Source organism: Lineus longissimus, chromosome 2 (genome assembly GCF_910592395.1).
Source record: "Lineus longissimus chromosome 2, tnLinLong1.2, whole genome shotgun sequence".
In the NCBI taxonomy this organism is placed as follows: Eukaryota; Metazoa; Nemertea; class Pilidiophora; order Heteronemertea; family Lineidae; genus Lineus; species Lineus longissimus.
Window position 1 is genome coordinate 15,403,491 of NC_088309.1, and position 262,550 is coordinate 15,666,040.

General features: G+C 41.6%; 7 protein-coding genes and 1 long non-coding RNA gene across 14 annotated transcripts; 4 read left to right on the forward strand and 4 right to left on the reverse strand.

The window, feature by feature from the left end:
* The first annotated feature begins 43,824 nt into the window (after window positions 1-43,824).
* Window positions 43,825-50,455, forward strand: LOC135482909 (uncharacterized). Its single transcript, XM_064763391.1, has 9 exons — window positions 43,825-44,101; window positions 44,208-44,382; window positions 44,509-44,819; window positions 48,225-48,292; window positions 48,696-48,727; window positions 48,957-49,011; window positions 49,176-49,223; window positions 49,546-49,563; window positions 50,414-50,455. The coding sequence occupies exons 1-9, from the start codon at window positions 43,825-43,827 to the stop codon at window positions 50,453-50,455; spliced, it is 1,026 nt and encodes a 341-aa protein (XP_064619461.1).
* A 2,338-nt stretch (window positions 50,456-52,793) lies between these two features.
* LOC135482911 (uncharacterized) lies at window positions 52,794-54,810 on the reverse strand (the record flags this gene model as incomplete). The annotated part of the gene is made up of 1 exon (XM_064763392.1): window positions 52,794-54,810. A coding segment is annotated over one exon (1,170 nt), but the record flags the coding sequence as incomplete, so codon positions are not given.
* Window positions 54,811-57,341: 2,531 nt separating this feature from the next.
* On the reverse strand, window positions 57,342-109,831 carry LOC135482676 (synaptic plasticity regulator PANTS-like). 7 transcript variants are annotated; one of them, XM_064762928.1, is made up of 7 exons: window positions 109,758-109,831; window positions 101,285-101,400; window positions 89,218-89,263; window positions 85,759-85,880; window positions 59,149-59,236; window positions 58,273-58,356; window positions 57,342-57,925 (listed from the first exon to the last, which is right to left on the reverse strand). In XM_064762928.1, the coding sequence occupies exons 2-7, from the start codon at window positions 101,348-101,350 to the stop codon at window positions 57,408-57,410; spliced, it is 924 nt and encodes a 307-aa protein (XP_064618998.1). In that variant the 5' UTR covers window positions 101,351-101,400; window positions 109,758-109,831; the 3' UTR covers window positions 57,342-57,407. The 7 variants fall into 7 exon arrangements, with proteins under 7 accessions (XP_064618998.1, XP_064619001.1, XP_064618996.1 ...); XM_064762931.1 differs by lacking the exon at window positions 109,758-109,831 and adding an exon at window positions 109,341-109,421 and having other exon boundaries at window positions 58,273-58,350; XM_064762926.1 differs by lacking the exon at window positions 109,758-109,831 and adding an exon at window positions 109,341-109,421.
* Window positions 109,466-141,943, forward strand: LOC135482675 (fructose-bisphosphate aldolase A-like). The gene is made up of 7 exons (XM_064762925.1): window positions 109,466-109,554; window positions 112,283-112,404; window positions 126,152-126,421; window positions 127,032-127,192; window positions 136,483-136,741; window positions 137,268-137,476; window positions 139,576-141,943. The coding sequence occupies exons 2-7, from the start codon at window positions 112,290-112,292 to the stop codon at window positions 139,669-139,671; spliced, it is 1,110 nt and encodes a 369-aa protein (XP_064618995.1). The 5' UTR covers window positions 109,466-109,554; window positions 112,283-112,289; the 3' UTR covers window positions 139,672-141,943.
* Window positions 141,944-144,454: 2,511 nt separating this feature from the next.
* On the reverse strand, window positions 144,455-145,628 carry LOC135482912 (nuclear apoptosis-inducing factor 1-like). Its single transcript, XM_064763393.1, has 2 exons — window positions 145,200-145,628; window positions 144,455-144,838 (listed from the first exon to the last, which is right to left on the reverse strand). The coding sequence occupies exons 1-2, from the start codon at window positions 145,626-145,628 to the stop codon at window positions 144,455-144,457; spliced, it is 813 nt and encodes a 270-aa protein (XP_064619463.1).
* A 6,475-nt stretch (window positions 145,629-152,103) lies between these two features.
* Window positions 152,104-152,730, forward strand: LOC135482913 (cell adhesion molecule DSCAML1-like). The gene has a single exon (XM_064763395.1). The coding sequence runs from the start codon at window positions 152,104-152,106 to the stop codon at window positions 152,728-152,730; it is 627 nt and encodes a 208-aa protein (XP_064619465.1).
* Window positions 152,731-153,883: 1,153 nt separating this feature from the next.
* On the forward strand, window positions 153,884-165,347 carry LOC135483699 (uncharacterized). The gene is made up of 4 exons (XR_010446366.1): window positions 153,884-154,100; window positions 155,206-155,352; window positions 156,000-156,114; window positions 163,985-165,347. It is a non-coding gene; the product is annotated as an uncharacterized LOC135483699 (long non-coding RNA).
* Window positions 165,348-212,433: 47,086 nt separating this feature from the next.
* LOC135482914 (uncharacterized) lies at window positions 212,434-213,012 on the reverse strand. Its single transcript, XM_064763396.1, has one exon. The coding sequence runs from the start codon at window positions 213,010-213,012 to the stop codon at window positions 212,434-212,436; it is 579 nt and encodes a 192-aa protein (XP_064619466.1).
* Window positions 213,013-262,550: the final 49,538 nt, after the last annotated feature.

Sequence of the window (262,550 nt, forward strand, 5' to 3'; positions counted from 1 at the left end):
AGGGACGAAGATGGAGAAGATGGAGTGGTCGTCGCTGAAGATGCAAGGAAATGGCGGAAGGTTGTGCATGATGACGACCAAAGGAAAGAAATCCTGGCATCCACTCACGATTCGGCTTTAGGTCTGTAAAATTCGTATCCCTCATTTTGGTCGTCTGTGATATATATGCAATGCATCAATCAATCATTGACATTCCACGCTGTCAGCATCTGTAGTTGTTGTTTTGTTAATGATTTATGATACAAAATTGAACTTTTTTTATTTTTACTATACAGGTGGACACTTTGGAAGAGACAAAACGGTGGCAAAAATATCTTCTAAATGGTGGTGGCCATCTATCACAGAGGATGTATCTGACTTCATTCGCCGTTGCGACAGATGTCAGAGAGTTAACAGAAAAGAAAACATGGTTGCGCCTCCCCTTCATCCGATTCCAGTGCAGACGCCACAGTCTTGGGCCAAGGTAGGTAAAACAACAGGTTCGGCATGTTTATTATTGATGAAATTGTTGGATAGTTATTGTCAGACTAATAATCATGCACGCCGCTTCTAAAAATACATGTTGATCACAACGAGTGACATGTGTCCGGTTTTGGGAGGGGCAAAAAATAACTAATAAAACCATTCCTAATTTTATTGTGTCTCTTTCCAGATCGGAATAGATCTAATAGGACCACTGGAAGAAACTCCCAGGGGAAACAAATATAGTTGCACTGTGACGTGCTATTTTAGCAAGATGGCTCAAGCCAGGCCATTACCGACGAAGGAAGCTATTGAAGTTGCCAATATTCTGTACAGCCTATTCCTCTGGTAGGAGTTTTTTTCTGATAAAGCTTCTGCAGGTACAATTTAGGGAGAATGAGAAATTCTACTCATATAGTGCATTCTATCAGTCTGATTAAATACAGTGTTAAATAAAACTTAATGCTTTGCGTTAGGAAATCTTTTGCATCGCTTCATGGGATTTGAATTCTACGGTTGGTGTGATGGATGACTGTATGGTTCTTTTCTTCAATAAAGGTGTACTCATGGCTTCTTTCAGCTTTGGATTTCCATCTACCTTGATCAGCGACCAGGGTCGAGAGTTCAACAACAAAATCGTGGAGGAAATTACCAAAATTCTGCGCATAAAGCACAAGAGAACAAGTGCCTATCATCCTCAATGCAACGGCTTAACTGGTGAGTGCGCATGTTACCATTGGGAATCACGAAATCACAATGAAATGCTCAGCACCGATTTCGCTCGAATAGTGGTGTGACGTCAATATGACTTTGGCAGACGTGATTCTGCCGTTTGCTGGATTGGACCTGACATCACTGTTAAACCCAAAACAGAAGGAAAATGTCTTTGCTCCATGATGGCGTATTCTTCTTTTTGATCTACTTTATTAATAGACTATTCTATCCCTCGGCCTCGTCTTCCAAAATGGCGTGATCAAAATGGCACGTCGTCAAAATGACATCAGAGTGACGTCACGTCGCATTAAGGCGATCTTACAATATCGGGCAGAATTTCTTTTTCGTCTATGCATTTTGCCAGGTTGTTCGACCTCTGCAGTTCCTGTTTAATTTGCCTTTTTATTTACAGAACGCTTCAACCAAACGCTGGAGGGCATGTTGCTCAAGCTCAAGAATGACGAACTCTACACAGCCCCAAAAGTGGTGTTGGCCCAACACCAAATTGTGGTGTTCACCGTCAGACAACACCCATTTTCGGTGTTCTAATGGGTGTTGGCCACATCCAACACCAGTACAGAGTGTTGGCCACATTAGCCAACACCCGAAATGAGTGTCAGCTTCTATTCAACACCAAGTTTGGGTGTTGAACGATGGTGTTGGCAAGTTTCAACACCCATTCTTGGTGTTCAAATGGGTGTTGGCCACTTCCAACACCAATACGGAGTGTTGGCCACATTAGCCAACATCCAAAATGAGTGTCAGCTTCTATTCAACACCCAGTTTGGGTGTTGAACGATGGTGTTGGCAAGTGTCAACACCCATTCTCGGTGTTCAAATGGGTGTTGGCCACATCCAACACCAATACGGAGTGTTGGCAACATTAGCCAACACCCAAAATAGGTGTCGGCTTCTATTCAACACCAAGTTTGGGTGATGAGCGATGGTGTTGGCAAGTGTCAACACCCATTCTCGGTGTTCAAATGGGTGTTGGCCACATCCAACACCAATACGGAGTGTTGGCAACATTAGCCAACACCCAAAATTAGTGTCAGCTTCTATTTAACACCACCCATACTCGGTGTTCAAATGGGTGTTGGAGTGTTGGCCACATTAACCAACACCCAAAATGGGTGTCAGCTTCTATTGAAGGATGGTGTTGGCAAGTGTCAACACCCAGTGTTGGTGTTCAAATGAGTGTTGGCCATATCCAACACCAATACGGAGTGTTTGCCCACATCAGCCAACGCCCAAAATGGGTGTCAGTTTCTATTCAACACCAAGTTTGGGTGTTGCACGATGGTGTTGGCAAGTGTCAACACGGCCCAGTGTGGGTGTTCAAATGGGTGTTGGCCACATCCAACACCAATACGGAGTGTTGACTACATAAGCCAATTACCAAAATGGGTGTCAGATTTTATTCAACAGCCAGTTTGGTTGTTGAAAGATTGGTGTTGGCAGGTTTTTTGGTAGTGTTGAGGGTGATGCTGAACCCAACTTGAACATCCTACTGGACTAGGCAGAGCTATATATGGCAGATGTCCCCTAAGACATTGGTGCGACATGCAAACCAGGCATGCAACAAGCAAAAGGGACCAAGCGTGGACACAGTAACTCTAGTGGGGTCTGTGTTCTGCTGGCGTCTTCCAGGGACAATGGTTGTGACTTGGAATGGGCACAAAGGACAAAGACAAAAGAGGGCAAGGTGTGAAACGGACACAGTAACTCTAGTGGGGTCTGCCTCAGCTACCCATATCGCCCCCTAGTTAGCTCCCAAAGAAACAGCTGGCTGTTCTGCTGGCGTCTTCCAGGGACAATGGTTGTGACTTGGGATGAGCACAAAGGACAATCAAGACAAAATAGGGCCAGGTGTGAAATGGACACAGTAACTCTAGTGGGGTCTGTAGAGGGATGCCTCAGCTACCCACATCGCCCCCTTGTGAGCTCTCAAGGAAAAAGCTGGCTGTTCTGCTGGGGTGTCTTCCAGGGACAATGGTTGTGACTTCACCTATTGTTCATGGGACCTTTATCTCATGATCTGGGCCACCTTGTAGAGAGCGCCAGTCGAAGACACAAAAGAAAACAAAGAGCAAATTTAATCATTCAATGGCTGTATTAAGGGGACTGCATCACCAAAATGACTAATTTGTACATCTTTTTTCTTGTCAAATCAATAAAAACGAAAATCAAAATGATCCGAATCTTGAAAATCATTTCCAGAGTTCCAGGGATGAGGCTGGCCCAAATTTATTGTTTGTTTGCAGTAACCCTACCGACCCACCAAAATCATGCCTACCCAAAAGTTTTTATTGGCCTTTTAGTAATTTCATTTAGCACCTTGGGAGTTTTTGTTTGATTTTGACCTATAAATTCACTGAAAAGTTACAATATAAAACTATTTGCCTCCCTACCTACCCTGTGTGAATACCATGGGTAGGGTTACTGCAAACAGACAATTAATTTGGGCCAGCCTGATAGATTTTCAGTTAATGCAGCAGCCCAACTTGACATGATATTCTCACAAATAGCAAATAAAGTGTTGGTGTTTTATCAGGCACTAGCAACCAGTAACTTATTCCTATTCGTTACATTTTTCACTTCTGAGACGTCATCAGTCAGGTCATGGCTATTGATTTGGATTTTTTGTCACTTAATTCAATGTTTGAATTTCAAATAGAGTTAAATTCAATCCTCTTGGGTCCTCTCCTCCGAAACGGAGCTTCTAACATGTCTAATGGCTTTAAATGTCATCTAGATGCAAGATAGGGCCTTTGATTAATAATGCGAGTTTATATCATGTAGATCAGAGCTATTTCCACCAAAGAAATCGATCATTTGGAAGCATAGGGTACGTCCTCATAATACCAAAACGTCCTCTCTTTCGCAAGTTAAGTGCTGTCTGCTACCGGAATTGGGCCTCAAACAAATCGGGCCATATCGCCAATTTCACGATGGAAATGAACATTGATCTTCATTACATAAACATGATTTATAATTTAGAGGCTCTATATTGCCACTAGATGACATTTAAAGCCATAAGAAAGCTCCGTTTCGGCAAATTTTAACTCCGTTCCGGCCCGTTCCGGTGTAATGTTTTTGAGTGTTTCTGTTTTTGAGTGTTTCCCCTCATTGTTTGGGAACGCTCAAAAATAGATTGACGAGTTTTTCTGTGTATCCTCCCTATTGAAAAGTCATGGTCTCTCTAGCTGCCTATTGTTTGGAAACACTGACACATGGGAAACAACCACAGATGTTACACCGGCTTTCTTATGAACCGGGTTTTATGCCTTATTTAGTGCTTTAGATGCACTTTTCAGGGTCAAAATGAAGAAAGTTCAGATTAGGCCTTGCCTGTAGGCCCTAGCGTAGGCTGCTGCTATACTAAATAATATAGGCCTAAACGTATGGAGATGGATTTGTTTTTCCAAGACCAAATTGGCTCAAATGATTCAACCATTCTAAAAAACTTACTGAATTTAAACCACTGTAATTTTATTTTAACTAACAAGGATGATTAGATTTAAGAGAATCAGCAAATAAGACTCTCAGTGACTCTCAGGACTGACTGCATGACAGCTAGGACTCCGGAGTGATTTCATGAACAGGTCGCGGGGGGGGGGGCGACTAGGGGCCGTTTTGACTGGTAAGCGTAAGTTGTGTGAGTTCTCTATGACTGCGACAATGTGTGGCTTTACATGTTAATGACAAAACATCTCCACGAAGTCATCGGAACATGCTGAAAGCAAGAAATCGGGAGAGAAACCATGAAAACGGACCGACATCCTGCATTTCCTGACATCTGCTTCATTGCGCGGGTTATGACAGAAGTACCCTCAAAATGAGGGTAGGCCTTTTGGGTACGAGACTGATAAGTGTTTTTTGAATAGGTTCAATCTCATCCCCAATAGACAGTGCGTTTCGTTTGTTGATCGAAGTGCATGAAGCGGGAAAAAGTTTGAAAGGCGGGAATTTTGAGTTGTCCTCCCTGTTGCGTCGAGAGTGCGGTGTCTCGAAGCTCGAATCGAAGAGGCGTTTTCCTGACTCAAAAGTGAAAAGGCAGCGAAGAAATGGAGAAAAAAACAGCCGCGTGTAGTGTAGATGAAGTCTATGATATCGCTAAGAACAAGATGGGAGTTGAGGATGATATCTGTCAAGCGTTGAAGGGTAAAATTTTTCTTTCTTGTCTGCCCTTCCCCTTGGCCTTGTCCTTGCCCGACCTTGGACTCGGTTCTGCACTGCGCACTGCACTGGGACACTGCATGCATGCATGATGTGTGTGCATGATGTCATGCTATTGTCCATTTTCAAGTGGAAAGATGGCTGAAAACAGATGACCAGCTTTCTGGTCGGCTGGGTCTGAATAATTGGTTGTCCTGATGAGGAAATCTTGTTTTCATTTCTGTCAGCATGCATGGTCAGTTCTGAGTTAACCATCCTCGGCACCAGACATGCCAGAGGCAGAGGTTTTCAATAATACGCTCCGGCTCTCTAGGCCTACCCTTCAGCGACAGCATGTTCAGATCTGACGGATTGTGGTGGTACTGACTATAGGCAGGAGCAGGGGGTTAAATTGGCCAATTTCATGCCACTAATATACAGTGGAACCCCGGTAACACGACCACTCATGGGACCGTGGTCGGAGTGGTCGTGTTACCGGGGTGGTCGCGTTACCGGGGTTGGGAATCCCCAGACGAAATACATGATTATTTTTCCCGCCAAAATTGCCGACTGCATGGCGTGTGTACGCTGTACTACCATAGCAACGCTGCCTGATTGAGATGATGCACGCTCCAAAGTTTTGTTATCATGCCTCGCAAGAACAGTTCGTCGATAAAATTACATGTTACATTCTCAGAATGAGTTAGAAAAGGTAATTTTGTAACTCATTTTATCCACAAAGTTTCATTATCTGCCCGACGTGACGCATTTGCGGGCAATTTGGTGAATCATCCTCCATGTACCCGACTGTTTGTGACGATTGAAGTAAACTTGTCGTATGATTCCACGTGAATGATGAGTTGAGTAATGCTACAGTTTTAATCAAATCTATTTTCAGTCAAAATATTTAAAGAAATATAAAATGATACTGTAGTAAATCAACCAAGTTCTCCATATCACAAAACATTCAAACGTCTCGCAAGCTTGTTATTGTCATAAGTGTGGTCTTCAAACTACCCGCCGTTTATTATAAGTTCATATGCAAATCACGCAAATCACATGATTTTGCTGCTGCTGAGTGCGCATGTCTGGTACTGAACTGGCTCAGTGATGAAAACAAACCATGAAAACGTTAGAAAAAGAAAGTTTATTTATTCATTTACACTTATACAATTGATCATACCTGCAAAATCACATTGTATTTTTTGTTTTCATATGTATTCCCATGGCCATTGTCCCCGTCTCAACAAAGCTTGGCAGCGAGGTGCTAATTACTATGCCGCGGTCGCGACCGATTACGGCAATTAGGCCTGGTGGTCGGGTTAGCGGGGTTGATTTTCAGTTTGGGACCGGCCAAGCCAGTGGTCGCGGTCGGGGTGCCGGGGTGGTCGTCTTAGCGGGGGTCTCTTAATGGTAATTAGAGAGGAAACCATACGGGACCGGAGAATCGTGGTCGCGTTAGCGGGGTGGTCGCGTTAGCGGGGTGGTCGCCAACCGGGGTTCCACTGTACAGAGAAAGGGCATTAGGTCACGTTGATCTAGGCTCCGTCGGCAGCCGTCTGCGCCAACCAATTCTGCTTGTCTTTACAAAGCGATGAATGAGCTAATACCCACTATGTCCGTAGTGTACGTTGATCCAGCACTGAATGTATTCCTCGTACAAGCACCCCCCCCCCCCCCAGTCAGATAGCTTAGGGGGCCGCGTGCGCGTTCCAATTTTCTAGGGGAAGGGGGTCATTTTGTGATCAAATCTAGGGTGTCAAATCCCCGAGAAAAAGAGAAAAGGGGTTACTTTTTCAGAAAGATTTCTTACAACTCGTCAATAGGGGTGCTTTTTCATTAAAATGTGTTACCACTTTACTTATTTGGCCTTGTTTTCCGTATAGAAAGTCATAAAAATAAAAATGAGAATGAGATTAACAAAATGGGTTGAAAAGGTGATTTCTTACCAAAAAATCACTGAGAAAGGGGGTCAAAATTCAGATGGCAATCCCCTAGAAAGGGGGGTCATTTAGAATATGGGTACAAGCACTGGCCCCCCTTAAATTTCCGGAGTGGGGGGGGGGGCGGGTACAAGCGTCATCTCAGTGGATCTATATTTCAAACTTCACTGTACATGTATGTCAAATTCTAGGCTCCCTAGGTGCAGCCGTCTGCGTCAACCAGACTTGGTTATCTCAACGCCGGTACGAGCTAATAATCACTATGTCCGTAGTGTAGTCAAATTCTGGTGTGATGGTATATTTCTGAAATCACTTTCACTCTATCCAGTGCTAATATCTAAGATTCTGAAAATTCAAAATAATGTGATAGGAAGTTTGTGAACAATCTACATTGTAGAACATGTAGAAGAAGGGTGTGCTCTAATAATACATTTGTACTCCTACTTTGTGTTTAAAAGCTGTTCTTCCATTGAATTTTTCAGATGCTGAAATTGATGGAGAAACCCTCCGCTTGCTAGATGAAAAGAATATTACAACAATGTTGAAGGTGCCCAAGGGAGCAGCTATTAAGCTTCTAACCAAGATAAGAGCACACTTCGAAAATGAATCTAGTTCGTTAGTGACGGAGGAATCAGAATTAGAAGAAGAGACCGAGGTGATGACGTCTACGCCATTCCTGAAGAAAAGGCGCCTTATGATGCCCTTGATTAGTTATGATGATGATGATGATTTCATAATGGATGCAGTGGACACTACGAGAACACAGACTGCTGGTGATGAAGAGGAGGATATGGGAACAAAGTCTGGTACAGGTGGTGATGAAGTCGAAGAGGAGGTTGCAGGAACACATACCAATACCAGTGGTGATGAAGTTGAAGAGGAAGTCGCAGGAACTTAGACCGGTGGTTATGAAATCGATGAGGAGGTTGCAGGAACACAGACCGGTGGTGATGAAGTTGAAGAGGAGGTCACAGGAACACAGACCGGTGGTGGTGAAATCGAAGAGGAGGTCGCAGGAACACAGACCGGTGGTGATAAAGAGAAGGGCTTGGGAAGGTCACAGCCAAAGAGAAGGAGGGATGAAGGACAGCCCAGAAAGCCCTATCCTGGAATATTTCCAATAAATGATGTGGTGTTCGGGCCTTTGGCCATGGAGGCCCTAAGAACAGGCATCACCACACCTTATAGTCAGTCAGAAATCCTGACACCACTGTATCACAAAATTCTACAGTATGGCCAGGACAAGAAGTGAGTATCCCAAAGACTGGTAGATTTTATTCTTCGTTTCCGGTCCAGCTCGTCCTCTGATTTTGGAGACTCCACCCAGCAAACTACATCAGTTTTTTCTAAACTTTGCAAATTTCGGTAAATTTTGCACCGGTACCTCGGAAAAGTACATCTTGTGAAGTTTTCCTTCATTAGATTCAGAAGTGAAGACGTGAAGATCATACATGTACAACTTATGCTAAGGCAACATAGGTTTCCTTCAACTTGTTCAAGAGTAAAAAACGTTGTGATAATTAGGATATTGAAGCCTGGGGAGGATTTTAAACTTGTCCACAGGGCTACCATCTCTCCAGTTTTGGTTGTCCTGCACCAATTTTTAGATGTCTCATACTCGGGCTGCAGGACTGTTATTAGTTGAGTTCAAACCCTGGTTGTTTAGTTTCCATGTTTATTACACTCTTTTGCTTTTTGAATACTCATTGTTCATCTATCTTCAGTTACTGTGATAAGGAAGTTAGGAAAGATGCAGCCGATGCACTTGTCACTAGATATCCAGCATTGATGAAGGGTCGGAGTTTTACTAATACTGTGGTAAGTTCAGAAGGGTAAAGCATCTAGAAATGAACCTGCTCAAGAGGACAAGTATTTTCTAGCCTGGCGTCCATCGCCGTCCTCTGTTAGCATGTTGGCTATGTTTACTGCATGTGAACACTGATTGGCTGATGATGTGCCAGTGGGATAGAGACTATAGAGCCAACTGCATAATTTGGGCTGCGAGAAGCGAGTAATTTGAAGTCAGTGTTTGGAATGCAGATATTGTCAAGGCAGCAAACACTGCCAGAGGAGTGACCAGTGGGTTACTTTCTTGTTCCTTACTTTTCCAATGTTATTTCAGCAATCCTACATTTCTTCCCTTATCGAAAAGGGTAAGAATGTTAACCGGAAAACAAGCCGTCTTGGACTTACCAGTCCAAGACAACTGAAAGAGCTTGAGAAGGCCAAGGCTCGCTCCCGGGTAACAAAACAACGCCAAAAAGACGCGAGGAGGGTGAAATCACTAAATGACACCCTCACTGAAGAAGAGGAGGATGACTTACTTGGGGAAAAAGGGGCAAGTGTCGTTAAATTCCTAGCAGGAACCATCAGAATGAAGTCGAGAGTGACTCAGTGCTGAACGTGCGCCTGTACCTCCAAGTTTCTGAGTAAACAGCTGGTCTTAGTTTCTTTCTGACTGTCAGAGAGTGAGAGTGAGAATTGATCTGGTTTCATCACGTGTGTTGTTATGGGCATGCAACTCCATAATAGTCCTGTCACATCCATATTAATACTATGTACGGGTACTAGTACATGCAGCTCAGGTTGCCTACAGGCTTCTGGTTTTATGTCAGTCATTGGAATTCGATAAAAGTCTTTGGAATTTGATAAAAGTGTCTGACATAGCCTACCACACAATGACAAATAAGCCTGAACCCAGGGTCCCGGACTGTTTCATGTCATCAGACTACATGGACGTGTGTGTAGGTATGTACGGTATGTGAACATTCTGTACATAATTGTTTCATTTTCTTATAGGAATTGAAAACAGAATTTTAAAAAAAGAAGAGTGAACAGAATGTCCGCAAGGTCTCAAAACTTATGAGCAACACGTTTGCTCTCAGACGGCAGGAGGTTGTGGAAAATAATGCGAGTGCCAGTGTCACCCTGCGGGAATGGCCTGCCCTGAAAGTTTACAGACATGTAAGTCTTCCAAAGAATAACAAGTCGGGTAGTACAGCTACAATTGAACAAAGGGGCTGAATGCTAAACCCCTTCACTTCATTTTACAAGCGTTCGGTCCCTCACATTAGTTGCTCCCCATGCCAGCAGGGCGTCCCTCAGTGCCATCAAGTATGGTTACAGCCAATCTAGTTGGTCCTTGAATTTTGGTACTGGTAGTGGTACCCCGGACCCCCCTTAACAGCAATGCACAGGAAAGTTTAAAAAGTACATTTACTACAATTTCATAACAGCAGAAAATAGTGTCACTGTCAGTCACCATATTTTGCACCATTCCATTCTTTCCATTCACATTGTTGTGGACAGGGATCGACACCATCAATGGTGTAAACCTACCTTTAGACCATGCATTCTGTACCACTGTGTACTGTTTAGTCAGTGTGAAAACTCCTAATGCTTACAATAAATTGCTCTAATTTAAGATCATCGAAGATTTGGCTGCTATCACAGAGTGTGGCATTACCGAGCTCGCTGAGCAGGCCGCAAAATTCAAGGAAACTACGATAAAGATCATCAATGCAGCGAAAAACATGCGGAGTATTCCGTCTTCCCACCCCGTCGTGGCATTATTGTTAGAGTATGCTAATATCGAGAATGCAACTGATGGTATGTACATCTACACATCATGTCATGGTGCACTAGGATTTTAACGTGTACACTCATGGTTAAAAAGTTTTTGCACACCAGTTATTGCACATTTTCTCAAAAACAGCTAATCCTCTTGAACCCAAATTTTCACTACTGGTGGAGAATTTTCTTGGCTATCGAATGATATCATAGTTGATAGACCAATTGCATAATTTTGAGAGGCATCTTTTTTTCACTTTTTTGTAAATTAGTTTTTCAAAATCACTGAACTTTTAGAAGGTCCCATTAGGTCTGGACAATTGGCGTTATGGAATGAATCCTTTTCAGTCACGAGTCAAACAAGCAAGTTACACATTAAGAATGTTACAGGCAAGAAACTCAAACTTACAAACGACTGCATACTGCTTGTTTCATTTAAGGGTTGGCTATCGGCAGAAATGCGCCCCACCCTTGAAATTGGTATTCACTTCATTTTGAAGGAGTTCTAGTTACTCCAAGATTTCAAGCTCTAGCCAAAATGGTGGTGCCTATAGGTTCTTCAGCTCGGTGCCTTTTCTCCAGAGCAGCAAATTATTTTCAAGCCCTGAAATTCACTTATTTCTTATTTTACAGATACTCTTCAAGCACTGGCATTGTGCCTGCTGCCGTATCTCCTGCCAACTACATCAAAGAAACCTTTTCGAAGGTTTCATACTTTCATCAAAGAATTCTACCCAGTAAGTATTCATGTGTACTGTACGTCTATATTAAGCGAACTTTTTACTGGTTCTTGCTGGAGATATCTCATTGGAATGTGAGCATGTCTGGAATCACCATTTGTAGATTCTACTTCAAACTTCAACTGGCTGTCTGTAGGCTTTCTATAGATCTATACACTTGATTGGGAACATCGTTTACAAAAAAGTTAACATGCCACTTCATCTCATTGGAAAATACATTTTCGGGAGGATTTTCTGCTTACTTTTTGTATCTTTCGGGAGAGTGCAGATAGTATTTCTAATTAACAAGTTCACTATTGGCAACAAACATGATTCAGCACAGGTAAAATGAGTTTATGTTGGCCGAAAGGAGTGAAATTCGCCGAGATATCTCACTTGTGACGTTCTGACGTAACAACAATCAAAAAAAGAGTGCGTTTTGTATGCTGGAGCATACAAAACGCGGCATGGCGAAAAGGCGGATAATCCGCGTCCGCGCTATAATCCGCGCTATTTTTAGAAATTCCATATAATGTATGTTATCATCATTATCATTGCAGATATATTTACATTTATAGGTTCTCATCATTTGCACACTATTTTTGAAAACATTCAGCTCTACCTTATTAATTAAAATGAAAGAGTTCATTGGGGACTATTTCATCCGGCGAACGAGCAAGTTCAACGTAACTGGCTGAGTGAGAAGGCTCCGATCGAAAACCCCGGTCGAAAACATGGCAATGATGTCCGTGAAAATGCGTGAGTCAACGCTTCTGGTAAGTTTATAACTAGGGCTACTGGGGTATTAGGGAAAAATGTCATACACCCATGTCACTAGTCAGAAATTATATATAATTTAAGATTTTAACATGCCATCCAGCATCCTAAGCGAGTGGGCGTATGAACTGAGTCTGTGCTTGCATGCATTGCATGTGTTGTAGTGTACTGTACATATGTATACATGGTAGGCACTTGCACATCTTGCGCTGCGCTGTGCGTAGTTGCGTCATTTGAAAATTGTGACCGACGTCGCGGGCCTACCGCAAACGGGACTTCGAAACGCACCCCCTATCCATTGCTGATGAGACTACGCGACTAGTTCTCTATCCAAATCTGATGCATGGTATCCAAGCTTTCATTTGGTAGGTCGTTCATCAAAATCGGTCAAAATTTCGCATTTCTACGCAATTTTGAAAAGTGAGGACTTTTTGGACAACAAAAACTGTATGTACGGAACCCGAAACACCCTTAGATATACCCTAAACACCTTCTAAATAGCATAAACTTACTTAGTTTGAAGTTTCAACTTATTTGAAATTGCCGATCAGGTCGAAAAAGTTTCCGACTGGTAGCTGGCCTCGCCAAGCGTTCAGAAATTTTCAGAAATTTTCATAAATCATCTCAATTTTCTGACGACAAAATCAACATATATTTGTCTCATCGGCCCTAAATCACTACTAATTTAGATAAACTAACATATATTCTAGCTAACCAAAGTGGAATATTGAATTAGTTTGTAGTTTTAATGGGTGGATTAAACGGATTTAGATCGATGTATACACGCTTGAGAAGGCCTACTTTTCATACATTTATAATGAGGTGCGTGACGTCATCACAAACTAGCGTTACGATTGGTGTGACGTCATTCGCGTCGACCGCTTACTGGTCACGTGACCAGAATGATACTTTGTAATTGGTTAGGACTGATGGATGTTTGTAAACAAGAGCACATGGTTAAACAATAGCACATGGTTATTTCAGGTATGTCGAAGTAATTCAGTGTCCCATAAGTAAATGACTGATTTCTTTTTTTCAAAATGAGACTCAACAATGACAGACAGAAAGAAGACAAAAGAAGATCTCGACAACTTGATCCAGACGTTCAAGGCTGACTACGATGAGAGTACTGGTGGTGTCAGTATCCCAATTCGAAATGGTTTTCTGCTGTATCTCTACTCAACTAAGGCTGACAAAAAGGACCTTGTTAGTGTTACAAAAGGATTGGTCAAAATAGCCGTGAATAACGGGATCAATAATGTAAATTTTAATGCCACTAGGACGAAAGTGGAGAGAACAATTAAAAAACTTTCAACGTTTACCAACCTTAGTAAAAGTTGGGATTTGGTGGTGCAGTTTGCTGAAAGTGCATTCAAGTTTTCATTCCATAGTATGAATTTGTGCTGTGGCAGTGACAATTTGCCTGATGCTGACCTGCCTGCTGAAGGAGCAGCAATGAAAAGAAAAGACTTTGCACTTCCAAAGCCTAGTCCCAAAAAACTTAAGACAGATTGCTCAAAATGTATTCAGCGTAGAGGCTTTGGGGTCTGCGACAGCTAATAAGAGGTTGTTACGTAGCCAGCTTAAAAAAGTGAATGTTAGACATGATGAAATGCGGAAGCTCAAGCAACAGGTGAAGAGGAAGTTTGACATAGAGGCCCGTCTTCGTTCAGAACTGAGTTCTTTGAAAAAGGAACTTGCGAAACAGAGTAGGCCTTCCTTGATGGGGAGAACTGAATCAAGTGTGAAATCAAAGAAGAAACGACCTAGATATACAGCAAAGGATCGAAGAATTCACGCTCTGTTGAAGGCAAAGAGGCAGTTGACAAAAAAGTACTCCACGCTTGAAAGAGAGAATGAGCAGTTGAAGCACCTAGTTGAAACAGCCAGTGATATTCCATGTTCTGTTAGTGCAAAGAAGGATGATAAGACATATAGTAGTGCTTATCGAAAAGCTGCCTATTCATGTTTAGTTAATCAGGTCCCCGTTGAAGCAACTGGTGCGTTGTTGAAGACATCACTGGTTTGAAATTGGATTCGCAGGCTGATCCAACACGAGTTAGTCAATTTGCCTATGAACTGGGGGTCATTAGTGATCTGCAAGTTGGCAAAGTTCTAGTAGAGGAAGACAACCTGACTTTGGCATGGGATGCAACCTCCCTAGATGCTTCTTATGTGAATGAAGTACATGTATGTACTCCATGTGTGCCACCGCGGGGATATTTATTGCAGCTTGGGACCCTTGCTGGTGGTACTGCAAATGACTATGCAGAACATATAAAAGAGAGTTTGGGTGATATCATTGAAACATATGCGCTCTATAGAAAGGCAGAAACCATTCCAATTTATACCCTAGCAATCAGTCACCTTAAGAACACGCTTTCTGAGCGCGTTGCGGTAAATCACTGCACTGTGGCTAAATTAGAAGAGGAACTTGACATAAAACTGTTGGAACTTAAATGTAACGTTCACCCCTTGGATGGAACTGCCCATGCTTGCAGAAATAGTCTGAAAAAGTTAGACAAAGAGGACATTAACCGATCGAAGTCTGACATTTTTGGGAAGGATTGTGCGGTAGCCAATCTCATTTATGCAGTCTCCAAGTTTCGGTTCGTTAATGGAAGTGGGGATCCGAGTGGTTTCAAACTATTCCTGAAAAGGGAAAACATTGCACCCAAACTTTTTGTACGCTATGTAGGCAACCGCCTGCATGTTCTATTTCATTTAGCAGCTGTTGTCTTCAAATATCGTGTTCTACTTCTCAGTGAATAAGAGTTGCACAGTTCATTCCAGTCTTAAACCTGCTCTTACAAAATGATTACATCGTTGCACAGCTTCAGGGTCTTGGACTGATGGGCAAGATTTTTACGGGACCATGGATGCGTGTCGTCTATGGTAACGCTGACCATAAATCCAACTTGGAACTTGTGCCAGAGTTGAAGACTGCTGTGGAAAATCTACGGGGACTTGCTAGAAATCCAGTGGAAATGCTGAACACGGAGACTGACATTTTTGGGAAAGTCTTGATCAATGATGATACATTAGTTCAGCTACGAACAACTGACCAGGACAACAGTTTGCTGCTTCGCGTACTAGAGGTTATACTAGAGGCAACACTTGTAGTCATTGAAAGGCAACTGAGTGAGTACCTAGTAGGTGACTTGTCAAACCCAACAGCTTCCCAGTTAGCACAGTCCAAGTCAGCTCCAACTCACAACATATTTGCTGAGCAGACTCTTGGGCTGACAGATCAGCAATTCAGGCGTGCTCCGAATGCCAAATTTGGATTCATAGACGGTAAAGTTAAAGCTAAGAAAAACCGAACTCTGGCTTGGTTAGAATCCAATGATTCACAGGAACAGGACAGAATAATCAGCTTCGCAATAAACCGTGGTGCGAAGATGAGAAGAATCCGCAAGCAAAGAGAGGAGAGGATTGCAGCAGCCAAGCAAAACCGTGTGAAGGACAAGACGCAAAAATCAGAACAAAGGGATAGGAAGAAGATAGAAAAGAAACTGAAGTTGTATTGGTTTGGTGAGATGAATTCACTGGATGACCTATCACTGGAGGACAGTCAATTGACTTTCATTAGTGGTGTGAAGGACAATCTTCATGTGCTTCAGGACAGGTATTTGGAGCACATTTGGCATGAGGACAATCATGAGGACACTTTGTACTTTGGGAAAATAGTGAACATTAAACTCTTTAACCCAAAGGTCAAGCATCCCAAGTTACCAGAACTGACTGTTGGCTACTGGTCTACTAGTGAAGTAGAGGCACAGGCAGAAGATTTCAAGCTCAATGTCATCGAATTTCTTGCGGATTTCATCACTGGAGACCTCACTCTTTTGGAAGACTGAGGTAATATTTCTAAATATAACCTCTTTCCTCTTTCAGGGTTACCTAAATAACCTTTTCATAGGGACTACTGCATTCCTGGTGATCTCGGCTACCTTTTTGACACCATACTCGGTGGGGTGCAAACAGTTGACAGTTTTCGGTAATTTATTCAAGATGGCCGCCAACAACTAATCCAAGATGGCCGCCAGCGCATAATGTAACATTTTCTTTCTCCGTACTATGTTCCATTCATTATTTTCAACCAGTTTGATGCCAGGTATGAGACGAGCAGCCTTCCCTTGTCTATTCTGGCTGTCACTTGTCTTTCTTCTAATGACCTTTGCTGACCTTTGCTGACCTTGGACAACAGTCAATGACCTTGGGGCGCGTGTAACTACTTACCATTAGTGGAATTGTATAGGCTAATGTGTCCTAGCATGTTTGCTGAAGATTTCATGAAAAAAGACTTGAGAAATTATGAAGATATGAACATTTTAATTAAAGCGTATTATGAATCTTCTTAAATACAATCACAGTTTTTGTTCAACTTCTTAAAGGTTTTCCTATTGTCTTGACGCACTAATGAAAGGCTAGTTACAATCTAATTTCTCAGCCTAGAGTTGACCGATTTTGATGAAACAAGTGGCAAAATTCTCATATCACTTAGCTCTACCTGGTTAAATAACTTCTAGAGCCATCCAAGAGGTTTGAAAATTATGTGCAAGTGCCTAGTATAGTGACATTCACATTGTCATTGGCACATTGGCCTATCAGGCTATAGGTAGGTGTAGGCACGTAACATTGGTGGTTGCCCCTGTGCGCTTTCCAACCCCACTTCTAATCCTAATTATTTATTGAAAATGAAATGGCCAGGGCCATTGTGCTCACCTCATGTGGAGGAAAGATGGATAAAGAGCATGGTATCGTGTCATGTAGTGTTAGGTTTGATGTAGGTCCAAGCAGTTACAATTTCCCCAAAATGGCCAATTTACAGTACATTCGACCTCTGTGACCTTGAAAAGTAGGTCAAATCAAAGAAGACCCGGGTGACACATTGGGTGATATGAATAAAGACTAGCAAATGCTTTTATCTGAAACTCCATGTACATTTTACACTAGGCCTTTCTGTACAAAATTGAAGTAAAAGCATTTGCTAGTCTTTATTCATATCACCCATTGAATGGTTGTTAGAATTAGATGTACTTATGATATAAAATTGGTGCCAATCGGGCAAGTCATTACTAGGAATAATGGCATTTTGAAGAATTAAGGATTTGGCCCCCTCCCTGGAGGCCAAACGGCAAATCAGATCGCACCAAACTTCTGTACCTGAGATCACCTGACCAAGGGGTACATGTGTACTTAATTTGTGATCAATAGTCATTGCAGTTAAGAAACGTGCCATAGTTACGGCCTGACGGCGAATTTATGCCATTTGACCTCTGTGACCTTGACAAGAAGGTCAAATTAAAAACCTGTGTGACATATACTGTATGGTGGTTAGATGTACCCATGATATCAAATTGGTGGCAATCGGGCAAGAAGTTAAGGAATAATCACATTTTTAAGGTTTTTGGATTTTGCCCCCTGGTGGTCAAGTGGTGAATCATATTGGACCAAACTTTGGTCCCTGAGATCACCTGACTAAGGGGTAAATGTGTACCAAATTTGGTATCAATAGTCATTGCAGTTTAGAAACGTGCCATCGTTACATCCTAACGGCCAATTTACACCATTTGACCTCTGTGACCTTGAAAAGGAGGTCAAATCAAAAACCCGGATGATATATGATGCACCTTTGCTAGAAGTACCTACCATATTTTTTTCAAAATTTCCCGACTACTATTAAGGGAGATATTGTATATTTTCACTTTTAACGTTTGGCCCCCTGGTGGCCAAACCATGAAACGAATCGGACCGAAACTTGGTCTCCAAGGTGTCATTACATAAGGGTACACGTGTACCAAGTTTCAACTCAATAGCTCTAACAGTTACGAAACGTGCCCTGCTAACGGACGACGGACGACGACGACGACGACGACGACGGACGACGGACGCCACGGTATGGGATAAGCTCACCTCTGCTAAGAGGTGAGCTAAAAAGCATGAATTCACTGATTGAACATTGAATAAGTGCCCTGTGTACAATAGCTGACTGTAGTGTAAGGTGCTGTGAAAACCACTAAACAGCTGTGTTGCTTTTTCAGCTTGGAGGGCTACCTGAGGAACCGTAACTTGAAGCACATCAGGAGCAGAGGTGATGGGCACTGTATTCTGCACTCCTTTTCCACCAGCCTGAGGCACAGACATAATCAGTACCCTACTGATTTGAAGATGGCGATACGGAAGGAGATATATCATCATTTTGAACATTATGAACGCTTTCACACTGATGAGACGTCCATCCATAACGAAGTAGAGACTTATTTGTCGCAAAAGATTTCTGATACAAACATAGCTGACCTCATCATCCCCATTCTATGCAATAGTCTTCGATGCACTGCCATTATAGTTGAGTCCATCAATGGTGTGGTGCATGAAACTGCTGTTCATCCAAACAGAGGCGGTGTACTGGCAACATTTGAAGTTTACCTCCTGAGGTCTGTGGATCACTACGACAGTTTGTTGTTTGGTGATTGGCGAATGCCACTGCAACAAACGCAGTGTAATCAGGTGAGCTTAAAAACTATGGGATACCATTATCATGTATTGGTGTACCCCGGCCTGTCGGCACATTTTCTAACCACTTTAGCTAAAGATCCCAAACACTAGAATAGAAATATATTTTTCTATGTATGGGGAACCCGTGAACCGAATCACAGCCGAATCATTTATGGAAATGAAAATATTTTCACTTAAATCTACCTTTCGTCAAAAGTACTTTCTAGTGTACTGTTCTGTAATTTCTGAACGTCAGAAAATTGAGTTTCAAAGTTTCCTTCGTTCCTTTGCATTGTGTTTTCAGGAGGATCCAGTCATCATTGTATCGAGTGAGAGCGACTGCGACTCGGATCAGCCTGAGATGCTCAACCTTAGCTGTTTGCCTGACATGGTCAACAGTGCTACAGAATCATCAGCGCAGTTTTACAAAGGGGACAGAGAAACACCAATCTTCCATACTGGTGACAGGCAGTTGAGGGCCCAGTACTGTCTGGACATCATTGTTAGTAATCCACCTGATCCTAATCTCCTATGTAAGAAGTTGCCTTGTCTTGTACAAGACAACTTAATGTTTGTGCTAAACTTAGATGAAATTCCCTTCTGTGACATCCAGTGTGATGGCCATTCAGGTTGGAGGAATGATGGTACACGCACCTCCACATTTGCGAAAAAGGGTGATATTTTCACATGTACACATATCAACAAAGCCAAAGACTTGCTCCCCAACAATTTTGTTCTGTACAGGAAGTATTTCACACACAGAAAGGAGGCAGACCTGAAAAGATCCATTGTGTACATTGAGAATTACACAGGTCAGATAGTTAACAATCTGGTGATGCTTCAATACGAGTTTAAAGGTAAACCCCATTCTGTAAAGCAATACCCTCATGGCAACGCCAAGAAGTCTAAGCATGCATATTGCCGCACGAAACCGTCGGTGGTTAATCGGGTGAAAGAGAAATGTGTTAGCATGTCAGTGGATAGGGCTGTTGCCTCTGTGTTGCAAGAATCTGGGGGTGCTGAGTGTGCTACCTCACCAGCAGATATACCATGCTGCAAACAGCTCTACGACTTTAAGTCTAGAGCAAATCAGGTACTGCGTCATCCCAATGTTGAGGATGAAGTTGACGCTATTTTACACATGGCTGAAGAAGAATACAAGTATCTTGTGCATTTAGTTGTTGAAAAACCAGAATTGATGGTTGTCCTTGCTACTGAAGCACAGCTACATGATCTGGCAAATTTCTGTTGTTCAAGTGTTGAATATTATCCGATGACAGTAGATCCCATCTTTAAATTGGGAAAATTCCATGTCACCCCAATAACGTATAGGAATCTCCTTTTGTCCACTGATGCAGAGAGGGATGCCTCTCCAATTATGCTTGGGCCACTCTTGTTACATGTGTCAAAATCAGAAAATGTCTATAAAGCGTTTTTTTAACGACTGGTGCAACTTCATCCTCCTATAAAGGCTCTCAAAGCCTATGGCACAGATGGGGAGGAAAACCTATTCAAAACTTTGAGTGCAGTCTTTCCGGATGCAGTGCACGTAAGATGCTTTCGTCATTTTGAAAAGAATGTTGAAAGCCAGTTGAAAACTTGTGTCTTTAGTAAGGCTGATAGGGACAGAACTTTGAAAGAAATATTTGAAGCAAAATTAGGTCTACTTGAATGCGAAGGACCTGACCAGTTTTCTGATAGATTCCAACAACTGTCGTATGACTGGCTAATCCGAGAACCAGCAGGTCAATTTCTTGATTACATGGTGGGCAAAATGCCAATGATGAAGCAAAGTATGCTAGTCTCAATTAGGAGGCGAGCTGGTCTTGGCCACCCACCTGCAATGCTCTATACTAATGATTCCGAATCAATGAATTTTAAGATAAAATCATGGGTTCAGTTCAAAGAGAGCTCACTGCCAACATTTGTAAAACATGTGGCCAACGCTCTTGCTGGTCAGGAAGATGATATCAAGAAGGCGATGCTCAATGTTAGAGGCAAATACTGTGTCAGGTCAGTTTTCGAAAAACAGCTGGTTAATGAGAAATACTTTGAAATGACCCCAACCCAAAGAGCCCAAGTGTTGAAAAAATGAGGAACAAAACTATTTGTGAATTGCACTCTGGTAGTAGTTCCACATGTTCCTCCCGATTGAACACTGATCCCAGTGAACTTGATGTACTGAGCGTTTCTGTTGATGAGGTCAAAATTGGTGTCAGCAAATATTGTATTCAAGAGATCTGGCTGAGGGCAGCTGTGCTGATTCAAAGCTGGGAGAATTCTTGCACACTAGCTCCTGGAAACACGGAAACTAACATCAAGTTCTGTGTAGTCCATGACACAACCTACAGAGAGAAAATTGAAGTTGTATACTGGACCAAGCATGATGGCCATATGTCATGCTCCTGTACTGGATATAAGATTGACTCTATTTGTCCTCACATTGTAGCATGTGCTGAAGTGAATGACTGCCTTCGCCACGTCCTGCTTGCACGAAAGAATAACAAGACAGGTTCAGCACATCACAGTTCAATTTGGATTGTGCTGGTCAAAAGGGGGGCAAGGTTCGCCGTGTCAGAAAATCGGCATGTAAGGATAAGAGTGAGAAATCTGGAGATTCCTTCTACTGTGTCACTCCTTGTCAAAACCCTATTGAGCATGACAACAAAATCATATTGAAAGCTTTACATGGCACTCAGATTCGGAAATGTTATGGCTGCAGTCGCAACATTCGAACCCCACCTGTAGTACCACCTCCTCCGAATGATGTTGTATTGGGTGCAAGAATACTGTATTTCTTTAATAATCCTGCCAATGGAAACCTCAAGTTTGTGCGTGACTGGAAGTACTTTCATATGCGGCAGAAATGCATTGCTAAATATGTACACCTTGGATTTCACATTTGTGACAGAGTCAGGGGTAAACTCGGTGTTTCTCACAGGGAAAAGTTGAGCAGAGAATTCAACTTGGATTATACATGTAGTAGCTTGAAATAGGCGAAGTGTGGTCAGACGCTTCTGGTGGGTAGTGCATAGGAGCTGAACTCATGCTGGAGTGGAAGCAAAGTTGTGCAATTCGTTTCTGTAATCGGAATTGATTAATTGATTAATTATGTGATAGCATGTCATTCATGGACCATTGCTTTGTCCTTGGAGGATCATCAGTATGATTCCTCCAAGCATCTATTGAAGTCATGCATATCTTTTGTTTTTATATGTGCTCAATCCATAATCAAAAAATCATTACTGCTTTTGTTAAATTTCATTTGAGATTTTATGAGGAAAGTTTTCAATCATTGTAGCATTCATTGTAGATTCTTGTCCTTGTCGGCCTATGAGCCATTTGCATACTCTCTTGTGTTCATGTACCGGTAAATGTATGTTGCTGTAATCCAAAAGGGGGCTGTTCTGATTCCACAAATTCTATATCCGATTGAGAACTTCTGTTGTCAATCATATTTGAATTCCTGATCATTATCAGGATTATCAATCAAAATTTGGTCAAGTTTTATAGGTTAGCTATATGGGTCTTCTATGTTTCTTGGATTCCTTCCTACCATAGCCTGGAAATGATGCTATTAAATTAAAGCATTTGTAAGTTTTTCATGAAAGTTACAGTGACACTACTGTTCTTCATTTATAAGAAATTAATGTACTTTATTATATATGTATCATGTATAATCTCACTAAATGATACATGTATGTCATTGGTATGGTGTGGGCTATCCTTTAATGTTTGCAGTTTGGTAATGTTACTCGAGGTCTAACCAATAGTTCGTAAAACACGGTATTTATCAGAACAGCCCCATTTAAAACAATTTTGTTAGATTTATTTTTTAGTACTTCATATTACGAATTACGATATACCTTATCTTAAAGCATAATGTTTACTGATTGTTTGAACATTTATGTTGAATTTTATAGTCTGTGTACTGTTTTTTAGGATGGACTTCTTAATAATGATATTTTCAATAAATTCTCTCTTTCGTTGCTTATATTTTTTATGAGCTGAGCTATTCCGTTGTCACTACTGTACTGTCCTGCAGAAAGGGCCCCCCCAATTTCTTTTCTATAGAGTCCTCCAGGAGACGTCCCCTCATTCCAGGTGGCAACGCTTGGTGAAGTCCGGCTGGAGCCGTTCCACTGTCCCTAGCATCCTTAATAAATCAAGTAGCGACAATATCAAAGACATACTATGCACTATGACATATTGCAAATCTTTTTGGCAGCATTTGGGAAAGTGCTGTCATCGCCGGCTATCATGTGAGCCGTCGAAGTCCTAGCAAACCCTAGACGAGTATTCTACCTGCATGACCTGCGAGACCGCCCCTTCCTCAATCACCGGCGAACTACTTTAAAAGTTGTTATGTATCACGACTACACATTGGCAATTTCTAAAAATAGCGCGGAATATAGCGCGAACGCGGATTATCCGCCTTTTCGACATGCCGTACAAAACGACGTCAAAACATGGTACCAGAATCGCACGTGTTTTTTGCAAACTTTGGTGCAAAAATTGGCCGTTTCATAGGCTGCTATGGCTTAGTGATTATTTGCATCTCAAAAACATCACATCCATTACTTTCTAAATGAAATGGCCAGGGCCATTGTGCTCACCTCATGTGGAGGAAAGATGGATAAAGAGCATGGTATTGTGTCATGTAGTGTTAGGTTTGATGTAGGTCCAAGCAATTACAATTTCCCCAAAATGGCCAATTTACAGTACATTCAACCTCTGTGACCTTGAAAAGTAGGTCAAATCAAAGACGACCCGGGTGACACATTGAATGGTTGTTAGAATTAGATGTACCTATGATATAAAATTAGTGCCAATCGGGCAAGTCATTACTAGGAATAAAGGCATTTTGAAGAATTTAGGATTTGGCCCCCTCCCTGGAGGCCAAATGGCAAATCAGATCGCACCAAACTTCGGTACCTGAGATAAACTGACCAAGGGGTACATGTGTACTTAATTTGTGATCAATAGTCATTGCAGTTAAGAAACGTGCCATAGTTACGGCCTGACGGCGAATTTACGCCATTCGACCTCTGTGACCTTGACAAGAAGGTCAAATTAAAAACCTGTGTGACATATACTGTATGGTGGTTAGATGTACCCATGATATCAAATTGGTGGCAATCGGGCAAGAAGTTAAGGAATAATCACATTTTTAAGGTTTTTTGGATTTTGCCCCCTGGTGGTCAAGTGGTGAATCATATTGGACCAAACTTCGGTCCCTGAGATCACCTGACTAAGGGGTAAATGTGTACCAAATTTGGTATCAATAGTCATTGCAGTTTAGAAACGTGCCATCGTTACATCCTAACGGCCAATTTACAACATTTGACCTCTGTGACCTTGAAAAGGAGGTCAAATAAAAAAACCCGGAGGATATATGATGCACCTTTGCTAGAAGTACCTACCATATTTTTTTCAAAATTTCTCGACTACTATTAAGGGAGATATTGCATATTTTCACTTTTAACGTTTGGCCCCCTGGTGGCAAAACCATGAAACGAATCGGACCGAAACTTGGTCTCCAAGGTGTCATTACATAAGGGTACATGTGTACCAAGTTTCAACTCAATAGCTCTAACAGTTACGAAACGTGCCCTGCTAACGGACGACGGACGACGACGACGACGACGACGACGACGACGACGACGACGACGACGACGGACGACGGACGCCACGGTATGGGATAAGCTCACCTCTGCTAAGAGGTGAGCTAAAAACGTTTTCTTTCCAATGGTATGCTTTATTTTTCGATGAGACCATGAGAAAAATAAGAAAATAGCAAAAGAGTGGCCAAATTTATGTAAACGTTGTTCCCAATTAATAGTATGGATCTATAATTTGAAGATGGCCACCGAAAAAGTGACACAGAGAAGTGAGCAAGGCATAGCGCGACTTGAACTTCCCTTTGTTGGGGAGCTATACAGTCATTTCGCTGCACTTCTGTGTCAAATAGGAAAACCGACTTCGTGACCGGTCCGAGTCGCCGGATCAGCACGAGATGATTTTCTGCGGCCTGAAAGCTCGAGACCGCTTATATTTATCATACATATCAAAAAGTTTGTTTCATTTACGGAGCCAACGGTGGTGCCATCTAGTGTAGCGCAACATGACGCAATGCATTTTCTATTCATGGAGCGGGGGCCATGCACAAAACATCCCTCAAAAGGCATTATTAAAACCGATAAAGTTTCCCATTAGAAGCTGTTTTATTGATTCGAAGACATATACTTTACAATCATAAAGATTGCACCTACAATTGATGCGAAATTAATGTGTCATTTTGCTCCCAAAGTTGCATGAATTTGGCCCAAAACCATGGAATCCCCGGGGTTTTCCCGACCTCACGCGTTTCCTTTTATGGGCCGTCCGCGATTAGCATCGGATAATTAATATTCATGAAATTGATTTTCCGGGAAGGCATACCCGTTTGTGATTGGATAAGGGATTCGTGTGTCAAAATAGCGGTTTCGAGAATTGACAGAAATAGCTGGCCTGGTTTCCAGGACGCGTGGCCGCTGAAAGCCCTGCTGTTGCTGTACATGCGGATTCCCAATATTCCTGGAGGCAAGATTGCGTGACGTCACTTAAGAAGCATCATGGCGGACTTAGCTGTTAACCAAGGCTGTTAACTTCGCCGCCGAGGAAGCAAAAATTGGGGCGGAAAGCACTCAAAAGGTGTTGTATTTCGTTCAATGTTTCGATTTTTTCAAACAACAGTGTTTATGTCATTGACTCGATTTGCCTGGCATCGTCAATATTTGATTCAAACATGTTTTTTCGGCCTTCTGTAGTGGTCGATTTATTTGCTCTTGTGTTTTTCTTGTTTAAGGTGCTAGCTGCGCAAGCGCGGAGCCATGTTTTTCTTTTGTTGTTGTTATTATTGTTATCGGCGTGTCAAGTTCACAATATATACTGAGTATCAATAAACGAATTAAGCAGAGACTCGTCCTCGTGTTCGTTGGTTTGGAATGGTGTGGAAGGGAACACACTACATTGGCGCCCAACGTTTAGAACTCGAATTTTAGAACTCTAATTCTGTGAACTTTTTTGCGCTTCCAAAGTGCAAAACGCTGGCCTTGTGCTGACCGGAGCAGGTGCACATGTAATCTCGCTGTGCATCGGATGTACATGCCCATGTACTGTAAATGTACACACAACCTAGTGTGTAGTACTGCACTTACCGATAGTGTGGGATAGTTGTACGACCTGGTACAAGTAAACTGTACGACCTGGTACAGGTGAAGTGTGTTTATTGGTGAGATATTCGATTGATTGAAATTCGCTTCGAGGCTGCTTGTTGCTTTTGATGACTTTTTGACTGTTACTGCATGAAATAGTCCATGTTACGTCTGCTACATTACATGCTTATTGCTAGTGCTTGCTGTTGCTCTCTCCTGCTGCTGCTGGTTCCTTTCCTTAGAGTGAACACTTCTGTTTGTGTTGTTGTGGGTATTGCTATGCCATTGCCAAAAACGCCTTCGAAAATGGCAGCTAAGTTTCCTGTGTTGCCGACTGAAGCAATTGCTGAATCGCTCAGGCGATATACGAGTGATTATATAAATGTTCTGTGTACGGAAAACGGGCTGAACTCTGCCGAGTATAAAGATAAAGCTGAGAGAGTTATAGCGTTATCCGAGTTGAAAGACCTAAAAGATCCTTTTCTTACTGCAATGGTGGCAACTTCGTCAGTATCCCCGCCACCACCTACTAATACTGATCCGGCAGTGTTCATGAGAATGTTGGAAACATTCAGGGAAGAGAGAGATGAGAACAATCGGATCATGCGTGAATCCATTGAGTCGATCGTAGACAAGATGCCCAAGAGGGAACGCCGATTCATACCCATCAAGGAGTTTTCGAAGATTGCAAAAACTGACGATGTGGTGCTTTGGCTGCAAACGTTCGAGAATCTGGCAACTCGGTACAAGATCGACAGAGATGAATGGTGTGCAGCCCTAGAGCCGTTTCTCTCAGATAGTGCACAATCAGCTTACTTTGCAGTCCCGCTAGCGGATCGTGGTAACTTCGATACTGTAAAATAAGCGATTTTGTTACGCTATCGCTTAACTCCGTCTGCCTGTCGCTCCAAATTCCGTACTGAAACCAAAGAAAGATCCGAGACGTTCTTGGATTACGCATCGCGATTGGAGGCGTACTTCAGACATTGGACAACACCGTCGAAAAGGTTGTTAGAGGATGATGAAGCTTCTGACATTTTCAGAAAAATTGTGGTTGACCAGTTTATTTCAACAGTTAGAGATGAACAGTTACATTTGAAATTAATTGAGAGGGAAGGGGACAGTCTGTTTCAGTTGGCTCAGTTTTCGGACAGCTATGTGTTAGAAAAGCATCTCATGCTAGACAATAAGAAAAAGTTAGATTCTACCCATAAGTTGGACTCTTTTCTTAGTAAGAAAACAGATTTTGTGAAGAAACCAGATTTTGTAAAGAAACCAGGTGGTAAATACAATGATGCTTGCTACGGTTGTGGTGAACTTGGTCACAAAAGGTACCAGTGTCCAAATCGGAAGCTTGATACTTCCGGTAGTAGCAAGTCTGAAGCCGATTCCCATAAGAAGGTTGATGTAAAGCCGAACAAATTTGTAAAAACTGATTTGAGAATGGTTGAACCTCATGTTCAATTGTCAGTTGCTGGTAAGTCTGTGAAAGGCTTGGTTGACAGTGGAAGTGCAGTCACCATGGTAACCAGAGACCTGTGTGAAGAAGTTGGTGTTGAAATTGTCTCAGACAAAAAGTTGTCTCTTTCTTGGTTTGAGGGTAGTCAAGTTGACACTCTTGGTGTAGCCATGCTTGATCTTGAATGTGCTGGTGTACCTTTGGCAGTAGAGTGTGTTGTGGTTTGCAAGCTAGATTCTCCAGTACTGGTTGGTAGGGACTTCATATACAAGTCTGGGTTAACTGTTGATTTTGGGGAAGGGTCATATTGGACTCCACACAAACCCATAGTTAAGTGGCCATTGCTCGATCATACTCCTTGCACCGTTGAGACCATATCCAGTTTGAGTGAGTCTCTTGCAAACCACAAAGACGACATTTCTGGTGATACATCGTGTGAAGTACCCACTTCACTGATCAGTCCTGAACAAAGAGAATCTGATATTCAGAAACTGAAGCAGGAGTTTCCTGAAGTATTTAGTGAAACACTAGGTCATACAACTGTAATTGAGCACGAAATCGAGCTGATTGAAGATGTTGTACCGATTAGGCAGAAGCCTTACAATTTGACTCCAGGTGAGGAAGAGTCACTCAAGCCACAACTTGATGACATGCTTGCTAAGGGTGTGATTGAGGAAGCTAAAGGTCCTTGGAGGTCGCCGATTATTATGATTCCCAAACCTGATAAATCGTATAGGATGTGTGTTGATCTGAGGAAGTTGAATTCGGTAACTAAGTTTGATGCATATCATATAAAAAAACTTGATCATATCATGAGCAACTTGAATGGGGCCAAGGTTTTCTCTGTGATAGATTTGAAAAGTGGCTACTATCAGGTGGGGCTTAGGGCAGAAGATCGTGAACTTACTGCTTTCTCTGCCGGGGAAAATTTCCCTCTTTATCAGTTCAGGGTGATGCCATTTGGTTGCAAAAACGGAAGTGCCACCTTTCAGAGGTTGATGGAGAAGATTTTGACCAAAGCAGGCCTATTAGGAGAATGTGTAAAGGTCACTATTGATGACATCCTGGTCTACAGCTTAACGATCCAAGAACACTTGATTCATCTGAGAAAGGTTTTACAGTGTCTGAAAGAGGCAGGTCTGACAGCTTCTCTTCCTAAAAGTCGGTTCCTTCTGCAGTCTGCAAAGAACCTTGGGTTAGGAGTTCTTCAGAAGGTTTTTCAACTGACCCAGGTAAAGTTGAGGCCATCATTAATTATGCTCCTCCTGTCAACCGTAAAGAGTTGGACAGATTTTTGGGTATGGTAACTTGGTTTAGTAAGTTCATTCCAAATCTTTCGAGCACTGCAGAGCCTCTATTTCATCTGAGACGGGACAAAGTTCCTTGGTCATGGTCAGTAGAATGTCAAAATTCGTTTGAAGCACTGAAAAAGAAATTGTGTGAAGCTCCAATTTTGGCACACTCTGAGGCCTCTGGTGAGTTTGAGCTACATACTGATGCTTCAGGAGTTGGGCTTGGTGCAGCCTTGTACCAGTGGCAAGATGGAATCCTGAAAGTCTTGGCTTATGCCAGTAGGACGTTGAACGTGCATGAGAGAAACTACAGTACAACTAACAGAGAAATTCTAGCCGTTGTATGGGGTTTGGAGAAATTTAGATCACTCTTGGAAGGGAGACACACGGTGGTGTATAGTGACCACCAAGCTTTGACATGGATTTTCAGGAGATCCAATTTGCCACCTTTACTCTATAGATGGGTGTTGAGAGTACAAAACTTTGATTTTGAGGTCAAGTATAGACCTGGGAAGCAGAACATTGTACCAGATGCTTTGAGTAGGGATTCCAGATTTGAAGCTGTTTATACCATTGGTGTGTTTGTAGTGAATGAAGTTCAGATAGAGCGTTGTTCTGATCCTGAGTGTACACCTAGTGATACTGCCGACTATGAGGATTGGATCCAATGCGACAAGTGTGATCGCTGGTATCATGACCATTGTGTGGGCGTGTCTGTGGACGAAGCAAGAGAAATAGATTTTCTTTGTTCTGCTTGTCGGGAGGTGGTTCCCGATCCTCCACTGGCAATCTCGGGTCATGGTGGCATAGGATCGCATGGCTATGGGTCCGATGTTCCTAGTCAGTTGCTTCTTAAACCATCTGAGTTGATAATCATACAATTGCAGGATCCAGAGCTGAGACCTATCTTTGAGTATATTACATCTGAAGGTAAAGCGGCGAAACCAAGAACCAATTTGCACAAAGACTGTTCGATCGATTCTGGTATGTTAGTCAAAGGAACACAGATTGTTGTTCCTAAGGTTCTCAGATCGCATGTCATGTATAGCTTACATTCTGAGCCGACCGCTGGTCATAGAGGAAGGTCTAATACTTTGAAGAGAGTTTTGCAAAACTTTGTTTGGCCAGGTGTAGGTAAAGATGTTCGAAACTTTGTGAAGACGTGTAAAGTGTGTCAGGTCACTAAGCCAATCTACAGGACACCTGCTGGTCCCATGGAACCAATCAAGAGTAGTAGGCCCTGGGAATTACTTGCTGTGGATCTAGTTGGTCCGTTACCCGCGTCTTACTCTTCACATAAAAATGTGTTAGTGGTCAGAGATCATTTCTCTAAATGGGTTGAATTATTCCCACTAAAGAAGGCCAGAGGCAAGGATGTTGCTCTTGTACTTGTGAGAGAGGTTTTCACTAGATTTGGTCCCTGTAAGTACCTGGTCTCAGATAATGGTCCTCAATTTGTTAGTAGAACTCTAAAGGCGGTGTGCACAAAGTGGGGAGTTAAACAGATTTATTGCTCTCCATACCACCCTCAAGCAAATTGGGTGGAAAGAGCCAATAGGGATCTCAGAGCTATGTTGCAATCTGAGGTATTTCAGGCTGGTGGTGATCACAGAACTTGGGATATTCATCTGAGTGAGATTAGATTTGCTATGAATACTGCTGTGAATCGTGCCACTGGATTCAGTCCAGCTGAACTTTCTCTCTCTAGAGCAATCCAATCACCAATAGTAAATGTTCTGAGTCCACAAACATCTCAAGATGAGGGTAAGAGTAGTGATTTTCATTCATTCATGGTGAAGAAGGAAACTCTGGATAGGGAGAGAGCAGATGCTGCTTTGTGTCAGATGGAGAAAGTTCAAAGTGAGAACAAGATAGCATATGATAAATCTAAATCTCCTGTTACTTTCAAAGTTGGTGATGTTGTTTGGTTAATGACTTACTATTTGTCTTCTGCTGAGAAGAACTTCTCGAAGAAGTTGGCTCCTAGATGGAAAGGGCCATTTGGGATTGTTGAACAGGTTTCGCCTGTAACATTTAGAGTCAATAAAGACAAGAATAGACTAGAGACCAGACATGTGTCTCAACTTAAGTTGTGGTATGGTTAGATTCTAGTGTAGCCGTGGTTAGATTCTAATTGGTGGTCTGTTTATGTATAATTTCGTGTACTGGAAGTACTATAGGATTTACCGCAGGGAGCTTTGTGATGTTATTTGCACTGATGGTAGAGTAATATATTGTTTTGTTATAGATTGAGCCTTGCTCAGGTCTTTGGACTGTTGATATAGTACATGGTTTGTACTGGTAGTTGGTCATTTTGCTTTGGGATTCTCTATGTCTCTTCTTGCACTTTCTGGGGGGGGGGGGAGGAGATGTAGTGGTCGATTTATTTGCTCTTGTGTTTTTCTTGTTTAAGGTGCTAGCTGCGCAAGCGCGGAGCCATGTTTTTCTTTTGTTGTTGTTATTATTGTTATCGGCGTGTCAAGTTCACAATATATACTGAGTATCAATAAACGAATTAAGCAGAGACTCGTCCTCGTGTTCGTTGGTTTGGAATGGTGTGGAAGGGAACACACTACACTTCGATGTTCGCCCAGTCCATTGCTCAATAGGGGCCATAGCTCAGTGTGACTGCTGTGTACAATTCATGCACATTATCATTATGTATGTACATAACATAACCCTAACACTGTGCTAAATACATGTGCATAAGTATAGGCCTGCCCGCTCCCATGTTCATGTCATGATGGTTGTAGTTGATTGATCAGGGCATATACGCGCGCGCACACAAGGCATAGCTAGGTGGCAGGCCTAATGATTTGTGTTGTTCTCACTCTTAGTTCCATTCCAGTTGGTTTTTTCCTATTTCAGGGTTAGGCCTAGGCCCCCTATATGTACAGATTAGTCACCTATGCCTATGGAAAACAAGTGCTCAGTCCTGCCCTCCCAGTCCTACTTAAATTCAACTGGCCTATCATGCCTATAGGTTTGCTGTGTTTAATTTAAGCCGCTTTTTGTCGTTTCAGTAGAGAGTCCTCCGGAACCAGAAGAGTGTGGATTACAGAAAATTGGGACTGGGTGATGCTAAATTAGAGACGAAAAAGGAAAAAAAGACAAGATACCCCAAAGATAAACTTTGGGACGTGAGGATAGTTGATAGGCGTGTTGATGAAGAAGGACATAATCTTGTGTGCATCCATTTCATAGGATACGAAAAAAAGTACGATGAGTGGGTAAAGGAAGAATTTGTTGTGAGTGTAGCCCCAGAGGTCAAGACAGCATCAGCATTAAACTTATTCAGACACCAACTACAGGTTCAGGTAAAGGAAAGTCTTACAGTCGCTCGAGGGATCGACTCAAAAGTGGACATTGATATCCCGATACAAATCGAACTCTTCCAGGAAATTGCCAGACTTGGGATTCCTTTGACTGCTAGTGCTACTCACTCAACTCTCAAGTATCGAATTGAAAGTGCAGATTCTCTCAATGAGTTGCTCTGTCCTGGGTGGCACAAAAGGATAGCAAACCAGTATGGAGACCATGCTATAGTAAACATTGAGACATTGAAGTTCTGGTTGGCATGCCGGAAACCACTGCTGGAGTTCAAGCAAAACCATACAGGCCATTTCATACGGAATGAAGTGCACCGGGGATTCGTCTTCCGCATGACCTTTGTGAGGCATCTGGGAAACAGAGGTGACTTAGAAAAGCAGTAACTCAAGCTAGTAAAATGTGTCTATAGGCCTACCCCACAGCTCTGACAACATGGCGCTATCCAAAAATAGAAATTGTCAAACTGTTGAAGTTGAAAAATGTTGGCTTTTTGAGCATATTAAAAATGCCAAACAGGTGACTCAATCTTTGGTAGCAGATGTTGCAGTTGACATCTGTTCTAAACATATTGACACGTCACTTGTTGATTTGAAACGAAGTAATAGAAACCTTCAAAGTGCATTGATACATTTGAAAAAGTTATCAAAATCCTTCAGAGGTGGCCATCAGAAAAAGCGCTTCTTAGAGCAGCTGTCTAAATCTTCTTTGAAGCTGCAGTTTTGGTACTTTAGTGAGTCACCAATCAAAAAGAAATTGAAAGTTGCACAAGAAAAATGCAAAATGTTGTCAGAGGAATTGAACGAAAGCACCAAAAATGTCAACAGCTCGAAAATTCAGGTTCAGAGGCTTTCTGATAGAGTGAAACAGAAAACACATGAAAAGAGATTTCGATCAAAGAAGTTTAACTCACCTTCTAAATACAGCCGTGCTCAAAAATGGCGTAACAATGCTGCTGTTTTACAAGACATCAGAGACTCCCTTTCATTTTTGGGTTATCACGGTTATGAACCCCTGAGTGTAAAAGTCAAGAACAAGCAAGGTATTGTTGAGGATTTTGTCGTGCAGAGTGACTCGCCACACATGGCAGGCCCCAAGAATCTGAAAAAATGCTCTGATGAAGAACTTGAACACATAAACCTCATCGTCTATGTGAAAGACAAGTTTAACATTTCAAATGAAGCCTTGCATGAACTTTGTATGGTCCATCCTAGTATGCCCCGGTCCAATAGGATTTTCAACTCTATCAGAGAGTTGAACTCGGCGTGTAAATTGAGACCCACTCCTGATCCTATTGATGGAGTGCAGCAGAGCATTGCTGATACTATTCAAGATAATGTAAGAAGTTTAGTGGCCTCAGCTTCTGGTGATTCACTTGTCAGTAAAGACCACATTGTTCGAGTCAAACTTAGTGGGGATGGGACCAACATAGGAAAGCGCATGTCTGCAGAAAATTTCACTTATTCTCTCATTGATCATGAAGACCAAAGCTACTCGGGCAATCACTACTTGGCAATATTCAAAGGCCCTGAGAAATATGAAATTCTGTCAACGGCACTGGCTGAGTTAGCTAAAGAAACAATGCAATTAACATCTGTTGAAGTGGATGGTGTAGTGTACCAGATTGAATATTACTTGGGTGGTGATTTGAAATTTCTCAATGTTATCCTAGGAATTGACAGCTGTTGCTGCAAACACAGTTGCCCATTTTGTAAGTGTCCAAAAGAGAAATTCCATGATATGAAACAGTCATGGTCACAATTTGATGACAGCCTGGGAGCGAGAACAGTAGAAGAGATAGGTAGAATGTCTAAACTGAAGAAAGACAATTTCAACTGTTCACACAGCCCATTATTCCCTGCCATACCAATTAGGAATGTTGTACCTGACACCCTCCACCTCTTCTTGAGAGTAGGAGATCAGCTTGTGGGGGGAAACTGATTTCTGAACTAAGAGAAAGAGACAACATTAAAAAAGCAACTGTATTCAGTAGAGGAAAGTGCCAGAATGTCACTAAGTTCGAAACATTTGTCAAATCACTTGGCATATCAGACTTTTCCTTCAGAATGGATAGAAACACGAAACAATTCATGTTTCGAGATTTTCAGGGCCCAGAACATTTGAAAATCCTTGAGAACATCAGAATTCAGGATTTTATTCCTGATCATGAAAACATAGAGAGTATTCAGTATTTGTGGACTGAATTTTATCGATTGATCAAGTTGCTGAAAGATACTAAATACCAGTGGACAAATGAAAGAATTGCCCAGTTCAGAATGTCTGCCCAGAAGTGGGTTGAGACATATTCAAAGACACATTTGACAAAGGATGTTACTGTGTACATGCACAACCTTGGTCAGCACATTCATGAAAATTTGCGTGAGCATGGAAACATATCAGTTTTCAACCAACAAGCTCTTGAGAATCTCAATGAAAAAACTACCAGCTGGTATTTCAGAGCTTCCAATCACAAACCAAAGGATGCTTTTAGGCAAGGGATGCTGAAGAAGTTCAGGCTTGAAAAACTGAAACTGGCGTGTCGAAGAAAATTGAAATTCAAAGTCAAATGTAGCAAATGTTCCCAGTTGAGCCACAATAAGAGAACATGCAGGCCTCAAATAAAGCAATGAGCATGAAGGAGCAACCTAATCCTGATCGATGTTGTTTACATTGTAACTGCACCACCAGATGTCTCATACACAGGGGTACTAAATTTTGGTGTCATGGCTTAAAAGGAGTGACATTGATTGTGGTCCAAATAGGACTATTTTCATAATGTGAAACTTTGGAACAGTGGTAGTTCACATTCTGTTTGTTATGATGATGTGCAAGGGTTGCATTGCATTTGTTAGAGACTTAGTGATTACTTTCTTTTGCCAAAATGGCTTAGTGTTATTTTTGCCAGGCAATCTGGTTATGTATTGTTTTCTTATAGAGACTAAGTGATGATTGCCAAAATGGCTCACCAAGCGTGACTGTAATTCCTTTATAACTTTTTTTTGTAATTGTTATTTTCAGTTCGCTGCCAATCATGTTCATTGTGAAATTTCCATTGTCATGGTTTATTAGGTGGTCATTATTACTAACGGTTTGTCTGTTTCCTAAAGAGGTTAACATGCGTAACCCTCGTCAAAATGTTTGCCATAAAAAGGCAAGAAAATGAGCACAAATTCACTGAATTGACGATATTTTCTGCCGCCATTTTGGTGAGGGGTCATGTGTGTTACCCTTGTTTTATCATTGGAACACTGCTGGTACGTTGTACATGTACTTTGAAAATTCATGACAAAGATTGTTATAAATCATGTAAATTGTTAATTTTTAAAAGTTGTTTCTCATTTTGTTCATGTTTTAAACACCTAGCTGGGATTTATAATATTTTATTTTCAAAAATAAAAAAAATAATTTATGTTTGATACATCCCTTTCTTATTGTCTTTCATATGCAAAGTGGTCTACAACAACAAATCCCTGTCAATTTTAGGGTTGCTGCATGCACAAGTAGCAGGATCCTTTTGAATTGAAGGGTGGATGTTCCGCGTATCATGCCAAAATTCTGAGGAAATCAGCCTGAGGATGGCACTTTTGGACTTCTCAATCAATGCAAGAGAGGAAGGATCGAATGTTGAGCCAGCATATCCCAGACTCCTTCAAATGCATTGAGTTCCATTCCCTACGTTGACCACAATTCTGGGACGCCCTGTAGATTGTCGCTACAGAGTGGTGAAAAACACCCCTCCTACACAATGGAGTTGTCCAATTCATTGATCGCCGCGTCACGCGTCTAAAAATAGCTCGGTGGCTTACGTCATTTTGGCGCGAAATGTGAATGAAACAACAGGGGCGAAACCTTTTGATATGACTCTTCAAGCACTGGCATTGTGCCTGCTGCCGTATCTCCTGCCAACTACATCAAAGAAACCTTTTCGAAGGTTTCATACTTTCATCATAGAATTCTACCCAGTAAGTATTCATGTGTACTGTACGTCTATATTAAGCGAACTTTTTACTGGTTCTTGCTGGAGATATCTCATTGGAATGTGAGCATGTCTGGAATCACCATTTATAGATTCTACTTCAAACTTCAACTGGCTGTCTGTAGGCCTTCTATAGATCTAGGAAGGAGTGTAGAATCCCCCGTCAAAAGTAGCGCAGTAAAAAATAAAAATGAAAATAAAAAATATAAAAAGTAGTCCCGGAATCAATTGCACTGAATAGCAGAGCCGTAGGGGCATGGAGGTATTATAATAGGGGATGAGGGGTGGTCGATTGGTAGGGATGATCGAGGTGGATTGATCGATTGGTCGGATGGTCGATTGGTCGGGTGGTGGATTGGTCGGGTGGTGGATTGGTCGGGTGGTGGATTGGTCGGATGGTGGATTGGTCGGGTGGTCGGGTGGTCGATTGGTCGGGTGGTCGATTGGTCGGGTGGTCGATTGGTCGGTAGGGGATGAGGCCGAGGGGCGGATTGGTCGATTGGTCGGGTGGTCAAGTTGTCAGGTGACCGGCAGCGTGCTAACCTGAAAGTACCGGTAGTGGAAACCCCGTCGCTCCGGTCTCAACATGTTTATTGGCGTCAGTCTCCTATCTGGACCGGTCGCGAGATGTTAATTACTATCAGCTAGTGATTCAATCCACCATGCAGCGTTCTCCTGCTTGTCTTTGTACTCTATCGAGTCGGGGCGCAGAACGGGGCTATATTCTAATAAATGGTAGGCCCAATCGTCTAACAGTTTTCTGGCACGACACAAGGAGCTCGAAGTTCTATTAGTAGACGTGACGAGGCGACGTGACGTGACGACGTCACAAAGACGACTCCGTGGTGTGCGAAGTGACGTCAAGCGGGGCCCGAATGACGTCATCCGCTCTGGGTGACGTCACTACCCGACCAATCGACCGCCCGACCATCCGACCAATCGACGAACTAACTTGACTATACAACCGATTCACTCCTGAAAAAAAAGCGGAGGAACTTCCGACGGGGGATTCTACACTTCTGCCTAGATCTGTACACTTGATTGGGAACATCGTTTACAAAAAAGTTAACATGCCACTTCATCTCATTGGAAAATACATTTTCGGGAGGATTTTCTGCTTACTTTTTGTATCTTTCGGGAGAGTGCAGATAGTATTTCTAATTAACAAGTTCACTATTGGCAACAAACATGATTCAGCACAGGTAAAATGAGTTTATGTTTGTAGTTGATAAAGCTTGGAATCAGTGAAACCTTGGAACCAGTGATAAACCTTGGAATCAGTCCTAAAAATGCATAAAAACATGAAATAATGCCATTCGAACCTAACGTGGTTACGAATCAACATTTGGAGCTTATTCTTACATGATCAGATCGGAATTTTATGGTAATTTAGAAATCTGTCGCATATCCGATTCAATAGTCTATATTTTAAAACAACCCAGTTGTACCTCGCCTCCAGTGTACAGTACTGATCTCCCAAATATGGGAAGACACGCCCACCACACACCCATAATATGGACCAATAGCGCTCCGCTTATAAATACGCCACCACCACACGGGGCCTTTTCGATCAGACGAGTTGCTTGGGAAGTTGGGGGCCTGTCATGCATTATGCATGGATAAGGTTGACGACTATGTCTAGGCCTAATTGTCTATGATTGACTGATATTTTATAACAAACGATGAATAAAAGAAGCCTAGTCATGTATGTTTATTACCGAAGTTTGCGGATGAAAATTTCCTTCGCCGTGAGCGATTTCTTACATCTTCCAGTACGCATCGAGGGATGCAGAGATCTTTGTGACGTCACCAGTTCTAAGCGGGTTTTTTTATTCACGTGTGTTTGTCCTATGATCTCGTGCATCTAGTACCGAGCATAATACTTTATCGTCTATGGAATACAAAACAATCATAAAAACTAATTTTTGCTTCCATTGAAGAGAAATAAAATATTTTAACGACCACAGCGCATTGCCAATTGATGACGTCATCCTCCACATTAAAAATGTTGGCTTCTGAACGAACTGGCAAATTGCTATCAATAAAGTCAGCTGGGACGAGACTGTCAGTTGGGAGGGTATAAATCGTGGAAGGAACGCACCCGATTTCCCGCGCTATTTGCACAGTGGTTCCATGGTTTACATTGAATATTCCAAGGTTTATCAGTGTTTCCAAGGTTTCACTAATTCCATACTTTATCAACTACCGTTTATGTTGGCCGAAAGGAGTGAAATTCGCCGAGATATCTCACTTGTGACGTTCTGACGTAACAACAGTCAAGAGTGGTAGTTGATAAAGTATGGAATTAGTGAAACCTTGGAAACACTGATAAACCTTGGAATATTCAATGTAAACCATGGAATCACTGTGCAAATAGCGCGGGAAATCGGGTGCGTTCCTTCCACGATTTATACCCTCCCAACTGACAGTCTCGTCCCAGCTGACTTTATTGATAGCAATTTGCCAGTTAGTTCAGAAGCCAACATTTTTAATGTGGAGGATGACGTCATCAATTGGCAATGCGCTGTGGTCGTTAAAATATTTTATTTCTCTTCAATGGAAGCAAAAATTAGTTTTTATGATTGTTTTGTATTCCATAGACGATAAAGTATTATGCTCGGTACTAGATGCACGAGATCATAGGACAAACACACACGTGAATAAAAAAAACCGCTTAGAACTGGTGACGTCACAAAGATCTCTGCATCCCGCGATGCGTAATGGAAGATGTAAGAAATCGCTCACGGCGAAGGAAATTTTCATCCGCAAACTTCGGTAATAAACATACATGACTAGGCTTCTTTTATTCATCGTTTGTTATAAAATATCAGTCAATCATAGAAAATTAGGCCTAGACATAGTCGTCAACCTTATCCATGCATAATGCATGACAGGCCCCCAATTTTCTCTGTATCACCCTGTATGAACAGACCGATCCGTAGTTCAAATAGGCCCCGCGTGGTGGTGGCGTATTTATAAGAGGAGCGCTATTGGTCCATATTATGGGTGTGTGGTGGGCGTGTCTTCCCATATTTGGGAGATCAGTACTGTACACTGGAGGCGAGGTACAACTGGGTTGTTCTAAAATATAGACTATTGAATCGGATATGCGACAGATTTCTAAATTACCATAAAATTCCGATCTGATCATGTAAGAATAAGCTCCAAATGTTGATTCGTAACCACGTTAGGTTCGAATGGCATTATTTCATGTTTTTATGCATTTTTAGGACTGATTCCAAGGTTTATCACTGGTTCCAAGGTTTCACTGATTCCAAGCTTTATCAACTACCGTCAAGAGTGCATTTTGTATGCTGGAGCATACAAAACGACGTCAAAACATGGTAGTTGATAAAGTATGGAATTAGTGAAACCTTGGAAACACTGATAAACCTTGGAATATTCAATGTAAACCATGGAATCACTGTGCAAATAGCGCGGGAAATCGGGTGCGTTCCTTCCACGATTTATACCCTCCCAACTGACAGTCTCGTCCCAGCTGACTTTATTGATAGCAATTTGCCAGTTAGTTCAGAAGCCAACATTTTTAATGTGGAGGATGACGTCATCAATTGGCAATGCGCTGTGGTCGTTAAAATATTTTATTTCTCTTCAATGGAAGCAAAAATTAGTTTTTATGATTGTTTTGTATTCCATAGACGATAAAGTATTATGCTCGGTACTAGATGCACGAGATCATAGGACAAACACACACGTGAATAAAAAAACCGCTTAGAACTGGTGACGTCACAAAGATCTCTGCATCCCTCGATGCGTACTGGAAGATGTAAGAAATCGCTCACGGCGAAGGAAATTTTCATCCGCAAACTTCGGTAATAAACATACATGACTAGGCTTCTTTTATTCATCGTTTGTTATAAAATATCAGTCAATCATAGACAATTAGGCCTAGACATAGTCGTCAACCTTATCCATGCATAATGCATGACAGGCCCCCAATTTTCTCTGTATCACCCTGTATGAACAGACCGATCCGTAGTTCAAATAGGCCCCGCGTGGTGGTGGCGTATTTATAAGCGGAGCGCTATTGGTTCATATTATGGGTGTGTGGTGGGCGTGTCTTCCCATATTTGGGAGATCAGTACTGTACACTGGAGGCGAGGTACAACTGGGTTGTTCTAAAATACAGACTATTGAATCGGATATGCGACAGATTTCTAAATTACCATAAAATTCCGATCTGATCATGTAAGAATAAGCTCCAAATGTTGATTCGTAACCACGTTAGGTTCGAATGGCATTATTTCATGTTTTTATGCATTTTTAGGACTGATTCCAAGGTTTATCACTGGTTCCAAGGTTTCACTGATTCCAAGCTTTATCAACTACCTCAAAACATGGTACCAGAATCGCACGTGTTTTTGGCAAACTTTGGTGCAAAAATTGGCCGTTTCATAGGCTGCTATGGCTTAGTGATTATTTGCATCTCAAAAACATCACATCCATTACTTTCTAAAAAACGTTTTCTTTCCAATGGTATGCTTTATTTTTCGATGAGACCATGAGAAAAATAAGAAAATAGCAAAAGAGTGGCCAAATTTATGTAAACGTTGTTCCCAATTTATAGTATGGATCTATAATTTGAAGATGGCCACCGAAAAAGTGACACAGAGAAGTGAGCAAGGCATAGCGCGACTTGAACTTCCCTTTGTTGGGGAGCTGTACAGTCATTTCGCTGCACTTCTGTGTCAAATAGGAAAACCGACTTCGTGACCGGTCCGAGTCGCCGGATCAGCACGAGATGATTTTCTGCGGCCTGAAAGCTCGAGACCGCTTATATTTATCATATACCACACATCCCAATAAACATTAAAGAAATTATGATTAAATCGTCTTTTAAAGGCAAGTTTTTGTCATTTTTTACCAAAAAACTCTCAAGACGTGACGACGTCAAGTAAGACGTAAATTTTGAGTTGACGTCGACCTGATGACGTCGCGACCACAAAAAATCATCGGTGTGAGGAATAAATTTATGACGTCGCAAAGTGCTACAATGAAAATGTCGCAAAAGAGAAAACGTCAGGAGCCCGGACTGCACGAGAAATGCTCCCGTTCATTCTCGTGCAGTCCGTATATCAATAGGGAGGTTCTGCACCGCCTACGATTACGATTACGATTACGATTTCGGAAAACGTAATCGTAATCGTAATCGCGTCGAGAAGCAGCTAAATTCAGTTCCGCAAAAATACTCTTGATGTCATTCAAGAAACCCACGGCTCACGAACAGAGCGAATTTGCATTCCAATTTCATTGCAGTCGTGACGGTCTAAAACAGCTTTGACCATGAAATTTGCAGGTCCTACGTCTGGAGGGCATAGTCAAAATATATTGTTTGTGAAAAACGTGACCCAGGATACTTTGGAAGTGCATGAAATTGACGTTCTCGATGATCGTTTATCACTTACGAAGATTAGCCGCCATCGTCGTAGAAACGAACCGAATATGCCGCAGACGATTTCAGGGCTGATGACGTTGCTGCAAAAATTGATGACGTCATACACAAATCGTAATCGTAATCGTAATCGTAGGCGGTGCGGAACCTCCCTATTATTGCACCCCCGGATTGCACTCTCAGCGATGCGACATTTCTCGTGCATCTTTCGCAATTCTTTCTCAAAATATCCTCTGCAATGTAATCAAGGCAAGGACTGTGTTATCTTATAAAGGTTGGTCTCTTGTATATTGTCCTTGATTTTGGATAACTTTGAATTAATATTTCGGGGTATTTTTAGCTCACCTGGGTGAGCTTATGTCATCACGTCTTGTCCGTCGTCTGTCCGTCCGTCCGTCCGGCCGGCGTCCGTCAACAATGGTGGCACGTTTGCTCACCATTGCGTCTAGAAGGTTGAAACTTGGTGTGTGGATGTCTCATGACAACATGACCTGACATACCGAAAATCATTCCAATTCGACCTACTTTCTTGGCTACAGGCGGCCATCTTTGAAAACCTTATTTTGTCAATATCTCATGAATGCTGATAGCTAGGATCTTGAATTTTTTTCTGTGGGTACCTCTGAAGAGACTACATGACATAATACCCGGGTTTTTGATTTGACCTACTTTTCAAGGTGAGAGAGGTCAAACTCTATAATTTCACCGCAGGTGGCACGTTTGCTAACCATAGAGTCTAGGAGGTTGAAACTTGGTGTGTGGATGCCTCATGACAGCATGACCTGACATACCGAAAATCATTGCAATTTGACCTACTTTCTGGGATCCAGGCGGCCATCTTTGAAAACCTTATTTTGTCCATATCTCATGAATGCTGATAGCTAGGATCTTGAATTTTTTTCTGTGGATACCTCTGAAGAGACTACATGACATGATACCTGGGTTTTTGATTTGACCTACTTTTTAAGGTCACAGAGGTCAAACTCTATAATTTCACCCCTGGTGGCACGTTTCGTCATCATTTGTTGTAGACTCTTTAGGGATCACGTCCAAAGTCCGCACGCGAATATTCGCTGGGCGAATCGGGGCGAAAATTCGCCGCCTGGTCGAATATCGCCACACTCATTCGCCTCCAAATCGCTGCCTGCTTCGGCGATTCTATTTTTCCATGCGAAAATTCAGACTGAATAAAAATCGCAGGCGATATTTTATTTCGCCTAAATCAATAAAATCGCGCCTGATTCGCTATCGCCGGCCATCGGAACAGAGCGAATATCATGCATGTCATGCGAATTTCGCCATCAATTCGCCATCAATTCTTTCCCGCTCGTTCAACTAACGATTCTCGGCCGTATTTTGTATTGCTTGTTTTAAATATTGAAAAATCATTTTCAATTTATTTAAAATCAAACAAGACTTGCTTTGCTTCGTACTCTGTACATTCCTTTGTTTTATATATATTGAGGATATAATTAAGGACGTGCACTGAACTATCGGATGATTTTATCCCCGGGAAATCGAAGACTACGAATCACCGGCCACTGCTTGATACGAAAATGGCGTCTGAGGATGAAAACAACGTTGGTGAGTCATTTTTGTTAGGTTTTGAAGAACTTCAAAGTCTTTTTTGCAAGAATTTTAGACTTGATCGGATTATCAGATAATGCGGTATTTTGTTGATCATGCTGTCATTGGCTGCATCATAAACAAACATGCAATGTATTATGTAAGCTGTTGATAGACGAGCTGTGACTTTGTCTGGCAGTTCATCACTCAGTGATTCACTGCAGTGCATGCATGCATGCATGCTTGTGTATGCACATAGGCCAACACTCAACACCTAGGCCTAGACATCAATTATGACTTTCACATAAATTGTCGTCTGCTCAAGACAATTCAAAGATCATTGCTGCGCACTGGGTATATTTTGAATGTGACCACCGTGAACACTCGTAGGCCATGGTCACACACAGTCATTGCCGGCAATAGGCTAGGCCTAGACCCTTTTTATACACCAGGGCCCATATTCATAAAAATTCCTAAGATAAGTCACCTAAACTCTATGTGTCATACTTTAATAGTCATGATACTTATGTTGGAATTCATAAACCGTCCTTAGTGTCATACATTGTTAAGTATGATACCTATATTTAGGCATCATGCTTAAACGTTTTTCCGAGACATTCCCAGGGTTGGTGATCGCATTTCATAGATTATGTTGCTCATTTTTGTGGTTTGGGAAGGTATTGGGGCGGTCTAAATTGCATGGGAAGGCCTCGGATGGTATGCACATTCTTCATAGTCCTATCTATTCAGCATGGACAAGGCTAAGCGCAAGCCAAATTTTTCGGAAGGTGAAAAATATCGACTTTGCGAGGAATATGAGAATGTATTTAATGTAGTGACGGGAAAGTTCAGTGCCAATATTTCAAATAAGAAGAAACATGATGCGTGGCAGAATATCACCTCCGCCATGAATAGGCGAAATCCGTCGGTTACGAGGTCCGATGCTGACTATCTCAAGAAATGGCAGAATTTGTGTTCAAATGCAAAGGATGAATACAGGAAATATCGTAAAGAGCTAGCTAAAACAGGTGAGAGCAAAATAACTTTCAAGTTTAACATTTAATACAACAAAAAATAATTTTAACAACAGTTTTTTTATCATGCTGTATTCAATTATTTGCATTTATCCTTTAGGAGGAGGACCGGCACCAGTTGAACCGTCACTGATTTCGCAGAAAGTGTTGGCAATTTTGGGTGAAGATGACCCAACACTCACAGGGATAGAAGGTGGCATTGAAAACACGCCGGCTGTTGTCTCAAATACTCCCACTACAAGTACATCTACGGCAAGTGGAAGTAGTAGTTCAAGGCAAGTACATGTACTGCAATCAGTCCAAATACTGGCTGCAATCAATCCTGATTCAAAGAAATAGTCAATTTACATTTACGTGTACATTTACCTGTACGGTAATCGCAACCATTGTTTATTTTACAGTACGGATTCCATTCGTGAACAGCAATCGCAAGCATGCAGTCAACTTCTTACAACGAGAAGGAGTCTTACACCGTCTGCAATTCCGGATCCTTGTCCCCCTTTGCCAGACGTGGAATCAGCTACGAAGAAACAAAAAGCCAGTGTCAATGAAGAAGCTACAGCCCGAGCAGCCAGCCACGCAGAGCTTTTGGATCTCGAGAAGACGAGGTCCACATTAGAAATCGAAAAGCTTAAATTGGAGAAAACTAAACTTGTTTTAGAAATTGAAGTGTTGCAACTTAAGAAGAGAAAGCTTGAACGAGATGAAGTTGGCAATTATGATATGAGCAATAACCGACCATACGATTACTCTCTAACCAATCTTTGATGTGTAACTTTTGTGAAAATAAAAACAAAATGTATATCTTGACTAAACTAAACTCACCTTGATCATTAGAAGTGGACATTTACCAATTGATTTCTTCTCCCAACCCCGTATGCTCTGTCAGGTAAGGGAACTACGTTTTCTGGATCAACATCGGGTTGCGGTCGCAGTTCGATTGGTTGTTCGTCAAAATCGGGCAGCCCTCTGTTGATGGCAATATTGTGTAGAAGTGCACACACGCCAATTATCTCACATGATTTTCTCGGGTTGTATCTCAATTTGCCGTGGAGACAGTGGAATCTTCTTTTCCATTGTCCAATGCCTCTTTCCACCAAACATCTTGTTCTCTTATGAGCTCTGTTGTAGGCACGTTGTTGGGCAGTGTTAGGATTGAGGAAAGGTGTCATGAGCCATGGTCTCAGTGGGTACCCACTATCTCCCAAAAGCAATTCGTCTGCTGCTCGTTCCTCAAAAACTCGTGGAAGTGCACTTTCCCTAAGAATCACAGAGTCGTGGGTACTTCCTGGCCATTTTGCTACCACGTTGATGAATCGACATCTAGCATCCATCACGACTTGGGTATTTATTGAGTAATAGTTCTTCCGGTTGACGTAGCGCCACTCGTGCTGGCTAGGGCCTTGAATCCAAATGTGTGTGCCGTCGACCAAACCAACAACACAGGGAAAGTTCGCAATTTCATGAAACTCGGCGACAATGTTCGGAATATTTGCAATACTTGGAAATTCCACGGCTCTTGGCAACAGAGGAAGCAGTGCATGGGTCACTTGGGAAATCACTCTACACATTGTTGGTTGTGATACGTGCACTGTATCACCTGTGACCATTTGAAATGACCCGGAAGCATAAAATCGAAGGGCAGCAAGTAGTTTTAGTGAACTTGGTAGAGCATGATTCCTCAACGTCTGTGGCTCAAGTTCATCACCTACCACATCAATCAGTTCCAAAATGGTTTGCCTATCGAAACGATATCGTTGATAAAGTTGCACATCGTTATAGATGTCCAACGGATGGACACGGTCCCGAAATACCCTCTCTCGCCGCATAGCACGTTGTCCTTCCAGTTCTTCTAGCGCAGCGATCATAAACACAGCCATTCTCCACCAATGTAGAGTCTAAATTGATTTTTTTATAGCGAACACCCAACCTACTCAAAGTTAAGACAGGTCTGGAGGTGTCTTAAATATAAGTAGGAATTTGAGTATCATACTTTGGATAAGTAGGATATTGAATTCCACTTAAGTATGATACTTGAGTTAAGTAGGTAGATAGGTGTCAAACTTTGACTTAAGTACGTTTATGAATATGGGCCCAGGCGCCCCGGCAGAGGAAGTCATTGCGGGCTCAAACAAACCTAAATATAGGCACAAAGAACCAAAGGTCATTTGTTGTTCGGTCATGCAGTCTTGTTTGCTGCTTGTTTGTTGTTGCCTTCAGTTCGAATCAGTGACTTCTTCTTCTAAACTACTCGACAGTGTCTTCCTCCGCCTGGTTTGTTGGCCCCTTATTACTTCTGACATGTTCTGATCGTCACATTTCACTTGTTTTGGCTCTGATTACTCTTCGTCGAAAAGGCCTATTTGATAAATTGATATCATTAGTATTGCTCGTTCGTCATCATTGCTGAATTGGTTTGAACTGTTGTACCGACCTGTATGATACACAAAGAAGGAATTGCAGTTGAAAATTGAATCACATGAAAGTTGCTCGGCATCAAGATCAGCCTCTGGCTTTCCTGCTTCGAAGCAGGCATGCACTGATGGCAGTGATGCAATAGTATGTTCACAGAATTTATAATTGATATTTTGTACCAAGGCCCCTTGATAAGTGGTTTACACTGCCTCCCAATAATCTGAATATTTTATTTATCTTAACAATTCTTCATGTTCTGTACGTGCCTTCCATCCAATTCTTGGCAATTTTCATCCAACCATTGGAATTGGCTTGTTTAGGAACCAGGATTTTGATGGTAGAAAACACCATGGCCCATGACATTAAATAATTACATGGTATTTAACGATGTTTCCACTTTTTATGATTTTATTGTTCTATTGCAGAGGCTGGTAAATTTGTCTGGGCTAAATTGCCCAAGACCAAGGCAATTTGGCCCTGCAGGCTAGAATCCGTTTGTGATGGGAGAGTTGTTGTCTTTAATCATTCTGACCTGGCAGTGTAAGTATTCTTAGCTACTTTCTGTTATTATTTATTTTACAATAGAACCCCTCTCTAAAAGTTACTCACTCATTGCCAAAATGTAAAATCTTTAAATGAAGTTTTATGTAAAACTTATAACAGAGGATGTCACTCCAATCGGGTCATTTTTGCCTTGCACCTTTTTTCCTCTTCCTCAGTTTAGAACTGAAAAGGCAGGTCATGTTAGCAACCCTGTCACTGCCTCTGTTAGTGTTGTCTTTTTTTCCTCAAATTTTTTGAAATCTTCATTTTTTGCTAAAATAAAATTGTTTGGTTGTTAATTTTTTTAGATTCAACTTGAAAGGGTATGGCAACTGTTATTGTTAAAAAAATGATATTGTCCTGTCAATTTGTATCAAGTTTTACCCATGCATTATTTAACTGGTTTCAATTAACCAAAGCACTTCACAATCAGCCGCACCTATACAGTGCTTAGGGCTAACATTCATATTTTGCCATCTCTGCCGGCATCTACCCATTTAGAAAACCAATTAGGGCAAAGTGCCTTTTTCAAGAAAATATGAACCAGCTATTCAAACCCAGTTCTTCCTGATTATGCGCCCGGCACTAGACCACTATGCCATTGATCTCCCTATGACAACTTTATTATCTATCTATCACTGATAGGACTTGACTCTGGTCTACACATGAACATATTGATACTAATGATAGGACAACAAACATGAAATAATAAAAACCATTACATTCAAATTTATGTTATTATTGATGTTTGCATTTGCATATTTTTCGTTCTTATCATTTTCTTTATATCGTTATTTCACATTCACAAGTTGTCCCTGACTGATAGGCAGAGCAGCGGGTTAAATTGGCCATCTTCGGGTGACTAGTATGCACAGGAAGGGCACTGGGTCATGTAAGATTCCTGAATTCATTGTAAAAGCATGAATAATTATCTAATTAGGGCTAGTGATTCCTAATTTTGCCATATCCCTTTGTTCAATCTTGTATGTATTTTTTTTTACTTCAATAAAGTCTGATATATATATTTCAGTTGGATCGAAGCAGCTAATACAATGGCTAAGGGGGTTTGACACAGCAGCTGCAGATGATTGGAGATGCGCCCATATTCGAATATGCTGAATGCCCATGATGTTCACAGAATTATTTTTGTTCTTTTCAGCATTGTTAAAGAAAAAACCTGCAAGTTTGCAGTCTTTTCTTTCTGATGTGAATTGGGCCTACGAAGAGGTGAGTAGGCAATATTTGACAAACATGAATTGCAGTTGGCACATTTCACATGAACTTTTCTTTAACATATTTTTTTTCCCTAAAATTTACTGCTGTACGTTAGGCTCCCTGCATTCCCTTCCTTTCCCTCGCCTCCATTTCGCGACAATACTAGTCGTTACACCCACTCATCCCTCGAACAACTGATCTACATGTACTGCAACAAAGTACTATTGACTGTGAATGTAAGTATTATTTATAACTATTTTGAAATCATATAATGGAATTGATTACAATCCATCGAACAGGACTCTTAACAATTACAAGCTGAATATATTAAAGTGAAGATAATAAAAAGACTGAAGCATTACTAGTAAATTATCAATCTATTGATTTTTTTATTTACAAATATTCCTTATTACAGTTCTGGCCGACCCGAACGAAGAAAAGTCAAATGTGAGTATATCTTTTTCTTTAAAAAACATTTGTTTCACCCAATCGTCCCTCGAATGTGGCTGTCGCAGTCAGACTCAGAGGTTGATATAAATATAAACTAGGAATCAATTGTGGAGGCAAAGGTGAGTCCATTTGCTTTAAAAGGCTAACTATTTTCCAGTTGAGCGACATCCATTATTGGTTCATACTTATATACACTATATTTTTGGTTTGTTTCTGTAATTTTTAGATTGCTGAAACAACTGATCTACATGTACTGCAACAAAGTACTATTGACTGTGAATGTAAGTATTATTTATAACTATTTTGAAATCATATAATTGAATTGATTACAATCCATCGAACAGGACTCTTAACAATTACAAGCTGAATATATTAAAGTGAAGATAATAAAAAGACTGAAGCATTACTAGTAAATTATCAATCTATTGATTTTTTTTATTTACAGATATTCCTTATTACAGTTCTCGGCGACCTTAACAAAGAAACGTCAAATGTGAGTAGTCTATATATTTGTCTTTAAAAAACATTCCAACATCAGGTATTACAACTTTTGCAATTACAAAGTTGACGTTGTTGCCACATGAATGAAAAAATTCTGCATAATTTCCATTTACAGTTACATATGATGCAAGAAACTTCAATTTCAGAATGTTTGCGGCAAATGCTTCAAAATTAAATACTGCACATGTTATGCTAAAATCAGAAGTTACCCGTTACACTTTGACATGTGGATTGAAGTCTCCTGAGGCAAGCACCTCTCTAAAGGACACCCTCTATGAAGGACACTGATTAATTTGACTTCTTTCACATTTCAGCTGCTCTATGATCTTAATGTAAGTAAGAATCCGGACAACAATCATAGAGACATATGCATCCCTTTATGAAATTTAGGTGTTTTCTCACCAGTACATTTCTTCAAGTCTGTGTCAATTAAAAACAAAAATATGCCATGTTACACATTTTACCGTTACTAAAAAAGACGACAACATGAATTGCTTGTAAAACCATACAAGAATTTGTTGTAATTGTGATTTAAAGGATGTTATTTTCTTAATATAAGGCAAGTAGATTGCCCAGATTGCCGAGAATCTTTAATCTCAGTCTTTGTATTCAAGGCTGGCCTTCAAACAAGTTGGCTTTTTGGCTACAATTTCAAAGATGTGCATGACAGAACCTTTGTTTATCCCAGAAAACGTTTGCTTCCAGATTATGACAGACATCAATCACATCAAGAGTCAGAATGACCAAATCATTCAAAAAAAAATGCAAAAATTTTGGAGCAGAATCAAGAAATCATTAATCTGCTTCATTCAAAAATTCACCACAGGAAGTATGTATTTCTCGACAATATACTATAAAGAAGAAGGGTGGCCTGAACACTTAGAAATCAGAAATTGAACAAATAACAAGAATCCTTGTATTTGTTTTCCAATGAAAAATAAAACCATGACCACGAGACCATGAGCAAAACACTCTCAGAAGAAGAAGAATATAGCCTCAACATATACATAAAAAATGGATGGAATTATGTAAAATATTACTTGTTGGCTCACCTTAGGGGAGTCTATACAACACCGCATTGTCCGTCATCCGTCGTTGTCATCCGTACATGGGTCTTGGCGTCCGTCATCGTCCGTATTGATCTTGCTTTCAGAGTTCAACTATTTATCAAATCTCTTTCAGATCTACCTCAAATTGCCCTACTGTACCCTTGATTGCACCTGAACTGGAAATCCCCATGAACACCTTTGAGTGAGTATTGCAGTGGAGCAAGGCAGCAAAGAAGGTCTGATTTTTCAACAGTGTTATGCACTGAGCCGTTGATATCTTGGATTTGCTTCATTAGGAGGTTTAGTTACTGACACAGGTTTGGACAGGGGCTAATGTACATCATCCATGGAAATCAAGACCATAACATAGTATTATTTATAGAAATGAGGAATACCAAGCAATAGATGTATTGATCTTGCTTTCAGAGTTCAACTGTTTATCAAATCTCTTTCAGATCTACCTCAAATTGCCCTACTGTACCTTTGATTGCACCTGAACTGGAAATCCCCATGAACACCTTTGAGTGAGTATTGCAGTCGAGCAAGGCAGCAAAGAAGGTCTGATTTTTCAACAGTGTTATGCACTGAGCCGTTGATATCTTGGATTTGCTTCATTAGGAGGTTTAGTTGCTGACACAGGTTTGGACAGGGGCTAATGTACATCATCCATGGAAATCAAGACCATAACATAGTACATTACGAGAAAAGCATAAACTCAACCCCGCGCATGCGCAGACGTGACCCGATCTGACCTAATTGGCAGACCAGCCGGTCAATAGAAAATACATTGAGCACGTAGGTATTGCCATCTCACGGCTTCCAGGGGAACTGGGGGCAAGTTGCCGATAGCAGACATGAAGGATATAATATATATCTATCCCCTGGCCAAATTTCAAGTAATTTGAAGAAAATTTTAAGTTGAACACATCGACGGTGAAATTTGCCCGATTTTCCAAGCCTAAATGCATTAGAATTGCTTTGAAAAATGGCAAAATTAGAGAATGTAGTGACTTTGAAGGCTTGTAACTTCGCGCGCGTTGCATGGATTTTAGTTGCCGATAGCAAGTGCAGATGGCGATACCGTATAGAGCACCTCCATCAAGTTTGAGCGTATTTGAAGAAACTTCACCGTTGAACATTGGGGTCCTCAAAATCGACTATTTTCAGAATGTTGTAATTTCGTCAGAGTCCAAATCAAGAAAAACCCATTGATTCTTCTTCCTTAAAATGCAACAGGAGCACACTTTACATTACCTTGAGGATGTTTCGGTTGTGTATGGGTGTGGTGTGGACCTGGCCTGATTACTCCAATGTGTTGTCCTGTTAGCAGGGTGTGGGCCGGGTGTGGCCTGGCCGGGGGGGGGGGGGGGGGGGGGGGCGGGGTCGTTATTCCTTGGAAGACCATTTTCAGAATGTTGTAATTTCGTGAAGATGATTCGGTGGTGCATGGATGTGGTGTGACCCTGGCCTGATTACTCCAATGTGTGGTCCTGTTAGCAGGGTGTGGGGTGTGGCCTGGCCGGGGGGGGGGGGGGGGGTCGTTACTCCTTGGAGGTCAATTTTCGAGCAAAAACCCACTGAATCTTCTTCACAAATGCAACAGGAGCACACTTTACATTACTTGACAATAATCGGGATTAACGCCGCGAGTGCGTGGCAATTCCAAACTTGTTGTTGCGGGATCCATGGTAGCGATTGCGGGCCTCTGATTGGCTGGCGATGTGAACGGTGCTGCCACCTTACGGATAGCGGACTTGCTCCATTTCTCCTAATGATTATTTATAGAAATGAGGAATACCAAGCAATAGATGTATTGATCTTGCTTTCAGAGTTCAACTGTTTATCAAATCTCTTTCAGATCTACCTCAAATTGCCCTACTGTACCTTTGATTGCACCTGAACTGGAAATCCCCATGAACACCTTTGAGTGAGTATTGCAGTGGAGCAAGGCAGCAAAGAAGGTCTGATTTTTCAACAGTGTCATGCACTGAGCCGTTGATATCTTGGATTTGCTTCATTAGGAGGTTTAGTTGCTGACACAGGTTTGGACAGGGGCTAATGTACATCATCCATGGAAATCAAGACCATAACATAGTATTATTTATAGAAATGAGGAATACCAAGCAATAGATGTATTGATCTTGCTTTCAGAGTTCAACTGTTTATCAAATCTCTTTCAGATCTACCTCAAATTGCCCTACTGTACCTTTGATTGCACCTGAACTGGAAATCCCCATGAACACCTTTGAGTGAGTATTGCAGTGGAGCAAGGCAGCAAAGAAGGTCTGATTTTTCAACAGTGTCATGCACTGAGCCGTTGATATCTTGGATTTGCTTCATTAGGAGGTTTAGTTGCTGACACAGGTTTGGACAGGGGCTAATGTACATCATCCATGGAAATCAAGACCATAACATAGTATTATTTATAGAAATGAGGAATACCAAGCAATAGATGTATTGATCTTGCTTTCAGAGTTCAACTATTTATCAAATCTCTTTCAGATCTACCTCAACAAATTTAAATTGCCCGACTGCAACATCTGTAGATAATGGGTGAGTATTGCAGAATTACCAGACAAAACACTGCAGAAATAGTGGAACTACTTTCTACCATCGCTATATACACTGAATCGATTTGAACCAGAAGGTACAAAACTGCACTGTCTGCCGTCAATGTCAGATATTAAACCTCGGATGCCAAAATTCCACTTGATCTGTTTCTCAACTAGGCCACCAGGGGGCAAAACCTCTAACTGTAAAGCAATATACATGTGCATGTTTCTTAACCACGATGAATTCCTATTAACCACCAATTATCTATATGGCGAGCACAATGGTCACTGGCCTCTCATATTAAATTGTTTTGGGTTTTTTTCAGAAATGTTGTGATTGGCGGTGGCATTTTCTCGATTCCCCTTTCAAAGTAAGTTTATAAATAATGATAGATATTTTCAGATGATTATTTCATTGCGACGCATAGTGTCAGCATAAAGAGTAATCCCTGTGTGTGATGGATCACTTTATTAGAAACTCCAACTGTGTTTGTTCATAGCAAAACCCTCGGGGGGGGGCCCAGAGGTGACAAGTGATTTATCATATATATTGATATATTGCTATATCCCGGTGATATATATCTTATAATTATTTGTACAAGTCATTTATCGTCAGTTGTCAATTTGTCATGAGTCACTGTATTCTGTCTGGTGTCACTGAGCATTGCACATGGTATCAACCTGCACCTTTGTATCATTAAAAACACAGTCAAAAGTATCTCAAAAAAAATATGACTGGCAGCTGTGATTGCAATTGAGTGTCATCTGTAGTCGTAGTCATCATCAGTCTTGATACTTACTTACTTACTTACTTACTTTTGTTTCTTTTCGCTTTCATCTCTTCTCTCCTTTGAATGGGGTGCATAAATTTCATATGCCTTTCCCAGTCTGTGTTGGACAAGAAGACATACCTGCAACCGTAGCCACAAGAGCCCAGTGTGTTACTTGGGCAAAAGTTATCAAGCTTGTCATACACTGTCATTGTCTTCATGTCCAGATATGTCTGGTAATGTCCAGGAAAAGCTGGGTCAGGTGCAGGTGAAAAACTCATGCAGCCTTGCTTGTGGATCTGCTGCATGAAAGTGGTCGCCTGAATGACATTTGCTGTGCAGTGACTGCAGTCATGGCTGAAACATTTCATGTACTCAATGCCATGGCACCTCCGAGTGCAATGATTCAGAATAAAACGGAACTCGTCCGCATATTCGGAATCCTGTCTGAGTGATTGAAAAGATGACCTGATGTTCTCGAAGTCGTTGTAGGGAAATGGGAGAGATCCTCCCATAACCCCAGTCATGTCTGTCATGAAGTCGTCGTACTTGCCACCTTTCCAATATGACAAGCATTCTGTGATTGCGTGGTCAAAATTTTGCACCTCACTCATGCCTTCTGTCCTACGTCTGAGTGTCACACCAACAAGATCTCTAGAGAGAGGTGCCCAGGCATGCTCTATTGGATTCTCCTTGGAGTTTCCCGGGGCATGTTGTGTGATCCCAAAATAATCTAGATTCAAGTCCTTCCACAGCCGACCATAAATAAAGATATTATGCATGCTTTTGAAGCACCAGTCTGGCCCTCCGTCAGAGATTACTCCAACAACTGGTTTTATATTACGAGACATGATGGTATACAGATCATTGGCATGATTTATGGCTGTGGAAGGATGAAATCGAACTGCCCGCAAATATAAGTGAAGATTACCAGTAACAGGGCAAAACAAATGGTCTCGGCCATTTTCATCCTTGACTGATGATGGGATTGAACTATCTTTTGAACTCAACATTAGATAGCCTGAAGGATTGAGCTTGCTGTTGGGTTCAGGGAAGTCATGGTCATGGTAATTTGGACGATCTGAAGTGGGAAATATTTTCCTAATTTGAATGTAGCGGGACACAGCCAGAGTCCCCACATTTACTTTGTTTTTGTCGTCACTAGATAGAATACTTGACTCAAGGGCCCAACGCGCCGCGTAGTGGCAAAAAAGCGAAGCTGGCGAAACATTTATAACGGGTCACCGTCACTTATTATTGGACTTATAGCGCATTTACGGGGTTGCAACTATTTTGCTTTATAGTGTCACCAGGAAAGAAAAGCATGCGACCTAACGCCGATCTATTTGTATAAAGTGATAATTGGAAGGTATATAGTAGGAAATATCAATAAAATAATCATTCCATGTCGTCTTTTGAGGGCATTTTTGATTGTAAAAAATATATGTGTACGTCACCGTAGTCTCTGCAATGATAATTTTATCAGAGCAGTCTCGCGCAAGTAGAAGTTCTTTACCTACTAGTTCTTCACTTATTAGTCTCAACGTCTGGCGCAAAGCCAGACGTTTTCCATTACGATTTCACTACGATGTTTGACAATAAGGAGCAGTGCGCAAGATATGCTAATGAGCAGACTTCCCTCGCTTGAGTTTCTGAAGAATGTTCCATATCGCGCTAAGCTCATCACTGCTGATTATGACAGGCGTGCAGCGGTAGGTATCTGCTGCCCAACTTCCACCCTAATACGGTACAATAAGTTACCATTTGATGAGAATGGGACAATGCCCTCACTGTGTATGGAGTCATAGGGATAAGAAGACATTATTCATTAGTGTTGGTACAAGTGATTTTGCCCAAAAAGCATGCGCATTCAAAAAACAAAATATGCAAGGTATCACGTACATGACCATGACGACGTGCAGAAAGTACACTGGCCAGTGCATACCCTATGGCTATGTATAGTAAACATGGTAAACATGAACAACATCATTATTCATCGGCAGTTCATTTTACTCCGAGCTTTTCCTGAAACATATTGCCATGATGATTAGGCCTACCAACCATGTACCATGACCAATAACGGCACTAGATCATGTAGATGTCAACAAGTTCACATGAACCGTATAATCCCGCATGGCGCATGTGGGGCATGCGTCTAAACCAAAGCCCCAAAATCACTTGTTTTGGTCTATTTCACTTGTGTTTCCCCGTCTCCCAGTCCATAATACATTTACAGTTTACAATCCCCGATCATGGCCCAACAAAAGGTCATCGGTTGACTAAAGCCAAGGAACACAACTGTTCAATGGATTTATAGTTGAATGCGATCAAACTCCGTCTTTTCAATCGTGGATTGTAAATATAACCCCATGGGCCTAGGGAAGGCCCTATAACAATACTTTCGACACAGTTATTATCTCCGCTGCCTCCACCATGTTACACACAGTGCTCACTGCTGATTCTAAAATGCGCCACCTAGTCAATTGCACTATCGTCATCACCTCATCATACTTCATTGACATTACAGGCACACATTGACATAGACCACTGTTGCAATCAACGACACAGTCGCTATCCAAGTAGCATTATAGAGGTAATTATCATTATCATACCTAATTAGCATGTGAACCAATCGCGTCGCGTCCTTTGCGATCACGGCAAAGCCTCATGGAATTATGTCTTTCAACGTTGAATAATTTTTCATATTCCATGCCTACAACTTCAATTTCTTCATAATCCATGGCTAGAAGTTCAATACTAATATAATATCCAAGATAAAGTTACAAGAAGTAGTCAATAGGGGTCTCTCACCTCTCGATGTATGTCCACACTATTCACGCTTGTACGAGGAATACATTCAATGCTGAATCTAACAACACCCAGTGCCCTTACTCTGTATATTAGTCACTGGAAGATGGCCCATTTCACTCCTTGCTTCTACTTCACCTATAGTCTCATTGCAAACGCCTCAGTTCTATGATATCACATTCACTTTCAGCTGTCATGCAACGCAACAACTGTGCTATCTGCCATCGCACATCAACGAAGAAGTGCAGCCGCCCACATTCCACCTCACGTCTGTCCGACCGGCTGCAATCCTCGAGGACGCCCCACTGTACCACGATTTCACTACGATGTTTGACAAGAAGGAGCAGTGCGCGAGATAGGCTAATGAGCAGACTTCCCTCGCTTAAGTTTCAGAAGAATGTTCCATATCGCGCTAAGCTGACCACTGCTGACCATGACAGGCGTGCATTGGACTGGTACAGGTTGGAACTGAACATTGAATATGCTGGTGGTGACGCTTTCTGATGAGAAGTTGGTCGTGACTGATGCAGTATCCTTGGACTTGTCCACAGCATCGTTCAATCATTGCTCTCTGAGCTGCCTTGATTCTGCCTTGATTCTGTACCCAAATACTAAGACCAAATGCCTGTTGACTGTGCTTTAAGAGAGACTGGCCCCATGCCTAGAGATATGACTGACCCCTATTGGCAAATTTGTATGACTTTATCTTGCCTACCTAGCTGCTGCCTATAGTCTCCCTTTAACTGCGGAACACTTCAAAGTCGATAAAATGCCATGTTCCACCTTTTAATGTGTTCAGACTGCCATTTTCAAAATAATCAAGTCAGGACACTGCCTTCTAGTCTCATAATAAATTTTGCTTTCCTCAATATATAATAACATTTCTTCTTCTTCAATGCTTTCATCATTCCAAACTTCTCCTCCTCTGACTTTTACAGGGGTACAGTCATGGCAATCAAAACCCAAATACTGAGACCAAATGCCTGTTGACTGTGCTTTAAGAGAGACTGGCGCCATGCCTAGTCTCTCTTAAAGCACAGTCAACAGACACCAACCCCCTCAGACTCAGAAACCACAAACGCCCAACCCTTCCTGCTACCATAATACTTCTGGATACATTAGAATGATCAGAGAACATTTCCCTAAATAAAAGAACCTGGCTTCTACAGAAATGTATATCTTGATGTTCTTTCACAAGGTCATTCTGCTTGGCAGGTACTCGAGCATGTATACTAGACGTGTACCTGCCAGCAGAGATGGAGGTGGATCTCGGAGGCTCGAGTAGCCTTGCTACTGTACTCTGGCTTATGCTTTTTAATTCAGGTACGCTCCTCATTAGGTCCTTCCTTATATTATTTATGGTCACACCGCAACTTGCAGTGTCTGTTCTGCGGCGTTTGTGGGCTGAAAACCCATTATGGGTTATAAATGTTTCTGCTGCACCCAGTATGCCTGGGTACTGTTTCAGCTTGGACGGCCTACCCATTTTAGTGTTGAAAGGATCAGCAGGTTTGCCTGAAAAATAAGTTTTTTTGATGCTGTAATTGTATCTTTTTGTCTTTTTAGGTACAATACCATAGTGAATAAGAAAGGCTACAATGGCCATCTGCTGTGTGTAGTGGTCTCCTGAGGGCGTTGGTACCGAAGGAGGTACTGAAGTATTCGAGCGTTTCGGGCTCCAGCCGTAAAGTGGCTGGGCATGTCCAGAATTTTAAACCGATACTTAGGACAGTTGTCGATTCAATTCGTACACATGTAAGGGCAATATTTCCTGCCAGCACAGAGGACGATATCTCAAATGAGGTATTTAACAAAGTGTGTCGTCGTTATCGATAAATTCAGATTAACTAACATTCAACTACCTTTCTTTTGGTTCCGCAAAGGCGCTTCCTTTATATCCAGTGGCTTTGACTTCGGTAAATCTAAACCGGCATCCTTTTCTGTAACTACAAAATATACATGTAATAATAAGAGTTCGGAATGTTAGATAATCTGTGCTCAATACAGTACTGGAAAGAAGTTTCGGGCCAGGTCTTTGCATAAATTTCCTTCATATCGCACCAGTACTGGCAAATGCAGAACAAGGTCAGCAATAGTTCTCACTTCACACAGCCACTTGTGCTTCAGGGTCACATGCATCCATGTGAGGTGAGAACTGTAGCTGATATTGTCCTGCATTTGCCAGCACTGGTGAGACATGAAGGAATTCAATTCAAATGCCCAGCTCAGAAACATCTTTCCAGGACTGTATATTCTGTACTGGCAGGTGGTTTTACATATGGGCTGGTAATTTGTTCATAGTGCCATCATCGGCACCAAATATCTATACAGTGAGCACAATGGCCCTTGGCCTTTTCATTCTATTTTCCTTTAAGCATAAGTTGACTGTTATTGGTTTCTGGAGCGTGTATCCATAAATGTTATTGTTAGGTTGCTGATCTTCACCAAACTCGTTTCCTGTGATAAAAATAGTGTGTAAATTGAATTATTAATAATTATGAAAATCGGATCTGTTGCTAACATGGTTTATGCACTCTAGACTCTGAAAAATGTACAAGTATATTATATAAACTGGTTTTCAAATTTTGTAAAAATGGTTAATCGCATTGAAAAACTTGTCTCGAGATTTGAAAATAGCCACACCCAGAAGTTATATGGAAAAATGATTGAATTTATTCAACAATTTGGCAAGGTGTATTAAAAATCATCAGCACTTTTTTAACAGTTTATGTTCTTACCTGAAGAGTCAGAGTCTGTATCTGAAAACATCCATAAGCCATGTAAGCCATCCGTCTCGCTTTCACTATCGGAATATGGCTCCGTTGTCTGGAAGGAAATGGAAATGATAAAACTGTGGAGATTATAGAAAAGTCGTCTGTATCCTGTGTGGCACGTTTCTTTACCGCTTGTGCTATGAACTTGAAACTTTGTACACATTATGACCTAGGTCACATGAGGTCAAATGGCATAAATTGGCCGTTAGGATGTAACTTATGGCACGTTTCTAAACTGCAATGACTCTTGATCCCAAATTTGGTACACATGTACCTCTTAGTCAGGTGATCTCAGGGACTGAAGTTCGGTCCAATATGATTCACCACTTGACCTACTTGTCAAGGTCACAGAGGTCAAATGTGCTGTAAATTGGCCATTTTGGGGAAATTTTAATTGCTTGGACCTACATCAAACCTACCACTACATGACACAATACCATGCTATTCATCCATCTTTCTTCCACGAGGTGAGCACAATGGCCCTGGCCATTTCATTAGTGACTTGTTTTCGATAACATTTTTATGGTAGGTTCTCCTAGCGATACATCACACATCGTACAGGTTTTTGATTTGACCTAATTTTCAAGGTCTCAGAGGTCAAATGGCATAAATTGGCTATTTGAGTGAAACTATGGCACGTTTCTTAGCCGCTAAAGCTATGAACTTGAAATTTGGTACACGACTCCCTATGACATGTAAAACCTCTGACACTGAATTTTGTATATCCGTCCATAATGAAATCGACATAGCATATAATGAGTTAATGTTTCAATGTCGCAAGTTTTATTACTTGTATTCAGTGTATATCCGTCCATAATGAAATCAGTATTGCTGATTGGTCAATGTTTCAATATCGCAAGTTTTATTACTTGTGTTCAGTGTATATCCATCCATAATGAAATCAGTATTGCTGATTGGTCAATGTTGTATTGTCGCAAGTTTTATTACTTGTATTCAGTGTATATCCATCCATAATGAAATCAGTATTGCTGATTGGTCAATGTTTCAATATCGCAAGTTTTATTACTTGTATTCAGTGTATATCCGTCCATAATGAAATCGGTATTGCTGATTGGTCAAAGTTCAATTGTCGAAAGTTTTATTCAATGTATTCAGCGTAGGTTTCTATTAAAGTGAAGTCAGGCGGCAGGTTTACTGACATAGATCAGACTGATCTTGGATTTCTTCCTTCAAATTTGTATGTATTACCTTTAATACATTATAATGGTATATCATAGCTTTGAATTAGAAATGTTGTTTTTGGCGTTGATTGTGTTTTACCACTTAATGCATTTAGTCAAATAACACTTTTTAGATGCGAGATTTGGCTTCTAAAACAAATATAACTGGTTTTTTAGAAAAATTTTAAAGTAAGATTACAATAAACTAATTATCATGGGCAAAAGTGTACTTTCATATATTTTCGCTCTAACAACAAACTTGAGTTTCTGTGTTGTAATTTTTCCATGTGGTAATGTCCACATGGGCAATATCTGCATGTCCTTGGGGAGAGACATGACCAGCGTGGAGGGGAATTGGTGGTTGTGCTGTGCACGGAGGCTATAATGGGTGCTAGTTTAGTTTGGATTAGGTCGTCCCAGTGGTTTTTTGGTCTTTGAAAGCAGTGTATGATGGGTGTCTCAAAACAAGTAGAGAGTAGTTTTTTGTCCTATTAATGCACCTATTGTCTTCAATTTATTGCTGGTGCAAAAACTCAGAATTGTTAAAACAAACTTCTGCTGCATAAACCCTGTGGAAAGCCACGATCAAACTGGTAGAATTGAAAATTGTAAATGCAAAAATGTTGCAAGAAAGGTTTCATTAGCACCGGGCTATAAAGTGTGGATTGAAGCTCCTCACAGCCAGCAAGGCCCCTTACAAATTGTACGGCGACAGGTATTCGGTCTTTCGCTTACTGATTTATCACCTATAGTCGTTTTGCTCCCAGGCTTGGCGTATGTGGCTTGGACGTTTCAATCGATCAGATTTTTCTTCACAGTTCCTTGCAGTAATCATGAATGAAATCAGGGTATCAAGTAATACTTGTCTATCTGGTGGATATCAAATCTTGACAAATTCTAATTGGCTTTTAATTACATGTAATTGTCTAATTATAGATGAGTCATTTACAATACAGCTTGATATTGGGGAAGTATAACTTGTCGGTAAAATGACTGGTCCATATCAACGATTGTTCCTCTACTAGAGTGATGCCCTGGGCAATTCAACAGTGTGTGATTATTGATGGGTGATCAAGAGTGTGATCTTGGGAAAGTCAATTGTCTAACTCATTCATTGGTCATATCTGGTGTCTGACTTTCAGCAAGTCACTTGTCAAAGATCGCAATGCATCATCATGTCTCAAAAGTAGGACGAAAGGAAGTAAAAAATAAATGTAAATCAATAACTCTAATGCAAAAATTTACATTTTTAAGTATTCTTGGAGAGTAAAAGCTCTGTACACACTGACAACATTTTGGGAAACATGTTGGCCAACATGTTGTCCAGGTGCGATGTTATCGAAAATGTAGACAGTGTGTACAGTTCGGAAACATTCGATAACATGTTGGCCAAAAGTTGCTCAAATGTTGTCGAAATAATAAAAAAATCAATTTTGTTGCGGAGTGTTGTCAAGTTTTATCCAATCAGAAACAGGCCACAAATCACATGATCTACCTGAAGCCATGTGATGTAGTCAAAATAGCAGCCTCCAGCAAGGAATGGTTATTGAGTGAAGTGGAACAACTTATCGCAGTATGGGAAAGTTGTGCCTGTTTATGGGACGACAGTAGACAGGAGACAGTGGTAGGCCCCATGCTGGTCTCTCATATATATCCATGGTCTTGTCCACACACTTTTCTCATCTTTACGTATTCTTTGCCATCTTTCAATCAGGATACGTAAAATTATGGCAGAGCCCCCGACAATACATCTTCTTCTCTTGGAATCTTCCATTGTTTATGAATGTCTGTGCAAAATCCTCATTTTCTCAGAAACATTTGATAACAAGTTGCTCAACATGTTGTCGGGCTCAGTACACACTGACAACATTTTGGGAAACATGTTGGCCAACATGTTGTCCAGGTGCGATGTTATCGAAAATGTTGGCAGTGTGTACAGTTCGGAAACATTCGGTAACATGTTGGCCAAATGTTGCTCAAATGTTGTCGAAATAATACAAAATCAATTTTGTTGCAGAGTGTTGTCGAGTTTTATCCAATCAGAAAAAGGCCACAAATCACATGATCTACCTGAAGCCATGTGATGTAGTCAAAATAGCAGCCTCCAGCAAGGAATGGTTATTGAGTGAAGTGGAACAACTTATCGCAGTATGGGAAAGTTGTGCCTGTTTATGGGACGACAGTAGACAGGAGACAGTGGTAGGCCCCATGCTGGTCTCTCATATATATTCATGGTCTTGTCCACACACTTTTCTCATCTTTACGTATTCTTTGCCATCTTTCAATCAGGATACGTAAAATTATGGCAGAGCCCCCGACAATACATCTTCTCTTGTAATCTTCCATTGTTTATGAATTTCCGTCCAAAATCCTAATTTTCTCAGAAACATTCGATAACAAGTTGCCCAACCTGTTGCCGAATGTTGTCATGTGTATACAGGGCCAAATTATTGTTGCCCAGATGTGTTGCCGAGACGTTTCCAAAAATGTAGAAGTGGGGATATAATATCGCGCAACGTTGAGTTGGCCCCAGAGAAATTATCATTGATGATGTGTGAATGTTATCATCATCATCATCATACCATCTTAGTGCATAGAATGATCTTCTTCTTCTTCAATTACTCGGTTGGCCGTCTGTCGACGTATAATAACCGAGGTGGAGGTGTGGGCATGCGGGGAAGGAAGGTTTGTTAGTAGCATGCCTTGGGGAGGCATGCCCTGAACGCTGTGGGTGAAATAGCCCTGCGAGCGTCTGCGCTTAAACTATTCCAATCGGAAGTTGTACGGATGATGAAAGATTTCCTGTACGCATCGGTGTTGCATCTAGTTTAAATTAGTCTGTTCCTTCTTCCAGGGTTGATCAGATTGGGGTCAAGTTGAACTTCAACTTTCTTATTTATTATTAGGTAAAAAAGGATGAGGCGTTGGTTTTTCCGTCGTGATGTTAAGGGTTCCCAGTTGAGATTTCTCAAGAGTTCCGTGACGCTAGTTTTGGGCTCGTTGTGATTATGTAACACGATCATATATGCAATACTACAATCAAGATGTACAGACCGGGGGAGCTGGCTGTACGTACCCATAAGTCTTTGCGGTAGTCTCGCGCGTACCGGATATAACCCATCAAGCTTTTCTCCTTCAGAGAAATACTGCGTTGCGCTCAAGTGCCTTATAAGGCTGTGAACAAAATTAACGTTCGACCAATGAGAAAGCCACATTACCCTGCATACGAGGTTGGACGCGTGATCACTAAATGACAAGTAAAAATAGAATCAGACCACATGTTTCTATATGTCAGAATGCTGCCGTTTGTTGTAGTACACGTGTGTTGTCCAAATTTTCGATTTCAAGCAAGTTTAAGGCCAACCTCGTGTCCACCAGACTAATGCATAATTGGCAGTTGAGCGCAACGCAGTATTTCTCTGAAGGAGAAAAGCTTGATAGGTTATATCCGGTACGCGCGAGACTACCGCAAAGACTTATGGGTACGTACAGCCAGCTCCCCCGGTCTGTACATCTTGATTGTCGTATTGAATAGGATTGATATAGGCCTAGACAATGCCAAATGGCAATGGAAATGGAAAAGCTAAATTTTTATCTAGAAAAGCTAGGATATAATTAAAATTATTCCAAAATAAAGGTAGATAAACAAGGGATTCAAAAGATATACATGTATATACAACATAGGAAAGTGATCAGAAACCAGCGGTATCGAGCGGAGAAAATAATCTCTTCTTGTCTCGTGTAATCTGGATCAGCCATAAATCATGCATTCAGCATTGCAGCATTGCATCAGTTTTCTTAGCTGACCAAAACAACATTGAACATTCGTGCATTTGTTCCTCATTGGTGACAAATGTTGTTGAGTTTTCTGACGGGCCCAACCTAGGCCTAGGTTGAAAAAAATTTGAAGACTATCGATATAAACGCCTATTTCTTTTGGTCTGCCAAATGTTTAGATATGAACAGGAAATGATCGATAGCATATTCATTCAGAAAAACTGAAGTGAAAAATGGTAAACATGCATTGGAAGGGTCATCCTATTTGCGTCCAGTGGCGACCAGAAAACGATAGTATGCGTCCAGCAAAAGTACAGGACGCCATGTTTGTTTTAGCTGCCGTTCCTTGGGTTTATAGAAAAAGCGGAATCGCATCAGGTTGGCACATGGAGATGATGGATGATTATTCAAAAACTAGGTTTGCAAACTCCACCAAACTTCTAAATCTTGTTTATTGAAAGTGTTTTAGGAGCTTGAAAACATTTTTAACCATATACACCCTTTTATTTTCTCGTTGGACGCCATTGGTCGCCACTGGACACAATTTAGGATGACCGCATTGGAAACAGGAAACTGAATTGTCACGTGACTAACTTTTTTCGGAAATAAGAAATTATGGAATGTAGGAAAAGGTATTCAACTGCCATAGCGAATAGATTGAAGTGGTATAAATATTTCACAGACAAAACATATTTTTATTTTTTTGTGAAAATCTGATAAATGAAGTCGGCGGAGATTTGGTGCTGTTGATAGAGTGTGTGTACTTTTTAAAACAGCGTGTCAGTGTCGTGTGTGCCGTCGTGTAGGTTTGAAAGGCAGTTTGGCGCTATATCGCCTAGGGGACGGATAGGCCTAGGCCTACAGTACACCCTCGATTTAGCCAAATTATACTGAGTGGCAAACTGTGCGAGATGGTTTGACAATTGATGATTATTATAGAAATATCAGCTAATAAATGTTTACGCTTTTTATACTCACCATTTTGGCCGATCTTTTGTCCCCGAAATAAAACAACGAATCCAAGAAATCGAAAATGCGTCCGATTTTCGCCGGGTATTTTAAAGATGGCGAAAATCGTTTGCGAATATCGGACAAGAGCCAACAATTTCGTAAAATCGCTCCATTATCGCCTGGAGCGATTTATTGTGCGAAATCGAAGAACAGGCGCGATTGTGGGTAAATTTCGCATTGACATATCGGCGATTTTTTAAAATCGCCATCGTTTCGCCGGTCGATTTTCGGACTGATTTCGCAGGCGAAATACTGCAGTGTGAATTTCGCCGGCGAATATCGCGTGCAGACTTTTGGACGTGATCCCTTAAATTTGGTATGTAGACACTTATTGAGCATCTCTACATGTTGACCAAAAAAGTAGGTCAATGTGACCAACTTTTCAGTGATAAGGAGATCAAGTTTGTAAAATCCTATAAAGAGATTATTATAGAAAATTGTGTTGCCCAAGGTTACACATGACTTGACCAAGTCAGTGTCATTCCTCTCTGTGTATTTGCTCCCCTCTATTTGTAGACTCTATAGCTAAATTAGGCAATATTTCAACAGTAGGCAAGTAGCCTGCATGCCTTAATCCACACCAATTAATTCATGTCAATTACCAAACTACAAATCTGTCATAATATCTAGGAATAAATCAACACCAGGTGAGCACAAATGTCCCAAGGACATTTCATTTAGCTTTTGCAATGTCTTGTTTGCCGGATCAGCACACTTCGGGTATATGATAAAATAGGAAAACCGACTGAGTGACCGGTCCGAGTCACCGGATCAGAGATGATTTTCTGCGGCCTGACAGCTCGAGCGCCATCCGGAAAGAAATGACATAACATGAATGAAATGGCATAACACTGGTCGACCTGAAACCTTGTGTGGAGTCATGGTAGTTTCACCTTGATAATGTCTCCTGGGACAACTTTGAGATAATGCCTGATTACTTCGAAACTAATGATCGGATCGCTACCAAATTTCATGTGATTATATATCTATGTACTCATGACAAAAAACTCAAGTTCTCAATGTAATCTTTTGACAAATAGGGCCACCAGGCCACCATCTTGAAAATTTAAATAAGATCTTTTTTTCCTAAATTGTTGAAGAGATGTCAACTAATTTCCATGTGACATGTACATCCACTTCAAATGGCATGTATTAACATTTTCCGAGGTGAGCACATATGGCAAGCGGAGTGTCCAGTAATTAAAAAAACCTAGTTTTATTCAAAAAAACTTGGTTTTTTACCTAATAAACTAAGTTTATTTGGTAAAAATATAGGTTTTTTTAAAACAACCTTGTTTATTAGCTAATAAACCGAGTTTCTTTAATAAAACCAAGTTTTTTTACTTTCTTTCCTAATAAAGTAGGTTTTTTAACAGAAACTTACATTTTATGCTAAAAAACCTGGTTTATTACCTAAAAAACTTGTTTTTTTACAACATAATCGTATAAAACATAAGTTTCTGTACAGAAATGTCCATTTATTCAATAAAACAAGGTTTATTACCAAAACAACCTAGTTTATTTAAAAAAACTAAGTTTATTACTAATAAACCTAGTTTTTTAAAATAAACCTGGTTTATTAGAAAACTTACATTTTTAAACCTCGATCCTACCTACATTGAGTTATCTGGGATGAGGTTAGGGTCTCACTAACTAGTTTACAGAGTGCAGTGCAGTGCAGCATTAGTACAACGTGGTGCCGAGGTTGCCCATCCTCGTCCCGATAACATCGCGGATTTGTGTACATGGGGCGAGGTAGAAAATACAAGTTTCTCGATAGAAAGTAGGTTTTTGCACGCCGTTTGTCCAGTTATTCAAAACAACCTACATTTTTACAATAAAACCAGGTTTTATTGCAAAAAACTAAGTTGTTTTGTATAAAACCAAGTTTTTTACGTAAAAAGGTAGGTTTATTGGCCATTTGTCCAGTTATTGTTAATAAACCAAGATTCTTTGCTATAAAACTAAGTTTATTACCACTGGATGAAAAACTTATATTTTAGGGAATAAAACCAAGTTTATTTGTTAAACTTGACATTTGTGGATAGAAACAAGGTTTATTAGGTAAAAAACTTGGTTTTATTAAAGAAACTCGGTTTATTAGCTAATAAACAAGGTTGTTTTAAAAAAACCTATATTTTTACCAAATAAACTTAGTTTATTAGGTAAAAAACTAGGTTTTTTGAATAAAACTAGGTTTTTTTAATTACTGGACACTCCGCTTGCCATAAGCACATGGTAGCTGGCCTGCACCATTTCATTAACATTCACCTAATGGGTCTTTCTTCTTCAGTCTACGGCCATACTGGAGGACATCGTAAAAGATGTGCGAGGCCGGGACCAGCCCGCCATTATCGTGACAGGCACATTGGAAGATATACGTAAAATCCATATAATCGCTGAAGGGTGCCTTGTTTGGAAGGTGCCTCACATCTTGGATGCTATCATGGCCATGGTAGGACTGCACTACATTTTAAATGTAGAATATAACATGCATGTAAAGCAGGCACAGATTTTTATTGAGAAATTTGTGTGTGGACTTAAGGCCAGTAAGAGCAACATCAAGTCGATTCAGGCATTCTATAACAAACTATAAGATTGATGTGCACTAGTGCAGCAATTTGGGCAAAGTTATTTGAGAGAATTAACAGTGGAAGCATTTTGACTCTTACATACATGTAATGCCACAATTTAAATGTACTAACAACCGGGCCCTGTACTGCAGCACTTTCAGTAAACAAGCATGAATTATATGTCTTCTAAGTATTCTTATGGCGAGCACAATGGCCCCTGGCCGTTTCTTTAATTTCGCTGTTTTCGCAGTTGTCCATGATCCGCGAAAGTAACCAGCATAAAACATTAAATTTCATTGGAGTTAACTGAAGAACCATAGTGCCTCCGCAAAATTAAAAAGCGTAAAATATAGATGTTTCAAGCAATTTCCAGAAATCCGCCATAATTTCCACCCGCGAATATTTCCCGGTTTACAGTATTCTCCAAGTGCGTGTTAAGAGAAAGTGCAACCAAGTGCTGGTGAATTAACATGATTGTAGATGGGCATGACGTGCCCAGAACATCACCCACAGCGAAAGGGTTAGATTTCAGAATTTCAGTGTTGCCCTCTGGGCCTTTTAAGTAATGAATTTTTGAATTTGTAAATTTTGAATTTCCCAGTTCTTTTTTCAACACGTTTGAAAATAAATCAAGCAAATGGTATGTACGGTATCTGAAGGATACCTAGTTTGTAAGGTAATGAATGAATTTGACTTTGTAAATTTTGAATTTCCCAGTTCATTTTCGAACATGTTTGAAAATAAATCAAGCAAATGGTATAATATGTAACTGAAGGATGCCTAGTTTGTAAGGAAATGAATGAATTTGAATTTGTAAATTTTGAATTTCCCAGCTCCTTTTTCATGACCTGCCAAGCAAGTCACCAACAGTGAAAGGGTTAGATTTCAGAATTTCAGTGTTGCCCTCTGGGCCTTTTACATGTAAGTAATGAATTTTTGAATTTGTAAATTTTGAATTTCCCAGTTCTTTTTTCAACACGTTTGAAAATAAATCAAGCAAATGGTATGTATCTAAAGGATACCTAGTTTGTAAGGTAATGAATGAATTTGACTTCGTAAATTTTGAATTTCCCAGTTCATTTTCCAACATGTTTGAAAATAAATCAAGCAAATGGTATGTAACTGAAGGATGCCCAGTTTGTAAGGAAATGAATGAATTTGAATTTGTAAATTTTGAATTTCCCAGCTCTTTTTTCATGACCTGCCAAGCACGTCACCAACAGTGAAAGGGTTAGATTTCAGAATTTCAGTGTTGCCCTCTGGGCCTTTTAAGAATCATTTTAATGAATCATTTGAATTTGTAAATTTTGAATTTCCCAGTTCTTTTTTCAACACGTTTGAAAATAAATCAAGCAAATGGTATGTATCTGAAGGATACCTAGTTTGTAAGGTAATGAATGAATTTGACTTGTAAATTTTGAATTTCCCAGTTCATTTTCCAACATGTTTGAAAATAAATCAAGCAAATGGTATAATATGTAACTGAAGGATGCCTAGTTTGTAAGGAAATGAATGAATTTGAATTTCTAAATTTTGAATTTCCAAGCTCCTTTTTCATGACCTGCCAAGCACGTCACCAACAGTGAAAGGGTTAGATTTCAGAATTTCAGTGTTGGCCTCTGGGCCTTTTAAGTAATGAATCATTTGAATTTGTAAATTTTGAATTTCCCAGTTCTTTTTTCAATACGTTTGAAAATAAATTAAGCAAATGGACACCTAGTTTGTAAGATAATGAATGAATTTGACTTTGTAAATTTTGAATTTCCCAGTTCTTTTTTAAGATGTTTAAAAATAAATCAAGCAAATGATATGTAACTTTTAAAGGCCTTAGATTGAGTTCTTGAAGTCAAGCCAGGGACTTCCTAGGTTGCAGCCTGCAGCTTTGAAGGAAAAGTAGCAGTGGGACCTAGGAGGTGGCAATCTCTCTGACTGATTTCTTACTTTCCCATTAGAACTCACTCTTCTGGGAATTTGGGATAACACTCTCTTGGAGTGTTAGTTGCCAACACTCTAGTTTAGTGCTTGACTAACACTCTGAGGTAATGTTCAGACAACACCATGGTTTAGTGTTGGATTAACCCTTAAGAGTAGTGTTAGGTTCACACTCTGGTTCAGTGTTGGTTTAACACTCCGGTTCAGTGTGGGTTTGACCCTTAAAAGTGGTGTTAGGTAACACTCTGGTTCAGTGTTGGTTTGACTCTTAAAAGTAGTGTTACGTTAACACTATGCTTCAGTGTTGGATTGACTCTAAGAAGTAGTGTTAGGTTAACACTCTACTTCAGTGTTGGATTGACTCTAAGAAGTAGTGTGACATTAACACTCTGCTTCAGTGTAGGTTTAACACTCTGGTTCAGTGTGGGTTTGACCCCAAAAAGTAGTGTTTGGCTAACACTGTGGTTCAGTGTTCGATTGACCCTTAAAAGTAGTGTTCAATCAACACCCTGGATTAGTGTTGGATTCACACTAAGAGGTAGTGTTGGCCCGACACTTGTCAGCAGTGTGCAAAATTGGACACCTGATACGGGTGTTGGGTGGTTGTCTACACTACAAATGGGTGTTCTACATGCCAACACGGCCTTTTAGTGTTGGCCCGACACTTGTCTGTTGTGTTCAAAATTGGACACCTAATATGGGTGTTGGGCCCGACACTTGTCTGTGGTGTTCAAAATTGGACACCTAATATCGGTGTTGGGCCCGACACTTGTCTGTGGTGTTCAAAATTGGACACCAATAATGGGTGTTGGGTGGTTGTCTACACTACAAATGGGTGTTCTAGGCACACTCATTTTGAGTGTTAAGGTAACACCACTTTTGGGGCTGTGTATTGGGATGAGCAGCTGGAAGAATGCGTTTTCGCTTACAATACATCCAAGCACGCATCAACGAAGTACACACCCTTTTTTCTCATGTGCGGGAGGTAAGCTGTCTATATTTAGTATGGTACATCTGGAACCTTGTCCCGCTCCATTATTGCTAATAGTGACCAATCATCCAACGATATTTCAGTTCAAAATATCACGCATCGACCTGGTACCTTCGATTATTTTGTGTGTTAGGTTGACAAGTTCTATTGTATATCTACATACCTTTACAGAGAACTGACCCTCCCAGAGGATGTTATTGAAGGAGATAATACTGGCGCAGAGAATGGCAATGGAGTAGCGGAAGATGTTGTTGAAAAAGCAATGAAAGTTAGAAAAGTAGAGGGGAAGAAAGTTCTGGACAATATTGAGAAGGCACAAGGGCAACAAAAGAGAAATTACGACGCTAGGCGAAAAGCGCAAGCGGTGAGTGGTCGAAATAACAAGAAATAATTCTGTTGATCATTGATGATTTTCTCTACTAAGACGCCTAACGTGGAAGTGAAACGCAACGGGAAGATGTTATCATAAAGATATAAGTAGGACTTTAAAATCCAAGTATTGGAATATATGTTTCATTGCCAATAAAACACTTTGCTTCAACATAACATCACAACTTTTTCAACAGTTCGTATTATAATCACTCATTTCAGGATCTAGCTGTTGGAACAGTAGTTCTAAAGAAAAACCTCAGAAGAAGCGATAGGAAAGGAGGCAAAAAAGAGGAGCCCTGGTTGGGACCATTCACCATCGTAGGGAGAACAAGAAGTAACGGTTACATGTTACAGAATTCAAAAGGGGAGAAAATGAAGGGGGCCATAAATGGCAGCGCACTTAAGCTGTACAAGCAGTAATTTTATAGCTGGAATAAAAACTGCGTATTAGCATTGAATGAATATTTCCTCATTTCTTTATTTACGACTCGTATACCCTTAAATGGCCAGTTACCCCAATGTCAGTAGGGATTTGCCCTCTCGCAATCCCCTCGCGACCACACTAGATTGATTGTGAGCGATAATCAAGGCCAGCGATGGGGTATTCAGGCAAACGGACGAAGGTCACATATACTCCCCCTTTAACTCAGCTGGTTTCAATGTCCATGACAATGATGTTTATGCATTGAATTGCATCGTAATCAACTGTCTGCGTTGTAAATTCACTATTGTTGTGAGTTTTGTTAAAATAAGACTCAAAAGAGTAGGTAAATCATTTAAAAAATTGATAACAACTAGCAAGGGATTTCGATCACATGGACAGATATTACTGGGAAAAGAAGTCCATAACGGACATATTTTCCTAGACCCTGGACAATCTCCCCTAGGTAAAATTGCCCACCCGGACATTTTTCCCCAGAATAAAATAACCTAGGACATTTTTTCCTGGGACTTAGTATCCAGGGGACATTTTTACCAGGGGACAGTTAAAACTTCTACACCGGCCGTGCTGAGGAGTGTGAGGCGGGCGGGCGGTGAACGTTTTAAGTTTGACGCCAAACACATTGGGACTCGGGATTTTTGGAAGTCAGAATACACCTTCAGATATATTAGAAAGCATACGCTGAAATCAGATGTTCATTTAGGGGGTGTCACAATACGTTTTTGGCCCAGAAAACCTGGCGTATTGCTCTTTTCCACAGGCGTATATACACCCATACGCCCGTTATCTAAAGCCCTGAAATTTAGGACACTTTTATTGAAAATTCCCTATCAAACTTCATATTTTTATCCAAGATAGTCTATCAATATAAAGGTTTATAGTGCATTAATAATAAATTGAGAATATATGGCCCATTATCTGAATAAAAGTATGTGTAGGTGACTAATCTATAAAACCCAAGCGCTTAGACATAATGATGACGTCACATCAGTAGCAGTCAAACATATGTGGCACATTTTTTAAAGAAAATTGTAAATCACTGATGCAATGACTTTTGATGCATCCTACAAATGTCATCAATCTTTTTGATAAATTCAAATAACCACTGTGCTGAAATTAACACGAGATATTTAAAACACATCATCAGATATCTGTACAAATTTTTGAAATTTTTTATCTGTCTGCCTCCTACAGAGAAAATTAAACACCTTTAGCGCCACAGTTTCACACCCCAACACCCACCCCAACCCACAGGAAAAGAATCAGAGATACATGTAGCTCAATAAGTTTTTTTGCAACAAGACCAGAGCTTGCTGAATCAACTGAGAAAAGATCACTTTGCCCCAGCTGTATTTTATTTCTCTGATTGAAAAGAAAGAATGAAATGGTCCAGGAACCATGTGCTCACCTCGAGTAATGTAATGCATGTCATTTGCAGTGGATATGAGGAGAACAGTTTCTGACTCGTTTCACCAGTTTTGATTCCATCGAATAATATTATTCTTCTTGGCTCAATGGTACAAAAGAAAATAACCGGTACCATCTAACTATAGCATTTTGGTTATAAATTTGACTAAATTTCAGGGTTATTGAAGAGTGTACATGTCACATGGAAATTGGTTGATATCTGTTCAACAGTTTAGGAGTAATAGGACTTCGCTGGATTTTCAAAATAGCGGCCTGGCGGCCATATTTGTCATGGGATTTGACTGAAAATTAGAGATATTGATAAGAGTACATAGATACATAATAACATAAAGTTTGGTTGCAATCTGATCATTACTTTTGGAGTAATGGGACTTTGTTTAATTTTCAAGATGGCCCATCTGGCGGCCATATTGGTCAATGGATTTGACTGAAAATTAGGGACATTGTAGAGAGTACAAAGATATACAATCACATGAAATTTGGTTTCAATCTGACTTTGTTTAATTTTTAAGATGGCTGCCTGGCGGCCATATTTGAAGTCCGAGCGGGACAAATTTTGGGAATACAATAGAGGGTCCCTAGATATATGTCCTCAGAAGTTTAGAACCTTCTAGCTCAAATAGAAACGAAACGTGCCACCAATCGGTGATTTAGTGAACTTTGACCTCTGTGACCTTGAAAAGTAGGTCAAATCAAAAACCCGGGTGATATGTCATTTAACCTTATTAGATACACACACAATAAAAATTTTGTCACTCTACGTACAACCATTAGCTTCAAAAAGGCAAAAAACCAATTTCCAAGATGGCCACCTGGAGGCCAGAAAGTAGGCCATATCGCGAAAAAGAAAAATACGCCTCGGCATATTGCCCAAAGCTACCATCACACCAAGTTTTAGCCATCTAGCCCTAGCGGTTAAGAAATGTGCCCAGGATACGACGACGGACACAGCGGTATTGTATAGACTCGCCGAACGGTGAGCCAAAAAGTGCCCATAATGACCTCCTTTTCAGCACTCCCCAACCCCCTCAAAAGTAAGACTTGCTTCAGAACTGGTATTGACGCAATGAATGTAGCAGTGTTGGATTTTCCCAGTCGTCCCTTTGCCCGGGCGCCCCAATTTTGTGATGGATGACCCAGCCTTGCTTACAGGCTCGCCCGGTGGACAAGTACGTTTTTTTGCACATAAGCACTGCTTTTCAAGCAGGCAACCTGTCATTTGACAAACATTTGCTTAAAAACAACTACTAAAATCAGCCGATTTCCGTACATGAAAAATGAATCAGCCGATCGTGTCAAGGATTTGTGCTCATTGCACTAGGGTCTATGTTCATATTTAATCGCATCACTCCGGGTGCTGGCATCGTAGTTCAATTTTCAACCAGTAGGGTCGGCAGTCAAGTTATTTAATGTAATTTTGTGGCGCTAGTGTCACTTAAGCATCGGGTAAGTTCGGCCAATAGCCTTCAGATTCAGGAGGACCACCTGAGCTCATGCAGGTGGTTGCCGTGCTGACAACCTGTGAAAAAACCTTAAAATCTAACACTGGGCAGTTATTTCCGAATAACCAATTATAATGTATCCACACTAATCATATGAATTTTATCAAATTCCCTTGAGGAATTCACCAGGAACTTTTGTGTTTTCAGGAAATGCCCCCTAGTGGTGAAGCTGTGAATTGTATTGTATATTCAATAGCGAACAGCATTTACTGATACTTAATATACAGCTGTGGTATAAAGGGTGTATTCCTGTTTCGCCTATTCCTGTTCCGCCTATTCCTGTTTCGCCTAATTCCTTATTCGCCTATTCCTGATCACCTACTTCCTGTTTCGCCTAATTCCTGTTTCGCCTATTCCTGTTTCGCCTATTCAAATGTATTGCTAACCTCCCCACAGACGTAGGAATATGAACCGTCCCTTACTATAGTGTTAAAGGCTATCATTAAGAATAAAGTCTGAAAGTCCTGCATTGTTCCGTAAATGGAATCACAGCTTACAGTCTTTCCACATCTGATGCGGCTGACTTAAATCTCTACCTATCTGCTATGAAATGATACACATTCTTTGTTGTTCTTGTAGACCGCTGTCAATAATTCCTTGTTGGTGAGTAAAGTATTGACTCTCATTTTTCTTGCTCCACTCTGGCAGAGGTCCAGCCCAATTTGCTGGGGGCTCTTTTCTGTACTCCCAAACATCATTTGACCGAGCATCTGCTAGTCGTTTACTGCGACGTGCATCTTCATTTTCGATGATTTTGGACTGAAATGAGACAAAATGAGGATAGAACTGAACTGTTAATGCCATTGCACCTGTTGAATATCCTAAATGTGTCAGTTTGTCCCCTTATATCATCTTGACCCTCAAGCCTTGGATCCACTCCGCTGACCTGGGCTTTTAGTTTTGGCCCCCTGGTGACCAAGTGGAGAATCAGATCAGACCGAAATTCGGTGTCAACGGTTATATGATGTAGGGAGTCATGTGTACCAAATTTCAAGTTCATAGCTTAATCGGTTAAGAAATGTGCCATTGTAACACTCAAACGGCCAATTCACACCGTTTGACCTCTGCGACCTTGAAAATTAGGTCAAATCGAAAACCCGTAAGATGTGCGATGTATCCTTGCTCTGAGTACCTACCACAAAAATATCATTGAAAACAACTCTCTATCAAGCGAGATATTGCACTTTTTACGTTTTTTAGTTTTGCAGGCTTTCCGGTCAACTTCAAGAGCATTTTAGGGCATTTTTTAGGGCATTTTAATTACAAATTTAGGGATTTTTAGGGGTATTTGTAATCAAATTTAGGGTGATCTAGGGTATATTACTCATGAAAATCTAATGGAATATTAGAACTCACCCCTGGCATTCACACACATACTCACAAAATACTTGTCCGGGTGTGCTTGGCAAACCTCCACTGCTTGTGTGATGGAGACTGGTCATCAAATCTGGCACTTTCGTCACTTACCTAGAACTGGGATCCTGTATGCTTCTAGAAGGAACCAGATTTGATGACCATGAGATAACCATCACCAAACCAGAATATGTGGAGGTATGCCAGTCACATCATCAACGACATCGTACTTTGAGCGCGCGTGATCACCGGAAAAAGAGAAAATTAGGGATTTTTAGGGCAAAAGAGCAAAATTTGATTCAAATTAGGGATTTTTAGGGAAAGCAATTTTTTTAGGAATTTTAGGATTTTTAGGGCAAGTGGAAAGCCTGGTGGAGAAGTAGAGAATCAGATCAGACCGAAATTCAGTCTCAGAGGTAATCTGATGTTAGGAGTCATGTGCACTAAATTTCAAGTTCATAGCTTAATCGGTTAAGAAACGTGCCATTGTTACACTCAAACAGACAATTTACGCCATTTGACCTATGTGACCTAGAAAATTAGGTCAAATCAAAAACCCATATAATATTATTGAAAACGAGTCACTCCTAAGAGAGATATCACACTTTTTAGGTTTCCACTTCTGGTCCCCTGGTAGCCAAGTCAGAAATCAGATCGGACCGAAATTCATTGTCAGAGGTTACATGACCTGGGGTCCTGTGTACAAAGATTCAAGTTCATAGCTCTAGCGGTTAAGAAACGTGCCACTGTTTTTGAAACAGGATACGATGACGATGACGACGACCAAAGCAACTAAAAGTACCTTAGGTGGTTATCACAAACTCTTGCTTGGAGGTCATTCCTTGTTTCCAATCTTCACCTATGAGGCCAAGGGCCATTGTGCTCACGACCAAGGGCCATTGTGCTCACTGTATAGATATTTGGTGGTTAGGAATTCATCCTGGTTAAGAAACATGCTACATGGTTAAACCAAAGTCGGTATGACATTTGATGTATTGTTGCTTGGAGTACCTATCATAAAAATATCATAGAAAACAAGTCACTAATAAGCGAGATATTGCACTTCTTACCTTTTTAGCCCAGCTCTGGGGAGCTTATACAATACCGTGGCTTCCGTCATCCGTCATCGTCGTCCGTGTTTGCAAACAGTAGCTAAGGTGGTCATTTTCATCTTCATTGGACTCGTGTGGTCATTTTCCCTTACATGGTTAACCACTTCAGGAAAGCTATTGCAATGTGGTGAGCTTGCCCTATGGTGAGCTTATTTCAGACAGTTGTTCTTAGGTGGTTAAACATGGACTTGTCCATTTTCTGTTTTTTTACCTCATAAGTGAAGATTAAAAACAAAGAATGACCTCCTAAGCAAGAGTTCATAGGTGGTAACCACCAAGGTACTTTTCCTGCTTTGCTCGTTATCGTCCGTTAGCGGAGCACGTTTCATCACCGGGTTTTTGATTTTACCTACTTTTCTAGGTCACAGAGGTCAAAGCTCACTAAATCACTAATAGGTGACACGTTTCGTTTCTATTTGAGCTCGCTCTATCCTACCCCAAAAATTTTTTCCACTCGGACTTCAAATATGGTCGTCAGGCGGCCATATTGAAAATTACACAAAGTCGGATTGCAACTAAATTTCATGTGATTGTATGTCTATGTACTCCCTACAACATCCCTGATTTTCAGTCAAATCCATATTCCAATATGGCCGCCAGGGGGCCATCTTGAAAATTAAACAAAGTCCTATTACGGTACCCCAAAACTAATGATCAGATTACAACCAAACTTCATGTGATTATGTATCTATGTACTCTTATCAATATCACTAATTTTCAGTCAAATCCCATGACAAATATGGCCGCCGTCTTGAATATCCAACAAATTCCAAGTACTCCTAAACTGTTGAATAGATGTCAACCAATTTCCATGTGACATGTATACTCTTCAATAACCCTGAAATTCAGTCAACTTTATAACCAAAATGCTATACTTAGATGGTACCGGTAATTTTTTTGGTGCCATTGAGCCGAGAAGAATAATATTATTCAATGGAATCAAAACTGGTGAAACCAGCCAGAAACTGTTCTCCTCATATCCACTGCAAATGACATGCAGTATGTAACTGTGGCCACAGTTTGAATGTACAGTTCAGCTTTAAGGGAAACTGACCTGAGCGCCACCTACCCTTGTGGTTCGCATACCGCCATTATGTATTCTAGAAAAGATTGGAAATTACAGAGCAAATAATTTAAAGTGATCTAAGCCACCTTTGCCCCAAAAGTAAAAGTCAAAGATTAGCGCATCACAGAGGTAAATGTCTAGAACCCCATATATTGTGATGTCAAGCCCCTGGGTCTGAATTACGGCCTGTTATTTGTCACCCTGCCCCGGCAAAATTGCATCTTTCCGGAAGACAGTTCTGTCATCAGGTGTATCGCTTCAGATTCCCTCTAAAGCTGTTTCTTCGCTATTTGAGTTAGATTTAGGCCCTGTATGGACCTTTATGTACTCCAAATGAGTTTGGATGTTAATTTGGCATTGTTAGTGCGGGTTTTTAGGCACAAATATAGGCAGAGGTGCTGTCCAAATTTTCTAATATTTAGTCCGTTCACATAATGCCAGGTGGCAGCACTTCCTAGACTGTCTGATTGTGCATTTGTCTTTGTTTGAGATGAAACTTAGGGCACTTTATTTCTTGTAATGCAGAACTTAAGTGGACATTTAGATGGATAAAAGAATAAAGACTCAATAAAGAACTGGTGAAATATTCCACGACTTCCTCGATTCCTTCGGGACACAGTTCGACGTAGAAGCTGCTACACATTACATTAACCGAGGTGAGCACATGGGTCCCTGGACCATTACATTTAGTTTTGGCCCACTGGTGGCCAAGTCAAGAATCAGATCGGATTGAAAATCAGTGTCAGAAGAAACATGACATAGATAGTCATGTGTACCAAATTTTAAGTTCATAGCTTTAGCGGTTAAGAAAAGGTTTCATAACATTTGACTTCCTATCCACCAAATGTCTATACGGTGAGCACAAAGGCCCCTGGCCTTTTCATTTTTAAAACTCGTTAGTTATTATTGCTATCGCCATAAAATTTTCATGGAAGGTGGATCAGAGGATTTTCACCAACTTTCATTCCAGGCAACATTTGCTTCATTCATGAAATAATGAGTGCTTTTGTTTTTGGTAACTATCAAATGACAAAAAAATCATTTCGAGACAACTCCTCTGTAACCGGTGGAGAGTGCTGAAACTTTTGGGCATGATAGGTGATATGTTGTAGTTGTGCATGTGGGTTTGATTTTTCAGTTAGGTGACTAATTTGCATAATAACGAGCTTCATTGTGTTTTACCTTGTTAGTTCGTATCTCACTTATCCTTAATGCTATTGACATACAATTTTCAGGGAAGGGGGATCAAATGATTTGAAAAAACTTTCATTGCAGGCCTCGTAAGCTCCTAGCCCACTAATTATTTTAAATGCTATCATCTTGCAATTTTCAGGGAAGATGGATCAGATGATTTGCAACAAAAAACACCGTGGGGAAGCCTCTGAGTTTGCACTGAACTCCGGACACCTCTAGTTTCAAAAATTTACTTCAGCGGAGCAGAAATGAGAAATTTTTAATTTGATCACTATCAATTCTCCTTACCATGCACAGAAGCCGAGCTATTGCTCTTTAGTTATGCAGTGTCTTAATCAGACACCTGCACTCACTGTGGGGTGATTTAGATCACCTATCAAACAGCTGGGTGTGGGGATGATTGGAACAGCCTGTACCTGGTGGTTTTGCGGTGGCTTTGAAATCACTTTACTTGCCCTCCCTCTGGGCTGATTAACATTACCTATCTAACAGCTGGGTGTTGAATGCAAGAGCTTGTATTTTTAGTAACCTACCTGTACCTGGTGAATAGCTGAACTTATCTTAGTAAGAATATTTCTTCACACCAGTCATGCTATTTACATTCACTCATCCTACATCAACAGTTAACATGTGACCAACATCCATGCCAAATTTGAAGGCGATACAACGTCCCAAAGTGTGACTTAACTCATCCCCCTTCCAGTGTAATTATAATAGATGACCTCTGTGACCTAGAAAAGTAAACTGAATCAAAACCCGGGTATCACGTGGTCTGATCCGATTATGTCCACAGTAAGAGTTTCATAACTCTGACAATCATTGTTAATGAGATATTGGCAAAAATAAGGTTTTCATAAATGGGGGACAGACCACGGAAGACAGAGAAGACACAAGATGTGATGGCATTAGATGAACAAGAGGCCTGGCGGCCTGAATAGCTACGCTGGCGGAATTTAATAGCAAGGAATCTATACTATAATGCGCGTTGTGGCCGCTAAATAGGAGGCGATTTTTGTTTCAAAATTGGGCCTCGAAAATGCGTCGAATTCTTGCAACTTTTGGCTTCGTAGGTGTGGATCATAAGTAAGAGTGTCACTGAGGGTGCCATACGTCGAATATCTTGGTGGTTTTGGAATAAATAACAACTTTGTGGAGATGACATCAACTGGAGAGCTCCAAGTAATCTCTTCGCCGAGAAGTCCGTCAGTAATCTCTCTGCATTATTACCGTCATGAAAATTGCCGAGCCACCTCCCACTTCTGCGATCAACCAATCAGATGTCCTGTTCAAATGGTCACTTCCATGCGCGCATCATCCACCAATCAAAATCGACGTCACTGACGCCAGCATGCAAGATGGCGGCGCCCATCTCTGAAGGAAAAATGCTGCTTTTCCACCTCGAGACAGCCATTTATTCACAAATAGCTCATCTTAGGACACAATGTACCCAACGGGAGACAAGATTTACGTACACACCGGTAACTTAAACCATCCTGGCGCTAATCGCTGGCTGATATCGAGTACATCACCAGTCTGCACCATCTTGGTTTTCCGAGAATTGGTTTAGCATTGTGGACGCCTGTACATCATGTACATGGTTACATAGTTCCATTTTCAAGAAGTATTACACTCATGAAAAAAGTGTTACTCACAAACCAGCACCCCATTTACACCAAACCCACAACATACCAGCACCCACACAATCCGATTTTTATACCTCGAACAGCCCGCGCCTCGGGTATATGCTAGTGAGATGAATGACAAGAAAATGTAGCAAGTGGTATATGCGAGTACCAGAATGTAGGTTTATGGTAGATTAGGGAGATGTGGACTAGATGGAATCAAGCCTAGACAAATGGGGCCAAATTCATGGAGGGCGTTCAGCTTAAAACAGCGTTTAACTAATGAAGACAGATTCAGGTCCTTCATGTAAATCTTCACAGATGAATAGGCCCTATAACTAATCAGGGAGAAGTTACACCCGTCTAATGAATTTGGCCCCTAGGGTGGATGACAGTTGTGAAGGTTTTATTTGAACTGCAGTGAATGAAGTAGTTGAGGGGTTCTTTTGTCACATCCGCTCTTCAATACCTTCAATGCCTTTGCTCTAACTGTGTTTAAGCAGGCCAGCACAAAACTGCTCTTTCAATACCTTTAGTTTGATACCATTAATGCGACTGCCTTCCTCTAAGGGTGTTCAAGTTGTTTAGTGAGTCATAAAAGTATATCAGGGTAAACCTACTCTTAAACACTTTTAGTTTGATATCAAACACGGATGACACATTTCGCTGTAACCGTCTCCAAGTAGGTCAGTTGGTAATGAAAATGGGTTAGCACAAACCTACTGTTCATTATATTTAGTTCGATACCAAACACGACTACTTTAGCTATAACAGTCTTAAAGTAGGGCAGAAGGTCATAAAAGTACGTCAGTGCAAATCTCTCCTTCATTACCTTGAGTTAAGATTAGTTCTTGCGACACTGCCCTATTCCCTCCCATAAGGCTACAATACAGTCTCTAGATTGTGACATGAGGCATGATGCCGTCTCTAACATCACCCTCACTACTCTCATATCAATCAGGCTACAATGCGGTCTCTTACTTGATTGTGACATGAGGCATGATGCCGTCTCTAACATCACCCTCTCTACTCTCATATCAATCAGGCTACAATGCGATCTCTTACTTGATTGTGACATGAGGCATGATGCTGACTCTTTCATCACCCGCTTCTCTTATATCAATCAGGCTACAACAAAGTCTTACTTGACTGTGACATCAGGCATGATAACGTCTCATACATCACGCTCTTTTCTTACATCGATCAGGCTACGACGTGGTCACTTACTTGATTATGACATCACCCTCTTGTCTCATATCATTCAGGCGACAATGCGGTCTCTTACTTGATTGTGACATGAGGCATGATGACGTCTCTTACATCACCATACCCCTTGCCTCTCGACCTAGGGTCGAGCGCGACAGTTAGTATAAGGGTTAAAGGTTACATGTTCAAGAGTTTAGGTTTAATAGGCAAGCTTTATTTTTCAATATTATAATAAATAAAAATTCAGAGATGCCTTTTCAATTTCAAGGCTTCTTTATTCAATCAACTTGTATAATACAGTAAAACAAGACCAAAACGTGAAGGACAAATCAGCTAAGATACAGCGTCTTCTTTCCCGATCCTGTCAATTTCATGGCTGACTGGTTGATTGGTTTCGTGTCACCAGTTCCACAGCATGCACAGCAACACCACTTTGCCAGTGGAGACCACCGGAATGACTCGTAGATTTTAGACTGCATCATCCTGTAAACATGAGAAAAAATATCACTTTGTAAAAAAACACCATCAAAATAAGATAACATTCCCGATTATGTTACAAAAACAATGAGAAGTCTGTGCTGATACGCGAAAACCGTGAGAAGATATACAACCCTGTATGGCTTGCTGTTCATGTTGATGAAAGGTAAAACATAAATGTACAAAAAAAGATCAAAACTTTTGTGAAAAACTAGTGAACTGGTGGGGGGGGGGGGGGGGGGATAAAATAAAGTTAATAAATTTGAAAAAGTTCACCCTTATTTACTAACGTTCACCTTGGTAGAGTTTGGACACATGGCTTGCAATGCATACTTCACTTCCCTGCACATATGTTGCAGTGTATTGCATTTGTTCATGTACCGGTATCAGGTATGTAACTGTAAAGTATGGTAAATAATGTAGGCCCAGTTCATGCAGCTCCTCACGGTTTTCCGTATCAGCATAGATTGAGAATGGCAGTTTTATTGTTCGTTAAAAATACCTCGCAATTCCAGCAGACTACTTCGTCGCTATTATTTGTGTACTCTGACCAGTGTAACTATCAAAGGTGTACGATATCATTGTTATTTTGACAAGAAACATGAGAAAACGTGAGACAATACCACCATTGAATATTCATAGACGAGTGAATGTTTTTAATTCTCAAGTACATATTTGGAGAGGTATTGAAAAAATATTTGCTGTGGCAAGTCTACAGATATAAAGAAATTATTTGATGAAAAAATTCATTTCTAATTTTGCTAATTTGGTAATAGGGGGTGTGTTTTGAGATTTTCCTGCCAGTTGGCTGAAAAGAGTGGAAATATCAATGTCTGTCTAATTTGTCGATTATCAAAAAATTTCCGTGGTCAACTACCAGTTTCCTTTTCACTATTTACTTGCCCGACTGTCCGGAATATCATATCAAAATTTCAGATTCACAACCCCACGCAGTATTTGATGCGTCGCGGTCAAACATTGACAATTGAACTGCTAAAAGGCTTAAAAAATCAATGGTGGTCTTGCCTCGATTTACTATAGTGAAAAATTTGCATGTGCTCAAATCACTCTAATTCATTTAGAATATTGTATTGCTGATGATTTAAGGTCAAAACAAGCTAAAATAATGAGAGAAAAAACTTAATTTGACCCCAATATGAGCCAACCTAGCCCCGGTCTAAGTTCGGTTTCATTTTTACAAGTCTTGTTGTGTTGCCATTCATTTTGTAATTTCTTTGAAACTACTTAGGCCTTGATTCTAAAAGTTGTGACCTAAGCAGCAAAGATATTCCTAAATCACATCCTAAATGTTCAGCTCCATAGCTTGCTTATTCTGGCCACGGCTGGTCTTTGAACTTGGTGCTGTTGGCTGCAAAATCATGACTTTTTGTCGATTTTGTCCTCTTTCGTCGCTTTTGGCACAGTTGTACCACTCTTGGAAATGTCTCTCATTTCTCCAAAAATCTCCAAATATCACTTTCCTTTGTTGGAGAGTTGTGGGATGTCATCGACATTAGGAAAATCAAGTTTGAAAAAATTCTCAAAATTTTAACCCCTGAAATCTACCTTCATTGAGACAATACCACCATTGAATATTTATAGGTTGGAGGGTCCAGGCCTATCAATTAGATGAGTGGATGTTTTTAACTCTCAAGTACATATTTGGAGAGGTATTGAAAAAATATTTGCTGTGGCAAGTCTACAGATATAAAGAAATTATTTGATGAAAAAATTAATTTCGAATTTTGCTAATTTGGTAATAGGGGGTGTGTTTTGAGATTTTCCTGCCAGTTGGCTGAAAAGAGTGGAAATATCAATGTCTGTCTAATTTGTCGATTATCAAAAAATTTCCGTGGTCAACTACCAGTTTACTTTTCACCATTTACTTGCCCGACTGTCCGGAATATCATATCAAAATGTCAGATTCACAACCCCACGCAGTATTTGATGTGTCGCGGTCAAACATTGACAATTTATCTGCTAAAAGCCTTAAAAAATCAATGGTGGTCTTGCCTCACGTCAACTTCTTGTGAAGCGGTCTGCCATGTTTGTTCTAGCGTTCGGGTTTGTTTTTTTACATCTATGATGTTTATAAATACAAAGAGGCTATTCTTATAACAAAGTTTTGTCTGGATTTCAAAGTCATTTTCCTGTAGTTGTTATATCTATGTGTAATAGATAATTCTGAAGTATTACGATTATTTCATTCTGATGATTGGGAAGAATTTTTTGCAACACCGTTTTGTGTATAAAATGTACTATGGCGTTCATGTGTGTTTTGATCTTTGACTTCGACTCAATGACTGAGCAAATTAAACGAGACAGAAAGCCAAAAACGGTAACACTTCCTATGTAAACAAGCTACGGGAGTCATTCTATACTATGACTTTTCAAATAACAGTTGTAATGGCCATTTGTACCTAGCAAATCAAGAGAAAATACAGAGAAAACCCACCCTGGTTTTCTGTCAAAACGTCTACCGTACAGAGATGAACTGAGCGCATGAATCTGGGTTTCTCTACGTGTCTTTTATCGGCAATATTAATAAGAATTAGACAAAATAACCACAAAACGACATGTTGACATTAAGAATAAAAATATAGGGAAATACCACTTTCTAACTGCTTGTTATGAAAAATTTCGATTGGAACTGTTTTGAAGTGAACATACACACTCTATATACATTCACAAAATGGCCATCACTTTATCAGCCTTGGCTGCAATGCCTTAGGACAATGCCTTATGTGTACCGCGTTCAGTACATTACAGAGACAGGTAGGATCGAGGCTGTTTTGCGACTTTTGACCAGAAGACAATTTCCAGCTTAAAATCTGCCAATTACTGGTTTAGTCTTTCTGCTGTGAATAGCTATAATCATATCGAAACAAGAGTTCAAAATATTGGTATCCTGGCACATTTTCTGGCCCAGCTACAGCAAATTCGGATGAAAATGCAACTATTTTGCTGGAACTACTTTTGGCCAGCTCCAGTACAAACAATAAGCTCCGCTGGAAGCCAGCGTAGCTAATAAGGTCTTGAACCTGAATCTATAAGAATCTTAGCAGGATAATGAGGAACCTGCACAACAAAACCTGCCAATAGGGGGCCCTGCAGGCAAGTGGACCATGGTTGTAATGAGAAAGCCATTTCCCGGGTCAATGATTATTGAATATTTCAAAACTTAATTTTTAATGGAAAATGCACTGGAAGTGTACATGTACCTTTCAGTACTGGTGCTGCCATCTGGATTTTTAGTTCTGCAGGTTCCTCATTGTACTTTGATATTACAAGCACAGCAAAAAAGAAAAAGGGAAACAGCATGCCAGTAGACTTACAGCTAATTCTGGAAATTTTGATTCTACTACGGCCATACAGTTATCATAATCTTCTTTCCATTTGTGGCAATCTGGGTTGGAATAGCCATTGATATAATACTGGTGGATTCTGCCCCGAGTGCCTACAATTCGAAAAAAAAAGACATCAGCAAAAAAAATATTGCAAAGCGAGCATAACCCCTCAGCCCACACTCGCTGAAGGTGACATGATAGTAAACGCGCATCATTCATGAGATATAGCTGAAAGTAGTTTGTGAGAAGAAGGGACCTTTCTTGCTGATGAGCAAAAGCACCGAAGCACACAATGGCGCCATCATCCTGACTCTCATGGGTTTGCGTCACCACTATCGAGCTCCACAAACCCATGACGGATTCCATCGCCTTTCCTGTTTTCTCGAGCGCTGATATGAAAACTTAAGTAGGACAAAGGTCACGCCGATCGAATGTTGTCCAACCTCATCACCTGTTTTGGCAACGGTCCAACTAATGCAATTGTTAGTGTATTTTTAGAATCTGTTTAATGGGCGCAGCGTTGTAGGCAGAAATTCATTTTCCTGGGATAGCCTAGAGAAAAACTAGCTTTAACTCCACACATTCTAAGGTACTTTTCATCTACCTGTTTCCCCTGCACCATGGCAAAACATGAATAACCACAATTCCAAATCGTATAACTATTGTCGTGGATATTTCAAATCGTATTGTTGCTCAGAATCGGATACTACTGCAGTTGCTGAGATTGTTCTGATTGGTCCAAAATCGAGGCTACTTGCCAGGACCAAAAAACAGCTTCTACGGCGGAAAAAAGTTCAAGGGTTTGGGTAAGTGATTTAGCGATCTCAAAACATTGCGGGTGAAGATGTGGCACCATAAGACCATCATATAACTCAGTGATGAAAATTCAAGGATCAATAGTTATGGAGACATACCCCAGTAACCAATAGTGGTAAATTTACGCTATTTGAACCGTGTGACCTTGAAAAGTAGGTCAAATCAAAAACTCTATTATGTGATGTAGTCTCAATATCTCATGAGCAGTGTCCATAGTAAGAATTTCATGATTTTAGCTAGCAGTATTCACAACATATAGCCAAAAGTATTTTTTCACATGACCCGCCCACTGGGGCCAAGCATAGTTCGAAAATCATCAAATCGGCCAAGAACTTCAAACCACCCAAAGATGAAAAGCCCAGCCTCAATAGTCATGGATATCCTCTGGAAACCAATTTGGGTCAATTTACACTATTTGACCCCTGTGATCTTGAAAAGCAGGTCAAATACAAAACCAGGGTGTGATGTAGTCTCATGAGCAGTGTCCACAGTAAAAATATCATGATTTAAGCTAGCAGCATTCATGAGATAAAGCCAAAAGTAGTTTTTTTACATTAAGTGCCTCCTGGGGTCAAGCGTAGTTAAAAAATTGCCAAAACTGCCAAATGGCACAATGGGACCATAAGACATTTAAACTACCCAAAGATGAAAAGCCTAGACTCAATAGTTATGGACATATGCACTGGAAACCAATTACGGTCAATTTACACTATTTGACCACTGTGAGCTTGAAAGTAGGTCAAATAAAAAACCCGGGGATTGTATGATGTAGTCTCATGAGCAGTGTCCACAAAAAAAATTTCACGATTTTAGCTAGCATAATTTATGAGATAAAGCCAAAAGTAGTTTTCACATGAAGCGCACCCTGGGACCAATAAGCGTTGTTCAAAAATCGTCAGACACAATAGCACCATGAGGCCTTCAAACCACTAGGAAACGATTTCAACAGATGGCCGAACGGATGGCTAGACTGACAGACGGACCGACCGACCCATGACAGATGATGGAAAAGACGTGATGACAGAAGCTCACCAAGGTGAGCTAAAAATGAGAGTGAAATCTCTAGCGATTCTGAAGTTATAGCTCTGATGCATGACAAATGACACACAACTCATGACAGGCCCATAACAAGTATATATCCCTCTTGCGACGGGCGCATAAAAAACCCTTTCCCCATCCATTGTACTGGCCAGCCAAATTGTTGAGATCCAGCATTTCTCTTTTAACCACTTCACTACTGTATCCCAAAATTTCGGTCCGATGTGTGATGATGCTGGCTCCTACAGGTAGACAGGTTTTTTGGTCTGATGACGTCATTACGTAACGTACTAGGATGCATGACGAATTGCACGTGATTGCCAGGAATGACACTATAGAGTCCAGTACTCAACTGAATAATGTTAATGAAATGGCCAGGGCCATTGTGCTCACCTCATTTGGAGGAAAGATGGATAAAGAGCATGGTCTTGTGTCATGTAGTGTTAGGTTTGATATAGGTCCAAGCAATTACAATTTCCCCAAAATGGCCAATACAGTACATTCGACATCTGTGACCTTGAAAAGTAGGTCAAATCAAAGAAGACCCGGGTGACACATTGAATAGTTGTTAGAATTAGATGTACCTATGATATAAAATTGGTGCCAATCGGGCAAGTCATTACTAGGAATAATGGCATTTTGAAGAATTTAGGATTTGGCCCCCTCCCTGGAGGCCAAACGGCAAATCAGATCGCACCAAACTTCGATACCTGAGATCACCTGACCAAGGGGTACATGTGTACTTAATTTGTGATCAATAGTCATTGCAGTGAAGAAACGTGCCATAGTTACGGCCTGACGGCGAATTTACGCCATTTGACCTCTGTGACCTTGACAAGAAGGTCAAATTAAAAACCTGTGTGACATATACTGTATGGTGGTTAGATGTACCCATGATATCAAATTGGTGGCAATCGGGCAAGAAGTTAAGGAATAATCACATTTTTAAGGCTTTTGGATTTTGCCCCCTGGTGGTCAAGTGGTGAATCATATTGGAACAAACTTCGGTCCCTGAGATCAGCTGACTAAGGGGTAAATGTGTACCAAATTTGGTATCAATAGTCATTGCAGTTTAGAAACGTGCCATCGTCACATCCTAACGGCCAATTTACACCATTTGACCTCTGTGACCTTGAAAAGGAGGTCAAATCAAAAACCCGGAGGATATATGATGCACCTTTGCTAGAAGTACCTACCATATTTTTTTCAAAATTTCCCGACTACTATTAAGGGAGATATTGCATATTTTCACTTTTAACGTTTGGCCCCCTGGTGGCCAAACCATGAAACGAATCGGACCGAAACTTGGTCTCCCAAGTGTCATCACATAAGGGTACATGTGTACTAAGTTTCAACTCAATAGCTCTAACAGTTATGAAACGTGCCCTGCTAACGGACGACGGACGACGACGACGACGACGACGACGACGACGACGACGACGACGGACGACGGACGCCACGGTATGGGATAAGCTCACCTCTGCTAAGAGGTGAGCTAAAAAAGGTACAGTAGTGAAGCGGTTTTAATGGACAACAGCAGAAGGCTCAAGACCGAGAGTCTACATACCAGAAATCAAATTAGGCCCTACTTACTTGTACACTCCAAGTATTCAGACTTGTAGACAGCACATGGACGAATCTGAAAAATACACAAATCATCCAACTTGTGAAAATACAAGAAATATATCATAGCTCACTTTCTGCAAAGGATCCTGATTAGGGACTGCTCATTTAGTACATGTGCATACAATTTCTCCTTTTTTTTCAGTACTCCCTACCACTCTTGTACACATGCATATGCTAGATTCCAGACACCCTCCTGGGTATGCACACAGAAAGATTGTCAGTCGATACTGGTGGTGATAGTCAATTGCAAAGTTGGTATCATCCTGCTGTTAAATAAGATGGCAGCTTGGTGGTCAGAAAGGAGGTCATATCACGATCACAAGAAATATTTCTAGGTATAGTAGCAAAGATATCATCGAACCAAGTTTTGGCCATGCAGCCCTAGGTCTCACTAACCAGTGGATACAAGGTCGCCACTTTGTACCTCCCCCCCCCCCAAAAAAAAACCCCAACTAGTTCTTAGCTTCAGACTCTGGCCGTTTCCATGGATATGAGTCGGTCTGTTGTGTTCAAAATAGCAATAACTTTAACGCCATGATCTCAGTTTCCATGTATAGAGGATGCTTTGGCAATTTGATGAGGCCATCTTATGTGAGCTTAGGGCCGGTTTACTACCCTAAGATGGCGGTCATACGGTAACATACTTCCAAGCTGCAGGGCGAGATTTGGCAAGGTTAAACATGTGCTAATTCGTATGGGTTCATTTCAAGCTACACTCGAGTAAGGAAGAGCCGCAACAACCCTGCAATTTTTCATCGAAATTAGGAAAAGTATTCTCCTGGCTATCACAGTGTGGCTGGAGGCATCAGATTTGGAATCCCAATCAACTCGGAATTCTTGATACACTTTTGAGACGACTGAAAAACATACACAATGTTTGGAAAAATGAATTCATTCTCTGCTCTGACATTTGCTTTCTGTGACTCGCTAAAGTGTCCAACATCCAACACAGAAAAAAAAAGAAAAAAAGAAAGAATTTCATTCAGATCCAGACTAGACAAATGTGAAAACCAGTGGCTCCGAACTATAAAACCACTGGGTATGAACTTGATAGATATTCTAACTAGAATTGTCAGTTGAGTCTTTGCAGACTCTGGAGTCTCCGCCTCATATGCACACAGCCATGCATGTTGACAAAAACAAAACAAAAACATCGCACTTTCACTTCAGGGAAGCGATGGTTTATGTGCGAAATACGACTGATCAAGGCAACATAAAGTGTCCAGAAGGGAAGAACACATTCTTGAAACTCAGCTGCTTTAATTCACTGCCGTTTTTTCTTATTTCATAGCCCATAAACTCCAAATATTAGGTTTTATAGAAAAATGCTTCGATGGTGTAGACTAGTCCCTGGTCTTTATCCGTTACGTTCCTCCATATGTGCAGCCAATATGTAATACACATAACGCGGGGTACCAGTCATCGTGCCGGTATGGCGAGGTTTATTGGTTAAAAATTTACATGTATTGCGCTGTGCATGCCCATAGCACTTTCGCGGCTGTTACCCAGATTGACTTCTTAGTTCATGGACACCCTCGTTTTATCGATGTTTTGCAATGCATTGCCGTGTTCATGTACATATGAAGCTTTCACCTGGGGACGAGAGTTTACTGGAATAATTTCTTGAGGAGAATAATACCCTAATACAAAAGTCTCAGCCGATGGCGGAGACTAACTACAAGATAGGTCTTCAAGGCAAATCCTTTGCCATGTAATGTGTTGTTATGCATATCTTCTTATCACTTTGATATACCACTATCAGTTTACTCTTGTATTATTGCTATCACGATATGTGCAACATCAGTATTGTCCATTTATCATGCTTGTCAATTATTCCTCTGCAGGTTGGGAATTTCTTTACACTTTTTTTTTCTTCATATAGCTAGAAATCCCAAGTATTCTGGGTGAATCCCTGTACAGATCTAAATCTTCACTCCTTAGCAACCTCTTGGTAACGGCACTTGCCTCATGCTCAGCCATTACGTAATTTATTTGGACACATGACGTCACAGCTGTGCTACGTCAACAAACAGGCCAACACAGCACGTCAATGAAAACAACGTAACTACTTTGCGTCACCGTCCCAATACTGTTGCAGCACATATAAAATCTTGTACATGTCAATTTTTTGTTTACTCCTGTTGAAGCACATTTCAGCGCGAAACGTAGAGTGTGAGAATTAAAACATATTTAATACGAGGAAATCGTTGTATGGTTTGTTCCCTATTTAGCTCAACGTCCAACAGAGGGCACCATCGAGTCACGACAGATTTATAGGCGGGATGGCACGAACATTCTCCCCTGATGGTCTAGGGATCACGAAGACCATCCAATCCATCCGTGCCATTGCGCTTGAACAGTCCGATACCGTATTTGGTAAAACGTAAAATGTCACTCAAAAAACAAAGCGTCTGCCACAACTTACACTGGCAGAAAAGTCTAATTACTGTCCGTGCCTCTATCTACATACCGTATTTTGCTGCGTATAAGGCGCAACTTTTTGACCCAAGAAAGCCCTAAAATCGGGGGGTGCGCGTTATACCAAGGTGCGTGTTATCTATGGCCTAGCCCTAGGAAGCCACCAAATGATCACAAGATTTTTTTCCATCAACTCATTTCTTTTGACGGCTTTTTTTTTTTTTTTTTTTTTTTTTTTCAAGGAGCCTCATGGCCTAGTGGTTTACACTGCTGGCCACCACGCAATAGGGCCCGGGTTCGATCCCGGGAAGAACCCATGATCGTATGTCTGGATGAACCGGCGTGGCTTTCAAGGAACTAAAATTCCTGGCTCTTCACAGTCCTTCGAATGAGACTCAAAACCGAGGTTCCTTGTACCTGGTGTCTATGCCAGGGCAAGCTAAGACCCAACCAAGTGAGAAACATGAGTAGCTTGCGTGGACTCTATCTCTCTCGCCAAAGTCGGACCACTAAGCCAATAATCCCAATTGGCGCCTAACCGTAGTGGCACGCAGGATACGCTCATCCCGCCTTGGAGGAGGATTACTCCTAGGAGAATGACCCCTCCAAGTGCAGAGCGAACGCTGAAGAAGAAGAAGAAGAAGACGGCTTTTTTGGCTCGCAACCAAGTCGGCGCATTTTTATATTTTTGCACGAAAGAAAAATCGGGAATATCGATGCACTTTGCATAGTTCACCGATGCTAACTCGCCTGTTCTGTACCCAATACATATTAGTATCCTCATTATCATTTCAGTTACTTCTATAAATGTTTTTGAGGGTCCTTAGCGGCAATATTCAGAGCGTAGATGCGAGATAAATCCAAATCGATAAATCAGCTGATTGTGTGCCGCCATGATTTAACATCAAAGCGAGGCTTTGTTTGGTCTATTGTCCTTGATTGATGCAAAGTACCGTTTAATTACCTACCATAAACAAGGCATTGTTAAGGTGCTAATTGTCTATTGTGAATAATGGGATACTGTTTATGTGCTATTATGTGCTGATTAAACATCCATAACTTTATGTTTGGAAAATTTGACTTCTCTATTCTGTCGACCTATGATACAGCCCCCATACCACCAACCACGTGTCAACACACGAAATTGTAGTTGAGCACAACACAGTTTTTCTCTCAATGAGAAAAGCTTTATCGGTTATATCCAGTACGAGCAAGACTACCGCTGTAGTGAGATAAGAAAGAGGAACGCAGTACAAATGTATCGGCTTTATTAGCAACTAGTATACAAGTATGTGATGCAGGGTCGGAGGTGTGTATGACCACTTTCCCTCTTCATTGTTACAACAGTCCTTTTCAACTAAAAAAGAAATAGGAAGTTCAATTTAAAAACCGGCAAAAATTGTTTATGGCCAGGTATACCCGGTACATTGTGTATACCTGTAGTATGTAAAATGTACTGCGTGTTATACGTAGGTGCGCCTTATGTCTGGATTTTGTCTACGGACTCAATGGGTGCGCTTTATACCCCAGTGCGTTTTATACGCAGCAAAATACGGTACACAAGTCCAGAAACTGTGAAAAGATTGAATAGAATCCGATATGCACCAAAAAAACACATGCCCTGTCTTGACCGAAGTATTTCGGCAAACCAAGATGAGCTGTGCGTAGAAAAATTGCCCATGGCAGAAATATTGTCTAAGTTTTTGGACCCATACAAATACAGTAGAACCTCCCTCAGCGGACACCTCTGCCAGGCGGACACCTCTACATTCCGAATTGCGGACAGGGCGATAGCCAATTTTTGGTCCAATTCCCTCCCAATAACGGACAGTAGGCAAAAACAATGGTTTCCTGCGTGCGCTTGGAGAGTCAAGTAGGCCCGACAGGTGTGATATTTGCGTAATTAATCAACGTAATTACCCCATGGCATTGTGTTTTTGTATCCTAATTAAGCCGCGGCATTTGTTTACTCATCTTTTCAACTAATCACATAGGCCTATTGCATGTATTGTGTCAACGGACACTCATAAATCCACACGGTTTTGTCAGTGTTGCGGTGAATATGCGTAAGTAGAGAAATTAGAAAAAAATAATTATTAATCAAAGGTGGCTGATGGACAGAAATTATGGGTTTTTTTCACACATTATGACATGTCGAGGAGATTTCGCAATACAAGGGGCACCTTTTACTAGAGAGATTATTCACGCTCTAAGTTCCAAAGTAGCTCACGTCATTCAACGCAACATCACAAGCAAATACCGATCAGCCAACAGGTTTAAAGTTTCTACGCTAGATGTCGACACAGAGAAAACCAAGACCTGCAAGGCGGGAACTTAAAATCCACCTATCGGACGATTTGGCATAACCTCTCTAGTGCGGACACCTCTCTATTGCGGACACCTTGGCCCAGTCCCATGGGTGTCCACAATAGAGAGGTTGTACTGTACCATGTACTCGGGTACAAATATTCTCCAGAAGCTGGACGTGACGCCACTTCAGACGGTGATGCTGATCTGTGTCCACAAAATTTCCTGGAGGTAGAAATATGGCAGGTCTCTGAATGAGGAAGTGCGCTGGTGTCAGTACTTCTAACCCTCTTGGTCAGCATTGCTCCAAAAATAAGCCACATCAGAACGTGTGAACAGAGGCTCATACATCCTCAGCCTGTAGTCTGGGAGTTTTGCCATCATTTGCGTCATCAGCTTTGCATGTCGCTTGCACCTCCAATGCAAGCTCTAAGTACCTTCTCTACGAGGGTACGGGCTCTGCAAATTCAGAACTCTTCTCTAATCTTGGCGAGTACGTGGTCCTGACCAGCATGACCAACAGCATCATGGAACTAATGAACCAGCACTTCTGCTACGTGATTATGGCTAGGCAGTATTATCGAAAATTTACTGTCAAAGGACATCACTGCTCTTGCCAATCTTCCTCCAACAGGTAACACCCCATTGACCAACACAGGGTTCAATCGATGCAAATGACTTTTTGCTTTGACTCTTTCTGTCTGTTGGATGCTGTCAATTTCTTCAGCAAACACAGCTGCCTGCACCAACTTTACAACCCTGAGTTTTGCTTCAACCATTCCTGGACCGTGATTTCTGGACTAACTAAAGACTTGTCTCTCAGATATCTGCAGAACTTTGTCAGAATCACTACAGCTCTCAGCAATCTGGTGCATGATGAGTACCTCTGCAGAATATTCTCGACTGACTGTGCTGCTGTATCAACCGTTCCAATAAACGTCTCTTCCTTGATCTCCGAATCATCGCCAGGTAACTGACACGGTACAGCGGCAATCTGGCCAGCGATCTTCCATTTTCTAGAGAAAGTCTGGCCCATAAAACCATTGTTTCGACTCCAAGAACGTCTCTACTGGTTCCCTTCGACACCATGTCTGCAGGTATCAATACTCCGGGTATATGCCTTCACTGCCTTGGCGTCGTCGAGTCCCGTATTTCACCGACACAATTGGCCACATATGTCTTGAAGCGCCTATTCTCACTCTGCACGTACTGAAGTGTGATCTTTGATGCGGTCAGTCCTTCCTTCCGCTACCAGAGCAATTAAGCCCAATGATAGCACAATCGCAACCGCGACCGTAGCCAATGAACACAACAAGTCATCTACATAGAACCTCCGGTGAACAGCTTCAGAAACTCTACTGTCTTACTTGGCACCGTGATCACTTGCACACTCTTTCAATCCAAAGATCCACGCACTCGGGCTATCTGCCATGTCAAAAATGTGCCTGGTCATCTGGCATATAACAGGTTTGACCTCAAGCCCATCTCGTGACCACAGAAATCTCGAAGCTTGGCAATCTTCTTCACGAACCTTGAATCGAGCTCACAATTCAAGGAAGTGCCTTGATACTCTGCTGCTGCATCAAAGACTACTTTTTATCGACCAGGTTTGTTGATATTTTGCACTCCATGATGAACCAAATACCAGGTTTTGTCATGGAATGCTGCTGCTTCCTCTGCGGTGAGAACCCTTGCATAACCTTCCTTAAAATTGGGGTCCATCGATTCCCTGTACATTGCTGCATACTCTGGATCCCTGTCAAACCACCTCTTTAGGCCAACTAATCTTTTCTCTGCCAACATTCGGTTGTTCGGGAGTACTGGGTGGTTGCTCTTCTACAAGAGACCAATCTCATAATGACCATCATCGGTCTGACATGTACCACTTTCTAGCAGGGCTAATGAACGACGATCTTCAATTGACATCATCTTTGTTTCCGTATTTTCGAATCCATGCTTCTCGACTTCCAATAACTTCGCCACAGCCTTTGTGAGGTCAACATCTTGAGCTTCACCCTGTACTCCTAACTCCTTCGCCTGACTCATCCCGACATAACTGACGTTCATTCCTGGCGATACCAGCTCATTGGTGGGTCTTGCAACATACCATCCCAGGGGGTCCTCACCGCATAAGGTTGGTTATGAGGTTCTTCACCATAGCGACCTTCCAACACAGCATGAGCTGTAGGTCTGAGTCAAAATCAGCCGTTGTCGAAAATTCAATCAATTGCAGGTGATCCCATGCACTCAGTCGACAGACTCTGGATGATACTTGTTGTCTATGTGAAGGTCTGCAATGATGTAGGCCTTATTTACAGGTATTACTGCCTGGTCAGCTCCAACTGGCTGCAGGCTACAACTACAGACCGAGACAGCCTGATGTTGTCCTCGAGCTAGAACAGTGTTAAACATGATCGTCTCCTTCCTCCTGGCCAACTTCAAACCATCCGCTAACTCCCTTGTAATCAGCGTTGTGCTAGACCTAGTGTCTAGCAGACCACGTGTTGTGAAAGATCATTCGTTTCCGCAATTACACGCACAGACACCACCTTCAGCAACATTGCATCTTTTCCCTGTTTTGATGCTACCACCAACCCAAGTGTTTGACTGTGGGTCTTGGTTTGACCTGAACGATCCTGCCTGCTGGTTGGCCGAGCTGCTCCATCAGCTCCCTATGTTAGATGTCCGGTGGATTCACCTGGGCCTGACCTGATGCACCATGACTTGGTGTATGGAGGAGTGAATGGTGATCACCACCACAACTTGTACAAGGCCTTTTCTTTCTGCAGTCTTTAACCTTATGCCTGCTGAGGCAGCCATAGCACAGCATATTGTTCCTGGCAAATCTCCTCCCGGCTGCGGGTTCCTCCTTCTCAAACTTTTGACAATGGATAATCAGATGTTCCTGGCTGCCAAATTTGCACTGCGGCTTCCCGCCCCCTGGTTTTTCACCCTTCTGCATGTCTTCACTTGCTGCCTGAATAGAAAAGGTGGTAACTTTTACCTATGGTGGGAATGCTGCTGTTGTCCTGTCTTTCTTCGCAGCAGTTGATGGTTGCGCTGCTGCAACCACTGACTTGACTTCAAAGACCACATGGTTCATCATCTTAGCTTGATTCTTCACATACTCAACCAAATCCTTCAATCGCGGAAACTTATCCTCCTCTTCCATTTGTGACACCATCTTCGCCAATCGCGTCTGGACTGCCGGTGGCAATCGCTCAAATATTGCCTTCAAGGCGGTTTGAGCCTTTCTAAGTAGGTCGATGTCTGACAGAGTCTCGTGGACAGCGTTCAAGTGGTCGAAATATTCAAGCAATCCCTTTGGATTATTAAGGCGGATCCTCTTCGCAAACAAGATTTTCCCCAAACATGACTTAACAATCTGATAGGGTCGACCGAACCTGTCCTTCAGTACATCCAAGGCGTTGGTGTAGCCATCCCTTGAACCATCAAGGTGCATGATTGCCTGTGGGCGTTACCAGTTGTCAACATCAGCAGCTGGGAAAGCTTAAAGCTATCGGTAAAGTGTTTGCATCCAACCCGGAGGTCAAACAATCAACAAAATTTCATATACTCGGCCGGAGTTCCATCAAACGACATAGGTGGTGGTGTAGGTAACTCTGTTTGGACCGCTAATTTCTCCAGCACCAATGCTAAACTTAGCTCATTAGACAAAGCCTGGTCTCTCCCCCATCAGGCACAATTCGGGACTCTTGAATCATCCCTCCATGGGGTGATGCACATAGGTCTGCAGCTGGATCTGCCACTGTCTGGGGCCTTTGGCTCACGGCCCTGCCCTCTCGTGGATTTGGCTCAAACCAGGCTCACAGGGCATTTGGCGCATCCCATAGCCTGCTTTAAATCCGTTGGCATGGGTTTCTCCTTTCAATTGCTGGATACCATTGCAGTATTCTTGACCACAATCATCAATGCACTCAGACTGGTTAGGGATACTGCATGTTGGGTTTGGTTCCCTCACAAGTCCCTGGCAAGTCAACTGGTTTATAGGCATTCTCCTGAAAATGTCTAACATCACCATCCATGTGAGTGCTAACACGAACTTGTGGCACCATCTTTACTGTTCCGAATAACTGACTGGTGGGCCTACCTAACTCAGGTAAACTACTAACTAGTCCCTGTCCCAGGTGTCGATGACATCGCCAATATGGTGACAAAACACAGAAATGAAAATGCAACGGGTTTTCATAAAAGTTGGAATTAAGGCGCAGGCATAGGCGATACTTTCCATGACCAAGTCGTTGTTATCGTCGTTAAAGTAAACTCTGAGTGGATGACTCCATCACGGGCACGAAGGGACTGCAGTCTTTTTGAGATGGTAGTGTAGTGATTTGGTAGGTTCGATTCCTACAGCTTGTTGTTTTAAATGGTGGTGTAATGTCTCGGGTTTATGATTAAATGAGGTTCAAGGTAGATTTGCCTTCATTAACATATGCAAAGTAGGGTCAAAGTTCAGCCTAGAGATTGTGGTGTGGGGTTTTGGTCAATATCGTTTGTTGACAATTTCTCTGTTGGATATACCTCTTCTTTCCTCTATTCTGCAAATAGAAATTCCAGAAGAAATTGGGAGATTTCTCCGGCGAGAATGAACATGCCTCCTTCTCCCCAGACACGTTGTTGGAGCTGCTCGCGATTTTGGCAAATCCGGAAAAAAACATTTTTAGGGAGGTTTAATCATTTGCATAATGTATGAACTTCAGAGTGCCGCCACTTGGAGCGCAGCTATTGCTGCCTTGTAGATCCCAAAAGGGATATTGGGAAATGAGCATTCCTTCTTCCATTCCGACTGAGTACCTGTTTTTGTTACAACCACTTTCGCGGCAACAACCATGACAACAGGAGTGGCGGGTCCTGCATTTCTGTGTTTCGTTCCTGCGTTTCTGTGTTTCTTATTTTACAACTTCCCTTAGTAGCAGACGAACATATTTCATTTTCAGCTTCCTCTATTTTTAAAGGTAGGATGGCACGAACACACAGCGTGGTTCTTTCAGGTGAAAATAAATATTTTTTCAGTATGTCTTTAACCAGGCATACTTCAGCATCACAGCGGGAACTTTTCTTTCCAATTTTTTCCCCGTTTGCATGATCTGGTGATATCAAAGGTGGCGCCACCTAATGGTTTCGTATCACATTAAATCCATTCAAATTGCTCTAAAATGCATCGCTGGGTCTCTACTCTCCACGAACCTAAAAATGTGTAGGGTGTGGCAGTTATGACAAATACCTCGCCCACACATTATGCAAATTACCTTCAATCTGCCAGGCGAGTCTGGCGATAGTTGCATGATAGCCAATTCCTGTTGTTTCACTTCAAGTCAAATTTTTTCAATGAAAAGCCTCAACACCCATATGTTTATTTTATTGAAGAATTCCGCTGACTATCACATAGTTGTATCTTTATGAAGAAAGAAATATTATTTCACTAATCTAGTTGAGGTAAACTGGGGGCTGAGACCCGCACCACACCAAAGAGTAAATCTCAAAATTGAACCCATGACCGAAGCCCTGCAACACCTGATTGAGGAGTAAATATTGAGAATGATTCAATGACCAAAGGACTACAGCACCCCATTGAGTAGTAACTACCAAGAATCGAACTCATGACCAACTTACTGCACCACCACAGAGGAGTGAATCTCAAATATCAAGAATCAAACCTATGGCCAACACACTACACAACCCCATTGAGGAGTGACTATAAAGAATTGAACCTAAGACCTACACACTACAGCATCACATTGAGGGGTAAATCTAAATAATTGCACCTATATCATCCACAATATGGAGGTATTCTGTTGCCATGTTAGCCCCAAGTTTATTTTAGGAACAAAAACTTGCAGGGTCCAAAATAATGGCCGCTCCCCCATTTTGCTTGTTGCGTGAGACAAGACCACTAATGAATATTCATAGGTTGGAGGGTCGAGGCCTATCAATTAGACGAGTGCATGTTTTTTACTCTCAAGTACATATTTGGAGAGGTATTGAAAAAATATTTGCTGTGGCAAGTCTACAGATATAAAGAAATTATTTGATGAAAAAATTAATTTCGAATTTTGCTAATTGGGTAATAGGGGGCGTGTTTTGAGTTTTTTTCTGCCAGTTGGCTGAAAACAGTGGAAATATCAAAGTCTGTCTAATTTGTCGATTATAAAAAAATTTCCGTGGTCAATCACCAATTTCCATCGCACCAGTTACTCACAAGACTAACCCGTATATCATATCCGAATTTCAGTTTCACTACTTGACGCATTCTTTGATGCGTCGCGGTCAAACATTGACAATTTAACTGCTAAAAGGCTTAAAAAATCAATTGTGGTCTTGTCTCGCGTTGCATTAAGTCCAGTAAGCCATTATGAAATTGTGCCCTGCTAACCGAAGATGACAAACAACTCGCTCTGCAGTAACAGTTTGGAATGTGAAATCCTAGATGACTGCAGTGTGGCCTTACTGGATAAAGGGTCAGGTCAAATTATTATTATTAAAACCATTTATTTAGTGCTTAACATCAATAAAAACTTCTAAGCACTCTACAATATATCAAAACATGCATGCATTCAATAAGACAATACACAATATGATTATAAAATTGGGTATTATCATGTAAAAGAACATTTGTTATAAACATGTAAATACTTAAAAATATTTCTTAAAAATAAAGATTTTCAGTGCAATTTAAAACTAGCCATGGTCGTTTTGTCCCTCACAGTATTTGGAAGCCGAATACACAGTTTTGGTCCCGCCACAGAAAATGCTAAAAGAACCGATCACTCAGCGTGTGCACACCTTCTTACAAAGACCTTTTGCACTAGATCTTAGAGAGCGAGTGGGCAAGTATAGCTCGGGGCAGTTTGTAAGGTAGCGTGGTGCGACATCTAGAAAACATTTGAAGACCACGAGTCAAATTTTGTACTAAAACCATGCCTTCTGAGGAAGCCAATAGAGTGAACAAAGTAGCGGAGTGACATGCTCTCTTCTGGGCATTCTGGTATGTATATCCCTGCTCTACAGAGATGGGATCACAAGAGCTGAGTCAGATTTACATTAGAAGTATCACTAATTAGTGACATTTTATGCTCCGACAGAGGGGTCAAGACTGATTCCAAAATTTCTCTTTTCAATATTTTCATGTTGTGATCAGGTTTAAAGCACTCTTGAGGAGTATTAAGGCATTGCACTGGTTAGCAAAGACTGGCTTCTTAGAAGTGAAAGGGTGTGTCCTGAAAGTCTGCAAATTATGTGTCTACTCTTATGTCAAATTTTGATCAAGTGCACATCAATGTATACTCACCATCCATGCTTTTAGAGGAAGTTTATCGGTCAGTTCATCAGCACTGAAAACACTGGAGTCTGCCATGGGTTTTGAGCACTCAAAAAAATCTTCATTCACAATGTGTTCACTCTAGTCTAAAAGGAAAAATTAAAATGTACCTTATAATCACAGTCAGAAGTAGATGTGAAAAACCCCAGCCTTTTGGGCATGCGAACAGGACTAGTTGGATTTCGATTTAAAACCTTTGCATATATCGGGTGGCCCCAAAAAAAGGTCACTAAATTCAAGAATTAATAACTGCGCCAAGGTTTGGAGTTGTTTTTTTTTGTTACAGTGAAATGCTGTGTCAAATGAAAAGGCCAGGGCCCATTGTGCACACTGTATAGATATTTGGAGTTAGGAATTCATCCTGGTTTAAAAGAAACATGCTACATGTAATAGTATAAAGGTCAAATCAAAATTGTTATGACATGCGATGTATCCTTGCTTGATGTTGTGAGTCATGTGTACCAAAGTTCAAGTTCATAACGTTAGCGGTTAAGAAACGTGTCATAGTTGCACTCAAATGGCCAATTTACGCTATAAAATGCAGATTGCATGACATAGGGAGTCACGTGTACCAAATTTCAAGTTCATAGCTTTAGCGGTTAAGAAACGTGGCACAGTTACACTCAAAGAGCCAATTTACGCCACTTGATTGACCTCTGTGAACTTGAAAATTAGGTGAAATCAAAATCCCGTTCCATATATGATGTATCCTTGCTCGGAGTACCTACCATAAATGCATCGGTCAATGTAAACCCTGACACCCCCCTGGTCAGGGATCGACGCTACATCGATGTAGTGTCGATGTCTGAGCGAAGGATTTTTTTTCAAACGACGATGTCATGGCGATAAGCTGAAAAGATGTCGGTGAAAAATCGTCGACAGCCTGGACATCAGGAGAATTAGCTTTGTCGAATGCGTGGCGCATGGCTTTTTCCTTGGTGGCGAACATCTGTCGATCAGGAATCTTGCCCGGCCAACGACGGCGTATCACCATCAGATCACCTCATTATCATATAATATCACTAATATAGGCAAGATGGCGGGGATGGCCACACATGTGAAAAGGTGAGCAGAAATTGCGTTTAAAGTGAGCGTGAAGTCCGAAATTGAGCGGGAGGATCTGGGGGTGTGATCTGCTTCGGTATCACACCCTGTATCGCACAATGTGTTGATCTGGATTTCGTCTGCTGGATGACGTCACGAATTTCCCGATACCCGTCGCCCACCAGGCATCGACGAAGTTGTGTCACCAGTGGAACAACGTCATGTTTCATGACGTGATGTCATGGTGGCCGGCAGCGGGCAATTTTTCACAGATTTTGAGCACTGAATTGCCTTTTTTGGCGAACATCTTGGTATATGATAATCATAAAAGAACTCTCATGTGATTTGTGTCAGTGCGCATAACACACTTGTGATGGTCTGTGATTTTTCAGGCCGAAGACCATCACTTGCGTGTTCTGCGCACTCACAAATCCCACTCGAGTTGTTTTATTATTGTCTCCTTTCGAAGAGTGACTTTGACAAAAAAATTAGTTGGGGCAATATGATTGTTTTTATTGTTGTTCTCTTTGACACATTCTTTTTTTTCCTGTTTTTATTGATATGGTGATATCCTGACGTACGTCTGTCTTCTCAATGGTGAAGAACAGTCGAAGCCCTGACCTGTGCAACCAACCTAGGGTGGTGAAGTTCTTGTGCATGTCCGCACCACCCTGGGTGCAAAAGGGTCGATCCCTGGGCACATTGAAATTTCAAAAATGGTGATAAAGTGTCGAACGCCTGACCAGGGGGGTGTCAGGGTTTACATTGACCGCTGCAAAAAATATCATTGAAAACTAGTCACTAAGGCCCTATAAAGAAAATTCTTCGTTTATCATCCTTTTTTCCAAAGAAAGTGATGAGGGCGTTTTTTTTTAATATTTGATTTTTTCAGAACAGCAACTGGTAATAGAATGAACACGAATTGCATTTTGACAGGTTTCTTGTGCAATGCAACGTCTTCTTGCTAATCGGACATACAAAGAATCAACAAATAGAATGCACAAGACTTCCCTTCGCGCAAAGTTTTAGTTCAACGAATTGCTGTTAGAGGTGCGCTAATACATTTAGCATCGGAAGAGCACATTTTCTGAAAAAGGCGCAAATTTGGGGATTGAAGACAAAAAAATCTTGCAACAAAGGAATCACCTTGAATCTCCTCTGAATCTCCTTGAAAAGTGTTGTAACACTGTATAAGATATCTAAAATCACTGTGATAATATTGTTAGTTACACTGAAAAATCGGATGTGTCAATGGTGTTTTGGCATTCAATACAATATTTGATGGGTGTGGCGTTTTTGGTACCAAATTAATCGGCATCTGTTAGGCATGTCAACGGCCAGCATCTGCGCTGGGGCGAGTTTCCTCATTCAAAAGTGAATAACAGCTGATAAAATGAACCAAAGTGGACATGCTTGGTGTCATCGGTCGGGAAAGGAAATTTCATCAGAAACGCAACTAAATAGATAATGAAACAATTCTAACCAGCTGACGGCGCAAATTTAGTGATTGAAAATGAAATTGGAAATAAAAAAATATAATATTTTTTGATACGGTGGAAAAAATTATGCGGGCTGGGAAGGATGAACTAACAATTTTTTTCATGGGGCCTAATGAGCACGATATTGCACTTTTTAACTTTTTTGTTTTGTCCTCCTGGTGGGCAAGTCACAAGAATCAGATCTGACCGTAATTCCCTGTCAGAGGTTATATGACGTAGGGAGTCATTTGTGCCATAGAGGTAAAGAAACGTGCCATAGTTACCCTCAAAACAGCCAATTTAAAAATTAGGTCAAATCAAAAACCTGTATGATATGTGATGTATCCTTGCTAGGAATAGGAGTACCTACCATATACCACAAAAATGTCAGCGAAAACGAGTCGCTTAAGCGAGATATCGCACATTTTAGGTTTTTGTCTTTGGCCCCCTGGTGGCCAAGTCGAGAATCAGATCGGACCGAAAGTCAGAGTCAGAGGTCGCCTGACATAGGGGGGGGGGGGGGGGTTATGTGTTTTAGTTCATAGCCCTAGTGGTTAAGTGTGTGACCGTTTTTGAAACAGTATACAGACGACAACAACGGACGACTGTGAGCCAAAAACTACAGCATCAAAAAAAGTGGTCGCAGAGCAACTGTTGAAATGTTCTTGACCTGTATTCGATTGACTCTTGAGAAAACCCTCGGCCTGCAGTCTGCAATTAGCATGCATTTGCTTTCTATCATGGGCGATGTTTGTGTGTGGTTGTGTCAGTGTGTAAAAGATAGATTGTTGTCTCGTTTATTTGATTCAGCAATAAATAATGGAAAAATACTGGTCACAAACACACAACGGCGGTCTTTCATGGATGTTGTTCAGTTGCACGCATCACCATTGTCCTTGTGCTCCGATACATCTATATAGACGGCAGCACTTGCACCGATTTCCACACCCCTATCAGGCAGTACGCCAACCAAGCTATCATCAGTTTTGTTAAACTCCCGTTTGGGCTATACTCCCTATGGGGTGATTTGCGCTCCATTGGCAGATTGGGGGAAAAGTCCCCGACTGCTTTGATCGTCCACTGCAATCAGACTGGAGTGTAAAGATCGCGGCATCTCTCAAAATGTGCACACGAAATTGAATTGAAGACATTGGTGTTAAAGTAAAAAGTAGGCGCTTGCTAGAGGTTTGAATGCTAAAGGTACGGGAGTCCTTTTGCGCATGCGCACACTAATCCCCTATCTCTCGCATATTCGTACGGCATTTCTCCTGCACCGTTTTAGTGCTATCAGTATATACGGAACTTCTAACTTACAACTTACATTTTTGAATACCAGTATATATCAAGTATTGACCGCCCGTAAACATCCCCGGCCACGTGTACGTGACAACACTAAATCATGAAATGTCGTTGAAAATCTTACTACACATCTGACACTTGTTTTTATAAGAATTAAGATACTGAAGATGTATGATTTTGACAGTTATTTTGGAGTGAAAGTCAGCTTTTTATTAAAACAAATGAAGAAATATTATTATAAATTTATAAGAAAAATCCATGGGGCAGAAATTAAAATGAAACGGCCAGGGGCCATTGTGCTCGCCGTAAGTATTTTTAGAAGACAGTTACAGAAAGTGCTACAGTATGTAGCCAAAAATTGTTGTCTTCATTTTTAACTTTGACCTCAGTGACCCTGACAGGTAGGTCAAATAACAAACCAGGGTGATATGTGATGTAGACACATCCACCTGACCATAACAATTTCATCACTCGTTACACTACAGCAATCGGCAAAAAACGATTTCCAAGATGACCGCCTAATTAAATCAATGGCACCAAATAAATCAAAAAATGAAGAAAATGTAAGATAGAACTCAGAAAAGAAAATAGGAAAAGATGAAAAATAAAAATATTTTTGGCTGTCCTTGACCGGGGTTTCAGAGGGGCAGCATGGCCGAGTGGTTAGGGCTTCAGACTCACAATCCGAAGATCGTGGGTTCGATTCCCGCACCGGTCTGTCTGCTTTCAACCCTGAGCAAGTTGATTTACCTCGATTGCTCCGTCCTTCGCATGAGACGTAAAACCGAGGTTCCTTGTATCTGGTGTCTATTCCAGAGCAAGTAAAAGACCCCATCCAAGTGGACTGTAGCTTGTGGTGGACTACCCCTCCTCAACTTGTGGTGTCTATGCCACGAAGCCGAAGTCGGAGTCACTAGGCCAATAAACCCAATTGGCGCTAAACCGTAGTGGCACGCATTACCGCTCATCCCGCCTTGGAGGGGAAATACTCCCAGGAGAATGACCCCTCCAGAGGCAGAGCGAACGCGAAGAAGAAGAAGAAGAGACCGGGGTTTGAACTCACGACCTTTGGATTGCCACAATACGAGGAAAAACCCACAAAACATGCAATTTCGGCCATATTTGAATTCCGATCTGGCTGAAACTTGGCATACAAATAGTGGCTTCTTCGATGCATCATTACACAAAATTAAAACTCTTTACATTGAACAACGACAAAACGTACCAAGAACGGTAAAGTTTTCAACTTTGACCTCTGTGAACTTGAAAGGTGGGTCAAATCAAAAACCTGTAAGATATGTGATGTATCCTTGCTAGGAGTACCTACCATGAAACTTTTATCAAAAACAAATCAGTAACTAGAATTCCGAAATTTGCTGGTAGCAAATTTGATAGTCCCCATGTAGTCGTCATGTCAACAGAGTAGAAAGCGAGAACATTTTGCGCCGTCGTATTCCGATTTGACTGGTTAGTGGTGAAATCTGCTTTTACTTTAGTTCTAACGTTGTCTGAATTAAAGATGCTTTCCCAATGCTTGACTGGTCTGGCAAGAGGCATTGCCAGGAAAACGTGACGTCATTTTGGCCATTCTTCTTACCGCACGCCCTCCCTCTCCGTAAAACTTCCAGACATGGTGTGAAGTGGGAGGGCGCACAATGGGAACCACACTGCCGCGATGTTAATAGTTTCTATTTATAGAATTCAGCGGCAGAGATTTCAAGCACGGAAAAAGTAGATTAACTCGGCTGATCTCAATGGATTTTACCCAGGAATGTTTTCAAGGCGAGAGAAACATCTGATTCAAGTACTGCGCTTATTAGATTTCATGTTCATGCCGAAGATTGGCCTAAAACGTGGACGAAAAGAGTGCATTATCGAGTGTTGGAGAGGTCACGTGATTGGACGAGAAATCTGAGCGAAAACAATACTAACTCCAACTCTCAGAGGGAGGAGCTGGAGTCATAAAAACGCATCTAAAGCATCGAAATATTCTGAGTTTTGAAAAATCGTTTTGCGATAGTCCATGAATCGAATTGGGTTTCTTTATAATACCTCCATCGAATCGTCCCATCGCTCGACCAACTCCTGAGAATAATGACGTCATTATGACGGGGCGGAGCTTATGCTAATGTATCAGCGTCTCGCCTCTGCGCATGTCACAGCGCATGTCGGATTGAATCGCAGCTTCGGCATGTTGGGAGAAGATGATCAGACGATATCTCAGCAAAAATGCTTCAAAAGTATCGAAATACTCAGGATTTTAAAAATACTTTTGCGATAGTCCATAGATGGAATTGGGTTTGGTGGTGTAAGGGTGATTGATTTCTGGTTTATTTAGCCGTTTTGCTGGACTACCGCAATAAATGTGTTGGTGGAAGAAAATAACAGTTTCGAGAATTCCAGTGATAACAATATAGTCCCCAGACGGGATCTGGGGCCTATAATAAGCGAGAAATCACACTTTTTGAGTTTTGAGTTTGGGCCCCCTGGTGGCCAAGTCAATAATCAGACCGAACCAAAATTCAGTGTAAAAGGTAACTGACCTAGGGGGTCATTTGTTCAAAGTTTCAAGTTCATAACTGTTGCGGTTGAGAAACGTGCCATAGTTACACTCAAACGGCAAATTTACGCCATTTGACCTCTGCGACCTTGAAAAGTAGGTCAAATCCGAAAAATCGTGCAACATCTGAGGTAACCTTGCTAGGGGTCCCTGCCATAAAAATTTCATCAAAAACAATTTGCTATTAAGCAGGCTATTGCACTTCTTACTTTTTCTGTTTTGGCCCCCTGGTGGCAAAGTCAAGAATCAGATCAGGCTGAAATTCAGCACCAGAGGTTATCTGATCTAGGGGGTTATATGTACCAAGTTTCAAGCTCATAGCTTTGGTGGTTGAGAAACGTGCCATAGTTACACTCAAACGGCCAATTCACGCCATTTGACCTCTGCGACCTTGAAAAGTAGATCAAATTAAAAACCCGTAAGATCCTTGCTATGAGTACCTACCAAAAAAGTTTTATCGAAAACAAGTCACTAATAAGCGAGATATCACACTTTTTAGATATCCACATTTGGCCCCCTGGTGGCCAAGTAGAGAATCAGATCAGACAGAAATTTAGTGTCACGGGTCATCTGACCTAGGGGGTCATGTGTACAAAGTTTTAAGTTCATAGGCCTAGCGGTTAAAAAACGTGCCACTGTTTTTGAACTAGGATACGACGGACGACGACGACGGACACTGCGGTATTGTATAGACTCCCCTACGGTGAGCCAAAAAGTGGCTATCGTGGGTTTGAACCAGGGTCAAAGGGGACTGAATCCTACGCGGTATACACTCGGCCACGCCGGCTTATCTGATTGATGCAGGCCTAGGCCTAGGCCTATACGCAGTTTTAATTGTGGTCCTTTTTTATGGAAGCCCTTGCCTTTGTCTAGCCTACTAAACTGTTTCTTCACTTGAAATATTCTCACATTAGCACGATTTACTAAATTTTGGTTGTTTAAATTGTCTTAATCAAAGACGCGCGCACTGTCACTATAGCTGAAAGTGAAAGGGTGGATGTCGTCCTGGGTGCCGACAAATGGTACCCAGGTTCGAGATCGACTGGACAATAAGCACCCTGGGTGCCATTACACCAGACAAACAGCACCCAGCTTCTTTTTGCCTGGTCCGAAGAAAAGAAGCTGGGTGCTGTATTGTCTGGTGTAATGGCACCCAGGGTGCTTATTGTCCAGTCGATCTCGAACCTGGGTACCATTTGTCGGCACCCAGGACGACATCCACCCTTTCAGCGTCACTGTAAAGAGTATTATTTCTAAGCCGCAAATGATTGAGTGACAACAACGTTTTGGGCATGCACAAAATAATTCCCTTCAGCTTTAGCATTCTGACCTAGGGATAATACGGGTCCAGTACCTCCAGACAGTGCGTAAAAAGTATCCTCTCAAACAAAATAGACCCATTTTTATCCATAGAGACGGCCTGTGTCGCAAGAGCTATAATTTTTTTGGGTGGGGGGGGGGCAAGTGGACCTCGATCGTCCCAACTGTTCAGTGAGACCTATAGGCTACAAACCTTTAAATTGGCTATAATGTACCGATTAATTGATAATCTGTTATATCCGTATACGTAAAAGTTAAGTCACTATGTTCAAGTCCCTTTGAGACATACTAACATACCATCAAAAGCCATATTTTTGACACATACCTCACAAATTACGCAACGAATGCATGCACGCGAGTTCTATTATTTGTGACGATGTCTGCTCGATGAGCCCAGAGATGGCATTTATGGCGTCATATCCTGGAAGTGGAACTGCGCAGATTCGTCGATCGTCCTCTGCGCACATCTCCTTCCAACCTTCGCAAGGGCACTTACGATTTCTCCAAGCTTCTTGATTTCGGCCGGCAGAAATTATCTCGTAGGTTTTTACATCTTTTTATGCCATACCCGTGGTCAGTAAAAATCTATGACAACAATTACACAGCTCATGCTTTGCGAAATTCAACCGAACGTAGAGAGGGCTTGCCATTTATGCATTGCGGCTGTGTTATACACTACAGTAAGGCCTGTTCACTCGACTACTCGTACTCGTACTGTCATAGGCCTAGGCCTAACACTTACAGTAAACTTTGTAGCTTCTGCCTTCTTCATCATGTGCATGCATGCAAATCTGCTGTGCCTTCACTTCAGCCATGTCTATGTCAGCTGTGTAGTGTACGAGTCGACATTCCCCGCCTATCCTCCAAATGATCCATGCATCATGGCCCCTGCAGCCTACAATGCTCATGTGCTAAACCCTAGCCCCTAGGCTATGACTGAAAGAGTGATAGATACATGCAAGTATTTGATTTGGAACAACGTTAACAAGGTGTTGGCCGCCGTCACGACACGATGCATTGCAGTGCTGACGATTTGACAAAATATGGCACTTCTACTGTTACGTGACGCAATGTCTTCGTAAACGATATCCCCAATCAATCAAGTGCATCGATCCATCTATTATAGTAAACCGCTAAATTAAATGAGCCTACATTTTTCGGGAGGGGTTTGAAAAGTGGGCATGGTATAATAATTAATGCCGAAAAATGCCCTTCTCATTGACTCATGAGGGTAAAGTAAGTAGGAAGTTATCGGCCCCGAGGCCTAATGGCAATGCATTATCCAATCCACTGTACATCATACATCCAAGCAAAAGTCCTCCCTGACATAGAAACTATATTTAGAGGATGACATAATACATGTAATAGGACAACCCCTCCACCATGTTTTGATCATATGTCTTACTACCCAAGGGAGCAGTCATTTATCCGGTTAAGTCAGGCATGACAAATCATTGTTCTGCCCTCCAACATAGCTGACTGTGAAAACACAGTTATAGCCTGGAAAGGAAGGGTCATGGTTGGAACCATCAATATTGTGGAATGGAAGTGAAGCAGCACTCTCCACAGGGTCTGTGAATGGTCTGGCAGATCAACAAAATTTGACGAAATCTCTCGCACGCGCAGGAAAAAAGCGAGCTTTTTATTCAAAGTTCTTTTTCTGTTATATTTCCTGACTTTTATGAACAAACTTTTAAAACATTTTCATGTCTTTAGTCAGGGGCATTTGAAGCTAATGCCAGTAATGGAAGGAACTAGAGGTGTCCCTGGGTGAAAAAAATGGTTTGGTTTTTTTTGTTGTCAGGCCCCCCTTATAATAATGGTCAGGCGGCCTGCCAGACCATTAAGGCTAATGAAGAACCCTGTGAAGAGTTAATGGTTGGATATTCATAATGTTAGGGTTAACAATAGCATCAAAATGAAATTGAAAAGTCATGGTTTGGGTTTTTAAAAAACTTTTGAGTAATATTAATCAGCAGCTTTAAGAAGCCAATAGTGTCTGAAACACTCTTTGACCCTTGGCTGTGGGTTAGAATAGAACATCAAAATATCGACTAATGAAAATAACTGATAAATTCCTTCTGTTGGGTGGTTTTGTCATTTTGTGTTTCATGATTAACTCTTTCAGTGCCCAGGATTTGGGCATTTTTGGGCATTTTCACTACCCAAAATCTCACAGAAATAATTGAGATACTCATCAAAATTCTTCAAAACCTCTGTCTTTACCCCTTGTTTTAATAAAACGGCGGTAATAAGTAGGGGTATACCGTATACTAGGATTATTTTCTAAATTTTTTTAAGGACGTGGTATATTTGGCCGATTTTCACCAATTTTCACCTTAAAGGGAAGCTATGGGAATGATTCCCCATTCGACCAACAGTTACAACCTTAACATCTACGTAAACTGCGTATTCTTAGAAACAACTGTGGCTCTTGGTTTTATAAATAAACAAACATTAATGAGTGAAATGGATGATTTTAATTGCTTATTTTTGAATCAAGTATGCCGCCATCTTGGTGTCTTTTAATCTGGTCTCTCATCCAAACGGAGAGCCAATGACGTCATGGATGCAGCCATTGTGACAATCAGCTGTTCGAACAATGGCGAATGCTTAGAATGACAGATGACATTTCTTCGGGTTCTTTGTCGACGTCCGGCGATGAATCCTTCGATTACAACCGTGCATCAGCAGAAGAACAAGCAGGTCTAGTTCCCTATGCGTTTGAGCCAAGGTACCTGGGCAGAAAAAGGTCTGGAAACTTAGTCGTGGAAACGAGTAGTACTCCCCTTGATGAAAGAAACCAACTGCATCCATGACGTCATTCGCCCGGGAGATTTGAACAAACATGGCTACCCCCGCAAACTGCTTATTAAATGCAATTTTCTGCAGTATCTAGGAATATTCATCATACATGTCATATCCTTGGTGTAGAGTATTTGTTTGTCATGTTACTTGGTATTTATTTGTTTAAAAAAATATTTGATTTTGCTGCATCAATTTATTCCCATAGCTTCCCTTTAAAAATTTAGGTCTTACATGTAGGATCTTGGGCACTGAAAGAGTTAAGGGAAGATTCAGTTGAACTTTCAGTACTGTCCCTGCTTCATTGGTGTGCTTAGTCAAAAAAGTGTAACTGTTGATTTCCTGCAATTCAGGAGATAGTCTACTCTTACACTTGGCCCTTGCACATTCGCATCCTTCGTTTGTGTTGTTGACTAATAAATGTGTCACGCATCCAGTCTCCATTTACATTCTTAATTTTAGATACACAATGTCATCCCGATATGGCTGCACCCTTACTGATCTTCAAAAGAAAGAGTTGAGGGACATTGCCCAGGCTATTGTTGCCCCCGGCAAAGGCATCTTGGCAGCTGATGAGAGTACAGGTAAGCATTTCTAAAAGTAAAACACCTTGATTTATGATAAACCGCAGGTTACAGTGTATGCATGCGCTATAGGCATTCAAAGCATGATTTTGGGCTCATCACAGCACAGCCACAGGGTAGTCCAAACAATACTGCATTATCCGGCGTCGTATCCTTTTTCAAAAGCAGTGGCACTTTCTTAACCCTATCGTTTGCTAGCAAATGATACACACCCTCACTATTAGCTCACATAGTGGCCAGTAGTTGATTTATCAGGATAGATGACAATACTGTACAGCCTACATGTGTATCAAAGACGGTTAAGCATTGCCGCATGTTTCCTGCCGTTTTTCATGAAGTGGTTTGTGTTTAAAAGATGGTGATTTTTTGGGGTTCGTAGTTCGTCCGAAGGAATAGGTTCTTCACAGTTTTGCTAGAGATTAAAGAGTTTAGTATACATTTTGGTGAATGTTGTTATGAACGATTCCAGTCAAGACATGACAGAAAATGAGGATGAGAATGATGACATGGATGATGACGACAGGCCAAACGATTACACTGACCCAGGGGTGGGGGTATGATGTTTTATAAACAAGGTATTTCAGTTTTTTCGGTTCTGCCCAAGATGGTCAACGTCATTCCAAAGGTCATGGTGTTGAAATAAACTGATCAGAATGTCTCAAATTTGATATCATTGGAAAGCTTAGTTAAAGAGCTATCCAAATTATAGTTATGCGTCTAACAAACAATGCCTTCACCTTCGGAGACACTTGATTCAGTTTTTACCCTCAGCCCAAATGGGCTAGAGGGGTATTGTCGTCACGTGCGCCGGCCGTGCGGGCGTCTGCTACTTGGTTTCCATCGATTTCAAGGAGAACGGCTTTGACAATCAATTCTATCTTTGGTATGTACATTGGGGGTGACTAGAGGAAGGTTCCTTTCGAAAACAGGCTTGTTCTGATTATCAATATGGCCACCAGGGCGTCGTGTTTGAAATCGGTTTCCGTCAATTTCGAGAACTGTTCGTCCGATCAAATTCATTTTTAGCTCAGCTGACTAAGTCAGCCGAGCTCGTCAAATAAGTTGTTCAGTGGCGTCCGTCTGTCCATCCATCCATCCATCCATCCATCCGTCCGTCCGTTAAACCCATGGTGCACATTTTGTAACCGTAAGACCCAGAGACTTCAATTTTGCATTTCTGGATACTTCTGGTCAAACTCTACTTTCAAAACAAAATTTGTCGCCATTCGACCTACTTCCTGCGAGCGAGAGTGCATGAAGGAAACTGGCCTATATCGGCCTAGGAGCAGCAGAATTAGTCGAAATATGCTCTAATATTAAGATAAAATTCTTGAAAATCTATTTTATTGAAAAAAAGTTCAAAATTTTAACAGGAGAGGGCGCTACCTGCCTTTTAATTATTTCTGCCGATTCAAATTCCCGCCCGATGACGTCAGCCATCAATGAAGTCTCCTATTTGCCAGTTCTCAAAACATGGCAGCTACACAACAAAAGCAGTAGCTCCAGGAATAAATCACTGTTCACTTCAGCTTCGTAATCGATTGTACCCCCACTTTATTGTGTTTTGTGTGGTGTTCCTATTCAATCAACGATGTAAGGCCTTATTATGTTGGTTTTAATTGAGAACATGGCAGCTACACAACAAAAGCAGTAGCTCCAGGAATAAATCACTGTTCACTTCAGCTTCGTAATCGATTGTACCCCCACTTTATTGTGTTTTGTGTGGTGTTCCTATTCAATCAACGATGTAAGGCCTTATTATGTTGGCTTTAATTGAGAAGGTGCATTATAAGCGGCGTACGAAATACCGAAGCGGAGACAAAATGGCGGCATGTTGTTTACGCCTGGAGCTCAATGACACTCAAGTACACAATTTTCTGCTTAAAAAGTAGTCTGGTAGGCGATATTATCACTAGTTCGTTTCAGTGGTAGTCATAAGGTCTTTAGGGACTACTTTCAGAAATTAGTTCTTGAAAATTTGGCCACATTTCTGTGAAAACGATATCGGAAGTGCATGCTCTGTTCGCGATGACATCGCCGATGTATTTTGAAGTGGGGAATTCCCACAGTATGTGCAGTGAATTGGCATGATTCTGTTCGCCTATTAAGTTTTAGTTCTACGATTCTTTCATGAGTAAAAAGTAGACATTCTAAGCAATACAATAATGTCACTCCCATAAAAATTGATTGGAAATTGAGGGAGCTACGGCATTCTGTTCGGCAACTGGCAGCGCTGAAAAAATACATTGCATACTATACCAAATGGCACATTAAAAAGCGCTCATTGGACAACGTAGGGAATCACCAGAAATGACGTCATCGCTGGTCTAAATAGAAAACTACGGTGGCGCAGTAGAGCACAAGAAAAGGTTTAGCATTAACTTCGTCATGCAAGCTTCAGCAACAAAACGATTTCTCATGAATGATTTATTTGATCATCATCAGCTTGTTTCCCCTGATAGGTAAAAAAATGATTTACAATTTCCATCAAAGTTTTCTATTTTGTGTATAGTCACATGTTATTTGACTGGCAAGGAGCCAAGCAGTTTTGAATATTCGCGGGAAAATACTTCGTACTTGTAAACGAGGCTATGACAATGAGTATCCTCATTCATGGCATAAACTAACTTCATGTTTCGGTAAATATTTTCATACGATGATTTCACCCGAATTATGATCAGTATTGAGGAATGAACAGTGGCATAATTATGTCAACCAAAAACATTGGTACTGTAGTGAAAGCAAAAGGATATCAAATACCATGGAGCATGCCATTATCATGCATAATGAACTGAACACCGGGAAGATATTAATGATATTAACTCAGCTGAGCGCCAGACCCTTGGGCCTCTTGTTTGTATGTACGTTGGGGGTGACTAGAGGAAGGTTCCTTTCGAAAACCAGCTTGTTCTGATTCTCAATATGGTCACCAGGGCGGCGTGCTTGAAATCGGTTTCCGTCAATTTTGAGGAGAACTGTTTGTCTGATTAAATCATTTTTGGTATGTACGTTGAGGGTGACTAGAGCAAGGTTCCTTTCGAAAATGGGCTCGTTCCGATTATCAATATGGCCACAAGGGCGGCGTGCTTGAAATTGGTTTCCGTCAATTACGAGGAGAATGTCTTTGACAATCAATTCAATTTTTGGTATGTACATTGTGGGTGACTAGCGGAAGTTTCCTTTCGAAAACGGGCTTGTTCCGATTATCAATATGGCTACCAGGGCGGCGTGTTTGAAATTGGTTTCCATCAATTTCGAGAACCGTTCGTCCGATCAAATTCATTTTTGGTATGTACGTTCCTTTCGAAAACCGGCTCGTTCTGATTCTCAATATGGTCACCTGGGCAACGTGCTTGAAATCGGTTTCCGTCAATTTCGAGGAGAACGGCTTGGAGGATGGAATCATTTTTGGCTCACCGTAGGGGAGTCTATACAACACAGCAGTGTCCGTCGTACGTCGTCGTCGTCGTCGTAGTTGTCCGTCGTATCCTAGTTCAAAAACAGTGGCACGTTTTTTAACCGCTAGGCCTATGAACTTAAAACTTTGTACACATGACCCCCTAGGTCAGATGACCCGTGACACTAAATTTCTGTCTGATCTGATTCTCTACTTGGCCACCAGGGTGCCAAATGTGGATATCTAAAAAGTGTGATATCTCGCTTATTAGTGACTTGTTTTTTCGATAAAACTTTTGTGGTAGGTACTCATAGCAAGGATACATCATATGTCTTACGGGTTTTTAATTTGATCTACTTTTCAAGGTCGCAGAGGTCAAATGGCGTGAATCGGTCGTTTGAGTGTAACTATGGCACGTTTCTCAACCACCAAAGCTATGAGCTTGAAACTTAGTACATATAACCCCCTATATCAGATAACCTCTGGTGCTGAATTTCAGCCTGATCTGATTCTTGACTTTGCCACCAGGGGGCCAAAACAGAAAAAGTAAGAAGTGCAATAGCCTGTTTATGAGCAAATTGTTTTTGATGAAATTTTTATGGCAGGGACCCCTAGCAAGGTTACCTCAGATGTTGCATGATTTTTCGGATTTGACCTACTTTTTAAGGTCGCAGAGGTCAAATGGCGTAAATTTGCCGTTTGAGTGTAACTATGGCACGTTTCTCAACCGCAACAGTAATGAACTTGAAACTTTGAACAAATGACCCCCTAGGTCAGTTGACCATTCACACTGAATTTTGGTTCGGTCTGATTATTGACTTGGCCACCAGGGAGCCCAAACTCAAAACTCAAAAAGTGTGATTTCTCGCTTATTACTGATTTGTTTTTGATAAAAGTTTTATGGTAGGTACTCCTAGCAAGGATACATCACATATCTTACGGGTTTTTGATTTGACCCACCTTTCAAGTTCACAGAGGTCAAAGTTGAAAACTTTACCGTTCTTGGTACGTTTTGTCGTTGTTCAATGTAAAGAGTTTTAATTTTGTGTAATGATGCATCTAAGAAGCCACTATTGTATGCCAAGTTTCAGCCAGATCGGAATTCAAATATGGCCGAAATTGCATGTTTTGTGGGTTTTTCCTCGTATTGTGGCAATCCAAAGGTCGTGAGTTCAAACCCCGGTCAAGGACAGCCAAAAATATTTTTATTTTTCATCTTTTCCTTTTTAGCTCACCTCTTAGCAGAGGTTAGCTTATCCCATACCGTGGCGTCCGTCGTCTGTCGTCGTCGTCGTCGTCGTCCGTCGTCCGTTAGCAGGGCACGTTTCGTAACTGTTAGAGCTATTGAGTTGAAACTTGGTACACATGTACCCTTATGTAATGACACCTTGGAGACCAAGTTTCGGTCCGATTCGTTTCATGGTTTGGCCACCAGGGGGCCAAACGTTAAAAGTGAAAATATGCAATATCTCCCTTAATAGTAGTCGGGAAATTTTGAAAAAAATATGGTAGGTACTTCTAGCAAAGGTGCATCATATATCCTCCGGGTTTTTGATTTGACCTCCTTTTCAAGGTCACAGAGGTCAAATGGTGTAAATTGGCCGTTAGGATGTAACGATGGCACATTTCTAAACTGCAATGACTATTGCTACCAAATTTGGTACACATTTACCCCTTAGTCAGGTGATCTCAGGGACCGAAGTTTGGTCCAATATGATTCACCACTTGACCACCAGGGGGCAAAATACAAAAACCTTAAAAATGTGATTATTCCTTAACTTCTTGCCCGATTGCCACCAATTTGATATCATGGGTACATCTAACCACCATACAGTATATGTCACACAGGTTTTTAATTTGACCTTCTTGTCAAGGTCATAGAGGTCAAATGGCTGAATTCGCCGACAGGCCGTAACTGGCACGTTTCTTAACTGCAATGACTATTGATACCAAATTTGGTACACATTTACCCCTTAGTCAGGAGATCTCAGGGACCGAAGTTTGGTCCAATATGATTCACCACTTTACCACCAGGGGGCAAAATCCAAAAACCTTAAAAATGTGATTATTCCTTAACTTCTTGCCCGATTGCCACCAATTTGATATCATGGGTACATCTAACCACCATACAGTATATGTCACACAGGTTTTTAATTTGACCTTCTTGTCAAGGTCACAGAGGTCAAATGGCGTAAATTCGCTGTCAGGCCGTAACTATGGCACGTTTCTTAACTGCAATGACTATTGATCACAAATTAAGTACACATGTACCCCTTGGTCAGGTGATCTTAGGTACCGAAGTTTGGTGCGATCTGATTTGCCGTTTGGCCTCCAGGGAGGGGGCCAAATCCTAAATTCTTTAAAATGCCATTATTCCTTGTAATGACTTGCCCGATTGGCACCAATTTTATATCATAGGTACATCTAATTCTAACAACCATTCAATGTGTCACCCGGGTCTTCTTTGATTTGACCTACTTTTCAAGGTCACAGAGGTCGAATGTACTGTAAATTGGCCATTTTGGGGAAATTGTAATTGCTTGGACCTACATCAAACCTAACACTACATGACACAATACCATGCTCTTCATCCATCTTTCCTCCACATGAGGTGAGCACAATGGCCCTGGCCATTTCATTTGATTTATTTGGTGCCATAGATTTAATTAGGCGGCCATCTTGGAAATCGTTTTTTGCCGATTGCTGTAGTGTAACGAGTGATGAAATTGTTATGGTCAGGTGGATGTGTCTACATCACATATCAGGGTCACTGAGGTCAAAGTTAAAAATATATTCACCATTGTCATACTGTAGCACTTTCTGTAACTGTCTACTAAAAATACTTACGGTGAGCACAATGGCCCTTGGCCGTTTCATTTAGTGAGTGTAGGCCTAATGCAGTTTTGTGAGGGGAAGGTTCCTTTCGATAATCAGCGCGATTCGAAATTCAATATGGCCGCCACGCTCACATCCTCAAAATAGGTTTCCACAATTTTAATTTCCATATGCAAACTAACCACTCCACTAAGCCAACTTCACCGTTATCTCACCTTCAACCTTAAAGGGCCATATGGTACTGGTGACTAGTGGACAATCTGGAGGTTGTTCTATAAACACAGCATGTGGTATCTAACCTGACCTGATTGGCCGTTCACAGCTGATGAGTATCTGTCATGCTATCTTGTGATGTCACTCCCGCCAAATTTCCACATGGCTACAGTATTTATTGAGTGGTTTTGCATTTGAGCAGTGTGGTTAAATGTTCAGTTAGTTCAACAGCTTTTGAAATAGTTTGAACATGTGGCCAGACTTTCTTACTCATAAGCCAAAGAAAGGTCAAGCAAATTGTCAGCTTCTTGCCTTGTTCATCAATGTAAAAGTTCATTGTTTTTGTTTAATCTAATTTTCTTAAAATTGGACAAGAAGCAATAAAATCACATTACAAATTTACAGAAGTCAGTTGCCAGGGGGTACTTATAAACTTGCTATCTGAAGTTAATTATTCTCATCCTGTTGCATCAGGCTGTGCCAGGACACTGGTAATTAGCCAGACTGTACCATTTCTGGGTAAGATAGGTTAAATAACTGTTATACTGAAGCCCTCAAAATTGCAGTAGAAGTTGAAATGACAACAATGGAAAGTGAAATGAACATTCTTGCTAGTAGTGAAGGGGTCCGGGATGTGGACCTAGGCCTGGAGAGATTCCGTGATGAGAACCGCCAACAGCATTCGAGGAAACGAAAAAGTACCAATCGATCGAGAAATGAGGCAACTGAGACGAAGAAAGCTCTTGTGAAAGGAGGACTGAATTTTTATTGCGCAAACGATGAAGAAAAGGTGAACTTTTTTAACAAAATGGACAGGATAAAGGCAAAACTTGGTGGAGGGATATGTTCAGTGGTCTCCAACTATCAATTCCTGAATGAAGTGATTGACTTTTATGTGGAAAATAATGCGACTCACAATGAAAATGATGACGCTTCATCACCAGCAATGACCAGCACAACTGTGCCTCAAGTAACACCCAGTTACCAGCTTTGTGCAAGAGAAGATATCAAGCAGCCACTTTTTGTCTGTACCGGGTCCTCTATCAGGAACTTGATTGGCAGGGTACAGACCCATTCCCTAAATTGCAAGGGCAATCTGCACACGAAGGAGTTCAGAAGGGATGGTCACACAGCTTGTTTGACCTTAGCATGCCAAGGAACGGAGCAGCACAATCTCCACTGGACCTCTTCCCCACATGTTGAGAATGGTGGCAAGTTTCTAGTCAATGCGAGGCTAGCCCATGGCTTTTTAGCTCACCTCTTAGCAGAGGTGAGCTTATCCCATACCGTGGCGTCCGTCGTCCGTCGTCGTCGTCGTCGTCGTCGTCGTCCGTCGTCCGTTAGCAGGGCACGTTTCGTAACTGTTAGAGCTATTGAGTTGAAACTTGGTACACATGTACCCTTATGTAATGACACCTTGGAGACCAAGTTTCGGTCCGATTCGTTTCATGGTTTGGCCACCAGGGGGCCAAACGTTAAAAGTGAAAATATGCAATATCTCCCTTAATAATAGTCGGGGAATTTTGAAAAAAATATGGTAGGTACTTCTAGCAAAGGTGCATCATATATCCTCCGGGTTTTTGATTTGACCTCCTTTTCAAGGTCACAGAGGTCAAATGTTGTAAATTGGCCGTTAGGATGTAACGATGGCACGTTTCTAAACTGCAATGACTATTGATACCAAATTTGGTACACATTTACCCCTTAGTCAGGTGATCTCAGGGACCGAAGTTTGGTCCAATATGATTCACCACTTGACCACCAGGGGGCAAAATACAAAAAACCTTAAAAATGTGATTATTCCTTAACTTCTTGCCTGATTGCCACCAATTTGATATCATGGGTACATCTAACCACCATACAGTATATGTCACACAGGTTTTTAATTTGACCTTCTTGTCAAGGTCACAGAGGTCAAATGGCGTAAATTTGCCGTCAGGCCGTAACTATGGCACGTTTCTTAACTGCAATGACTATTGATCACAAATTAAGTACACATGTACCCCTTGGTCAGGTTATCTCAGGTACCGAAGTTTGGTGCGATCTGATTTGCCGTTTGGCCTCCAGGGAGGGGGCCAAATTCTTCAAAATGCCTTTATTCCTAGTAATGACTTGCCCGATTGGCACCAATTTTATATCATAGGTACATCTAATTCTAACAACCATTCAATGTGTCAATTGGGTCGTCTTTGATTTGACCTACTTTTCAAGGTCACAGAGGTCGAATGTACTGTAAATTGGCCATTTTGGGGAAATTGTAATTGCTTGGACCTACATCAAACCTAACACTACATGACACAATACCATGCTCTTTATCCATCTTTCCTCCACATGAGGTGAGCACAATTGCCCTGGCCATTTCATTTACATCAGGACTACTGCCAGTGCAATACACCAAATTCGTGGAAAGCTCTGATATTGGAGTGCTATCATCAGAAACCCTGAACAGATTTATGGACACTTATTGTCCGATTGTGCAGCAACAGGCTGAAGAGTCAAAACAAGATGCTATCCTCATGGAAAGTAGCCTTTCAATGGCAAATGGTGTAGAAGCGATAGATATTTCGACAGATGCTCGCCACTGCTGGCGCAAGAATGCCAAATTTAGTGATGTTGTTTGCCTTGGCGACCAGAGCCACAAGGTGCTCCACATCGCTACCATTTCGAAGACGGTGGATGATCCTGTGACACAAAGACATGAGCTGATCGGTGTGAAAGAGATTTATAAAGTACTCGATGACCAACAAGTTCCTGTACGTTATCACAGTCATGATCACAACAACAGCATAACAAAGTTTGTTACCGAGGAGAGAAAAGAAACACGAAACGCCGAAGACATCTGGCATACCACGAAGGGTATTGCCAAGAGTGTAAGGAAGATAACGCAAGGCCCAAAAAAGGACATGGGGAAAAAATGGCATCAACAGCTAGCTGACAAAGCTGCGTCGATTAAGACGCATGTGTACTGGTGCATTAAAAACTGTGACGCAGATGAACAGAAACTGAGAGCTGGGATTGGTAATATCATTGACCATTATCAAGGCAACCACAGCAAATGCAGCAAAGATTCGCGATGCCAGGAGGAACATTACGAGCCCTTGAAGAAACTGATTACGGACCCAGTCGCAGAGAAATTGCTAAAAGACTATCTCTACAAATTGGACATATATAAAAGACCCCAAAATTATGCTGGATCAAAAGACACACTGTACGTAGAATCATTCAACAACGCCCTCCTCCAATTTCACGACAAAAGGATTGTCTTTGGAGAGAGGTCCTACAAACTGAGGACAAATCTGGCTTTGATCGACTGGAACGCGAATGTTAACCGTGACCATACCTCCGTCAAATTTGTGTTTGATGCCAAGGCACCAAGGCGACAAGTGGGGAAGCCAGTGTTGGTGAAAAAAACTTATGACTACCGTGATGAGATTCTGGATAGGTGGATGCACACATCCATGCACCCCCCACGCTTGGACTGTCCCATTCATAGTGAATTTGGCGGGCCTGTTCCAGGTTCAAGTCAGTAGATTGTAGATCACACCATGGCAGAAGAATTGAAGGTTGTTTCCCTTGCACTTACTACTGAACAAAGGGAAGCTATACATGCTTTTTTTAATTTCTATAATTGGGACTATGTTGAATTAGACCATCCTCCAAATGAGGAGAATCAAGCACTGCAAGATATACAGAATGAGGGGAATATTCAAGGAGATAATGATGAGCTGGAACCTTTGCCTGTGCCTGGTGGTGTAGTTGATCCACCCCCACCACAACCACAGGAGGAGGACCATGAACTATCCGAACCAGTTATTGCTCCTGTGCCAGGGGCAGATATGTGCCAACATTGCAATTCTTCTCCATGTGTGACTACTCATCCACAAAGATGGCTGGGAAATGGACAAGCATCCAGAAATGGAAATAATGTGATCAGGAAACAACTTTACAAAAAATTTTGGAAAATGATGGAGGACCGGGGATCCTGGAACCATCCTCTCTATATTGGCAAAAAACAGCAGATGCAACAGCAGTATATGGCAGATGACCCATCAATAGTTTGGACATGTCGTGAAGTGATGCCAGATTGTGTTTTGGAGACTGTGAGAAATCTTTATCCAAATCCGCCAGGGATTCCATACATGGGCCATAAGTGGCAATAGGTTTCAGCAGCACTGATAGATAGACTACATTATTTTTTTGAGAAGGTGTTTTGGACGATTTTGAAATTTACAGTGCACTTTGACAAATTTGTGACAGTTTTAATTTTCGAGGATTCTAGGATTTTGCTCCTTGTTTCAATCATAGATACCATGGATATCTATCATAATACTTATGCGGATTAGCAAATATATATGCTTTAGAATTATAGAATTGAGTAGACTACCCTATCATAGACATGGATCATCTAAACAAAACAATATTCAGTAGGATTGTGACATCACATAGTTATAGACTTGGATTATTAGTATCATACAATGTCCATTATTCAGTAGGATTAAAATATATATAATTCAGTAGGATAAGGATATATACTTATGGACTAAAGGATACAGAAAACAGACCAAAATCACTTTGGTAGGAAACTCTTTATTATGCATGATCTCCAGCATATCTAGTTCTTTCCTGCATGCTCACTCATGATTATTAGCCATGTGCTCAATGTTTGTAAATAATGCATCACCAGGGCAATAACCAATCAGATTCAAGCTGGTAAATTCAACTTCAAGGCTTTTCAACAGTGCTGTGTAAAAAAGTTTCATAATCTCATAACATAGACGATTTCTCAGGTTGATTTTAATACATCATGTTCCTATGTTATTCATAAGTGTCTGATATCAAATTCATTCAAATGTGTTTGATAGTGACAAAGAATTTTTTTAAAACATTGTGAAAAGCCCAGGAGCTCTCTTCATGATGGTAACAGGCAGACATTTGCATGCTATCATCCCCTCCCACACTATTTATACTCCAGGTGCCAGGCTGAGGGGTTATGCTCGCTTTGCGATGCTATTTTTACGACTTATTGTAGTATGAACTATCATGTGACGTAAAAATAATTTTGATTTAAAAATTCTATGTAAAAATCCTGAGGACAGTGTCGTGTCTAGGACTAGTAGTAGAAATAACTCAATGAAGACGTATGTTACATATAACGATGTATTGTGATGGCTTCATCTTTCCAACCCCCCTGGTTACATCCTGTTCCCCACGTGGCGACACAACTTCACTCTTCATTTTATATACAGAGAATTTATACATTGTGCAAACTCAATATAAAAAATTGAACCATGCCATCACTGACACATAAATTAGCGGCGACACAAGCACCACCCCGTAATGGGGAAACAAAACTAATCCTGTTCCACGGGTACCCGGATCGATATTTGGCGCGCGGATGGGTTTGGAGTTGATGTAGTACATCTACATAAAAAGGTACTTGAATTTTGGGATTTTGGCATGGAAAACTCATTGAAAAGTCATGGAAAAAAGTATCTAACTTAGGGGAAGAACCCTGGTATAAGCGTTGAACTTATCCTTTTTCTCCTGAATATGTTTTCTGACAGTTTCCACAGCAACAGGTTCCGTCTTGGTGTGCAGTCCGGGAATATCGAGACCTGTGTGCATTTTCCTACCGTGCAATAACTCTGAAGGGGTAAAACCCGTAGTCACAACTCACATGAGGAGTAGCACAGTAGGTTCACAAAAACTCAGGAAGGGCAACTTTCAGCTGTTTCCCATCACGCAATGCTGAGAAAATTGCATTCTCAAAAGTTTCATTGAATCTCTCGATAGCTCCATCGGCCTGGGGATTGTATACGGTAACACAGGTATGCTTAGTGTTTTTCCTGTGGCAGAAGTCCTCAAAGTAACCAGCCTTCGGCCCCAACGGCATGCAGCAGAAGTCCTTTTTTCTGCTGACCAGAAAACCTGTTCCTCTCATCTTCGACAGCAAGCAAGTAATTTGCAAACATTGATTTCCAAAACTTCCATTGGAATGTAGGTTTTCTGGGGGAATTTAGGAAAGGTGCTGGAAGAGGTACAGAGAAAGCCATGACGACGAATAGTAATGCTCCAAGGAAGATTCAGCAACAGTTCTGTATGTAACATAGTACTCTTTAGTGTATGTAGGAGGACAGGCAAGTCTGTAGGGTCTCGCTAGCCAGTGGTGATCAGTTCTGGAGTGTACCCTCCCAAAAAACTAGTTCTTCAATCTCGAGTTATTACCATGGATACAGATGGGCCTACTCTATCCCTATTGCTACTTGTTCAAATGTAAATGTCCAAGGTATTTTGTGAAGGGGAAGCTCTGACGATTATTTGAGGAAAATACCAGTTTCTTCTGTGCACTTGCGCGGTGAGCAGGCCCCGCGTGCTATTTATGACTCAACAGGATGTTGACATAGACTGGTTCCTGTGAGATTGCACTTGTTTTCAAGGTCATGAAGGTATAATTTCGAGGGCAAAAAACTCAAAGTCAAACAAAAGCCGCAGCGACAGCCTAATCTATAAAAGATTGCAATAGTTGTCATTTGGCTTTCTCAAGGTGATGAGTAGATGTGTATGAAAATTTGTTTTCACCATCCTTGTTAATCTTGAAATTACATTACAAGGCATAAAGGTGAAATTTTTCAAATTTGTGTTGACATACAGGGTGTTTCATTCATTGTGCTGCATCAGTCTATGCATGACTGTATGTCGAGATGACATTGAAACTTGGCCAGATGTATTCTACAAGTGACAAGCTATTCAGAAAGGTATAGGTTTGGGTGAGAGTGAGATACTGCCAGGTCTACAGCCACTGGAACAGGGGTATGCATGAAATGACGTCGGGTCCTTTTTGGAGGCAGGTAGGCCTGGCCTCCGCACCGGCGAGTGAGACCTAGGACGTAAAGTCAACCTAGGAATGAGGTTGAAAACAGTACTTTCAGCACAGCGGCGGGAACAGTAGGAAATGTCTACAAAGAGCTTGGGACAGTTTAAAAAACACATGGTCAAACATTTTTCACTTCATTCGTCATTTACAACACTTTCCAAGCATTGGAAAAGTGCCGGATGGAGATCATTGGAGATTTTTTGTGAGTTCATATACATTACAGTTACATGCATTCTTGTCGCCAAAATATGTCGTATCTTGTAGTAGAAAAACTCAATAAAGACATATGTAACAAATAACGACGTATTGTGATGGCTTCATCTTTCGAACCCCCTTGGTTACATCCCGTAACCGACACAACAGACAATATGTAGTCGTGCAGATAGATAGGATTAGTCTTCAATGAGATTCTTTCTTCTGTTTCTTAGGTACCATGGGCAAGCGCCTTGCCTCAATCAATGTGGACAATGTTGAAGATAATCGTCGTCATTATCGCCAGTTGCTCTTCTCTGCCGACAAGAGTGTTTCCGACGGAATCAGTGGTGTAATCTTGTTCCATGAAACATTTTATCAGAAGGCTGATGATGGTACACCTTTCATCAAGGTTCTCCAAGACAAGGGCATGATTCCCGGAATCAAGGTTGATAAGGGTGTTGTTCCATTGGCACACACCACCAACGACGAATGCACAACCCAAGGTAAGATTTTTAACTCTTTGGGGGGGCATTTTACTTAAAGCTACTTGAAATGTCCGCATTTTTTGGTCAGAAGAAGAAAACTGAAACGGTCTCTGCAAGGACCTGAGAAATGTTCATCTGGAAAACTGGAATTTCAACTCAAAATTGCACGGGAACTTCCTGTAGAACATAACATGTATACAAGCCATACACGAAACAATAGCTTGGTGGAATGACGTCATTCACGGGGAAACGTTAAAAAAGCGGCAGGGCGCTGGAAACGGAACGAAATCCTGTATCCCCCACTGAAACTACCTACATTTTAATATTCGCATTGTCAAGGACCAACACGTCATATGAACATGTCATTGGTGTCAGAAGAATTTTCTGTTGTCTGCGAGTGAGAGTAGACAGCTGAAATGTACATGAATCTACTCGTAGTTGCTCCCCTAAGCTGGCTCATTGTTTATGCAAGGGTTGTAAAACTGAATAAAAAGTTTTCTTTTGGTAGAATTGCAGGTCACCAACAAGGCATTTTAATTTGCCTCTGTAAATTTGAGCCCTATACTGTGTTACACGCAATGAACTGCTCAAAGGTATGTCTGATGCATAAGTACTTTTGGTATTGTAGGCTTGGATGGTTTGTCTGAACGTTGTGCCCAATACAAGAAGGACGGTGCCCAGTTTGCGAAGTGGAGATGCGTCTTGAAGATCAGCCAGCACACACCATCTTCTCTCGCCATGATAGAGAATGCTAATGTTTTGGCACGCTATGCAAGCATTTGCCAAGCTGTAAGTATGACATGTAGTAAGAGTGTATGTTTCTGAAACCTCGCTTGGGCTACTAATGCTTTCATTCAAACTTATACCGTGGCAACTTGTGACCCATCACAGTAAAACCAGGCACATGTTGTTCATCTCTGCTGTTGTAAGCCTTTTGAATAGCATTAAATGACAATAATGTAATGAGTCTTTTAGTGCAATTCCGTGACACTAGTTCTCGCTAAAAGCACTTTTGGATATCATATTATTACCCCATTACGTCATTTATGTATTGAATCTGAGCTCATCAATTCCTTCAATTATCTTCTGGTGTCCTTCAGGCTCATCTTCTGTGCGACATCCTCTTTGCTGAGACGGGGCACAATTTAAATTTAGATTTTTCCTTGTCTGTTTAAAGATTACTAAATGGCTGTTTCCATAAACTTTTAAAATGTTGCTGGGATATCGCCATTTTCTCATTTGGTTCAGTTTTTCCAGTTCATTGGCTCACCATAGGGGAGTCTATACAACATCGCAGTGTCCGTCATCCATCATCGTTGTCTGTATCTTTTTTCAAAAACGGTGGCATGTTTCTTAACTGCTAGGGCTATGAACTTGAACATAACCCCCCAGGTCAGACCTCTGAGACAAGACCACCATTGATTTTTTTTAGCCTTTTAGCAGATAAATTGTCAATGTTTGACCGCGTCGCATCAAATACTGCGTGGGGTAGTGAATCTGAAATTTTGATATGATATTCCGGATAGTCGTGCAAGTAATGGTGAAATGTAAACTGGTAGTTGACCATGGACATTTTTTGCTTATCGACAAATTGGAGAGACGTTGATATTTGCACTCTTTTCAGCCAACTGGCAGAAAATTCTCAAAAAATGCCCCTATTGCCAGATTAGCAACATCACGATAAATTTTTTCATCAAATAATTTTTTTAATATCTGCAGACTTGCCACACCAAATATCTTTCGAATACCTCTCCAAATATGCACTTGACAGTTAAAACCGGTTTATGCCTGTTTCGCCTATTCCTGTTTCGCCTACAAAATTCCTGTTTCGCCTATTCCTGTTCCGCCTATTCCTGTTTCGCCTATTCCTGTTTCGCCTATTCCTGTTTCGCCTATTCCTGTTTCGCCTATTTCCTGTTTCGCCTATTTCCTGTTTCGCCTATTCCTGTTTCGCCTACTTCCTGTTTCGCCTACTTCCTGTTTCGCCTACTTTCCAGTACCCCTACAATAAATCGACTCTCCCACGGGGAACCTTAGGGATGCATGTCCATTTTATGGGGAAAATGTGAGGGGACAATTGGATGATGTTAACCATGTGATGACAATTTGACTAATTAAAATAAATGCAATCAACTTTGTTAACAAACCATGCCATGACCGTTTTGAAAGAGTCACCTTGAAAGCGGGGACAGTCCGGGACTTATTTGACCATAGGACCATACTGACACACAGTAAAAACTTTCTTACTATTTTATTTCTTGCCTTTTAAAATAAGCTAAAACATAAGCCATTGTAAGCTATGTATAATTTTCCAAAGTTATTCCGATTAGTACTGAAATAACTGACATGTCGCTATATCCATTATTTCAGACTTTATTCTTAATGTTAGCCTTTAACACTATAGTAAGGGACGGTTCATATTCCTACGTCTGTGGGGAGGTTAGTAATACATTTGAATAGGCGAAACAGGAATACACCTTAAAAACATACTTGCGTCTAATTGATAGGTCTTGATCCTGCAACCTATGAATATTCCAAGGCTTGAAATAGATTTTTTCATGTCCTATGGCAGTTTTGCTTCTTGGGGTGTCCATTTGTATTGCACTTTTGGGAATTGAGGAGCAATTTTTGCCAACCCATAGACAAGACTTTTCTAAAGTCCCTGCCATGTGCTTCTTCCGGGGCAATAACAAAGTCACATGGGGGAAATGGGACAGGACCATTGGCTGAACCAGTCTGGTCACTAATGTTATCGATGGTTATTGCCCTGGAAAAGCACATGGCAGGGACTTTCAAAACTTGTCTAAATATCAATGAAGAAACAAAGGCATTATGTCATATAATACGATCGTTTGAATTATTTCATTTGCTTTGTGTAGAACACAACAATATATAAAGTTTATAGAAGATGATGAAACAAAAACAAAACGAAAACACTGGTCCTGGTCAACTTGACCAATATTTCACCTAAAGATTAACAAAGCCTGGTTAAGGACACAGTTGGTAGTACACCAAGGTAACTGATAACAGGGCTAATAAGACTAGTATTACACAATGACATGGAGCTGCAGAAGAAAGACCAAAATAGATTGGAGAAACTGCTTGGAGTGGAGAGGGAGTGTGTCTAAAGATGTACTAGTAGATGATGATTATAAAATAATCTAATCTTCAGCATCAATGATTTTCTTCCCATCTGAGCGCCTGGCGGTACAGAAGAACACCTTAACAGTTTCTGAAGGATCAAAATGTGATGGGGAGGGACCTTCCTTCTTAATTCTGATCAGAGCTTCCAAACTGTCTGACCCCAAGCTGCTTCTCCAGTCGGTTTTGGTCTTGTTCATTGCACTGAAACACCTTTCCACAATTCCATTTGACATTGGGATTGTGCGCAGGATTTTTGGCTCACCGTAGGGGAGTCTATACGATACCGCAGTGTCCGTCGTCGTCGTATCCTAGTTCAAAAACAGTGGCACGTTTTTTAACCGCTAGGCCTATGAACTTAAAACTTTGTACACATGACCCCCTAGGTCAGATGACCCGTGACACTAAATTTCTGTCCGATCTGATTCTCTACTTGGCCACCAGGGGGCCAAATGTGGATATCTAAAAAGTGTGATATCTCGCTTATTAGTGACTTGTTTTCGATAAAACTTTTGTGGTAGGTACTCATAGCAAGGATACATCATATATCTTACGGGTTTTTAATTTGATCTACTTTTCAAGGTCGCAGAGGTCAAATGGGGTGAATTGGCCGTTTGAGTGTAACTATGGCACGTTTCTCAACCACCAAAGCTATGAGCTTGAAACTTGGTACATATAACCCCCTAGATCAGATAACCTCTGGTGCTGAATTTCAGCCTGATCTGATTCTTGACTTTGCCACCAGGGGGCCAGAACAGAAAAAGTAAGAAGTGCAATAGCCTGCTTATTAGCAAATTGTTTTTGATGAAATTTTTATCGCAGGGACCCCTAGCAAGGTTACCTCAGATGTTGCACGATTTTTCGGATTTGACCTACTTTTTAAGGTCGCAGAGGTCAAATGGCGTAAATTTGCCGTTTGAGTGTAACTATGGCACGTTTCTCAACCGCAACAGTTATGAACTTGAAACTTTGAACAAATGACCCCCTAGGTCAGTTGACCTTTTACACTGAATTTTGGTTCGGTCTGATTATTGACTTGGCCACCAGGGGGCCCTAACTCAAAACTCAAAAAGTGTGATTTCTCGCTTATTACTGATTTGTTTTTGATAAAAGTTTCATGGTAGGTACTCCCAGCAAGGATACATCACATATCTTACGGGTTTTTGATTGACCCACCTTTCAAGTTCACAGAGGTCAAAGTTGAAAACTTTACCGTTCTTGGTACGTTTTGTCGTTGTTCAATGTAAAGAGTTTTAATTTTGTGTAATGATGCATCTAAGAAGCCACTATTTGTATGCCAAGTTTCAGCCAGATCGGAATTCAAATATGGCCGAAACTGCATGTTTTGTGGGTTTTTCCTCGTATTGTGGCAATCCAAAGGTCATGAGTTCAAACCCCGGTCAAGGACAGCCAAAAATATTTTTATTTTTCATCTTTTCCTTTTTTCTTTTCTGAGTTCTATCTTACATTTTCTTCATTTTTTGATTTATTTGGTGCCATAGATTTAATTAGGCGGCCATCTTGGAAATCGTTTTTTGCCGATTGCTGTAGTGTAACGAGTGATGAAATTGTTATGGTCAGGTGGATGTGTCTACATCAAATATCACCCTGGTTTGTTATTTGACCTACCTGTCAGGGTCACTGAGGTCTAAGTTAAAAATATATTCACCATTGTCATGGAGTGGCACGTTTCTTCACTATCATTTTCACCTAGACTCTACAAGCTTGGAACCACAAGTCTCGGATTCACCACTTGGCCAGGGCCGGCTCTGAACTGGTCACAGATGCATGTATAAATTATGAGAGGCCTACATACTGTAGCACTTTCTGTAACTGTCTACTAAAAATACTTACGGTGAGCACAATGGCCCCTGGCCGTTTCATTATCAAGTGATTCAATCTTGAGAAGTTGATATCTAGCATTATGTGGAGACGCTGCCATATTTCTGCTGGTTTGCCAACTAGCTGCTTCATGTCTTTTGGACACAAGACATTAAAATTCACCCGAATCCAACAAGAGGCAGAGCATAATGTTGAACTCCCCATCAGGTTCTTGTTCCAATTGAGCATGAGGATCTCCAGTAGCTGTGTCCGTTCGCTCAACATCAGCCTGCTCTTTTTTCAGAGTCTCCTCCAAACCAATTGGTGCTAGAACCTGAAACAGGAGGAGCCTTGCCATCTGCATCAATGTGGAATAATAGCAGTTTGAAAAAATGCCTGAGAGCAGCTTCAATCCTGTCGTTTCCAAAATGTGGGCATTTTTAATGTTTTTAGTACAATGCAGGGTTTGTAAATGACACAAATTCACAACCAGTGCAATAAAAGTTTGGAAGATCATCCATAATTGTGAAATTAGCAAGTGACTCGAAATTAGGGACCCCTCGAAAATAGGTACCACTGCCATATGTACAATACAGCTTTGGACATGTGCAAGCATCGTGCATGCATAAACTTCCACACCTCCAACCACACCCCCACTTAGGACCAATCGGATGAACGAATAGGATATGCTAATTGACGTGATTGATGACGTCGGCACTCAATAATAAATGCCAGGGCCGGTATCGGCACCTGAACTGATAATGATGGCGAGCGCGAGTTTGTATATAATGGCTACAACTTAAAAAGTAGCGGAAATCAGCGAATGAATATAAGCAGATAATATACATTCCTAGACGGGTGTCGAGAATCTGTCTGTTGCCTAGTTTTGGCGCAGGATATTCGATTTCTACGGCTTTTTACCCCTCAGCCCAAATGGGCTAGAGGGGTATTGTCGTCGCGTGCGCCGTCCGTCCGGGCGGGCGGGCGGGTGTCTGCTACTTGGTTTCCGTTGATTTCTAGGAGAACGGCTTTGACAAGCAATTCAATTTTTGGTATGTACATTGGGGGTGACGAGAGGAAGGATCCTTTTGAAAATGGGCTTGTTCCAATTATCAATATGGCCACCAGGGCGGCGTGTTTGAAATTGGTTTCCGTCAATTTCGAGGAGAACCGTTTGTCCGATCAAATTTATTTTCGGTATGTACATTGGGGGTGACTAAAGGAAGGTTTGTCCGATCAAATTTATTTTCGGTATGTACATTGGGGGTGACTAGAGGAAGGTTCCTTTCGAAAACCGGCTCGTTCTGATTCTCAATATGGTCACCAGGGCGGTGTGCTTGAAATCGGTTTCCGTCAATTTCGAGGAGAACCGTTCATCCGATCAAATTCATTTTTAGCTCAGCTGACTAAGTCAGCCGAGCTTGTCAGATAAGTTGTTCAGTGGCGTTCGTCTGTCCATCCATCCATCCATCCATCCATCCGTCCGTCTGTTAAACCCATGGTGCACATTTTGTAACCGTAAGACCTAGAGACTTCAATTTTGCATTTCTGGATACTTCTGGTCAAACTCTACTTTCAAAACAAAATTTGTCGCCATTCGACCTACTTCCTGCGAGCGAGAGTGCATGAAGGAAACTGGCCTATATCGGCCTAGGAGCAGCAGAATTAGTCGAAATATGCTCTAATATTAAGATAAAATTCTTGAAAATCTATTTTATTGAGAAAAAGTTCAAAATTTTAACAGAAAAGGGCGCTACTTGCCTTTTAATTATTTCTGCCGATTCAAATTCCCGCCCGATGACGTCAGCCATCAATGAAGTCTCCTATTTGCCAGTTCTCAAAACATGGCAGCTACACAACAAAAGCAGTAGCTCCAGGAATAAATCACTGTTCACTTCAGCTTCGTAATCGATTGTACCCCCACTTTATTGTGTTTTGTGTGGTGTTCCTATTCAATCGACGATGTAAGGCCTTATTATGTTGGTTTTAATTGAGAAGGTGCATTATAAGTGGCGTACGAAATACCGAAGCGGAGACAAAATGGCGGCATGTTGTTTACGCCATGTGCAATAATCTTGGAGCTCAATGACACTCAAGTACCCAATTTTCTGCTTAAAAAGTAGTCTGGTAGGCGATATTATCACTAGTTCGTTTCAGTGGTAGTCATAAGGTCTTTAGGGACTAAATTCAGAAATTAGTTCTTGAAAATTTGGCCACATTTCTGTGAAAACGATATCGGAAGTGCATGCTCTGTTCGCGATGACATCGCCGATGTATTTTGAAGTGGAGAATTCCCACAGTATGTGCAGTAAATCGGCATGATTCTGTTCGCCTATTATGTTTTAGTTCTACGATTCTTTCATGAGTAAAAAGTAGACATTCTAAGCAATACAATAATGTCACTCCCATAAAAATACATTGCATACTGTACAATACCAAATGGCACATTTTAAAAAGCGCTCATTGGACAACGTAGGGAATCACCAGAAATGACGTCATCGCTGGTCGAAATAGAAAACTACGGTGGCGCAGTAGAGCACAAGAAAAGGTTTAGCATTAACTTCGTCATGCAAGCTTCAGCAACAAAACGATTTCTCATGAATGATTTATTTGATCATCATCAGCTTGTTTCCCCTGATAGATAAAAAAATGATTTACAATTTCCATCAAAGTTTTCTATTTTGTGTATAGTCACATGTTATTTAACTGGCAAGGAGCCAAGCAGTTTTGAATATTCGTGGGAAAATACTTCGTACTTGTAAACGAGGCTATGACAATGAGTATCCTCATTCATGGCATAAACTAACTTCATGTTTCGGTAAATATTTTCATACGATGATTTCACCCGAATTATGGTCAGTATTGAGGAATGAACAGTGGCATAATAATGTCAACCAAAAACATTGGTACCGTAGTGAACGCAAAAGGATATCAAATACCATGGAGCATGCCATTTTCATGCATAATGAACTAAACACCGGGAAGATATTAATGATATTAACTCAGCTGAGCGCCAGGCCCTTGGGCCTCTTGTTGGTATGTACATTGAGGGTGACTAGAGCAAGGTTCCTTTGGAAAACGGGCTCGTTCCAAATATCAATATGGCCACTAGGGCGGCGTACTTGAAATCGGTTTCCGTCAATTTCGAGGAGAACCGTTCGTCCGATCAAATTCATTTTTGGTATGTACGTTGGGGTGACTAGAGGAAAGTTCCTTTCGAAAACCGGCTCGTTCTGATTCTCAATATGGTCACCAGGGCAACGTGCTTGAAATCGGTTTCCGTCTATTTCGAGGAGAATGGTTTGGAGGATGGAATCAATTTCTGTGGGTGTAGACCTAATGCAGTTTTGTAAGGGAAAGGTTCCTTTCGAAAATCGGCGCGATTCGAAATTCAATATGGCCGCCACGCTCACATCCTCAAAATAGGTTTCCACAATTTTTATTTCCATATGCAAACTGGCCACTCCACTAAGCCAACTTTACCATTATCTCACCTTCAACCTTAATAGGCTGAGGGGTTATGCTCGCTTTGCGATGCTATTTTTTATGCTGCTCAGATAGCGTATGTTTCCTCACGTTATCTCGCTTCAGGGCGGGGTGATTCCTTTCACGAAATTACCGCTGTAATTCCGCAAAGTTGACAAAGTCTGCTTGTTTTTTCTGCACAGCTGGCAAAATAGTACCTTAACCTTTCCGTTTATTGGTGTTTCATACCGAATCCACCTTCGTTTCGGGTCTTAATTCAGAGGCCCAACCCACGATAGTAGATTCTTTTATTCCGCTAGCGCTAGACGCCATTTTGACCGTATAAATGCAACCTCGTCTCTCCGCGCTCTTGTTCCAGGATATCGGTATGCGTTGGGTACGCACAGTGAGGTAGGAAATGGTGCACGGGAATCAAGGTTGATCAGCTTTCATTAGGGGCCGTCTCGATGGTGAAATTCAATCGAGGAAGTAAAAAACATTGAATCGCGAATTTGTAACTGGGCTGGATGGCTTGTATCGCGGATTTGGATTTTTTCATCGCAAAGTGCTATGCGATACTGCTTATTTCAAGCCTTGTATTCAAAGGTGGTCTTGTCTCCTCTGATAATGAATTTCGGTCCGATTTGATTCTTGACCTGGCCTTTGATTCTTAACTTGGCCACCAGGTGGGCCAGAAGTGGATCATTTTCGATAAAATTTGTATGGTAGGTTTTCCTAGCAAGGGTCATCACAATCCCCATATCATGTGGGTTTTTGATTTGACTGAATTTTCAAGGTCACTGAGGTCAAATGGCCTGGCTGAATTGTTCGTTTGAGTGTAACTATGGGACATTTCTTATCCGATAAAGCTATGAACTTGACATTTGGTACACATGACTCCCTACGTCATATAATCTCTGACACTGAATTTCGGTCTGATCTGATTGAGTGATTCTCAACTTGGCCACCAGGGGCAAAACTAACAGAGGTAAAAAGTGCAATATCTCGCTTCATAGTGACTTGTTTTCAATGATATTATTATGGTAGGTACTCCGAGCAAGGAAACATCACATATCCTACGGGATTTAGATTTGACCTAATTTTCAAGGTCACAGAGGTCAAATGGCATAAATTGTCGATTTGAGTGTAACTACATGTATGCCATGTTTCTTAACCGCTAAAGGCTGAAGCTCTGAACTTGAAATTTGGTACACATGACTCCTTACGTCATGTTACCTCGGACAGAATTACGATCTGATTTGATTCTCAATTTGATCACCAGGAGGCCAAAACTAGAAACGTGAATTATCTTGCTCATTAGTGACTCCAGGCAACGTTACATCACATGTCATACTGACTTTGGATTTGTTAGTTTGGAGGACTTTCAAATCTGCAAGAGTTAACAAAATCTCCTCAGCAGTTACCCTTCTTTATAGAAGATTGGTTTCCCCTCAAACATAGAACTAACCTCTCTTGTGACCCAAGTCCCAAACAATAAACATTTTGCAAAACTTGTTGTGCCTATAATAACCTAGTGGTCATTTAAAGCTCATGCCACAATATGCACAAAAGTTTTGAGGAAACCCGGATGTCAAAGTATTCCAAATTCAAGTTCTCTTCTGTTATGTTTTCGTTCTGAATTTCATTTTCAGAATGGCTTAGTGCCCATTGTTGAGCCTGAAGTCCTCCCAGATGGTGATCATGACCTTGAGATGGCACAGAGAGTAACAGAAGAGGTTCTCTCCTACCAGTACAAGGCTCTTGCTGATCACCATGTCTACCTAGAGGGAACCCTACTCAAACCAAACATGGTTACAGCTGGGCATAGCTGCTCCAAGAAGTACACCCCTGAACAGGTTGCACAGGCAACAGTTACTGCATTATTGAGGACAGTGCCAGGTGCTGTTCCTGGTAAGCATGGCTTGAACTTTAGTCATTTATTAACCCTTTTACTGCAGAAGACTTATGAAGCGGTCATTAAAACATGATCCCCACCCCAGTCAGGCAATCAACACAATTAAAAGACCGAGAACTATTTCTGAGGGTTGTGATTCGACATTTGTTAGTCTCAGGACTCGGTCGAATCGACCGGAATTCGTAGCATTCCCTAGGACTTGATGCTCAGGGTCCATATTCATAAAAGTTCTTAACTTAAAGTGCCATAAAACCCTAAGTGGTCAACTTTACATAGATCACAACTCAATGCAGTTTGATGTTGAATTGCTATCGATGTTTGTTTTCATAATATAATGGAAATGGGACTGAAACTCAAGAAAATCTGAGTAATTTATCAAAGAAGCCGATATTCTTGTGTCTTAGAATTAAATTTTCTCCTGAAAATCGAGATAATAATGAATGTATTACCAATGTACTGTTTCGATTGCTTCCATCATGCTCTCTGGATCTGAGATGTAACTGTTATACTCCTTATTTTCAGGAATCACATTCCTGTCGGGTGGCCAGTCGGAGGTGGATGCAACTGTCCATCTTGATGCTATAAATAGATATGCTCAGAAGCAGAGATGCCAGCCCTGGTCATTGACCTTCTCCTATGGCCGTGCTCTCCAAGCTAGTGTGCTCCAGGCCTGGAAAGGAAAGACAGAATTGGTCAAGGCTGGCCAGGAACAACTGGCATACAGAGCAAAGGTAAGAAAATGGTTTTCAGCTGGAAGGGTTCAAAATCCTTTGGAATTCTTGTATTCCTAACTGTGAAGTCCATATCTCACTTATTCTTAAATTCCTGTAGATTGTCATGTATCATTTTTAGCTTGCCTCCAGAGCATCTGTCGTCCGTATCCTCATCGCCGGCATGGTCCGTTAGCAAGGCACTTTTTGTAACTACTGGTGCTATCTACTTGGTTCATATTATGACTCCAGCTCTCTTAAGCTGGAGTCAGTATTGTTGTTGCTTGTTTTTCGTACAATAACGTGACCTCAGGAATGCTCAGAAATGCACTCGTTTTCACCAACGTTTTAGGCCAATCTGTGGCATGGACATGAAATCTAATTAGCGCAGTACTTCAATCAGATGTTTCTCTTGCCTTGAAATCATTCCTGGGTAATATCAATTGAAATTAGCCAAGTTAATCGACTTTTGCCGTGAACATAAATTGCGCTGCTGACTTCTAGAAACTATCAACATTGTGGCAGTGTGGTTCCCATTGTGTGCCCTCCCACTTCACACCGTGTCAGTAAGTTTTATGAGAGTGGGTGGCGTACGGTAAGGAAAATGGCCAAACTGACGTCATCACCCCGGCTATTCAGACCTCAAAACAGACGGGCAATTCCCATTCTGACCAAAGCTGCCGATGCCAGATTTTATATGCACCCAGCAAAGATTTTTCAATAAAGCACCAGAAAATCTCTTTCAATCAATGTCAAGAAAGCACCTGACCATGAAAGATTAATACTTCCATTCGGATCTCCGAACATTAACCAAGAGATTGACATCTTGCACATATCCTTTGATTCAGTAATAAGGTAAATTTAGGAAAAAAGCATGCTCGCATTCAAACTGAAAACACAAAAAGTGCTTTATCACCCTAACGGAGGGATCAATTATCACCAAATCATGTGAAGACGATACATGACATATCACACAGGTTTTTGATTCAACCAAATTTTCAAGGACAAGGTCACAGAAGTCAGATAGCATAAATTGGCTGATGGCATGTTTCATTGTATTGGAGCTATCTAGAGGTTCTTCATGTGACGTCACAACATGACGTTTTGACGGCCACTTGCCGATGCATTTCCTTTGCATTGTGACCACGTGTGACGGCCAATATAGCAGTGCAAAACAATTTGTAACGTCATCATGTGGCGTCAGTGTTTTGAAGCCTTGCAGACTAAATTTCGGTTCGGTTCGATTCCTAGTTTGGCCACCAGATGGCTAAAATCGGAAAACTAAGGACTAAATGAACTGAGCAGAAAGGCCCAGGCCATTTCACTTGACTCGGCTGAGCTTCGGTTCCTTGAATTATGTGTCACCTGGGTATTTGCAAATTGCATTGACCTGTTTTTCAGGGTCACTGAGGTCAAATGGTCAATCAAGTGGGTGAGGTCAAGTTTTTTACCCTGGGGTGAAGATGGCCACTAATAAACCCAAAACTTGAATTATTTCTGAGGGTAAAGTTTACCTTGAGTTTAGCCAGAGTTAACTCTGGATAATTGGAAAGTTATACTCAAATTATACCCCAGGGTTAAGTATACCTGAGAAAAGCAGCCATCTTTGTTAAAAATGAAAGGGCAATATGCATTAGGGTAATCTTTACTCAGAACATTGTTTTTAATCAAGACAGTCTTCATATAGCCTGCAACTCCTCTATTTTAACCATAACATTCTCTAGCCACCAGGTTCTTTTGGATAAAGGAACAGGGGGCTAAAATGATAACCCATGTGCCCTCCTCCTACAGATTGAAACTTCCTTGTGCCAAATGTGAAGCCAGAATTGCCCAAAATTGAGTCTCTTTTTTTGCTGTGGGTAGTACCAAGCAGACTCTTTGGGAATGCAATGACTGGAAAATATCCTTTGAGAATTACAACGAAAATGATCCCTCCAACTTACGCCAATTCAATTTTGCCCAGATTTCCCTCAATGATCGAAAAAGAAAAAGCATGACTGTGATGGCAGTGAGGGCCATGCCATCTGGAATGGTTCATGCATCCATTCACTACTGTCTTTTTGCCCCCCCCCCCCCCCCAGACATTTATTTATTTCATATATTCTTCTTTACATTTACAGGCAAACAGTCTTGCTTCTCTTGGGAAGTACGAGGGAGAAGAGATGGCCTGTGCCGCTGCCGGAGAGTCGTTGTTTGTTAAAGCTCATGCATACTAAACCAACTCTTCTGTGGAACTATGGGATAGATAAAGACTATGTTGATAGTTGAATAGTATAGAAGATTGCCATACATTTTTCTGTGAATGGAAATATTCCCTTCTTACCTTAGAAATTAGGCGGACTATTTTGTTGTTGATTTGACAGTTCAGTTTATGTTTGAAAATGATTTACTTAATTGCTTCTTGTTATTAATGCCAGCCAGATAGATATGGTAAAATGTGCTAAGACTTTGCTGGACTTGCATGTGTGCATTGATGGCATTCTGATATGCCAAACCTCCCAATGTTATTCCCTGCTATTGTCTCCTTGTCTTTCCTATTTTCGTTTTCGAACATTTTAAATTCACCACAGTTTCAATGTATGCATACCCATCTCCAATATTTCTTCAAACAAATGAAATGACATATCATTAATAATGTTTATTCATACTTATTCAAAAGTATTCATCAAATGGGTGAAGAGGGTGCTTAGTGCAAGGTATGCTTACTATACATCTCAATCGATACACACAATTGACAAATCTTAGCTAACCCACTACCGAAATACATGTACAATTAGGCAGTACACGGCTAGCCAATAATTTCTTTTATGTTTAATCTATCACCACCGTACTCTCCTCTCCTAAGGTAATTTGGTCTGATATCAAAGGTCCTATTCTAAAAACATGGGGGTTCACATTGTCTCTATACCAGTCGCTCTTCTAAAATTCAGGTATTGTATGCTTTGTGCTAGGGTAGAGGACCCAACATTCTCTAACATATTTACACATAATCTCACAAAAGTATTTGAACTGCATTTTAAAGAATTTCTGCGATTCTGTATACGGTTTTCCATCTGTGTTCAATTATCGATATCATCAACAATAATGTGTAAAAAGATTGTCATCTGTTCTGTATGGAATGTTGAAAAACTTTCTCACACATCTCCTCCACGCTGTGCATAATTTCTCTGTGTGCCTTGAGATAAATCAAGAAGTTGTGAACTGTATAGCGGCATACAAAAACGTTGAAAGAGATAATACACTACTTTAGAGGTAGCATCACCAAATTGCGTCGGAAGGGCATTTGTCTTGTGAACTAACTCTGTTATTCACTCATCCACCCCGACTCTACCGGCATCGGGCCCAAATGGCATTCCTAATCCTAGATCTCACATCTACTTACCGTCAACACAATGCAATCTAAAACAATTTCGATATTCCTGTCGATTCCTCTATCAAATATAAGAAATTGAGTCCATGTTACATCAAATTGGATCCTATACACTACAGAATACTACTGTATGATAGCCATAATTGATCAGGCTTTATGGGTACATGCTAGAATACCTCTCTGCTCCTCATTGCTTTGAATAGAAACTTACTTTTAAAGAGGAGTTATCCATTTTAGAACCATACAAAACATACTCTTTTGACCTGTCCCCTCTTTACTCGGCAAGAGTACTTAGAAACAGATTTTCATAAAGATAATTGTAGGGACTGACTGCATTCAGTTCCCCTTTTTCCTCACCATCTATGAACAATTAGCGATTGGTCACTCCTTGGATTTTCATCTCACAAAAGTAACTCAGGTCAGCTATTGTTTATAAAAAAAACAGCACTAAGGATTCAAAAAATTTGCCAAGAAAATATTGATCAACATTTTTAGAAAATTCAAATGCCCAAATGGGTCATTCACCCCCTCCCCCTGGTTGCGTACAAAATGAATATGAATATAATGATAATTATGGATGACCCCTGTGGCATTGACTTAAGTGACATGATGGAAGGTAGCAATCAAAGAGATCGGCCAACACTACCAGTACCAGTGTCAGTATCGGGGTTGTTTGTGATTTTAAACATTTTTAATGTCATGGTTATTTTCGATGATGTGTTGTTTAATTGTGTAATTTAATTCTCATGGATGTCCACTCGGCTTTCACTTCAGACATGATGGAATATACCAGTCATTGGGACAGTGTTAGTATCATGTTTGTATGTGATTATATTTTGTACGACGTAGTTGTCTTTGATGATGTGTTCTTTAACTTGGTGCATTTATCAGGTGGGCCAGTGAAAACGAGTACAGCATGAAGATATAGTTGTGTAAAATATGTGGATACTTAATCTAGATGTTTTTCACCCTCATATTTCTCGCTTTTTTTGCCATATTAGGTATACATCTTCAGACGATAGGTGGAGTATTGTTGATAAAGTAAATTAGAAACAAGATGCCCTTTACTGATAGGACTGTTAATAAAGTTGATTATATTAGCAATGATTGAATCGTCATTCTTGGTCAGCAGTGTTTTCTTCTTTATTCTCATTGTCATTTTGAGCCATATTTGAGATGTGATATCTCAAGAATGAAGAGACGGAATTCCACGAACATTTCAGGGGCTGTTAACGGGACATGTTTAAGACACATATTGATTTACAGTACCATAGCTCCCTTATTAACAAAATTGGAGCCTCCGAAAAAAAACATCAAACCTAAAAAACAGGATTTTGTGAGTGGGCCTCACTATCATTGATTGCTCGCTTTAAAAAAAATCTGACCGATTCTTGAACACAGTGGTAGAGAAATATGGCCACATGGTGTAATAACGCTGGATTGATTGATTGAATGCAACTGACAGCAGTAGCTGCAATATCCTACCTTGTTGGATGGATTGTGGATCGGGTAGCAAGACCTGTCCTAAGCAGAACCTGCTGTACTAACAGGAAGTACATTCCAATGGCCCAATACTTGGTTTTATAGGATTAGTGCACATAAATGTCGACAGTTCTCCAAAGTTTGGAGGAGCAAAATTGGTCTCCAGTCGAAATGACGTATCTACAATTGTTGTAATTTCCATGCTACTCCACAACAGAGACATGGGCCACCACACAAACAGGAGAAACACCTTCGACTGTAAATGTCGGCGCCACTTTCTCAATGTGAAATGGTACCACCGTGTACCGAACACTGACAGAGACGAGTAGGACCAAACAATTAACTACCTGTGTCCCTCCTACTGAAAAGATGTACGATGGTATTGGCATGTGGCCGCCGTATAGACCAGATACTCCTACCGCTAGCACTGATGGACTGGAGGCCAGAAACAGTACGAGGAAAACGACGCCAGGGAAGATGCAGGATGGGATGGATGATGGACTCGGTGACAAGAGATGCTGAGTCGACAGGACCGCATATCTGCGTGAGGTCCTGCGCCGTCCGCAAGCATTACTACAGATATACCAATTTGTAATGGCAGTCGCATTGATAGTGGAGGAAGAAATAAACAGGCGTGCGTGGAGGCGTCAGCGAGTGTTTCGGGACAGACTTCAGCCATTCGATATTTATGATGCCAGAGACCTCATATCACGGTACAGGATGCCAAGGCATGTTTTGATGGAAGTTATAGATCTGATTCGTGACGAAGTCGAACACCCAACCAATAGGTCGCATGCAATACCAGCTGTGCTTCAAATCCTATGTGCAATCAGGTATTACGCAACTGGAAGTTTTCAGCTTGTTACGGGAGACCTCGGTAGTCAGCCATCCATATCCCGAATAATCTTCAGAGTTTCGTCTGCTCTACAAGAGGTGTCTGCCAGGATAATTCGATTTCCGATGGACCAAGCTGGACAAAATAGAGTGAAAGAGGGCTTTTACAGTGATGACCGCAGGATCCCAAATGTCTCGGGATGTGTAGATGGTAGTCTCGTGCCGATCAAGCGCCCTTCACAAAATGAAGAGGCTTATGTATGCAGGCATCAATACCCAGCAATAAACGTGCAAGGTGTCTACTCTAAGGATAAAAAATTCCTCAACATAGTTGCAAATTGGCCAGGGGCTACTCATGACGCGTTCATTTGGCGCCAATGCCATCTCAACCGGTTGTTGCAGAATGGTGGAGGAAACGATGGCTACCTACTTGGAGACAGTGCGTATCCCTTGGGGCCGTAACTTTTGACACCCATTCGAAATCCAGAAAACGAGGCAGAGAGGAGGTATAATTCTCATCACAGACGTATGAGACAAAGAATTGAGGGAACATTTTCGAGGTGGAAAATGCGGTGGTTGTGCCTACATAGAGATGGTAAGTAGTGCCATAAAACCGCTGTTGTAAGGTCTATACAGTTATCCATTAAAGTTTGGCTATCTTTGACTTTATTGTCAGGTTTCAGATAGAGTGGACCTACATTAAGTAACACTAAGTAAAACTCATTTGTGACCCGTCACAGCAAAACCAGGCGCATGTCGCTCTGAGCTTGGTAGGTTGAGACGGACTGTTTGTTCATTTCTCTGTTGTCAGCCTTTTGTGAAATATGAGCAAATCAATTTCTTCCATTATCTCCTGGTGTCATTTAGGCTCATCTTCTGCGCGACATGCGCCTGGTTTTGCTGTGACGGGTCACATTTGCATTTCTTTTAGGTGGCAACCTAGAGAAGTTGCAAGGTTATCATGGCAACTGCTGTCCTCCATAACATATGAGAGGAGCATGGTTTACCAGTGCCACGGGGTGCACCACCTAACTTGGTGGACGATGCAGACTTGGACAGAACCCCCCCCCCCCCCCCCCCCCACTTTATCAAGATGATGCGGATGGTCAAGCTGTAAGGAACAGAGTTATCAGACAAAATTTCGGGAATTGAAGTACATGTATGTAATTATTCAATAATACAATACATAGTTGCAATACAGAGTGGCTTCCGCATACATTACTTGATAATTTTCGGAAGAAGGCTAGTGCGTACCCTTCTTATCCAGCTTTTTAAAAACACCTTCAGTGATGGCGCTTACATTGGGACGGGGTTTAGGAGCATTGCTGATAGATTGTTGGCGAGTCATCAGTTCCAAATTTTTTCTTCTCAATGTCAACAAGTTGCTCAAGAGTGGTCAGAGTCTTCTCTTCGACCTGCAAGCCGCGCTTGTCAACATCAAGCCAGCGGGTTTCAACGTCCAGCATCATATCGGTTACGGATTTCTTCCCTGCACTTTTACTGTTACTTGTAGTTGGGCTAACACGGGGAGTCTTTTTTGGAGGCGACTTTTCAACGCGAAAATCCTCGTCCTGGCTATCAGCTGGTTCATCGAAGTCGGAGTAATTGCCGAATGTCTGTGTCGGTGTCTCCAGCTCATCGAAAGCATCATCGGACTTGACACAAGCACGAGTTGCCGTTGCACTTTGACGCGAACGCTGCAATACAAACAATGTGACGTAATATTGAGTGCCTATAGTGGAAATTATTTCGCCATGATGAGGTATAACTTCATTCTTGTAGATTTAAGGTTATATGAATACTTTGAATTGTATTTCAACATTACGCCAATACGTCCTTAGAGGAGGAATACCTGCTACTGCCCCCTTGTAGGCATTCAAAACTGGGTCGGATCGAACAATAGGCCTAGTCCAAGCTGCTGCTACCAGAGGGAAAATAACGCACGAGATAAATGTTGTGATGGGATGCAATAATTTGATAAGTTAATTAGCCGAAGTGTGTGGTATGTCAAGGGTTCGGTAACTTATGTGATTAAAGCTTATTTTCACAAGTTCCTACCTTTGATTCTTTCTTATAGCTCAGTAAAGTGGCGGTGTCATACTCGTCACGGTTGTTAATACCGAAAACTTGAGCAGCTCCCAGCATCCCGATGACACGTCGCTCTGTAACGGTCAGAGAATCGCTCTTGGGACTCCTCGGGACATTACCGGTCTTGCCATCCCTTGTCCGATCCTCGTTGGCTTTTTTCTTGGCACGCACTTTAATATCGTCCCACTTCTTTTTTACTTCCTCCACAGTTCGTAGACACAAACTGATGGCATTTAACTTCCTAGATATTTCCAACCACACATCTTTTTTTCTTTTAAGGGTGACTTGGTCACTGAATTTCGATGAAATGATACGGTAGTTGTCCTCCACCAACTCGATTAGTCGATTAGTTTCGTTGGGAGTAAAGTTTTTCTTTCTCGTCCTCTTTGGCTCCGACATCGTCACGGCTTCAGAACCTCTGCAAACTTCTGGCCAGTGTATTAAAACGCATGCCGAAACACTGATGAATAAGGAAATAAGATCTTATGTAAGAGGAATATTTGTCCCATTGCTATCCATTGATTATGCCTATGTTATTATTATATAGGCCCTTCACAAAATTAGGTGCAGGTATGACGGGTTTAATAGCCGCAGCCATTCACATTTTTTTGTTGAGTTGCGGTCATTGCGCAATTTACGGATCCTCACATGGAGTCGTTACGGGATGTTTTGTGAATACCCTTAACCAACATTTCACGGTCCCGCAATGCCACCGTAAGGCCCTATTTGCGGTACCGTAGCTCAAAAATTTGGGGAAGCTTCGTGAATAAGGACCCAGGACCGCAGAGTGGAGACGTGTCCTTGCACAACTACTGACGTACAAAAACACGTCATGTTGTCGCAGTGAGTGAGTATCAAGTGAGTGTGTAGTTATCTATTAAATTGATGGCGGAAAGATTAACTAACTGATGATGGTTGTTTTTAACGGATGATATTTATGTCTTTCTGGAGGCAATGTCAAACTAAAGACACTATTCATCAAAACAAAGGGCGCTCAATGGGCTTTGGCTAATGTTGGATGAAAAGGTGTAGAGAGAACAGAGTATGGATCGAGTGACTCCGTAGGCTACTTGATGATTGTGAGAGCTGAGAGTTAAGGATTCATTCCGAAGATACCAGTAAACCATTCATTGTGAACTCTGCATGGTTTATCTCCAATATGAATTCATCCTTCATGGACCACATTCATTTGATTTCACATGAATGGTTTATCACCGGGATGAATTCATATCCTTAACATCCTTTAGATGACCACAATCACTTGAGTTCACACTGCATTGTTTATCACTATATTTAGTTGAAATAGGCTACATGTAGGCTACTAATAAAAAGTATGCCTTGAATAGTATTGCCTATGAATACCATGACTGTAATCACTTTAGCCCGGCACTTAGTTCACCTTGAATGGCTAAATATCACCAGTAGGCCTAGGTCTATATATATCGAATCCGATCCATTATTCCTATGATGACTGCAGTCACATGTGTTCACATTGAATGATTTATTTCCAGTATGAATCCCAAACCCTTGGAAGGCCCCGACACCACGTACTGCTCACTGAACTACGCCTCAGGAAAATACAAATTGAGTATTGACCTTCTAACCCCTACGGCAGCAGATTAGTGCCATAAAAATAAAATATTACCTCGTTATTACGAGATCTTTTCTCGTTATTACGCAATGTTATCTCGTTATTACGAGATCTTTTCTCGTTATTACGCGATCTTTTCTCGTTATTACGCGATGTTATCTCGTTATTACGAGATCTTTTCTCGTTATTATGAGATCTTTTCTCGTTATTACGAGATGTTATCTCGTTATTACGAGATCTTTTCTCGTTATTACGAGATGTTATCTCGTTATTACGAAATCTTTTCTCGTTATTATGAGATGCGAAAGTGCACGCAACATCGAGGATTAAGGTCTCATTAGGGAGTTGTTTTTTTATTCATGCGCGGCCAAGTACGGCAGCAGATTAGTGCCATAAAAAATAAAAAAAATAAAATATTATCTCGTTATTACGAGATCTTTTCTCGTTATTACGCGATCTTTTCTCGTTATTACGAGATCTTTTCTCGTTATTACGCGATCTTTTCTCGTTATTACGCGATCTTTTCTCGTTATTACGCGATGTTATCTCGTTATTACGAGATGCAAAAGTGCACGCAACATCGAGGATTAAGGTCTCATTAGGGAGTTGTTTTTTTTATTCATGCGCGGCCAAGCCCTAACCGTAGTTCCTAAAATCATTGATTTCTCGGTCCTTACAGTATGTCAGCGTTGATTCAGCAGTTGTTTTGGCAAAGACATGTTTTTTTGGGGGTTCTGAAACCTAGAGCGCTACTCAATAGGCGACTAACAAGAAACTACGCATACTGTTGTTGCCGACGTATGTGTACACTGAACTTGGGATGTGCGTCGGCCCCGTGTTGAAATGCCGTCCAGTACCAGTTGGTGCGTTTTTCGCTGATTTGTGCAAAATTCAACATATCTCAAAAGTTCAATGGTTGACCCTCGATTTTTTTTGATTTTTGTGTAGCGTAAGCAACTGTCTTTCATGGGAGAATGGTCTCTATAAGAATTATTCAGGAAGAAATGTATAATATTTGGGGTTTTTCGTGATTGTCCGGCCCAATTGGCAATATTGCCATTTGGGATGGTGAACAGAGCTAGGAACAAATGCGACGCTTATGATTTATTTAAAGAAATAAAATGCCCGATTTAACATCCTGCAGAATCAGGGGAATCGGGTGTTTCCAGTGATATACGACACAAATGGGTTGTCCTCATGCATTCACTTTGGAAACGCATTTTAAAATAGATGTTACGTCCTGTTAATGGGGCACGTCATCATCGCGTACATTTGGGAAAAACTCCCTAACGAGACCTAAAGCTCAGGATCAAGCGCGGGAAAGGTCCGTACTTTATAGACCCATATACCATCATCGCGTAATAACGAGATAACATCTCGTAATAACGAGAAAAGATCTCGTAATAACGAGAAAAGATCGCGTAATAACGAGAAAAGATCTCGTAATAACGAGATAACATTGCGTAATAACGAGAAAAGATCTCGTAATAACGAGAAAAGATCGCGGGATAACGAGAAAAGATCTCGTAATAACGAGATAACATCGCGTAATAACGAGAAAAGATCTCGTAATAACGAGAAAAGATCTCGTAATAACGAGATAACATCGCGTAATAACGAGAAAAGATCGCGTAATAACGAGAAAGATCTCGTAATAACGAGATAACATTGCGTAATAACGAGAAAAGATCTCGTAATAACGAGAAAAGATCTCGTAATAACGAGGTAATATTTTATTTTTTATGGCACTAATCTGCTGCCGTACTTCTAAGATGGCTTCCTGTATTTTATGATTAATATTAAATTGATGTTGCATAAATCCGTGGTTTTAAAGAATATATTACCCCACCCTGAAACATGGTGACAGCGTGTCTTTAAAAAGAGACTCAAAGAACCCAAAGGAGAATAGATTTTTGCAGACATGGCAAAAATAAGCCCACCAGAGCCTTTCAAGTTTGACAAACCGGGTCAGTGGCCAGAGTGGAAAAGAAGGTTTCAGAGATATAGACTTGCCTCCGAACTTAAAGAAAAATATGGGGAAGTACAGGTAGCAACCCTTATCTACAGTATGGGGAAAGAAGCCGACCACATCTTCGAAAGTTTTGGCCTGTCAGAAGCGGACCAGAAAAAGTATGACGCGGTCCTGGAGAAATTCGATGCACACTTTGTTCCTAAAAGGAACATAATACATGACCGTGCATTATTCAACCAACGTGTTCAAAAGTCCGATGAGACAGTCGAGTCATTCATACGGGCGCTGCACGAACTTGCAGAGTATTGTAATTATGGTGTGCAGAAAGATGATCTCATACGTGATCGGCTGGTAATTGGCATTAAAGATCGTGAAGTCTCCAAGGAACTCCAACTCAAGGCTGATCTGAAGTTGGAGGATGCCGTCACAACTGCTCGTCAAGCCGAAATGGTCAATAATTAGATGAGTGAACTCACGATTGGTTCCAAAACAAATGTAAACGAGGTGAAGAGTCGAGGCAACTCGCGAGGGGGAAAACCGGGACCCAAGGATTTCGTGGAGGTCGTCGTCATGTGCGTGGTCGTGGCGGTAGGCCCAGAGATAATTCGGGCTATGATCGCTATCAGAGTACTTACGATCCCCACCAAACGTGTGGTCAGTGCGGAAAGGCACGTCATAAATATGGCGAAGGGTGCCCAGCGCGTGATTCAACCTGCAACCGGTGTCACAAAAAGGGACACTTTCAGTACTGTTGTAGATCAAAAACGGTCAAAGAAGTTGTCGTGTATGATCAGGATGAAGAACCAGACGAATTCTTTATCGGTAGTGTGAACACAGGAATTCAGGATGAAAATCCAGTCGATGAGTGGACTGTCAAACTTAAAGTCCATAGCAAGGACATTCTTTTCAAAATTGATACTGGCGCAGATGTGTCGATTATATCCAAGCAGGTCTATGAAACGCTAAAACCAATGCCACAACTCGAAAAGCCGAAAGTTGTTCTAGACAGTCCTGGCGGTAAACTCAAAACTATTGGTACTTTTCTTGCACCCATAACTCATCGCAATGTCAGGTATAAATTCCAGGTGTACGTAGTCGAAGGAAGTTCTGGTAACTGTTTGCTGAGCAGAACAGTCGCGTCAAAACTCGGATTGATTCAGCGTGTTGAGGAGATACGCGAGTGCGTGTTCGGTAGTACAGGCTTACTAAAGTGTGACCCTGTCAAAATAAAACTAAAAGAAGATGCAGAACCATACAGTTTGAACACTGCTCGACGCATACCGATACCCATGTTATCAAAAGTGAAAGATGAAATAGCTCGCATGCAAGCCGCGGACATTATTGAACCGGTGACTGAGCCCACACCTTGGTGTGCGCCGATCGTACCAGTCCCCAAAAAGGACGGTAGTGTTAGACTTTGTGCTGATCTAAAGAAATTGAATTTGGCCGTTGAGCGCGAGCGCTACGTCTTGCCAACATTAGAAGATGTCATTCATAAATTGTCTGGCGCAACGATGTTCACAACTTTGGATGCTTCCAGTGGCTATTGGGCCGTTCCCCTGCACGAGGAGAGCAGACTCCTCACTACATTCATCACACCGGCAGGTCGTTTTTGCTTTAAACGTTTGCCATTTGGCGTTAGCTGTGCGTCTGAAATTTTCCAGCGCATCATGAGTGATTTGCTCAAAGACACCGGAGCGATAGTTTGGCAGGATGATATCCTCATTTTCGGCAAAACTGAAGAGGAACACGACGAGATGCTAGAAAAGGTCATGAAAAGGATTGAGGAATCCGGATTGAAACTCAACAAAGTGAAATGCAAGTTCCGTAAACCGCGACTCCGGTATGTAGGTCATAAGTTCGATAAAGATGGCGTCAGCGCAGATGAGGAGAAAATCCAGGCAATTATGGAGTTGGATGCACCCGAAAACGTATCGGAATTGAGACGAGTGTTGGGCATGATAAGATACCTTGGGCGATATCTTCCCAACCTTGCCACTGTCGTGGAACCAATGAATGAACTCTTGCAAAAGGATCGCGAATTCTCATGGGGACCGCAACAGGATGAGGCTTTCCGTCGAACAAAAGCCCTTGTTTGCGATAGTCCAGTTCTAGCGTACTATGATGTCAACAAACCTACGGTAGTCAGTAGTGACGCGAGCAGCTATGGAATCGGCGGAATGATAATGCAAAGACACGGTGAAGAGTTAAAACCAGTCGCGTTCTGTTCTAGGACACTCACAACTGCAGAACGCAATTATGCGCAGATTGAAAAAGAATGTTTGGCAGCCACTTGGACATGTGAGAAATTCCGCAGATATTTACAAGGACTAGAGTCTTTCGAGCTGCTTACAGATCATAAACCCATGGTCCCGCTCATGAACTCTAGAGACTTAGACCAGGTACCCCTTAGATGTCAGCGGCTGCTAATGCGTCTAATGTCGTTTAATTTACGCGCGAAACATGTCCCTGGGACTACGCTTGTTGTTGCAGACGCGTTATCTAGACAGCCCCTGAGCGGTGAACAATCCAATACTGAATCAGAAGTCAAGATGTTCGTCAATGCAGTGGTTGAGACAAGACCTATGTCAGATGCTAAAATCGAGAAGATTCTAAAAGAGACAAAAGAGGACGAGGAACTTCAGGCGGTAATCTCACTCACGGCGGAGGGATGGCCAGAGCGCCGAAATCAGGTGCCAGTTACAGCATGCGAATTCTTCGATGTTCGTCATAGACTTTCCGTCGCTGGTGGATTACTTTTGTTCGGTGACCGCATCGTGATACCTCAATCGACGAGGGACACATGGGTGTCAACAAGTGTCGCGACAGGGCTAAAATGTCCGTATTTTGGCCACGTCTCAATGCCGAGATCGCTGAACTCGTAGGTGGATGTGACTTTTGTCAAGAACAAAGGCCGACTCAAAAACACGAGCCGTTAATTGTAACCCCTCACCCAAAGTATCCGTGGGAGAAAATCGCTACGGACTTGTGCACCGTGAAGTCCGAAAAGTATCTAGTACTCATGGACTACTATTCAAAATACATTGAAATAGCGCATATGCATTCTACAACTGCCAACAGTGTTATCAAGAAAGTAAAGGCAATATTCGCTAGATGGGGTGTGCCCCGTGAAATCGTCTCGGACAATGGCCCGCCTTATGATTCGAAAGAATGGAAAACTTTTGCGTTGGAGTGGGGAATAACACTCACAACCGTTAGCCCCCCACAATCCTCAGGCTAATGGTCAGGCAGAAAGTGGCGTAGCCATTGCAGAGAGAATTTTGAGACAACCTGATCCCATAAAAGCTCTCATGAGTTATCGCTCAACCCCAGTCAGGTCAACTGGATACAGCCCAAGTCGTCTAATGATGGGAAGAGAGATTGCGACAACCATACCAACGCTCAGACGTAATCTCCGACCACAATGGCCAGACGCGAAACGCGTATCTGAAAACATGAAGTCAATGCAGCTGCAGTACAAACAGCAGTACGATAGTCGTCATGGAGTCGCCTCCCTGCCCGTGCTGACAACCGGAGAAAAGGTGCGAGTGAAACTGGACGGTCAGAAGAAATGGAGTGAGCCAGCTACGGTGGTGCAACACCACGCAACACCGAGATCATATATCATCAGATCCAGCGAAGGCAAGGATTATAGGCGCAATCGGCGTCACCTGCAACGAATTCCGTCGAACGTGCATACCGGTGAACCTCCAAGTGTCAGTTCTTCAACAGCCAACGTCGTTCGTCCACAATCGTCCAGGAATCGTACGAGGCCAATGTCGCCTGCCAGGAATCTTGCTGGAACGCCAGCTCCGTCATCATCAGAGCCACCTGCGTCACCTTCTCAACCGGTAACGCCACCTATGGTGGAATCTAGGACAAGATCTGGGAGAGATATCAAACCCCCAGTGTGGTCGAAAGACTACGTTGCAAAATAGACATTGACATTCTTAGGCCTAATTTGGATGATGCATCAAGACTGTGTTGGGTCCAATAATACAGACCCGTCTTGAGTGCGACAGGGGATTGTCGTCTACCATGACCCTGTGAGTTCAGGCCTTGTTGATTTTTCTTGATTTTTGCTGTTTTGTGTATGTTTTGATAACATAATAGCATGTTTTTGTGGTGTAATTCTCTAAAACAAGCCAGATTGCTTGCGTTTGTTTTGGTTGGCGCATTGGATCGCTCTACAAGACTAGTTTAAATTTTGCCTTGTGTTTAAGAGTATTTTTTTTGACTTTCTAGTTATTACAAGGATGGTTAATTCTGTGCTTTGTTTGAATGTTGGAATTGGTGTTTGCAAGACATTTAAAGCTGAACTAAATAGTGCTCATAGAACAATTAAAGCTGAACTGAATAATGTTGGACTTTGACTATCCCTCATATGGACTATTCTCTTAAAGGGGGAGATGTCTCATAATCAGCTTGTTCAGGCTAGCCCGGAATCGGGCATGGAAACAATTACAACAACGTTCGGGGCTTCTAAGATGGCTTCCTGTATTTTATGATTAATATTAAATTGATGTTGCATAAATCCGTGGTTTTAAAGAATATATTACCCCATCCTGAAACAGTAATAACGAGAAAAGATCGCGTAATAACGAGAAAAGATCGCGTAATAACGAGAAAAGATTGCGTAATAACGAGAAAAGATCGCGTAATAACGAGAAAAGATCGCGTAATAATGAGAAAAGATTGCGTAATAACGAGAAATGATCGCGTAATAACGAGAAAAGATCGCGTAATAACGAGATAATATTTTATTTTTTATGGCACTAATCTGCTGCCGTACTAATCTGCTGTCGTAAACCCCCACCCGACAAGAAAAAAACTGTAAAAAACTCTACATGACCTCCATGCAACTCCCTCTTTAATCCTACATGGGGCATGGACGTTATCTAAAAATCCCAGTAGTAGCACTGCATGCATGTGCAAATCGCCCGGGTAAATCGTCAACTCGTGCACATTCGTGTTTCCCGCGTTAGGAAGTTATGAACTTACCGCAGCGGCATCTATTATCACTTGACAAATTCCGACATCCCCCAGTGTGTAAATCGCCAATGTTGCAAATCGCCATGACATGTGCGAGTTTTGAATTACAGCCATCATGGCCATGACAGCCATGATAAAATCACTAATTCCGCTGCTCAAAAGATAAAGTGAACTCCGAGCGATGTATTTAGTGCTAAGTCTGACATGACGAAGGGCCCTTACTCTGTATACTAGTCACTCGACCTTGAAGATGGCCGAATTACCATCCTCGTCCTCCTGCCTATAGCCTGATAGCCTAGTCCTCCTTTATTCAAAGGTACGGTACACCGGTCCGGCGTTCGTAATTACTTGTGGTCCAGTTAGATAGAAATTCACGACCAAACAATGCCGTAGTGCTGCTATTATGATTATGAATACGAATTTGTTGAAACTTCTTAGTCTCCTCCATGCCCGAGTGGCCTCGGCTGAGAGTTTTGTGTTGCAGCCAAATTCTCTTCCCCCCCCCCCCCCCCAGTTACAACCGGTGCCTACCTAGGGACAACAATGTATGTCTCTGTACACTAACACTGTGTATGCATTATGGCCCGGTCTGGAGTCGCGGTTCCGGTCAGTGATCTAGACAAAGTTTTAGCGAATGTGGGCATGAAATAAAAAAATAATTCCGCTGACTTTATTTGTATAGGCCTATTTGTAGTTTTACGACTTCTAACGTATTCTGACCAACACCATTTTGTGTGCATCATGTATCGGTTTATTCTTCTTTTTTCTGAAATGTAGCCACCACCCCATCACCTCCCTCACATAAGAGCCCTGAAATCATCCAACATTCCCCTCCCGCCACTCCTAAATCCCCATCCTTGGCGAGACTCCAGAGTCTGCACGCAGACTCGGCACCATTTCTATAATATACTTACCTGTCTACAGAAAGGCATTGCTAAAATTTATATTTAGTATGTACTTTGTTGGGAGAGAGGAGATGGGCAGGCACGTTGAAGGTGTTGCTTAGCAAGAGGATTGGCTGCCAGATGTCTGGAATGTTGAAAACTTTTGATGAATGTATGCTGAATAAATGAAAAACCTTTTATTAAATGAAGTGAACTGACCACATTTTTGCACCTTAAGTTCTGGATGATGGTGCTCAATTATGATTGGCGCTGGACAAGAAACCTTCATGTCATTTTAACACTTGTAATCTCTGCATAAGGTGTGATGATCCCAGCTGAAAGGTAGGCCTATATCCCAAAGCGCTTTGAGCGAGAACTATAGTGTCACGGAATTGCCGTATATAAAAGACTCATTATTATATATTATATTATAATTACATAAACCCCTTCAACTGAACTTGAAACACTCTGTACATTGAGTGATAAGCCAGTTTTTCCAAAAGCTTTAAAAAACTGGATAAAATTCTTTCTTTTCAGGCTGCCCACCTTTGAACGCATCAATACCTTCCTGACAACTCTCCTGTCCGTCCTGAGAAAGGCATCATCTGTTGACGTGGAAATAAACGAGGAACAATGTGTTGATCTGTTCCAGGATTTTCCAAAGATTTTTCTTGTTCATTTCAAGTAAGCATATCATTCAGAATTAATTAACACCAGCTTCAGTAGTCTTCATTAGTCACAAATGTTTTGTTGACCCCCTGAATTGAAGTTATTGTTAGGTTGGTGGTGGTTACCAGCCAAACTTCATATCTGGGAGTGAGAGTATTAAATTTTGTTAGTTGAACCCTTATAAATCGGCTCCACAAATTGGAATCTATCCACTACTTTTTGACCTAGAGCCAAAAACGACTGTATTTACTAATTCAGGACGAGAGTCGATCTCGTGGAATCCGAACCAAAGCACTCTTATCTACTGAGCTAACGGGCCCTCCACAGTTGGCAGATCTTTTTCTGTTTTATGATGCTTGAAAGAATCGCATGTACGTTGTATGCTCATTGGTCATGCCCTGTTTTAGTTTTTTACCATTTGAAGAGATGAACTGGCGACAGAAAACCCTGTAGTATCTGAAGGCAGTCCATGAGAACAGACGATCAGGATGACGAAATGGACTGTTCCGGGAGTCTTAAAATGAGGGACGATGTAAACTTTCTGGACAGTTTGCGAGATATCAGAAAGTTGTCTCTGACTGTAGAATTTTGTTCTTAAAGCAGCAGGTTTTACTAATGTTTGTCTATCAATTATCTAAATGAGCCTTTGTAATTATTTTCAGGTTGGCTGGAGTTGGGAGGAATGAATCTTTTGACCAATAAATATCTCCGTTATGATTATGATGACCACCAGTATGAGAGTGACCAACCTACCATAGAGTTGTCACATTTGCGGAGGTATGTTCAATCAGAAAAATAAGACATCAGGCATTTTCTTGCTTTTCTCATGTAGTTGAAAGCTGCAATGCAAGCATGTGTAATTCTTCCTTCTGATATTCATTTCCTTTCGTGCATAAGTTTTTTTTTGCTTTTTAAACCTTTTTCATGCATTATGCAATGAAATTGGTAATGTGCACATCGTTGTAAAATCTTTTAGATCTTCTGAAATGGCACACTCAGAAAAGAGTAACCAGCCAGGATTTTTTAGACTTCCTAGTGGGCAGCCCATCGCATCATCCTAATTTGGTCACCTTTTGGACAGCCACAGATGGCGGGAATTCGTGAGGCTGGACGAATAGCCAATGGGCATTGCTGTAACGAAACTGTAAGGGCATTTCTGTCACCGAATAAGAATGCTCGACGTAGACCACTTTGGCATACACAATAGCGTAGCTGATATTTATACAGTTCTTTCCTACACTGCGTTTCTCCCATGGTTTATATGGTCTATGTACGCGCTGTGTTGAATGTTAGTTGACCTACATGTGAATAAACAACAATCTAATCGATTACACGCAAACATCTTTGTACTATGAAATCTCAGGTTTCTTAAGCAAACTGGGAATACGACTACCTCATTTGTGAAAATAAATCACAAAGTGTTATTTCTACTACATCACCCCTTCCCGCCAGTTGATAAACTATCGGTACTGCATTCACCCACCAATTCGTTGTGGCCGTCGGTACAAAACCCCAGAAAGCTCTACACTAGTGGCAGTGGTAAGGGTGAGGAACGAGGTTGGTCCACTGCGTCTGTAGAGTTGGATTTTTGTCTCACCGTAGGGGAGTCTATATAACAGCGCAGTGTCCGTCGTCTGTCGTCCATTGTCCGTCGTCGTCATATCCTATTTCAAAAACAGTGGTACGTTTCTTAACTGCTAGGGCTATGGACTCAAAACTTTGTATGCATGACCCTCTAGGTCAGATGACCTTTGACACTGAATTTCCGTCCGGTCTGATTCTTGACTTGGCCACTAGGGGGCCAAAACTGAAAATATAAATAGGGTGATATCTCACTTATTAGTGATTTGTTTTTGATGAAATTTTTATGGTAGGTACTGCTAGAAAGGATATATGACATATCTTACGTGTTTTTGATTTGACCTTCTTTTCAAGGTCACAGAGGTCAAATGGCGTAAATTTGCCGTTTGAGTGTAACTGTGGCACGTTTCTTAACTAATAAAGATATGAACTTGAAATTTGGTACACATGACTCCCTATATCATTTAACTTCTGACATCGAATTTCGGTCTGATCTTATTCTCGACATGGCCACCAGGGGGCCAAAACTATAAAATGTAAAAAGTGCAATATCTCGCTTAATAGTGACTTGTTTTCAATTACATTTTCATGGTAGGTACTCAGAGGAAGGATACATCACATATATTACGGGTTTTGGATTTGACCGTATTTTTAAGGTCAAATGGTGTGAATTGGCCGTTTGTGTGTAACTATGGCACGTTTCTTAACCACTAAAGCTATGAACTGTAAACTTGGTACACATGACCCCTTAGGTCAGATTACCTGCGACACTGATTTTCGGTCCAGTCTGATTCTTAACTTGGCCACCAGGGGGCCGAAAGCAAAAATTTGAATAGTGCCATATCTCGCTTATTACTGATTCGTTTTGGTAAAAATTTTATGGTAGATACTCTTAGCAAGGATACATCAAGTATGATACAGGTTTTTGATTTGACCTACTTGACAAGGTCGCAGCAGGTGAAATGGCATAAATTGGCCATTTGAGCGTAACTGTGGCACGTTTCTTAACCCCTACAGCTATGAAATTGAGACTTTGTACAAAGGACCCCCTAAGGTAAGGTGACCTCTGACCCTGAATTTCAGTCGGGTCTGATTCTCATCTTGGCCACCAGGGGGCCAAAAGTGAAAACCTAGAAAGTGTGATATCTCGCTTATTAGTGATTCGTTTTGAATAAAATTTTTATGGTAGGTTTTCCTAGCAAGGATACAACACATATCATATGAGTTTTTGATTTGACCTGCTTTTCAAGGTCACAGAGGTCAAATGGCGTAAATTGGTCGTTTGAGTGTAACTATGGCACGTTTCTTAACCAATAAAGCTATGAACTTGAAATTTGGTACACATGACTCCCTGCGTCATGTAACCGAGGACACTGTCACCGAATTACGATCTGATCTGGTTCTCAACTTGGCCAGCAGGAGGCCAAAATCAAATAGGTAAAAAGTGCAATATCTCGTTTATTAGTGACTTGTTTTTGATGATATTCTTAGTTATGATACTTACTCCAAGCAACAATACATCACATGTCATACCGACTTTGGTTTGACCTATATACTATACATGTACAATGTTTCTCAACCAGGATGAATTCCAAAGCACCAAATATCTATACGGTGGGCACAATGTTCCCTGGCCGGTTCATTATGATTGTGTTGTGTACTGAAATCCTGGATGCATTGACCCTGGCTATTGGCAATACAGCAAAGCTGGGCATAACGTAAACAAGCCACAGACCAATACAAAAACACCATCTATACTCTAGCACTTGTAATGGTCAGGTCATGAACATATTAGGGTATCATATATATAAAACACTTCTTTTGGCTGTTGTCAGCACAGTCTGACAAGGAAGTTGTAATAAGTGCCTGATTTTTGGCTCACCGTAGGGGAGTCTATACAACACCTCAGTGTCCGTTGTCCGTTGTCGTCGTATCCTGTTTCAAAATCAGCGGCACGTTTCTTAACCGCTATGGCTTTGAACTTGAAACTTTGTACACAGGACCCTCAAGGTCAGCTGACCTCTGACTATGAATTCCGGCCCGATCTGATTCTTAACCTGGCAACCAGGGGGCCAGAATTTGAAACCTAAAAAGGGTGATATCTCTCTTATGAGTGCCTCATTTTCAATCATATTGTTATGGTAGGTTCTCCTAGCATGGATACATTACATGTCATTCGGGTTTTTGATTTGAGATAAATTTCAAGGTCACATAGCTCAAATGGCGTAAGTTTTCCGTTAGAGTGTAAATATGGCATGTTTCTTAACTGCTGAAGCTATTAACTTGAAATTTGGTACACATGACTCCCCCTACGTCATGTACCGCTGACACTGAATTTCAGTCTCATTTGACTCTCGACTTGGCCACCAGAGGGCCAAAGCTCAAAAAAGTAAAAAGTACAATATCTTGCCTGTTAGTAACTTGTTTTCGATGATATTTTTATGGTAGGTACTCCTAGCAAGGATACATCACATACTGTACCTACTCAGTTATACCGACAGTCCATTAAATATTCGTAGATCAGCGGACCGCCTTTTTCACCATGTGACTGTGGTAATGCTACTCACGTGGTACATTATAAGCCCCGGCAACATTTTAATATTCATTTATCGGGGTCAGTTCAAATGCAATTGAAATGTGATCGGACAAAAGTCTGTTCAATAGCCGTGTCGGCGGGTTTCATGCCTCACGGATTGGCTTTACAAGGCGATATTCAGGTTGTTTGAAATACAAGGTGTCCCAACATTAAAGTTGCAATGCCCCTATTCATTTATCGGGGTTGGTCAAGTGTATTGGAAAAGTGATATGAATCTAGTTTCTAAGTCTCGTATGGGGAGTCCAAGACCTTCTGTGAATGTTTTGATCTTGGCCTACGCCTATGACTTAATGTGTGCAGTCGTTACAAAATGGCAGGTTTACTTCGAGCGTCTTATTCTGTAAAACAGAAATTAAAGTACATTGATGCATTCCGAATGCAGGACAGATCCGCGAGCAAATTTGCAGCCGATCAGATGTTAAAGAGGACAACTTTTCTATCCTGGTTGACCAATGAGGAGCGGATTCGGGACAACTTTGCATCAAGTAAAACGAAAGGCCAAGAAAGGAAAGTGAAGGATAGTGGAATTGGTACGTTAACCCTTTTAAATACATTAGCATACACCCATGTTGCATGAAGCTGTTAGGACGATATGAAACCATCGTTGAAATTTAACTCGGCCAGTACAGAGCCTCAGCAGACAACATCTTCTGGTAAGTTTCAAAATTCTGTTTTTTGAGAGAAAAACTTATGAAGAAAACTTGTTCATTTGTTGCTAATGAAGAACATTTCTTCAATTTAAAAAAAATCCCACCAATCGGAAAATGTCATTAAACATTCTGGGTTAGCGTCGTTGGGGTGAATGAGTTAAGAGCAATGTAAAGGTTATCTTAGAACTACTTATGATGTTATTTTAACAATGCTGTATTCTTTAACAATGCTGTATTCCTTTCCAGCGTATTGGCCTGTTATGGAGGAACGTCTCTTGGAATGGTTTCAAAGTGTTCGACGCGTTGGGCTGCCGGTTTCATCAGAAGACATCAGAAATAGAGCTGAGCTAATATGGGCACAATGGTGGGATGAGTTACCGGATGAGGCAAAGATGGACATCATCCTCAAGAAACCAGAACATTCGAATTTTACTGCATCTGTGGGATGGATGGAAAGATTTACAAAAAGGTAACTTGAGTTATTTTCCGTGTGATAATCCTATCAATTAAGATGTTGCGCATGAAAACATCCAATACAATAAGATTGAACATCATCAAAACAACTCTCTATTATAAGCTCAAAATCACACCTACCAAAATACGTTTCATAAAGTTTGTTCCTAATCTTTCTACACTGTAAACCTGGTGCACGCCTAGCGTTTGATTTTACAACTTTAACACAGTGAATGTGCTTCAAAAATAGAAAGACACCAATTTTTACTGTTTAAACACATCTTGAATAAATAAAACGTGTCATAAGTGTTTAGAAACTGTAACAGAAACAACATGTAAATGTGCTTTCTTCAAAAACATCCAGATTTACAGTGTATACGTAGTACGAGATCGAAACTACAACATTGCCTTTTTTTACAGAAAGGAAATCTCAAGAAGAAAGGCGACTAAGGATGCGCAGACTCTGCCTGAAAATGTTGATGAAATGGTGGCGGAGTTCCGACAAATGATCCATAGAATGATTGAGGATGTGGCTTACAAAACATTTTCGAACATGGATGAGACTTTCATGGTGATGGACAGCATGCACAACAGAACCTATAACGAAAAGGGCCAAAAACAAATTAACATCAAGAGCAGCAGAGGGAACCATAAGCTGGGGTGTACAGTCGCACTTTGCTGTACCAGAGAAGGAGAAAAAGCACCAGCTTTTGTCATCATCAAAGCTGCACAGGAAGGCCCATTGGTACGGCGACTGCGGCAGAATTGTCCTGATAATGTACGGGTAGGTAAAAAATTGATTTCTTTTCAATCCCGACAAACACCGCTTTGCTATAAAAATTGTAAATAAAAGTATGAAATGTTGGTTCGATGACTATCAATTGTAAATTTATCTTAGTGTTAGACAACTGAAGACATGTACCAGTTTTTCTGGCTGCACTGTAAATCTGGATGTTTTTAAAGAAAACACATTTACGTGTTATTTCTGTTACAGTTTCAAAACACTTATGACACGTTTTTTTACTCAAGATGTGTTTCAAAACACAAATTATGAAAAAAACATGTGTTCTGTTTATAGTTAAACACTCAACTAAACGGCAGGCGTCTAAGTTTGTCTTGCACGTTGCCTCAGTCATCATTTTAATGCCCCGGTATACCTAGGTGTATTAGACATGTATTAAAACAGTAAAAGTTGATGTCTTTCAATTTTTGAAGCACATTCACTGTGTTGTAAAATAAAACACTAGGCGTTCACCAGGTTTCCTGTATTTTCAGGTGATTGGAACGCCAACTGGATGGATTAGACAGGAAGCTTTGGAGTTCTGGCTCACTGAGGTTTTCTGTCCTTTTGTTGATGGAATCGAAAGAGAGGAGGTAGAGGACAATTCGCTATTGATAATGGATCGCTGTCGTGTTCATCTGCAGGAAGAATTTCAACTTCAAGCCGCTGATGTTAATGTCGTTACTCAGTTCATTCCCCCTGGGTGTACCTCGATTGTGCAACCATTGGATTGTACAGTTATGCGGGCCTTCAAATCAAGAACGCGCAACGAATGGAAAAGGTGGAAAAAAAACAATACGGATGCAAATGGAAGTTGTCCAAAAATTCAATGGGAAACCGTTTTGAACATTGTTTCAAGGTCATGGGATGCAATAGTGCCTGAGGCCATCGTGAGGTTGTGGGACGTGGCCGGGCTTATGCATGATGGAGCAGCAGCTGACCATGATTTGCTATTAGACAATCAGGAGATGGACGATTTTGAAGAAGATGGACTTGGATTTGATGACGAGATTGACATTAATTAGTTGATTTGTTGACTTAAGATGTCAATGTGTTGAAATTTTTATGTAAGAATGTTGTTTTTGTTTGAGAACCTGTTTGTTCAGGATTTATCAACTGTTGAATAAAAAATGAATCTTTACATTTTAATTTTAGTGTTTCATGTCTGACAAAATGAATCAAGGAAAATGAAATTGCCACCAATCGTTTTCTATTACCCTTGGCATACCGGTAACAATGCTCCCTCTGTTCATAGCTAAATGCCCATAAAGCTTATTGATTTTTTTTATAAAAGCAATAATCATCAGCAAGTTGTTGCTTGACCGCCAGCAGGGTTCATTGGAACGTTTATTTTGGAACACCCTGTATTACAAACAGCCTGAATATCGCCTTTTGAAGCCAATCCGTGAGGCATAAAACCCGCCGACACGCGCTATTGAACATACAGTAGAACCTCTCTATTAAGGACACCCTTGGGACTGACAAGTGTTGTCCTTAATTGAGAGGTGTCCTGATTAGAGAGGTCAAATAGAATGGAAGCACCCAACTTGGGATCAAAACTAATGTCCTTAATAGAGAGGGTGTCCTTAATAGAGAGGTGTCCACTAAGGGAGGTTCTACTGTACTTTAGTCAGACCACATTTGCAATACAGTGAACTGACCCCGATATATGAATATTAAAATGTTGCCGGGGCTTATATGTACCACGTGAGTAGCATTACCACAGTCACATGGTGAAAAAGGCGGTCCGCTGATCTACGAATATTTAATGGACTGTCGGTATAACTGAGTAGGTACAGTATTGTACAGGTTTTTGATTTGACCTAATTTCCATAGTCACCGAGGTCAAATGGTGTAAATTGGCTGTTTGAGTGTAACTATGGTACGTTTCTTCAAACAATCAGAGCATTGTTTCTGGGAATGAGTTCAGTGAAAACCGTCATATATTGTAGGGTGTCCCAAAACTAAAGCACGTGGCTTGTGCAATTAATTGCCCTAGTTGGACTCATGAGGACTACTACCAGGCAACACCTGGATTTCCAAACGGGTCTATTTCTTGATCAGGGGGACCTCGGCACCCAGCACAGGAGGAAATTAGGGCTATGGCGTGGTATTTGACTGCCAATGGGGAGGGGGTTAGTCAACTAAAGGTTGTCGTTCCCATCCAATGGGAACGGAATGCCTTAGTGTTTAGACATGAGGATAATAAATTTTTGATTTACACTTAGTTGTAAACTTTCGCGATTAATATGCATGTATCATGATGATGCAGCAATTTTTGAAATGCTGAATGTGATCTCCAAGGCCAAAGTTTGGTTCGATCTAATTCACTGCTTGGCCAGCAGGGGACCAAATCTGAGAACTTTAAAAATGTGATTATTGCTTTACTACTTGCCCAATTGCCGATTGTTTCTTAACCTGCATGAATTGCTATCCGCCGAATATCTATTCTGTGAGCACAATGGCCCCTGGCCTTTTCATATTGATAACAGGTGAGCACATGGCCCCTGGCCATTTTATCTTGAAATATTGTGTTCTGCTGTAGTATGCCTCCTAAATACTAAGTATATGTTTGGTTTTTTTCAGGTAAGACTGACGTGTTTGGATATAGACGTGAAAAAGTTTAAGCAGATGCACCACCCAATATGATTCTCCTCACGTTGACACGTAGGGTCTGTAAATTTTACTAGAGCTTATGATATGTTGAAGAAAGAGGACCGGAAGGAGTTGATGTTTATTTTAAGGTGTTTGTTATTCCTATCAAATGACTCTGCTGTAACTTTTCTGCCAAGAGTGTAGAAAGTGAAATAGGGAGGGGATGCTGAAACCGGCCACATGACAGAGAGAGCTGTATTATTTCCTTAAAAACAAACTGTGTTGATATACTGCTGTTGGAAGACATTGATAGTCCTGTAAACTATTTGCTAAATGCTATTTAATTGTAATATAAATTGCATGCATTGCCATTTTTGCTCCCCTCGGCAGCTGGTGCAGTGGAGTTGTGTCCGTCGTCGTCTTTGTCACGGCGCCATATGTTAGCAGCGCACATTTCATTACTTCTGGAAGTACTGAGCGAGTTTTTCAAGGTCAAAGAGGTCAAAAAGCATCAATTACCCATTATTTCTTTGATCAGTTATTGCTTTGATCTAATCTATACTTGCTTTCATGGAGATAATGCCAAGTTAAGGTAAATGCCAAGTGAGTGACTTACCTTGTTTTTAACAACCAGGCACTCGACTAATGATCATATTATCATTATTTCAATAACAGATACCTCTCTGACCAGCGTTTTTGGCTCACCAGTCTATACAATAGCCCAGTGTCTGGTGGCAGCAATTGTGACAATTTGGCAAAAAGAGGGGTATGTTTCTTTAAACTCTTGGGCTTTGAACTTGGAACATTATACAATTGAAGAGAATCATTCGTCATGTAGTAATCGAGAGATTCTTCAAACAATGACGAAGTATTTGAGTGTTAAAGAACTAACCTCCCAAATTTTTTATGTCAACTGTCCATCTCATGTTGTGACCACTTGGTCCGTGATTGATTCCATCGAGATCATTGACGAGGAGTCACGAAAACGCCACCGAAAGATCAAGGAGGCAGTGCACATACTACTTCATAAAGCCAAGCTGAACCAAAACAATGGATGGGAGCTTCCTACCTGCCGCTGCTCCGCAAGGAGGCGGTGGGGGGGACCTAGACGAACTCAAGCCTTGGACCTAGCCTCGTTCCAAGAATGAGACTAGGTCACTCCGTGATCAAGATGGACAGTTGACATCGAAAACTTTGAGATTAGTTCCTTAACTCTTTCAGCCCTAGCCGATTTTGATGCAACAACTTCCAGATCCTACCCAATTTTCGGGAAAAATCAGGATTTCGGAAATTATTAAAAAAAAATCTACTACCCCTATCACTAATTGCTGGGCACCATCAGAAAGGTCTTGATCTCTACCAGTCATATATAGATTATGATTATCAATGAATTGTTTATTTTTTGGAGTCTCTTCAATTTTGCCATTTTTTGTCCAAAGAATTGCCTTTTTTCCCCGAAGAATTGGCAGAAGCAAGTTCCATCGAAATAAAAATTATTTCCTTGAAAATTTCTTGAATTATTCGTTATAAACTGATGCTAGTGATAAAGAACTAGCACAGAATACAAAGAAAAATGTCCAAAACGATTCAGAATGATATAAACAAAAATAGAAAGAACTAAAGGAAAAATTGCTGGAAAAAAATGGCTAGGACTGTCACGTAATCCTTGCAAATCTGATTCAACACCCACGCCCCCTGTAGACGCAAACCAAACCAAGAATCGCCTGTGATTTTTTAATTGAAGCCTAGAAGTCTAGTGGTTTGATTGGCAACCTGAAGATGGCACCCCAATCGCATTTGAGATCGTCAATGATGAACTAGAAACTGGTTTCGGCGTCACCGTGTATATGCGAGTGCAGGATTTGGGAATTGTTTAGATATCCCTGTATACACAGTCATAGGGCTGAAAGAGTTAATACTCAAATACTTCCTCATTGTTTAAAGAATCTGTATTCTGACTGGAACATAACATCAATGAACCCCTACCTCAGATGACCTCGAGTCAAAAATTTCAGTTTGATATTTATGACACTCGTTAAGCCACCAGGGTGTCAAAAGTGAAAACCAAAAAAGTAAGAAATCTCACTTAGTCTCGATTCGTTTCTGTTATCATTATTATTGTTATTATTGTGGTTGGTGCTCTTAGCAAGGATACATTATAAACCATGCTTTAGATTTGACAGACTTTTCAAGGTTAGGTTGTCATGTAACTATAGCACGTTGTTGAATTGCAGTGACTTCTGATCTAAAATGTGTCGTCAGATGATCATCGGTCTGATCTTGCATGTTTTGTTTTATTGATGCCATATCATACACTATTGATACTGTCTTTTGGTGATGGGTGAGTTAAAAGTATTTTTTTTATGCGTCATTGCATTTTTTGTATAATGAATTACTTTGCAGAGGGCTCATCAGAAATGTCATCCTGAGATTCAGGTTTTTTCACTCCGATATCATAAACCAAACCGATTGCATTGTGGACAAAAGAGAAAACAGATGTTTTCTCCTCTGTCACCATGACAACAAACAATGAAAATGCAAGCTGGGATAATGCTGCTACAACGCTGATGAAATTTCCCAGAATTGGATACTTAAGCAAATCTCTGATTTACAAACTGCAGTAGCTTTTCCTTATTCCAGTAGCTAAATTGGAAGGAGGTGACAACCTTCTTTGCTCATCTGTTCTGCAGAACTGTTTTGTTCTAGTCTGTGGTGTGGCAGTTGCTTGATGTGAAAACTGAGTATTTCCTCGGATCACGGAATAGGGTTCATAATAAGAAGACCGATAGTCAGGATATAATCAACTTTATTCGGGACCTACTGATAATCTTGTGCAATTTACACAACGTGCTCGAGAGAGCGAATCCTTCCGCCGGGAGCATCACCTCGCCGGCATCTATGAGGTGCCTGCACGACCATACAGGAGATGCCGTCAGATACGTCCCTCCTTTGTGGAGATGTGTCCCACATCGATAATTCAAACTACTCTACATCAAGTGAGCTCAAGCTCCAATCAACACTTTGGCTAAGTATGGAGAGCTACGAGTACCATTTCGAGCTTCAGACTCCCAGACATGGAGGTAAAACCATAGGGGCAGGCGGCCGCCCAAAGATAACCGGTTATCCACATTGACTACTTAAGTTTAAGAATCGTACATCTACATGTACATGCATATCCATATGCTTGGCTAGCTATTTACATAGGCAATACTAATCCATTTTTTATGAACTATGAAACTATGAAGTTTAAACTATGTACACGTGTGCGCATGTACGGCAATCAGTCCTATAAGTCTCTGAAGAAATTCACCATTCACAAATCACACAAACACGACAACACCACAAGTTCGTGCTGTTGTCAAATTAAAACAACTGGGTCCGGAGTGCAATAGAATTCTCTATGCGATCAGTTGCATGGTAACACTGTCTGTGTCACGGTAAGTGAACATCACTAAAAATCGTTTATGAAACACTTAAAGACCGGCGAATCCTTTGAATATTCCATGTCTATATTCCAATATGAAGAAGTCCATCACATTTTAATGTTCCTCACATAGTCCTGGAGGTAACCTGGTGGCTTTGTTTCACGTCGTCCTCTTGTGACTCTTGGTTCCGGTGCTGCCTCCTCTGTTTCATCGGTGCCATTTGGATCAGTCTCCGATCACGCTGCAATTCCGCACCAATCACCAAATCACATAGGATTTGATCATGAGCATAAAAAAACTCTGCTACCGGTTCAGGATCATTCTCCTCTTGTCGGTCAGCGTCAAGCAATGCTAACAACTCATCATCGCTTAGTTCGTACTCGACAATGTCATCTTCTCAGGCAGCATCAGCTGGTATCTCCTGCGGAAGCAGAGCATTGTCGGGAACTGCAAGTTCCATTTCGTCTTCTTCAATTTCTTCTATGGGTGCCTCAAGAGGCTGAGCTGCAGGTAACCCCATGTCAGCATCAAGTTCTTGGGCATCAGCAGTTTCTGGATCGTAGGGAACCTGGGCATCATCGGGTAAACCTTTGAAGACCCCAGGTTCCGCTCCTACATGACCGTGGTCTACCTGGCCCTGTGGGACTGCTTTTTGGTTCAGTACAGGCGCAGCAGGTAAAGCAATGCCACCTCCTCCCCCTCCTGGTACCACTGAGAGAGGTCCCAAAGGCAGATAGTGTCTTGGAGGCAGGGGTGCAGCAGCTTTGGGCAAAGTCTCCTCCGGTGGATCGGCGAGGTCCTTGTCCACCAACGGTCTGGGAATCCTTGGTGGCACGCACGGTTTCATGCGATTATGATGCACGACCATCCGCAAACGTCTCGTCGGATCCTCACTCTTAATCCGGTATGCTACTCCAGGTAACCCGTTGGACGTCTGCATCCGCTTCACTATTATGTATGGCCCAATCCAGGGCAACGCCAACTTCCTGTGCCAGTCCTTGGAGACAGGAGTGTGGAGCCACACTTTATCACCCACCTGGTATGGGTGGTGTCGTGCCCATTTGTCGTACACTTTCTTCTGACGGTCCTGGCTGACAACCATCGTTCATCTGGCCTCCTTGAGTGCGACTTGGAGCTCCTGGAGGACACTCCTCGAATATGCCCCAGCTGACTTCCAGCAGTCCTGTGAGGGACAGCCATATACACTGTTGGGCAAAACGGTTGTCACCCCTGCGATGGCAGATATGATTTCACATCCATTTTTAATTTATTTTGATATGGTAAACATTAATGAGTGGAAATTTTGCAGTTGTACACACATGGTATTAGCGGGTGTTTTTGGACCACAAACTTGCACATGTTTGCCATCAATTGCTTATTAATAGACATTTTATCTACGGAGGCTCATCAGGGACCTAAACTTTGGAAAAATCTTTGTCGTTGTTTCACTCTGTTCTCTCCATCTGACCAGATTTGATTGTCCAAATTGATAGGAATTGCACAATTGGGTAATTTCTCACTGCTTGCCTACCTAATATCGCGTATTGCCCCCACAGGCTGCAATGAGCGCTGCAATTCGTCGGGACATGCTTGTAACGAGGCTTTGTATCCTTCGTTGGGGGATTTCGCCCCAAATACGGACAATTGCATCTCCAAGGTCGGCAAGGTTCTGAGGCTGAAGGTCCAAATTTTCGAGTTCTCTGCCGATATGGTCCCACAGGTGCTCTATGGGGTTCATATCCGGGCTGTAAGGAGGCCAGTCCAGACGTTTGACGTCTTGTTCGTGCAAGAAATTGTTCACTATTCCTGCTCTGTGGGGTCTGGCGTTGTCTTCTGCTAGTGTCCAGTTGTTGCCGAAGTGGGCCCTTGCTTCTGGCAGCACGTGATCTCGGAGGATCTCCAAGTAGATGAGACCGTTTACATTTTGCTCTAGGACGCGGACTGCAGTTTTTCCATGATAATGAATGGCGCCCCAGATATGGACTGAACCACCTCCAAATGGAACACGCAGGCCTACACAGTCTTCCCGAAGCTGCTCGCATAGTAATCGACGAACTCTGACCCTGCCATCAACACGGAACAGCAAGAAACGGGACTCGTCACCAAAGACGATGTGGCGCCACATTTCGTCCGGCACGTCAGCATGACAGAAGCCGTCGACGTTTTGCCGCATCTGTCAATTTTGGACAGACTACCTGCCTTCTTGCATGATACCCAGTAGCAATCAGCCTACGGTTTACCGTTGTTCGACTAGCGTCAACATTATCCAGGTTGTGCCAGTCATTGCGCAGCTGTGTCATCGTTTTCTTACGATCTGCACGGCAAGGACGCAAGAGATGACGGTCGTCTCTTTCATTAGAGATGCGAGGACGACCAGTAGATCTCCCAACGTTAACATTACCGTCCTGTCGCCACTTCGAAATCCACCTTTGCACCGTCCTTTTCAAAAGTCCCATCATTTCGGCGATGGCGCCAGGACCTTGCCCGCTGCGCCACCTTCCAATGGCCTCACCTCGCTGAATTTAGCTGTATGGGCCGGGCATGACAAGTTCTGCATTGGCTGGTCAAGAAAATCCAATAGGATTGCGTTGGTTAACCAGGAGAATGCACGAACAAATAGTCGGCTGTGGACCAGGCATAGGACCGAAAGGACATGGTCAGCAGAAACACTCCTTTTATAGTGTCTTATTACATCACACGACTGCCATACCCTGTGACGAAATTGAATTAGGTCACTCATGTCAATTTCAATCTAAGAATGAAAGAAACCTGACCATGATTGTGGAGAAATATGGATATAAACCTGAAACTCACAATTTTCTATAGGGGTGACAACCATTTTGCCCAACAGTGTACTATGTCCACTGGAAGCCGTGGTTCTCTTCCATGGTTCAAGAAGAACTGGGTCAACCCTGTTGCCAACTAAATGGGACCCGAGTGGAGATCCCAATCTTTGCCATGCTCTGTTGTTACTTTATAAGTGAAGGGGTGCATGCAAAAACAGCCTAAGTCACTTTTTACCATTTTCCAGGAGAGCCAAAAAACTGTTATTTTTTTATCTGTCATGGCAGCATTAAAATATGTACTTCTAGACACACAGGGGCATTGGTAATACCCTGTATGCAGTTTGAACGCTGTATTAAACACCAACAGTGGTAATAAGGGGCATGTTCTGTTTTGAGGTAGGTCACTACAAGGTAAAACAACCTAAGTCGGATATTTTTTTGTGGCAAAATGACCTAAGTCAGGATTCTTTTACCGGCAAAACAACCCAAGTCATTTTTTTCATATCAGTTGAGTTTGCTTCTCAAATTTGGTTATATCTACATTGAAAACCTGACCCAAGGCACTCATACCTGGTTGTTTTTGCCACTGAAAGAGCCATAGCAGTGACCTGAGCAGTTTTTCTACATAATAAAAGGACTGACCTAAAATACAAGAGTGTCTTCCAGCAGTCACATTTTTATTGCACAAAACTACAACCATCAAAATGAAATTACAAATACTGCAAAATGGCAGGAACTTCAACAACAAAAACACCTCAATACACATCAAAGATTAGTAACAATTGAAAGTACTTCCCACCAGAACAAGACCAAGCAGGTTGACTGGTAAAAGAAAGAGTAACGGTAAAGCCATTTGGACGGTCCCTAACACAGCAAAAATTAACCATACATCCTTCTTAGAAAAGGACAAACCAGTGGTGTTCTGGTGATTCCACAAACACGTGCTATCTAGAACGAATGGCACTGCTGTCATACCAGATGACCATGGAAGGACATACAGGTGTACATTCTATTAAATCACTGACATTGTTGAATTGCTGACCTAACTAACCATCACTATCGTCGCAGTATTCGGACTCATCACTGTCGTCACGTGGGTCTCGTTGATGTGGCAAGTTCTCAAAATAACGCTGTTTGTTAATATCAGGGATGTACGGAATCTGCTTAACTATGTCCTTCCATTTCTGCAAGGACAACTCAATTGGCCCTGTGTACTTCAGAGCTAAATCCTCAGTAAATGCCCCTCTTTTCAAAATGTTAACCTTCTTCCATGATTCTTTCTTGTCTAGTGTGTACCTGCACCACACCTGGTCCTTGTGTTCAATTTGAACTTCTGCTCCAGTCTCCCAGTGAACCTCCCAACTCTTCCCATAGCTGAACCACTTGACTTTAGAGAACTGAACATTTTTGTTCAATTCATCCTTGAACTGTGTTTTTATACTGCATTGGCTAAGTTTCCGGTAGTCCCAAAAGTCATCACCGGTCATGTGTGTAACTGAGAAAGGCCTAGGGAAATCCCTGGCATCTTGAATGACTTTGGCATAATCTTCAGGGGTGAAAATCTTTTCAACATCACACCTTTGCTTTATTAATCCAAAGTCCCGATCGTTGGCCAAACGGGTATGACCCCTGACTAATATCTTATGATCAATACTCTCGTACTGGCCTTTTTGTATCAGGCTCTGGAAGAAACAGACAACATCGTGATTTCGGTTTTGACCACCACATCCATCTGAATAGAATATGCCCTCTTCACTGCCAGTTTCACGCTCATCCAGTAATTTCTTCAGACAAGAAGCTACCTCCGCTCCTCCTTTCTTCGCCACTGTTTCTGGGTAAATATACATGAAGCCATCACCAGTGACATGGTCATGGACACCAAAATTGTATGCATTTAGCTGCCTGGCATAGTACATGTCGCTGTGGGTCATGTTGGGTACCATCAGATTTTGCTGATAATCGAAACTATACATATCTGTTGAACGACCCACATTCAACCTTGATGACCTTGTTAGAATTCCATCATTTCGCATCTCTTCATATCCTTGGTCAGCCAAAATATGGTGAGCTTGCTTCTCCTCAATTAATGCTTGTTTCTTCTCTGCATCGGATTCAGCTGCAATTTTGGCATTCAGTAAGTCACAAGTGCCACAAGTGTCTGTACGTGGGAACCCAAAGGCTATGTTGTATGTTTTAAATACAGTTCTATATTTCCGCTCAGTTACTTCACCCTTGAATATTCCGGTGTTCCTATAAGCCTCATAGGCCTCTGGCTCACTTTCACTCACGTAAGATTTCCACATTCGTTTGATGTTAAGATTGTGGGGTAGGTACTTAATGTTCGGGTTGTCCCGTTGAGAATAGTGGGACTTCTGCGGCCCGCAACTTCTGATGTGAATCTTAATTTTTGCTATGGTCTCGTCACTAGTTTTGTTCGGAGGTACGCGCTTCCCTCGCCTGTCAGGCTTTGGAGATATATGCTCATCACTGTCTAACACGTATCTCATTCGCGACCTGTCTATTCCATGAATCAGAAGGAAACAACCTGCACAGACTTCAGTTCTCTCACCATTCGGTCGTTTCACGAAATATTCATATGGACAGCATCGATTTCGTTTATCTGGTGTTAGTTTCCTGTGTTGTTTCTCAGTGCTTTGTACTACCAAACCTAACAGGTACTGGTTCTGGATTTCCCGACTGGTCATACGGTAAAATCCCTTGAATATACTATCTGCCTCCCCTCCCAATTTCTCGAAACATTTTTTGCGGCATTCTTTACGCACGAGTCTCCTTGGCGAAACAACTTTATTTTTATAGTTGATGTATTCCTCCCCCGCCGTTCTTTTCTTTTTGCTCATGTTTCGCTTCCAATTTTCTGGCTGTGGGGTCTTACGTTTCTTCAGAAAGTCTGTAAGAAAAAGAAAATGAAGAACTTGTCCAACAATTTGAACTACAGTGATACCAACAAGCCATCTCTTGGATTTTATAACAAGTCTAAGCTTTGAGGAAATGACAACCTTGGTACTTTGAATCCCAACTTTGCTCTTAGGTTTTTGATTTTGAAACTTTGTCTAGGAAAGTCAAATTGAAAGTAGTGCCATAAAAAGAACAGAGTTTGATAAAACCGTAGTACAATGTACCTGGCAAGAACTTACCACCATCATTGGCATCAATGCCCTGTTGCTGGTTCATGTCAACAACACCCAGTGGCTGGTTCACAATCACATCAACAACACCCTGTGGCTGGTCTACATCAACAACATATGGTGGCTGGTCTACATCAATAACATCTGGTGGCTGGTTTACATCAACAACAGCTGGTGGCTGGTCTACATCAATAACATCTGGTGGCTGGTCTACATCAATAACATCTGGTGGCTGGTCTACATCAAGAACATCTGGTGGCTGGTCAACATCAAAAACATCCTGCAGTTGAATCACATCATCGTCTGCAATGCAATACAAATAAACCTAGTGTAAAGTTAAATACAACAACCTATTTTGAAAAAAAGAGGTTCAATGCAACCAAGAGTACCAAGTCCCTGCTCAAGAAAACCGCATTATGAGATAAAGAACATACATGGTACATTCCAGGCCATATTCATAAATATTTCTTAGGTTTAGAATAGATGCATGTACAATGTATCCTTTACTTAATCATTTTCAGGGCAAATGTTGTTTGCCTGAAGAAACTTTAGGAGGCCCTGACCTTGTGTTTTGGATATCTCAACACCTTACATTTTCATACAGAGAGCATTTGTATTTAAGCGTATCATGAGGCTAAAAACTTACCAACATTAAGAGGCTGGTCCACATCAACAAGGGCTTGAGCCTGGGCCACATTGACAATAGCCTTCTGTGGTTGGACCCCATGAACGATAACCTTTTGTTGAGTTGTGATGCCAACATCTTGTGAGTGTGAATGGAAAGTCTGAGACTCGGAATGTTTCTGAGTTCGCACAGTGACATCTGGCCTTCCCTCAGGTTCTGCACGAGGAGCAGATTGTTCAGCTGTTTAAAAGTTCATGTCCAATATTTAACTCAATCATAGTATTGCCATCAAATTCCACAGGTTCTAATGTCTCTGCCATAACAACTGCCCCAGCCATGCCAGCTGGCATTGGTACGTTTTTTGGCTCAACAATCATTTTTGAATTTAACAAACTTGAACCATTGTTATCAATGTCGGTACCGGTAACCTCGTTGTCTGAGGAGTCCCCACCATCAGAGGGTTCATAGTCTGGGTCTCTATCATCATCACTGGGACCTGAACTTTCGTCAAGCAACTCCAGTACATCTTTCAGCTTGTATTTGTTCTGCTTTGCCATTCTGTCCGCCTGAAATCAAAGAAAGCTTAGTGTAAACAAGAGTCCTGTAATAGTACCATTCAGATAAATTCATGGTGTTCCAAAAAGGTTATTATTACCCCGGTCTCTCCTGAAACCTTTCAGTAGAACTCAGAAAGGCTGCCGTCAATTCAGCGCACTAGCTGATCATTCCAACCGGTACCCATTTATACACCTGGGTGGAGAGAAGCAACTGCAGGGTTAAGTGTCTTGCCCAGGGACACTGAAACCAGTATTGTGGTTCTAACCGGAGTTGAACCCACGACCTTTCGGTTATGAGTCCGGCGCTCTAACCATTACTCCACTGATTCCCCAATACAAAGTTTGCTGATGGCGATGGCGATGAACTGGGGTGTTTGATTGATTTTTTTGTGCAGGCATGTTGCCACATTAAAGGCCTACGTGTACGCCTACGTTGTTAGCGACCAGCTAGCGAGCAAGATTGGGCTTAGGCCTATGTTATCACTGCCAGGACCACTCCTTTGTGCACTTACTAGGCATGTAATGCATTAGTACACACATTCTGAATCATTCTGCTGCATGCAAAAACAACCTAAGTCAGGTGCAACAAGATCACGCATTTTAAAGCACTAACGTTAAAATCTGTCAAATTTCTCATTCCTTTAGAATCTCTGTATAATAACCATTTATCTAAGCAGTTGCTATTTCAATACTCACCAAAAGAATAACTAAAAACCTCCAAAAACATTGATTGACAAAAAACAATGATTGAAGTAAACAGGTATTTTTCACCTCCTTTTGTGGAGAGCTGCATGCAAAAAGAGCCTAAGTCAGCAGATGTTAGAGCAAATACAACCTAAGTCAGACGTAGGTTATTTTTGCACCAGATCACCATCTTTGCCTTCATTTTTTGGCAGAAGAGGGCAGCACCTGTAGGCAAACCATATTATTGGTGGATAGGGGACGGTATAAGGATTACAGCAATGCCACCATGCAAAAACAGCCCAAGTCAGACTTGGGCTGTTTTTGCATGCACCCCTTCAAGTTTTAACCTTCGTCTGGTTATAGTCCGCCCTAGTTTCCTCTGGCAGGCTATCATATGTCACGAAACCACGACCTGCCAGTAAAGGCAGTGTTTGATGCCTTCTTAGTATTTCTGCAGCCGCAGACCAGCGGTCCGCTGTCTCCTGGGTGGCATGGATCCCGTCCTTGTTCTGACAGTTTACCCGGGCCCTCTGAAAGTACTGGTATCCTCTCACCTCTCGGTAGCGGGACACAACACCTTCGAGATCTATCGTGGGAAGACTATCGCTTCCAAAATTGTCCTGCCTGAGGTGCTGGTTAATTGTCTGGCAAGCTCGGACATCTGCGGCATTCAAGTTCAGCCTTGGTGGTATGGTGCAAGGTATGATGGTGTTTGCAGGACTGTGGCGGTGAACTAAAGCCTTGATCTCTCTTTGCTGGAGGTCGAGAGGGGGTATCACCCTATCTGCATAGGTTTGGACTTACTCCTCGGTTTACTCCTGAGCTGGCGGTTGAGTAGCGTAGTGCATCCGAGGGAAGAGATCGTTAGACCCGACACAAACCACCAACACAAACGGCCCCGGCTGATGTTCTAAGTACCGCTGGACATGGTTGTGTATATCCCAGAGCCATCCCCCTCCGTGCACTGAACACTTAACAACCGCTTCGGCTTGTGCTAACAGAGTCTTAACAGTGAATCACTGAAAATCAAGACATCCCTGGTTTGCCTGGCGTCCATGAAATCCGGTTCTGGTTCAGCCGCTTTCCTCACAACCACGCGCTGGTCCTCGTCATCCGACTCTACATCAGGAGCCTCCCTCTGCCTAAACTTCTGCCTCGGCATGCTAATTTCCTGTAAGTAGAACAGGCACGGGCCATCTTCACTTTGGTGTTCGTTCCGGATTAATACCACATCAGCGCCCCATATGCTCCCACTATACTACTGCTTGTACACTGCGTACTGCGTGGAAATAGTACGTCCGCTACCGGCACTGCAGGTGGCGAAAACCCTACCAAAACGGTGCTAAAACACACTCAACATATCAAACGATCTTTTACAACCAATAACTTGGTAACTCCTAAGTTATTTTGTGATTTTAGATGCGTATTTCTGCATGAAACTGCAACAGACCACGGCTACACGCATGCGCACTGCGTACCACGTCAATCAAACCGCATCACAAAACCCTGTTTTTCATGGACAAGATTTACTTCTTGCCCCACGTTATGGGCGCCACTGTAAAAACTGAGTGTTTCCTTTGATTTCGGAAATAGGGTTCATAATAAGAAGACTGATAGTCAGGATATAATCAACTTTATTCGGGACCTACAGACAATCTTATGCTAAACCAATTTACACAACGTGCTCGAGAGAGCTAATTCCTCCGCCGGGAGCATCACCTCGCCGGCATCTATGAGGCGCCTACACGACAATACATAACACGCCGTCACACTTGACTATATTTGCCAGATGACTGTTGCGTGTCAATCTCGCATGAGCATGCAATCTCACTGAGCGTTTCATTGCAACTAGTTGGTACCCGTCCTACGGACGGGTTGTACTGGTACGGGCATTGTCAATTGAGTATTTCTTCGAACACCCACTGTCACTACCCCGAGACGTCAAGTTAGTCCAAGGACGGTCTGCTGATTGTCGCACTCCCGGAGACTCACAGCGCCTCAGGACAGCTCAAAACGCGGAATACGCGTGGTTTCCGAGTTCACCACTCTGCGACGTCAGCGCCATTTACGACCACGCTCCACACAGCGTCAGATCCACTCTTCGCGCCGTCGCGCAGGCGCAGTTAACGATAGCGCGTGACGGCGTCACGTCACTCTCCACTCGCAGTGCTTATTCTATTACGCATTTACGGACCGCGCCACTGGAGAGTTCCCCGCGAGGCAACGTCACGGAAAGATACAATGTAATACAATGCATTGCGGGTTTCTGTGCTTTTAGATACGACCCGACTTGATACATTTTTGAGTGGTGCACAATGCAAATGTACAGGGCGGGTCCCGGGCGTGGTGGAAGTGTCTTGGTGTTGAAGGCGCGCATGATGATGATGGCCCTGCTTAAGATAGCTGCTTATGTCTTATAAAGTTTGCGAAAATCTTTATTAGTGTAATAAAAAAGTGTATTAAGAGTATATCAGAAATATATTAGCCGAATTTCCCAATGTTGAGGTTTTATAACGGCATCCTTACCGAGAGTATATTTCAACAGATGGGGGGAATGGGTGGCCGATATGCCTAACAAAACTGCTCTGAGAAAGGGAAACGCTTAACTCATGTATATATAAGGCAAACGTTACATAGAGCTTCACTCCTCACGCCTCATGCTTCACGGTTCACTCGTGAACCGAAGAATTAACAAGGTATTTCAATGAGCCCTGTTACATAGGAAAAAATGAGGGCCTAAGTTGAAATGCCTTGGAAATTCTTCGCGTCACGAGTGAACCGTGAAGCATGAGGCGTGAGGAGTGAAGCGTGAAGCTCTATGTAACGTCTGCCTAAGCATTGACAAGAAGATGGTATTCCATATGTTACCGACGTGGCAGTTCACAAAAATGAAAAAGTCAAGATATCAATTGAATGCTGATATTCACAATTTAAAATAAGCCTTAAAGTATCTACAATCTTAGTTCACAAGTCCATCAATGCTCTAAAACATGTGAAGGTTCAACTTTGATTTACAGTGGATGCCAAGGATAGATAGAAGCAAGGCACCATAAGACTGACACAGACAGAACTAAATCAGGCTATTAAAGAAATGCAGCAAAGTGCCAAATTTGGAGCAAAAATACAGGTGTACTGTCCGCCCCATGGAAGAAAGAACCTGTACTTTTGACCCTTTATTGACAACTTGCTAGTATCGGAAACAGCCTTCAGTGCCTTGCAAAAAATACGATCTGTACATTCGCTTCACTAGAACTACAGTCCAAGTCACAAATGTCACCCCTCTCGCGTTTGATCACTGTATCGAACAAAGACGACTTCACCAACGGCTGGTAATCGGTAGTGACTCAAAACTTGTAATCCTTCATAGAAGTCATCAATGACTACTGCATGTATACTTTCACTGAAGTCCTGAATGGTGTACTGTTTTGGATCAACTTGTGACAACACAGTTCCTACATATACATCCCTCAGTAATTTAAACAGAACAAAGTCCCCAACGTTGAACATAGACGATGTAACTTCTGACTTGACTGCCTTGGATTTCCTGCGTTTCAGCCCAAAATATCATTTATGGCCGCCCAAACCAACTTTGGAATCCAACCTCACTTTCTTCCGAGGAGGGCAGTCAGCATCATTTGAAGTCAAAGACGTCTCCATTTCATGGACTAGACAATACCTGTAATTGTAAAAGAGAATGGGTTGCAAAAAGGCGGGGGTCACCAACGGACACGGTCTGTGCTTGAATGCAGGATATACTACAACATGCACGTCATGTACATGTACTGATATCTATCAAGCCTCATGCATCAATCAACGGTATTCTTATTCCTAGTGCAGAGTCAATTAGGATTTAGAGTATCATCACTTCCCACAATTCTAGTAGATCAGGGCGGATGTAGTACGCCTACTCTCCACACCACCAACTGAAAATAAAGAAAAAGAAAATCTAGTACTTAGTAACTGAAGGATGACCAGCACACTTGGCAGCCATGGATAAGGAACATGAAAGAATACACATTATAAAACAGACAAATCTGGTAATGGTACCCCAGTTAAAAAAAAATTGTTTTCACCTTTCCTGCAACCCTGACAATACAAAACCGTGTACTGATCAATTGCATGAATTGTGTTCTTTGATTCTTCGAATAAATGCTGACAGTGACAAATGACAATAGGCCTACAGGCAATATACACGAGACGTCGGAACAAAATCTTACAATGTAGTCACAGAGAAAAAAAGAAATGTTTATGCATAGGCACCCAGTCAACACAAGACACTGTTTTGACATCACCATGTACAAAAAAAATCAAAACAAATCCAATGTGTGGGTCAATGGGCAAGTCCATTGTGGCCAAGGGTGATAAGCTCAGCACATACCGAAAAACAATTCAGTGTTTCAAAAGTTTGAAAACCAGATTCATCAAAAACATCCCTGAATTTGTTTTCCAGATAGACTACAATAAGTACTAACTCATGTTTTGGTTACAAGTTGGCAAAAAATTGTGACTCATTTATATTTCCACCCAAACCGAACCCCTATCAGCACAATAGACAGAACCAACGAAACTTGAAACTGGACACTGGGTTTCAAATGCATATTTCTGCATAAATAGTGCAAACTAAATTTTAAAAACGGAAACTAATTAAAGGTAGGATATCAATTAATATTTAAAGTAACTCGTACTACAAATAATCAAGGGAATCCGATGTTGTAAGATGAAATTGGCACCTCGAGTTCATCTCAGTCTGCAAGCAGGCCATTTTGAATCGGAGCAGATCCAAGTTCTAGGATTGTCTGAATAAGCGCACGATTTGGTACGAAACTGAATTATAATAATAATAATAATAATATAATAATAATAATTTATTCAAACTAATACATAGGCCACCGGCCCTTTACAGCATAATAAACAATGTAACCGGCATGATATATACAATAATGATGCAATACATGTATTTCATAGATAAGTACTGACATAGGCTATTTTATTAGAGTAAACTAGGCATCCCGCCTTCGTTTCTCAGCTTTTAATAGGAACATAGATATATTGCGTAAGACGTCATAGCGTTTAGAGGACATAGTGTTTATGAATGATTGGATATTTGGTCTGCTGAACAGTAAATACAAGGCACGTAAGTCCTGTAGAAAAACACAAACATTTAATATATGATACTCATCATCAACTTCACCGCTGTCGCAGTAGCGACAAAAGTCTAATTCCCGATTCTCTCTAAAGAGACCACATCTGAAACTGGCAATGGCGTGACGAGATTTTTTTACCGAAATACTAGAGGTATATGGTTCTGCCTCGAAACTGATTTTGAATAGTTTGTAGTAAGATAGGGTTGTTGAATTTTGTAGTCTCGCAAACCATTCTTGTTGGTGATTATCTTTTATTCTTTGTTTGAACTCAGAAATGAACATTTCCTCTCTTTCTACACCTTGATTTAACCAGACGAAATAAAGGCCATTCTGACGTAACATATCACGAACATTAGCAACCCAGTTTGGCTTGCCCTTTTCCAAATCTTCTACTTGGCACTGATATGCCATCTTTGCATATCTTGAGGGTGGCATGTTGGTCAAACGTAACCAGTATTTTATAATCTTCACTTTAGAATAGGAAACCAATTTAAAATTAAGATATGTTAAACGGTGGGGGTATTTATGATGAGTGATATTACTCCTACCTGGGTATCTAGTTTGATGAAATTCGGAAATCTGCAACTTGTTGAAAAATCAATAAAAATGCCGCAAATCGTCACTGTTTCATTAATTCTGATCCGAGTTTCATGAAAGTTCGTCGGCGGGTGGCATGGCACGTGATAGACCTAATGAGCCATTCTAAAAGGCCTTAGTCACAGTATATCATTGTTTCTAATACAAAATACATAACGCCTCGTTTTGATCGGAGCGGTCTTGGTATCGTAACCAATGACCGCCTGGGTAGGTATAAAATTCTGAATTTTAGCAGACGAATTATTTTCACCAAGAAGCAACGACTCAGCCCCACAAAACAATGTCAAGAACACGAGATTTTGAAGTATTCCCCGATATTGGGATTTGTGAAGTAGGGAGGATACCCGAGGACTCTTTCGAGGTCGTCAGTCAGGATTCAGAAGAGGTCAAAGACGAGGAAATGGTAGAAATCGAGCTAGCAGAAGCAACCCAGCACCCGCCTGCCGCCGCCATCGGAAAATCACGACACTTGACTGGGAATTCCCTTGCTGCGTGACGTCCTCTTCACAAGCAACAATATGGCGGAGTTCCGGACACCAGGCTGGATCATTCTTTGACGAAAACGGAACATATATACCTTTCAAATCGTATTTAATTTGTTTAATTTTGAAACCTTTTAGAATAGAAATTAATACCTCGCTGTCGGTCATTGGTTGTATAATCAAGACCGCTCGGGTAGACCTCAAATTACGTCCAAAACCCTCGGCAAAGCGCCTCGGGTTTTGGACTGCATTTTCGGTCTACCCGAGCGGTCTTGATTATACAACCAATGACCGCCAGCTCGGTATTAATTCCTTAAATCAAAACCGACGTATCTTTAAGCAGAACGTCCAAACTGACGTATCTTTAAGCAGAACGTCCACAGGCTTGCGCTCGTGTTTTGAACGACGCCAACGCATTACCCTTTAGACTGAATGGGTATTGCGATTGTGTGATGGAGACAATGTTTACATAGTGGTTAACAAGCTTTTTGCACTTACCAATCGCTGGGCAGCAGGCCTGTGCTGGGGATGGATCATTTCGATGTCATGTTTAGGCTTCGCTAAAACAGCTGTGATCAAACAAACGTCTATCTATTCTGAGATGGAGTCAAAACTTCGTGATACTGGCAACAATTGAATGTCAAGATCACCCCCCCTCCATTTTGGTAACTTAATTAACCCATCACCAATTAATTATATATTAGTATAATACAGCAAAAATGTCAACCGCGATCATCAACATTTGCTATATAACGGGTCCTTTCTAGCTACCGGGCCTAGTTGCTCAATCGGCGGAAGAGTTAACGCCAACGTTAGCGTTAACATTGGACATTAAATCTCATTTATGTAACAGTTTAATATCATAAATTTGGAAAAGAATTGTGTCACATGAAGTAACTTTTTCTCATATAATCCTAGCTCTGATATATGCTTTTAGATGGTGGTGCCACCTATGGTATTTATGGTAATACTAGTTTGATACTATTAGCAGGCAACAGCTCCTATAAGCCATTTATCCAGAAGGCAGAAAGTAACCTGTATTCAGGACAGGCTTGAGACATTGGCCACCTACATATAATTATGTCTACTCTGTGAATTTGGGGTCACCGTGTTTATACTGAGAAAAGGGGACTTTCTCAGTATATATGTCGACCACAAACAAAACCAAAATTTGCCATTAGTGACAGACCTTCAGGGACTTCTTTTTATGACCTCTTCCACCACTTTGCCTTGGAGTACATGTACTTCAGAACAGGAATGAACAAGTTGACAAGGAAATATTCTTAAAGTTTAGGAATATATTCAAGAATTCAATGGCCACGAAGAAAAACGTGCACACTTTGCAGGTAATGATGATATAAAACGATATACAAAGCCACTTTCAACAAGCCCAGACTTTTGGTAATGATATGTTATACCTATACTATAAACAAAGTTACTCCCCCCGCCTTCCCCCATTATACATGATACATAATTGCAGTGAAGACTTCAAAATCGTACATGATATCAGCAGTATATTAGAACTATATAAAACGATATACAAAACCACTTTCAACAAGCCCAGACTTTGGGTAATGATATGTTATACTATAAACAAAGTTACCCCCCCCCCCCCATTATACATGATACCACAGAAAGTTACTTTCAACAAGCCCATAATTGCAATGGAAGACTTTAGGTAATTATGAGACAATCATACATGATAATATACAAAGTTACTTTCAACATGCCCCCCAGACACTTGCAATGGAAGACTTTAGTTAATGATGAGACAATCACCCATGACACCTTATACAGAGTTGCTTTCAATAAGCCTCCCAATACAACATGTGATTCAATATGTACGTGATGAGGTCGGCCAAGAATGCTGTACCCGTCCAGTAAATCACTCAGGATTCGGTAAGTAATGGCTCCCGTCAAACATAGGTACAGGGCATCATATCCATCAGTAAAATTACATACAGATTTAGAAAGTGTCCACATTTAGGTACAGGGTATCATATCCATCATCTTGGATCAGTAGAATTACACATACAGATTGAGAACGAGTTCACATTTTGATGTTTCTACATTTTGTCCTTCAATTCAAACACAAAACAGACATTGGAAATCTGTTGGCTTTTTATCAGATTGGCAGCACTTCAAATGGCACCAGCGGTAACAAGTGTCACACTGCACTACCAGTATTTCCCTATCATTCTCCTCTGAGTCTGTTGTTGTATCGGACAAGTCACAAAAAGGCAACCCACATCTCTTCATATCCGGGCTCACAGCATGCTGAATGATCTTGCCAGCAATGTACGTACGATACATCTCCACGTGGCATGGTCTCATCACAACTCCTTTAAGGATAGCCTCTGCATTCTGAAGAAAAAATTACAATGTATGAGGGAACCGATCATTGTTCTATAAATACCATAAGATACCATGTTGGTATAATGAAGCAAGCCTTTGTCAACCAGTCTAGGCAACAATCATTATGAGACAAAAATGACAAGGCAGACTTTTGGGTAAAATGTTCATTTGCTTGTAGAAGCAAATTGGCATAGTTTCCCACACTGAATAGGCGGTGTGAGGATCAAACTTTGATATCATTAGGCTTTTTTCACTGAAGGGCATGCCCTATTGCCCAAGTCCCGGAACACAAAAGATCGGCAGCTCTTATGAATAAAGCAGCGCGGGTATGAAAACAACCTAATGTAAGTAAAATGCACTACATTGCAACATTTGATCGATAATTAGACTACAGGGTGTATCAGAAAAAATTAGACTGTCGAAAAAATCATCATAAAATGAACATAGCGAGGAGTTTTGAAAAACTGGCTACACCCCTTTGTAGAAGGTGTGATTCTGCATCGTATTATATCAGTGTCATCGTTAAAACTTTACGTTCCAATGAGCATGGACAATTTGAATTTTGAAAAATTAAAGTCCTTTGCGCACGGGAATGTGAGGGTTAAAATTGGATGTGTCAAAGTGAATGAAAAATTTAGATGGAGTTTTACTCGCATGCCAAAGCGTTTTTGAAATAATTAACCCTCTAATCCTGAAACAAAACTATCTCATTTCTGAGTGTAGATCTTCATCAAGGGGTTAACACAATGGCATGAAGTGGTCGTGACCATAATAACCATAAGTCCTATCTTGTCAATTTCATATTTTCTTCAAATAGCTACCTTATGTTGGTTAGATAATAGGCCTAACGTAATTCCTGGCCATAAATCTGTGAGCATCTGTGCATTTTGTCCTCACTGTTTGGCTTGTGTCCTGTGGTATGGATGCAAAATGGTCAGGCCACAGTACACCCCTCATCAGAGGTCCTTTCTGGTTACTGAATATCTCCAAACCAAAAGTGTCCCTACTGTTCTTGAGCGGTTCCAACGTCAATTTCCAAATGTGAGAGTTCCAAGTCGTGCCACTGTCTTCAATAACGTCAATAAGTACCGTACTTCTGGAACCAGCCACAATCTCAACAAAGGGAGGTGGGGCCGACGAAGGACGGCACGTACTCCAGCCAACATTGAAGCAGTGAGGACCCTCCTCGACGAACACCATGTCGGACAAGAGAGAGAGGAGACCATCAGCTGCAGAAGGAACGGTCTTGGCATGTCGTCAACCACATTCAATCGTATCACGCGCCTTGACCTGCGATTCCACCCGTACCAAATGATTAAGAGGCATCAACTTCTTCCCGGCGATTTGGCACGTTGCCTACGATTCTGCCAGTGGTTGCTTGGACAGCGGCAACGTTTCCTCGATGACTTTATCATCGGAGATGAGTCTGGCTTCGCCATGAATGCTTTTGTGAACAGCCATAACGTAAGGGAATATCGCCCGAGGGGAGAGCAGCCACTTGATTTTGCATACGAGCGCAATGACGCCCGGCACAAGGTAACGGTCTGGATTGGCTTAGTCGGCAACGGAGCCATCGTCGGACCTCTCTTCTTTCGCCAAAACCTGAATGGCGAGAACTACCTCCAAATGATCAATGAACGTGTGGTTCCCGCTATCAACAGAATGCACAGGTTTAGGCCACAAGGAAGTGATGCCATCGAATTCCGGCGCGCTTGGTGGGCGCAGGATGGCGCGCCACCCCACAGACGGAGGGTTGTTACCGAGCGGCTGACAGAACTGTTCGGAGACAGAGTTGTTGCGTTGAACATACCAGTGGAATGGCCTCCGCGGTCTCCCGACCTTACAGCACTCGACTACTTCCTGTGGGGCCACCTTAAATCAAAGGTTTATGTCACACCCCCTGCCAACCTGGATGATCTTGAGAGAAGGATCACAGCCGAAGTTGAGATCTTAAGGGAAGACGGAGCGGTGATAAGGCGTGGTGTTGGGCACATGTTGCAAAGGGCACAAATCTGCGTTCAGAGAAACGGTGCCCACGTGGAGGACTAAGGAACTTTTGATTGTCCCATTGCACCATGACAGGAAATTCCAGAAAGTACGAGAACTTTGTAAGGAGAATTGTGTGATTTGACAGTTTAATTCATTGTACATTTACATGTACATGTACATTGTGAATGCTTTGTTAAAAATGCCAATGGGCTACTGTACAATTAGGTTATTTTTTCTTTTAAGTGATCTTCCTCAGCCGAACAATGACGGTGTACGCTTACATTCATGTAAACCTAACAGTCAGTACATGTAAAACAGTTTAAGTTTCTTGACTCCGTGATGAAGATCTACACTCAGAAATGAGATAGTTTTGTTTCAGGATTAGAGGGTGAAAGGGTTAATTATTTCAAAAACGCTTTGGCACGCGAGTAAAACTCCATCTAAACTTTTCATTCACTTTGACACATCCAATTTTAACCCTCACATTCCCGTGCGCAAAGGACTTTAATTTTTCAAAATTCAAACTGTCCATGCTCATTGTAACGTAAAGTGTTAATGATGACACTGGTATTATTTGATGCAAAATCACACCCTCTACAAAGGGGTGTAGCCAGTTTTTCGAAACTCCTCCCTATGTTAATTTTATGATGATTTTTTCGACAGTCTAATTTTTTCTGATACACCCTGTATAGTTACTAGCGCCACCTGCTGTCTAGTAATAGTAACCTAATACTAAGCTGTCCCTGGCCTAGGGTCCCTCAAAGACCAAGCTGCTTACCATCAGAAGGAACACTCCGCAACTGGTACCATCCACCTGCATACTACTAGTGTAGGATTCTTGCTTCCAAAGTCTTTCATCACCTCGAGCATGCATGAAGTCCCTGAAATGTGCAAGATTATCTCAAATCATTAATCAAAACCAGGAATATATCATTTTGTGGCCTTTTTTATTATCAGGTGAACCCAAGATAAACGATTGAGAATCTACAGCATTAAGGAGACTTATGAAAAGCGCCCCCTAAATGCCATTAAGTTAAACTTCGCCTTCGATCTTTCACTGCCAGCAACAATGCTAGTCATGATAATACTCACCCCCAACTTGAAACGTAATTTTCAACACGACTTTTTGGCCAGTCGATTGAGTTGATGATGCCAACAGTACTTTTGGATAGGTTTGGGACCAACAGCAACCAGTGGTCATTAGTCCAGATGGGCATCATAATCCAAGTGAAGCTCTCAAGTACCACCTGTAAATATCAACAAAGATACATGTGTAGCTTACCACGGATCAATTTGATTGAAATCATGCAGGATTCAAGTTTCAAAAGTACTTAAAAAGAATAACTTCATTTTCAAAACATCTCGGTGTCTGAGCCAGCAAGGAAGGAGAATAGCATGCACGTAATCTCCTTTTCAAAAGTAACTTAACTACTTACCGTTTCAAAGAGCCAACTCTTCACGTCCCCCGTTTCCCATTTCATTGCCAGCCAGTGAGGAAGCATCTTTACGGTCTTCTCCACCTTTTCATTTGTTTCCCTCATGAGAATACCGAGGAAGGCATTCACAATCTATGGAGAAAAAACAAAATAGTTTTTAAAGAAAACATGAAACAAAACACGACAATCATGCACTTGGGTAGGATTCATACTGGACGTCTTGCAGCTTATAAAAAGATATTGATCAATCAAAATTTAGTCATCATTTTGCAACAAAATGACAATAACTTACCTCATCAGTCAAGGATGTTTCTGGCTTGAGCGAGTCCCAATCCTCTTGGTGAATGGTGCTGTTTCCAACGCTCATCTTCAGGTCACCTGCATTGTGGAAGTCATTGGCAGCTTTTAGGCTCTCATCAGCATCTTTGATATGGTAAGGTATACTGCACACCGTTCCAATGAGGGAAGATGGATAAACCTGCAGATCATAAGCATTTAGCAACATACAGCAGGCAAGTAGCGAGTATTCCACGTCCATTCCCAGAAACTTTGACCTCCAGGTTCCCTTCAACAAGTAGTTCATGAGATCATCCATGTGTCTGTCATAGGAACAAGCGACCTCATTTGTGAAAGAATGAACTGGGTCGTTGTCATTAGACCAAAGCCAATATTTCTCACGGATATTCTTTCCTCTGCTGACATCGATCTTCTTCAGTTCATCAAATGTAAATGCCTGCCCAAATCAGTCCAACGATTTCATCTCTTTCTCTGTCTCTCTTAGATGCAGGGCTATCTGATTCCACAACAAGAACATCATCAAAATTCTTGTCACCAAGCTTTGGTGTCGATACCTTACGACGTTTACTGGCTCGTTTCGATGTCTGTGACTTCTGACTCTGTTTCTTGCTTGTGGCACATTTTTGGCTTTGCTTCTTCTTTGGAATGCCACTTACTGACATTGTCTTTCCCTTCGGCCGTCCTCGAGTTTTGGGCTGCTCAACTAGATGGAGGTAGTCCATCAATGATTTGAAACTGTCTAGTGAAACACTAGCGGAGTCCTTGAGGGGCAATTCAAGAACATCATTTAGTCCATCATAAACATTTTTGACACTGTCACTAGCTGGCAAATCAGGCAGAATACCTTCCATACATGTATCCTCTGTGGCTGCGTGATCGTTGCTTGGAATTGGATCAACGGGATCAACATGCTCAACATCATGGTTGGGATCAACATCTTCAACATGCTCAACGCCATGGTAACTAAGGTTAGGCATGTCAAGGGGAAGTTCAATGACACTGTTATTGTTCACATCCTTGGGGCCGCCATGAAAACTTAGATCAGGAACTGTTACATCATCCATGGCCATCTCTTCATCACTAGAGACTTCAACAAGTTCAATGGAAACACCTTTCATGGCAAGCTCCTTAAACCGCATCAGCGAATCAATGTAGCCGTCAAATGTCGATTGCCCATACTCCGACAAAACCTGTGCTATCTCTTCTCCGAGCTTTTCAGCTTTCTTGAATTAATGTCCATTTTTCACGACAACTGTGCCAATTCTTTTGAAATTTCGCAAGATACTTCTCATGGCTGGCGAAGTCCGTTAGCAGCTGCTCGTGTATTTCATCATATTTGCGCTCCTCTGTTGCATAGGTCAGCTTTCTAAGGGTTCTCCGCAGGCTCTCTCGATCGGACACAGGTATGTCTTGCGTGTCTCATTTAATACATCGTAAAACATGAAACAAGCAATATTGAATTGTCGCATTCGGGAAATATTTCTTGACAAGTCCTTCTTCTTTGAGGTCCTTATCTATGAGAAATGACTTAGTCTTACTAAATACATCCTCCGACACACACTCCTTCAGGATAAGGAACATATGCTCCAGGTTTTCTTGGTCCTCGTTTGCTACCAGAAAATACGCCGCAGGCAGGCTATCACCATGTCCATCTCCAATCATGAGAGTGTAGAGTGGCATCCTGTGCTCGTTGATGCGATATGTCGCATCTAATAAGCACACTTCTGAATACATCTCGAGCGCCTCGATCATAGAGGGCAACTGAATGAATATCCCCTTTACCAATCCTGCTTCATCAATGTTCATCCGGATCGCAGCACCGGTGAATTCTATCAAAATGCGGTCTAATTCATTCACCACTATGAAACAGCCACTATGCAGTTCCTCTCTGAAACTACTCCTCAAATTATGGATGTCTGAAGGCGTAAGGGGTGTTGTCGATAGTTTTGTCAGTGTTTCTTTGAAAACACTGTTTGGAACCTTTAGTCCATATAGAGCACGGCCGAGGTCCTTCAAAACTTGGGGTACAGCTCTGACCTCGGGATAACCCTCAAAGTTGTCAACTGAGAGAGGATGGTTGTGCTCTTTAGCTTGTCAATGCACAGCTGCCCATCTTTTGCCTTCACGTAAATGCTGGCTGTGCAGTCTATCTTGTAAGTGCTAAAAAGAGTAAGATAAACCAACCATTAGACTACGCACACCATACAATATTATTGTTGGGTAACAGGAAAAACACCGACTCAAAAATATTTTCCAAAATAGCTACTGCGCATGCGTGACCTACTATAACTGGTGATAAATTTATTGCTGCTATCAAAGGGTAACTCAGTTGACTGTTTTTATCGTGAATAGGTGGAAGCACCGTTTAACTAATGCTGTTGCTGCTATTAAAGGGTAACTCTGTCGTCAGTTTTTATCATGAATAGGTGGCACCACCGCCTCAAGTAGGCCCCTAATCATAGGCCTATTGCTGCTATTAAAGTGTAACTCTTTCAACAGTTTCCCGGCCCTCCTCATTCCATTCCCATGCATCCTAGTACCTCACGAAACACGCTGCAACTGCAGTCCCCATCCGATGCGCATCTCCGCTTTCACCTCTTCCATCACCACGACTCTCCCTGCACCCCCACTTCCATTCACCACTGACACTGATGACCAGCTTCACTCATTAGGAAATCTCCCCTTTGATAGAATTCTCAGGAAATGCTATCAGCTCTAATCAGGCCTAAGACATCAGCTATGAATAGAATCACTCAGGATTACTTGAGACGGTGCTGCCCCCTATTCATGACAAAAACTGTCGACAGAGTTACCCTTTAATAGCAGTAATATTAGGGTACACCAATCAATCATCAGATCATGTTTAGATTTGTGTACATTGAATAGACCCCTTTCGAAAGTCGGCTCCGGGTAATAACAAACCCAGCAATGTACATGCCAATGTAAAGCAGTGCATGTACATCGCTGGGTTTGTTGTTACCCGGACTGCCGGAGCCGACTTTCGAAAGGGGTCTAATTGAGTATTTAATTGGGGACCAGTCACACCATACATCTACATACATGCATGCACTATACCTTGCCCTAGCTCAGTACTCGACAGTAGCTGTTGTTAGGCCTACATACACCAGCTGTACATAACATACATATCATGTATGGGTAGCCATCTGGCCATGTAGGCCCTAGGCCTACAAAGTACACTCCATCATCCAATCCATGTTCAGCCAGGGTCATCTGGATTATCTCAGTTTCACACACTCCAAACTCATTACCCCGGACATAGGCTATCGTGTGGAAAGCAAACAGATGATGCCTACTACCAAAATATATCGTTTCTATCATTGTTTAAGCTCCTCAAGGGTTAATAAAAGCACAAAGTGTTGATTCAAAAGCCCTCAAAAGTCGTCAATCGCTGAATCGGGTTCCTTTTTTTTTTCTTGGTTCAGAGCGAGAGCGTACCATTTCCACCTCTGCCGGGCAGGTGACGCAGGGCCAAAATGAAAAGTAGGCATTAGGCAGGTGCCTCATGATCTAGGCCTAGCCTTGCCTGCCTAAAAATTCATCACATAGCCTACATGTTATTGTACATGTACCTTTGTTTCGGTCTTTTCCCTTGACTTCGACTCTGGTACGTCCCGAAGTGCTTACACTCGTACTTAATGTATGCGTACTTGAGAGAAGGCGGCAGGCTTGACTTCTTCGCCAGTTTATTGGCGGCTCCCACCGTACGGGAGTGCCGAATGTAGAATACAACATTCTTTGGTAGTGCACCAGAGCATCATTAAATGACTTAAAATCAAGGAATAGGGCACCAATACGAAAACTTTCGTAATGCACCTGATCGCCCGCTTCGGCTTGGTCGTCCGCCATTGTTCTGCTTTGTTTCAATCCCGCGCGGCGTATGCTAATTAGCAATTAATATAACTGTGTAAAGCAATCTGATTGGATGGAATATTAATTATTTGCTGTAGCCGCAAGGCGGGAGAAGGGAAAACGATCCTCTGCGTCTACAGCTACTTGCTGTAGAAATAACCACTCCCAATCTTGAACTTAACACCATTTTAACTGATACCAACTCTCATATTGGTGAGATTTTAAAACCAGCGTTAGTGCTAACGTTGGCTTTAAATATAACGCTGATTGAGCAACTGGAGCCAGGTGGCCCGGCTGCGAGATTTTTTTCCCAGACGACATATCCATTGCGCTAACTTTTAATGGCCAAGGATATAAGTTTAAAATGATAAAAACTTATTAGCAGTCTGTTCTTTACACAATAGGCTACTTCTATCAGATGTCATGATCAATACCATAGCTAATCACGTCAATGATAAATGTTTCGCTTTTATTAAACGAATTTTAATCAAATTCAATTATAAATTTTGTAATTTAATTCATTTTTTACTGAGATAGTACAAATTCTAATCTTAAAACGTCCCTCTAAAAACCTGGATGTTCTGTAAAACTTTTTTAATTAAAGAATGTAATTGTTGGTCAATGTCCCATAAATTACGGTATATTTCTCTTCCTCTAATTATTACAATTGATGAAGGAGTATGTACATTGTAAAATGTAAAATACTGCATGTAGTTATTTGTTTTGAAACTCTTACAATTCATTCGTAAAAAGTGTTACATCCACAGAATGCAAGACGAGAAAATCTCTTTAATGATGGATCTTGAAAACCCATCAATCTGATTAATGGATATGTCGTTTGGGTAAAAATTTGTCGCGGCCCGGCTCCTATATTCTATTTGCTATTCTGGCTATGGGCTGATACGGAAAGGCCTTCCCACACGATCGACCTTACATAAATCATTCATAGTTCCCCTCCAAAACATACACCTTGAGGAGGCTTTTTTTCCTTCAGAAGTTTTATAACGGGTGTTATTTCGGGCTCATTTTGAGGCAATTCCTCCACCCTACATTTAGGCCTGAACCCACTGACGCGTTTTGCCGCCATGCAAAAAATGCTGCGGTTTCCCTCGACAGCCGCAGCGACACAGATTAGGTAAAGCTGTTCCCACTGGGGCGTTTAATCGCAGGCGGTGTTCATACCTTCAGAATTGATACGCGGCACATAGGCCTGTTTGATTAAGATGTCCAACTCCGAGTCCGATACCGAGGTATGTGCTATGTATCGATTTAAAGGTATGAACATAGCCCGCGATTCACTTATATGCCCCAGTGGGAACAGCTCACCGAATCTGTGCCGCTGCGGCTTGCTCTCACGGGAAATCGCAGCATTTTTGCATGGCGGCAAAACGCGTCAGTGTGTTCAGCTTATTTTCTGTCAGAGTAGGAGAACAACACTTGTTGCAGACAAACTAGGCCCATCACCAGTCTGTTTGGTGTACTTCACTCAATTTTGGCAGGAAACGGAGCAGCAGGTCTTTGATGACGAACCTATGCGTTAGGTTAGTGATGGTTATATCAAACACCACCCAATCAGTCCATCTGTCTTGAAAGGCAAGAAACGGAGCAGCAGGTTTCGTAGATTGATTGCTTCAAACATAGTCAGTTGATAAGAATACATGCTGTGGTCTCATGTTTGTATGTTCAAACAGAATAGCCGATACCTCTAGTTTGCAAATTCATTGGATTTAAAGGGACTACCTGGAAGTGAGAGACAATTGGTGCATCCTGATCAGGGTGAAATGCCTTTTAAAAATATAGGTGTCACCACTGTCGCACCATGCGTATAATTGCTGGTATTACAGCTGGCAGTAAACGGTCTGCATCTAACATGTAGCGCACATGTTATAGACGGTGCTGCAGTGCTATTTTTTCTTTGTTATGCAATTTGCCCTAATATCAACTATGATATCATTTGATAGCCAAGAAAATTCTCCACCAGTGGTGAAAATTTGTGTTCAAGAGGATAACCCGTTTTCGAAAAAATGTGCAAAAACTGGTGTCCATCAACTTTTGACCATGATTGTACCAATTGTCGCTCACGCTCAAGTTGTCCCTTTAAGTTTGAAGGTTGGTTTAAGTTATAGAATTTCGACACGACCTTGAAGAATATGAATCGTTTCAGCATCTCTTAAAGTCCCAACGGCTATTGTCTTCCTCTTCTTCTTTTTCCTCCTCCTCCTCCTCCCCCTGCTCATGTAGCTGAAGTCCCTTGATCAGACACCTGAACCACTTTTCCGCCAACTCATCATCTGGATGTACGCCATCGAAGAGATAATCATATCGGTATACCAATTTCTTAACAATGTTCTGGTTCCTTTTTCCCCTTCGGCGGTGGGAGGTGCAGACCATTTGGCGATCCCAACGCACCACTCTGTCCGTCACACCTTTAATGTATTCATTCAGCACGCCAATGTCCCTTTCAAGGTCCCTTTGTTCCTGCACTTGTTCGGTTTCTGTTGCCTTAACTCTCTGCAATTTTGGTTTTTTCGCGTGATGTTAAATCTGTTGTAAGCCATTATATTAACGGGTGGTATGCACACCACCACAACTGCCACGTTTTGTCTTTGAAAAGTGGCCTTGAATTGTTTTATCTCCTCCATGCAAGTATGAAGGCGACTCGAATGGTAGCACACTTCCCTTTCTCTATCTCGTTGTTGATAAAAGGTTAGGCTGCAAATCCCGGCAGCTAGCACTACCGTCACACTTCCAGCTAGCGATCCATCAAGCACTTTTGTCAATGTCCTTTGTGTATCTCGTTGGAGTTGTTTTACCGTCGCTCCTGGACGAATCACTGGGATAAGATTTAATCCCTTTTTCTCAAGGGCAGAAAATTTCGTCCTCATCTTTACTCCTTGTGAGGCCGTGGCAAATATGTAATGCTTCATACTGAAAATATATGAGAAAAAATTACGTCACGTTCATTGTAGATAATTTCTTACTACGAAAGGGATTTCTTTCGCTTATGAGCGCAACTACATGGATGGTGCAAGATTGACAATTTTGAAACATGGGGTTTTATGAGTACAATCGCACACTACGAAGTGTTGTCAATTAAGAGAGCGTGGCAAGACCAGCAGCTCACTCGTGGTATGAGACTATGCAGGGCATCACCCCTGACCGTACCCATGTGGTTTGGTCTAGGAACAATCAGAAAAAGTGCCATATCCAAGTGGTTTTTGAGCTTGGGGTGTTAAGAAAAAAATGGAAAATTTACTTAACAAATATTTAAAAAAGAATTCTGGTCACACCTACCCAGCTAGCAAATTACATGGGACCCATATGGGTGCCAAATGGGCAATCTGGGTTGCCAATATGGGCCCCATCTAAACAAACCATATGGGGCCCAGATGGGAAACATGGGGCCCACTTCAACAATGTGGGGCCCATATGTGTTTTGCACCGTGGACGCCCATGTGGGTACCATCTGGGAAAAGTGGGGTATCTGGGTATGATGTGGGGGTTGCATGGTCAAGCAACACCTTAAACCCCTGTAAATCCCAGTTAGTGCCCACCTGGTCTGATGTGTTCTACACTTCTTTGAATAGTCTATGTCATCCCCAGACACGTTTGTGCCGTGACATTAGAGAATTCAACGCATTCCGGTATTAGTCCATGGGCCAATGGACAAAACCCTCCCCCACCCTGGGGATTTTCGGAGACTAATTTTTTTGGATACCCTATGGTATGCCATAATAAAATCTGCCTGTTTGCCCTTAAATGGTTGGTGGGTGAATGCACCAGGCTCGGTCAAATTAGTGGACATCATTTTTTTGGAAAAAAGAGAATTTGGGGGTAGGGGAAACAAAAAAGCTTATATCTTCATGATAACTAGACCGAATTTCACAAATTATACCTCAAATGTTTGTCTAAGCCAGTGCTTACTATTAAGATGTATTGTACTCAAAGTGGTTATGTATCCAGGTCACCAGAGGTCAAAAGGTCAAGAATGTTAAGGGTTGCTTGAAATCTGGTGTAGGGAAAGACGTGAAAGACGTCATAGGTACTCTATTTATAGTAGGGGATTCCAATAGTTGAGGTCAAGGCCTTTCTGGTGATGGGTGGAACATTCATCAAGTCGCACCCGGTCGAGTTGAAAACATCGATGAAAATGTGTCAATAAACGACAATTTTGCCTACAAAAGACGCTTTCTTCTCAAAAACAAATAAAGTAGGTTTCCTAAAATGCTTTTTTTATTGGGAAAGAGGGTTATTTCGTCCAAAAATCTCTTTGAACATGATGGAAGGAGGGTCATAGATTCCAAATCCGACGAAATCTCATTTTTGATATCGCACAAAAATCATGACTTTTTTGCTAATAAGCTCCGACCCGTGTCCTGCCTTAACACGTTGACTGCCGGCTACGAGTTATCTCGTAAAAGTAGGTTATTTGTATTTGCCACTGCGAGTTATCTCATAGTGACCAACTGAGTTCAGTGTCACCTGAATTAGTCTGGCAGTGATGAATGCAGTGCTAACATTTTTGCCGGCAACACGGTAGGACTCAGTATTAACAATGCATACATTAGCGAGGTGTAGATTGTTCATTACTAGAGGTAACAAGTTTTGGTGAGGGACCACCGGGTAATGGCGGACCGGGAGATTCAAAACTTTTTGGCGGGCAGTAAACGTGTAAAACTTTATGAATGAAATGACCAACATAAACACTTACCCAAGGATACATTGGCAACAGGCTGTTGCACATGTGTTGGAGTACCACTCATGCCACTATCAGAAGGTCGAAGGGATTGCAACGGCGACCGAAAACTTTGGACCGGAGTCCCAGATGTACCATTTCTTCGATCTGAAATTGAAAATAGAAAAAGTTGTTTCTAAACTGTTTATATCGGTGCTTACCACTCTATTACACCAATGCACAAATCATTACTTCACACCATCTTGCGACATGTACCCTCCTCATGACCATTTCATTGATGATGGAAGCATGCATTTTAAAGCAAGCATTTTAATGCAAGTGATACAATATACAAATAGTTGATGTTTGGGAGTCCGATATGGAATTTTGATGGACGAAGAAATGTCTTCAGATGTTTTGCCCTTATCCCTACAAGGAGGTTTCCTGGCTATCAATGGGCTACAAAGCACTTGATTGATAATGACCAATATCAGAGCTGAGTTTTTAAGGCATTGAAACCAACAGATCTGATGTGTTCCTAAGGTACTGAATTGCACCTGATTTGTCATGTTCAATCAGAAAATAGTTTCTTTCTTCAAATTATCTTCACTTACCAAATGATGCATTTCCACTATCAGCAGTCTTGACATGGAGACTCCGGCATGAATGTTGCGGAACATCCTTTAGGGGATTGCAAACATGATGAAAAGGCGCCTGAAGAAAACGAGCTCCGGCCTGAGAAGAATAATAGAGTATACAATGTACAATTACTTTATGGTGTAACAATGATGTCACTGGCAATGATGGAATCGCAGTTCCTAGATTTAGCCATCAGTATCATGATCTAGCCAAATTTTCCCACAGTTACAATAATTGCTTAATCATGATTTTATATATCTTGAATTCCATGATAATGATACATAAAATCACCAGGCAAAAATAAGGACAATAAATCGAATTGTAGCCAATGTCCGTGTGATAAAGGCTAACAGTCTTGACAAGCGAGTAGCCAGGCATGCCAGTATAGGTTTAATTTAAATAGGTACCGGAAGCCAAAAAAATTTATTTCGCAATATAGTAATTTTAACTAGCTAAATCATTTCATTTTAACATCATATGAAACCACAGAAAATTTCAGGTGATTATCTCTGACCGTTTTTGAGATATTGGTATACGGGTACCCCCCTGGACCCGCCCCCCCTCCGAGGCCCAAAAAAGTGTTTTCTCAGGTCAAATAAATCAAGTATTTTACCTGTTACAATATGTTTGGTCTTATTTTCCCATCAATTCTACCCCCTAGAATGCAGAAATGCAGAATTAGCCCTGTGGGTCATCTACTTTTTCTGTAATTGATACTTTAAAATGCTATTTTTTAGCAATTTGGCGGAGGGCCGTTGGCCAGAATTGGCCTTCGGAGCATTTTTGGAGCCTCATATTTCAGAAAATTGTACATTCAACACCCCCTTATATCATTTTCCCTGTTCACTGGGGTGGAAATGACCACACTATTTTTTTTGAGGGGGGTGGGGGACATGTGAGAAAAACTACAGGGCTCCAAAAATGCTCCGGACCCATATTTTGACCGCGGAAAAAAGATGGCCGACAAAGCTGAAAAATGGTCAAAATCACATATACTCGAAATGCTGTTAAAGTTTTATTTTCCATCATAATTGGATGAAAATAGCAGTCCTAGGTTACTTTTTCCTCCTGAATCCATTGCAATAGTCAAATCTACCACATCTAGTAGGGTTAACAAGATATTCCTGATGCAAAATCATACAATTTTGAAAACTTGCGGCCTGGAATCGCGGAAGCAATAACCACTATTACAACTGAACACCTGGTCAATTATATAGCTTTTATCATATACTCTAAGTGCAGTGATCCGGCAGACATGACCACAAAACCTACAAAAATGACTCAATAATCCTTTCAAATTCATCCAAACTTACGGACAGTGTACCAGGGACCGCTATTCATAAGACATCACAAACACCACTGCGGTTTATAACTATCCAGACCTTATTTTGAGAGAAATTGGCGAAAGATCCGAAACATGAGACTTATGGTGGATTGGCATGGAAATTTTCGGAATTCATTCAGACAGTTAGGTATTATTTTGATATTGTTTAAAGTGTTTCCTGATTGATTTTAATTTGGCTGGTCCAATTGTCCAAGTCCTCCCATTGGATGTTGTTACATCAAAGTCCCAATCGAACACATATTTACGGTCAACGTGCTCTTCAAAGTCTGGAGAAGATGGAAATTTGAATATGGTATCATTAATGCTGCATTGCTGCAGGAAGTTTACTGCTGCCTCCTCCTCACTATGAATCTGCACGATCTGGCCAATGTAAAATGTGGAAAGTCCTGTTTCACTCGTATAGAAGACTGCAATCCACATCCCTTGAGTTGTAAATGCAAAGTCCTGCTGAGGCATTGACGCCAGAGGAATGGAATCGTCATCTGAAAGTGAAAGATATATGATTGAACAAATGTTGAAGTCCAGGCAAATTTGAACATTGCTGCAGAAGAAAAAATGGGGCTGTAGATTACCTTCACTGTCACTGTTCACAACATCCGATTCAGATTCTGTGGTTGACACACTTTCCTCATCCTCCTCCTCGGACTCAGAATGGTAAGTGTAATCAGCTGCAGGTAGCTGGCTGCCCAGGGCCACTTCTTCAGCAATGAGGTCATCATCGATAGCTTGGTCTGGTTCTTCATTTTCAACATCGCTGCCTGAAATTAGAATATCAAAAAAGTTAAAAACAATATCTTGATAATCCACAACATCTCTTATCACTGAATTTTATGCAGTGTATATTGTAACTTGCACTTGTATAACATACCAAAGTGAATGTAATTTATTTACCTGGGTTTTCTTTTTCCAGATCTTTGAGGAATGTCTGCAGATCCTTGGCCACCTCTGTCCATGGACGGTTTGAAGACTTCAGCAACTTGCTTTTGGCTCCCATGACAACCTTCAGGTACTGTATTTCAGAGTTAAGTGCTTTTTTCTTGGCTGTATTAGACGTCAGTTTCTTGACCAGGACATCAACATCCTTCGGGTGAAGACAAGGACCACCATGAGATTTGACTTGTGCAGAGAGTTTGGCCTTTCGCTTCATAGCTTTCATGCGCTTGTCCTCCACCTTCCTTTTCACGGCCATCACACGATCTTGAATCTTCTTCTTGACATCGTTTTCATCGTGCTTGTGCTTTTCTCGGAGAGGCTTAGCCTTTTCTGCAGAGAGTAAAAGTATATCACTCTGTTCCTTGGCAGACTTCTTGTTAAACCAATTGGACATAGTCTTGTTTCTCTTCATCATGGTGGTGAAGCTTCTGTGATGGACGGAAGCATTCCGCTTGGTGAAGATGCTAAAGTCAAGGTCACCAAGGTTTGCTTCGCCGGTTAGGTTCGTCAACTGGCTATGACTCATCCTCTTTCGCAGTTCTTCATCTTGAACGTCATGGTATTGTCCACCGGGCAGAAAGTCACTCAACTGGCGCTCAGTGACGGCAACAAAGGCACTGAATATGGCTTCGAGGGCTTGCTGAACGAAGGCCTTGTCCTTGACCACCTTCAGCTGTTCACGTTCCTTCTTCTGGCGATCACTGTCTAAGTGAAAATCTGGGATGACAGATTCTAGAGGACCATCAAGCAAGGTGGAGGAATCATTGGAGAACTCAACAAACTTCTGGTGCATTGGAACAATGTACTTGAACAGGTCCAAATACTTCACAGTACTGGTGCAGAGTTTCCAATATGGTCCTGTGACAACAAAGTTCAAGATGCCAATACAGGCAAGGAGATCGTCAACTGTGTGAGATTTGCAGTCTTCCAAAACGCTCTGAAGTTTGAGGTTTGGGCTGTCACGATAATTTGAGAAGAAGTCTATTATACTGTCCCTGTGGAAGTGCAATGCAGATGCTCCTTCAAAGAAATTATTGAATCTATTTCCACGAAAACTTTGAATGTGGGATCTTTTCTCTTTTAACGAGCAGTATGCCTCCCATGCTTCACGGCATCCACTCTTTTCATCCCCTCGTGGACCAAGAACGTCACATCCTGTACGTATCAACCTGGACACAGCTGATGCTCCCGCTTGGCTGAATGACCTAAATGTAGGATTAGCATCTCTCCCTAATTTACCGAGTGGCTTTTGCAATTCTTTCAATGATTTTTCTGCTTCTGAACTTAATCCTTATAAAAAGTGTGCACTGCAGTACAGGTATTGAAGTTGTGTAGTATCTTCTTCTCCTAGGATCTCTGTTCTCTTCTCATCAAAGGCCTTGTTATAGCTTTTCATGACACTTGCCCGGTCACTCATTAACCCAATCAGTTTCCTCAGGATATCCTTGAATGTCTCTTCGGTATTATTGCCATCAATGGAGGAGTACACATCGGAGAGCTCCATGAGAACAGAAGTAGCAAGGTCAAGAAGAGTTTGTGTATCTTCAGTGGCAACCATACGGTATCCCATACTCAAAACCTCTCCAGTTGACGTGGTGGCTTGGTTTCCTACGTACGGGCGCTTATCTCGACTAGTGCCATCTGTGTGGAAATCAAAACCATCAGAGGTTAAGATTGTTTCTGCAACGTGGATGTCACACAAGACATTACCCCTGTCAGCAAATCTTAAACTGGACCTCTCAGAAGGCAAGTGCTTGGAGTCAATGTCAATGTCCAACAAGCATTTGCATACACACTGGATGCATTTTGCACATTTCCCAGCAGAAACACCAACCTCACCTATTAACTGAATAACACATTTTACTACACTGTCCGTAAATTTGCATCCTTCCTTGGTATGCAGCTTGTCAAATACCTGATCATTATCTTTCTGAATATCATCTATCAGAGTAGACTTGATAGTTTCCTTCAAATCCGTTACTTGTGAGCGGCAATTCTCTACAACAGCATTTTTCTTTGACAGAAGGGTCTGTAAATCTTTCACCTTTTTCTGAAGGTCCTTCATCTTTTCTACGCAACCATTTTCTACATGAAGCTTGAGATCTGCTTCGCGTTTTCTTAGGTTGTCCTCCCACCTCTTGTTTCGACGATAGTGGTTTGAAGATTTCGCATTGGCACAGGCCTCTTGGGATACCATTAAGTCCCTCTGCTGACTTTTCATCTCATTCCGGGTCGCTCGCAACACATCCTTGAGTTGGTTTAGCTGAGCATCCTTCTCTGAACAACTGGATGTAAGCGTTTTGACCCGAGAATTCAGTTCTGTACAACAGTCCTTATCCAGAGCAACCTGTAAGCGCTGAGTGAGACTGTCCTTTTCCTTCTTCACATCCTCAAGTTGCTGCCGAAAAATCCTTAAGCTGGACTGCATTTTGTGACAATTTTATCCTTAGGCTATCATCCCTTGATTCAATCTGAGTCAGAGATTGAGCATGAGGAGATGAGTACTCCACATTCTCAAATTCATCACTGTCGGGAGTTGCAATCATAGAACTAGCACTACATGTAGCAGTGGTACAGTCCAAGTTGTCAGATTCATTAGGTTTGGTGTGTCCATCGCCGTCTACATGAAGATTGACTGCAAATATTTCTCTATGAAAGATGTCAATAGGCCGATCTCCGCTGTCATTTCTTTTACCATATTTCACTTTCTTTTGATGCTCCTTCATGACCGATGTAATGCGTTTTTTGATCTTTAGTGGGTTTAAAGAAAGACTCTGATTCACAGTAAGCACAAAGTCACAAGTGAAGGAGGGTGGGATTCGAGCGCCTTCTCTCTTCCTGAAGTGTTCTATTTCTACTATTAGCCCATTGGTTAACACTACTCCCAATCTCTGAATTGTGGCCTTTATCTTTTCAGTTCCCTGAAGTCACTCCTCTTGAATCCAAGCTTAAACAGAAGAGGTCCAGCAGAATCCAGTTCAATAGGTGCATTGAGGAAAGCAGCAACACCATCACACCCAGACTCTACAAATTTCTCCACATCCTTCAGACATCCCTGAACGATGGCCCGGAAATGAGCTGGCGGACATGGAAAGCCTGGATAAGCGTACATCAACAAGCTTTCCACATCGCGCCAACTTTTATCATGTCGCTGATAGAGTAGATGCAACTGTAGAACGAATCGTCTGTTGAACTCCAATTCTTTCACTTTGGGTCTTCTACCACGGCCTGCAGCAGTGTAGACCGTCTGTAGCGTGGTATACTGTTCATCAGCTGTAAAAAAAGAAGTATGATTTAGTGTTTGGCTAAACCACTGTGACTGTCCATATCATGATATCATTTCATTCATGAGGCTATTTTAATTGTATTACTTTTAGTATTATGATTTTGATGTAATTTTATGCAGTAATGTTTGCAGTGTGACCATAAATTAATACATGTACACCGTGGGTATTATCTTTTGTGATAAACACCAAAATTTATTATTGTTGACTTGATTTATTCATGATTTCCCTGTGCCAAAAGAATCCAAGAAGTCCAGCCATGTGCTCGTGTTTACAAACAATCATGAAGCACCCACCAATCAGAGCCTAGAAATCAGTCACGTGACCACTTACTGCTACGTCATCACTGCGTCATCCATAATTTATGCATCGGTTTAAATCTAGGTTACTGTGACATACTTTTTAAAATCACTATTATACAACTTTCTGACACTATCAATGCATCGAAAACTAAAGTTATTAAGAGAATACATGCTTATCTTTCGTTTGAGGCCTAAACGCTCTCAGAATATAGTGCAAAAAAAATTAAAACAGCGATTGAAGTAGACTACGAAAACTGGCCTGTCAGGATCGTTTTTTAGCTCACCTCTTAGCAGAGGTGAGCTTATCCCATACCGTGGCATCCGTCGTCCGTCGTCGTCGTCGTCGTCGTCGTCGTCCGTCGTCCGTTAGCAGGGCACGTTTCGTAACTGTTAGAGCTATTGAGTTGAAACTCGGTACACATGTACCCTTATGTAATGACACCTTGGAGACCAAGTTTCGGTCCGATTCGTTTCATGGTTTGGCCACCAGGGGGCGAAACGTTAAAAGTGAAAATATGCAATATCTCCCTTAATAGTAGTCGGGAAATTTTGAAAAAAATATGGTAGGTACTTCTAGCAAAGGTGCATCATATATCCTCCGGGTTTTTGATTTGACCTCCTTTTCAAGGTCACAGAGGTCAAATGGTGTAAATTGGCCGTTAGGATGTAACGATGGCACGTTTCTAAACTGCAATGACTATTGATACCAAATTTGATACACATTTACCCCTTAGTCAGGTGATCTCAGGGACCGAAGTTTGGTCAAATATGATTCACCACTTGACCACCAGGGGGCAAAATCCAAAAACCTTAAAAATGTGATTATTCCTTAACTTCTTGCCCGATTGCCACCAATTTGATATCATGGGTACATCTAATCACCATACAGTATATGTCACACAGGCTTTTAATTTGACCTTCTTGTCAAGGTCACAGAGGTCAAATGGCGTAAATTCGCCGTCAGGCCGTAACTATGGCACGTTTCTTAACTGCAATGACCATTGATCACAAATTAAGTACACATGTACCCCTTGGTCAGGTGATCTCAGGTACCGAAGTTTGGTGCGATCTGATTTGCCGTTTGGCCTCCAGGGAGGGGGCCAAATCCTAAATTCTTCAAAATGCCATTATTCCTAGTAATGACTTGCCCGATTGGCACCAATTTTATATCATAGGTACATCTAATTCTAACAACCATTCAATGTGTCACCCGGGTCTTCTTTGATTTGACCTACTTTTCAAGGTCACAGAGGTCGAATGTACTGTAAATTGGCCATTTTGGGGAAATTGTAATTGCTTGGACCTACATCAAACCTAACACTACATGACACAATACCATGCTCTTTATTCATCTTTCCTCCACATGAGGTGAGCACAATGGCCCTGGCCATTTCATTAATGAAGTGGAAGAAGAAACACTGTCTGGCGACTTCCATAAACATCACAAAATATGTCTAATCAAAGACAATATAGTCCACCACATAGGCTAGAAACTATTGATTACGTCTGTGTTTATTGGTACTGCCTCGGGATATTGTCGGTACTCACCTACTTCTTGAGTTATCGCGGCTGGAATAGTCCGATCTGAGTTAGCGCTGGCCGCCGCCATGATGCTTGTTGCTCTCACAGTCTGGGCTTGCGCAGATTAGATGGTACCGCTAAAGTGGGGCATTATGTTCTTAGGTGGTTTCCGGCCGCGTCCGCCGCACTGAATTCCAGACTATAACTCAAGAACCCCTTGCTCGGCTGACTTGAAATTTTTAGGGGGTGAAGGCCTAGTGTGTCAAAGGGTCCCTATTTTTTTTTGGCGCGTTCCAAAATCAAATATGGCCGCAAGCCGCCATCTTAGATTTTCGCATTCCCCTCGTTTACTAGAGAACCAGAGGTCCAACAGTCTTCAAACTTTTGTGGTGTGATGGTCTATGGTAGGGGAGGTTCCCTATCGATGTTGGGCCCGACCCGAAATCAAAGATGGCCACCGGCCACCATCTTAGATTTTCGCATTCCGCTCGTTAACTGGAGAACCGGAGGTCCAACAGTCTTCAAACTTTTGTGGCGTAATGGTCTATGGTAGGGAAGGTTCCCTATCGATTTTGGGCCCGACCCAAAATCAAAGATGGCCGCCAGCCACCATCTTAGATTTTCGCATTCCGCTCGTTTACTAGAGAACCAGAGGTCCAACAGTCTTCAAACTTTTGTGGCGTAATGGTCTATGGTAGGGGAAGTTCCCTATCGATTTTGGGCCCATACCGAAATCAAAGATGGCCGCCAGCCACCATCTTAGATTTTGGCATTCCGCTCGTTAACTGGAGAACCAGAGGTCCAACAGTCTTCAAACTTTTGTGGTGTAATGGTCTATGGTAGGGGAGGTTCCCTATCGATTTTGGGCCAGACCCGAAATCAAAGATGGCCGCCAGCCACCATCTTAGATTTTCGCATTCCGCTCGTTTACTAGAGAACCAGAGGTCCAACAGTCTTCAAACTTTTGTGGCGTAATGGTCTATGATAGGGGAAGTTCCCTATCGATTTTGGGCCCATACCGAAATCAAAGATGGCCGCCAGCCACCATCTTAGATTTTGGCATTCCGCTCGTTAACTGGAGAACAAGAGGTCCAACAGTCTTCAAACTTTTGTGGTGTAATGGTCTATGGTAGGGGAGGTTCCCTATCGATTTTGGGCCAGACCCGAAATCAAAGATGGCCACCAGGTCCCCGACTTGGTGATTTGTATTCCGCCCCGTAAATTAAGAACCGAGTGAGTGACAGACCTGAAACTTATGTGGTGTTATTACCTAGTGTAGGGGAGGTTCCCTATCCATTTTGGGCCCGATCTGAAATCCAAGATGGCTGCCAGGCCCAACTTGGTTTTTCGCATTCCGACCTGTAACTCAAGAACCAAGTGAGTGACAGACCTGAAACTTATGTGGTGTGATGAGGTTGTGTAGGGGAGGTTCCCTGTCGATTTTGGGCCTGACCCAAAATTCGATATGGCTGCCAGCAGCCAACTTAGATTTTGGTATTCCGATTGTTAACTGAAGAACTAGAGGTTTGACACACTTCAAACTTTTGTGGTGTAATGGTCTTCAGTAGGGGAGTTTCTCTATCGATTTTGGGCGCATTCCAGAATCCAAAATGGCCTCCAGCCGCCATCTTAGATTTTTGCTGAGATGAGATAAGATAAGAGATGAGATAAATAGCCACGCAGTTGCTATTCATTGATATCCGAGAATTGGATATTCTCTGACAGACATCAGGAGATGAGATAAATAGCTAGGCAATTCCTATTCATTGATATCCGAGCATTGGATATTCTGTGACTGACACCAGGAGAAGGGATAAATAGCCTGACAGCTGTTATTCATTAGCATGTAAGCAATGGATATTCTGTGACTGATTCTAGCAGATTGCACTAGCTACCCGGCAGTGACTAGTCTTTAACTTCCTGAGTACCAGATATTCTGTGACTGATTCCAGGCGATCGCATAATTGATGCTGTTCCAGTAACAGGGTCAACAGCTTGCCCACTGATCTTCTGTGTAAATTGCTAGCAGGCAATCGCCTTGGAAACGGCAAAAACTTAAAAGATCAAGGAGATGACAACGGCGAAAGTAGTATAGACCACGCTTCACCTCTGTAGTGAGTAAATGGGAAAACCAACCTCTGCTGTTCACGTGCATGTCTATTGTCAGACCAACTAGCCCAGTCAACAGCCATATTATTGTGGATGTTATTTGAGAGCCTCCACAAAATTTCATAAACAGCCACAGAGAAGATATTATCGTATTTATGCACTTATAAGCGCACTGCGCTTATATTCGAGGTGCGCTTATAGCCACAATTTCATATTTATAGGCTAAATAACGCGCGCAATGAACATATTAACACACCGAACACACCAGAGCGGGGGCATACATTCGCAATTTGCCCCAATTGCGTTATATATTTCTAGTTCATCATGTTGTTTACCAGTTTACGGGCAGGACATGCGGAATTGCCGGGACTATCGGACGCGGCCATTTTTATGACATTAGCGGCCTCTATCGTCAAAATATCACTAACGCAAATTTATTGTCAAATTACACTTCTGAAAATTTTCACTGATGAAACTACGTCTTGTTTTGTTATAAAGAGCCTTACAAAGCAAATAGACGATGGAATAATGAATGCATAATGGTTTATTCTAAAATTTACCGAAAATATTGTCACGTGACCACCCAGAGTTCTCGACCCGCGAAATTCGAATTGCCGCCGAATTATTCAGTTTTTCGAATTATTCCAATAATTTCATCAATTTATCACTAAGAGATGCCTCCTAAGACGGTTCGGTACTTTGTGGCGTTCGTTTGGAGCGACCAGACAACGGTCTGTGTGCCTTTTGAGCAATTAATACCTGCTAAGACTAGTAAGAGTGATGAGATACATCTTGGTGATCGAGCCCAGATCAAGTGGGTGAACAAGAAAGGCAAAACAGAACTGTTTGAGTCAACCATCTTGGAAATAGCAGGTAGGCCTATGACGTTTTACATCATAAAACAGTTCCTAGAACGTGTAGCCTACAATGTTACTTAGCCTGCACAGGTCGATCCATAAGAATGAGGTTTTCGCCGATGATCTAGCGATGGGACTGTAGGCCCTAGATATACTCTTACTCGTACTGTATAGGCCTATGGAGTGACGTCATATGATATGTTGCTCCGGCCGATGGAACAGCATTGACCCAAAAGATGGATGACCTTTTTCTGACAGATCGATTGAGGTGGCAGGCGAACGTCTTTGCGGCCATGCATTGCGGCCATTGGCATTGCATCGCTGCAGATATACCGACTAGGACGTTGGTGCCACTGGCACTGACTGAGAAATTTTGAAAAGTAGCTATATCTAGGCCTATTAGATCTAATGCAGCTTTTTTCATCAAGTTCATCATCATTGTTCATTTCTATTTTCTTTTGCAGCAAATAGAACACAGGGATACAGAAAAGCCAGTCAGTACTCCAAACAGCTCTCCCCCACATATTTGATGACGCATCTCTAGATCAGGAAGTAAGGAAGATCCTGGAGGCCAAACGACTACATACAACTCGTAAGTTGTTCCTAAGTTATTTTGACATGATTTGGCATGACGACTTTGATGATAGCTTCCTTAGATCTATTATTATTAACTGTCAGACTGCAAATTCTACAGTGTCAAAGAATGTAACTGAGGTGCCTATAAGGTCACGTGCTTGTGAGGGGTCCATGTGATGCATGCCTGCAGGGTGCGACGAGTGTGGGGCTTGTGATAGACCCGGCCATCAGTAACACTCTCCATGAGTACATGACTCCTCGCCCTGTGTGAGCTAAAATTTAGGGCTAAATATGCGGGTTTTGTGTTTTCCAGTCCAAAAATGGAAATGCATTCACACTCACAGCAAAGGCAGATGCTGCTGCATCAAAAAAGATATCAAGACCGAAGCAGGCAAAGCAAGCTAAAGATAACGCCTCAAAAGGTAACTTGGGTTTGACATGATTTGGGCGGCAGAAGTTGGCAAGAGATTCCTCAGATCACCTGATCTAAATTCAAAATATCAAAGAATGTAATAAGGTTTCTCAGGCAGATCTGACTTAGGGCTCAAGTTTCAATTGATGTTTTGTTTTCCAGAAAAAGCCATGTCCAGCATTGGAAACAGTACAAATGCAGCAAAAAAGATATCAAGACCGAAGCAGGCAAAGCAAGCTAAAGATAACGCTTTAAAAGGTAACTTGGGTTTGACATGATTTGGGCGGCACAAGTTGGCAAGAGATTCCTCAGATCACCTGATCTAAATTCAAAATATCAAAGAATGTAATAAGGTTCCTCAGGCAGATCTGACTTAGGGCTCAAGTTTCAATTGATGTTTTGTTTTCCAGAAAAAGCCATGTCCAGCATTGGAAACAGTACAAATGCAGCAAAGGAGGGACCAAAGGTTGCTGCTGGATCGAACACTGCTACGAAGCAGGTGTTTGAAGATTTGCTAAAGGTATAGCCTACAATAACAAACCATTTTCGACTTGTCTAGAAATTACAGAAAAGGATGTCCCCAATCACCAATCCCTAAAAACTACTATTTTTCCTAATTTATAAAGGGACAATATAGGTAACAGCTAGGTGGGCAAGATTAAAGTTACACAAAGTCGTCAATAGGGCTCTCTCGCATCTCACAGTACATCAAAATGATTCATGCTTGTACAAAGATTATATTGAATCTGACATGACCCAGGGTCCTCACTCTGTACATTAGTCACTGATCTGAAGATGGCCAAACCCCAAATGCTGCTCCTGCCAATAGTCCTTAACCCTGCTGTGGTTCTCATTAGCCATTCCTGGTGAATGTCTGAGGGGTTGAAAGGGTCACCTATTATATTGACATAATTTGGCTCTCCTACCACACATTGGAGGATTAATTAGTTCTAGTAAGGGGCCTTGTCCAAATTATTCGCCGAAATTCACCGGCGAATTTCTGGCGAATTTCTGGCGAATTTACGGCGAATTTTTACAAGTTCGCCAAAATTCGCCAAAACCTCCTCAAAAATCGTCAAAAATTTGCCGGAAAGTTCGCCAGAAATCGCCTAGAATTTGCCATAAAATTGCCATAAATTCGCCGAGAATTCGCCATAAAATCGCCACAAATTCGCCTGCATTTCGCCGGAAATTCGCCATAAAATCGCCGCTAATTCGCCACAAATTCGCCGAAATTCGCCGAAATTCGCCTTCAAAATCGCCCAAACTTCGCCAAACATCGTCAGAACTTCGCCAAAATTCGCCGGAGACTTTCGGCGAATTTAAGGCGAATTTGTGGCGTTTTTGGGGCGAATTACGGCGAATTTCGGCGAATAATTTGGACAAGGCCCCTAAACAGGCCTGTCATTCACTATTGGAATTCGACAGCAGTTCCCTACTTGGATGACAAGAATGTGATTAGCTGTCCCAAAACAATGGGGCCACTATTATCGGGAGTACATGTATACTAGTATATCCATGTTCAAATTAAATAACTCTTCAAGTTCTACAACTTCAGCAGGGAAACTTTGAAGCCACCCATCATTCACTGTCAAATTGGCATTTTTATATAATTCACTGTTGTTCATCAGATAATGCAGTGCAGTTATGATTACAGCAGGACGTACATTCTGTGTAGTCACTGCATGTGTATAGGATAGCTTTCGTTTTAATTTTATTGGAATTGTGCATGTTTTATCAAATGTTCTTGGTAGTGAATTGACCGTAGTTTCCACATCTGTTGGAACGTTGACTACTGATCCTTTCATGGATAACTGTGAGCCTCTTGGTAACTGTCGTATTTGCATGAATGGTATTCTCAAAGCAATCAATCGCTCTTCAAGTTGAAATAGATTTTGTAATTCAGGTGGTGTGCCTGGAAATTTCATTCCATTTGCAACAGCCAGTTTTGGGACTTTACCCGATTTTAAAGAATCTATGCATGTATTACAAAACCACCGTTTGCCATCCACAGATGTTTTTTCTGTCAAGAGACTTTTAATGAAATCAGAGTCAAAGTGCTTAGGCCAGGATTCAGAGGATTTTACTGAATGCCGAAACCATGTTTGGTGACAGCAGCTGCAGATGTAAATAGGACCATTGGCAGTTGATTCAAAAAATAGATCAACATTGTCTTTTAATGTTGCGCCATATTTCTTCTTTTGATAGGAAGGGAGATCATTACTTAATTCAGGAACATGTTGACAATTTTGTAGGGTTTGGGCATTTTGTTTATTAGATTTGTTTTTTATGTATCTGACATGTTTTTGCAGATGTTCGATTTCTCTGTAAGACGCACTGTCACGCTTTCTCTTCATGCGAAGCATATCTCTTTCATTTTCAGAATTTTTTGTAGGTTGATCAAGGTGTGCCTTTTGTTTTAATTTCTTCTCAAAGTTTTGAACATGTCTTCTTTTACAACTATCAAGCTTGGCTTTACGCTTTGATCTCTTTTCAATTTCTTGAACCTTCTGTCTTTTAGAATGATCAAGTCTGGCTTTTTGTTTTAATTTTCTTTCCATTTCTTGAAACTTCTGTTTTTAGCTCAGCTGACAAAGTCAGCTGAGCTAGTCAAATAGCTATTCGAGTGGTGTCCGTCCATCCATCCATCCATCCATCCATCCATCCGTGGACAAAGTTGGGCATTTTGTAATCATACAACCGAGGCACTTCAAATCTAGTCTTGCTTATAAACACCGCAGAAAAATTTGCTTACAGAAAAAAATTTGGGCGATTCGACTCAAATTCAGCTCCCCAGGGGGCAAAATGCGTAAATGAAAAAACAATTTTTTGACGCTCTATTCCAGCAGATAAAAGCTTGAAATAAAGTTGAAAAGGTCTTCATGATACAGAAGTTTTGATATAAAATAGATTAGTGTCGATTTATATCACCAGTTGGCGGAAGTGAGCAAAACTGTTGTTTGACCCCGGATGATTCCGCTTTAAATTTCCCGCCGCGAACTGACATGAAAACCTCGAACCAGGGAATACCGGACTGCTGGTATTGCCAGTGCATTCACTGTATGAACGGCTCGTCTGGGGTAAATTGACGAGGCGGCTCGACCCTCCACTGCGCGGTCGAGGTTACCTGGAGTACTATCATCAAGAAAATGGTGGTGACCTTTTTATTTCTACCGGAGCGATGATTTTGTAAGTGACAAATTTTCTTATTTAAGCCTTTACGGAAATGTATTTTGGTACGAAACTTCACACGTTTATAGAAAAGATCAAGGAGAATGTGTTCAAATGCCCTCATAACGATGAGTTCAACGGAATTTGGTCAAAACAACCTTCGAATGGAGTCAACTTTCTTTGCGAAATTGAAGCGACGACCTCATTATTTATCGTAATTTATGCAGATCTGAGTCCAGAGGATGGGTGTTGTTCTGAGTTGTGTTCAAACTATTGGAAACTTTGGAAATTAGTTCTATTAGTTCTACTATTCTGCAGGAGTATATTATAGCCATTGATGTTGACAGCTAAAAGCACGAAAACTTTGTTTATTTATCAAACTGTATCGAGTGTTATCGAATCGAATGGATGTGTCGATCGTCGGGGCGGATTGATATGTGGTTGTGCGTCCAAGGCGATTAGGTCATTCAGTTAGTTTGAGAAAGATCATGATCATGAAGATGCGTGTTGTGTTATCATAACCGGAAAATAATTTGAAGTTATTAGTGGTGTTGTCATTGCCATTTTTTGCATGGAATGATAGTTCGAGAGCTCTCATCGACGTATTCAGCATTGACGGAAAGTAGGTCCGGATTTGGCAACATGCCAGCTGTCTCACATGTTCCTCCTGGAGTCACCAGGTGCTACAGCCAACACTGTACAATCACTTTCCATCTTGACGTCTTGTAATAATCTTTGCCAAATCAGTGATTCTTATATAATTTACTCCATGATTGCAATCAGCCTTTGTTAAATTCCAATCACCTGCAGGTCAGGTCAATCTTTTACCAATAAAGTTAATTTTCTTAAGCACCTCTTTATCTTACTTCTTCACATACAGGGCATCCCAAACACTTTGCTAAATCCACTAACCCCCCCCCCCCCCCCCATTTCAAGTTGGTATTGCACCAGACCCAAGCTCAACGGTACAATGATCATGTAAGTGTCCAAATACCTTTTCAGGACATACTAGTATGAGGACATCAATTTTGATACCAGAAGGAAAACCATTCCTGTCCGTGTGTCACTGTGACATAGATCCTGGCTCTATTGGAAATGTCGCACTCGCACTGCATTACTTCATGTGATGTCACATCTTTCACAGTTGACAAATTGAAGCATCCATGGTTATTGTAACTATATATAGTCCTTGCCAAATCTATCTAAAAGTGTCAGTAAAACTGCTAAACTATGAATTGTATCTGCTTACTCAGCTGAGCGCCAGACTCATGGGCCTCTTGTTTAGTACCTAAATCTGTCTGATTCCCAGCTCCTGATGATGTACTGGTATTATTGGCCTGTTGCTCTGCAAAGCTAAAGCTGCCATCTTCGTCTAAGTCTGCCGGGTCCTCCTCATCACCAGCCTCATCACTTTCGAAGTTTGAACTGCTTGGAGTTGGGCTCCTAACTGACAATCTACCTGTCTGCAACAACACTGGGGGCGTACATGTTGGGCGATCCCCAATTATTGCATCAATTGGATCGAAAAATTGCCACATGTTGATCCTACCACCAGCGCCAGACTTATTCACTCTTTTCAGCTCCTCCCTGTATTTTTCTTTTAGTCTCTTGATCTTGTTCTGACATTTCAATGCAGTCCTGTCTCTGAAACCACGTATCTGCATACGTGCTGAGACCCTCTCGTACACTTTCGAGTTATGTTTTGCACCATCAAGTGCCCTCTGGATGGTATTGTCGCCCCATAATTCGATCAATACCGTAGTCTCCTCGTCGCTCCACGACATCCCTCTATCATCAGCCATATCTCATTGACTATACTGACGAAATAATTGATAAATTCGACAAAATCTCTCGATAAATTAAATATTTCACAGCAGTTTCTTTCCGCGGAAAATTTCATGCCAGGAACACGGCAGCTATTCCCGCGAATGACGTCACGCGAGTACCGTGTGCAAACCGGCTCGGAGCCGGTTCGCTTTTACACGCATAAATAAACCCTCCTCCATTGGCCTACACCGACCCGAGACCGGTGATCGGAACCCGCCTCGGACCAGGAGGGTTCAGAACGGTAGGTTCGCTTTTACACGAGGGAAAATAAACCGGCTGGTACCCGCACCGTGTAAAAACACCTTTTACCCGAGTAAAATAGTAAACTTGGTGCTAGAAATATGGGGCTAGCTTGATTTGGGTATAGAAATTTGGGGCTAGCTTGACAGAAGCCTCTCAGTGGCGTCTCTACAGTTACCAATGCCCATCTACTTTATAGAACGATTAAAGTTCAGCAAAACCTACCGCCAAAGCTCGGTACGTTTGAAGGGATTGACAGCTACAATTTCTTTGAGAAGTACAATGTCTCTTTTCATGTTAAACATGAAAAGTTTTCGGCTCGGATTATTGGTTGCCATCTGAAATGTTATAAAGGAAAACACATGAACATTGATATATAAGATTTAACATGTTTACAACTGAAAATAATGGTTGATAGCAGTTGTGTGAGACTGACTCACCGAGACTGATTCCGCCCAAATGATTGTACAAATGCTGTAGTTCAGTACGACCATCCATGGGCTTGGGCACTTCCAGGCACTGTCGATTGGGTAGAGGAATGTTTACAGTATCTGGTATGGACAGGATATCATGATATGCACCCTGCCCATGGCCCGTTTGTATTATGTACACTGTGCATCATGTGTAACATAGGGTAGTTGATAAAACTTGGAATCAGTGAAACCATGTAACCTGTGCTAAACCATGGAATCTGTCCTAAAAATGCAAAAAAACATGAAATTTAATAATGCCATTGGAACCTAAGGTGGTTACAAATCAATATTTGGAGCTTATTTTTACATGATGAGATAGAAATTTGACGGTAGTTTAGAAATCAGTTGCATTTCCGATTCAACAATCTATATTTTAGAGCAACCCAGTCATACCTCGCCTCCAGTGTACATTACTGATCTCCCAAATATTGGTATGCACGTCATGACACGCCCACCACACACTCATGATATGCACCAATCAGCGCTCCGTTTACTACGCCACCACACGGGGCCTAATTGAACTGCGCAGCGGTGTGATCATACAGGGTGATACAGAGAAGATTGACTACATCATGCAGTACCGGCTGGCACTTGCACATTATCTTAAGCATGACAAGATACGTATAAGAAGATTTATTACCGAATGTTTTAGCCGGGTTTGGAGATGAAAAATGAGAACAAATTCCTTCACGGTGAGCGATTTCGTACATTTTCATGTACACATCGGGATGTAGAGATATTTTCGTGATGTCACCAGTTCTAAGCGGACACATTTTTTAGTGATTCCCGAGTGCATGTTTGTCCTATCTACCAAGCTTAATCAGAGCATCATATACACAAAATGTAGATGTATTAAGCGTGAATTAATCTTGAAATCGCTCACTGAAAGATCGATGCAGACCAAAACAAATCCAAAGCGGCTCCCCCATTTTCGCGGGTATTGCGCATGCGCGTCTACGGTGGCCCAGAAGGCTTTAATTCATCAATTAAGAGTGCCAAGATATCAGTCAGGTAAACGGTTGTGAACGGGCATGTTATAATGGGATGGGTATCCAGAGTGAATTAATCTATAACTCCCTATAATTACCTTCCTAAGTGATACCTTAGGTAAAACACCTGAATGCAGTCCTTTTGGGTCATCAAGGATTGATATGATAATGATATCTATTTACAAAGTAGGTTAGCTATTATACACTGTTTCATAGATATTGACATATATACACTATTTACATATTCATTGCAAATTAAGGGCCATCCATTTGAATATACTTGCATCTAAGTGCCCCCCCCCCAAAACAATTTGGACAACCAAAACTTTACAACAGGCCCCAAATGCTTCTGATATAAAGTGGATGGCCCCAGATGAGATGTTAGGTCGGTGGGTCTAATAATCTTATTCTAATTACAGTGGGGACAGGGAGGGAGGAGTCAGAGCGACGGACAACCCTGACAGGACTGCAATATTTCAGGTGGCACCAGTGGCCACAGTGATCACATTCCGCCCAGTTGAAAATTTCAAGGATGTATGTTGGATGAGGTGGCGTCCTTTTTTTGCACACGCAACAAAGCTTTGATGAATTGGTTGGCTGATCATCGTCATCATCACTGCTGCTGGCATGGTCTTCAGGGGTCGGCCTAGTTGACGATGGTCCAGCCTCTGCAACATCTGCTCCCATGGGCTCAGGGATTATGTCAGGGGTCTGCTGATGTGGAGTGGCCGGAGTCTCAATCAAGGGTGCTGACTCTTCTTCCGTTGCACCGGTCTTTTGGTTGTTAATTGGATGGTCATCCTCGGTTATTGCGCCAAAGAATGTTGGTGCCCTCTTCCTCTTCTTGGTTGGTGATGTGGTTGGTCGAGGTATCCTATCTGCGAGAAATTTATCAGCTGCGTTGACATCCTGGGAGTGGATGGAGTCTTTAGTGGTAGGACGATGGGTGACGGACTGGTTGGGGAGATAGTCACTCTCAGGAATCTTGGTGGCGTCAAAAGGATGAATCCCTGTTTTCTTAAAAGAACTGATGAGGTTAGCAGGAGCAAGGCCCTTTGGATAGGCCTTGCATACCATAGGGCAGATGTCATATCGGGTGATGAGTCTTCCAGGATTGGTCCTCAAGAAGCTTGCCATCTCCCTGTTGAGAGCGCGCTTGAAAGGTCCAAAGCATGCCACATCCAGGGGCTGCAATCTGTGTGAGGTGTGAGGAGGCAATACAAACAGAATTATATTTTGAAACTTGGCCCCGTTGATGATCTCAGAGTTAATGTGGCTTTTGTGTCCATCATACAGGAGGATGATGTGCTGCTCTGGGTCGTTCCTGCGGACGATGTACTTCAGGAAATGTTCTGTTATATACTTTCTAAACACTGTACCATTTGGCCAGCCATTATCACTCATAGTAGAGGCTGCTCCAGGCATAGCTCCTTGCATCAGGTCTGCGTTGGCACGTTTTCCGGCAAATACAAAGTACGGGGGCATAGCATTCCCTATTGCATTCCCACATGCAAGAACTGTGGTGATCGCGCCTCGAGTAGATGTGATTGCTGGCAGGCGTTCATTGACAGGGCCAACAATCCGTGGTGGGTTGTGCTCTGTATTCACACCTGTCTCATCGAGGTTGTATATCAATTCAGGCTTGTCCATGAGATTATACTTTTGGAGGATAGCTTTGAGATCATTATAATACTTGTCAATTACTTCTTTGTGAAACGCTTTAGCCCTTAACATGCTTAATGATATTGGTGTCTGTAACTGTAAACTTGGCCATCTTGACATGAAGCCGGAATACAATTTGAAGGACAATGGCTTCTGTGTTGGTGTAGTCTTTACCAATGATAAGAGAAGGTCATTTCCGAGGTGAACGATGTCTTGCCTGATGTATCCATATCCTCTTCTTGCCATATCTTCAATGTGCTCCACCATGGTGCGCTCGACATCAGGGGCGAGGATAGTTGGAGGGCCAGAACGCTTTGTGTCGGGTCTTATTTTCCCTGAAATTGAAGAAAACCATTGATAAGTTAGGATGCATTGATAACAAATGCCAATTCATTTCTATATTTAAGTAATTAAACTAGCCTAATGGTGAATAATTTAATAAATATCTGAAAAGAATCTCCATGTCTTAAGCTACTTCTTTACTTACCAGCAACACGGTCCCTTAATGTTGTTTCTGGGACACCAAAGAGTTGAGATGCTTTCCATGGTCCAGCAGCACCAGAAATAACAAAATCATAGGCCTTTTCATGGGATTCAAGGTCATATCGGCGGTAACCACCAGCCTTCATTGGAGTTTTCTGAAAGAAATCCAGTTAATTTCTTTTAAAGAAGGTAGAAATCACCACACCCCCATAATAATAATCAAATATAACGTACAACAATGTATTAATATAATCACTTTATCGCACTGATCACATAAATATGACATGAAAATTGCAGGAAAATGGAATATAAGCCTTAACAGTATGATAATAGTCATTAAATTTTCATCTAGTCTTAAAAGGGTTAACAACACCCTGTATAACATTTCTAATGAGCCACCATACTTTTTGTTATGCGCATGCGCAGTGCGTGCCTCATTATTTATGCGAGCGCTCTTAGCGCCGCACAGTGACGCTCTAACAAACCCTTTCTTATCAGTGATATAAGCGACTGATTGTTGTGTTTCTGTGTAGTGCATGATCCTAGGTATTGACCCAGTGTTTTGAACGTAATTAGAGAATTGCTTACCTGTTTAGGACGCATTTTTGGCGCTTTCTTTGCGGAACGAAATGAAAATCAAAAATCAGAAAATTTCTTCTCTGGAAACGAAGTGACGCGGAAAAAACGGGTTTTCGCGAAATTGGGGATGACTCGAAATTGGGGAGCAGCACGATACAAATTTTGCTGTAACAACAATGAAATCGAAGTAGTATCAAGTTACTGCTATCTAGGCATAACCCTTTTCTACTCTGACACATTTAAGCTTGCCATGGAAAATCTGTATGACAAAGCAAAAAGGCTCTATTTAAATTAAAACAATACAACCTAAGAGACAATGTCAAATTTGGCCCGAAATTGTTTGATTCCTTACCAAGTGTGAAGTTGGCATATTCCGCCAAGCTCTCTGGCTGTGGATGAAGATAGAGAGAAGTCTTGAATCGGGATAATGGCTTTTATTGCTGCACAAACCTTGCGAAGAATCAATCCGGGTTTCGCGCCGGGATCAGAGAGAGTGTATCCCTCCGCACCATGCTCGGATCTATGGAGCGCCTGACCAACCATAATATGTCGCCGTCACATACGTCCCTCCTTTGAGGAGATGTGCCCCACATCGACAATTTCTATACATTCCTCTCTGCACATCTGCATGAGAGCTTGGGCTCAAATCCACGTGCGGGCCAGGCACGGAGAGCCAATTTTACGCAAAGTCAAGCCTTTGGCTTACCAGACTAGGCGTTGGGTTATACCAAGAGAAACCCAGGTAGCGTATTTGATACTAAGAAAATAGGCGCAGGCAGCTCCCAAAAACCCCGAGCTGGTGGCGGGATATTATTCACTTCAACGTTAACTGAAAACTGATATAGTCAAACTGATAAGGAAATCCCACTGGTAGCTAAGCCGAACAAACAATCCCGAATTTAAAATATCGCAGAACTATATCTAACAAAACAACTATGAAAGTTTGTGTGCTTAACCATAACAGTCCGTTAGTCTCTGGGGCGGTTATACACACACATCACACTGGTCAAGTACATTTACATATTAAACACCAAAATACCCGTAGGCATCAGTCCTATAAGTCTCTGGAGGAATTCACTTCTATTCACGACAAAATACCAATTCAGTCACTTTCTGAGTAACAGGAGATGATCGTATACTGCCAAGTCCGAAGTATACATGGCGGCGCACAAGTAGTCTCTCAGCGCTCACTACAAAACACTAAGATCACTACATTCCGAACAGAATCACAAAAGGATATGCGTCTATTAAACATTAGTAAATCCAGGAATCAGAATAGTTGTGTCCTATGAAAAGGTCCAGCGTAAACTAATATTCCTGACGTAATCCTGGAGGTAAGCAGGAGCTTTTGTTGTACGTCTGCCTCTAGTGACTATGGAGTCCGGTGCTGCGCCCTCCATTTCATCGGGCTCAATTAGATCAGCCTCCGGCTGGTCTTGCATGTTCATAGCAGCATCCTCCACATCAACATGATCAAAGGGGAGTTGGTCGTCTGCATCGTGGAATTCCTGATCGTCAATATCTACTGCCGGTTCAGCCTCAGCTGGTATCTCCTGGACAGGATCAACATTGTCAGCGTTTCCCAATTCTTCTGCATGTATGGGGAGAATCTCAGGTGCTGCGGGTAACCCCTAATGAGCAACAGGTTCTCGGTGGACTACATCCACCTCGTCGTCGTTTACTGGTGCCTCCAGTGGCTGTGCTGCAGGAAACCCCATGACAGCAGCATGCACTTGGGCATCTTCCAATAACGGCCCGTCAGGGGCCTGGGCATCTGGTAAGGCCTGGTCTGCTCTTGGCTGCGCTCCTCTATCAGCGTCCTGGCCACGGGCCTGTGGGACTTCAGGCGGGTTTACTATGGGGACTGCTGGGGGTCCAGCACCATCGCCTGCTCCCGCTGGTATCACTGGTAGGGGTCCCAAAGGCAAGTAATGCTTGGGAGGCACAGGTGCAGTCTCCGCTACGAGTTCACCTAGGTCCTTATCAACCAATGGCCGAGGTATCTTTGGCGCCACGCACGGTTTTAACCGATTGTGGTGCACGACAATTCGCTGGCGCTTCGACGGGTCCTCACTTTGTATCCGATAGGTCACCCCAGGTAAGCCGTTTGACGTCTGCATACGTTTTACGATGATGTATGGTCCACTCCAGGGCAAGGCTAGCTTGCGGTGGCGGTCTTTGGAGACAATGGAGTGGAGCCATACCTTATCACCCACCTGATATGGGTGGTGACAGGCCCACTTGTCGTACAATTTCTTTTGGCGTTCCTGGTTCACTGCCGCTGTACGCCTCGCTTCCTGAAAAGCATCCTGCAGTTCCTGGAGTACGCTCCTTGAGTATGCCCCGGCTGACTTCCAATAGTTAGTTGAGGGACAGCCATAAATGATGTCGGCTGGGAGTCGTGCTTCTCGACCATGGTTCAGAAAAAATGGTGTGAGTCCCGTTGTTTCGTGAACACTGGAATTGTACGCTAGCTGTACCGGGCCCAAATGGAGGTCCCAGTCTTTGCCATGCTGGGTTGTCACCTTGGCAATTTGGTTTTTCAGGGTTTCATTAAACCTCTCGATCATGCCGTTCCCTTCTGGGTGGTATGGGGTAGTCCTAGTTTTTTCAATTCCCAGCATGGTGCACAGTTCCTGGACTACATCGGCCTCGTACTGCCGTCCTTGATCAGAGTGGATCGACTCGGGCATTCCATGCTGACAGATGTAGTGCCGAAAGATAATGTCGGCAACAGTTTTAGCTGTTTTGTCTTTCATCGCATACAAGTTCACATACTTAGTGAAGTGATCACCTATTACCAGACAGTACCGGGAACCCCTGGGTGTTACTGGCAGTTCAGTGATATCGGTTGCAACCAACTGCATGGGACTGGTTGCCGTGATGTTCTGTAATGGTGCTTTCAGTTTGGGATTTGGTTTAGCGCGAGCAACGCATTGCGGACAGGTGCGGCAAAAGTCTTCAACATCGGTTACCAGCCCTGGCCAAAAGAAGCGAGCCTTCATTTTAGCCAGTGTCTTGCGCCTCCCAAAGTGTGCCGAGGTTACTCCAGCATGGACTTCTTCGAGTACTTGGGCTCGCAATCCAGGTGGCACAATTTGCTGAAATACTTCTCGTCTCTTTTTCGGAGGGGTCCATTTTTTAAGTAGGATGCCGTCTTTAACGGTCAAGTCCTCAAATAGTCGCCAATAGGCCTTCAGGTCCCGCCCTTTGTCCTTGATGGCATCCCAGTCGGGTCTATCAGTGGTTGACACCCATCTGTACACCTGGGATATCGTTGGGTCCAATTCCTGTTGAGCCTTAATCGATTCCCTGGGTCGGGTTGGATCTGCGGTTGATGTAAGCGAAGTTACTCTAACACCCTCGCCTTGGGGAAGAGGTGGAGAAGCGGTAAACCCTGACTTCGTCACCCTGTCTCCCTTGTCGGTCGCCGGAGATCCAGGCTCTTTGGGGCAAGCCTTCACCAGCTCGTCATCCCGTGGAGGGGAGGCAAATAAGGCTTTAATGACGTCCTCCAATTTCTCGCCGGTCTCTACTGGGTGGCGTCTACTCATGCCATCAGCATTCCCATTCTTCAACCCTGGACGGTACTTAATCTCAACGTCTCCCCACGTACTGAGCTCGTTCATCCAGCGGGTCCTCTTTTGAGTAACATCGGCGTCCCATCGAAGTTTGGTACGTTGTAGTAATGGCTTGTGGTCAGTCTCGATGGTGAACTGTGAGCCATACAAATAGATGTGGGTTTGCCGGAGACCCCAGACAATTGCCCACAACTCCTTGTCATAAGTGCACCAGTTCCTCTCCGTGGCGCTGAGGGCCTTGCTATGGTAAGAAATAGCACGTTCCTCGCCATCCTGGATCTGGCTCAGAACACATCCCACTGCAAAATCGGATGCGTCTGTGTGGAGAATGAATGGTTCACCCCATCTGGGAAACCCTAGTATTGGCGGTGATATCAATCTCTGTTTCAGAGTCTCAAAACTCTCTTGGCAGGCTGCCTCCCACACGAAAGGCGTGTTTTTCTCTGTCAGTCGGATCAGGGGTTTAGCAATCTTTGCAAATCCCTCTACAAACCTACGGTAGTAGGAGGCCAAACCCACAAAACTTTGAACCTGCTTTACCGTTTTTGGCACAGGCCAGTCTCTGACCTTTTGGATGTTGTTCGGGTCTGGTCTAATGCCTTTCTGACTCACTTGTGACTTGTGACTTGTGACTTTTCTTGTTACGGCATTGAGCTTTCTGTAGTCAACACAGAAGCGGAAAGCTCCAGACTTTTTCTTCACTAGGACCACTGGGGATGACCATGGGCGGAGCAGGGCTCCACGACCCCATCCTGAAGCATGTCGCCGACTTGCTCCTCCATCTCGTCTCTCACGTTGAAGGGCTGTCTGCGAGCTGCTTGCTTGATTGGACGCGCATCTCCCGTATCAATACGGTGCTCCACTAGGTCCGTGAGGCCTCTGTCATTCGGAGTCTTGCTGAAAACCTTGTTGTACTTCTTCAGCAGAGTTTTCAGGCGTGGCATTTGCCCCTTCCTTAATTTACAACCAGACAGGTCGACGGAGGGAAGCCCTTCACTGTCGACTGCCTCTACACCTTCTTCCTTTTCCTCGAGCTGGAATTCCTCCATCAGCTCATAACTGCGCCGCACTACATTGGCTTGGTCCCCTGCGAGGCAATAGAAATCCCCAAGGCAAATCCCTTTGGCAATCTCTAGGGGCTCCACCTCTGGATTCATAATACGCACAGGGATCAAAGAATTTTCCACGGTCGCTGCTAACCGTGAGACCACTAATCCCGGGGGGTTGTTGGGTTCGAGGATGCCTTCATACCGGAGGTTAGGGAACCTGGGGCCATATGGCAAGTAAGCCGGTATGATGACCTCTGTCCTCCCAGGGATTGTAGTTGATTTAAGGGCTCGAGGTGTGATCACCTGTGGTAATCTCGCAGCTTCCAATAGCGGGAACGGTACACCCTGGACGGTGACCTCTTTCCTCTGAGGGTTAACAGTAACGGCATACTCTAGCATGAAGTCCCATCCCAAAATGATGGGGCTGTCGATGCCTCTCACTACTCGGAACGAGTGATCCAACCGCAGGGCTCCTAAAAGAACAGGAACTGTGGACAGGCCTTGTACAGGTAACATATCTCCAGACACAGAACATATTGCTGTTGACTGTGGGACCAACGGCCCTCGCTCATTTGGGGGGTACAAGTTCCAAACGTCCTCTTGCATGAGTGAGATGTCAGCACCCGTGTCGAACAACACTGGGACCTGCTGATCCCCAACACTCACTAACACCCTGGGAATGATCTTCTGAGTCATTTTGGTATGCCGGGCTGCTGACCGACCCTCATCAGCAGCACATACTAGTTTTCCGACTGCCGGGGTTGCCAGCAGTCGGCACTCCAATGGCCATACTGGCCACAGTTATAGCAATGACCATTGAACCGGTCATTGTACTGCCCATGAGATTGAGCCTCAGGCAGGGAACCCCTTGCCTGAGCTACTGAACTATTAGAGGAGTTGCCCTTGTTTGCAGCTCCACGATTCCTACGGTCGTGGGAGCCGTAGCTGTGCTGGTCGTCTTGCCGACCCTGTGCCTGGCGCTCCTGTCCCCGACCGCCACGACCACGACGACCGCCGCGGCTACCCCGTGTACGGCCTCGACCACGTCCACCCTGCTGCTGTAGCATCATATGCTGCACCTGTTCGGTCAGCTTTTGCACATCCTGCCGTAGGGCATCCATCTCGCCAAGCTGACCCTGAGGAGAGGGAACCCCATCATCCTCCTGGTCTCGGACTTGGCAGACAGTTGCCTCAGGCGCTGGTTGGGGAAGGTTGACCTTGCGAACTTGGAGGTATTGCTCTGCCAGCTGGACGGCCGCTCTGATTGTGGCCGGATTGTGGGTTAGGAGGTGAAGTTGGAGTTCAGCCTCTCCAACCCCCCTCATGAATTGTTCCTTACACAGGAGGTTCCTGTGGTCCTCCGGAAAATCCTCGAAGGCCGTGGCCGCCTTTCGGATAACTCTCAGCTCGAATGCCGAGATGGCTTCATCGGGTTTGCGGCCAAGAGCCATAAACTCCTGACGCCGCAGGAGGGCATGTTCCTGGGGATCCAGCCTGTCTTTCAAGGCTTGCTTCGTCAAGGCATAGTTGGCCTTGGTCGCGGCTGGCAAGCTATCATACGTCATGAAAGCTCGCCCCGTTAGAAATAGAGGTAGGGTCTGGTGACGCCTCTGAACTGCAGCGACCGCATCGTTGGCCACAGGGGGATGAAAGAGTTCGTAACGCTTGAACCACATTACGAAATCCTCCGACTACTCCCCCGAGAAAACATTTAACTTTGGGCGTGCTGCTGCCATGGTTTTTGTTTGTAACAAGAATAGCTACAACTAAAGTGTAGTTTGACAAGTTTTATTTTAGCACACAGGTAACCCCTTGTGTAACTAAAAAATCTTACAGGGATGCATCCCTAGCAAAGGGGAACTGCTACATTCAAAATTTCCTTTGCCCAGCTGTCGGCGGTCTCCTGGGTTGGGTGGATCCCGTCGGAATCCAGTCGATTGATCCGAGCCCACTGAAAGATCTCCTGTCCGTGTACTACTCTGTAACGGGACACCCTACTTTCTATGTCGATTGTTGGAGAGCCCCGATCGAGATTGTCTCTCCTGATGTGCTGATTGGCCGTCTGGAAGGTGTGGATATCTGCGTGATTCAAGTTCAGTCTTGGTGGCACAGTACAAAATATTACAACGTTTGCGGTGTCATGGGTGTATATGGAGGTAAGCAATTGTTGCTTCTGCCGCTCAAAAGGGGTAAGAATGCGCTGTGCATGGGCATCGATGTCCACCTGGGTGAGGTTGTAACAGGGTGCAGGGTTTCTGAAGTTCCTGCGCTGGAAAATATCATTCGATCCAACGCAAACAACAATTACAAACGGGCCTGGCCGATGGGCGAGGAAACGTGCGATATTGTTGACGATGTCACCAATTTTGGCCCCTGAGTGAACACTACACTTCACCAGTACCTCGTGGTGTCGTAACTTCGTATTACACTTCCGTAGAAGTGAATCGCTGAAGACAAGCAGGCCTCTAGTTTGCCTGGCTTCAACAAAACGCTCGTCTTCAGGGCTGTCCGGCTCCCTGAGCAGCACCACACGCCTATCCTCCTCCTCACTCTCAGGTTCCCCTGTGGACTCCTTCTGCCTATATTTTTGCCGTGGCATTTTTACTGGAAATACAACCGGAAGGGCCCATTTTATCTTGTGCACTTTTAATTACACGATTAATTCCTGATCAGCACCCCGTATTTTGTGGAGTACACGAGGTCACGTGACCGTCACTGTCGGTGGAAAAACCCTACTCGTACAGTGTCCAAAACCATCAAAATAACCGGGCAGTTGATCAAATAACTTGGTAACCCCTAAGTTATACAGTACATTGCCTTCGAATAGGCTTGCATTCAATATTTACTCTACTTTAACTTGCGACACCTGCGCTTGCGCAGTACGTACTCCCGGTGATATAGTAAGCCGCCCCCAAAATCCGACTACAAAACCCTCTTTACTGAAATAGCATTCAGGTTTTTTGCCCCACGTTGGGCGCCACTGTGAAGTTGGCATATTCCGCCAAGCTCTCCGGCTGTGGATGAAGATAGAGAGAAGTCTTGAATCGGGATAATGGCTTTTATTGCTGCACAAACCTTGCGAAGAATCAATCCGGGTTTCGCGCCGGGATCAGAGAGAGTGTATCCCTCCGCACCATGCTCGGATCTATGGAGCGCCTGACCAACCATAATATGTCGCCGTCACACCAAGTTTAACTTTCTTAACTTGTGTGACAAAGTTCATACCGAACAAATTGATAGCTCATTTTGTAAGTTCCTTTTGGGTGTCAACAAATATTCACCTAATCATGTTAGGTAGGTGAAGTTTCATGGTTGATTTTACTTGCCATGCAGTTACGGTAAATACTTGCTCAGACTATGCAAGCACGGCAAAAACTCTCTTGTACATAAAAAGTTATTTAGATTATTACCACTGAAACAAACTGCAACGATCATAAAATATTTCATTAAAAAATTTTTTGAAACTATTTGTGTGGCGGTCTGGGAAAACCCTTCACATGGTCAACATTTTCAGATTTTACAAATTTTTACTGATTCTACAAATCCTACAGAGCTCAGAACTGTTTAATTTTTGTTTCTATCTTAATTAAAACTTGAGTTATGGCACTTTAAAGACCGGTAATTACCGGGATTTCTTAAACAAAAGAACTGATAAAATGGAGGGCAAAGGTGAAGCATAGGAAATTAAGCAACTCTGAGCACTGTTTTATTTCATTTGACAAAGACACACTTCAACAAAGTAATTTTAACTAAATAAAAACATTTATTGCATAATTTTCATAATAATATTTTCCTCATTTCTTTGTGTTCATTACATGCTGAAATCACTTTTACCCTTCTCGGACCAGTCCAATGGATATATCTGCACAACAGGATTTGCCCTCACAGGGCCGAAACTATTTCACCGGCTGAAAAACCCACCAATTTCACTTAAATTTACACCAAAACTTTATTTGACATGATATCTTCATGAAATTTGGATATGCTAGAGAAGGCATAATACTGCTTCTTTCACAATAATTATGCACCCACTTGACCTTTTGACCTTGAAAAATCGAAGGTCAAGGTAAAAAATAACCAAAATCGATGGTTTTAATGGTAACTGAAAGCTAATATTTAATAATAATTTTGTGCAGTTTTGATTTAAAAAATGATGGAGTTTGGAGGTGGGCAAATATATTCTACCAACTTTTAGGGATGGGGGGCGGCACAAATTTTTTTTTTTTTAAATCCCAAATTTTTCAGCCAGTATTAACGTGAAAAAGTGGAATATAATTAGCTTTACCATGTTAACATTCACAATGGGTCCATTTTGAGAAACTTGTGAAAAAAGATATCAATTTCTTTTTTCCCATACGTACTACATTAGGCACAAGTCACTATTTTGAGTGACCTTCCCCAAAACAAAATCGCATTGAGTGGAGCTCTGCAATTTTATTTTGGGGGGTCACTGTAACCGAGGTCAGGTGAGAATACACACAGCACACTCATGATGTGTGGATACGAGACAGTCAGTCCTTTACTCATTACTTATTGCGCCCCTTTTGGGGTTTTCCCCGGCCACCGCCACGTCCACGACCAGTCACCGTTGGTGTTTTTTGCACTGGAATGTCAAGATCAATATCGCTTTCATCCTCACTGTCATCACCCGGCCTTGCCTGAAGGTTTGGGAATAGATGGCAATGGTGCTGTGATGTCCTTGCAGTCTTCTATCATTACAAAAGGCCTGATTTCATTATACAAGTACCACTGCCTCTTTGGGTCAAGTCCCTTGGGTGAGACAATAGATGGCGGCACTGCTGCAGGGGGCATATCCTTCTTCAGAAGACGCTGCTCGATCAGCTCGGTATCGGAGAATTCCTGAACCTTCAGCAAAGGAGAACCTTCCAAAAAGTGAAAATGATGGAACTTCTTGATTGATTTCACTTTGGAGAAGTACTGCCCCAGAAACTTGGTCCAATCATAGGTGGGCACTATGACTGTACCATCTTCAGAACCACACTTTTGCGCAAGATTTACATGAGATGATTCTTTCACAACATCTGCAATATCATCTAAACAGTCAACAGGTGTTTTTCGGTACAATCGCTTGATCAGACCAAAACACCAATCGGGACTAAATTTGGTATGACCAGTGAGGAGGAATGAAATGGTTATTGATTTGTGCCTGCCAGTTAGCACACGCCACATCAAGTAGTTCATCATACATGAATTCTTATTTTGCCCACTGCAGTTGTCAGCATGTAGATGGAGATGAGTTTCCCCAAGACCAAAATTTTCCAGGAAATAATGCAACAATGACACAACACAGTTTGCTCCCTTACCCACAGCGCAACTTTCTTCTAACAGAAAATTAACTTGTTTTGGTAATGCTTCACAGGCCACCCCAAATAGGCCACATTTTCTCGGGCACTTGAAATAGATTGGCCCAGGCTGCAGTGGATTGCAAGGGAACTGCACCTGCTGCGCAAAATCAAAACTATAGTGCATTTTACCATCATAAGAACATGGGGGATGGTCACCAAGATCAAGATCAGGTGGCTTTTCAGTTTTTGTTCATTTACAAACATCCTGATATAAAGACCGTTCCATGAGAGCCCGCTGGAGATGATCTTCAATCTTACGGACAGTCTCACTTTTCCTTTCATCAGGAAGGTTTGCGGAACGAGCTAATTTACATACATTCTCCTGACAAAACCAACACAAGTCAGAAGCAGGTCTCATGGTTGCCACAAATGGGACAAGTTGCTGCCACAATCTCCTGAATGTCCTTTGGCTGACTTTCCTGGTGCCAGCAACAGTTGCTGCGTCACAATACTTTTCAAAAACCTTCCTTTTGCTACAATTTGTTGGCAGCAGTTTTACATCTGCTTTCCAATGTCCAGGGGTACGACCTGGCAGGACAATGGCATTGACCTCAGCAAAGTTAAGGATAAAGTCAACGACGGCCCGAGTGTCCTCGAGTCTCAGAGCATTCTTAGGCAACCTTTTGCTTTTTTTATGAGTGCGAGCTTCAACCCCAGCAGCCTTGTAATGTTTGACCAGGGCATTTAGCTTGTCTTGACCTACGCCATGGATGTACTTGAAAATATCACGGCATATTCTGAAACCATGATGGAAGTAGTCCGTTCGTTGGGATTTCCTCTCCACCTGCTGTTTTCTCCTTGACTTTGTTGTATTGGAAGAAAGGTGCATTCCACAACACAACTTGGAAAGAATCGAAATGTCCAGCTCCTCTCGCGACAATGCAAGGTACTGTAATCGGAGTTCACTCAACTCATCAGGTGGGAATCGTGTGTGACAGGGTTCGCCGTTGTTGAGCTTGCATTTGCATTTGCAGATAACATCATCCGGTGCTGTGTTCTCTGCTCCTCGGCCTGGGAGAACTATTATATCGGCCAAGTTGACCACAACTGGCTCGTGTGGGATTCCTGGAAAAAAGAAAAGATACTTAGAAGTCAAATAAAAAAATACTCGCTATAAAAACTACAATCTTACCCACAATCTTGTCCTAAATTTGAACCCATTTCCCTCAGGTTCTGCTGACCTAAGTGGATTGGCTCACTCAGCCTACATTAGGAGTCGACAGAACCCACCCAATTACTTCGGGCGGGTTCATTCAGCTCTTAGTGATTCTAACATAGGTTGAGTGAGCCAATCCACGTGGGTCAGCAGAACCTGTGGGAAACAGGTTCAAACAGAGGACAAGCTTTTGGGTAAGGTTAACCCATTAGTTTTTATTGTGCTGTCTTTCCGTGGTTTTATAATTCATGATGCCAACAATAATTAGGGTTCCACGTTTTGTTAGTAGAAACCCTACTTATTGTCGGTGTCATAAATTAGGCCAGACTTTTTTTATTGGTTGTTTCTCGGACTTTTCCTTCTTAAGGGTCAACTGAGGAGGGCGGAATAAAAAAATATAATAACATTTTATTTTTTAGCACTTTTTGTTAGCTCAGCTGACAAAGTCAGCGGAGCTAGTAGTATAGCTGTTCAAATGGTGTCCGTCCTGCAATCCATCCATCTAGGGACCCATCTGTGGACAAAATTGGACATTTCTGACCGGGAAGGCCTAGCCACTTCGTTGACGGTGCTAAATTAGGAGTTGCCCAAGGTGAACTCAAAAAACGAAAAATCGGCGCGATCCGACCTGTATTAAGAGAATGAGGTCATTTCGCGTTTAGATTTCTTTCCCTTTTTACCTCGGTCCACAGAGCAAATATTGTTTTCAAATGTGGCTGAATATTTTAAAATATTTTTTCATTTTTTACTTTTAATGGAATTAATATAGTTTTCACCGCCAGTTGGCGCTGCAGGCACATTGCCTGAATTTTGGCGATTTCAAATTTGGCGGTGGCTTAACTTTTTTGCAAGCAGTGCCGCTGATTGGCCGATCGATAGAAGAGATGCCACCATTTAAAAATGGCGGTAGTCGCTGCTTCAATGAAGGTGAGTGAACTTCAATCGGTTGATACTCTTTAAATCAACATGACCATGTACCTGAAATTTGTTTAGGTACTGAAAAGAGTCTATATAATTCAGATTTATCAATAGTTTTTTATAATATTCCGGAAATTTTGTGCACAAATTAGCGGAAGTTGGTGCTCGTCTCATGTCATTTTAGAGCGAGAAATTTGTTTCCGTCGATCTCTACCACTGAAAAATCGCTTGCATAGCTTCGAATTTTTGTGAAAGTAAGTATCTGAACTTGGTTTCAAATAGTCTAGAGAGTTACCTTTGTGGTGATACATATGGTATGTGATAAATATTTGTGGAATTTGTGAAATTCGGTTTTCAAACGTGCCGATGATGCAAGCGATCTCGCGTGAATTTTGCAAGTCCTGATATGTCGACCGGGTGTCAAAAATCACTCGCCTAAATTCAATTCAAAGATCGAAAATGATATCTGAACTTAGTTTCAAATAGCCTACGCAATTATCATTTCGGTGATATATAATGCATGCATGTAATAATTGATTGATCTACCTAAAACGCGCAATTAAAACGGCGAAAGACCGTGATAAACACTCTGGTGGCGGTCGCACTAAATAACAACCGGTAGGGCCCGGCGTGTGGCGGAGAAAAAAAGGTAGCGCCCGGAGGTTGAAACGGGATTTTTATGCACTTTTAACTGTATATATATGTTGTTTAGATGTATTTCTAACAGTTCTGTAACTTTTATGACCAAGCTTGCACCCAAAGTTGGTAAAATTGATGCTTGTTTATGGACTGCGCTAGCGACCGGAGAATTCGCCGTCGGCCATTTTGGGACGGTCCCTGAGTTGTTGTGGTTGGCAATTTTGCAACAAATCTCGCCATTTACGTTTTTTTACAATTATTTTGAAAGTCACATTATGACATCGTAGTATGAATTCCACTGCAGTTTCGTTACGCAGCAATGCTCATGTTTTTGGTTGGCAATCCTGTACTGTCTGTACACTGCGCTGTGCAGGCTTAGAGTATAACTCAACAGGCCCTCATGATTCATTTGATGGACACCTTATTTGATAGTACCTCATCATTAAGTCCACTAGATCCTGTTCTGTCACACGTCGTAGACGAAAGACGATTTTCAAAATGTAGTACACCACTCGCTCACGGCTCACATCATGTGGGCACGGTTGGCTGTTAAGTGTTATGGTTCAGTCTGTGAGACTAATTTAAAGAGGTTACACTTTTATTTTGAATTGGAAAACAACCCCCAGGACTGACTTTTCACTGAGTGATAAGTGTGCCCTTCGAAGGTTAATTCTCTTTCTGGATTTGCTTCCATAGATGCCTTGTTCAGAATATCATCTGACCGATGCCTGATCAAGCACAGACTGTATCCGGTGGTGTACATTTCCCCGTCTATGTCACCCTTTTTTATTCAGTCAGTGTAATAATTTCTCTTCTCTTTTTTTTACAGATTAACTGTTGTTGGTTATTGCAAGAGGAGTCGTTGGCATATTTCAAGTCCAGGAAAGCACTTGCTGTTCCTACATTCAGAGTAAGGTGTGCTTACTCGTTTTACTGCTTTCCATTCCTGGAGAGCGTTATCAAATATCTGCCGCAAGGCAACAAATATCTGCCGCAAGGCGCTTCAAATATCTGCCGAAAGGCATCAAATATCTGCCGCACCAATAAAGTTCATTTTGTTAACCAACTCTTTATCTTCTTCGTTGCCTCATAATAACGGTACCGACACACACTTGACCCTTGCCTTCACCTATCCATTTCAGCTGAGCGCCAGGGCCTTGGGCCTCTTGTTTTCTGGAAAAAATCACCTGCTGCCTCAAATCGGAGGTAGAAATAAAAATAATGAAATTTTATTTCTGAATAATATTTTGTTAATTTATATTAATAAGAAAGTCAGCAATATTGGTCGTCGCGAGAGCAGACCCTTATTGTCAGGTTCTGTCATTATGTTTGTGGCAGCATGTGCCTAGCAACCATGCCTAGCAACGGGCATTTTACACTAAAAAATATCTTTAAAATCATTTTTTTTTAAATTTGGTTCCGAGGAATTGTTTGCAGTACATTCAGCCTCTTTGTCACCAATTTTGAGACAAATCGGAGTAAAAGTGTAGACGCTGAATCGATTTGTTTCAGGTCCGTTTAGCTAAATGGCGAGATTGACTATGAATGAAGATAGTTTTAGCCCTAGATGCTCGGCAGTTGTTGAATTGAAATGCAAATTGCGTTGCCAGTATTTGTCCTATTGTAATAAAACTTAAGTTTTCAATAAAGTTCGTTATCTTGTTCATTAAGTCCTTCGTCTCATGTAAAATGCGAAATGAATAAAACTATTAATTGGGAGCTCAAAATTGATGAGCGTGTATACGTAGCATGCAGGAATGTTGTGCTGGCCAGCGAGCAGTATGGTGAGTTTCTTCACAAAGCTACGTGTCTTTATCGATGATGTATGAAGAAACTACGAAGACCCAATGTAAGCAGTAATCTAATCTGTAATACTCTCAAATTTCAACGAAATCAATCAAGTATTTGCCGAGAAATTAGAAATTACGCACAACTTTACAGGATCGCGTCAGCCATAATAATGACATTAATGTACATGCAAATGAGGACTGTCACTTGCTCGTCAATACCGAGCAGCTAATCACGTGGGCATAATTATGATAATAAGGTACAGCGGTGGAAAAATTCAAATTCAAATTCAAATTCTTTATTACTCTAAAACGCTAAATAGTCTGGTTCTCTGACCTCGATCTCCGGGCTTTTGGTAGGGTTTAGGAACGGGTCAGGTAACAACAACCGTCTACAAATAACACGGCAGAAAAGAGGAGTGTTATTTTTAGATTCAGCCATTGTTGTAATTTCCCGAGCCAATTATCGTTTTACGGTCGAATTGAGCGCTGTATCTGTCCTAGGATTATGCCTATTATTGAACACATCATTCTACACTGTAGAAATACCGGAATTACTCTTAAAATGCGCGATTACGGTTATTTTATGTTTCAGACAAAGGGGTTTCCCCATATAATGACGTCACTTTTAGCGATATTGTCATTTTCGCAAAAGTACGATTTGGGACGCTAAACCTTGACCGATTGCGTTGGTTTTTGCAGGATAGGTTGTTTATAATATTTAAAAAAAATAGGCATAAGAATTTTTGTGGAAATGGTGGTTTAAGCTATTGTTCTATTTATAGATTTTTGTTATTGCCTGACCTACGACAGCGAGAGTGAGGTCAGGAGCCCAGACTATAAAACGCCCACTAGGGGCCAATGGTTACATAAAATAATTACAAAATATACAATATAAAGTTACAGGGTATACAAAATAAGATCACAAATATTTAAAGACAAAAACATAATAATGGAAATCAGGACAATATAGAGTTACGCAGTTTAAAGAACTCGTTGATAATCGCAGCAGAGGGAGGTGAAGGATTTTTCAGAAAAATTGTAGTCAGATCCGACAGAGACAGAAAATGGAGATCACTTTATTACAACTGCAATGAGTTTTGCTGTTTTGACGCATATTTAGGGCACACCGCAAGGAAGTGAAAATCATCCTCAACCTCCCCTGACTTGCAAACCTCACACTTTCTTAGACTACAGTGTCTCCCAGTTTTGATTCTTAGACAATGGGCTTCCAGCATTAATTTTGTGATACAAGCCCTGTGTTTCACTGATTTAATATCATTTAAATATGTTTGAAGTTCAAATGAAAACATAAGATTACTATACATCAAGTTTTTTATTTGTTGCGATTTCACCAAAAATTTCATGTTGACAAATATCTCTAATCGTTTACTGGGCATTAGAGTATAATATTTTCCAGTTATCCACATTAATATTCATTTGATCAAGCCATAGGTACCCCAACCCGGAGGAATTAAGAACAACATTTCCAAACTTTGGGGACGTTCTGGCATCAACGCGACGACCCATATTCGCCTATAGGCTTGTTACTAGGTATTTATTACAAACTGTCTCATATCTGTTGGCGTTGTTGATCGAAAATGTTTGTCCGAAAATGGGAACATGATTCCACTATAATTTCCTATTGTTTCAATTGTCGGACGCACACTCTCAGCTTGGCTCCTGCATGAATGAAGTCTTTCAAGGTTGATATTTACAAAACGTAGTTCCGCTGTCAGCACCTAGGCGGCGCCACCATTCAAACAAGCACGGTGATTGTTGGCAAAGGTGTGAATAATCACGAATAATTTACGAATAATTCATTTTATTTCCAAATCACTACGGTAATACAGAAACATCATTAAAACATGCGAGTTTGAACGGTGGTGCCGCCTACGCGCATACAGCGGAACTAGTTACACGTACGGTGACAGATAAACAATCAACATCGGCTATTTCGCAGTGCAGCTTTAATTTACCTCTGTAATCACCTTACCTTCTACAGCCTCAAGAACACATCCATCACCACCATTGACTCTGGCAAGCCCATCAATTTCTTCTTTTGTGGCTGAAAAATAATTTACCTGATTAAAATAACATACCTTTAGACACTGCTAAAACTACAGCCCTTTTTTCGTTTTAAAAGTGGGATGCAAAGTGAAATTGTTTGTAAACAAAGTACAACACATGACCCAGTTGTGGGCCTCTCACGGCTTTTTATGTTCATGACCCAGATTCGTAAACACATGAAGCAACTTGACTTGAGCTTTAAAGTGTCACTATGTGATCCATAGTGTGGCGCTTTGACAAGAATGTCAAACTTACCAAATTCTTCACCGATACCGGTAGCATGTTTAGCAGTCACGTTATTATTATTCAGGTCAACAGGCAAACCATCTCCACTGCCAACGTTAGTGAACTGTGCTTGACTTGACACCCCTGAAAAGAGAAACAATATCAGTTTCATGTACAGTAAAGTAGGGGGCATTGGAGTGGCGTAGCGGTAAGGTGCTTGCCTTCCACCAATGCGTTTCCGGGTTCAATTCCCCGCTCGGGCGTATGTGGATTGGGTTTTCAGTCCCTCTCGACGTCGTCGGTTGTTTTCCCTGGGTACTCCGGTTTCCTCCGCCATTGAACACTGACCAACGCCTCCATCTGAGCCAACAAGAAGACTTTATATAAAGCGTGCAGCTTTCTTTTCAAATGTTGTAAAATAAATACAGATTATTATTACAGTAGAGTTGGCCTATGGCACACCGAGACCCATCTAATAGTACCCGGCGGTACTGTACTGGGGGCCGGGGGGGGGATTTTGAGATGAAGCATCCCAGATCCAGTCCAGTGGGAGGCCCCAGTGTCAGCAGTAGTAAATTTAGGCCTTGCCCTCAGCCAGCATTGTAAGAAGATGTGACTGCTACGTATTCGAGGTGGTACTAGGCCCAGCCCCAGGCCAACGAAATCCAAGCATGCAAGAGAGCCAAGAGAAGAAGAGGGTTGTGCCCGAAGTTGTGGGTCATGTGGGCAGGTGGGTGGAAAACTAAAAAGTTAAAAGCCTCGGCTTACCTTCACCTTGTTCAGGTGCAGTGTTTCCATCGTTCTCACCAACTGGCAGCACACCATCATGACCATCGCCATGAAGATCAACACAATCAGAAGATGTCTCAAAACGGGACCAGTCATCATCAGAATCGTCTGATTCTCCCTCACTTTCAGAACGTGAAACAAAATAATCGTTGATTATCCCCTCCAGTTCGTCTGAAGATCCTATGGCTCCCATTCCAATGGCCCGTAGTTCATTTAAACAATGGGCAACCGCTTTTTCTTGCCCAGCTGATTTGTTTTGAGACAAGACCACAATTGATTTTTTGAGCCTTTCAGCAGTTGAATTGTCAATGTTTGACCGCGACGCATCAAAGAATGCGTCAAGTAGTGAAACTGAAATTCGGATATGATATACGGGTTAGTCTTGCGAGTAACTGGTGCGATTTAAATTGGTGATTCACCACGGAAATTTTTTTTTAAATTGACAAGTTTGACACAAGTGGACATTTTTACCCATTTCGGCCATTTTCACTCCAAATTTGAACCACCCCCCCCCAATGGCCAGGTTGTCAAAATTCTAAATTATTTTTTTTACCAAACAATTTATTTATATCTGTAGACTTGCCACAGCAAATATTTTTTTCAATACCTCTCCAAATATGTACTTGAGAGTAAAAAACATGCACTCGTCGAATAGATAGGCCTGGACCCTCCAACCTATGAATATTCATTAGTGGTCTTGTCTCAATGAAGGTACATTTCAGGGGTTAACATTTTGAGAATGACATGACATCCCACAACTCTCAAACAAAGGAAAGTCATATCTGGACATTTTTGGAGAAATGAGAGACATTTCAAAGAGTGGTACACTGTGCCAAAAGCGACGAAAGAGGACAAAATCGACAAAAAGTCATGATTTTGTTGCAAAATCATAAGACCAGCCCTGGCCAGAATAAGCAAGCTATGGAGCTGAAACTTTAGGATGTGATTTAGGAATATCTTTGCTGCCTAGGGCACAACTTTCAGAATCAAGGCCTAAGTAGTTTCAAAGAAATTACAAAATGAATGGCAACACAACAAGACTTGTAAAAATGAAACCGAACTTAGACCGGGGGTAGGTTGACTCATATTTGGGTCAAATTAAGTTTTTTTCTCATTATCTTAGCTTGTTTTGACCTTAAATCATCAGCAATACAATATTCTAAATGAATTAGAGTGATTTGAGCACATTCAAATTTTTCATTAAATAGACCCAAAATGTAGTGTAAATGGAGACAAGACCACAATTGATTTTTTAAGCCTTTCAGCAGTTAAATTGTCAATGTTTGACCGCGACGCATCAAAGAATGCGTCAAGTGGTGAAACTGAAATTCGGATATGATATACGGGTTAGTCTTGCGAGTAACTGGTGTGATTTAAATTGGTGATTGACCACGGATTTTTTTTTTTAAATTGACAAGTTTGACACAAGTGGACATTTTTACCCATTTCAGCCAAATGCTTTGCGTTCTCATTAGGCAGGCTGGGAACCAATATCATTCACTTTCTTTCTTTTTTTCAATGCTACACCGCCTTGAATTATAGACCATAAACTCGTCCTGGCACGTCAACTTTCTCAACACTGGACAGCTTATTTTTTAAAGATGAGCATTTTTGACAGTTTTATTACATCATTAGCAATATGAAACTTCATTATCGACAACTTATAGACAGGCCGGAGAGTGCATCATGCATCGCAATCACCCTCATCGCCATCACATCATTGCACGTACATTTTCCATGCCATTCGATACAATAGGTGATTTCAAAGTTGGTTTTGGTTTTAGTGTTGGGTGTTAGTGTCAGTTTTATTCCTAATTTCTACCCCTAAAAACCTATGTCTGGATAAGACCAATTCGAGGTTTTAGTTTAACACCAACACCTGGTTCTATCTAAACACCTAAAACCTGGGCTGAAACTAAGAAGATGTTTTATTCTGTAGGTAAAACTAACACCAAGATGGACAGAGATAAAACCTTGGAAAAACCAAACATGCATGTTGTTGTCGTTGTTACTGTTGTTTCACTATTGTAACCGCTTCCATTGCTGGTCGTCGAACGAAATTTGGTCGTCTTCTTTCACGTCCATCATCATTCCCATCAGCGTTCAAAATACCAGCAACTACTCCTTGAAATGGTACGAACAACATGATTTTTTTCCCTTCTTAACACCAACACCAACTTTGAAATCCACTCGGTGTTAATGCCTAAGGTGTTAGTTTTATTGGTAATACAAAATGCACTACAAAACTTCCAAATATAACACCGAGCTGGGATTAAGATCAGACCTTGGTGTTCCAATTGGTTTCAGTGTGAAACCAAAACCTATTTTGAAATAGGATAATGCTAAATCTGTGTGTCAAAACTAACACCAGAACTGATTTCATTTCTGGTGTTTTGGAGAGTTTTAGTTTAAGTCCCGGTGTTAGTTTTTGACACTAAAACCATCCCTTAGTTTTAAGCTAAAACCGGACATAATGCTAAAACCAACAAACACCGACTTTGAAATAGGATGAAACTAAAACCCACTTCATTTCAATGCTGGTTTAATCAAGGTTTTAGTGTCCCATTTAGTTTTAAAACTAAATCTAAAAACTGACTTTGAAATCACCCAATGTACATGGCTTGTATCTCAAAGCACAGCTGCTCGCAATACTACAATGTATCTTTCCGTCGGTCGTCGCATCACGACGCTCTCCAAAGCGCGGTCTGTGGAAATACAATGAAATGCGTCTCTGCGTAGTGGAGAGTAGTTTAACATCATGAGCCGAGCCCAGCTTCGAGTTGCGGAGCGTACTTCGGAGCGTAGCTTGGCAACGTTTTGTAGCGTCATTGATTGCGCTGCAGTGAGAAAGTGGTGAACCTCGGAACTACGGTCTGTGCAAATGCAACTGATCCTTTGCCCGCTGTGATTGTATCCTTAAAGGGGATGTTCGGCTAAGGGACCTGATTACCAAAATTTTTTTAGGGTATTTATAGTAGGAATTAAAAGATGAAATTTGCATGGATGGTACAAAAGACCGAACTCTAGATGATGAAAAAAGAAAATCTCGGCATATCTGTAATTAAGGATGGAAAACAATGAGGTTTCTAAAAAGTGGCAAAAAAGGTAGAAAACAGTAAGAAATTAAAAATATTAATATGAATATCTTTAGAATTCATTATAATCTGTACCCTGACAAAAAATTATTTTGATCCGAGATTGCCTTCATGCAGAAAATCGAGAAAAATCAAGAAAAAACGTCATATTGCTGGGTGTGTGTATTGCATGGAATAGCCATATTGAACTTAACTAACAATAGAAAACCACAACACCGTGAGGCATTATTTGCCAGACATGAATCTATTTCAATAAGCTTTATAAATGCTGTAATTGAGTAGTTCAATTGTTAAGTGACTGTCAACTTTACCAACTGGAAGAAGTTAACCCATTCTGTCCCAGCAAGATAATAATATTAGACATTTGTTAAAATCATTTGATTTTTACGATCTACATGTAATTTGTAATTGAAGTACAGAGAAATTCCTTAATAAATGGTGATATTTTGATCCTGCTCCCAATCTTTATCTTCTTTGTAATGAAATAACATACTATAATATAACATGTTAATCTCACCTTTCTTTGCCCCAACAATGAATAATTGGGCATTTTAAACCCATTCTAACCATGAGTATGTTTTTGTGTTAAAAGAATGCCTTTTTTTGTCCCATATACAAGGGGTCATAAATATGATGGCCTTGGCCGCTGTGGAAATATTTCTTAAAGCTTATAAAGAAGTTGAAATCGTATTTAACCCTGTGACCGCCATACACGATATACTATTTTCCTTTAAAATATTTCCTATGATTTTCCATGAGAATCGGTTGGATGTAAAATATATATCAATATTTTTTTAGGAAATATTTTGAACAATCAAGTAATGTATCGTGTATGGTGGGGTCATAATTTTTTTTAGTATTGTTAACCCTTTACAAATCAGATACCGGGTACCTATAAAGCATTGTAGTCGATGATCGCCGGCCCGAAAGGTCAATTTGACATAAAAATGTAGCCCCAGCTTAAACGGTCAAATTAATTATTTCGCATAGCATTTTTTGAACGAAATGAATAGGACAGAACCTATTTGTGGAGTTTTTTTTCCTTTACGATAAAAATTGAACAATGTTTCCTGACAGACACGTTGCCAGTTTTTCCTATCCAATTCCTATACGATGAAAATGTACCGTGTGTGGCAGGCATTAGGCATGATTTTTTAGGTAGAAGACTGTGTTTAAGGATGAGGTCTGTCCTCAACTGTTCTAAGACCTAACAGAATAAATGCTGTTTCCGGTTACCCGACCCCCCCCTCCAAAAAGAAGTAAACGACCCAGGTTGAGGCAGACTTCTGTGAAATCTGAGTAGGCCTACCATACATCAATTTCTTCCATCTCCAAGTGTCCTTGACGCTCATCTTCTGTGCGACATGCACATGGTGGATCATATCTTATTCTGTTAGGCCTGATGAATAATATCCAATGCAACAGTTGAACACTTCAATTAAATGTGTTCTTAAGGCTGGGTTTTCATCCCGCATACATACAGCGACATGGTATACAGGGCCGGATTTACATACATCAACATGGGGCTTACATGCAACACAGTATACAGGGCCGGGTTTACATTCAGCGACATGGTATACAGGGCTTGGTTTACATTCGGGGACACGGTATACGGGGCCGGGTGTACGTACATACAGCAACACAGTATTACAGACATGCTGGTGAACAGTGGATTCATGGTGATGGTCATGTGAAGTCATTGTTCAGTGGCTTGTCCGTAAACCGTGTAGCTCTATGTAAACCCGGCCAGTTGGGTCTTCAGAACCATGCAGACTGCGATCACAATAAAATCAGGAAATACTCTATCCGCAGACTTCAAAGGCCAGTTTCGCATTCATAAATTTTCGCATTCATAATTTCCTGGTTGCCCGTGTGGGGCCTCATATTTAGAGGGACATTAATTTGAAGTGCATTTTGTATTGGATCTAGATATACAATTGTAAAGATTTACTACCGGGATTTACATTGTGTCATAATTACAGTATTTCAATACAGAAAGCCATACATGCAGATGCATGTAAATAGTACATAGCTAGTTCATGTACTATGTACCCATGAACTCATCTGTCATGAGATTGTAAAAAAATGCCAGAATTCAAAATAAATTATTAAAGTCTGCGGATACAATATGTAAACCTAACAATCATTTCGGAATTATTACTTGCCTTTTAATATGCAATATTTTCTTGAAATCTACAGAAGCATTTATGTTCATTGATAAAGTCACAGTGGGAACATTTGCTGTTGTAAAGATTGCAGCCAATACCAGTGCTTATCCCCCCCCCCCCCCATCAGGGACCATTTGAAAAGTATTTTGAAACTAAAAAGACTTAAGTCAGTTAGTCAGGGGATGGTGTTTTTAATGTTTGACATCGCCACTTAGTATTTTTTATTACTTTTGGCTTCACTTGTTTTGAACTTGAAAATCATAAAAGAAACACAACCCAAATCTTCCAAACACTGGCGACGAATTCATAAACTGTGTGCAACAGGTAGTGGTATTAAATCTGAGCAATGGCTGTATAAGAGTAGACTACATGGGCATTTATCTTTGGCTTCATCCAAACGATGTTGGGAAAAATCAGGCTTGGACCCCAAGGGAAGACATTAGTTTCACAGATACATACCGTAGTCCTTATTCACGAAAGAAAAAGTAAGTTTTTTAATAGCGATTCACCTTGTATGACCCATGGATAGTTGGTTGACATGGTTGATATTATGTTTTTTAAATAGTGTTTGAGGGAGGGAGGGGGTCAGACCAAACACTAAGTAACTTAATAGTCATTTTGGCTTCAAAATACTTTTGAGATGGTCCGTAAGCTCAACTTCTTACCACGCACTCAGATTCATTTCTGATAGTTAATTTGGTGGTGGATTGAATACAGTTTGTGCATCATTTCCATACAATCTAAAACACAGTGCTATAGAATTACTTAAATACACCTTACCTCAGTTTTCATGAGTGTAGCTCCTATCCTGGGGAACGAAATCGTTGAACTACCCACTAACACAGAGTATTATCCATTTAAATATTCCTCAGGTTTGTTCTAAAGCTAACACAGAACATTATCTATTTGATATTCCCAAAGGTTGTTGTCAAGGTAACAGAGTATTATCCATTTGATATATCCCAACTAGTTGTTGTCAAGGTAACAGAGTATTATCCATTTGATATATCCCAACTAGTTGTTGTCAAGGTAACAGAGTATTATCCATTTGAAAATCCCAAAGGTTGTTGTCAAGGTACATAGGATTATCCATTCCATATTCCAACTAGTTGTTGTCAAAGTAACAGAGGATTATCCATTTGATATTTTAACTAGTTGTTGTCAAGGACACAGAGCATTATCCATTTGATATATCCCAACTAGGTGCGTTGTCAAGGTAACAGAGCATTATACATTCCGTATTCTAACTATTTGTTGGGAAGGTAACAGAGGATTATCCATTCGATATTCCAACTAGTTGTTTTCAAGGCAACAGAGCATTATCCATTTGATATTCCAACTAGTCATTGTCAAGGTAACAGTGCATTATCCATTCCATATTCAAACTAGTTGTTGTCCAGGCAACAGAGCATTATCCATTTGATATTTCAACTAGTTGTTGTCAAGCTAAAAGAGGATTATCCATTCAATATTCCAACTGGTTGTTGTCAAGGTAACAGAGGATTATCCATTCTATATTCCAACTAGCTGTTGTCAAGGTAACAGAGGATTATCCATTCAATATTCCAACTAGTCGTTGTAAAGGTAACAGAGCATTATCCATTTGATATTCCAACTAGTTGTTGGGAGGGTAACACATATTATCTAGTAGCATGTTCTAACTGTGTTGGCAACACAACACAGCTGTTTCTATCCTTAGCCAAGTCACTTCACCTCGTCATCTGCTCCCCCATTTGATAAGCTCAATGACCAAGTGAACAATATTAGTACTGTCCTTCAAATGTCTCTCTTCAACTCTTTCTCTTCTCGGGTAATCTCGTCAACTGGATGATACCAGCAATTGCCATTTCACGACAAACTCTTTCCCGCTGGCCGCTCGATGACTCAAGTGAACAATACATATTACGATTGTCCTTCAACTCTTTTTCTTCTCCGGTAATCTCGTCAACTTGTTGATACCAGCAATCGCCATTTCACGACTAACTCGTTCATGACACAGGTGAACAATACATATTACGATTGTCCTTCAACTCTTTCCCTTCTCGGGTAATCTCGTCAACTGGTTGATACCGGCGTTTGCCATTTCATGACATCCATGCTTTAACTGTTTCTCTTCACGGGGAAGTCACTTCATCTCTGAGCATTTACGTATTTACAAAATGTTAGCCTATTGTCCTGAGACCAGAGTTGTTCTAGGCTAAATTGTTTGAAACATTTCAAAGTATGTACAAATTTAAGCTTGGTTCTAATGCTGCCTATTCTAGCGAAAGAATATCGCATTTATTGTAAGTAGATTGCCCTGGGTCTCCCAGGGTGAAACTTTAACTGGCCGCTGGCTATCATCTAGCTTCCACCAATCCTGTCTCGTGTCTTTTAGGAAACATAACCAGTGACCGATGTCACAGGACTTTCCTGAATGGCATAGCACTGCCATTGCTGTTTGGTTAGTGAAAACTTCTGAAGTTGGAGCAGAGATACTAGTAGTACACTTTGTGTTGGATAACAGATCGAGGCGTCTGTTTAGTTCTATAATTGACACCTGTCCTTGCCTGCATACTTGTAATCCGATGCCACTTTGAGCGCATAATCTATTTCTAACTGGTGTCTCACATATCAGTGGAACTGGTGCTGCCTCTTCAAAATAATGTTCATACATATGTTGCAGCGAAGCACGATTTCCTTGTGGAACATTAAGTCGGATGCTGAAATTATCTGCACCGACCATTTTCTGTGACACATGCCCGGAAGGACACACCAGTTCTGCAGGCCAAGAGGTGAGGAAACCCTCGTTTATGTGCAGTTTCTGCAGAAGTTCCATTAGAAATTCTCCGGCGTCATTATACAGTGGGATTCTGAATCCTGCTCCTTGCATTGTTGCATTGACTGCACGGATTAGAGGAATGAGCGAGAACTCCTCACCCCCAATTCTCTGGCAGGTGTTCATAAAAATATTATCAAGTGCACTTGTTCCTCGAATGTTGTCATGTAAGCCCACATGCTTTAAACATTGACTAACAGCAATGCTGTAGCATATGTTACCGTCATTTGTTAGGCCAAGAAATCCAGAAGTAGATGCAGCTGAGGAAGTACCAGGTGACACTGTTGGTATCCTGGTTGTGATTGGTGGTGATTGGGTCTGTGCACTGCAAGATCGACTGGCTGAGGAAGTACCAGGTGACACTGTTGGTATCCTGGTTGTGATTGGTGGTGATTGGGTCTGTGCACTGCAAGATCGACTGGCTGAGGAAGTACCAGGTGACACTGTTGGTATCCTGGTTGTGATTGGTGGTGATTGGGTCTGTGCACTGCAAGATCGACTGTCTGCTACTGAAGTGCTCGCCCCAAGTTGCACTGTGGACTGATGTTGACTATTTGCAGAATTTACGCTCACTTGTCTACAAATCTGTGGCCCAGCATAACTTGGCTGTAGTGAGAGAGGCAACTTCGGATCACTCATGTGACATAGTCTGATCACTGGCCTGTGTGGTAGATTTCCACATATTATGATCAGTAAGGCTAGTACATGGGCGTCAGATACAAGGATGCGTGATCCTAGATCGCTTCCAGCTGCCGAGCTGCAATTCCAGCCCACAAGTTTCATTAGAGGTCCTGTGAAACCCAGGTAATTGTTTGGAACATCAGCGAAGACCAACAGTGGGCGTTTGAGATTTGTAGTGTTACGGTTTGATCGATTTGCTGATGGCATCTTTGCTGTAATGATTTTAATTCCACCAGAGACTGGCCATTGGAAATAGCGCTGTTCATCCCATCCCTGGGGTTCATTTGCCAGTGTTCTGTAGTAAACAACAGTTGTAGAAGGAGGCTCGCGCATTGCATCCCAGAGGTCACTGATGTCTTCAAAACTGTCAAGAATCGGAGGGATGTCTAGCTCCAGCTGCCGCAGGTGTGTGATATAGGACAGAGCTCTTTTGAACAGGAATGGACCCAATGGCAATTCATAAAAGCTATCCCGTTCCTGCGCATCGACTGTGGGGAGATTCAGCTGATTTCTGAGAGTCCCAGTTCCACTCATTGTTATCGTACTCCAGCCGCTGGAAGCAGCATTTGACCTCGGAATGTCAGTGATATTTACTGGCCACTGAATGTCAAGATCGTGCAAGAAACTTGTTTGATTCAGCCGAAGTTTCACCAATTGCGCTAGTCGTATCTGTTCCTGGTTGCTGACGAATTTCAAGCTGAATTTCCTATGGAATTGGTTGTACACGTTCACACTGGCTAGCCATATTAAAGACAAGCGAGGGCTGTTCGCATAAGCCAAGGGAATGTGATACTTCTGGCAAAATGATTCTCCAAGGGGTAGCAGAAACTGATATGGCACTGTGGTAAAGATCTTCTCCTGCCTCATGGCCCCATGAAATTGCTCAACACCTGCACGCAGCTTTCCAACAATGGCTCGACTATTCTTTGTCAGAATGGGATCCCCAGGACAGTCCACGAATTGAATGTTATTATTTCGTACTTGCAGGATTTGTTCATCTCCATCACTGGGCCATATTACAAAGCATCAATTTGTCTTACACCACTCTTGGAAGTTCTGAATGTTGTTCAGGTTGACATTATGAGGAACGAAGATGTACCCTTTATCTACAGCAAGGACAACAAAGTAACGATCTGTGCCTTTCAAGAGGGACGTCATCCCATGATCCCCTGTATTCTGGTGTGACTCACGGGCAATTTCGAGGCCTGCCAATTGGCTGTCACCACATCTTGGAGTTGCTGCTGCAGCTATTGGCGTTGTCAACAAAACATGCCCTGTTGTGCTGACTAATGAGGTAAATGTGACACAATGACCACCCTTCTTTGGGTAATAAGAAGCTTTCTGATTATCGTAATCCATGGAATTTGGCACCCGCACCTTCTTGGAATCAAGGGAAATTCCTACTGGGCTACGGTGTCGTCCTGTTGGGTCATCCATATACGATAGCAACTCCCTGTGGTATGGCGACTCTGCTTGTTGAACACTTTGAAAAAACTTATCTTTTTCGGTTGTTGTGGTTGATGGAGACCAGAAGAGATTTGGTATATGACTATTTTGGAAAAGATGATAGGTCAATTGTGACCAGAAGATGTCGTGCGCAGTTGATGCAGCGACTTGGAAGGTGGCCGAAATGTCAATGAAGTCAACGTTTGACCTCATTCTATACCTATACAGCAACACACGTGCAGAAATATCTAATCCCGAGTCTCTGTGAACGGTATCTCTCTGTAGCCATACAAGATTCCAGAAATCTCTGACCCTTAGTCCTGAACAGTTCTGAAGTTGGCCTTCCTGCAACATCCATGGATGACGGAACGGTTTTTACTTTCCCGTCTTTCTTTTGGCCACTGATGCCTCTCATACACTTCATCATAATGACTATCAGTTTGTTTATATGTATATCCACTCTGTCCATTTTGTCCTGCACTGCTCTGAACATTCGATTCAGAACACCCCTGAATATCATCTTCTTCATCTGAAAAATCCAGATAACCGTATTCCTCATCGCTTGAGTCTCCATGTGAACTTGTACTATCCTCAGCTGAAATATCCTGGCTATGCTGTGATGCTCCAAGATGTCCGGGTTGTGAGTGTGGCTGTATCTTGTTTAAAATAGAAAGAAGCATACTACAGGGTGGGTAAATAAAAGGTTAATACATCCAGGATAATTATTTTTGGCTAAATAATTGTATAATGAGTTATTGTCTTCAAACAATATCAGTTCGGCAAAAGTGAATATTCAACAGCGCTGTCAAATATGACAACCCTTGGTCTCATAGTAATGGAAATGCTATAGACAGGGTTGTCATATTCAACAACTCTAGGGGTAAATATTTCCAATCATTATTGGGGGGACGTGTGAAGGATTAGTGATTTCTCTTTCTGTTCATGGTAGACAGTGCTGAATTTACTAAAAATCTGCCCTGGGACATTTGCTCTTTCCCTTGCATTCCCGCCAAAATCAGATGTTTACCCTCCTTCAATACAAGAAATTGGCCAAGAAATCGACCTTATTTCCAAACGCAGTGAAAGGTTCAAATGTCACAGGGCAGATTTTTAGTAAAAATGGCCAATTAACGCTATTTGACCTCTGTGACCTTGTAAAGTAGGTCAAATGAAATAGAAATGGTATTTCTCATTCAAATTGCAAATCACTTCGTCTATATCCAAAAGCCAAAAGTACATTTTTCACAAAGCGCCACCTATCCGGCTGAGCATGTCAAAAATGACTGAAACCGCCAAAAGGCACAATGCAACATCATCCCAGGTGGTGAGAACCATGATGACGCGAACCTGGTCCTATAGGCTATGGGTTTAAGTATCTACCCAGTAAACATCACACAATGTCGGAGTGAAGACTAGGATGAGTATTTGTAATAGATCATGCAGTAAAACTGCTGTGGCAAAGTAACCTAGTTTTCGCAAAACCTGCATACTCACCGAGCTTTGCACAATTGTTACCATATTTCCACTAATACTAGACGAATATTGACATCCTCCTGGCGGTAGAGTCCATGGCGGACATATAGTATAATCAGTATTAGAGGAAATGTCATGAATTTTCAGGTATGCATTATAAGTTATGGTGCCATTGTTTTTGAGAATTGTGTGCAACTCCTGATGGGGATTGATAGCTGCTAGCTCCTTTAGCTTCAGATAAGCTGTTGCATTTATTCTGCCGGGTATAAACACAAATGGCCACACTCCTGGTACGGCAAGTTTGCCGGCCTGACAAATAATAAGTCGCTCACAAATTGAATTGGCTCCCAAAGCATCCTTAACACTATTTACGTTGCTTGGTCTTTCAAGAGTTTGAAAGGTAGCTGCATCCACTGCACTCACTCTAAATGGACACGAATGTGTCAACAAATGACTCCATCGGGTGAATACATGGGTACAGTGTTCACATTGGTTTTCAGGCATCTTTGAAGAACAACTGTGCACTACTGAAATACACAGGTAAAATTCCCCAACACTATTACAAGGACTATTACATAACAAGAAATGAACCCACTGCCTAAAAACGGCATTTAGTCATGGACAGCCAATGTCATTAGAGTGGAAAACAACTATAGAAATTGCTTATGAACCATGACCAACACAAAAGGGGTGGGTGGGGGGAGGTATTGTGATGACATCATGATCAAGTTGAGGGATTTATATAATTTGGTTTTGCCACTGGGCATCATGTTCAGAGTATGGCTTGATGATGTAATTACTTTGATCTTGTCACACACATAAAAATCACATTGTAGATGGCCTATTCTATACTCAATAATAAGACAATACCACTAAAAAAGCAAGAACACCAACATAAAAAAGAACCAAATATTGAGTACTGATAACTGATGTACATTTTGACATGTTTAAAAAAAACACAAGTTAATAATATAAGTACCAATTGCCTGCACATAAAGTCGATATGAATGGGAAACACCCTTGCCAATCCAATTCTTGCACAAACGCTATATGCATGTAGTTTTTCTTCGCTGAACATACAGTATATACTCAAATTGGGGTGAATAAATTCTGACCAGCGCTGGAGACACACATGAGCAAAAAGGGTTAACCGCCTGGTCATCAAGAGGTTATGGAATGCATGCATACAGAGCCAAATCAATCTTCAACCAAACTAGTCAATTAATGAAACAGACACAGGGCCACAGGACTGTGTTATCAAAGTTATTACTGGTTCATTTATTCTTTTGTGCTGGTCATTTTAAATGGCTATTCCATGCAATACACACACCCAGCAATATGACGTTTTTTCTTGATTTTTCTCGATTTTCTGCATGAAGGCAATCTCGGATCAAAATAATTTTTTGTCAGGGTACAGATTATAATGAATTCTAAAGATATTCATATTAATATTTTTAATTTCTTACTGTTTTCTACCTTTTTTGCCACTTTTTAGAAACCTCATTGTTTTCCATCCTTAATTACAGATATGCCGAGATTTTCTTTTTTCATCATCTAGAGTTCGGTCTTTTGTACCATCCATGCAAATTTCATCTTTTAATTCCTACTATAAATACCCTAAAAAAATTTTGGTAATCAGGTCCCTTAGCCGAACATCCCCTTTAAAGAAATTTTCTAACTCTTGAAATAACATCCAATAATTGATCGGCCTACTTCAATTACAAACAAACAAGGAAATGCCCAGTGATTGGAGAAATTCACAGCATTGTCACGAAATATTCCTCATAAGGCATTGGTTGCATCTCTAGATAAATTGCCACTTTACTGCACTGATATGTCTCACAGTATGGAGAGTATGGCTTGATAAGATGACGTGCCTGTTTGCATAAAATGCAGCCTGGTCTATTTTGTGGTCGCCTCTCACAGAGACAAAATTGAACAGGAATCACCATACATGTATGTTAACACAAATAACATCAAAATCCTTACAATCACATTAACACATACAAAAACTCACTTTGTGAAGATTCTCCTTTTAATATGGAAAGGTGCAGAGTGAAATTTGAAGTGTACTCCACAACTTTGTCTACAAAATATCAAGATAGGAACAGCCCAGCACAACCATATAAAATGTGAAAGAGTTCATTAACTCTACCATGGAACTTCCTACACTAGGCTGTATATCTAAATGGAAAACTGAAGGGCGAGTTATGGAGTGCCCCCCCCCCCCACAATTTTGTTTACGTTATATCCAAAAATTGAACAGCCCTTTCGTACAAAATGACCTAAATCAAGACAATATCCCCAAAACAGCTGAAGACTATGAGTTCATCAGCTCTTTCGTGTCAGTGTCTACCCCAGGACATCTTCCAGAAATTGAAAAATTATGGCAAATTTTATGGGGTGCACCCCACATATGATAATACCCGGTCAGAGGTGAAAAAGCCAACGAGACGATGCGGGGTGCAGCTCACAACTTTAGTGAGGTCAGGTTCAAGGGGGTGCACCCCAAACATAGTTCAGAGTTGGAAACAAAAAGCCACAGAAATGACATGGGGTGCATCCCACAACTTAAGATACGGATATGAAAATAGGAATAGCCAAGGACAAATGAGAGCTTAGAGCTTAGAGCCAAAGGGGGTTACCCCACATTTGGCTAATGTTGAGTTATGCTCATGACGCAACAGATGTGGCAACCTTTATACATGACAGGGCGGTCTTACTAAAATTAGGGCTTTGGTAAAAATCCATATATCCAACAGAAAGGAACAGTCCTTTTGTATTCTAGAACTAGCTAACACCAGTGATAGAGTTGGTCTGAATGAATAGTTCATCAGCTCTTTTGTGTCAGTGTCTACCACAGGAAGTCTTCCAGAAGTTGACAAATGATGGCACGTTTTACGAGGTGCATCCCACATGTTATAATTCACTATCAGAAGTGAAAAAGCAACTGAGACAACGTGGGGTGCAACCCACAACTTTAGTTACAGAATATTGAAATAGAAGCAGACCAGCACAACTGTATAAAATGAACTCAAAATATTTCAAATGGTCTTTCCGAAGGCGACAGCAGAAACTGGATTCAATATACATGATCCCCTGTACATTTGTATGCAGATACACCAGGTTTGTGAATTCCAAATATTTCTCTTGACCACAACTTGGGTTTTGTTCATGTAGTTCAGCTTAAAATTGAGGTACAGAAAGATTCGTAAAGTTACTGGTACTCCGTAAGAAGGCTCAGGCCTTATAAATGTAACCAACAAAATTGTACTCGCATGCCGCAAAAGTCTTCTAGTGGGACTGATTATCTATCATTCTGAATACCTTCTTCTAAAAGCACCGATTTGCTTCGGTGCTGAAGTAGTCCATTTTTCTTCTTACTAATTCTAATGACTTGGGTAACTCTGCTTGGCTTTGGACGTTCTTTCGCCTCAAATTCTCTCTTAAAGAGCTTCAGAATTTCATCCTCTTCCTCCATTAGTCCACTTAACTCTAGTACTGCAGCTATTCTTTACCTTCTTACTTTTCCCTTTTTTGGAAGGATTATCTTCATCTGTGACAGCATCCAATTCAGGATGTTCAAAGAGGTCTTCTGCCTCTTCAAGAACTTCTGGATCTAGACGGTCTTCGGCAAGAGGAACATTTAGCAGATGAAGAAGGGGGTCGTTCTCCTGCACTTCATCATTTTCATCATTTGGTTCTACCGGTTCGTATTCCCCAGATATCGATATTTCTGAAAATGTAGAAGACTAACTACATGATACTGGCACAGAGTTTTTACTGATGTCTGATGATAACATACAGGTAACAAATGCAAGTGTCGGACAAACAAAAATCAGTTGCAAATATCTGACGAAAAACACGACCCATAAAGTTCAGAAACCCTCGCATAAACCGGCCGCGCCAATATCAGAGAATCACTTACACCGGACTTGTTGTAACGTCCCGATTTTCTGTAACGTTATTCCATTAGAAATTCATAGTAACTAACAGATTTTGTATATCAGATTTTCACTCACATCGGACAGAATTTCCTGTCCCGTTCTAAGGCATTTCCATTGAAATAACACCCTATATATTGGACAAAATCGGCACTGATGTCACCAAACCAAACCAATGCATGTGCTAGAAGGGAAACTAGTATGATTGAGCTCCGAATTGGATTTCGGAAATGAGTGCGGTTTTGTAGAATTGCACATACAGTGTGCTTCATAAAAAATCATGATTTATGATTTTATGTAGTTTGAAATAAAACATCCAAGCCTGCATTCACTTGGGCTGAAACAAGGTTTTGTAAACAGCTGACTGACCATGATCATCCCCCTATAGGAGGACTAAAATCTGGTCTTTTTTTCAGGGAAACTAATTAACGTTGTAGCAAGATGGCCAGGAGCAACTCATGATTCCCACATATTTAAAGAAAGCCAAATTGGGCAGCACCTGTCAGAAAACAACCAAGGCATGAGAGAAGGATATTTGTTAGGCGACTCCGGCTACCCGTGTAAGCCATTTCTGCTCACACCATACCTCAGACCGACGACACAGGCGGAAAAGCGATACAACACAGCTCAGAAGAAGACGCGAAACTCCATAGAACGTTGTTTTGGGACATTGAAGCGAAGGTTCCACTGTCTTCATGGTGAAATCCGCATGCGCCCTGAACGCACTTGCAAGATTATCATTGCTTGCTGTGTATTACACAACATTGCAATAGACAGGAGAGAGCCCCTGCTAGGGCGTCCACGGCGGGAACCACACGAAAGACATGTCTACCAGGGCCCCCACGATGGACTTGCTGTGCGCAGATTTGTGACAGAACGATTCTTTCAGCAGTAGGCACAACCTCAGCAATGACCCCTGCATTTATTTTGCAACATTTTGCCAGTCGGTAAACAGCCTTTAAAGTACACTGAATATTAAAATAACAAAATCAGGGGGAGCCACTTGAATTCATTATATAAACTGTTGAGGAGGAGGAGCAACTTGTATATTCTTTAGATACTGTAAAATCAGTCAGGAGCCACTTGACAGCACACTGAGGCCTCCACTAGCTAAGGACAGATCCCTGACTGATATTGAAACTTATTCTAGCAGTGGAATTCTCTCACAATCATACCGGTAACTAGGTACTTGTGTATGTATAGGCAAACTTATCACTCAATTCGATGGCACTGATGACCATTTTGGAAATGAAACCTGCAACAGAATAACGAGAGAAGGTGAAATGTACTTGTAATAATTATTTATGTACAACTTAAACTGGCCACTTATGCTTTGTTATAAAGCAACATTTTAATGTTTGTAAATATGAATTGAAAATATATTGAAAATAAGGAATTACAGTATTCCAAAGGCTGAATAAATATTTGACTAATTTGTACTTGTATTCACAATGTCTGACATTGAATGATAAGAGCATGAGACTGGGTCCTTTGAAGCTGTCAAATGATTTATTGGTTTAAGTCCTTTTCCAACTTCAAAATTTCCAATTTCATCTTCTTTTCATTCAATGCAGCACATGCAAGTTCCTGTTTTAGCAGGGCATGCTGCAAAGGGCAGATGCAGCGGCAGGTCTTCACTACATCAAACTCCAGTTCTGGGACACGATCGGTGGTGACTGCCTTGGTTGCCTTCCCCTTTCCCTTGTCTTTTCCTCGGCCTTTAGATTTGCCCTTTCCACTTGAATGGCGGCTCTCAATGGCAATGGCCATATTGCGTCTTTCTGCAAGAGCTTCTTGTTCTTCGTCCGAGTTGTCCGAAAATGTCGTCCCACATGCCTCTGCAATGATCTGCTGCAGTTCATCGTCTTCGTATTCATCTGAAATTAACAAATACAGATAAGAAATGGACTAAGAAATTTTTTTTAAAATCCACAAGTACTGGTAATTAGAAGAAAATACTGGTTATAAAATGCTTTGATTCAATATGCACTAAATGTGAATTATTTTACAATCGGCATCCCATAATTGACTGTGCCAATGACTAGATGGCAGCACCTTACGGACAAGCTATTTTAGTGTCATGTCAACATGGTCAAGGCCAAGGTCATATTACTTCAGACTTGAAAGTTTTGCATGTGAATGCAATGTTTTGGACAAACAAATGCTGATATTGACGGAGTCCATGGTTCACAACTGGTAAGAGGTTGTTTAATTTGTTTATAACTGTGCATAGTGCAGGTTGGATGAGGTTTTGTTGTGTTATTTTGCACAGTAAATGAACCGTAGGTGATTCAATTTCGATTTACATGGACACATGGCGCAGCACTGCAAGTTGCCATTTTCTTTCTGGGATCTGCTGGCACTGTGCCAACAATGGCCGAAAGTTGGAAAGTTTTAGCAGACGCCCCAAAAAGTGAGCAACCAATAACAAAAGCAATTGAATGAGTGATTTTTATCACCAATTCTTTTCGGGTCGGGGCCAATTGAAAAAGCACACTTTATAGTTAGACTATTCAATCATAACATTGGGTATTAATATTGAAAATCTTTCATTATCCTATACTTTTGAAGTGAAGTGAAGTTGAACTCAATGGATAAATGGAAAAATACAGCAGCAACACCTTGGCTCACCTACCTTCAAACTGGGTTTTGATCATGACTGCTGGTTCGGGGGGATCACCGCCTCTGGCTAAAGAAGCCAAGAGCTCTGTGGCACTGGCTGTTGGAGGAGAACTTGAGGAATTCATGGCTGTTGTGGCTGTGGTGGATGGTCCAGCTGCTGCTGTTTCCATGCCCCCATGGATGCCCGTCCAGGTTGGGCAGGCACCATAGATGTTCGCAATTCTCTCTGTCACCGCATCGAGTGGTTTGGGGGCTGGTCCTCCACCTGTTTTCCTGCACTCTCTTTTGTGCAGTGACACCACACTCTTTGCGTTTGATGTCATCTTCTGCCACTTATTCTTACAGGCCTTGACAGTACGGATTTTCTTGGCAAACCCCTGGGCATTTATTGTTTTGGCGATCCTGGCCCACATCTCATCCTTCTTCTGTTGTGTCACTGTATTCGAATGCTTTCCGGACAGCATCTGAATGTGTGGCTCACACAGTTGTGTCAACAGAGCCACTTCATTTGGTGTGAAATTAGAGTTTCTGGGCTTTTTACTTGAAATTTCCTGGCTTTGACCACCTGAAGAACTGTCACTGTCGGCCATCTTTACTACTACAGGAAATGGTGATTAGGGTGCATTGTGGAGAACTGTACCGCCAAATGCACTGCCAGCTAGCAGCACTCAAAATCAGCTTTGTACAACCTAACTTAGCGGTAGTTTAGCGGTACGCTAAGAAGCGGCCGCTAAGAGATTCTTAGCAGCCGCTAAGACTTAGCGGCCGCTAAACTAACCAGGCTTTGAACAACCGGGCCCTGGTAATTATGATAGGGTACTATTTGTTAGTTTTTGGCGGTGCAAAGTGAAACTTGTTTTGATGTTGTTGAATTATGATCAGGCTTGTAGTATTTGTTTTCAGACAGGCAGTTTACTTTGAACTGTACTTTGTGTCAAAGTTTAAAACCTATGAAATTAAGGTTGTGGTGGAGACCGGTTACTGGAACTCTGTACTAGTATCTAATTTGGGTGTGGTGTGAAGATAGCAGCATTAATTACCTTTCTTTTTTCTGTGGATGGAATAGTCTTGATGAAGTCTGTGACGGTTGTATCTAGTGCATGTTGCACATCCAATTTCAGTGGTTTCTTGTATTTGTAGGTTGGTACAATGTTTGATGTTTCCATGGTTGTGTAGGGTGTTATCTTTATATCTTCTTTACTGGAATCGTGCCAATTTTGTGATGTTTGAACTTTGTTGATCTTCACAGGGCCTCTGAAAAAGTGAATGGTTTACTATATATATTATGTGACAAAAATCAAGACATGTAAGTTTCAATCCTTTATAGATAACCTGGTGCTGTCATAGAGACAAGTTTGGGGGGCTAGAAAATTCCACTAGACTGACATCTGAGATTTAATGGTAAAAGAACTGGATTTGACAAACGAGGTTGTTGTGGACTGTTAAGAGTTATCCTTTACAAAATTGTTATTATATGGGACTACCAAAATTAAGAGTAGAATAACCAATGACAACAGTGAGACCAGAAAACCAAGGAAGATTGCCATTGCCAAATTGCGAGTGTGTGGCGGTCTTAATATTTTGAGATAAGAGATGAAATCGTCTGATTGGAGTAATTTCTTTGACTACTGCCATACTGGTATATTGTTTGAAGGGGAAATGAATTTTTTAATCAGGGTAGACTTACTTCTTTTCTTCAAATGTTTTGAAAGTTTGATGCATCCTCTTGCTGAAGCAAACCATCCTTTGATACTCTTTACCACTTGTTTGCAATGTGGCTTCGAAGTAGTCATTGTTGTTCCTCGCTCTCTTTACAGGGGATGTGTTGTGAATATATCCAGTGAATGTTTTATTGTTGATTTCGCTGTTTGGCCTCTTCAGAGTCTTTGGTTGTGGGGTATTTGGAGTGGCCTTGATGTGATGAATCTGTAAATTAATGAAAATTGTTAGGCCAAGTTTTTGGCTCACCGTAGGGGAGTCTATACAATACCGCAGTGTCCGTCGTCCGTCGTCGTCCGTCGTCGTCGTCGTCGTCGTCGTCGTCGTCGTCGTCCGTCGTATCCTAGTTCAAAAACAGTGGCACGTTTCTTAACCGCTAGGCCTATGAACTTAAAACTTTGTACACATGACCCCCTAGGTCAGATGACCCGTGACACTAAATTTCTGTCCGATCTGATTCTCTACTTGGCCACCAGGTGGCCAAATGTGGATATCTAAAAAGTGTGATATCTCGCTTATTAGTGACTTGTTTTCGATGAAACTTTTGTTGTAGGTACTCATAGCAAATATACATCTTATATCATACGGGTTTTTAATTTGACCTACTTTTCAAGGTCACAGAGGTCATATGGCGTAAATTGGCCGTTAGAGTGTAAACTATGGCACGTTTCTTAACCACTAAAGCTATGAACTTGAAACTTGGTACATATAACCCCCTATATCACATAGCCTCTGGTGCTGAATTTCAGTTTGATCTGATTCTCAACTTTGCCACCAGGGGGCCAAAAGTGGAAATATAAAGTGTGATATCTCGCTTATAAGTGACTTGTTTTCGATAAATTTTTTATGGTAGGTACCCTTAGGAAGAATACATCACATATCTTACGGGTTTTCAATTTGACCTACTATTCAAGGTCACAGAGGTCATATGGCGTAAATTGGCCGTTAGAGTGTAAACTATGGCACGTTTCTTAACCACTAAAGCTATGAACTTGAAACTTGGTACATACAACCCCCTATATCACATAGCCTCTGGTGCTGAATTTCAGTTTGATCCGATTCTCAACTTTGCCACCAGGGGGCCAAAAGTAGAAATCTAAAAAGTGTGATATCTCGCTTATAAGTGACTTGTTTTCGATAAAAGTTTTATGGTAGGTACCCTTAGGAAGAATACATCACATATCTTACGGGTTTTCAATTTGACCTACTTTTCAAGGTCACAGAGGTCATATGGCGTAAATTGGCCGTTAGAGTGTAAACTATGGCACGTTTCTTAACCAGTAAAGCTATGAACTTGAAACTTGGTGCATATATAACCCCCTACATCAGATAACCTCCGATGCCAAATTTTGGCTCGATCTGATTCTTTATTCGGCCACCAGGGGGCCATAATGGAAAAAGTAAGAAGTGCAATATCTTGCTTATTTTTAGTGATTCGTTTTCAATAACACTTTTATGGTAGGTTCTCCTAGCAAGGATACATCACATATCATATGAGTTTTTGATCTGACCTGCTTTTCAAGGTCACAGAGGTCAAATGGCGTAAATTTGACGTTGATTGTAACTATGGCACGTTTCTTAACCACTAAAGCTTTGAACTTGAAATTTGATACACATGACTCCCTACGTCATGTAACCTCGGACACCGAATTTCGATCTGATCTGGTACTCAACTCCGCCACCAGGAGGCCAAAACTAAAATAGGTAAAAAGTGCAATAAATTGACTTGTTTTTGATGATATTCTTATGGTACTTACTCCAAGCAACGATACATCACATGTCATACCGACTTTGGTTTGACCTATATACTGTACATGTACAATGTTTCTTAATCTGGATGAATTACAAAGCACCAAATATCTATACGGTGAGCACAATGGCCCCTGGCCGTTTCATTTGGCAAAGGAAGGAACCAGAAAGAACAAAAGTATTCTGTACTTCATGGTCAGCTAGTTATGTTTTGTGCTTCTGATGGTAGATGCGCTTTGTACTTTGTTGTCATGAAAGTAATTGCAGAATGATTATAAATTATTTGGAGACATTGTTGATGAGAAACAGATGCTGAAAAGTAGCCTGAAATAGTAGTAATAATAAGAAATCAATTTGAAATTCAAAGAGGAGCAATTCATTAAGTCTGTATGCACCAAGGGGGAAAGGGGTTTGAGGGCAATGGAGAAGTATACATATTGTACATGGCTACATTTTACCTGAAATTTTGCATGTCGGAGTCAGGGATCATCAGAAATTCACCACTTTAATGCATACATGCTTATTTGACTGAACCTGCACCTTAGCAGTATGGATTGGATACCTTTGAATTTTCTTTATAGTAAAACAATGGAACAAGTCTTGCATCCTTCAGAAATTTTTTTATTTTTATGTCCTTGTAGCACTATTCATTTCCGAAGTAGCAAGAATAAGGAATGTCACATCTGTCCAAACGTCACTTCATACACACAGCACCGAACGATATTGTTCCTAGTTATGAAAGAATTAGTTGTTGAAGAATATAACCGCACATGTACTTTTTATCCATAGATGAACACAGTTAACACTGTTATAATTGAACTTTTGTCAGAAGACTAGAGTCAATGTTCCGAGTAGCAAATAATAATTAGCAGTATTATAAGAGTCCTACACTTCCCAGAAATTCAAAACTATTTTCTTCATTAACACAGAAAACATTTTAGAACCCACCCCTCTCTCTGCTATAGTTGCAGCTCCAGTACAATATCTTGATTAACTACAAGCAAAGAGTATTATTTTGTAAACATTTGGTACTGGATGTTCTTATTTTGAATAAAATAAAACTGGATGAATGTTATTATAACATGTATCATTAAAGAATACTTTAAAGCGCAAGGGAGAGAAGGGTCCCCCCCTCTAAATTATTGCATTTTTGAACCTCCAACTTTCTGCAACAACTCCAAGTGCTGAAGTGATCAAAATTTGAGTTGTTCTGTTTTTATTTGTCGGAAGGTTTGTCACAGCCAAAAAGCCCCCGACTTAGGACATTAGTCATGTTAGTCAAGAGCTTCATTCATAGCTATTTTTATTTATTTGCGGAGTTTGCCATCAACCCCAAATGCTACATTTCTGTCCTAGAGCACATGTATCCTTTACCTGCTCCCATCCCCCCCCCCCCCCCCCTCCCCCCCATCCAGATCATGTCTTATTTTTCCTTTGCCCTCTCTCCTGCTGCTTGATTTCAACTGTGAATATTTTACATGTACAGTGGAACCCCGGTCGGCGACCACCTCAGTAACGCGACCACCCCGCGAACACGACCAAAATTCTCCGGTCCCGAATGGTTTTCTCTCTAATTCCCATTAACTGGCCCTCGCTAACACGACCACCCCGGTACCCAGACCGCGACCACCAGCTTGGTCGGTCCCAAACTGCAAATTAACCCCGCTAACGCGACCATGAGGCCTAATTGCCGTAATCAACCATGACTGCATGGTATCAATTGGCACCTTCTCGCAAATCCGTGTTGATAATTAGCACCTCGAACACAATGACCATGGGAATCCATATGAAAATAAATGATGTGTAAGTGAGTTTGATCTTGGAGGAACTATACTTCAAGTATAATTCCTCCAAGGTTTGATCAAATGTAAGCGCAAATAAAATGAAGAATAAACTTTCTTTTCGACTCACGGTTTGTTTTTTCATCATTTAGTATTAAATGATGTCAAGAGGCATGCACACGTAGTTTTTAGGACAAATAAATTATGTTGATTAGTAAGAGTACCGATACTCAAAGTAAAGAATGCTTACTACGTCGTAATGTTGATAAAATACGTTATTAAAAAGATGATTTAATCAGTACCAGTTCAAATTGGCTAATGTTAAAGCAGGAAGACATCAGGAAGAATTCTCAACATCTTCTCACATCACCTCTCTCAATGTTAGCGGGAATATTAGCTTGACATCAAGAAGGGCAGCTGCCGATGGTGTGAATTACATGCTTGTTCTAATTAGCATGCTCAAGTTTTAATGTAATGTTTGGTCTAATTAGCTCTCGTCAGTTTATTTACTCATTTACATAAGTTGCAAATTAAACGCAAAACACTCAAGAAAATGATTTTTTATTCGTAATATACACACAAAATTATCGAATCACCCGGTGGCGTAGTCATTAATGCATGTCAATGTACACACAGCAGGACGATGTTTTGGCGGGAAAACCTACTTATGATTCTTAAATTCACTAACGCGACCACCCCGGTAACACGACCACTTCGGCTTAGTCCCTTGGGTGGTCGTGTTACCGGGGTTCCACTGTATATGTTCTTCAAGGATACCTTATAAAATTCATTGAATTAGTCAATATATTACGCAAATTCGTTTTTAGCTCACCTCTTAGCAGAGGTGAGCTTATCCCATACCGTGGCGTCCGTCGTCCGTCGTCGTCGTCGTCGTCGTCGTCGTCGTCGTCGTCGTCGTCGTCGTCCGTCGTCCGTTAGCAGGGCACGTTTCGTAACTGTTAGAGCTATTGAGTTGAAACTTGGTACACATGTACCCTTATGTAATGACACCTTGGAGACCAAGTTTGGCCACCAGGGGGCCAAACGTTAAAAGTGAAAATATGCAATATCTCCCTTAATAGTAGTCGGGAAATTTTGAAAAAAATATGGTAGGTACTTCTAGCAAAGGTGCATCATATATCCTCCGGGTTTTTGATTTGACCTCCTTTTCAAGGTCACAGAGGTCAAATGGTGTAAATTGGCCGTTAGGATGTAACGATGGCACGTTTCTAAACTGCAATGACTATTGCTACCAAATTTGGTACACATTTACCCCTTAGTCAGGTGATCTCAGGGACCGAAGTTTGGTCCAATATGATTCACCACTTGACCACCAGGGGGCAAAATCCAAAAACCTTAAAAATGTGATTATTCCTTAACTTCTTGCCCGATTGCCACCAATTTGATATCATGGGTACATCTAACCACCATACAGTATATGTCACACAGGTTTTTAATTTGACCTTCTTGTCAAGGTCACAGAGGTCAAATGGCCGTAACTATGGCACGTTTCTTAACTGCAATGACTATTGATCACAAATTAAGTACACATGTACCCCTTGGTCAGGTGATCTCAGGTACCGAAGTTTAGTGCGATCTGATTTGCCGTTTGGCCTCCAGGGAGGGGGCCAAATCCTAAATTCTTAAAAATGCCATCATTCCTAGTAATGACTTGCCCGATTGGCACCAATTTTATATCATAGGTACATCTAATTCTAACAACCATTCAATGTGTCACCCGGGTCTTTTTTGATTTGACCTACTTTTCAAGGTCACAGAGGTCGAATGTACTGTAAATTGGCCATTTTGGGGAAATTGTAATTGCTTGGACCTACATCAAACCTAACACTACATGACACAATACCATGCTCTTTATCCATCTTTCCTCCACATGAGGTGAGCACAATGGCCCTGGCCATTTCATTTACTTTGGTCTATATTCCAATTTATAATAAAGGTACAGCTACCGCAATCATTTTATGATCAGACCAAGTGGATTCTATTGTAGAAGTATGAAGATTGACCCTATTAGAAAATGCCATATCAATTAGTGAATTATAATCAGTAGTAATTTCGTTCACTAATTGTTGGCATCCTATTATATTGGAAATCATCTGCAAATGGTTATCATTTTTGCTATTCCAAATATCAACATTAAAGTCACCAACAACAAGTAGAGGTTTAGTGAGGTCTATTTCTAATGCAATTTTACGAAGTTTTGAACATAGTTCTGTAAATGAACATGAAGGTGACTTGGACAGACAGATGATTTGAAGGAAAAGTGTGGGTTTTGACAGCGAAATGCAGGAGGCTTCAAAGTTAGCAGTTGATACATGTTGAACAGTGCAGAACTCGGCAAGAGATGACAATACATACATAGCTAAACCATGTGGTCTCCTTGCAGTACTATGACTAGTGTTTGTGCTATTAAGTTGATCATTTCTGAATAGTCTATAATTTGGGATGTCAAAGGTATCATTGTTGTCAGTGGCAATGAGGCGCGATTCTGCTACAAGAAGTATGTCTCCACTCATCATATGGTGATCAGCAAGTATATCATTCAAATGAAGATTCAAAGATCTTGTATTGTGAAAGATTACTTTCAGGTAGTTTTGTCCAAGTGATGAAGGAAGAGTATAATTCAGTTTTATGCACGATTTGTTTCGAAGCCGTTCCATTTCTTTAGTAACAATTGGATCAGTACCAATTTTGTCATCCTGCAAATTCAAAATGTACAAACCACTTATACTAGTGACTCTACTTAATGCAACATAATGGACATGGTTTATTTTTCTCCTTGAACTCATGTCGACAACTACTTCTGAAAGAGAGTATCTTTGTGCTTTCCAGACTGTTTTGATGCACCAATTGTAAATGGAAATTGAGTTTTAGTAACAGGTGTGTAACTTTTTCCACGATAAAATGTGCGCTTCACAGCAAAAATTGGAGTCCATTCTTTAGGAGTATCAGTTGAGAAAAATGGTTTGTATGTGGATCTGATAGATTTTCCTACATCTGGATCTTGGAATAACACCCACAGAATTGCAGGTTTGTCGAAATCATTCATGAATTGTATTCTTTTCATTTCACACATTGTTCCATTTGCCAGCCCATCAGTAATATTTACATTGCATGTGACCATGTAAGGTAAGCCAATTGCATCTGATAGTTTATTTACTAAACCAGCGGTTACAGAAGGATCATCAGGTATTCGTTCCACAATAGTTTGCTTAACTTCATCACTGAAGTCTGCTAGCACTGTATCTACAGCTTTGACAATTACTTTATCTGTTAATGCATGATCAAAGACAAATTGGTTGTGCTTTGCAACTTCATGTTTTGTGCAATACAAGTGTAATGCATTTTGTGGATAATCAGGATCATTTTTGGAAACTACTCTCGATTTTAATATAGTTAGGTCATCTTCGGTGTTTTTGCCTTCTCTTAATCGATTGAGCAGTTGTGCATAATTCATGTCATCTTTTGGCGCATAATTTCAGTGAGTTCAAACATTTCAAAATGACAGTCATTTTCAATGCCTTCATCATCACTACATGTATGATCGGATTCAGAATGTTCATTCTGATTTTCATTGTTGAAATCAAAGTGTTGACCACTCCATAAATTTGTTGCCAAGTCTTTATAATCAACAATTTCACCTTTGACCTGATCTGAAAAAATCCACTTATCCATCACATGATGAAGTTGGTACAAATCTCCAAAAGCAATGATGTGAACTCCACCAAATGGATCTTTATTATCTTTCAATTCTTGTAATCTAAGAGACAGGAATGGGAACATTTTTCGGCCAACCATACTTATTTCATCAATGATCAGAACAGATAAATGTCTGTAGTAGGTAATATATTTTTCACTTAAATTTTGTGGAAGTTTTGTGTATTTTAACCCTTGGTTTGGTAATATATGAAAAGCAGTGTGCAGTGTTGTACCATGAATATTGTATGCAGCTGTCCCAGTTGGAGCTGTTAAAAGAATGCGACAGTCTTCTGG

What these genes read in the sequence shown, in the direction of transcription:
- LOC135482675 (XM_064762925.1), top strand. Translation starts at nt 112,290, where the DNA reads ATGTCATCCCGATATGGCTGCACCCTTACTGATCTTCAAAAGAAAGAG. An exon ending in GGCAGCTGATGAGAGTACAG is followed by an intron (nt 112,405 to 126,151) that starts GTAAGCATTTCT and finishes TCTGTTTCTTAG; the next exon opens with GTACCATGGGCAAGCGCCTT. An exon ending in AGTGCCAGGTGCTGTTCCTG is followed by an intron (nt 136,742 to 137,267) that starts GTAAGCATGGCT and finishes CCTTATTTTCAG; the next exon opens with GAATCACATTCCTGTCGGGT.
- LOC135482913 (XM_064763395.1), top strand. Translation starts at nt 152,104, where the DNA reads ATGAGTTATCGCTCAACCCCAGTCAGGTCAACTGGATACAGCCCAAGT.
- LOC135482912 (XM_064763393.1), bottom strand. Translation starts at nt 145,628, where the DNA reads ATGTCGGAGCCAAAGAGGACGAGAAAGAAAAACTTTACTCCCAACGAA. An exon ending in GCTATAAGAAAGAATCAAAG is followed by an intron (nt 144,839 to 145,199) that starts GTAGGAACTTGT and finishes TTTGTATTGCAG; the next exon opens with CGTTCGCGTCAAAGTGCAAC.
- LOC135482676 (XM_064762928.1), bottom strand. Translation starts at nt 101,350, where the DNA reads ATGGCAGACTCCAGTGTTTTCAGTGCTGATGAACTGACCGATAAACTT. An exon ending in TTCCTCTAAAAGCATGGATG is followed by an intron (nt 89,264 to 101,284) that starts GTGAGTATACAT and finishes TGTATTTTTCAG; the next exon opens with ATTCGTCCATGTGCTGTCTA. An exon ending in CAAAATTTCCAGAATTAGCT is followed by an intron (nt 59,237 to 85,758) that starts GTAAGTCTACTG and finishes ATTTCCTTCCAG; the next exon opens with ACAACGGAGCCATATTCCGA.
- LOC135482914 (XM_064763396.1), bottom strand. Translation starts at nt 213,012, where the DNA reads ATGGCTGATGATAGAGGGATGTCGTGGAGCGACGAGGAGACTACGGTA.
- LOC135482909 (XM_064763391.1), top strand. Translation starts at nt 43,825, where the DNA reads ATGGACAAGGCTAAGCGCAAGCCAAATTTTTCGGAAGGTGAAAAATAT. An exon ending in GCTTGAACGAGATGAAGTTG is followed by an intron (nt 44,820 to 48,224) that starts GCAATTATGATA and finishes TGTTCTTTTCAG; the next exon opens with CATTGTTAAAGAAAAAACCT. An exon ending in AAGTACTATTGACTGTGAAT is followed by an intron (nt 49,012 to 49,175) that starts GTAAGTATTATT and finishes TTTTATTTACAG; the next exon opens with ATATTCCTTATTACAGTTCT.